This window comes from Pantherophis guttatus, chromosome 15 (genome assembly GCF_059756535.1).
Source record: "Pantherophis guttatus breed Tessera chromosome 15, ASM5975653v1, whole genome shotgun sequence".
Classification (NCBI taxonomy): Eukaryota; Metazoa; Chordata; class Lepidosauria; order Squamata; family Colubridae; genus Pantherophis; species Pantherophis guttatus.
In genome coordinates, this window is record NC_142077.1 from 12241286 (window position 1) to 12520551 (window position 279266).

Below are 279266 nucleotides of genomic sequence, written 5' to 3' on the forward strand. Positions count from 1 at the left end.
CTGCGGGTTCTTTGTCCTGAGGCTTGGCCAGAATTTTCCCTGAGGCCCAGGACCTTCCCCACCTCTGCTGCCCTGCAAAGCCCCTTTTCCATGGGGCTGACATGGAACCTCCTGGAGCTGCCAAGAGGAAAGTGGTTTCTGGAGACCAGGAATTCCCTCGGCCTGTTCCAGGAGCTCTTTACCCCCTCCAGACAGGGAGAAGTTTCCCTTCTCACAAGAGATCCTTTCCTCTCTCCAACCGATCCCACGGATCTGGGATCTTGTTAGGAAAACACCTCCAGATTAAAGATTAATTTGGGGGGTGCAATCTGATGGGATGCAGCTGCCCCTCTTCCCCCCAAATAACCAGCATTCCCCCCAACACAGTCCTGGCTAGGCTGTTTTCTCCTTTGGCTTTGCAAAGGGGGATTTTTCTCATTTCTCTTGATCTGAAAGGGTTCAGGGCAGCCAGCAGCACATTCCGGTGCCTCTGCCCACCTGCTCCGGGCACAGAATCCGCCTCCATCCCTTTGGGCCAGCACCAGCGGTTCTTCCAGGGTCTCTGGTTGAGAAGGGCGTCCAAAGTGCCTGGGATCTCTGGTCCCTCCAGGCTGGCTCTTCAGGACCAAGCAAGCATCCCTCTCTGGGGTCCCAAGTGGGTCCCCTAAGTGGACGGAGGGAGTCTGCCCAGGGCTCCCTTCCTTGTAGTTGGGCAGAATCGGCCCTTCCCAACCTTCTCCCATTCTTTTGGCCTCACACCTGCGGAGGGGAGGGGGATCCAGCCAGGCTGAGTCTTGGATGGGATTAGCCCAGTAACCTCACACTCCATCTGAGGGGCCATAAGGGGCCAGGCAGGCAGACTGATTGACAGATGTAACAGTAGGGGGGCTTAGATCCCATTCCCTCCCACGAGGGTCCCCCAACCTCCCCCCACCTGAGTCTTGGATTGACCCACCCAACTTTCTGTTGGAGATGCATAAGGGCCCCAGACACACACACACACACACACACACACACAGACAGAGGGAGGGGAAAGTTTGTCTTGCTCTCCCTTCCGGGAGGGGTCCCAAAATGCCCCCTCCCAGCCCCCTGAATGGAACCCCCAGCAACGCTGCCAGCAGCTCCTTTCCTGCAGGGAAATCCTGGATTGTCTGGGGGGGGAGGTAGTGGGGGGGAACAGTGACTGCCCACCTTTTACTTGGCAATGCTGGGGAGACCCCCGAAGGGCAGGAGGGATTCCTTCCTAGGGCTCCCAGAGAGCATCCAAACTTTCCTGGCATGTAGAGGAAAAGAAGGAGAGAAATTCCTGCGTTGGCTGCAATTGTGGCTGGGAGGAGATAGGAAACCCCCCTCCTTGCAAGACCCCCTCCCCCCTACTGCAGCCTTCCCTCTGGTGGGACTCCCTTTCTGGGGATACTCCTCCTGGCCCCTCCCTCCCTGACAGGCCCCCTTGCAGCCTCTTGGCCCTGGAGGGACGGCTGGGGGGTGTCTGGGTGCAAAGGGCAGGGGTGAGGGGACCCCCATGTCTTTCCATCAGGTGGGGGAGCGAGAGAAGCAGAGACAGGCAAAGGGCAGACGCGCATGTTCAGTTCCCTTCTGAGGCTCGCAGGCTGCCAGGACTTCACTGCCTATGGAGGACGCCCCCTGCTGGTCCCTGCTGGCCATGGCAGCTCCGCTTGTGAGATACATGCCTTTGCGTCCTTCGTGCCGCCATCCAAGCGAGGTTGAGATCTGATTGGTGGGGGGGTGGATGAGGGGACATAGAGGAGAGAAAGGCCCAACACCAATTGACAGCCTGTAGTCCGTGTACATAGGCCACCTCATCTACGCCGGTCTGATTGAGGCGCAGTGCAAGGGTTAAGGCCAGAGAGGTGTTGAGTCCTAGAGCAGAAAGGAGTTCCAGCTTCCTTTCAAAAGATCCTCCCATGTGGAATTCTTCCCCCTCCATCCAGGAGCGACTGCGGGCAACGCTCTCTCGCGCATGCTCCATTTGTTCTCTGAAGCCACTGAGGCTGCTTTTCCCGGGCGTTCTGTGAGCGAGGCTCGGAGGCTTCCCCCAAACTGGGGGGGGGGGGTTCCAAGGGGGGGGGACTCATGAGGCAATCTGGCTCCACTCTGCGCCCTTCTTTTCCCTGCGTTGAACTGTTCGGATGGGCGCCCTCAGGGTTTTGGAGGGGGGGCTGTGGGGGGAGCTACAAGAGGCATTTCTGGGTCCCCTCATTTGGCATGGGGGGGGGAAGAACTCTTGGCGGGCGCTGCTAAAATGGCCTAGGTGCCCCTCCCCATGGGAAAGGAGCGGTGGATTCTCCCAGGGGGGGGGGAGAAGTCTGGTATTAAGAGAGAATTATGGGTTCTGTGGTCCAGGATATCTGTTGGAGGGTGGAGTTTTGGGGTTGTTCTAGTGTTTCTTTCTCTTCCTCTTTCCCCTCCCCGCACTCTCACACACACAAACTATCACAAATCTCAGAGTAGAATAATGATAACTACCCAGCCCAGCAAAGTGACGTCTCTCCTTCACATCTGGAGGAGCCCCAAAGGTACCATTCCCAGCCAACTCCCCATGGAAGAGGGAGAAAGTTCTTACCCCACCACATCTGGAGGGCCCAGGACCCCCAACCCTTCTACACGATAAAGAGGGGCTTGCAGGGGGGCTTTGAAGGGGGACAATACAAGGGACTCAAGAAGAAACTTGCACCCATTGGAAGAAAGCAGAGCTCTCTTTTGGGAAGATGGAAAAGGGGGATCTTTTGGGGGGTAACCCTGGCAGGCAGAAAGAGGGCTCCCTTTGCCCTCAGCTCTTCTTTTCCCCAGAGTAGCCCCCTTTGATGGGAAGGGATCCAGGCAGCCCTGATCTTTAGTGGGGAGAGAAATCCAGAGTCTGAAATTGTTCAGTGAAACTTTTTGCCTGAAGCCAAGTTCTCTGGCAGGAAAGTTTTCCATTCAGGGCCTTTGGGGCCAGGGGGGAGAAGAGAGAACCCTAGGTCTCTGCCGAAAGTCTCCCAGGAGGATTCGGCCAAACAGCAGAGCAGAAACTTGGAGGGTAATAATTCTCCCTCTCAGGAGGGATCCCTGGATAATTCAACTAGTTCTTGAACTCCAAGATTGTTGGGCGTTTCTCTGGAGGGAAGTGAGAGGGAAATAATTCCCATGTGGTTCATAATGATAGGGTAGAGAAGGAATTAAATCTGTCATCTAGAATTGAGAGCTTTGGGATCTACAGCCTTGAAATTGGCCCCAGAGGGAATACACGGCACCTGTGGCTGAAGATAAAAAGAAATGTGACATTTGTTGGCATAGCAATTAGAGAGAAAACCTTGGGGGGATAGTTAATGCCTGAGCATGTCACGGATCTGCTTGTTGAGTTGGAGCCAAACTTTACTTTACTTTGAAAGCTGATGCTCAATGACAAAAGGGCTGATGTAATAGTGTGGCCTGACTCCAAAAACTAAATGAAAAAATAGTGAAAAACTACTTATCAGAACTTTGCATAGTTGGGAAAAAAAACCCACATGCAGAGACAAACAGAGAGAGGGAGAAGTCAGAGAAAACCAAGTGAAAAGAGATGGAGAAATAAAGGAAGCAACTCACCCCTGGGAGGGAGGGAGGGATATGGAAAGCTGTTATGCAAAATCCCCTTCAAACTTCCATTCTCTGAGACTAGGGAATGAGGAAGCCCATGTCCCATGTTCCCCTGCCTCCCTTTCCCATGCCCAGGCCAGGCAAGGGGGCTCTTGCAGGGATGCCAGACAGGACTCTGCCTGGATGAGTGGGGAGCCCCTCTTGGGAGAAGGAAGCTGGGGAGCCTCGTGTTGGGGAAGGAAAGCAGAGCAAAATCTCCCTCCAGGTTCCATCTTCTGAGTCCTGGAAATGGGGGAGACCATATCCCATGTTCCACTGCCACTTCTTTCCATGTACGAGGCACTCGGGGGAAAGCAAAGCCCAGACCCATAGAGAAGGCCCAGGATGGCCAGGAAGGAGGAGGGGATCTGGGGCAGCTCCCCACCCTCCACCCCCCCCCCATTCCTGGTGTTGGAAGGGAAAATCCATCTGGTTCAGTTCCAATCCGAAGAAAGACGCTGGAAATAAAATGGAGGCTCCTTGGGAAGAAGGTCCATTGATTGATGAAGCAGAACCACCAGGGCTCTGGACCAGAGTGCTGGACGAATGCCAGGATTTTATGCAGGTCCTGAAATGCTGCTGGGGGGGAGGGGGGAGGGGTTCTGCAATGCCTGAAATGCCCTTAGGAAATTGTGCCATGTAGTGAGCTCTGTGTCTTCTGCTAAATGGTGGTGGGTGAATTCTAAAGACCAAGTCTGCTTTCTATCTTTAAAAGCCTCTTTCTCCATTTCTCCTTTAGGGAAATATAATATTCTGCCTTTTTCATATTTCCCAAAATATTTCATTTTTCGGGGGGGGGGGAGCTTCCCACACTGGGAAGAGACGAAACTAGTTTATGGGTCCCAGGGTTGAATGTAGGGGGGACGCAGCCTCTGGGGTTTCTCCAGCTTCCCTTGGGCTCCGTGTCTTTCCAGGAGAGGCTCCTGTGGGGGAGAAGCCATGCAGGGCTGGGTCTTCCAAGGGGGATCTGGGATTGTCCGGAAGAGAGAGGGAGGGAAAAAAATGTGTCTGGCTTATTGAGCAACGTGTGAGTTAGCCAATTCTTGGTGCAGGGCTTTAACTCCTTATAGAAGGGAAGAATGTAGAGCTGCATTTTTCAAACTTGGAATTTTAAGATGATCGGACTTTTAATTCCCAGAATTTTCTGGCCAGCATGATGAAGTCCCTGCATTGTTGTGTGGGGAATTCTGGGGATTGAAGTCCATTCATCTTAAAGTTTGAAAAACACGGATGCAGGCCAACAACTCTCCACATCTTGCCTCCATTTTGAAAAACAACAGACACCTGAAGAGACCATCATCCCCTTGGCGGGCTTCATAATGCAGAAACCATGAATTGTTATGGCCATCAGAAGTGCCACAATTAATTGGACTGACATATAACTCTTAAGACCCTGATCCTGGTTTGGAAGCCATCCTGGTTGGTTCTTAGAACTCTCTAAGCCAACATTGAGCAAAGTCTGGGATGCCCTGTGAAGCCTCCATTCTTCCTCCCAACGCCTGGCAGGAGAGAGAGAGAGGGGGGGGGGGAGAGAGAGAGAGAGAGAGAGAGAGAGAGAGAGAGAGAGAGAGAGAGAGAGAGAGAGAGAGAGAGAGAGAGAGAAGGGAACCCAGGGAGGGTCACAGCCACATTCCCCCTTGTTCAGTTTTATGGGATTCACGCCCAGCCTTTCTGCTCTGGGGAGTAGCCCCAGTATCCTGAGCCACGGCCTCACTGGGAACACTGGAAACCAGCATCCAGAGCCATCTCTGGGGCTCCAAGTGGGAGGAGGGGGATCAAAGTGTCAGGCCTGCCTCCGTTCAAAACCCGAGAAAGAACCCCCCCCCCCGACTCCATTAAGGTAGAGAAGAGGTCCTTTTACTGAGTTTGAGATGGTAGCGGCAAAAGCAAGGCAAGATCTGATTCAAAAGGCGTGAAAGTTACATGTTGAAAATTTCCCCAAATCCCATCCCTCCCCCCCACCAGGGACCCAGGCTGAAAGTCCAATCCCCGTCCCACATAGTGTCGTGTGGGGCCCATCTTCAGGTGTTTTTGTCCACCTGGAGTTCTAGGACGGTTGGCCTTGACTGGGTGTAAACAACTCCACTCAGCAGCTCAGTCATTCATGAGAGCAAACCTCCCTTTTAGTTCAGATGGGTCTCCATCTCACCAGCTCAGCCCCCCAACCCAAATGCCAAAATACCCCCCCTCCCCATTACTATGGCAGCTGATAGCAAGCATGCATCCAAGGAGAATCCCAGGCTGGAGATCCGGCTGATACAAAGTCACCAATTCCATCCTCTGAACACACAACCACAAAGCTCTGCAAGTCTCTTATCAAGGTTTGTCCAGAAATTGTGGGAAATCACTGAAACCCAACCACCCCCATCCCTAAAGACGCCTCTCTGTCCCTCTGCCACTATCCCACCTCTTTTCCCTGAATGCCAAACTCTGATCCGGTTCACACATCAAGCCAACCCCCCTTCGCTTATTTGTTTGTTTATTTGTTTGTTTGTTTATTTTTTATTTATTTATTTAATTTGTCAGCAAGTACAAGGAAACAAGTATCAGTATAAACATAGACATGGACATTATAAAATGGCCAAAATAAATGGAAATAAATAGCAAAACGTAGCCATAAACACATGACATGAGTACAAATAGGATAGGATAGAATAGAATAAGAAATAGGAATAGGAATAGGAATAGAATTATTTATTGGCCAAGTGTGATTGGAGACAAAGGAATTTGTCTTTGGTGCAGAAGCTCTCAGGGTACATAGAAGAAAAGGGGGGACGGTTGGAGGGGGAGGGAGAAGGGGAAGGGAGGGGAAGGAGGAGAGGAGGGAGGGGGAGGGGAGGGAGGGGGAGAGGGAAGGGGAGGGAGAGGGGAGGGGGAGGGAAGGGGAAGGAGGAGAGGAGGGAGGGGCAGGGGCGGGAGGAGGGGAGGGAGGGGGAGAGGGAAGGGGAGGGGGAGAGGGAGGGGGAGGGGGAAGGGGAAGGGAGGGGAAGGAGGAGAGGAGGGAGGGGGAAAGGGAGGGGGAGGGGAGGGAGGGGGAGAGGGAAGGGGAGGGGGAGAGGGAGGGGGAGGGAAGGGGAAGGAGGAGAGGAGGGAGGGGCAGGGGCAGGAGGAGGGAAGGGGAGGGGGTGGGAGGGGGAGGGGGAAGGGGGAAGGGGAAGGGAGGGGAAGGAGGAGAGGAGGGAGGGGGAAAGGGAGGGAGAGGGAAGGGGAGGGGGAGGGAAGGGGAAGGAGGAGAGGAGGGAGGGGCAGGGGCAGGAGGAGGGGAGGGAGGGGGAGAGGGAAGGGGAGGGGGAGAGGGAGGGGGAGGGGGAAGGGGAAGGGAGGGGAAGGAGGAGAGGAGGGAGGGGGAAAGGGAGGGGGAGGGGAGGGAGGGGGAGAGGGAAGGGAAGGGGGAGGAGGAAGGGGAGGGGGAGGGGGGCTGGGGGACCTTAGGGACCTCTGGAGAAGCGGGTGGGGGGTCCAGTGGAGGCAGTGGAGGGTCGAAGGGGAGAGACTTCCAGACTTTTCCTATTCTAAGGACTGAAGTCGAGAGGGGAGGCAAAGGGGGCAGGAACAGGCAGGGCCTTATGGGAGGAGAGGATCTTCTGCACTAACTAAGCTGAGGGAGGGAGGGAGGTTGGGAGGGAAGCGGACTACTTCAAGGCCATCCAGGCCTAAACTTTCTCTCCTCTGAGGGCTCTGAGGGCTTCCATGGGGAGCAGAGACTCTCCTCGTGAAAGGCCTCAGCCTCTGAAATACAGCCAGGGCCCACAGGCAGCTCGGAGGCCCCGGAGGGAAACCTCCAGGAGGGTGGAGGGGCTCCTGCTTGGGCCAGGGTCCGGCTGGATGACCTCTGGGGGTCCCTCCGGCCCTGGGATCCTCTGGGACTCCCCCGAAAGAACCGGGAGGGGCTGCCAATCTCCCCTCCCCCCAACCTCCCTCCCCCACTTTGGGGAACCTTCCCGACTCCTGGCTGGAGAGGAGAGAAAATCTCCCCTCAGCTTTTTTCTCCCCTCAAAATGGAGGGAGGGAGAATCCCCTCTGGAAAAAAGAGGCCACAAAATGGAGGAGGCTGCGGGGTCTTTGCCTGCTTTAGCTGTCCTGCTCGCTGCCTGTGGGGGCCAGCTGGGAATGAAAGGGCGGACTGCAGGCTTCCCCTTACAGGCAGTGTGAGGGACAGCTAAAGCGTGGAAAGAGGACCCCGAGTGCTGGACAGGGGATTCTGGGAGTTGAAGTCCAGAGGCCTTTGCTGAGGTTGAGCCACCTGCCCTGGGAGGCCCTGCACTGGACACTCGGACAGATGACCTCCACTGAAGGGCCCCCAAGGGGGGGAGGCCCAACCCCCCCCGTCCCCTTTTCCCTGACTTCACGGGGGCAGGAGGGGGATATGGGACACTGGGGGGCAACCAGGGAATGAAGGATTTTTCCCTCTTTTTTAACATATATACATATATATATTTCTTTTCCTCCTCCATCAGCAGAGGATCTAAAGCCTCCACCTTCTTCCTTCTGGTTCCGTGGCTGGGCAGAGGCCGAGGCAAAGCCGGGGGAGCCGAGGGGAGAGGAAGGGCCAGGCCTCCCTTCCCCCCTCAGAGCCTCCATCCTGGCTTCTCTCCTCAGGGGGGACCTGCTGGCCGATCGGCCCCGGAAGCTCTTTGGGGGCCCCGAAGCCTCTGGATCTGGGGGGGAGGAAGGTGGGAGCCTGGATGGAGACCATGGGAGAGAAGCCGGAGAGGCTCTTCCTCCTGCGAGGCTCCTCTTCAGCCCAGACTCTCCTCCGCCCAGTGTGGGGAAAGGTCCCCCCGGCCTCCCTGAGAGGAAAGCGGCCCCAGCCGCCCCTGCCCCCCTCTCCTGGGCCTCTCCTGGGCCCCGGTCTCTCTCTGGCCCCCTCCCCTCTGGGCCCCTCCAGGCTCCAGGGAGACCCGGCAGAGACCCTCCGGGAGGAGAGGAGCCCCTTCCCAGGCCTCCGCCTGGCCTTCCACCCAGAGCCCCCCAGGACCTCCTAGCCAGGCCCTGAGAGGAGAACCTGGGATGGGGACCCTCCTCTCCCTTCAGATTAGCCCCCTCCCCAGTTCTCCCTTCTGGGCAAAGGGGGATGTCTCCATCTTCCTCATCCAGAGAAGAGACACAATCCGTCAACAATGGATCCCAATGAACCAGGGACTCAGGTGCCCCAAGAGCAGCTTCAAAGCACTCGGAGGCTTTTTAGGGAAGGGGGCTTCACCCCACAGCCTCAGAGATGGGAAAGTCAGAGGGGTCCCCCTTTTTAAAATCAGCTCCAATTTATGAAGTTCTGATATAAAAGAAAAGCCCAAAGAGGCCCCACTCTTCACCTTAGGCAGAATCCAAGGGGACTGATTGCTTCCTTGGCATTAAGAAGAAAGGCAGCACAAGAGTTAAGGGTCACCAATCTAGAGTGGCACCAAACTCCAAACTTCTGGGTGACCTTCCCCTGCAAGTCCCTGGAGACAAGAGACCCGGTTGAAGGACAGCAGAGGTCAATTCCCTTGTTATTGAACTATCTTTCTCCAGCATCACTTTCCTGACATGTCCTGACTGGAAGGACCACAACCACGACAGGAATTGACCCCAGGAGTGTAGTTGTGGCTTTTCACAAACAAGCTTTTCTCCATCCTCTCCTCTGCACCTGGAGCCCAGAAGAAGTTCAGGATCCCAAGAGGAGAAGTTGCTTCTCCCTGTAATTAATAATGATTATCTGGGCCTTGGAGATATCCATACCTGTGATAGAGAGAGCAGATTGAAGCCATAAGCAAAGAATCTTGTATCAGAAAAGCATAAATTTGTCAAGCTCTGTGGGAACAAGTTTTGGGACAGGCAGGATCTGTGCTCTTGATTGTACCTTTCTCTCCTTTCCAGGTGAAGCTGAGTGTTTCTCTGTTTATATCAGGAAAGTCGCTGGCATTTCAATCTTCTGAGAGTGTTTTGAATTGTTCCAACTGTTCCTGCTGTGGGTGTTAGAAACAGGAAGAAGATTAATAAAGCTCCATGAATTATGGACCTCCTGCTTCTGCTTCTGATGCTGCTGGTGTCCCATCCAGTCTCTGGGAAGCTTGGAAGGAAATGCCTGCTGAGTTTGGACCACCAGGATGAAAATACACCATTGAGCTTTTACAGACCAGGAGACCATCTCCTTGGTATAGTTTTAACTGAAACACAATTATCACCTATAATGTTGCCTTTCCACAGTGCTCCTTCTATACTTTCTTATGCGTAAGTCATTCAGGGTGATGGAGCTGCATCCCCTCCTAACACTCTCCTTTTTTTTTGTCTTATTTCACTTACTTTTATATTATAGGACTTGTCTAATTTCCTGAATGATTTTGATTTCTATAATTTGCCTCTTTTTTTATTTTGTAGAAAAGACTCAAATCCAAAGATGGGGTTAAAAAACCTGAAGGCAATGCAGATTATTTTCCTCTCCCCGTTCACTCCTGAGTTCATCAGTTGAATTCATTTTGTTTAAAGGAGGGACTGAAACAGTTGTAGTTGCCTCTGCCCAGCCCATTCCCATGTTTCTATAACTGATTATTGGTTTTGGATCAATATTGGCTTAAGACTCAGTAGGTTTATGGAGGCAAAAAGGAATAAATTCTTTTAAAAAGTTTGTTGTTACTGTTGATAATAACTTGAACATTTTTCTACAGTACGTTTTCTTCTAGTTTTATATACACCCTACTATTCATTTTCAACATTCAAGGGGTCACCAAGAACTCCCAGCTCCTGCACAATCTCACACTGGGCTACAACATCCATGACAACTATTTGAATACTTTACACACTTCAGATGCCTTGCTGGACATGCTCTCCACTGGAGAAGCCAATGTCCCCAACTACGGCTGTGGAAGGAAGGAGAACCTCCTGGCTCTTCTTGATGCAGCTGACAGGGACATCTCCATCCAGGCATCAACATTAGCAGCACCTTACAAAGTCCCACAGGTTTGTGTGTGTTTTTCTCTATCTGGAAAAGTGAATGGTGGATGAGCAATAGATCTAACCATATCTTCTCCATGGAATTAAAGAGTTGCTTTTCTTCATATTAGCAAACATGTCAGTTATGTTTTTTTCTCTTATGTTCTTGTTCAAATTTCTCATACAAGGCCTGAAAAGCAATAAGGTCATTGAAGAGGATTTTCTCCCAGCTATTCAGCTATTCAAAAAATATCCTATTTGTGGATAAACTATTGGCATGTTGATTTTCACATAGACATAATGCCTGACATATGCAGTTGTATTCAAGCTGGCAATAGTAGCACCTATATACAGGTGAAACTCGAAAAATTAGAATATCATGCAAAAGTTCATTTATTTCAGTAATACGTTCAATAATGAATTTCTTAGTGTACAATTAAATCTCTGGAACTTGACAGAGTCCCCAAGTTCTCTGGGTTAGAAGATGCAGAATTTCAAATAAAGCCCTCTTGGATTATGCAACTGACAAATTATATTGGGAGCTCTGGTCTCCCTCTCTCTTGTGTAACTAGAGAAAAGCCCAAAAATAATCAAGGTGGTATATAAATAAACAAACAAATATTGCTTCACCAAGAGTCTGGAATATTGAATGTCAACTGCATAAGAGAGAGAGAGATGAGAGTCTTGGGCTGCACATTAGACAAACAACCTATTGGGAAACTTGTGTTAAAGCAACACTTTTGCTGTTCAGTCAGAATTAAAGATATAATACGGCTCTTTATTGGAACGAAATGCTCACTTGACACCTGCACATCTGGATCTGATTGTCCCAAAGGTGCTTTTTTCAAGAGGTAACTGGACTTTCTGGTTTTTCTTTGAAGACCTTTTGCTTCTCATCCAGAGCTGAAGAACCTGGACGACTGAGAATCTCCATAGACATGTGGGTCTGATTGCAATAAGTTGTGATAAAGAAATATGTTTTTTTATTCTTATTCTTTTTTATTTAATTTGTTTCTTGTGCTTCGTTTTTATATTCAGTGTCATTAACACTGTGCTTAATATTCTGTTTATTGATATGGCATAATTGCTAATCAACAATAATCTATTTAATTTGTTCATCAATACCAAGTTGAATTTATTAAAAAATAAAGTTTTGGACTTTATCTGACCCTCAATGTAACACAGCTTTCTTCATTGCTTTTTCAGATCAGTAATAACCTTGTTTCAGAGGCTCTGAGTGATAAAAGGAAATTCCCCTTTTTCCACCAGATGCTCCCCAAAGAAGGATTCCAGTACCCAGCAATTGTCGAACTGCTCCTCCATTTCAGATGGACCCTGATTGGCCTCTTTGCTTCAGACACAGAGAAGGGAGAGAATTTCATGAGGATTTTTATTCCTATGCTTGTCAGGAATGGAATTTGTGTGGTTATATCACAACTGTTCTCAACAACTGGATACACAACAGCCCTCAGGGATTCCCTCTCTAAGTGGAGACAAGTCAACGTCTTTGTTCACTTCATAGAAAATGTTACCATTTTGGGGAGAATTCTGCCTTTCCATTTAACACTTATGCGTTTGCCAGGATCCACTGAAGGGAAAGTCTGGATCTGTACAGCTTTGGGAAGATTAATTTTGATAAAGCACAGACTTTACAAATACATCCATAGTATTTGGAACTTTGGTTATCTGGCAAAAGAAAGGCCAATGGATTCTGCCTTTGAACCCCTTTTCTTTGTGGAAGAAAAGTTTCAAGATTATTATTTCCGCTGTTCTCTTTCAAAGAACGTCTTTTCTGTCAAAGGCCGCAGAAGATGCACCCAGAAAGCCCCACTGGAGACCCAGGAGAAAGAGAACAGTAGAAAGTTCCCAAATTATCCCCTTGTGTACAGTATGATTCAGACTCTGGTCCAGGCCTTGAATGCCGCTTATTCCTCCAGATGGAGGAGGGGAAGGAAGGAGGGCGAAGGGAGGTTGGGGGCTCCAAGGCAGCCGTGGCAGGTATGGGCTTCTGATATTGTCAGATATGAAGTATTGCTTCTAAAATAATGTTTCATTACAGCTTCCACTTCTGCATAATAAATAAATAAAATAAAGAACTAGAAAGTTAATGAACTTTTTGAAAAACTAGTTAAAATGGTATTGTTCTTAGAGTGAACAAAGTGGTTCAGAAAAGTCTAGAAAGAAAAGGGGGGGCTTTCTGAGCAATATCTTAACAGAAACATTTCAAAAATAAACAATTTATGCAAAAGAACAATGGAAAGTTAGTGATGCAGAATCACACCAGGCCATGGAGACAGTGGGTTGCTGGGGAAAATAAGGCCATATTGTTGAACAGGAGCTCCAGATAGGTCGAGAGCTTGCTAGTCTCCAGCCAATGGGGAAGCAGGACAGTTTTGAGTGACGGGAGGAAGAGCATAAAACCTCTTGCATGCTTTCATCCGGGTCCACCTGGTGGATTTGAATAGAATAGAATTTTTGTTGGCCAAGTGTGATTGGACACACAAGGAATTTGTCTTTGGTGCATATGCTCTCAGTCGGGTGAAATCTAAACTTTTTTGATACCGGTTCTTTGGCCGTGGCTTAATTAGTGGGCGGGGCTTGGTGGTAAGGTGACTGGGTGGGCGTGGCCAAGTCAATGTCACTTCTTTGCCCTTTTTTAACCTTCAAAACACAACACAACACAACACAACACAACTGGCTCGCCCACAATGTAAAAGCAGCTGTGCTAGACCCAAAATGGCCCCGCAACAAGCAGGAACCTCACATAGCCACAAAAAGCCCAAAAAAACAACTTTCACACTTTGCACACACACAACACAACACAACACAACACAACACAACCTGCTCACCCACAATGTTAAAGCAGCTGTGCTAGACCCAAAATGGCCCCTGCAACAAGCAGGAACCTCACATAGCCACAAAAAGCCCCAAAAAACAACTTTCACACTTTACACACACACAACACAACACAACACAACTGGCTCACCCACAATGTTAAAGCAGCTGTGCTAGACCCAAAATGGCCCCTGCAACAAGCAGGAACCTCACATAGCCACAAAAAGCCCAAAAAAACAACTTTCACACTTTGCACACACACAACACAACACAACACAACACAACTGGCTCACCCACAATGTTAAAGCAGCTGTGCTAGACCCAAAATGGCCCCTGCAACAAGCAGGAACCTCACATAGCCACAAAAAGCCCAAAAAAACAACTTTCACACTTTGCACACAAACAACACAACACAACACAACTGGCTCACCCACAATGTTAAAGCAGCTGTGCTAGACCCAAAATGGCCCCTGCAACAAGCAGGAACCTCACACAGCCACAAAAAGCCCCAAAAAACAACTTTCACACTTCACACACACAAAATTCCACATACAGCTTTGTGAGATTTTGTGTGTTTGTGTAGTTAGAGTGAAACACTACAGAAACACACTAAATCTCAAAAAGCTGCACAAATATTATTTTATTTTAATTTATTTTTATTTTTATATAAAAGCAGCTAAATTTAAAACTTCCTAAACTTTAAATGGCTAGGTCCAAAAAAAGAACAACTAAAAAAAACCCCAATTAACTATTTCTTTTAAAGCTCCCAAAGGGGGAAAAAACTTACCCAATAGAACAGGGGTCTCCAACCTTGGCAACTTTAAGACTTGTGGACTTCAACTCCCAGAATTCCTCAGCCAGCTTTGCTGGGAGTTGAAGTCCACAAGTCTTAAAGTTGCACATAGAGCTGCTCACCGATAAGCTTGATTGCAGGCAGGGAGATTCAGTTGCTTGCTGATGCAATGGATGCAAAGGCAGGCAGGCGTTGCGATCAGCAGCTAAGGTAAGCAAGCTGGAGGCTGGGTGGGGGGAGAAGCTTTTTTTCTTTTAAATGGATCTGACAATCCAAGCTGAGTTGCCTGATTAGCAGGCAACTCAGCTGGGATCATCAGAGCTTGGATCCTCAGAGCTTAGCTCAGGCTCTGATGATCGCGCGGCTCAGCTGGGCACGGGGGGCAGAGGCAGATATTTTTGCTACTGGTTCTCCGAACTGCCCGCCGCCATCGCTACCTACTCACCCGAGCTGGTCCGAACCGGGAGCATTTCACCCCTGCTCTCAGTGTACATAAAAGAAAAGATACGTTCATCAAGAATCATAAGGTACAACACTTAATGACTATAATTATAACCAGGTGTTGTACCTTATGATTCTTGGTGAACGTATCTTTTCTTTTTATGTATACTGAGAGCCTATGCACCAAGATAAATTCCTTGTGTGTCCAATCACACATGGCCAATAAACCTATTCTATAGGGTACAAATAAGCAATCAGGAAACAATCAATATCAATATAAATTATAATGATACCAGCAACAAAGTTACAGTCATACAGTCATAAGTGGGAGGAGATGGGTGGTGGGAACGATGAGAAGATTAATAGTAGTGCAGACTTAGTAAATAGTTTGACAGTGTTGAGGGAATTAGTTGTTTAGCAGAGTGATGGCGTTTGGGAAAAACCTGACCTTGTGTCTAGTTGTTCTGATGTGCAGTGCTCTATAGCCTCATTTTGAGGGTAGAAGTTGAAACAATTTATGTCCAGGATGTGAGGGGTCTGTAGATATTTTCACAGAACTCTTTTTGACTCCTGCAGTATACAGGTCCTCCATGGAAGGCAAGTTGGTAGCCATTGTTTTTTCTGCAATTTTAATTTTTTTTTTGAATTTTTTTTTTTTAAACAAACCATCTTCAATTACAAAATAGATGAGATAGGAGAATATGGAAAAGTAGCAGGTTTGAAAGTAAATAAAGACAAAACGAAGATTTTGGCAAAAATATGTCAATAAAACAAAAAGAAGAACTGGCGGAAGTATTGAAGATGCAGGTCACAAATAAAGTTAAGTACTTGGGGATATACCTGACAGCAAGATGTAGTACACTCAAAGAGAACAACTATAATAAACTCAAACAATGGATAGTGTCAGACTTGGCAAAGTGGGAAAATTTACAACTATCACTAATAGGGAGAATATCAACGATTAAGATGAATATATTACCCAGGATCCTATATTTGTTCCAGACAATCCCAATTAAGTTGGGGAAAGAGTATTTTGAAGATTTAAATAAAATAGTGTTGATATACATTTGGCAGGGCAAAAAAGTGAGGATAAAACTAAAATTGTTGCAAGATGCTAGAATACGAGGAGGATTTGGCCTGCCTAATTGGGAATTATACTATCAAGCAACAAGTCTGATGTGGATTAAGGAATGGATAATGTTAAGAAATACTAGATTATTGACTTTAGAAGGACATGATTTGTTGTTGGGATGGCACGCTTTTTTATGGTACAAGGGAACAAAACGCAGGGGTATTTTAGAAGACATTTTATACGTGAGGCCATGCTATTAAACTGGGAGAAGATCAAAAGACAATATTATTTAAAAATTCCAGTCTGGTTATTGTTGAAGCGCGGGAATAACGAGAGGCACAAGCAAGCTAGTGATAACAGCTCTTTAATTCAGGGTGAGACTTCAGCTAAGAAACACAGGCAACAGTCCTCTTTATATACTTTTCAGAGGCAACCATGAACCAATCAGAATTCACTGTACATTTGAATTTCCCGCACAAAATAGATACATACATAACACCCCTCCACTCCCAGAAGGCACTTATCCTATCTATTTACATATTTACATACAAAATCACGCAGGTGACCAGGGCGTGTCTTAGTCCTGGTTGTCCTGCACAGTTCAGTTGTTGGCGAGGCGTTGAGCCGGTCAGAGGGACCTCCCGTCTCTCCCGGCTCTGCCAATGGAACCTCCTGGATTTCTCCGGAGGTGTGGCTATCCCCGGCTGGGAGTGTCGACTCGCTGGGGCGGCGCTGGAACTCTGGGTTGCCAGATAAGTATTCCGGCTTACTCGGGCTTGAGGTAGCTGTGTCCGGAAGACTTTGATAGTTAGGATTTACAGTAATTGGATTTTCGTATTGTAATCGTTTACGCAATTGATCTATATGTCTCCTCCAAATTTTACCATGCCCTATATCAACTGTGTATGACTTTGGACCGGTAATTCCTACGATGGTTCCCTCTACCCACAAGGGCCTGTTGGTGTAGTTTCTGCAAATACTGGTGTTCCCACTTGGAATTGCCTTAGTCCTCCCCCTTCCCCCTTGAAGTTATAGGGGGAGTAATTGGGATGCAATCGATTGAGAATGCACCTTAGCTTTCGGCCCATTAAGAGCTCGGCTGGGCTGCGGCCCGAGGTTGGGCACGGGGTGGCGTGCTGTACAGCTAAGAATTCATCTATTCTAGCCTGCCAGTCCCCTGCATCGAGCTGGGACAGAGCTTCTTTGGCCGTTCTCACAAATCTCTCTACAAGGCCATTCGAAGCCGGATGAAAAGGAGCGGATAATGCATGTCTTATGCCTAACTCGGCTAGATAGCCCTCAAATTGAGTTGCCGTGAATTGGGGCCCATTGGCAGAAACCAGGGTGTCCGGTAACCCGTGTGTTGCAAACAGTTTTCTGAGAACTTTGATTACGGCCTCAGAAGTGGTAGACAGCATTAAGGCAATCTCGAGCCACTTAGAATATGCATCTACAATGATTAAGAAGTTCTGGCCATGGAACGGGCCAGCGAAATCGATGTGAATCCTCCCCCACGGTCCCTTTGGTTTTTCCCATTCCCGAACGGGAGCTATAGGAGGATCTGGGCGGGATTCCTGGCAGGGCCTGCACTTCCCCATCCACTCAGTGACGTCTTGGTCGAGATGTGGCCACCACACATACGAGCTAGGCCTTTCATGCGAACAATACCAGGGTGTCCCTCATGCAGCATTTCTATGACCCTGTGCCTTAACCGCGATGGAATGACCACCCTGTCTCCCCACAATAAGCAACTCCCCAACATTGACAGTTCATTTTTCTTGTTAAAATACAATTGAAAATCCCCATTGTCCACCTTAATAGGCCAACCCCGCATCACCCAGCCCATTACAGTGCGCAAGACAGAGTCCCTGGCAGAAACCTTTGCCACTTTGCTTGAAGAAATGGGGCCCGGGGATACAACGTCTATGAGTAGCACTGGGGCCTCCGGAGTCAGGTTGTCCAATAGTTCGGGCAAGGGGCATCGGCTGAGTGCGTCAGCATGTCCCAGAGTCTTGCCCAGCCGGTGGAGCAGTTTGTAGGAATAGGCGGCTAAGAATATGGACCATCTGGTCATCCGGGGAGAAAGTGCAGCCGGGGTCAGTTTATCTCCAGCCAAAAGTCCCAAAAGAGGCTGGTGGTCTGTAATGAGTTCAAAAGTACGGCCAAACAAGTACTCATGAAATTTTTTGACCCCAGCTACAGCCGCTAATGCCTCCCTGTCCAGCTGGCTATAGTTCCTTTCAGCACTGGACAAAGTGCGAGAGTAATAGGCGATGGGTGCCTCTAACCCGTTCGGCAGTCTATGGCTTAAAACCGTACCTACGCCAAAGGGGGAAGCGTCACACACCAACACTAGAGGTAGTTCAGAATTGTATTGGATGAGGAAACTGTCCTCAGACAAAAGTTTCTTTACTGCGTTGAATGCAGCCGCTTCTCGTTTGTCCCACACCCAGGGAACGTTTTTTCCAAGGAGCCTGTGCAGTGGCTCCACAATGGTGGCTTTGTGTTTCAAAAACATGGTGTAAAAATTAAGCAGCCCCAAGAAGGCTTGTAGTTTGGGCTTCGATTTAGGGGTGGGTGCGTTCTGGATGGCCCTGACTTTGCTTCCTGTGGGGTGAATGCCAGTGCCGTCGATTCGGTAGCTTAAGAATTCCACTGATGGAACCGCTATCTTGCATTTTGCTCGTTTGAGTTTGAGTCCCACTTCTCGGAATCTGGTTAGGACTTGTCTAACCCTATGTCCTAACTGAGTCTCGTCTTGGCCACTAATTAGAACATCGTCGAAATACGGGACGACTCCTGGGAGGCCTTGTAGAAGGCGCTCCATTGTACTCTGAAAGAGCCCCGGGGTGATGCTGACCCCAAACTGTAGCCTAATGCATTTAAAGGCACCTCTGTGAGTTACTATGGTTGCGATTCTGCCGTAGCGTCATCTACTGGCAGCTGCTGGTACGCCTGCGCAAGGTCTAGTTTTGCGAATAGCTTGCCAGGCCCCAGGGAGTGTAGTAGATGGTGGACGATCGGAATGGGATAGGCGCTCTGCTGCAACGCCTTATTGATCAAACACTTATAGTCAGCGCAAATTCTAATTGATCCGTCCGATTTAACTGGCGTGACTATTGGGGTTTCCCACTTGGCGTGATCTACGGGAACTAACACCCCTTCCTTAATGAGCTTGTCGAGCTCTGCATCAATTTTAGGCTTTAAAGCAAATGGAACCAGTCTTGCCTTTAGCCTGATTGGCGCTACGTTGGGGTCTAAATTAAAAGAGATAGGGGTCCCCACGTACTTGCCTAGAGTCTCTTCGAAAACGTCCCAAAACTCGTGAAGATTGATTTCTTTGAGGGATGGCCCACCAATGCTGTGAACGCCCTTGAAGCCCATGCCAAGGGCTCGGAACCACGCCATGCCCAGGAGACTCAGTAGCGGCTTGCTTACGATGGTCAGGGGCAGCTCTTTCTGGAACTCGCCGTAGGTGACCCGGAACGTGCCCATGCCTTCTACGGGAACTCTGTTTCCCTGGTAGTCGAGGAGGTGAACTTTCTGTTGGGACAGCTGGGCTTTCTGGAACTTAGGCAGGAGTGCTTTGAGTGTTGTCCAGGACATAATTGACAGTGTAGACCCGGTGTCAATTTCCATTTCGCATGGTCTGCCTTCGATTTCTACTTTCGTGTAGACTTTCTCATTGTCGGTTGTGCTGGCTTGGCCTATTCTCGTGCTGTAGGTCTCTCGCTTTTGAGATTCGTGCCATTTTCTCGTGCCGTCATCTTTGATTGGCTGTTTTGAACGAGCCGGTTCTGGTTGGTTGCGGTAGTCACGTGGCTTGCGACTACGCGGAAATTGAGCTCTGCAAACTTGTGCTAGGTGGCCTTTCCTATCGCAACGCCTGCAAATTGCGTCTCTGTATTTACATGATTGTCTCTCGTGATCCCCGCCACAGCTAGGACAGTTCTCGTGGCGGTGGCTTTGCTCACTCTTTTTCTTCTCGGTATGGAAGACGTCCTCGTCCAACTCTTCCTCTGTGCTGGTTCGCGCCTCCTCTCTGTGGACGGGGGCTGTTTTCGGGCCGTCTTTGCTTGGTAGTGGTCGCTGCAGCGCTTCAGAAGCCTTCGTTGATGCTTCGTGTGCTCGGGCTTCGTCCAGCGCGCCGGCTAGCGTTAGGTCTGGCTTGGCCAGGAGGCGCCTCTGTAACCAAGTGTCTCTAATGCCGCAAATCAATTACTCAAGTAGCGTGTTGTCTAAGTCTCTGTAGTCACAATGCATTGCGGCTTTTCGAAGTGCGGCCACATATGCGCTGACCAGTTCTCCTTCTTTTTGTACACGCTGTCGGAGCTCGTAGCGCTGTACGAATTTCGAAGGAACTGGAGCGTAGTGGGCTCTCAGGTTTGCTTGAAGGATGTCCCAGGGGACCGTCTGGACTGGGGTTGGCTTACAGAGGGACTCGGCCATCTCGAAGACGTCTGGCCCGCAGTGGCTTAAGAACAGGGCTCGTTTTCGGTTTGCTGATAGCCCTTGCATCTCGCTAGCTTCCAGGGAGCACTCGAACCTGGTCAGATACGATCCCCACTTTTCTCGGGTCGGGTCGAAGGGTTTTGGTGGAATGTAGGCAGACATGCCGTGTCTCCGTGTTCGCTAGTCACCCTGGCTGAAACTCAGAGCTCTTTTTGATTTGCTTCTTGTGGCCTCTATCCCACCTTCGTCGCCAATGTTGAAGCGCGGGAATAACGAGAGGCACAAGCAAGCTAGTGACAACAGCTCTTTAATTCAGGGTGAGACTTCAGCTAAGAAACACAGGCAACAGTCCTCTTTATATACTTTTCAGAGGCAACCATGAACCAATCAGAATTCACTGAACATTTGAATTTCCTGCACAAAATAGATACACACATATCTATCTACACACTACTGAAGCATTCTCATATTCAATAACATTTAGAAAGGAACAAATTGTTAGATATAGTGAATTATTGAATGAAAAGGGTGAACTTAAATCTATGCAAGAATTAGAAGAACAAGGTATAAAGATGAATTGGTTTTCCTATTTGCAAATACATTCTAGATATAATAAAGATTTTGAGACAGAAGGTTTTTACAATAATTTGACTAATTTAGATAAAAAATTTAAAGGTACTGATGAAAACGTAATTAAAAATTTATATGGATATTTATTAGAGGTCAAGTTGGAAGAAGAACAAGTTAAAGAAACAATGATTGCTTGGGGGAAAAAATTTGGACATGGAATTGAGTTAGAGAAATGGCAAAAATTATGGTCGCAAAATTACAAAATGACAATGTCAACTGCATATAAAGAAAATTTGTAGAAGATGTTTTACAGGTGGCATCTACCCCCGACGAGAATAGCTAGAATGTTCAAGAATAAAATTGAAAAATGTTGGAAATGTCATCAGATACCAGGTTCATATTACCATATGTGGTGGACATGTGTAGAAGCCAAAAGATACTGGCTAAAATTCACACATGGTTGGAAAAAATGACAAAAAAAAAAATATACATAGATTTTAAACCAGATATTTTTTTATTGGGGATTGTACCTGAAATATATAATAGAGAGTTGAGATATCTGATTGTGAATGTATTAACAGTGGCTAGAATTGTATTTGCTAAAAATTGGAAAAATGAGAAAATACCAACACAGGATGAAGTTATTAAGAAAATAATGGAAGGTGCTGAAATGAGTAAATTGATATTTGAAATTAGAGAACAAGAAGATAAACAATACTATAAGATATGGGACCTATTTTATCAATGGTTAGATAAAAAAAATATGGAAATGAAATATGGTAGAGATCTTCACAATACAAGAATTGTAGAATTATGTGAAATATAACATAAAGATGTATTATTATTGGGTAGATCTAGGAGGATGAAATGAATGTTATAATGAAAATTAACTCAAATCTTAGAATATTTTGAATAATAATGAGGGAAGAAATAGCCATAGTCAAATAAATGATTAATGAGGATAATAACCTATATATACTTAGCGCATTATTAGCCACCTTGAATCTCTGGAAAAGGGCGGCATATAAATCAAATTTTATATATATATATATATATATATATATATATATATATATATATATATATATATATATATGTAGGTCTTTGGTTATTCGGGTCTTCTCCCACGTAAAATTGGAAGTGTCTTGGCGACGTTTCGACGAAGTCTCATTCGTCATCTTCAGGCTGGTGTTCTCGGCTTCGTGCTTCCAGGAGCAATGTGCGCAATTGCTCCTGGAAGCACGAAGCCGAGAACACCAGCCTGAAGATGACGAATGAACTTCGTCGAAACGTCGCCAAGACACTTCCAATTTTACGTGGGAGAAGACCCGATCTCTTCCTTTTAACTGCTAGTTAAAAGTTTAACTAGCAGTTAAAAGGAAGAGACAGCTGTGATCTCACATTGCTCCTGGAAGCACGAAGCCGAGAACACCAGCCTGAAGATGACGAATGAGACTTCGTCAAAACGTCGCCAAGACACTTCCAATTTTACGTGGGAGAAGACCCGAATAACCAAAGACCTACATACAAACACCCGCGAAAACCTGAGAAAACAAATATGTATGTATGTATGTATGTATGTATGTATGTATGTATGTATGTAGGTCTTTGGTTATGTGGGTGTGAGCTGATTGGATGGGGGGTTGGTTGTGCTTTGATTGGCTGGGGGTGTGTTCTGATTGGTTAGGGGCTTGGCTCTGCTCAGCTTAGTCTGAGTTGCAGGGGGATTTGAGCTGGTGAGCTGCCTATCCAACACATACTTCATCTATAATGGACAGAAATACAAACAAACAGAAGGAGCACCCATGGGATCACCCCTCTCACCTGTCATTGCTAACCTCTATATGGAATACTTTGAAACCCAAGCTCTAGAAAAATCCGATCACAAACCCAAACTCTGGCTCAGATATGTGGACGACACCTTCATAATCTGGCCACATGGGAAAGAAAAACTGGACAACTTCCTCACACACCTCAACAGCCTACACCCCAAAATACAGTTCACCATGGAAACACAAGCGAACAACCAACTTCCCTTCCTGGATGTCTTAGTCTACAGAAAATCCAATGGCTCCCTAGGACACACTATCTACCAGAAGAAAACACACACAAACCGCTATCTGCACGCACTCTCACACCACCACCCTGCCCAGATCAATTCTGTAGCCAAGACACTCATTTCCAGAACAAAACGCTTAGCTGACGAACAACACCTAAAAACCGAACTACACACCCTCACTAACGTACTAACATCCAATGGATTCCAAAGAAATAAGATCACCAACCTAATCCAAAAAGAAACCCCCACTAAAATCCAAGACAGAGAACAAGAAAACGGCAAAGCCCTCCTCCCATACATAAAAGGCACCACAGACAGAATAAGCAAAATCCTCCACAAACATAACATCAAGACAGCATTCTGCACAAACCGAAAAATATCCACCATCCTAAGGAACCCCAAAGACAAAACTGAGTTAGAAAATCAAGGAGTATATGAAATCCCATGCACCGCCTGCCCCACCACATACATCGGACAAACCAACAGACGAATAAGTGCACGCATAGAAGAACACAAGAACTCAGTCAGAAAAGAGGAACCAACTTCTTCCCTGGTCCAACACCTTAAAGCCACAGGACATGATATTGACTTTAAAAAGACCAGAACTATCGCCAAAACTTAACACTTTAACAACAGAATAATCAGAGAAGCCATCGAGATATAAAAACGCCCACACAGCATGAACAAACGAGACGATACCTCCCGCCTACCAGCCATTTGGAAACCCGCCCTTATTGACAAACGAGTCCCTAACACGACGAATGACACCAGACCCACACTCACGAGAGCCACACAGGATGTCACCACCACACATCCACGCAGAAAGCAGACTCAAACCCACACTGATAATGAGCCACGACCAAGGACCAGAAGCCAGACCGCAGCTGCATCATTAGCCACTTTAAACCCCTCCAATCCATACATGAAGCAGACTGACACCCACCATGAAGAGCTCGCACGGCCACAAACACGAAGCCAAACAACAACAACGCAGCTCACCAGCTCAAATCCCCCTGCAACTCAGACTAAGCTGAGCAGAGCCAAGCCCCTAACCAATCAGAACACACCCCCAGCCAATCAGAGCACAACCAACCCCCCATCCAATCAGCTCACACCCCCACTAGCAGTTAAAAGGAAGAGACAGCTGCGATCTCACATTGCTCCTGGAAGCACGAAGCCGAGAACACCAGCCTGAAGATGACGAATGAGACTTCGTCGAAATGTCGCCAAGACACTTCCAATTTTACGTGGGAGAAGACCCGAATAACCAAAGACCTACATACAAACACCCGCGAAAACCTGAGAAAACATATATATATATACACATACACATACACATACACATACACACACACACACTAGGTCAATGATATGAGAATTTAGGTAAACTGTAAATTTTAAGCTATGAATTTGGTGAAGATGCACAAAAGACTTGTAACCAACTGACACACTGTTTTGTAATTGAAGCTGCAGTTCTAATTATCCTCTGAAGTCGGTGTCTGTCTTGTTGGGTTGCAGAGCCAAACCAGACAGTTATAGAGCTGCAGATGACAGATTCAATCATTCCTCTGTAGAACTGGATCAGCAGATCTTTGGGCAGTTTGAGCTTTCTGAGTTGGTGCAGAAAGAACATTCTTTGTTGAGCTTTTTTGATGACGTTTTTGATGTTGGGTGTCCATTTTAGATCTTGCGATATGGTAGAACCTAGAAATTTGAAGATCTCTACTGTGGATACTGTGTTGTCTAGTATTGTGAGACGTGGAAGTATAGGAGGGTTTCTCCTAAAGTCTACCACCATTTCTACGGTTTTGAGTGTCTTCAGTTCCAGATTGTTCCGGTCGCACCACGAGGCTAGTTGTTCAACCTCCCGTCTGTATGCAGATTCATCATTGTCTCGAATGAGGCCGATCACTGTTGTGTCACCTGCGAACTTCAGTAGTTTAACAGATGGATCCTTAGAGATGCAGTCATTGGTATACGGAGAGAAGAGAAGTGGGGAGAGCACACAGCCTTGGGGGGAGCCCTGTGCTAATTGCAGATGCATTGATAAACTTTTGCTCCTTTAGGGTACCAGATTGCCTTCCTTGCTTTATTGCTGGTTTCCTATTTCTAACAATATGGATCCATCAATCTTAGATCCTTCAGAGAAGGAACCCAAAGGAGAAGGAGGGGAACCTTCTCAACCACATTGGGCTTCAGAAGGTCAACAGTTGGGCCAATCTGATTGCTGGAGACATCATCTTCTAAGCACCAGGCCCCACGACAGATAGATTTTGGTTCTAAACACAGTTAATTTTAAAAGGATGCATTCATTTTTAAATATATTATTGTCTTTATGGGTTTGTGATTAGCATAGTTGAATTTTACCTTTATAACTTCAAAGGACACCCTGAGACCATCAAGGCCAACCCCTCCTCTATGCAGGAGTCCCAGTCAAAGCTTCTCTGACTGACGGCTGCTCAGTCTTTGCCTCCTCAGTGAAGGGGAGGCTGAACTTCTCTGCTTTGAGGGCTCAGCTCTGAAATGGCTCCTCTTTTCAGGGTCTTTTTCCTCTCCTTCGGCCAGAATCTCCTCTCTTCTGACGGAGCTCATTGCCCCATCCACCCCCCACCCCCCATCTGGAGCAACATGGAGGCGATCTGGAGCTTCTGTGCAACTTCTTCCAGTTATTGGAAGAGGCAGAATGGGATTTACGACCACAACTGAGCTCAATATTTCTGTTGCTAAGCAAGACGGTCATTAAGTAAGTTTTGCCCTATTTTATGAGCTTTCTTGCCTTTTCTTGTTAAGTGAATCACTGCAGTTGTTAAGTCAGTAACATGATTGTTAAGTGAATCCGGCTTCCCTATTGATTTTGACTTGTCAGAAGTCACAAAAGGAGATCAGGTGACCTTAAAACTCTGCAACCATCATAAGTGGATGCCAAGAATTCAGATGTTGATCACCTGGAGACCCTGGGGATGCTGCCATGATCCTGGGAAAAACTACCATGGCACTTTTTTCAGTGCCGTTGTAACTTTGAAATGGTCACTAAGTGAACCATTTTTCATAATCAACCTGATGTTTTCCAGACATTTATGAATAATCTTTTTTCCTATTATTCATTTTATTTATCATCTTCTCTAGAATGTCCCCCCACCAATTGCATCAATTATATTTTGTTAATATATATTTTGCCAATATATGGTTGAGCAATTTGCTGAACTTTTGTTTTATTTATGAAGGTAGTAACACCTATTTTTCTAAATAAGAATATTTTGATGTTAGACAGCTGTAGAAAAAAGATTCAAATGTGTAAAGGCTAAATGGGATTTTTTAAAAAAGCTTTCAGATTTTAAACTTCCTGGATGTTCCCCTTCTAGTTCCATCCTTTCCTGCAGAAGAATGAGTATTGCAATATTTCTGAGAGAGAACTCTACTTGGATCAAAATGGAGATGTAGCAGCAGATCTGGCAATTGTGAGCTGGTTGATTCTCCCCAAGGGGGATCCCATCGAAGTTCGAATGGGGACTTTGGAAAGACAGAGACTTACTATCTACCAAGATGCTCTTTCACAGCTAAAGTCGCTCAACCAGGTGGGAGAAATTTTGGGGTCTTTCCTCTTTTTTCTAAAGATTTGGGACCCATTTCATGTGGACTAAGCCCAGTTTCCAGGGTCCATGACCTTCACTGGGAATTGAACATGGGGAGTAGAAACCTTATAGTTTCCTTTCTATAGACCACTTGGGAGCCTTCAGTACTATTGACCAAGCTGTTCTTTAGCTGCTGTAATACTGAAGACTCTTTGTAGCTGGTTCAGCCATGTCCAACCTGGGATGAGAAACCCTCAAGTGCTGGAGGTTGTGTTGTTAAGAGCCTCAGGTTCGCTTGTTCCTTGTCCTGAGAGAGCAAAGCAGAAGGGGATTCTGTTGAAGAGACCCTGAATTGAGATTTGGACTGAATGAGATGAAATTGGATCATGGCTGGATGGAGCTCCTGGGGGTCCCATTGGGAGAGAAGCTTCCTCTTGTCCTGCTTAGGGAAAGGCCATTGGGAAATGGTTCCCTTCCTGATATCAGAAGTAAGGAGACATATTGTGACAGGAAATGCTATGTTGCAATATTTTCAGGATCAGACTCAATAATAATAATAAGAGTTAGAGGTTTAAATATATTTCTCTTTAATTATAATAGGCATTCTATATTCACTGAATATTCACAGATAGAAGCAAAGAAAATGGTGAAGGTGGCTCCTTATATATACAAAGGGTGGAGCCAAGAGTGGGAGTGGTGAATTATGAATACATTAAGAGTCAAAGAATAAGTTAACCCCTGATATCCCATATATACATTATTTACACATTAGGGAATAAGGCATTTACATCTGACAAATCCCCCTCTAAATGCCGGTTCGCTATACAACACCAATTACATTCAGATTCAGGACAATATAAGACATACAATTTGGAAGTTAAGTATTTGTGCTGTTTAGAAGGTAAAGGCTTCGTCAATATGTCAGCTAATTGTTCAGAGGTATCACAATGCACTGCTTTGATAAATCCATCTTGAGACAATTGTCTCACATGCTTAAATTTTATATCTATATGCCTGGATCTTTGTCCAATGGCATCGGATCTAGATATTTCAATGGCTGCTTTATTGTCTTCATGCATAACAAAAGGCAAAGCAGGTTTTTTCCAAACATCTGAAATTAAATCATTAAACCATACAAGGTTATTTGCAGCTTTGGATAAACAAACATATTCCGCTTCTGTGGTTGAAGTGGCTACCAGTTCTTGTTTACCAGTGTACCAGTAAACTGGACAGTCATTTAACAGAAAAATATAACCAGAAGTACTTTTTCTGCATGATATATCTCCAGCCCAATCCGCATCTGCGTAACATGTAAGTTTTGGTTCTTTATTATCACTAGGTTCTAATACTAGGCAAAAGTCTAATGTACTTTTCAGATATCTTAAAATTCTTTTGACAGCTTCCCAGTGATACATTGTTGGTTTGCTAACGTGCCTTGATAATAAATTGAGTGGTAATGCAATATCTGGCCTAGTCCAATTAGATATATAAAGAAGTGAACCTATGACTGATCTATAAAATGTATTATCCTTGAATTCAGGGGAAGATTCATCAGTATTTCTAAGGAAATCAGTTTGCATAGGAGTGTCACAGGGTTTGGCATTGTTTAAATTGCATTTGTTTAGAAGTTCAATAATCTTATCTTTCTGAGTAAGTTTGAATCCCCTTCTAGTTTTGTTAATTTGTACACCAAGGTATTTGTTTACTTTACCTAGAGATTTCAACGAGAAATGTTCATTTAGCTTGTTTACAAAGATTTCTCTTCTCTCTTTGTGTTTTCCTATATATAAAATATCATCTACATAAATCAATACAAATTCAATGTAATCATCACTCTTTTTGACAAAGAAACAGTTATCAGCAGTGGTAGCGTTGAAATCCATGGTCTTAAGTACTTTTACCAAGCAATCGTACCATCTTTTGCCAGATTGCTTTAATCCGTATAAACTCTTGTTCAATAGCCAAATTTCATTTTTATTAGTGTATTGACTGTGAGGTGCTCTTACATATATTTCCTTATCTAGTTTTGCGTGTAGATACGCAGTCTGTATGTCATATTGAAATACATCAAGATTGAGTGCGGATGCTACTACTAGAGCTGTTTTAACACTCTCTGTTCTTACTGTGGGGGAGTACGTGTCAGTATAGTCCTCCGGATATTTTTGTGCATAACCTTGTGCAACCAATCTAGCTTTGTATAGGGTATTGCCTCCTTCTAGGTTCTTAATTTTATAAATCCACCTGGTACCAATAATTGTTTTATCTTTAGGTGCAATCGCAGGTGTGAATACATTTAATCCTTGCAAACTTTCCATCTCTTTTTTCATAGCTAGTTCCCATTTTTCCTTTTCTTCACGAGGGAGTTTTAATACTTCCTCATATGTATTAGGTGTTATTTGTTCACCATCCATATGCATTATGTAATCTCTGTATTTATTTGGTATTTGATTTCTGTTGTTCCTAATAGCTCTTTCAGGTTTGCTATGGTAGTCATGCAAATATCTTGCTTCCTTTTTTGTTAATGTGTCTGTCTTTATTTTGTGTTGACTATTTGTCCATGTTTTGGTTTTGTTTTTATTTTTGTTGATATTTTGATTTTCTATTGTCCCTTCCTCACGAGATTTTGTATCTTTGCATTTATTTGGAAATATTTCATTAAGATGTAATTTAGACCAGTTGGCCTGTTCATGGAACACAGCTGTTCTGGAAACTATAAATTTGTTATTATTATCAATGAATCTGTACCCTTTGGTGCCAGTTTCATATCCCATAAATCTTAGTCTTCTGGATACGTTTTCTCCCTTTCTTCTCAACTGTTTAGGTATGTGTACGTCTGCAGTGACCCCAAATATGTGCATGTGTGCTAATTTTGGTTTCCTATTATACATCACCTCATATGGTGTCTTATTCACAATACTGGACCAGGTTCTATTTTGAGTGTAATTTGAATAATGTAAGGCTTCTGACCAAAATTGTTTGCCTAAACCAGCATCCTCTAATGTGCACCTAATCATGGTTTGTAATGTGGAATTCTTTCTCTCTGCAATCCCGTTCTGGAACGCAGAAAATGGACTAGACGTGTAATGTAGCATTCCTCTATCCTTTAACCATTGGGAGAATTCTTTAGACATGAATTCACATCCCCTATCTGTCATAATTTGTTTTATTCTGATATTATGTTGTGTTTCTATGCGTTTGTAAAATTCCTTAAATTTTTGAAAGGTTTCATCCTTGTGTTTTAATGTGTAAACAAAACCATAGCGACTGTAATCGTCTACTATTGTTAGGAAGTAACGTTTTCTATAAGTGATTGATGGAGTTAATGGACCAACTAAGTCCATGTGTACTAAGTCAAAAATTTTGTTAGTTGATCTGGTGGATTTTTTTGGCCTGGGACTAGTTTTTAATTTAGTAGATTTACATACTGAGCATTCCAAATAATTTTCACAATTTTTTATTTTGACACCTTCTGCGTGTTCAGTCATTTTTTGTACTACAGGAAAACTTGCATGTCCTAACTTCCTATGTAAGATATGAGCACACTCGTCATGAATTGGTTTACCTATTTTTGGTTTCTTCTCATTGTGTGTATCTGTGTGATCATGAGATATTTTACATTCATCATTGTCACTGTTACTAATATTTTCATCATCTGCCTCAATACAATCTTCCATATTTGAATCAATGTTATGTAACCATCTTTCTTTTGTTATCAGATAGGGTAGGCCTCCTTTAATCATCACAGTGCCTACATTTGTTTTATTCTTCTCTAAAGTTGCTTTTCCCTTTGAGAAAACTATATTGATGTCAGAATCTCTGCTTAGTTTTATGGCACTTAGTATGTTATGAGGTATTTCTGGTATTAACAATACCCCCTCTATTTTTCCTAGACCAGGCAAGGTCACATTCCCTCTGCCTAATACTTGAACTTTTTCTTGATTAGCTACCTTTATTACAAACTTATCTTCTGTAAATGAAGACAATATATTTTTGTTATTAGTGGTGTGATTAGTTGCCCCAGAATCAATAAGCCAATTATTGTTCTCATTTTGTTGCGTTTTAGTGCTGTCTTGTTTATTTAGTCCATTCAGTGAACCAGATTTTCTCTCTTTTGAATTTTCTCTGCCCCCTCTACTTTCTCTGTAATTTGGTGGGCTTCTATATTTATGTCTATCTGTGGAAGACTGTCTATAATTGTATTTATTCCTATATTCTGACCTATGTCTTTCCTTTGAAATTTTGGGACAATCTCTTCTATTGTGTTCCCTGGACCCACAATTGTGGCATTTAAAAGTTTCATTATATTTTTCTTGGAAAGCTACCTTCCTAAAAGATTTGTGTTCTGTGTGATTGCTATAACGATTTTTTCTTGAATTGTCTTCTGCTATCAATTTGTTAGACAGACTTTCTATTGATAAATATCCTAGATTGATGGTGTCTAAGTGTGACATAAAACTATCCCATGATGAATCAAGTGAGTTGATAATAACACTTTTCATTGTTTGATCTGAAATCACTTCCCCCCTCAAATGCAGCTCAGCTCTTATTTTGTTTAAAGATATTAAATGCTCGCTTATGGAAACCCCTGGTTTTACTCTGGAAGAAAAGAAGTCCTTAGACATTCTTGTGGTGGTAGCTACACTATCGCTGTGAAACAAATTAAACATGCATTGAATTATTTCTGAAACAGTTAGATTTGGTTTGATGCTATGATACATTGCAGGAGACACGCTAGATATTATTAAGAAAAATGCCTTATGGTGTAAACAATCTATTTTTAAAGTCCAAGGTCTTCTTGGGGGACTAGTGATAAAAAATAGTAAATTTTCTTTCATAAAGACAACCTGGAGCTGTTGATACCATTCTTGCAAATTAATGCCATCAACCCTAAGTTTTGGGAAGTCACTGGGTAAGTTTCCCACATTATTTTGTCCATTACTTACAACCTGAGGTAGTCCGTGGTCTCGCAAGTGTAGGAAATTGCAAAACGGCATGGGGATGCTCGCAACGAGTCTGCGCGGTTCTCTGGCCAGTTCAAGTCTTTCCGGACCGTCTACGTAGTTTCGCACATGCGCGTTGTTCATTTCTTCTTTGGCGTCGTCGTGGAAGGTTCTCTCCATTGTAGCTCGCTCGCTCCGCTCCTCTTCAGACGAGTCGGTCTCTGGCTCGGTCTTAGGAGTTCTGATGGCGGCGACTGTTCTTCTCTTTCTTTTGGGTGCGTTGGTACTTGCTTCGGTCTGCGGTGTAGGGCGGAATCGACATGGCTCTCTGGGCTCGGGCGTCGTCGCTCTCGAAGTCAGGATGGGAGCGTGCAGGTCTTGAAGTATCGGCTTGTTCGCTTGCTTCTTCGTTGGCGCTTTGGAAATTTTTAATTTTGGCCCAAATGCAGCAAAAAGCGTCTTCATTGCTGACTTTACTTGGGATTTCGTTAAGTCGTCTTCACTTTCTGATTCTGGCTCTTCCGAAGAGTTTGAATCCTCCTTTTCACTTTCGTTGTCTGATAACGTTTTTCGCGCCAGAAATTTTGAACTGAGCATTTTGATTGGCTCTGCTTTGCTCACTTTGGAGGCTTGTTGAAACCAAGATGGCTGCCATTCAAAATTTCGCGCGGGATCACATTTTTTCTTTTTCATAACGACTTTCTCTGTAGTCATATCACTCACAGTTTTTTGGTCTTTGGGTTTCTCTTTAGCGATGTTTTTCTCTCTCGCTGCTCCGCTGTTCTTCAGCATTTCTTGGAGGTTCGCGATGAGGCTTTCATCATTCTTCTGGCTTTTTAATAACTTCAATATCTCTGACTTGAGTTCGTTATTTTCTATTTCGATTTCCTCCTGGCCATCATTTTCATTTATTAATTCTTCTTCTTCAGTGGTGTATTCTCCGGATTCTCTCGAAATCGCGTTTGTGGATTCGTTGATTATTTCTTGTTCAGTTTCTATTTCTTTGCTGTAGGCCCTGGTGTTGGGCCTATCTTTCTTAGACATTTTTAGGTATTTATTGAGTCAATTAACCATCCTCTGCTACCAGTTTGTTGCAATATTTTCAGGATCAGACTCAATAATAATAATAAGAGTTAGAGGTTTAAATATATTTCTCTTTAATTATAATAGGCATTCTATATTCACTGAATATTCACAGATAGAAGCAAAGAAAATGGTGAAGGTGGCTCCTTATATATACAAAGGGTGGAGCCAAGAGTGGGAGTGGTGAATTATGAATACATTAAGAGTCAAAGAATAAGTTAACCCCTGATATCCCATATATACATTATTTACACATTAGGGAATAAGGCATTTACATCTGACATGCTACTTAGATTTGGCCTTTGATAGTTAAGAGGGTTCTTCATCTGAAAATGAATGGCCTTGTTGATCGTGAGTGTTAGCCACCTTCAGTCCCTCTGGGTGAAAAGGAGTCTCCAAATTCAACTAATATTAAATATGGGTCAGTCTTTCCATGCCAGTTGGAGTCTCCTAATTGGAGTTCTTCAACACAAAGGACTTTTTCTTGGCTAACTTAGATGGACCTTAGAAATATCTCCTTCTGACCCAGGACTCACACTCATGTCCCCTCTGTTGCAGCCAAAGGTTTGCTACTTAATCTTTTTCAGGGAACCTTCTCATGATCTCACCTCAATCTCACTACAGTTCTAGAAACTATGCAGAAACCTTCAGTCTTAATAAAGGAGAATATTGGTAGCTCAGGACTGACATGAGGGCTCCTTGGTGCTCTCTGAGCTTGCTTGTTTTCTTCCAGGCATTTCATTACCTAACTAGGTAACATGATCAGCTATAATTTATGAGGAATTTTTGCTTTGTCTCTTAATGGGGAGACTGTTTTGAACTAGTGTCAAAGGGGAGCAGCTTTGCAAGGCTTTCTGTAGTCCAGAAGAAACCTTTCCAGACCCTACTGGTCAGAAGTTTCCTTTTTAATAACGTTTTATCCTACTTAAATAAATCTTTATTAAATAAAATAATTTAATAAATCTTTGACAATGACTGTATTTAAAAATTTAATATGATCATCATCAACATAGATAGATAGATGAAGAGTGGAGGAATGCATTTTAATACAGTCATGAGGGGGAACCTTTACGTTTGTCACAATGCTTAAATCTTTTCTCAATTCCATCCTTCCAGAATTTATTAAATAGAAAAGTCCTTTATTATTCCAACGTGTTGTGCCAGAAGCAAAAGGGAGGAACTAAAGGAAGAACCTGCCAGGGTCACCTCTCCTACACCTGTTTCGGAGAAGTCAGAGATTTCATATTTACCTCAGTGAAGCATAGAGGCTACTTGGCTAATGTACATTTCTCCTCCCATTTTCCATGGACGGAGAGTCCTAACACATTTTCTTTGGCATTCCTTGTTTTTCTGCTCAGTCCCTGCCTCAGTCCAAATGTGTGGAAAGTTGTCATCCTGGATTTGTCAAGAGGGCTCGAGAAGGAGAGCCAGTTTGCTGCTATGACTGCGTTCCTTGTCCGGAGGGGACCTTCTCCACTCAGGAAGGTGGGTGACACCAGAGGAAAGGAAGGCCTGGTGGAAATGGATTAATCCAGAGCATTTTGATGAAAGTGCAAATTAAAACATGCATTGAAGCTCAACTCTTTTTTTGTTTATTTAAAATGCACTAGAAATCCTCTGATTTCATATTCCTTAGCTATAAAAGTATTAGAAAATTATATTATCATTTTTTTTCCTGTGGAATGGTTAAACAACATATCTTGGAAAATATTCCTGGAATCGGGTTTTGTCCAAAAAAGTTATTTCTTGAAATGTAAAGGACAGAATATTGAGGAAATATTGCTTTTTCCTTTTCTCAGATACAGAAAAATGCACCAAGTGTCCAGATGATAAATATCCAAATAAGAACAGAGTCCAATGTATCCCCAAAGTTATAACTTTCCTGTCTTATGAAGAACTTCTGGGCATCATCCTGGTCTCTTTTGCCCTACTCTTCTTCCTAACCACAGGCCTTGTTTTAATCATCTTCATTAAATACCGAGAAACTCCCCTTGTCAAAGCCAACAACCGGGACCTCTCCTACATCCTCCTGGTCTCCCTCCTGTTTTGCTTCTTGTCTCCTCTTCTCTTCATTGGTCAACCAAGGAAAGCCACCTGCCTTCTCCGACAAACGGTTTTTAGCATCACCTTCTCAGTTGCCGTTTCTTCTCTCTTGGCCAAAACCATCACGGTGGTTCTGGCTTTCCTGGCCACAAAACCAGGAAACCGAGTGAAGAGATGGTTGGGGAAGAGCTTGGCCAACTCCATCATCTTCTCTTGTTCTGCTGTCCAAATTATCATCTGCTCCACCTGGCTGGGAGTTTCTGCCCCCTTCCCTGACTCTGACCTCCACTCCCAGCCTGGAGAGATCATCCTGCAATGCAACGAAGGGGCCGTTGTCATGTTCTACGTCACCCTCAGCTACATGGGCTTCCTGGCTGCCATCTGCTTCACGGTGGCTTTCTTGGCCAGGAATCTGCCTGGGGCCTTCAACGAAGCCAAGCTGATCACCTTCAGCATGCTGGTCTTCTGCAGTGTCTGGGTGACTTTTGTGCCCACCTACCTGAGCACCAAAGGGAAATACATGGTGGCTGTGCAGGTCTTCTCCATCCTGGCCTCCAGTGCTGGTCTGCTGGGCTGCATCTTCATCCCCAAGTGCTACATTATCCTTCTGAGGCCAGAGCTGAACACAAAGGAGCATCTTACAGCCAGAATCAATGTGAAAACATGAGATGTAATCTATTAGAATATTTAAAGAATGGTAAAATGTCCTTTTATTTGAAAGAAGGCAGTAATTATTCAAATTTAAATAGTATGTTTTGAAATGGGAAATGATTGAATGACTGGAATTATTGCATTATTCATCCCAATAAATCTAACTAAGGAGAAATCTGTGAAAGTCATTCAGAGGAATTTAATATTTTGCAGCTCCCAAGAACAGCTTATAATTTGAGCAAAATTATTGGGCTCCTGGGGGGGGGCAAGGTGGGAGGGGCGGGGAGGGGGCTCCAGCCGAGAGGACGAGGGCCCCGAAAGCGAAAGTGACAAAAGAAAGAGAAGTAGGAAGGAGAGAAAAAGGAGGGGGAGGGGAGGAGCAGCCCCCTCTTCTTAACTGGCTTCCAGAGGCCCGCCAAGCAAGGCTGCTGGGGGGGGGGGAATTGGGGCCTTTGCTAGGTACGGGGTTCCCTCTGAAGCACAACCAAAGCCAAAGTGGCCCAGAAAAGCTGTGACCTCCCTGGTCTTCCCCTGAGGGGATGGGGCCTTCTTGCAGGGGCTGTGGAAGTGCCCCTCCCTCCTTTCTTGCCCCTGGGCTGCACTCCCTTGGCTGCCCTCCACAGTTCCCTCTGGAGTGAGTCGGTCTTCAACGTCTCCTTCGGCTCTCCTGGGCCCCATCTTCCCCCACGGGGAGTCCAGGCCGTCTCTGCCACTCAAGGCGTTTCCGTCTGATTCTTCTGCGCTGCGTTGAAGGCAGTCAGGTCCGACTCGGCGGTTGCTCCTGGGCGCTTCCCTACCTGGACAGAGCCAGACCTCCTGGGAAGCCATGCCTGGAGCTTGGGGGGGCTGCTCACTCTCCCTGCATGGAGGCTGCCTGAGGTGGCCTAGTGGTCCAAGGAGCAGCCTAGGAACGGAAAGATTCTGGGTTCAAATCCCACCAGCTGGGGGGCTCTGGGCCAATCGCTGATCCCAGTCAGCCTTTGCCCCCCTGTGATCAAGACACAACCCTCCCCACTAATGGAGTAGCAAGAGTAATGGGTGAATCCTCTTGGACACCCCAGAGTCAGCGACCAACACAACAACAATGGTGTGGCGGTAGACCGGGGACCATCCAGAGGAGACACCCTGCAGCACCCCAACAAGGTCACCCAGTGTCACCCCAGGGGCAGAGACCAACACAACAACAGCGAGACGGTAGACCGGGGACATGCCACTGAGGGAACCCCTCAACATTCCGGCGAGGGCAGCCAACGCCACCCCGGTGAGGGAGACCTCCACCAACCCAGCACAGCAGACCCACGGCACCCCAACAACAACAAACAACAACCTGACGAGGAAGGCCGAAACCACCCCTGCGAGGAGGGCCTCCACCACCCCTGCGAAGAGAGCCTCCACCACCCCGGCGAGGGAGGCCTGCACCACCCCGGCGAGGGAGGCTAACAGCATCTTTGTACCCACATGCAGCAACGACTCACCAGGCAACGCCATCCCAGAAGAGAGGGCCTCTGCCACCCGTGCGAGGGAGGCCTGCACCACCCCGGCGAGATCAGACAAGTGACACCGCGACCTGGCAGTCACCAAGGGAAGTCATTGGCCTCAACCGAGGGACACCCATACCAGAGCCAGCCAAGACAGAGGGACCCGAGACCCCGATCGGATCCCACCACCACCGACCTGGTAAAGATCAAGGGGAATACCAGGGACTTACCGGGTTTCAGCAGTTCCCCACCGGTCAGCGACGACGGTCGGCGACAGGAAGTCGATCACCCAGGCCAGGAGGAAGACCAGCATCGCCAGCAGACAGAGGTCCGAGACCCGGCCGGAGGTGCAGGGGCAGAGCCTGCACACTCGATGGCCGAATCCTGTCTGGTTCCAGGGAGGGAGCCGGTGGACACAGGAGCCCCACCTGTCCAGGATGACAGCGAAGCTCAACTGGGACTGTGCAGGTCATCTAGGACTGTTCGGCGTCCTGCGTACCTGCGCGACTACGTACTAGATGGACTTGATGGACAGACTAAGAACTAGGGGGGGAGGAGTGTTATGTCCTTTTAAGGACATCCGCCGGGGATTGGCCAAATCCACTGGCGGGAAATTCAAATAGCTGTCAGGGGGCGGTGCGACTGCCGGAGCGAATATAAGGAGAGCTCCGGCAGCACAGCGCCAGTCTGTTCTTATTGAATAAAAGGTACTGAATGGACCTGAGCTCGTCGCGTCTTCTTTTCCTGCGCCTGATCTAACACTCTGTTCATGGGGAAGTTGCGGAGGTGATGGGGAAGCTCAGCCCTTCTTCGATCCCCACACTACAGGCGGCAACATCTGGGCCAGGTGAGGCTTCATCAGCATTGCGGGAGAGACGAGAGATGGCAGCCCTCCCGCCCGTTATTCAGAGACCGGAGCCCTGATCGGAGGAGTTTGTGGATTGATGAGTGGTTAAAAGGAAGCCTGGTGTTCTAGACGTCAAGGGGGGGAAGTGAGAAAATTGGGGGTGGGAGTCGGTTGATTGGTGGTGCAGAGTGATGCGTCCTCCACGGGTGGGAGGTTGAAGGGGCGACCGCAGGCAAAGGCTCCTCTCCAAAGAGCGGGGAGGGGGTTGGGGAGCGCGGCGCAAAGACTTCAAAGGCAGCGGAGCTTTTGTGTGGCTGCTGGGCCCTGTTCCGACTTTCCCCGGGTGCAAAGGGAGAGGGACAGGCAAGGGGCGGGCGTCATGGCTCTATGTTTGGGCAAGGCGAGAGGGGGGGCAGGGAGGCGCCTTACTGTCCATCCATCCATCTGGGTGTGTCTGAAACTAGGTTGAGTCTCCAACTCTCCCCTAAATCAATAAAGGGAAGGTGGCATTTCTCTTTAATCTCCTGTCCAACGGCTTCATCCAGGCCATCCTGGAGAATGATTTTGTAACCACAAACAGCTGAAGAAGAATCAGCCTGACCTGCTCAAAACTTCAGTGATCAAAGTAATCCGAAGGCTCTTCAGAAGGGGCCGCATGCAGCTGTCTGGGCTTCTGGGCATTGGTTGATTTCCCTCCCTCCCTCCCTCCCTCCCTCCCTCCCTCCCTCCCTCCCTCCCTCCCTCCCTCCCATCTTTTCGGTCCATGGACTTTTCCTCCCTCCTCATCTGCCACCAGGTGTCCGCAGCGTATTTCTCACGTTCCCTTACGCAGCTCTTACGCAGCAGAGCAAACCCCACCCAGCCAGGCTGCCTCAACAACCAACCCAAACTACCCAGGAGCTGTCAATCATCCCCGGCCAGACCGAGGTCCCTGCCGCAGTTGGAGAGGAAGGGACCCAGCAGGACAGCCAGCCTGAGCCGTTTGGCAGAGGAAGGGAGGGTCTCCTGGGACTGAAGGGCCCTCGTGAAGGGGCCTCTGCAAATCCCCAGATTTGCGGGGAGGAGGTCTTGGGGGAGGAACCGGGTCCGCCTCAACTCGAACAAAAGGCAGATTTCCCCCCCCCCCAAAAAAAATCTGGGCAGCTGCCCTCTTTTCTCTCCTCCCCCAAGGCAGAGGAAGCCTCTCCTTCTCCAGATGTTGCTGTCTACAGTTGTGGGAGTGAAGAAGAGCCAAGTTGTCCCAATCACCCCTCCCCCCATCTGCAGCTTCCCAATAAAGATCAGTGGGGGGGTGAGGCCTCAGGCCTCATCCCAGCCCCCGTTGACAAAGGCAGAGGGGGAAGGGGGAAAAGGGGGGGGTCTGGCCTTGAGCACAGCTCCCCTCGCCCCTCCCTCCATTCGCTTCTCAGCCAGCAGCTGCCGGGCAGAAAGAGCACAGCAAGGGGTGGGTGGGTTGGACGGGCTTCCTCCTAAACCGGCTGCAGGATGGAGGTGGGGGGCAAGGGCAGCCTGCACCTCTTCCCTCCCCCACCCCAAAACCCCTCGGCCTCAGTGGGCAGAGCAGAGTGAGAAAGAGGGTGGGGGGTCTGGAGGCTGAACCAGGGGGTGACGGATGAAGGGAGGGGGAATGTCCGGTCTAAGGAAGGGAAGGGCTGCAGGGGATGGGACAGCATCACCCAATGCTTGGGTGGCTCTCAGGGAGAAGAGGGGCTCCATTCATCCTCCGGAGCCCCTGAAGGCAGGAAGAGAAGCAACGGGTGGAAGCCCAGCGAAGAGAAATGCAACCTAGAAGTCAGGAGAGATTTCCTGACAGTGAGAACTAATAATCAGGGGAAGAGTTTGCACCCCAGAAGTTGTGGCTGCTCCATTGAGGGAGGTTTTCAAGAAGAGATTGGACAAGCCTTTCTCTGGAATTATGGTGGGACAGGTAACAAATAAAATAAAATAATAAATAAACACGGGTCCAGCTAGATAATCACTGAAGGGCCCTCTTTGTTCTTAATATTGTAAGAGAGAAATTGCTTGAATTATATTCAGAACACAAGCAGGGACATTCCTTTGCCAGGATGCTTACTTCAAGGCCTCTCAGTTGTCACAGATAAGAATAGTCTACGTGATTTACACCTTGAAGGTCAAAGTAACAGAGATGTCCACTTTGTTGTTTCAACAAAAGATAATTTGAAAAATATGCTTCAGTAACTTTTTAGAAGAATTATTATAACTGTTCTGCAAACTCAGTAATTAGGAAATGTCAATTAAAAATGATAAATGTATAGGACCATATGAATTGCTGACTCCACAGAATCCTTTGTTTAAAACTGTATAAAAGTTCTGAGTAGGTAATCACATGGCGTTCAAACCTCCCCTTGAAAGGTTTGATCCTTTATTGCAATAAATAATTAAACTGATTCTGTCTGCCCTAATTGGGATGTTTCTTAATTTCTCATCTCCACAACAGAATCCTTTAGCATCTCCGGCTTGAACAGGGGGTTGGTCTTGAGGACCTCCAAGGTCCTGTTCTGTTCTGTTCTTCTCTGTTCTGTTCTGTTCTGTTCTGTTGTACTCCATTCTGAATAAGGAGTATTAATTCAAGTGAATTAAACAAAAATGTAAACACCCAGCCTAAAAAAGCAAGAGATTGGGGTTCCATCCTATGCAAGATGATCCCCAATCTCCCCTAAACTGCCAGGATCTGCTTAAGGACGACAACTGAGAGACCTGAAGAGGGCAGACAATTTCCAGAGGACCCAGCGCCAAGCTCCATCCAGAGGCTCCCAGGTCAACGGCAACTTCGGGGCTTCCATCCCAGGCTGGACTCAGGACCTCCTGCCTGTTTCCAGGGCACCTCAACTGGGGGAGCCCAGCCTGGCTGCATGGGGACCCTGGTTATTGCCTGGGAAACTATGGAGAGGAGCTGATGCTTATTTCAACGATCTTGGGGTTCTCTCTTCTCCCTCACCCCAATTTCAAGTAGAAGTGAGAGACAAGCAGGTCAGCTCAGAAGGAACTCTAAACTTCTGGAATCTCCTCAGTGTGCAGAAGAAATCAAAATCTCTCATTCAATCCCCTGAACTAAGGATGGTCTTGCGCAGTTGTTACTTCAGGGGCCAATCTGGGTTCTGGGGGGAGGAAATTCCAAAGGGCCACAGAGGGTGTTGGGGTCTATTGGAGGGAATGGGGAGCTCTGCAGGGGCCACAGATGCCCCCCTTAAAGAATGCCTCCTCCCTCACCCCTGGACCTCTTTCCATCTGTTGGGCACTTTCAGGGAAGAAGATTTTCCAGCTCTGGACCAAAAAAAAATTGAAATCTGATCTTCCCTCCAATTCTTCTACCGGACAGCATCTCTCCTTCCCAGCTGCCCCAAACCTCCCACCTCAAAATCAATCTCAAAGGGAAACTGAGGGAAGCCGGTCGGTTCTATAAAGAAAAGAAATGTGCTAGAACTAGAGGACCCAGGATAGAGAGGAGAGGGAGGGGAGATGGTGGGTTGTGAGGGAGCTGAGTGATCCACTTGATCCCTTTGACCTTGGACAGAGAGATCCAAAGATTATCTCCAGTGCCTGCAAGAAACTCCTGCAGTCTTCCCAGTTCAAGGACATAAAGGCAGTTAAGCCTCCCTTCCCTGTATTTTCTCTTCCCTCCTTCCTCCTCTCTCTCTCTTTCTCCCTCCCTCCCTCCCTCCCTCTCTTCCCCCCTCCCCAAGTCATTCAGCTCCTCTTTCCAAGGTCTTTCACTCCCCGTTTTTCCTTTTCCCTCCACAGACTTTTCCTGGGACTCTCTGGATGTCTCTTCCAGCTTCTGACTCTCCATCTTGAAAGACCCACAGTTTCTGGGAGGGGGGGTCTCTGAGGGGACACCCCCCCATCTCTCCACAGCTGGATACAAGATTGTGATGTCACACAAAAGGTCCTGAAACCTCTCCTGGGCTGATTGTGGACTGGGCTACGTGGGGTCATCCATCAGGGCTCCCTCTGAGGGTCTGCCCAGCGTTTGAGGGGAAGCAACACAGCAGGAGCCCCCCCCCAACCTCATTGAAGGAGCTGAGGGAGATCCTGGGAAGGAAGCAGATCCGAAAAGCGGATCCAGCAGGTCACTGGTCACCTACTAGACATTTAAAATTAAATTCAACAGCCACAGAGATCCCAGTTCATCTTTCCTTGCCCACAATGACTTCTCCTCCACCTTTGGCCCTTTGCCTTTTTCAGCAGGAAGCCTCACTTCTGGAGAAAGCCCTGAGATGCCCTCACCCAGCCTGTGTTTCCTAAAAATGCTCCGGTAGTCCCAGAAGCCTTCGTGGAAAGAAGCTTTGGCAGAGACTGGCCCTCTGCTTTTAAGCACCCCAAGTCTGGGTTACGTTCTGACTTTCCCTCTTTGCAACCACATCAGGTGGCAGAGACCTTGGGGGACGCCTGTCAAACTCTGGTTGCCCATCCCCATCTGAAAGGCAGAGGAATTGGAGGATGGAAGCAGGTAACACTAAGGAGACCTCAGCTGCTCCTTGACCTCTTCTGACCAAACTTTGGGGGGAAAGCTGGGAATAGCTACACGTTTTATTCTTTGGATTTTAATTGACCGATTGCATTTTCCATTATTGTCACTATTCCTCCATTCCTTTAAATTATAATTTGCCCTCCCTGTTCAACAACTGTCCTAAAGGATCATTGAGATTATAAGAACTGGAAGACAAACACATGGACAATATTACGTCCTGTTCTGGAATATACAGTAGGTTCTCTCGAAACCTATATTCCTGCGTGCTGCATTGGAGGATGGAGGCAGAAAGCAGGTCAGGCTTGGGAGAAATCCTCTCAATTCTGGAAACCTGCAGAGACCCGGCTGACTCCTTGCACACGGACTGGGCCGCCCCAAACCCCACGTCCTCAGGACGGTCTGGTAGACAGGAAAGAGGTGGGGTCCTCCCCCTCCCCCTCTGTTGAGAGGGGGCTGTTCCGTTTTAACATACATGGCCTCTTTGACCCTCTTTCCAACCAGGGGTCTCCTCTGTCCAGAGGGCGGACTTTGCCCTCTCCGAAGACAGCAACAGGGTCCTTTCCCCAGTTCCAAGGAGGTCCCCCCCCCCATTTGCCCTCTGATTCAGGGGACCCTGAGGGTGCAGATAAACCCCCAGTGGCGTCAAGGCCTCTCAGAGAGCTCACAGCTGACCTTCACAATGCTAACCACCAAACGGCTGCAAGGAGGAGAAATCCTTCCATTCCCCACCATTCAGTCAGAACCGAAGAAGCTTCTTGGATGAGAAGCACAACGTTTTCAAGGGAAAAAACCCAAGAAATTCCAGCTCTCTTTTGAAAAGCACCTTTGGGATGTGCGCTGAAGATGCCCCAAAGACGGATGGTGCTTTCAGAGTCCGTTCCATCGCTGATGAAGGAGAAGGGATGAGCCTTTCTTTTAGGCTGCACCTCAGGTCTTGTGCTTGAGGATCCCTTTGCAAAAAGCAGGTGAGCCTGTCAGGCCTGCTTGGGAGGAAGGAAGTTTCCGCCACGGGTGAAGGGTGTTATTTGATGGCTGTGTCATTGGGCACAGGTGGGGTGGAACCAAGGTTTGGAGGGTCGTTCTCGGAAAGCCCCACAGAAAATAACAGTTGGAAGGGACCTTGAGGTGAGCCCCAGACACTGTGACCGTCATAAATATGAGTCAGCCGCAAAGCCTCTGTGTCAGCATTTCAATGCTGCCATAAAGAGGAGACGACGAGGCTTGACTTTTCACCTCCTTATTTTCTCTGTAGATAATATCCCCTAGGAGATGGGATGGGAGGGGGACATTCCTGGGGTTGAAGGCAGGAGCTGGGAAGACTGATTTGGAAGATGGCCAATGAGAAGATGAGAATGGGGGAACGGAAAGGGAAGGGTTTGGGGGTCAGAGGGTTAGTATCGGCTACGATGAGTTGGGGCCAGATCTGTCGTACTCAGTAAATGGAATATCTCAGCAAAGATTAATTGTTTGGGAGTGCAATTTATTTGAGATGACATCGAAACCTGACACTCTGAATGTTAATCAGGTAACCCTGGGGATGCTGCAAGGGTCATAAGTGTGAAAAACGGCCATAAGTCGCTTTTTTGGTACTGTTGAAACTTCGAACAGTCTCTAAATGAACCATCGTAAATTGAGGACTGCCTGTATTTATATCCCCAAGGCATCTCTAGATGGAAAGATCCTTTTGTCATATATCCCACAAAAGGCACCAATCCCTTCAAAACGATTCCCAGAAGGGGAGAGGAGGGGAGGGGAGGGAAGGGAAGGGAAGGGAAGGGAGGGGAGGGGAGGGGGGAAGGGAAGGGAAGGGAAGGGGAGGGACAGAGGCAGGAGAGAGGAAAAGGTCTCCCTTCTCACCAATCTGTGGCCATCCTCGTATCCCAAAAAGTCGTTTCAGGGCCTCCTTTGGGAGGAGGGAGGGAGGGAGAGAAGGAGGGAGGGAGGGAGGGATGACAACACAATTGATAAAACTGTCAATCATCAGGAAAAACTCTGCTTAAAAGACAAACAGAACTGTGACTGTTCCCAGCTTAATTCCCAAGATTTACGAAAATGATTTAATTTTCATCACTTGACAGACAGACATCAAATCTAGCCCCCCCCCCCTTCCCTGAGGAATCCTCCACTTGGCTCTCTCGGGAAAGACGCAGCTTCACTTTACGGGACAAAAACCCGATTTCCTTCCTTGAAACCCGTGTCTCTCTTGCTCAGAACGTCTGGACGAAGCGGCTCCTTCCGATTCTCAACCCCTCAACCCCAAATGTGAAGGAACCCCCCCCCCTTTCTGTGGGTCAGGAAGACATTTTGCCAGTTTTCCTCCAAGGGAAATTTGCATATTCCAGCTGTGGAACAAGAAGCGCTCTTATAAGAAAAGGCTCCTTTTTATTATTTTTTATTAAGACTTTCATGGCATAAAATAGAAAATAGAGGTAGTAAAGAAATGGGAAAGGGAAAGGGAAAGAAAGGGGAAGAAAAAAGAAAAGAAAAAAGGAAAGGAAAGGAACGGAACGGAACGGAAAGGAAAGGAAAGAAAAGAAAGAAGGAAAGGGAAGGGAAGGGAAGGGAAGGAAAGCAGAGGAGAGGAGAGGAGAGGAGAGGAGAGGAGAGGAGAGGAAGGGAAAGGAAAGGAAAGGAAAGGAAAGGGAAAGGCAGATAGAAGAAGGACAGAAAGGAAAGGAGAGGAGAGGAAAGAAAAGAAAAGAAAAGAAAAAAGAAAAGAAAAGGGAAAGGAAAGGAAAGGAAAGGAAAGGAAAGGAAAAGGCAGATAGAAGAAGGACAGAAAGGAAAGGAAAGGAGAGGAGGAAAGGAAAGAAAAGAAAAGAAAAGAAAAAAGGGAAGGGAAGGGAAAGGAAAGGAAAGAAAGGAAAGGAAAGGAACCGAGGCTCTGGAGCCCGTGGCCGAAGGGAAGGAGCCAGAAGCTCGACGGGCCCCGCAACCCCACAGGCAGAATCGGGGGGGGGGGCTGGATTGGGGGGGGGAGCATTTTCCTGGAACTTCGGAATAGGGAGCGCCCAGAAAAGCGTAAGGACCAATGAGATTTCTCCCTTCTGCGGCGTCATCGGTCTCCGGGCAGAGTCTCCCCTGACTTCACCTGATGGAAGAGAGTTCGGCGCAGAGAGAGAAGTGGAGAAAGGGGGAGGGAGGGGTGAAGAAAGGGGGAGGGGTTCAGGTGAAGCCACAAAGGACTCTGCCCGGAGACTGATGACGCTAAGGCAGGGAGAATTCTCATTGGTGCAACCGCTGGTTCTGGCCCTTCCCACCTCCAAAGTCTGAGATTCCTCCCCCCCAGTTCAGACCCCCGATCCCACTTCAGGGGCTGGAAGCATCTGGCCAGGACACGCATACACACACGTACACGTTTCATTTCACAGATGAAGATTTCTGCCTAGGACGTGCCCAGAAAAGCGTAAGGACCAATGAGATTTCTCCCTTCTGCAGCGTCATCGGTCTCCGGGCAGAGTCTCCCTTGACTTCACCTGATGGAGGGGAGAATTCGGCGCAGAGAGAGAAGCGGAGAAAGGGGAGGGGGGTATTTTCAGTTTTGGGGGGCAGCAGCTGAAGGGGGGCTCATGCTAGCCCTGGAGGGGAGGGTGGACTTCCTTTTGCCCCCCTCTCCCGCCCATCAGGCATGGAGTGGGGCTGCAATGGATGACTGAAGGGGAGGCGAAGCCCCACAGTCAGCGAGGACTTGGGGGTCTCTGAGAGGACTGCCTGGGGAGTCTTTGGGCGCCTTCTCTCTCTCTCTCTCTTTCACACACACACACACACGCACACACACTTTATGATTGGATGTGCCCCTCCCCCAACCCTGTGGGGTCCCTGCCCTCCCTGTCCCCCCCAGAAGCTCCTGCCTTTTGCTCCCTTCCTGGCAAAGGGGCTGCCGGAGGGTCGCTTGTACCCTCAGCGCTGTGGGATTTTCGGACCCACCGCAAATAAGAGCTCGGTTTTGGGTTCAGGAATCGCTCTTGTGGATGTTAATGGGTTGGGGGGGTGAGATAAGAAGGGGGGAAGCGGGAATACCTGGCTGAGACTTGTGAAGGGAGCTAAGAAAGTGGAAGGTCCCATCTAGGGCTGCCATGACCCCCCGCTTAAGCTGCATCCCCCCCAATACCGAACGAATACCACCCCCCACCCACAATTTCCCCGCTTCTCTCTCTGACACAAACTCCCTCCTTCTTCAGGTGAAGCCCCAAAGGACTTTTCCTGGAGATCGATGATGCTCAAGTGGTGAGAATTCCTATTGGTGCTGCCCCTCGTTCTGGCCCCTCCCACCTCCAAAGTCGGAGATCAAAGCTTCCTCCCCACAATTCAGACCCCCGATCCCTCCTCTGGACACACACACACACACACACACACACACACACACACACACACACACATTTTGTTGGGTTTTATATTTTATTCTTCTGCATTGACTCACCCAGGGATGTTGTGCATGAGAGGTCAAACCAGGGAGAAGGTTTCCCTCTTCAGAAGGGACCCCAAGTCTTCTGGCCATTCCTTGGTCTCTCTCTCTGCCCTCCCCCATCTTTCCCGCTCCCTCCAGTCTTTTCCTTACCTGCCACCAGGTGTCCTCAGCATATTTGTGAGGTTCCCTTACACAACTCTTACACAGCAGAGCAAATCCCACCGAGCCAGTCGATCTCAAAACCAACCCTAAATACCCAGCAGCTGTCAATCATCCCTGGCCAGATCGAGGTCCCTGCCGCAGTTGAAGAGGAAGGGATCCAGCAGGACGGCCAGTCTGAGAGGTTTGAGGGAGGAAGGGAGGGTGGAGGGGTCTCTGCAGATCTCCAGAGCCGGAAGGTCTGGAGGGGAGGAACTGGGTCCACCTGAACTCGAACAAAAGGAGGATTTCTGCTGTTAGATTCGCACGTGGAAGCACAACTCGGACCAGCAGTAACGTACAACAACTTTATTCAGAACATTTCCAAAACCGAATCAACTCGCGGCAGCCAAGGCTTCCCTTTTAAACTGTTCTATTGTTCGCCTTCTGGCCATTGACAGTGCTTCTAATTTCCCGCCGCGGCTCCTAGCCAATCCGCGGCGGCTTAATCCCTTATAACATGCTCTCACACGTAACACCCCTCCCCTCCTAGCTGGGACCTTCATACCTGGCTCGTCTAGGTACATCACATAGTCTTGTAGGTAAGCGGGGCGTTTGGGAACTCTCGCGGACCGGCGCAGTCCACTCGTGCCTGGGGCATCAGTCAGTGTGATCAGTTCTCCTGCCCCTCCCACTTGCTGCTCTGGGTTCTCCTGTTGTGCCTGTTGTTGAATTGGTGGCTCTCTCCCCAACGGTAACCCCCCGTTTATCGGCAACCCCTGCATCGTACCCTGGTTACTCTCATCTATTTCTCCTGGAGGAGCGTCTTGGGGTGGAGTCCCTGCTTCCCGGTCAGCTGTTTTTTCAGTTTCCGCGGGCTCCCTCCCCCCTTGGGCCCTCAGAAACGATTCTTCCTTCCTTGCCCTCAGCTGGTCAATGTGCCTTCTCCAGATTGTTCCATCTGCCAGCTCTACCCGGTACGACTTGGGGCCCGTGACGGCAGTTATCGCTGCCTTGACCCACATGGGAGGTCCTGCATAGTTATGTGCGAACACCAAGTCTCCCACCTTAAACCCTCTCTCTGCTTGAGGTGGCCTGTGGGGTATGTCTGCGAGATATTCCGGGTGTAAACGGTCGAGTCACGACTGCAGCTTCCTCCCCATCAGCAGTTCGGCTGGGCTTCTCTGCGTTACAGAGCTGGGGGTTATGTGCTGCGCTAACAAGAACTGGTCTATTTTCTCCTGCCAATTCCCCGGCCCCATTCTGGTGAGCGTTTCCTTGGTCATTCTCACCATGCGTTCTGCCATACCATTTCCCGCTGGACAATATGGTGCCACCAATACGTGGCGTATGCCCTGTCCCGCTAAATATAGTTCCATCTCCCGTACTGTTAATTGGGGGCCGTTGTCCAACACCAGGACATCTGGCAGACCATGCGTGGCAAATATCTTCCTCAGTGCCCTAATGGTCCCCCCTGTGGTGATCGATGGCATCAAGACGACCTCCAGCCATTTAGAATAAGTGTCCACCACAATAAAAAACATTTGTCCCCCCATCGGCCCCGCAAAGTCTATATGGATTCTTGACCACGGTCCTCTCGGGGGTTCCCACTCCAATGGTGTCGTCCAGGGTGGCGCTGGTCTATTCTCCTGGCATGGCAGACACGTGGACACCAGTCCAATATGTCCTTATCGATCTGTGGCCACCAAATGTAACTTCTGGCCAATGCCTTCATCCTAGCAATCCCCGGGTGGCCCTCATGTAATGTCTCCATTACTCTCCTCCTTAAAGTCTCCGGAACCACGACCCTTTCTCCCCACAGTAAACATCCCTTCAGTTCCGACAGTTCCATTTTCTTGTTTTCGAACGCCCAAAACTCCTCCCCCAGTTTCCCTTGCGGCCACCCCCTCAACATCCAGGTTATTATTTTTGCCAATACCGTGTCCTTTCTGGTGTGTTCTGCAACCACATGCGATGTTGTTGGGCTTTCCAGGTCCACGTCTATCAGGAGTACCGTTGTCTCGGGTGCGGGATCTTCAACAGGTTCCGGTGTGGGGCATCTGCTAAGGCCATCTGTGTTGCTAATACTGAGCCCAGGTCTATGGATCAGTTTGTAGTTGTAGCCCGTCAGAAAAATTGCCCATCTGGTCATGCGGGATGCCATGAACTTGGGCGTTTGCTTATCCCCTGCCAATAGTCCTAATAGCGGATTGTGATCCATGATGACTTCGAATTGCTGCCCATACAAATATTTGTGGAAACGCTTCACCCCAGCTACTATGGCGAGCACCTCCTTGTCTAACTGACTATAGTTCCTTTCCACTGACGATAGGGTTTTGGAGTAAAATGCTATGGGGGCTTCTTGTCCATTTGGGAGTCGATGGCTGAGGACTGCTCCGATGCCATAAGGGGACGCGTCGCACGTTAGAAGCAGTGGCAGAGTTTCTGTGTATTGGATGAGGACGTTGTCTGATGATAACAGTTGTTTTACTGCCCGGAACGCCTCGTCCTCTCATCGTCCCCACGTCCAGGCCTGCGTCTTGCTGAGTAGCCTATGCAAGGGTTCCACGACGGTTGCCTTTTGTTTCAAGAAAATACCATAGAAGTTCAACAACCCCAAGAATGCTTGTAATTCTGCCTTGTTTTTGGGACGCGGCGCCTCCCTAATCACTTTGACCTTGCTATCTGTGGGGTGTATGCCCTGGCCATCAATAAGGTATCCCACAAATTCGGCTTTGGTCACCCCATTTGGCTTTTTTCCTCTCTTTAGCTTGAGTCCCTTTTCTTGGAACCTTCTTAATGTCTCCCTTACTCTGACCAGGAGTTGTTCCGTGGTCTCTCCGGAGATCAGGACGTCGTCAAAATAGGGGATGACCTCCAGAATGCCATGTAATAGCCGTTCCATTATGCTTTGAAACAGCCCCGGGGCCACGCTTACCCCAAACTGCAGCCGGTTGCACTTAAATGCACCCCTGTGGGTAACGATCGTTTGGGCCTCTGCCGTGGCTGCGTCCACAGGCAGTTGTTGGTACGCCTGGGCCAAGTCCAGTTTTGCAAAGACCCTACCTTTCCCCAACGAGTGCAGCAGATGTTGTACTACGGGGACCGGATATGTGCTTTGTTGCAGGGCCCTATTTAATGTGCACTTATAGTCAGCGCATATCCTAATAGACCCATCCGGTTTCATCGGGGTCACAATCGGGGTCTCCCACGTGGCATGATCTACTGGCTCAAGTATCCCTTGGGCGATAAGTTTATCTAATTGCTCATCCACTTTTGGCCTCAGCGCGAACGGAACTCTTCGATACTTAAGCCTAATGGGAGCCACCCCGGGGTCTAGATTAAAGGAAATGGGTTTCCCCTTATAGTTACCTAATCTGCCATCGAACACGTTGGCGAATTCTTGAAATATGTCTTTGTGTTCCCCACTGCTGATCTGGTGCAGGCCCACAATGTCCAGGTTGAGGGGTGCGAACCATTCTACCCCTAGCAAGGTCGGTCTATCTTTCTCCACCACCGTGAGTTTAAGGCACCCACTGAACTCCTTGAATTGTACCTTGACTTCGGCTCTTCCTAGGACTTTAATCGCGTTTCCTTGGAAGTCGTTCAGCCTGATGGATTGGGGTTGCAGTCTTCCTCGCTGGTATTTGGGGTTGAGGCGATGCAACGTTGTCCACGAGATGATCATGAAGAATGATCCCATATCCAGCTCCATGTTGCAGTCCCCGCCCTCAATGTTGACCGTTGCATGGAACTTTCTACCTACGCAGGCATCTGAGTGGCCGACAGTTGTCTGGTTGATACTTTTCCGATCTGGAAATCTCTTCTCTCTGCGACGCTCCTTGGTTTTCCCCAGTCGGTAGGTTTCACCCCGTTGTCTCGGGAGGGCGGGTGTGGGTTGCGATGCCCTGCATGCTTCTGCGATGTGCCCCTTCCTCTGGCAGCCCCTGCATACCGTGTCCTTGAATCTGCAGTCCGCTCGGCTGTGGAACGCCATGCATCCAGCGCATCGAGGGGTTTCTCGCTCCCACCTCTTGGGGCTTACTCGCCTGTCGTGATGGACGCGGTGTATGGAGTTCCCTCTCTCCCTGTCGTCGTCACTTTTGGACCTGTCGGATGACTGCCCCTCTTCACATTGGGTTAAGTGGACTCCGCTCCTCCTGCAGATGTCTGCGGCTGAGCTTTCTGACGATTCTGTGGCTCGGGCTGCCTCTAATGCGTCTTTGAATGTGGTGCCCCTCTTTATTAACAGCTTCTTTTGCAAATTCAGGTCTCTCATCCCCAATATAATTCGGTCTTTCATCATTTCCTCCGGGTTTATAAACTCACATTTGCCGGCGATCTTCCTCAGGTTGGCCACAAATTCATTAATTGTTTCGCCTTTCTTCTGACAACGACGGTAGAATTCATTCTGGCTGACCATGGGAGTCGCCGCGGGCGCGTAATGGTCACGGAGCGTGCTCTGCAGAGTGGTCCACGCGATGGACTCGATGTCTGCTGGTGCCACGAGGGTTTGAGCCATCTTGAAGACTTTTGGCCCGCAGTACGTTAGGAACAGTGCCCGCTTACGATTGTCTGGAAGATCCTGGTAGTTGTTCGCCTCCAGATACATTCGGAATCGGCACATGTAGGTTTGCCATTCCTCTGCCTTCGAGTCGAACACCGCGGGCGCTTGGGACGGGTTTGCAGCCATCGTGTGATTCGGGGGTTGTTGCTCTTCGCTCCCGGTGGCGATGGATTGTCCGAGGTTCCCGTGCGATCCCACCTCCGTCGCCAGTGTTAGATTCGCACACGGAAGCACGACTCGGACCCGAAATCCGTTACAACAACTTTATTCAGAACATTTCCGGACTTCCGGTTTTCAAGCTTCGGTGACGGCAGTGTTTTTTAAAGACCGCCAGCCCCGCCGCCTGTAGAGCCGCCCCGCGAACGAGGAGCGGCTCGAAAACTCCGAAATCTTGAAGATTGTAGGAGAAGAGACAGCAGGGCACAGGTTGAGCCCCTGTAACCCCCCAGGGAATTGTTTCTGGGGAGAAAACAGGCGCGGCTCCCTCCCAACCTGCGGAGACTCCGGGCGGCGTGGGACGATTCTGCCTTCAGCAGAACAAGCCGGCAGCAGCAAACTTTTAAAGTGAAAGGAACCAACCTTAACAAGCAGCGGGAATACTAACTTGAATCCAGAAACTTGAAAATTGCAAGTATTAGTGCTTTGTTGACTTTTTGATTCAAAAGAGAAAGTGAGTGAGTGAAAGTGATTTGAAAAAATATGGCGCCCAGCATTTGAGTTAACGAGCTAGTGAAAGTGGATTTGTGAAGTTATCCTGCTTTGCTATAAAGTTACAAAGCTGCTACAAAGTTGCTCTATTTAAAGAAAAAAATTCCTTTTTCTAAAATTTGACTTTGCTTTACTTCAGTTTCATTTGACTAAATCTGGGGGACTTTTTTAGAAGTTTCTGTGGAGGAGGGAAAGGAAAAGGAACTTCCCTCTTCAGAAAAACTAGCCTAAGTGGCAGGATGGCTTCAAAGAAGCAGGAAGGGAAGGCAACAGGGGGGGGGATCCCCCACACATAAACATGAAACGCAGCCTCCCCCTGCTCAACAGCTACAGACTCAGAAAAAAGAGTTTGATGTGGGAGATTTAAAAGAATTTATTTCTAAAATTTTGGATGATAAATTTCAAAAATCCCAACAGGAAATAGATGACAAAATTCAAAAGTCTCATCAGGAAATTATGCAGGAAATTAATGAAGTTAAAGATATGGTGAAACAGAATCAAAATAAGGTGACCAAAAAAATATCAGAAGTTGCGTCTGGCCTGGCAGAATTTATTATCAAAGTTGATTCTAAAGTGGAAGAATTTAAATCAGAAGTTAATGTCAAGATGAAAGATAATGACTATAAGATTTCTGATGTGGATGATAAAATGCAGAAAGTCGAGAACGAAATTGTTATGATGCAATTCAGGGCAATGGAATTCGCTATACGGCTTCGAGGAATTCGAGAAGATGATAGACAGGATTTGAGACAGGTCTGCTCTGAGGCCTTGGCTGTGATTTTAAAAATTAATCCTGATGTGGTTTTTTACAAAATAGATAAAATTTACAGAGTGAATTCTTGGGTGGCCAGACAAAGACAACTGCCTAGAGATGTGGTCATATATTTTACAGATAGAGCAATAAGGAATGACATCCTGCAAAAATCCTTTCATACTTCTGTACAAGTGGGGGGCTCACAAATTGGAGTCTATAAAGAGTTACCACCTAAAATGTTGAAAACCAGAAAGGACTTTGGCTTTCTTGTTAAAGAACTGCAAAACCAACAGATACCATTTTGATGGGATGCCCCAACTGGTATAATTTTGAGATACAAGGGAGAAAGATATCGCTTGAACACTGTGGAGAAGGCGGAGCATTTTTACACTACTATTTTTAAAGAAAGAACACCATCTCCGCGTACATCCACAGTTCTGGAGATTAAGGAGAGTGATAAGAAGCAACTTCAACAAGAACTTCAAGAACAGTCTAAGCAGCAACCAGAGGAAACGCAGGGCGCTGAAGGAGGTTTTCTGGATGAGCCTTTGCTGGAATCTTCTCCAATTTTGGACCCGGTTCAGATGGCTGAATTTAAGGATCAGCGTATAACTCGAGCTAAGTCTAAGCAACTTAAAGAAAAGCAACAACAGGAAAGACAAGATAAAAAGGGAGCTAAGAGTACTACACAAGAGACTGGAGCCATGGGGGGAGCAGGACCGAAGATTCTGGAAGACATTCGGTTATTCTGCTCTTTGCTCCAGAAAGATAAAGATGACGATTAAGTGTTTATCTTGGAATGTGAATGGGTTGAATTCAGCACAGAAAAGGAAGAAATTATTTGCATATTTGAAACAATTTAATAATGATATAATTTGTTTACAAGAAACGCATATTACAGTTCAAGATCAAAAATATTTGATAAACTCCAAATTAGGAATGCATTTTATATCTTCAACTTTGCAAAAAAAGAATGGTGTGGTTATTTATGTAAATAAAATTTTTTTGGCTAAAGTTATAGAAGCAGATGAAGATGGTAGGTTTGTAGCAATTGAATTATTTACAACAAATGGCCAAATTCTTCTGATTGGAATTTATGCTCCCAATCAACAACAGGATCACTTCTACAAAATGTTACATACTAAAATACTGCAATGGGATTATAGATCTATTTTAATCATGGGAGACTGGAATGGAGTAATTGACTCCAAATTAGATAAAAAGAGTCTGGCGAAGTCTAGGATTAGGCTACCACAGACCTTTTTTGATATGAAAGAAGATTTGGAATTAAAAGATATTTGGAGAATACACAATCCAAAAGAATTGGACTATACTTTTTTTTCAGATAGATATAGATCCTTCTCTAGGATTGATTTCATTTTGTTGTCAGATGATCTACTTGTTAAGACAAAAAGAACAAAGATTTTTCCAAGAACTTTGACTGGCCATAGCCCAGTATGGATAGAAATTGAGATAGGCAAGACTGAGAGACGCTCTTGGAGATTAAATGAGAACTTGTTCAGATATGAAAAAAATATAATAGAACTTAAAAAGCACTTGAAAGAATTTCTTGAAATAAATTTGAATAAAGGCACCCCAATAGAAATTGTCTGGGATGCAAGTAAAGCTTACATGAGAGGGGTGCTTATCTATATGAACTCTAAACATAGACTGATTCGACAAAAGAAAAGATCTGAATTGGAAGCAGAAATAAAGAATAAAGAACAGTTACTTATTAAGAATCCAACAGATGAAAGAATATGTGGTGCTATAAAACTTCTGAAAGACCAATTTCAAATGCTTATGGCGGAACAAGTTGCAACAAACTTACAATATGCGAAGCATAATACATTTTGTAACGCTAATAAACCAGGCAGATGGTTGGCCTATACATTGAGGAAAAAACAGAGTATACGGACTATTGATAGTATTGATATTGGAGGGAAAGAAATTTTTCAACAAAAATTAATTAAAGAAGCTTTTGTGGATTATTATACTAACTTATATGCTAAAGAGGATGTGCAGAATGGACTTATAGAAAAATATCTAGATGATAAAAGAGTTATAAAAATTACTGACCAACAAAAGGAAAGAATGAATTATCCTATAACAGTGGAAGAGATAATAGTAGCAATTAAACAATTAAAAACAGCTAAAGCTCCTGGTACGGATGGCTTGACTGCAGTCTATTATAAAACTTTGCAAGTCGAAATGGTGGAACAACTTAGAGATTTATTTTGCAATATTCAACAAGGGGGTAAAATACCCCCATCATGGACAACATCTTACATATCTTTGATACCAAAAGAGCAAGCCGGTCCTAAAAAACCGGAGAATTATAGACCAATATCTCTTTTGAACTCCGACTATAAAATTTATGCGAAAGTATTAGCCAACAGGTTGATGCCAGTAATTCAAAAGGTGATTCATGACGACCAAGCGGGATTTATCGAGGGTAGATACATGAAGGACAATGTAAGGCAAGTAATAGATCTATTGGAATATCTTGAGAAGAACAAACAGATCCCTGCAGTGCTGGTTTTCTTGGATGCAGAGAAGGCCTTTGATAGAGTGGATTGGAATTTTCTACTAAAGACTTTAAAAAAGATGAACTTTGGGGATCAATTTGTACAGGCGATTTCAGCAATTTATCAAGAGCAAAAGGCACAGATTATTATTAACGGAAGCTTGACAACAGAGTTTAAAATTGAAAAAGGAACAAGACAGGGATGTCCGCTGTCCCCACTTTTATTTATTTTAACACTAGAAGTCTTGTTAAATACAATACGGGACTCTAATATCTTGAAAGGTATAACGATAAGGCAAGAGGATTACAGAATAAAGGCATTTGCAGACTATCTAGTTGTTACCCTAACACAGCCAATGGAATCAATAATCCTGATGAAGGACATTATACAAGACTATGGTAAAGTTTCAGGTTTTAGACTGAATCACAAAAAGACTAAGATGATAGTTAAAAATATGACACAAGATCGTAAACACGAGCTTGAAAGGAGGGCAGCTTTTGAGGTTGTACCAAGGGTAAAATATCTAGGAGTCCAGGTTGCAGAATCAAATATGAAATTGTTTCAAAATAATTATGAGGTGTTGTGGCGAGAGGTGCAGAAAGATATGGAGACTTGGAAAAAACTGCAACTGTCTCTACTTGGAAGAATAGCAGCAGTTAAGATGAACATTTTGCCAAGATTTCTTTTTTTGTTTCAAATGATTCCGGTGCTTAAAAGTGATAAACAATTGAAAGTGTGGCAAGCTGGAGTGAATAAGTTTGTCTGGAACGAGAAAAAGCCGAGAGTGAAATTGAAAATTATGCAAGATGTTCCAGAAAGGGGAGGTCTTAAACTACCAAACCTACAGCTATATTATGATGCAGCAGCTTTGACTCTAACAAGTGATTGGTTTGGAAGGAAAAAGACTGGAATATTTAATGTAGAAAGTTTTGATCTTGAATTTGGATGGCATGCCTACTTATTTTATGATAACAAAGTCGACAAAGTATTTAAAAGCCATATACTTAGAGACTCTTTGATGAGAGTTTGGAAGAAGCACCGATTCAAATGGGATTATAAAATACCGCTATGGCTGGATCTTGGTCATACTTTGTGGAACACAAATATAATGTCACTCGGGGGGGGGTTTATACAAAGAGGTTCTTTTTACAGATGCAGGCAGATGGCAGCTGAAGACACTACAGACACTGTTGGCTGAAGGGATTAATATAACCTGGCTACAATATAACCAATTGCAATTGAGATGGAAAGAGGACCAAAAAACTGGTATTATGTTGCACGAGGAAGAATTGGTTAGACATATAAAAGAGAAAGGTCCAATGCATATTAAAAGGCTTTATAGTGTTTTGTTAGAAAGGGATTCAGAAACCGAACTAGTTAAAGATTGTATGATTAAGTGGGCTCAAAATTTTGAAGAACCAGTGATGTTGGAAACATGGGAAAAAATTTGGGTTCAGAACGTTAAATTTACACAGTCGCAGAATTTGAGGGAAAATTTCTATAAAATGTTTTATAGATGGCACTTAGACCCCAAAAAGTTATCATGTATGTACCCTAATGTTCAGCCAAAATGTTGGAGATGTGAATGTTTGGATGCTACATATTATCATGTTTGGTGGACCTGTAGGAAAGTTAAGGCTTTTTGGATAAAAATTTGGTGGGTCATGCAGAATGTTTTGAAGAAAAAAATTCAATTCTCTCCACAATTGTTTTTATTGGGTATAGTTAAGGGTTTTACATTGGGTGAAACAAAATTGATATTGTATATGATAACAGCAGCAAGATTGTTGATAGGTAAATACTGGAAGAATGGAGCCTTGCCCACTATTGAATAATGGACTTTGAAGATGGCCAGTTTTGCAAAGATGGCGAAGATTTCAGCATACTTAAAAGATTGTTCACAAGAGACTTATGAATGGGAATGGAAAAAGTGGATAGAATATGTTCAGAACAAATATCAAACTAGGAAGTATCAAATAGCTTTTACTTGAAAATAATGTATTAGAAATTTTTTAATGTAATGAAGATAAAAAGAGAAATTATAAGGGGGAGGGAGGGGTTCAAGTTTTATACAAGTTTTATACTAAGGGGGGTTTTGTATCGGATATGAGTATATTGTGTGGAAGTCTGGGGGGAGGGGAGGGTTAGGGAGGGTTAGGGAGGTTTGGAAGTTTGGGGTGGGTGGTGGGGGGGGAAAAAAGGGGAGAAAATGTAATTGTAAAACTTTTGCAATAATAAAAAAAAAGAACATTTCCAAAACCGAATTAACACGAGGCAGCCGAGGCTTGCCTTTTTAAACCGTTCTATTGTTCACCTTCTAGCCATTGACATCGCTTCTAATTTACTTCTTACCTCCTTATATTGTGCGCTCGCACGTAACATGGACAAAGCTTGATAGAGGCTTCCAGAGATCTCTCCATGGGTGTTCAGAGGATCAACTGGTGACTTCGATGCTCTTTCTCCTGCTTGGAGCCTCACAGATGTTTTTGAATGCTGGTTTCCAGTATTCCCAGTTAGGCCAGGCCTAAGAATACTGGAGTTGCTGGGTGTTTATGAAGCCAAATTTAAAAGGGAAATGTGGTTGTTGCCCTCACTGGGTTGGATTCTCCTGCCAAGCCTTGGGAAAAATAATGGGTGCTGCTTGCTTTAAAGAGTCTTTTTCCAAGTCCAAGTTCCAGGTTTCCCATAATCCTCAGCCACAGCTATGCAGTTAGCAGAGACAGTTAGATTTTTTAAACTCTGCAAAGTTCGAAAAACTAGTTTTTCATTAAAGTTGATTTTGTTCTAGGAGTCTGGCCACACTATTGCATCAGCCCTTTTGTGCGATGCCCTTGAGCATTAGCTTTCAAAATAAAGTAAATTTTGGTTCCAACTCAGCTGGCAGCTATTTCAGATCTGTGGCAGGCTCTGGCATTAACTGGCCCCCGGAGTTTTCTCTTTAATCACTATGCAAACAAATTTGTTTCTTCAGCCACAGGTGCCGTGTATTTCCCCTGGGGCCACTTTCAAGCATGGAACTCCCAAACCTCTCAATTCTAGATGACCAATTTAATTCCATCTCTGCCCCTGTTATTATGAATCACATGGAGATTATTTCCCTTTCATTTCCCTCCAGAGAATTTCCCAACAATCTTTGAATCCAAGAACTACTTGAATTATCCAGGGATCCGTTCTGAGAGGGAGAATTATGATAAAAGTTTCAGCTCCGCTGTTTGGCCAAATCCTCCAGGGGAGACTTTAGGCAGAGAAATATGGAGGTTTGGGACAGGCAGAGTCTGTGCTCTTGAATGTATGTCTCTCTCCTTTCCAGGTGAAACTGAGTGTTTCTCTGTGTTGAGAAAAAGCAACTCGATGTTCCACCTTGTGAGAGTCCTTTGATTCTTCCAATTCTTCTTTAGAAACAGGAAAGGGATTCATTGATTCACCCCATGAATTATGGACCTCCTGCTTCTGCTTCTGATGCTGCTGGTGTCCCATCCAGTCTCTGGGAAGCTGAGAATGAAATGCCCGCTGAGTTTGGAGAACCAGGAAGGAAAACAACCACAGAGCTTTTACAGGCCAGGAGACCATCTCATTGGTATAGTGACCAGTGGAAATCAAATATTTCTTAAAAAGTTGCTTTTCAATGTGGCTCCTTCTCTTCAGTTTGTTTTCCATGATCCGTAAGTCATTCAGGGTGATGGAGTTGCACTCCCTCCATTCTTACACTCTCCTTCTTTTCTATTTTTATTTTTCATTTATTCCTATATTGGGGAATATGACTAATTTCCTGAATGATTTTGATTTCCATGGCTTCTCTCTTTGGTCTGATTTTGTGAAAGAGACTCAAAAAGGGGTCTGAAAAAAAGCTGAAAGGGCTGCAGATTATTTTCTTCTCTCTGTTCAATTCTTAATTTATCACTTGAATAATGGATTTTATTTAAAGTAGTGGTGGAATCAGTTGTAGTTGCTGTATTTCAGCCCATTTCCATATTTGTGTAACTGATCATTGGTTTTGGATCAATGTTGGCTTAATGCTCAGTAGGCTTGTGAATGATTCTATATTAAAAGAAGTATTTGTTGTTGCTGTTGATTATAATATTTTTTTACAATAGGGATTATTATGGTTTTTTATATGGCTTACAATACATTTTCACCATTCAAATGGTCAACAAAAATTCCCAGTTCCTGCACAATCTCACACTTGGCTACAACATTCATGACAACCATTTGAGCGCTTTCCGCACTTCAGATGCCTTGCTGGACATTCTCTCCACTGGAGAAGCCAATGTCCCCAACTACGGCTGTGGAAGGAAGGAGAACCTTCTGACTCTTCTTGATGGAACTAGTAGGGCCATCTCCATCCAGATGTCAACATTAGGAGGCACCTACAAAGTCCCTCAGGTTTGTGTCTTTTTTCTCTCCCTCTGGTAAAGTGAGGGGTGGGTGGTGGTGGGTGAGCAATAGATGCAATCATGTCTTCTCCATAGAATTCAAGAGCTGGTTCTCTCTATATTAGCAAAAATGTCAATATTTTACCCCATTATGTTCATGTTGAGATTAATCATAAAAGGCCTGAAATGCAAGCAATACATTCCCTGGAGAAGATATTCTACCAACTATTTAATTGATCAAAAAATATCCCTGGTTGTTGGGGCCTCTATTGGCATCTTCATTTTCATAGAAAAATAATGTCTGCCATATCCACTGGGTTAGAAGTTGGCAATAGTAGCATTTTATATTTCTAAAAAGTGGAATAAAAAGGATTCTAGCAATTATAGATCAAATAGACTAGCAGATATTGTGGATAAAATTTATGCCATGTTCCTCTTAGTTAAACTTGAGAAAAATGCATTCTTTGCAGAAGAACCCGAAGGTTTTAGGTAGAGTGAAAAGCTATATAGATTTTATAAGAAATAATTGATAAATTAATAATCTAATATTGGCAACAAATTTGTCTTGAAATATCTCATCTACAGAATATCAGTGAGGTAAAACAAGGTTTGCTGCTTTCTAGATGTTAGTGCAGCATTTGACTCAATAAACAGAGAAATATGATGGAGAAAATGGATTGCCCTCAAAATGGAGCTCAGCCTGTTGGCCCTGATCCAAGCCCTTGTTTGAGAGGGAAGTTTGGGCTCAATGGAGCCTTGAGAAGAAGGATCTATGCTTACCAAGGGGGAAGGGAAAGATGCATATTTGAACCCTTGTTCTTCAGTCGAGATATGAATGACTTACTAGGACTAATGCAGGGTCAAAAAACAGATCATAAATAAACGTTATTTCGTTCTTTGACAAAAATGACTGAATAACTGGACTAATGAATTGCAGTGCATGTAGTATACAGTACTTGGATTTCAGAAAGGCTTTGACAAAGTAAACCACAACCTATTTCTCGGGAAGCTGAAAATATGTGGGATAGACAGCATCACCCCCAGATGGAGTCAGCCTGTGGTTCTCAATGGAACTACGTCTGTATGGAGGGAAACAAGCAGTGGGGGACCCCAAGGTTCCATTTTAGGCCCAGTTCTCTTCAACATCTTCATGAATGATTTGGATGAGGGGAGAAATGGGGAAATCATCAAATTTGAAGACAACACTAAAGTGGCAGGAATAGCCAACACCCCAGAAGATAGGCTCAAGATCCAGATGGATCTAGGTAGACTTGAACCCTGGCCTATCTAACAAACTGTAATTCATTGTAGAGAAAAGTAAGGTTTTACATTTAGGCTAGAAAAACCAAATGTCCACTTACGGATGAGGTGAAACCTGGCTCTATAGCAGTAACTGTGAGAGGGATCTTGGAGTCTGAGTGGACAATCACTTAAATATGAGCCAGCAATCTGTGGCAGCAGCCAAAAAAGCTAATTCTGTCCTAGGTTGCATTACCAGAGGGATAAAATCGAGATCACATGAAGTATTGGTATGGCTTTATAATGCCTTGGCAAGACCACACTTGGAATAGTGCATCCAGTTTTAGTCTCCATATTATATAAAAAATGTAGAGACTCTGGAAAGAGTGCAGAAAAGATGATTAGGGGCCTGGAGACTAAAACATATGAGGAACAGTTGCAGGAATTCAGTATGTCTAGTCTAGTGAAAAGGATGAGGGGTGACATCATAGCAATGTACCAATATTGGGGGGGCTGCCACAGAGAAGAGGAGATCCACCTATTTTCCAAAGTACTAGAAGGCAAGACAAGAAACAATGGAGGGAAACTAATCAAGGAGAGAAACAACCTAGAACTAAGGAGAAATTTCCTAATGGTGAGGAATGGAACGTCTCCCCTTCAGAAATTGTGGGTGGTCCATCACTGGACCATCACTTTTAAGAAGAGACTGGACAGCCACTTGTCTGGAATAGTATAGATAGATACAGATTAACAGAGTTGGAAGGGACCTTGTAGGTCATCTAGTCCAAGCAGACCCTACACCATTTCCGGCAGATGACCGTCCAGTCTCTTCTTGAAAGCTTCCAGTGATGAAGCTCCCACAACTTCTGAAGGCAACTTCTGTTCCATTGGTTGATTGCTCTCACTGTCAGAAAATTTCTCCTTATTTCCAGGTTGAATCTCTCCTTGGTCAGTTTCTGGCCTTCAAGTGCCTTGGAAAACAGCTTGACCCCCTCCTCTCTGGTCCAGCCCCTCAAATTTTGGAAGACTGCTATCAATGTCTTCCCTGGTCCTTCTCTTCACTAGACCAGCCATGCCCAGTTCCTGCAACCGTTCATTGTATGTTTTAGCCTCCAGTCCCCTAATCCTCTTGGTTGCTCTTCTCTGCACTTTTTCTAGAGTCTCAACATCTTTTTTATAGTGTGGTGCAGAGGTGGGTTGCTACCGGTTCGGACCAGCTCGGGAGAACCGTCAGTGGAAATTTGGCACGTTTTCCAGAACCGTTAGTGACCTTTGGCTGGCCACGCCCCCAAACCAGTTCCCGCTCACTCACCCCACCCGCCTAATGCTCGCCCGCCCCGCCCAGCCACTACTTGCAGAATCTACCCCCATACTTCTGCTCACCACTGCTGGCAAAGGTAAAGCCGAAGGGCACGGGTGGCCGGGGGTGGGAGAGCTGGTGGAGGGGTGATACCAGCAGCGGGTGGTGGACCGATGCACGCAGGGAGGGAGGGAAGCGCGCGGGAGATTGCAGCACCAGAGCTCTTCCCGTGCATTTCCCCCAGCCGGCCTGTCCTGCAAAGGAAGCATGAGGGAGATCCTAGCTGCAGTTTACTCATGAGCAACATTGACTGGGAGAAGCAGGGAGAAAGGCCAATAAATAAATAAATAATTTTATTTCTATACCACCCTTCTCCCGAAGGACTCAGGGCGGTGTACAGCCTATTAAAAGCACAAAGACAAACATCAGTTAAAAATAATTAAAATTATTACATAATTTCAGCTCAGATTTAAAACCCCAAAAATTTAAAACACCCAATGTAAAAATCATTACATTGATAGCCCGGCTTGGCGGAACAGCAGGGTCTTGAGGGCACAGCAAAACACCCGGAGGTCGGAGATCTTATGTATTTCCGGGGGCAGTTCATTCCACAGGGCAGGGGCTCCCACAGAGAAGGCCCTCCCCCTGGGTGTCGCCAGCCGACATAACTTGGCCGATGGCACCCTGAGGAGACCCTCTCTGTGGGAGCGAACTGGCCGGTGGGAGGCTATTGGTGACAGAAGTCGGTCTCGAAGGTACCCAGGTCCTATACCATGGATCGCTGTAAAGGTGATGACCAGTACCTTGAATTGCACCCGGGAGCCAGTGCAGCTCGCGCAGGATGGGTTTCACGTGGGCACAACGGGTTGCGCCCATAACCACCCGCGCGGCCGCATTCTTGACCAGCTGGAGCCTCCTAGTGCTCTTCAAGGGGAGCCCCATGTAGAGAGCATTACAATAGTCCAGCCGGGAGGTGACAAGGCGTCCCGGTCCAGAAAGGGCTGCAATGGTGCTCATGAGTAAACTGAGGCTCCTAAGGGGGGGGGGGTCAAGCCTCCCCGCCCACAACATCTTCACCTGAGGGCATCTCTGGCAGCCACTTCCTGTGCCTCCCGTCCCGGGCTCTTCCTGGGAAGAGGCAGGAGGTGGCGGTTTCTTTCGCTGCCTGCGAGCTGCTGGCTGCCTCTCATCTGCAGTTTACTTGTGAGCAAGTTTACTCCTGAACATGGTGCTCACGAGTAAACTGCAGATTACAGGAAGCCGGCAGATGGCTGGCTTACTCGCTCTGCTGCTCGCCTGGCAGAGCGCACTCTGGCAGCTCCAGGTGGTCCCTCAGCCGTTGTGTGCAAGGAAAAACCTTGCAAAGTACAGGAAAACTTCTCCTGAGTGCGAGAAGTTAATTGCCTCGTACTCCCTGCACGCAATGGCTGAGAGATGAGACAGAGCTGCCACTCTCTGGTAAAATGTGCCTCTCGCAGTGGGGTGCTATTTGGGGTGGCAGGTGGGGCAGGGGATGGGGGGGAGTTCAGCAAGCTTTGCTGTGCTCCCCTCTCCCTGCCGGCCAGTGCCGTTGCATGCAGCCGCTGCGCTGGGACTGATAGGGGCCGTAGCCGCCCTCTCCTGTCTTTCTCCAGCTGGGCGTGAAAAAAAAGGAGGGGGACTTCACGCACAAAAGAGAATTCTCTCCTTTGGTACCAGAGCCAAAGATAAAAGAAAGTGGTGGGGAGAAAAAGAGGGAGGGGAGGAACAGGGGAAGGGCATTTTTTTCCTTGTTTTAACTCCTTCCCAGCTTCTGCTTTCTCTGCTCAGCAGCACAGATTTCTTTTTTCTTTAAGGTTAGTCCCCTCCTTCCCAGGGAGAGAAAAAGAAGGCAGCGTGGGATGGTGGGGGGTGGGAGTGGGGGTCTTCTTAGTCCCGGCTGGGACTAAGAAGTCTTAATGTCTGGTTAAAATGGGGAGTACTTCCGTTTAAAGAAGAAAAGCATAGCTCAGGCTATTGCTATGATTTTTTGCGCCTATATTTGTTGTTTAGGTATAAATTTTGTTAATGTAGAAATTTTACTTGCAGCCTATTAAACAAGGGAGCTAGCTGTCTGCCTGCAATCGTGTGTATCTATTAGGAGTAATTCCCACTGAAAGAGACGAGCCTTACTGCCAAGTAAACATGCATAGGCTTTACATTGAGAGATAGGGTATCGATTAGTATGAGGTGTGTTAGAGAAATGAGAACTTCTGTAACAACAGATACTTTGTGCCAAGACCAGGTGTGTGTGTGTGTGTGTGTGAGTGAGTGAGAGAGAGAGACAGAAAGAGACAGACAGAAAGAAAGAAAGGGAAGGAGAGAGAGATAGAAGGGAAAGAAAGAGGAAGGAAGGGAGAGAGAGAAAAAAACTGTGCTATTATTTTTAATTGTTCCATTATGTGTTAATATTTTACACTGTCCCTACACCTAGAGTGATTTTACAGCCTTTCTTTTGCCCAGGGCTACCACATATTTTTCAGGGATTTACATGCATTCAGTGACTATAGTCCAGAGCATAAATATGTTTATTTTGTACATGAGGTTGCATAAGTCCATCTTAATACGCTATTCCTGGTATGTGATGTTTTGTATACATACAGAGAAAGAAGCACCCTTGGGATCTTTGACTTTTAGGCTGGCTGTCAAACATCAGCCATAATAGCAATGACTGTTTTGAACAATAGGCAGGTTGCATTACATGAATGGCTATTTTATATGTGAAATTTTGACTGAAATATTTCTGCACCTCTATTGGTTCTCATTGTCAGGAAGTTTCTTCTTAGTTTTAGGTTGCTTCTCTCTTTCTTCAGTCTCCATCCTTTGCTTCTTCTTTTGCCTTCTGGGGCTTTGGAAAATACATTCTTTCTGGCAGCCCCTTCAAAGCCGGCTGCCTATCACGCTCTTGGGCAAAGCATGGGAGCCTTTTCCTCCTTTCCGTGGTCCAGGAAAGTGCATCTCTAGTATGTAGATAATAAAGTTGAAAAAAGGTGAACAACATTTTGACAGAACTAGAGATACGTTGAGGCTGGGTGTGACAAGGAATGGCTGGGAGGGGAGGGGCCAGGCGAGGCACCCCTTGACATGAGTGACATTGAGTTGGCCACGCCTACCCAGTCACATGACCATCAAGCCACACCCACTGTCACATGACCATCAAGCCACGCCTACAAAATAAGCCACGCCTACAGAAGCGGTAGTAAAAAAATTTAGAAGCCACCCCTGGTGTGGTGACCAAAACTGGATGCATTATTTTTTGTCAAAATCTTCGTTTTATCTTTATTTATTTTCAAACCTGCCACCTTACCAAATTCTCCTATTTTGTCTATCAATTTATTTATTGATTCAAGTGGATCTTCCAATATAAACACCAGGTCATCCGCAAATGCTTGCAATTTATATTCTTGATTCCGGATTTTCATTCCTTTTATTTCTTTTACTTCTCTAATATTTCTATTTAGTACCTCTACCACCACAACAGTGGTGACAGTGGGCAACCTTGTCTCGTTCCTTTTTGTATTTCAATAGCTTCTGTCAATTCTCCATTTATCATCACTTTTGCTATTTGTTTATCATATATAGTTTCTATTGCTTGCATAAATTTCCTCCCAAAGCCCATCTGTTTCAGTTGTAAAAACATAAATTGCCAATTCACATTCTCAAAAGCTTTCTGTGCATCTAAAAACATCAAAGCCATTTGCTTTTCCGGATGTGCCTCATAATATTCCAAAGTATCCAGAATTATCCTCAAATTATCTCTCATCTGTCTTTTTGGTAAGAATCCATTTTGATCTGAATGTATAAAATTATTTAAGAATCTTTTAAGTCTTTCTGCCAATATCGTAGCAAAGATTTTATAATCTGAATTTAGCAAGGATATAAGGCCTATAGTTCTTAACTTGTCAGTGTCCTCTTTTGGGATGAGTGTAATATATGTTTCTAACCATGTTTTGGGTATTTCCTTCTTTAACATTACTTCGTTCATGACTTCTAACAACCGGGGACTCAGTGCTTCCTGAAAAGTCTTATAATACTCCACGGGCAATCCATCTGGATCTGGCGCCTTCCCAATATTTTGTTTTTTAAGTGGTTCTGTCAATTCCATCATCATAATATTTCCTTCTAGCATCATCTCAGTCTCTTTTGAAATCTGTGGTAAATTTGCCTTTTGCAGATACTGTTCAACTTTTTCCTCCTCTATGTTTTCTTTTTCATATAGTTTTTTATAATACTCTTGTATGATGTTTTTCTTCTCATCATTCCAAAATCTAATTTGTCCTTGTTCATCTAATAATTGTGTTATTTTTCTTGATTCTCTCTCCTTTTTCAATTTGTATGCTAGCCACCTGCCTGGTTTATTGGCATTCTCAAAATAATTCTGTTTAGCACTTCTAATTTTTTGTGCTAAATCTTCTTTTTCTATTAATCCCATTTTATGTTTGGTTATGTCCATTTTCCTTTTAATGTCCTTTTTTTGCGGAAATTTTTGTAATTCTTTTTCATATTCCTTGTATTCATCCTCTATCATTTTATATGTTTGTCTTTTCTTAATATTTCTTTTTCGTGTATAGTCAATTGTCAGGCCTCTGGCATAGGCTTTTATAGTATCCCACAGATTCTGCGTAGATGTATCCTCTTTTCTATTTTCTTTAAAGAAGAAAGCCAATTCTTTCTCCATTTTCTGTACAAATTCCTTTTCTTTTAGTACTGTAGTATTTAAAGTCCATCTGGATCTTTTCCTTTGTCCTTTCCATCTCATCATCATTGGATTGTGATCTGCCCAAGTATTAGCCTCAATATCAATTTCTTCTATATTCGAAGCCAAATCCATTGCCATCCATACCATATCTATTCTAGACCAGGATAAATGTCTATTCGAATAAAAGGTATATTGTCTATTTTTTTATATTTCTTTCTCTCCATATATCTTTTAAGTTTATTTCCTCTATCATCTTAAAGAAGGATTTCGGCAAAGTTCTTCTACTTTGTTTTGTTATCTTTTGTGGATTGTAGTCCATTTTCTCATCCACTATTCCATTAAAGTCTCCCATCATACAAATATTGTCATAGTCCAGCTCTAATAGTTTCATATGTAGTTTTCTATAAAAGTCATAACAACATAAAAATATGTTAAAAAAACAAAAAGAAAAGCTGGTGGAAGTATCAAGGATGCAGGTCACGAATAAGGTTAAATATTTGGGGATACACTTGACAGCAAGATGTAGTACACTTAAGGAGAATAACTATAATAAGCTCAAGCAGCAGATGGTGACAGATTTGGCTAAATGGGAGAATTTGCAATTATCACTGATAGGGAGAATATCAACTATTAAAATGAATATATTGCCTAGAATTTTATATCTGTTTCAGACAATTCCAATTAGGCTGGGAAAAGAATATTTTGAAGATTTAAATAAAATTGTATTGAAATACATTTGGCAGGGTAAAAAGGCGAGGATAAAACTAAAGTTGCTAGAGCAAGAGGTGGCTTTGGTTTACCAGACTGGGAATTATATTATCAAACTAGTAATCTGATGTGGATCAAAGAATGGATAATGTTAAGAAATACTAGATAGTTGACCTTAGAAGGACATGACTTGTTGTTGGGCTGGCATGCTTTTTTTGTGGTATAAGAGCACAAAAATACAGGGTTACTTTAGAAGACATATTATAAGAGAGTCTTTCTTATTAAATTGGGAGAAGATTAAAAGATATCATTACTTAAAAATACCAGTCTGGCTATCTACTATTGAAGCATTCTCATACTCAATAACATTTAGGAATGTTATTGTTAGATATTGTGAATTATTGAATGAAAAGGGTGAACTTAAAACAAAGCAAGAACTGGAAGAGCAAGAGATAAAAATGGATTGGTTTTCATATATGCAAAAAATACAGTCTAGATATGATAACGGAGGGCTTTTATAGTAATTTGACGAACTTAGATAAAATTTTAACAGGTTCTGATGACCATGTAATTAAAAAACTTTATGGTTGTTTATTAGAAGTAAAATTAGAAGAAGAACAAGTTAAAAAAACAATGATTGCCTGGGGGAAAATTTTTGGTTACGGGATTGAACTAGAGAAATGGCAAAAATTGTGGTCAGAAAACTATAATATGACAATGTCAACAGCATATAAAGAGAATTTGCATAAGATGTTTTACAGGTAGCATTTACCCCCGGCGAGAATAGCCAGAATGATTAAGAATAAATCAGAGAAATGTTGGAAGTGTCATCGGATCCCAGGTTCATATTACCACATGTGGTGGACTTATATAGAAGCTAAAAGATTTTGGACTAAAATTCACACATGGTTGGAAAAAATGATAAAGAAACATATTGATTTTAAACCGGAGATATTTTTACTAGGGATCTTACCAGAAACATATAATAGAGAACTGAGATATTTAATAGTGAATGTATTGACTGCGGCTATAATTGTATTTGCTAAAAATTGGAAGGGCGAGAAAATACCGTCGGAAGATGAAGTTATTAAGAAGATTATGGAATGTGCTGAAATGAGTAAATTGACATTTGAAATTAGAGAACAAGAAGACAAGCAATATTATAAGATATGGGATTTATTTTATCAATGGCTAGAGAATAAAGCATGGAAATGAATTATGAAATATGGAACAAATGTAATAATATAATATATGAAAATGGCTTCTTTTTTTTGTTTTCTTATGGGATGAAAATGCTGTTGTTAAATGACAAATGAGAATAATAATACAAAGAAATACAGTAGATTGATAAATATGAGCAATTAGACAATTCATAAATTAGGAATATGGGATTAAGCACAAAAGATCTGTAACCGATCAATACACTTTCTGCAGTTGTAATGGATGATTTTGCTTTATGTTTGACTTTTGTTTAAAAATAAAAAATTCAGATGCAAAAAAAAAACTGGATGCATTATTCTAGGTGTGGTCATACTAAGGCTTTATAGGGTGGTATTAGTACCTCTCTTGATCTTGATCGTATCCCTCTGTTAATGAAATTTAGGATTGCATTGACTTTTTTGGCTTCCTTTGCACACTCTTGACTCATATTTAATTGGTTGTCCACTAAGACTCCAGGATCCCTCTCACAGTTACTGCTATTATGCCTGGTTTCCTGCTTGAACAGGGGGTTGGACTAGAAGACCTCCAAGGTCCCTTCCAGCTGTTTTATTTTGTTATAAGTTCTGTTATAGGTACACATGCTTAGCCTGCTAAATTCCTATTGGAATCCACTGATTTATACAGATAATGTGATATTATCATACTTAGACATTGGATTGTATAGACTTGGATTGTTTTGTCTTAATAATTATCTGATAATTTATAAAACAAGTTCAAAAGTTATGGTCTTTGGGAAATGACATCATAGCCATAGATGGTCAGCCATTAGAGCAAGTAACACCTTTCCTTACCTGGGGTTGTTTTCTCTGAGCCTGAATCTTGGCTCCCTCATCATCCAAGGAGCTCAGTTAGAGAAAGGGCAGGAGTGAAAGTGATGCTTAAAGGAAAACCTCATAGCTCTCCAGCTTCCTCAGCCCCAATTATTAAAGTATACGAGGCCCAGTTTTCCCCCATGTTCTTACATCAATTTGATGTTTGGGGCTTCAGAGAGAAACCACCAGCAGAACCAACCCAATCTCAGCCTCTGAGGAGGATCTTGGGGTGGGTAAAAGGACTCCAGCTGCTGCCCTCAGAGCTGATTTGGGAATTTACACCATTTCTGCTTTGTCTAAATTCAGAAAATATGGCTATTATTGGCATAAAATTTAATCTATGGAAACTGACAGTCTGAAAATTGTGGCTGTTGGAACAGACAAAACTTCAATTAAAGACCAAACTTGGATTATGCAACTGACAAATCTTATTAGGCTTTGAGGTCTGCTTGTTTCTTGTATAACTGGAGAAAGAAGTTAAAAAATTTCCTCCAGAAAGAATCTGGGATATAGAAGCAAAAAAAGATGCAGCAATCCTCTAAAATTATAATGGCCCTTTATTGGAATAGAATACTCCAGTTGGCATTTGCACGTGTTAATCTAATTGTGATAAATTGTAGGGGTGGGATACAGTAATATGATTTACATTTTTATTGTTTTTTAATTTGCTTGTTATTTTCCATTATTATGATACAATCTTGCTAATATTCTGTCTTTAATATTTTAAACAATGTCTGATTAACAAATTATTCTAATACATTCATGAGAACCAGGTTGGATTTATTAAAATCTAAACTTTTGGACTTCATCTGACCCCAAATATAACAGCATTCTTCATTGTTTTTTCAGATCTGTTATCAACCTTCTTCAGAGGCTCTGAGTGGTAAAAGTCAATTCCCCTTTTTCCACTTGATGAATCCCAAAGAAGGATTCCACTACCCAGCAATTGTCCAGCTGCTCCTCCATTTCAGATGGACCCTGATTGGCCTCTTTGCTTCAGACACAGAGAAGGGAGAGAATTTCATGAGGATTTTTATTCCTATGCTTGTCAGGAATGGAATTTGTGTGGTTATATCACAACTGTTCTCAATACGTGGATATACAGCACACCTCAGGGATTCCCTCTCTAAGTGGAGACAAGTCAACGTCTTTGTTTATTTCATGGAATATGAGTCCATTTGGGAGAGAATTCTTCCTTTCCATTTAACATTTATGCGTCTGTCAGGACCCATTGAAGGGAAAGTCTGGATCGTCACAAATTTTCTATGGTATACACTAAACAAGCGTAGACTTCTCAAATACATCCATAGTATTTGGAACTTTGGTTTTCTGGTAAAAAACAGGCCAAACGATTCTGCCTTTGAACCCTATTTGTTTGTGGAAGTAAAGTTTCAAGATCCTTATTTCCGTTGTTCTCTTTCAAAGAACGTCTTTTCTGTCAAAGGGCGCAGAAGATGCACTCAGGAAGCCCCAATGGATTCCCAGAAGAAAAGGGACAGGGTCGGGATCCCAAATCACTATGTATATTACAGCCTCATGAAGACTCTGGCCCAGGCCTTGAATGCCGCTTATTCCTCCACATCGAGGAGGAGAAGGAAGGAAGGAGAAAAGACTTTGGGGTCTCCAAGGCTGCAGCCATGGCAGGTATGGGGGTCCCAATATGGATCCATTAATCTTAGATCCTTTGGAGGAGGAATCCAGAGGAGAAGGAGGGGAACCACCTGAACAGATCTGGCCAATTCAATTGTTCAGGGAATAATGGTTCCAAAGAGTAGATACTGAAGTGGTTTGGGAATAACGAGAGGCACAACCAAGCAAGTGACAACAGCTCTTTAATATACAGTGAGACTTCAGCAAAAACTCAGAGGCTGCAGCCCTCTTTATATACAATCCAGGAGGGACTGTCAGCCAATCAGAAACTTAGGCAGGTTTGAATTTCCCGCTGAAAAGTATCAATACATAACACCCTTCCCTTCCCAGAAGGCACTAACATTCAAATATTTGCATAAGTACACACAAAATCTCACAGGTGCCCAGGCCGAGTTCTCGTCCTAGTTGACCTGCGCAGTTCAGTGTTTGGTGGGGCGTCGAGCTGGTCGGAGGGACTTTCTGTCTCTCCCGGCTCCGCCAATGGAACCTCCTGGATTTTGTCCGGGGCGTGGTTATCCCCGGCTGGGAGTGGCGACTCACTGGGGCAGCGCTGGAACCAGGGCTTGTCAGCTAAGTATTCTTGCGAACCCGGGCTTGAGTTAGCTGTTTTGGGAAAGTTGTTGTAGTTAGGTTCGGAGATGTCTAAATTGATGTTTGCTTCGCTGACTACCCTTTTTCTAAGTTGGTCTATGTGGCGCTTCCAGAGTCTGTCTACCCCCACGTCTACCGTGTAGGATTTTGGGCCTGTTATGCCCACTATGGTTCCTGCAACCCATAGAGGTCCGCTGGCATAATTGCGAGCGAACACCGGGGACCCAACCTGAAACTGTCTTAGCCCAGAGGTCTCTCCCTTGAAATTTTCGTGCGAGTAGTTAGGGTGAAGCCTATCTAACACGCACCGAAGCTTCCTGCCCATGAGGAGCTCTGCAGGGCTTCTCCCTGTGGCGGTGCATGGTGTGGCATGCTGGACAGCTAAGAATTGGTCTATCCTGGCCTGCCAGTCCCCGTTATCTAGTCTGGACAGTGCTTCTTTGGCCGTTCTTACAAAACGTTCGGCCAATCCATTAGAAGCCGGGTGGAACGGGGCCGATAGGACATGGCGGATGCCCAGTCCAGCCAAGTAGCCCTCAAAAAGGGTTGCCGTGAATTGCGGGCCGTTATCAGATACCAGGGTATCCGGCAGGCCGTGGGTGGCAAACAGCTTCCTTAGGACCTTGATTACTGCCTCGGCTGTGGTTGAAGGCATTAAGATTATTTCGAGCCATTTTGACTAGGCATCGACTACAATTAAAAACGTTTGCCCGTGAAAGGGACCGGCAAAATCAATGTGGATCCTCCCCCATGGCCCTTTTGGTTTCTCCCACTCTTGGATGGGCGCTACTGGGGGATCGGGATGAGACTCCTGGCAGGGTCTGCACTTCCCCACCCACTCGGAGATAACTTGGTCCATGTTGGGCCACCAAACATAGCTGCAGGCTAAGCTTTTCATTCTAACGATGCCCGGATGCCCTTCGTGCAGCAATTCTAAGACCCTTGTTCTTAGTTTTGATGGTACTACCACCCTGTCGCCCCACAACAGACAACCCCCTTGCATAAACAGTTCGTTTCGTTTGTTCACATAACCTTGGTATTCCCCCCCGTCCACTTTGACCGGCCACCCCTTCAGAACCCAACCCATCACAGTGCGAATGATTGGGTCCCTAGCTGAGGCTTTCGCCACCTCGGCAGAGGAGATAGGTCCCAAAGTTAAAGTGTCCAGCAGAAGGACGGAGGCTTCTGGCGTTGGGTTGGTCAGTAAGTCAGGTAGGGGGCAGCGGCTGAGGGCATCTGCGTGACCTAAGGTTCGTCCGGGTCGATGGACAAGCTGATACGAATAGGCTGATAGAAAAATAGCCCATCTGGTCAAACATGGAGAAAGAGCAGCGGGGGTGGGCCTATCGCCTGCCAAAAGTCCTAGCAAGGGCCGGTGATCAGTCACAAGTTCGAATTGCTGGCCATAGAGGTATTCGTGGAACTTTTTAACCCCCGCAATTGCAGCCAGAGCTTCTCTGTCCAATTGACTATAGTTTCGCTCTGCGCTCGACAGGGTGCGAGAGTAAAACGCAATGGGCGCCTCTAGGCCGTTCGGCAGTCTATGGCCTAGGACGGCACCAACTCCTACGGGGGAGGCGTCACAAACCAATACAAGTGGTAGCGCTGCGTTGTATTGGATTAGGAAACTGTCTTCCGATAGAAGTCTCTTTACTGCCTCAAAAGCGGCTGCTTGTGGTTTCCCCCAGACCCATGGTACGTTCTTCCCCAATAGTTTGTGTAGGGGATCTGCGACGGTGGCCTTGTCTTTCAGAAACATTGAGTAAAAATTGAGCAGTCCAAGGAAGGCTTGGAGCTCTGCTTTGGTCTTGGGGGTAGGTGCGCTCTTAATACCTCTCACCTTGCTTTCGGTAGGGTGGATGCCTGTGCCGTCCACCCTGTACCCCAAAAATTCAATGGAGGGGACTGCAATCATGCACTTATTTTTCTTCAATTTGAGTCCCGCTTCTCTAAATCTGAACAGGACGTTTCTAACTCTGTCCCCTAGCTGTCGTTCGTCCTGAGTGCTGACTAGGACGTCATCAAAATATGGCACCACCCCGGGAAGCCCTTGCAGAAGGCGCTCCATGGTGCTTTGAAATAGGCCGGGTGCAACGCTCACCCCAAACTGGAGCCTGGTGCATTTGAATGCACTCCTATGAGTTACAATTGTCTGCGCCTCTGTCGTGGCGTTGTCAATTGGCAGTTGTTGATAGGCCTGAGCCACGTCTAGTTTAGCAAAAAATTTTCCGGGCCCCAGGGAGTGTAGTAGATGATGCACGATAGGCGCTCGGCTGCAAAGCCTTGTTGATCGTGCACTTGTAGTCGGCGCAAATTCTAATTGAGCCGTCCGACTTAACTGGGGTCACTATGGGGGTTTCCCATTTTGCATGGTCAACGGGAACCAAAATCCCTTGTTTAATTAATTTGTCCAGTTCCGCATCGATTTGGTTTCAATGCAAAAGGCACCCGTCTTGCTTTGAGTCTTATTTGGGCTACGTTGGGGTCTAAATTAAGAGAAATAGGGGTCCCCACATACTTGCCCAACGTGTCCCTGAAAACGTCCGGGAACTCGATCAGGAGACTGTCCTTTAGTGATGACTTGAACATCTGGTGGATGCTGGTGAAGCCCATGCCGAGGGCTCGGAACCACCCCATGTCCAGAAGGCTAGGGAGCTGCTTCGTGATGATGGTCAGCGGCAGGTCTCTTTCGTAGTCTCCGTAGGTGACTCGAAACGTGCCCACGCCTTCGAGGGGGACTCGGTTCCCCTGGTAGTCTAGGATGCGCAGTCTCTGCTTGGAGAGCTGGTCCTTCCGGAACGACGGCAGGAGGGTCTTTAGAGTCGCCCATGACATTATGGAGAGAGCTGATCCGGTGTCGATCTCCATCGAGCATGGCTTGCCGTTGATTTCGACCACCGTGCTGACTTTGTCCTCGATTGCCGTGCTGGCCTGGTCTATGTGTATGCTGCGGCCATCTCGCGGTTCAATTTCGCACCGTTTTTTCGCACCGCCATCTCTCATTGGATGCTTCTGGCGCGTCGATTCTGGTTGGCTGCGGCGTTCACGTGGTTGGTGTTTTCTGGGCAGAATGGCTCTGCAGACTCGCGCCAGGTGCCTTTTCTTCTCGCAACGCCTGCAAATAGCCTCTCTGTATTTGCAGGACAGTCTATCATGGTGCCCGCCATAGCTGGGACAGCTTCGCCGGGGGCTGCCTGTGTCCTTCCTCTGGTGCTCCGTTTGGAAGACATCCTCATCTGACTCGGATTCTGAGCTGGATCCGGCGTCTTCCCTATGCACCAGGGCAGACTTGGGCCTGTCTTTGCTGGTCAGCAGATGCTGCAGCGTTTCTGCGGCTTTTGTGGAGGCTTCATGAGCCCTGGCCTCGTCTAGGGCTCCAGCAAGCGTTAAATCAGGCTTGGCGAGCAGGCGCCGTTGTAGCCTAATGTCCCGAACGCCACAGATTAGTTGCTCAAGCAACGCATCGTCCAAGTCCCTATAGTCGCAATGAGTTGCGGCTTTTCTCAGGCTGGCCATGTACGCGCTGACCGGTTCTCCCTCTCGTTGAACGCGCTGTCTGAGTTGGTATCGTTGCACGAACTTGGAGGGCACAGGAGCATAGTGAGCCCGGAGCGTGGCCATCAGGGTGTCCCAGGAGACAGTCTGGACCGGTGTTGGCTCACACAGTGACTCTACCATCTCGAACACGTCCGGTCCGCAGTGGCTTAGGAAGAGGGCCCTCTTTCGATTAGCGGAGAGCCCTTGCATGTCGCTGGCTTCGAGCGAGCATTCAAACCTCGTTAGGTACAAGACCCATTTTTCGCGGGTTGGATCAAAAGGCTTGGGTGGAACGTAGGCAGACATGTTCGGTATGCCTCCTGTAGTTCGCCTCGTCGCCTTGCTGAAGCTCGTGGTCTCACTGGTTTGCTTCTTGTGACCTCAATCCCATCCTCATCACCAATGAAGTGGTTTGGGAATAACGAGAGGCACAAGCAAGCTAGTGACAACAGCTCTTTAATATACAGTGAGACTTCAGCAAAAACTCAGAGGCTGCAGCCCTCCTTATATACAATCCAGGAGGGACTGTCAGCCAATCAGAAACTTAGGCAGGTTTGAATTTCCCACTGAAAAGTATCAATACATAACATGGCATTTTAATATTAAACTCTGCTCATTTGAAAATGCTGTATTCTTTCTTAAATGAATTCCTGTATTTGTGGGTTTGTGATGAGGATGGTGGAATTTTCCCCTTGTTCCGTCCCCACTGCAGGTGGGTCTGTGTGCAGCTCAACAGGCAGCTCAACCCCCCTCTTCTCCTCCAGTGAAAGGGAGCCTGGGGTGGATCTGGGTGTTTCATTGGGAGAAAAGGGCACGGAGAAACTGAGGAAATGCAAAGAGTGAAAATCAAATATAAATAAGAGATAGGCAGCATTAACTAACAGCCAACAAAGAAGCAGCTGGAATTATGCTCTGTGTGAGGGACGGAGGCCTCCGGATTACCATGTGTCTCGGTCAAACCGGCTGCTTCCGTCTCCTCCAAAGGCTGAGAGAAAAGGGAGTCTGGCTTCAGACCATACAGTCAGGTTTCTAATCATACCACAAAATTGTTTGTGAGTCCTTTACTGAAATCCAGTGATATCACCAGAGTTCCCATAATCTATTTAGGAAGTGTAATGATGTGTGGGAATGACTTTTGGGATAAGGGGAAGAGAAGCTGCCTAGGGAAGGATCAGAGAAGAGGGGAGAATCCTGCAGCTGCATAATGGGAGAGAAAGAAACTCAGAAAGGATCCTGGGTAACTTTTCAGGCTGAGAAAAGAGTTGGTGGGAGATTTGTTCTTTGAGATCTGCAACATTTTGTTAATGTTGCATTACAATCAATTATAATTAGCACATCTGGATTTATTTTTCATCAGGATGACCAGGGAGAAGATTAGCCTGACAACTTTCTTCTTGATCAACCCATGCTTTCTGGGAATCAACCTCTTGTTTTCAAAGAATTTATGAATAATCTTTTTTCGTTCTCTGTTCATTTTATTTGTCATCTGCTCTAGAGTGTTCCCTATAATTGATCAATTGTGTCAATTATATTTTCTCTATATTTTGTCAGTATATGATGGACAAATTTTTCTCAAACTTTTTCATTCACTTTTGAAGATAATGACAGTATTTATATCTCAATTAAGCATATTTGGAGATTAGACAATTGCAGAAGAAAGATTCAATGTGGGATAAGAAGCAAAGTTTTCTGTTTTTCAAATTCCTGGATGTTCCCATTCTAGTTTCATCCCTTTCTGGAGAAGAATGAATTTTGGAATATTTCTCGAAGAAAACTGTACTTGGACCAAAATGGAGAGATAAAAGCAGATCTGAGAATTGACAGCTTATTGGTTCTCCCCAAGGAGTCTCCCAGAGAAGAGACTGTGGCGTATTTTAAAAGACAGAGATTTGCTATCAGAGAAGGTGCTCTTTCACAGATAAAGTTGCTCAATAAGGTGAGAGAAATTTTTCTGTCTTTTCTCCGTTTTCCAAAGCCTGAGGTCCCATTTCCAGTGGGCAAAGCCTAGAATCTCCAGGGTGGTTGGCCTTCCATGCCAGTTGGTGTCATCTAATGGAAGTTCTTCAACAGACGGGACCTACCGTATTTTTCGGAGTATAAGATGCACCATTTCCCCCCCCCCCAAAAGAGGCTGAAAATTTGGGTGCGTCTTATACTCCAAATGTAGCTTTTTCGAAGATTTTTTTCAGCCCTAACGAGGCGCCAGCCGAGTGAAGCAATCTCCCCCCGTGCTTTGCTTGCTTTTCTCATTGCTGCTTCCTCTCAGCTGTGCCTTAGAAGCTATTTTTCATCCCCAAGCAGGGAATAAAAAACCAGCAAGCTAATGTGCTGAGCTGACCAGACTAAGGACGCTAGCCAGATGAATACCTGGTAGGCAGATTTTCCTCCCCTGTTTTCCTCCCCAAAAACGAAGCTGTGTCTTATACTCCAAAAAATGCGGTAAGTGGAGTGGCTTTGCCATGTTTTAGGAAAATCTTTCAAGATCTTACTGGTCAGAGGTTTCTTTCTTCACGACAGTTTAATTTTGTACTAAAAAATCTAATGGAATAAAAGTTTCCTAAATACTTTACAGTAAACTTTCTTCTCAGTTTTAATAAGAATATATCATCGTACATAAATCTTTTTTCAATTCCATCCCTTTAGACTACATTAAATAGAAAAGTATTTTATTGTAATGTTAAATTCTGAAAGCAAAAGGGAGGAACTAAACGAAGAACCTGCCAGTTGTTTTACCTCCTGCATCTGTTTAGAAGTAGTCAGAGGTTTCTTATTTACGCCAATGAAGACCAGAGGCTACTTGTCTCCATCCATTTCTACCTCCATTTTCCATGGACGGAGAGTCCTAACACCTTTTCTTTTCTTTCCTTGTATTTCTGCTCAGTCCCTGCCTCAGTCCAAATGTGTGGAAAGTTGTCATCCTGGATTTGTCAAGAGGGCTCGAGAAGGAGAGCCAGTTTGCTGCTATGACTGCGTTCCTTGTCCGGAGGGGACCTTCTCCACTCAGGAAGGTGGGTCACACTGAGGAAAATGGGAGGCTTTGTGGAACTGGATCCATCCAGAGGATTTTCACGAAGTGCAAGTTAAAAGACAGATTGAAGCTCACCTGGGTTTTTTATTTTTAACCTGCACAATTTCTTATCTAAACGGAAGTAAACCAAAAAGAGTTTGAAGGAGGGGCTGGGAAAGAGATGGGAGGAGGGGTTGGCAGACTGGGCAAGCTTTACTAACAGCAGAGGAAACATCTTTTCTGCTTTTTAGTTTGGATATGTGCTGCTAAATTCACCTTTCTAGGAACATATGAGTTCTTTGAAACTTGATGAATTGTTTCAGGTCCACCTTCTGAAAGACCTTGTAATCCACTGTATATTGGATCCTCCCCTTGAGGATCACTGAGAAGGTGTCACTGGTCCATAATCTGGTGCTGTGGATCGTTATGGGGGGAACTCATTACAGAGATATTCTGCCAGTCATGTAGATCGATTGATTGATCGATCGATCAATCAGAATAGAATAGAGCTGGAATGGACCTTGGAGTCTCTTAATCCACCCTATACCATTTCAGACAAGTGACTGTCCAGTCTCTTCTTAAAAACCTCCAATGTTGAAGCACCCACAACTTCTGGAGGCCAGCTGTTCCACTGGCTAATTGCTCTCAGTGATAGGAAGTTTCTTCTTAATTCCAGGTTGCTTCCAGATGTTACAAAATGCTGTAGGTATTTTCCAAGTCCAGGATATTAACTGCCATGTGGCAGGACTCAGGATGTTTGCCTAAAAAGATTATATGATTCATTATTAACCTCTAATCATGTAGGTTCCTATGAAGATTCTACTCATTACACCAGAAATAATTAACATCCTAGAACCTCCCTCAACTTCATATACCTAGCTACATTTTCTAATTAAAAAAAATATCCTTCTTATGCTCTTTTTAATGAAATAGCTAAGAAATGCTTCTTGAAAAATGCCCATGGTAACAGCTGTCATCCAAAAAGGGTATTTCTTGAAATGTAAAAAAACCAGTATATTAAAGAAATATTGCTTTTTTGCTTTCTCAGATACAGAAAAATGCACCAAGTGTCCAGATGATAAATATCCAAATGAGGCCAGAGTCCAATGTATCCCCAAAATTATAACCTTCCTGTCTTATGAAGAATTTTTGGGAATCATCCTGGTCGCTTTTGCCCTAATCTTGTTCTTAATCACAGACCTTGTTTTAATCATCTTCATTAAATACCGAGAAACTCCCCTTGTCAAAGCCAACAACCGGGACCTCTCCTACATCCTCCTGGTCTCCCTCCTGCTTTGCTTCTTGTCTTCTTCGCTCTTCATTGGTCAACCAAGGAAAGCCACCTGCCTTCTCCGACAAACGGTTTTCAGCATCATCTTCTCAGTTGCCGTTTCTTCTCTCTTGGCCAAAACCATCATGGTGGTGCTGGCCTTCCTGGCCACAAAACCAGGAAATCGAGTGAAGAGATGGTTGGGGAAGAGCTTGGCCAACTCCATCATCCTTTCTTCTTCTGCTGTCCAAGTTATCATCTGCTCCAACTGGCTGGGAGTTTCTGCCCCCTTCCCTGACTCTGACCTCCACTCCCAGCCTGGAGAGATCATCCTGCAATGCAACGAAGGGGCCGTTGTCATGTTCTACGTCACCCTCAGCTACATGGGCTTCCTGGCTGCCATCTGCTTCACGGTGGCTTTCCTGGCCAGGAACCTGCCTGGGGCCTTCAACGAAGCCAAGCTGATCACCTTCAGCATGCTGGTCTTCTGCAGTGTCTGGGTGACTTTTGTGCCCACCTACCTGAGCACCAAAGGGAAATCCATGGTGGCTGTGCAGGTCTTCTCCATCCTGGCCTCCAGTGCTGGTCTGCTGGGCTGCATCTTCATCCCCAAGTGCTACATTATCCTTCTGAGGCCAGACCTCAACACAAAGGAGCATCTTACGGGCAGAACAAATGTGAAAACATGAGATCTAACACAAATATGATAGTGGAAGAATTGTTAAAAGTTTATTTTATTTGAAAGGAGATATTCTTTCCATTTAGATAGTATGCATGAGTCAAAGCAAATCATATGCATATGTTTCAAATTTGGGAATTATTGAATTCTTCACAAAGGAGCAGCTTACAGCCAGAAGAAATGTGTAAATGTGAGACTGAGGAATTTCAACTTTTAACATTTTCCACAGTCCAAACGTAGAAAATGGTCCAAGCTCTTCTGCATGTATGAGTGGGACAACTATTTTTCTTGAAATAAATAAAGGGTGTGTGGAAGATTGTGAGGAGACAAATTTCTTGGAGAAATGGGAGCATGTTAGCAAGACAGAAATATAGAAGGAATGTATGGAGCAACGTTGATGCCCTCATTTCTCAGTACATTTCACTCAAACTGCTATGGCAATGCAACTGAGAGGTTTCTTTTTGTTTGCACAATAACTCTTTCTTGAGGGTAGCAACAATGCAAGGGTCGGGAGATAACTTGAGTGAATATTCATGCTCACATCATCTATTAAATGAAATATGCATATGTCTGATTATCATTTTCTTCTCATTTCCTGGAATGTATAAATTTGAGTGCATTCTTTTGTCTGTAAAAATTTCCTCCCACTATTTTTTGGAGGGAAATTCCTCCAATGGACACTGAATAAATAACAACTGCAGTGAGCCTGGATTGTTGGTTTTTTGGCTCCTGTGTTTGATTCCAAAGAAATTGGGGTCAGGAGTGGGAGTCACAATCTTCCATCTGCCACCAGGGACAACAGATGGGGCAGCCCTATAGGGTGAGTGTTGGGAGATTGGTCCCATAACCCCTTCCACTGCCATAAAAGGCCACCATAGGAGCTTCTGTCAGACCACAGTCTGTGTCCAAGTGTCTCTTGTGGCTGGAAAGGTTTGTGGTCCCTTCCGTCCCAATTTCTCAGCCGCCCTGGCCCTGCTGTGAGCTCAGCTGAGCGATTGCTGGAGGAGTCCAGGAAGCCAGGGAGAATTTGGCTTTGCAGAGTGAGTGGGACCCTCTGTGTGGAAGAATGGAGGATGACCCGGAGGCTTGGTTCAAATACCCATTTTCCTGTTGTCTGAATGGAGGAACTCAGCTGATCAAGCAGGGAGGGAAGTGGACAATGGGGCTCAGTCAGGCTGTTAGGGTTGCAACCGATGCCCTAATTAAATCATGAGCCTCAAGCTGAGCTTCAGAAGAAATCCAGTTATTGATTAGGAGCTTCATGTAGGCACGGACCAAGTGAAGCCAACACTGACCTCACATAATTCGCACCTTGGCTCTGACTCTGTTTCCCACACCCCCCAAGGTGTGTCATCAGTCTCATTCCCCAACGAAGCAATTTTGCGGGTTGTAGAAGTCACTCCCTCCAGCCACTCTGGATCTCCATGAAGATGGGCTTGAGGTTTGCAGGCTGGAATGTGCTTTGTTTTGACTGAGATGCGAATTCCTCAATACAGCTGTGAGGCTCAATTCCCCAACCCCCTGTCTATGGCAACTCAAGAGGAGTTCGGGAAGGCTTCACGAGTTGACAGAGACTCTGCTTGGGAAAGGAATCTTTCCCAAAGAAACAGAGAAACCCTCTGTGTCCCAGGGGTGGGAGGGGGTTCGATGCCCCCACTGATGCCTACACAGGCTGTGAAAAAAGGGAGGGAGTGAAATTGGAAGGGATGACTAAAAAAAAACTCTTCCTCCTTGTGAGAAGAGAAATTCCTGTATCTGCACAAGGCTGTGACAGAATCCATGCAAACAGAAGCAGGAAAGCCAGTTTTTATTTTTGTTAGATTTTCCCCCAGTGTTTTATTATTTTTTCAAATAACTAAAGGAGGTGAACACGTCCAACTCTTCTTCTTCCTCCTCTTTTCCCCACAACAATCGCCCTGTGAGGTGGGCTTGTCTGAAAGAGAGTGTCTGTCCCGAGGTCAGCAAACAGGCTTTCAGGGCTAAGGCAGGACTTGAACTCAGGATCGCTTGCTTCCTAGCTGATGCCTTAACCATTGTCAATGTTAAGGATGGGCAGATTTGGGGCAAAGGCCCTGCTGGTCACCACTGCCGCCTCGTCTTCCGACAGAACACCAAGTCCCCCCACCCTCCCGGGTCTTTCTGGGGTAGAGCAGCCCCATCCGAGAGCAAAGGAGAGAAACTCCTGGACACAGAGAGCCCCTCCCCCCATCACAGCCCCTCCCTCTTGCCAGGGTTCAGCTGAGACTCACTGCCTGTAGGGGGCAGCATAGAGTCTGGCCCTGAAGTCCTAGCTGGGCCCTGGGAATTGAAATCGGGGCCTCCAGGTGATTGGCTCAAAGCCCCCAGCCACCTTTGATGCCTAAGGCGGGACTAGAACTCAGAGTCACTTACTGATTGGCTCAAAGTCATTAAAGGCCCCCCCACCTAATTTTCTTGATAGCAAGATAGGTTGGCCACTGCCCCCTTCTCAACCTACCCTTGGCATTTCCTGGTGGTCTCCCAGCCCTGCTTAAGCTTTTCCAAATCAGCCTGCTGCTCCATCCTACAGCTAGTCCTCCGCTTACGACCAGAATTGGGACCAGAAATGGCATTGCTAAGCTAGGCGGTCGTTAAGTGAGTTGTGCTGAATTTTACCATGTTTATTGCCACCGTTGTTAAGCGAATCACTGGGGTTGTTGAATGAATCCTGCAGCCATGAAACAAACGCCGTTTCGCCCACTGATTTTCCTGGTCATAAATCCGTGTTGATTGCCAGGCACCCAAATAGTGACCATGTGTCCAAGGGGATGCTGCACTAGTCGTAAGTGCGAGGACCCATCATAGACGGCTTTTTTCAATGGCCGTGGGACTTGGAACTGTCGCCAAATGAATGGATATAAATCGAGGACTCCCTGTAGGATACTTGGTTAGGGACTGAACCAGCGGTGAAATGTAAAATCTGTTACCACCAGTTCTGTGGGCGTGGCTTGGGGGGTTAATGTGACTGGGTGGGTGTGGCCAACTTTTTTTAACTTTTAAAAGCATTTTTCAGGTTGTAGAAAAAATGCTTTTAAAAGTAAAAAAAAAATAGCCTCTGATGATCGCACAGCTGAGCTGGGCTTATGGGGGGGGGAGGGGGGGCACAGGGATTTTTGCTACCGGTTCCCCGAACCACCCGCCGCCATCGCTACTGGATGAGGAGATCCGGTCAGAACCGAGAGCATTTCACCCCTGCCTTGGGGGGAGGGGAAACAGGGTCAGGGCCCAGGTGCGAATTAAGTGAGCTCAGAGTTGGCTTCCCTTGGTCCGTGCCTACCTGAAGCTCCTAATCAACACCTGGATTTCTTCTGAAGCTCCGCTCGAGGCTCACGATTCAATTAGGGCATCGGTCGGAACCCTGACAGCCTCCCTGAGCCCCATCGTCCACTTCCCATCTAGCAGGAATTACCTTGGCTAAACCAGGTGAAAAAGCCAAGGAAGCCGGCACTTTTCAGACTCCTTGCCGGCCTTTGCCAGACAAACTAATTCAAATCACAAAATGCACAAAACCAGCCTCTAAATTCCAAAATGCTGCAGAAGAAACTGCCTCCAAATCCCCGTCCTGACCGAACCGAGAATCGAAGGCTGTGGTGGCTTCCGCCTCCATTCAAGCTTCTTTTTGAGCTGCTGGCTTCCCTCTTCCTTCTTCCTCGGATCCTCCCAGCTGAGGACCCAGCGGATCCCTTCCCTGAGATTGGCAAGATCCTACTGATCTTGCGCAGAATCCAAAGGAGGGGAATCCTCCTTTGATCTAGAAATTAGAAATCCTTCTGGGTTAAATACCAGGCAGGTACGGGTTCATATAGAGGATCTCCCTTAGCTTCCCCTAATGAATATAGTACAGGTAAGTCCTCGACTGACAGGAATTCATTTAGTGACCATTCAAAGTTACAACGGCATCACTGAAAAAAGGTGACTTATGATCATTTTTTACACTTTCGACCTTTGTAGCATCCCATGATCGCTTGATCAGAATTCAGACACTTGGCAAATGGTTCGGACTTATGACCGTCGCTGTGTCCCAAGGTCATGGGATCCCCTTTTGCAACCTTTCCACAAGCAAAATCAAGGGGGAAGCCAGATTCACTTAACAACCGTGATATAAACTTCACAACTGCTGTGATTCACTTAACGACTGTGGTGAGAAAGCTCATAAAATGGGACAAAATTCACTTAACAAACATCTTCCCTAACAACGTAAATTTGAGGTTCAATTGTGGTCGTAAGTCAAGGACTACCTGCAACTGTTTTTCATGCAATGTCCTGGTGTCTGATCTTTGTCTCACCCCAGCTATGAACTCAGCCTAAAGTCTCCTCTGATATCCACCGTTTCCCTCGTCTCCTGATAACCCCATTCCTTCCTTCACCCTCCGTTGTGGCTGACATAGTCAATGGGGAGGGGGGGGATCTGGCAGCCCCTCTTAGTTCCTCAAACTGATCTCCCCCCCACCCCCCTTGGATGCTTTCCTCCCAAGGTCCTCCTGGCTGGAGGGGCAGAGAGGAGCCGAGGGCTGGCTTTTCCAGGGGGGTCTGTGGATGGGAGCCTCCCCGGTGCTTCCTAAACCCCTTGAGAAGCTCCTGTTCAATGTAGGCTTCCTGGCCATGAAAAAGAGCATGGAGTGTGTTAGTTCAAGGCCAGTTTGACCTTCCTTTGAAGGACTCTTGGAATCTTATGCTGCACAAAAGGTCAGTTTATATCAGGAAGGGAAGTTGGGTTCTGCCAGCCGTAGGTTTCTGATTCGGCCATTACTAAGTGAATTACAGGGTGTTTTTTTTATGCTTCAGATGATAATGAGTCTCTTTAGAGCCAGACTTTTACTGTTTTTACTACTTTTATTCGTTTTTCAACACTGCACAGTTGCCCTGCCTGGTTGATGCTCTCAGGACAAACTGTATAAAATATATACCATCCTCATTCTGATACTGTTAAGTCTGCTGTTCTCTATAATCTTCACACAGATCATAAGATTTCTACTGTCCATCGTATGAGTCAAATGGACAGAAACAGAAGCAATCTGGGCGCCAGGTGCTAAATTCTGTGCAGCCTCCATCCCCCCGCCTGCTGTAAAGTAAGACATCCCCCCAAAATAAGACTTAATATCCATTTTTTTATACTTAAAATGGTCACGAGGGCACAGAACCGGTTGTTAAATTATTTGAATCTCACACCTGCTGGATTTTGTTGAACTCTTTTCCGTTGATGGTGGGGCCATGCAGGCTATAAAAGCTTGAGTGGATCAGAGAGACAGAGAGATGGACCCAAATGAGCTGCTGTGACCATCCCTTGACAGACCCCAGAACGTCCTTGGAGACCCCTGGAAAGTGACCTTGTTTGTCCTTGGGGTCTATGCATTGGTTGGCCTCTGCGTTTTCTTCCACCAGTGCAGGTAAGTTGCTCCTGATCAGGGGAGTGGCATCTCCACAACCTGGGGAGCCTTAAGGCAATGAAAGCCCCTCAAAATCTTGGTGGGACTAACAGGAGAAAGGATAGAGTCCCTCAGGGCTGGAAGGAACCTCAGAGGTCTTCTAGTCCAACCCCCTAATGGTTTTCTGATCTTTTCTAGAAAACCTCCAGTAATGGAGCCCCCATTAAGAATAAGCCTTATTATCATTGCTAAAGAAACAATTTACCAGTCAGTTATATTTTATTCTTTTTTCCTTCTTCAATCCCCAGAAAAAGGTGTCTGCAAGTGTCACTAGAGCAACGAAGTAAAGATGTGGAGGCTGCCATCATCATGGTGAAGCCCTACATACCGGAACCCATCAACCCCAACATCATCATCATTGATGAACGAAGAAGGATGTCAGACGTTCTACCTTGCTCGACAATGTGATGGTTGGTAAGTGTTTGAACTTATTTGGTTGTCAGTTTTTCTTTATTTTTCTATTTGAAAGATATTGTTATTATTGTTGTTGTTATTTAATTCTTAATGCCTTTTGTTGTTTTGCATTTCTTGCTTTGGAGTTTTGGGTGGGGATGGTTGGACTATGGAAGACAACAGGAAAGAAAACTAGGAGCCTTTGATCTTAATTTGGTTGCTCAGTTTTGTTTTGTTTCTTGCTTACTATTTCATTGTTATTAAAATATTCAATCTGTGCTTCTTTTGCCCCAGGACAAAGAGCGGCCACGGCTGAGATGCCAACCATCGCATTGTTGACCAGGGCTGAATATCTGACATTGTCTTTCATCAATTATGGTGATATGGGAAGTGATGGATTCCGGTATGGAGGTTCCACAGTGATGGAGGCCGCCTCCTCATCTTCAGCTGGTGCTTCTGGTGACACTTGCAACCCCTTCAACGCAGAGGCCAAACCAAGCATGGACCCCAAAGAGGAACAAGGTCACTTTCCAGGGTCTCCAAGGAACTTTGGGGGCTTCTGTCTGGATGGCCCCAGCAGTTCTGTGTGTAAATATGTATTATACATGCAATATATATAACTATGTAATATACCTTTTCTTCTGTTTGTGTATTTGAGGCTGCAATAAATTAATTTTAAATTCAAGATTGCTCTCTAAATATTTCTTCTTTTAGATCTTCTTTCTTTCAGATTTATTTTGGTCTGATTTTTTTTTTTATTTTTTTTTGGTGTCTCAGAAACCTCAGAATTGTCTCAGCATTTTAATGGGGTCTGTAGACTTTCTACCTTGCACGGCAATGTGATGGTTGGTAAGTGTTTGAACTAATTTGGTTGTTAAGTTTTTTTCCCATTATGATGATATTATTGTTATTTAATTCTTGGATGGATCCCATTCAAGAGGCGGAAAAACCCAGGTGACTGCAGTCAGTGGACAACTTGGAGGCGGCAAGAAGTGAGTGGACCAAGGACTTGTCCACAAGAAGAGTCCTAGCTGAAGGGAGAGGATTTGGGGTCTCTTGAGGTCACCTGGTGTCCTTGGTTGCGCTGCATTTCCTGCTTTGGATTTTTGGGTGGGGATGGCTGGCCTTGGAAGCTAAAAAGAAAGAAGAGTGGGAGCCTGGTACTTTTAAATACTAACTAGGTTGCTAAGTTTTATTTATTTATTGCTTCTTGCTTATTTATTATTTTATTATTAAAATATTAAATTGGTGCTTTTTTTGCCCCATGATGAATAACTGCCATCAGTGAAATCCCAAAACAATTGGAGCCCCATTTCGACACCCATGGCATTGACAACCTCACCATCGGTCAATTGCCAAAGGCCGCTTTCCTTGGAAGAGCTGACATCCAATCTGGCTGACGGTGTGAAGAACCACAATCCCCCTGTGAGGCAGGACCTTGACGTGGTTGTGGGGCTTGTGTGCTCAGAGGAAGATGAGGGCTACACCTGAGGTTCAACCATACTGGACAGGACTCATGAAAGGAATTGGACAAAGAATGCCTCTCCCATAAACAATAGGGAAAAACACACATGACAGAAACCCAGGTGGGCTCTCCAGTTGCCCAGGTCAGGAAGGACCGTGCCAGGGGTTCAAATTCCTGGACATCTGGTGGAAAATGACCTGCAGGACTCAAGACTGCTGGCTGAGCATCCAGGGGTGGCAGCTGCTGAACCACTGGAAGGAAAGTGTTTTTCTGACTCTCCCCAAGATGGCAGCCAGACTCAGCAGGGGTTTTTTCCCCTGCTCCTGGTTTCCTCACCTGAATTGGTTCTTTTCTCCCCTTTTTTCTTTTTATGCACTTTTTAATCTAGTTTTATTTAGCTTTGGGGGCTTGTTTGTCATTTTTTTCCCCATTTTTTGTAGGTTTTGAATGAAATAAAAAATTGATTTAAAAAAAAGAAATGATATGAGAAAAAGTACAAATGAAATCTTAATGAAAGATTCACATTGTGGCTGCCATTCGTTTGTTCTTATATAAAATAGGAGAGCTTGTTAAGTCCTCCTGCTAAAAATTATATATTTTTCTACTGGATTTTACTTATGCACTCTATTAGGAAATCATAGATATTGTTTTAAAAACTGGGTGGTATTTTTAAAACAGCATCAAAGTAGCTTTGTCTGAGAGTTGGTATAAAGGTTGCATCCTGAAAAAATCCTATTTCTTCAACTATCCCGCCTGTATTAATGACAATATAGAAGAATAGATGGAGAAGATGCTGCACAGGGAATAATCAGATAAGGGGGGAGGGGAGCCCCCAGGTGCATAATTGGCAGAGAAAGAACCTCAGAAAGGACCCTCCCTCATTTTTCAGGCTTTCAAAAGCGTTGGTGGGAGATTTGAACTTTCAGACATGCAAGGTTCTCTTATGTGCCCTTATGATGTAGAGTTACATCATGTTTCCCATCTGGTGTACCTGGGAGAAGATGGGGGGGGGGCTTGATACCTAGTGTGCCAGGTGAGTCTGGCCAGAGCCGGATCTGGGAGGTCTGATGTGGCTGCTGCAGACTTTTGAGGTGCTTCTGCTTGTTTTCTCTCATAGTCTGACTTTCTCAGTTGGCTGTAATGGTTTTTCTCCACATGGTAACTGTGGTCCATCTCAGCCAGTTCATGCTGCAGACTCTGGAGCTGCTTCTTAACCTCTGGCGGAAGGTTCCTCACCTCTTCAAGGTCTTTCTCAGAGTTGACCTTCTCTTGGTTGAGATGGACACTTGGCTAGTGACCTCATGCAGTTCTTTGTGGAGTTCTTCAATGTATTTCACCAAAGATTTCTTCTCTAGCTCTAACTGATGGCATGATCTTCTGCAGGTTTTCTGCAGGTCTTCCGTTGTGGTCTGAAGTTGATCCACTTTCTCCTGGAGACAGCTGTGCTGTTCTTTCATCCATTGATTTTCTTTCTGGAATTTCTGGGACTGAAAGTCAAAGGAGTCTCTCAGTTCATCAACTTGGAGGTTGGGACCATCAGTGGTCACTGAGAGATCTCCCAAGGATATTGACCATTTCTTCCTTGTTGCTCACCTGTTTGAAAAATGGAGAGACACAGTCACATCCTCTCTCCGTTCAGGGCCAATTTTGCTAACCTGCCTTTTCCACTCTGGTTTTTTCCTACGGTTTTGGAGTCCATCATCTTCTGCTAGAATGAGATGCAAGAGGAGTGACGACCCAATGGACAATCTGCAGAGGAGTCTCCTGCCAAAGGATCCTTTAGATATAATCTACCCAGATCGGTTCTCAGCTACAAGCACCAGGTTCAAAATATGATATTTGAGGGCACATCAAGTGAAAATCAGATCTCTGGAGACGTTCCTAATGCTGGGAAAGGTGGAAGGGAAGAGAAGGAGGGGACAATTTGGGATAAGGTTAGTGGATTTGATTACTGTGTGGATGGGTGAACTTTAGGGAGACCTGAAAATCCAGACTGGGGACAGGTCATCCGTCTACCTCTTTGGCCACTCAGAGTCCACACAATTTCAATGCTGTGAATCAATGCAGACGAAGCTCCCTGGAGAAGTCAGTAATGCTGACATGGGTGAAGGAAAGAAAAGAAGGGAAGGATCACTAGTAAGCAGCTATAGTGGGGATGGGGGAAGGTTGGGAGACCCGAAGGACCAGGTTGAGGCAGATCTACATGGAGAAAATCATCTATGGGCTGCTAGGCATCAACATTCAACTTGATGACATAGAATTAATCCATCAATCAGTCAATCAATCAGACAGGCAGGCAGTTGACTTACAAGGTCCCTTTCAGCTGTAGGCTTCTATTGACTACTTCCTTTTCATTGTCATCTTAACCTACAAATAGGGAACAGATGAGGGTTAATACAATCAAATGACAATAGCCTACATCAGTCATTAAATTACACGACAACAACTTTGTGTAAAAACCACAGTCTTGGCCCCTTTAACACATGGATGGTCTTCAACTCCCAGAATTCTGCATGCTGGCTGGTTGGAGAATTCTGGAAGTTGAAGTCTCCCCCCCCCCCATACCTTAAAGAGGCCTAGTTCAAGAAACGCCAACAGAATCCCTCAATACTGATCTCTCTTCAAATTCTCCTGACTTCCCATTTGATTCCGAGTCCAACTCAAGGCATGTCGTTGCTCAAAACCCTCCAAAGGAGTTGATATCGGCTCTCCATCAATTTGGATGTCTTTGTATTGCTATGATTTCTGATAACAGGAAAAGGTGATGACCATTGGAATTAAGTCAACCCCCCCTAAGTACTTACGAGTCCCATATCTCAGCCACGAAAGCCAGGTGGGTGTCCTGGAGCCAGTCCCTCTCTCAGCCTTCACAAGGTTGGTCTTGTGGGAATGAAGGAATCTTAGATAGGTTCACTGCCTTGAGCTATTTAGAGAAATCATAAAGGCGGTATAAAGACCTAAGTAATAAAAAATGAAAATAAATGAATACTTCAGTTGCCAAGCCAAATGTGTTTGGGAAATAACTACTATCTGGCCAATGGAATCACAGTTTAGGTTAATTTCCCCAAATCATTAAGCAGGTCAACTTCTAGCTTTGGGGTCACAATCTCCATCCAACTCGGACAGCCTGGAGCCAATTTTTGGGCCTTAAAACTTGCAGATTTTTTCTAGTGCACTTCATTGCCAGCCAGCCAGCCAGCCCCAGCCCCTTTCTGGAGACAAGGACCTTCAACATGGTGGATGAGGAGTTTGGTGACAGGTATGGAGGCTGCAGACACGGCAGGTATCAGCATGTCTGTCGTGTTTGGTTGAACCTCATTTCATTCATTTCCCCCGCTCCTTAATTCTGCCTTAAAGGGGAGGGTCTCTCCCTCCTGAGGAGCCCAGGCGAGGGAGGCCCTGCGATGCCCCCAGTGCTGCCATCCAATCCAGCCACTTTCCAGGGATGCTGAGCAGAGCCTCCATGATGTGGTCCAGACTCTCCAAGGATGCTGGTGGTTGCCATGGTGAGCTCCAGCCAATGAGCTCAGGAGGAGCCTCTGATGTCACAAGCCAAGGCTCTAATTGGCCCGGACCTGAGATTTGAAAAATAACCCCCAACTGTCTGCCTTCACCTGGGGGGCGGGGCTTATCCATGGATGAACCGACTCTGAAGGGGCTTCAAGCCCCGAATTCCCTTCAGCCACAGCGGCTCCTTCTGAGGGGGGAACCGTTGGTCGCCTGGAGAGGTCGGGGGAGCCCCAGATTCTGCCCCTTCTGTGGGGATGGAGCCCAGATTGAAATGTCGCCCCTTGGATCTGTAATGAAAGCTCCAGAGAGTCCAGGATTTCCTCTCCAGGCCCAGATGATGAAGGGGAGCTGAGAGGGAAATACCACAAAAGATTAAATATTATTCGTATCCAAAAGGCCTTGTGGAAATGTACCTAAAGGAACACAGGGGTCTTTGCCAGCTTTAGGTGTCCTCCTCACTGCCTGCAGAGGCCAAGTATGGCTTAAGGGCCAGAGTATAGGCTGCCCCCTACAGGCAGTGAGAGGGACCGCTAAATCATGGAAGGACCCCGTGGAGGAAGGACCCTGAATGCTGACTGGAATTCTGGGAGTTGAAGTCCACACCTCTTCAGGTTGCTAAGGCTGAGAAAGACGCTCTAGTAAACCCTTCACTGGGCAGTTGGAGGGATGACCTCTGAGGTCTCTTTCGACTCCATTTGTCCATTATTCTAACTCCTCCCCTCTTTACGGAGGGCAAAAGAATCCTCTCCAAAAAGGGACTTGGGCGACAAAATGGAGGATGCGGGGTCTTTTCCAGCTTTAGCTGTCCCTCTCACTGCCTGCGGAAGCTAGGTGTGACTTAAAGGCCAGACTGCAGACTGCCCCCTACAGGCAGTGAGAGGGACAGCTAAAGCGCAGCCTCCTCCATTTTGTGGCGGGAACCTCCAGTAGAAAGAGGGAAAGGAGGAAAATGGATGTAGTTAGAATTCTCTTCGTGGCATTTTTCATCCCTTTTCAGACTCTGTTCTTTGTGTGAAACTTAATCTCTTCTTTTGGCTGCTTGAATAAAGCCCATCTTGGTTTAAGCCCCGGAGTTTCCTCAGGGCCTCCCTGTCTCCCCCTCAGGCCGGCTGAGCCCCTGAGTCCCAAGGCCAGAGCTTCTCCCCTCAGATCCCATCCTGGCTCCCCAGAATTAGAATATTATGAATTACCCCCATTGAAGCAAATAGCACTGCTGTTTTCAGATGCACAAAAGGCGTTTGATAACGTGAATTATGGCAATTTATGATAAAACAGTTGAAAATGATGGATTTTGGAGACAGATTCATAAATAGGATCCAAACTATATAGAGAGACCAAGCGGGCAAAGGTGAAATGACAAAGAAAATAGATATCAGAAAAGGACAAGACAAGGATGCCCTTTATCTCCGTTATTATTTATATTGACATTAGAGATTTTAAATAGAAAAGTGAGAGAGGAAAAGGAAATAAAAGGAATGAGAATCAAAAAAGAAGAATATAAATTACAAACATTTGTGGATGATTTGGTGTTTATCATGGAAGCTCCAATAGAGACAAAACTATTAGAGCAAATAGAAGAATATGGGAAAGTAGCAGGACTGAAAATCAACAAAGATAAGACAAAAATATTACTTTAAAAAATGAGAGAAAATCAAAAGAAGGAGATGACGGAGAAACTGGACATCCAAATTGTGAAGAAAGTGAAATATTTGGGCATCCATCTGACATCAAGATGTGCAACGCTCAAGGAAGACAATTATTATAAACTGAAAAAACAAATCGAAACAGACCTGGAGAAATGGAGAATCTTGCAATTATCACTAATGGGAAGAATAGCATTAATAAAAATGAATATATTACCAAAAATATTATTTTTATTTCAAACTATACCAATAAAACTAGAGACAAAATACTGTACTTTGAAGAGCTGAAGAAAATAACGTGGAAATATGTGTGGCAAGGAAAGAGAGCAAGAATTAACTTAAAAATACTACTAGAGGTGGCTTTGCTTGGTGGGGGTGGCAGGGGAAAGTTACTGCAAAATCCCCATTTCCTCCCGATCAGCTGGGACTCCGGAGGGAGAGAATAAATGGGAGTGGCACCAGTCAGAGGTGCAATTTACCGGTTCCCCAAACTTCTCAAAATTTCCGCTATCGGTTCTCCAGAACTGGTCAGAACCTGCTGAAACCCACCTCTGTTCCAGTCCTGCCTTAGTACTTTTTGATTGGGGGTGTGAAACTTGGAAAAATGTTCTGAGATTGATGTGGGATATCAGAATTGGGGATTCCTAATGTGTCAGATGGCCAAGTGTCCAATATTGTGTAGTGTGATGGAGGAAAGTGAAATTGTGGGAAAATGCCTGTTCCATGTTGGGCAAAGCCAGAAGTCTCTCTGCCTTCTGCTTTTTTTTTTTTTTTTTAATTTGATTTATATGCCGCCATTCTCCGGAGACTCAGGGCGGCTTACAATGCGTTAAGCAATAGCCTTCATACTTTCGTATATTTTATACAAAGTCAGCTTATTGCCCCCACAAACTGGGTCCTCATTTCACCTACCTTAGAAAGGATGGAAGGCTGAGTCAACCTTGAGCCTTGGAGAGATTCGAACCAGCAGTAATTGCAGGCAGTTGTGTTAATAGCAGGGTGCTTAGACCACTGTACCATCAAGGCTCTGCTTGTGGGAGAACCAGAGGAATTTGTGTAGTCACTGTGAATCTTACACTGATCTTGGTCTGATCCATCAGAGATTTTCTAATCTTGTTATCTCCTTAGAATGGAATCTGCAAAGGGATCCTGTTTGCAATTAGGAGCCATTATAACACATAAAAATTGATTACCAACTGATCAGCAATTTGTGTGGTTGGAGAGCAGAACAGCTTCCATGGGTGCCTCTTCCTAGAAACCTGAAAGTGCCCCCCCTCTTATTCATCCCCTTTTTGGACCTGGATGAATATTATGCAGCATTGAAGGTTTGTGACTTGGTCAATGATGCGGCTGCCTTTAGACAGGATCCCCTCAACCTCCTCCTGGGCAGAGTCTCCAGGTCCCCTTTCTCTGGGCATCTTCTCCAGCCCTTCACAGATAAACCAGGCATGGAAGAGGAGCAGAGAAAATGCTTTAGGTAGAAATTGTAGAGTGGAAAATTAAATGGCCTGTAAACTGCTATTTTAATTCTCTGGTGGAGGAAAGAAAAAAATACAGTGGAAAATTCTTTACACTTTTCATTTTTTTACTTTATTTATTTATTTATTTTGGTGTGAAGTACACACCAAAAAAGAAACAATCCTAAACTGAAATCCCAGACAGCTGTTCTGCTGAATTCTTTCTGCAACGGAGGTTTTTATGAGGAAATCAACAAAGAATTATATAAGAGAGATGAAGATTAATGATCCTTTGGGATAATTGTTGAACAGCCGGGGCAAATTATAATTTAAAGTAACATAAAATGATCAGCAAATAAATCATATTCCTGTCCTAAAGGAGCTAGAGGAACAGTCACAATAGTGAAAACTGTGATGGGTCCATTAAAATTCAACCAATAAAGCCTATTGCTAGTCCCAGCCTTTTTCCTGAAACTTTGATCAGAAGAGACATCCATGTAGAGCTGAGGTCTCCTTAGTCTTCTTCCTCCATCCTACCATTGATCTGCCTTTAAGAAGGGGATGGGGGACCAGAGTTTGACATGCATCCATCAAGGTCTTTGCCAGCCGATTTGGATGTAAAAACTAAATGCCGAAAGCAAAGATGCAGTCAAGAGTTTGGGTGCTGGAAAGCAGAGCGCCAGTCTTCATGAAAGGTGATTTCCATGAAGGCTTCTATGGCCTCCAGAAGCTGTTTTAGAAAATCCGGGATGGATGAGGGCATCTCAGGGCTTTCTCAAGGCTTCCTGCTGCCCTCCGTCCTCTTCCCCCTCTCCATAGAAAAGGCAAAGGGCCAAAGGTGGAGGAGAAGACATTCCGGGCAAGGAAGGATGGACTGGGATCTCTCCTGATCTTAACTTTAATTTTAAAAGTGAGGTGTAGGTAGATGACTTGTGACCCTTCAGATCTGTTTCCTTACGGGGACCCTCCTCAGCCCCTCCAACAAGGAGGGGGCTCCCAATGCGAGGCCTTCCTTCCCTTGAAGGGCTGGGCAGACCCCCAGAGGGAGCCCCCTTTTATTATTATTATTATTATTTATTGAATTTCTATACCGCCCTACTCCCGAAGGACTCAGGGCGGTGCACAGCCATGAAATAAAACACATAAATATACAAAATTTAAAATCGAATAAAATGAATTAAATAAATTTGGCTGAATTAATATCCAATTTAAAATACCCATATTTTAAAATCCATTAAAAATCTAGAATTTACACTTAAAAGGAGGAAGATTTAGGCGAGGCCAGCTTGATGAAACAAAAGCGTCTTCAACTCGCGGCGGAAGGTGCGCAGATCCGGAATCCTCCGTATCTCTGGGGGGAGCTCATTCCAGATCGTCGGTGCCCCCACAGAGAAGGCTCTCCCCCTAGGGGCCGACAGCCGACATTGTTTGGCCGACGGCACCTGGAGGAGCCCCTCTCTGTGGGAGCGTACTGGTCGGTGGGAGGCTGTTGATGGTAGTAGGCGGTCCCGTAAGTAACCAGGTCCCAAGCCATGGAGCGCTTTAAAGGTGGTAACCAGAACCTTGAAGCGCACCCGGAAGACCACCGGGAGCCAGTGCAGCTCACGCAGGAGAGGTGTTACATGGGAGCTCCATGTTGCTCCCATAACCACCCGCGCGGCCGCACTCTGCGCCAGTTGGAGCCTCCGGGTGCACCTCAAGGGGAGCCCCATGTAGAGAGCATTACAATAGTCCAGACGAGAGGTGACGAGGGCATGAGTGACTGTGCGTAACGAGTCCCGATCTAGAAAGGGACGCAACTGGCGAATCAGGCGAACCTGATGAAAAATCCTCCCGGTCACGGCCGTCAAGTGCTCTTCTAAAGACAGCCGTGAGTCCAGGAGGACGCCCAAGTTACGAGCCCTTTCCGTGGGGGCCAATGATTCGCCCCCAATAGCCAGCGATGGCGCCAGCTGACTATATCGGGACGTCGGAAACCACAGCCACTCGGTCTTGGATGGGTTGAGCCTGAGCCCGTTTCTCCCCATCCAGATCCGCACGGCCTCCAGGCACTGGGACATCACTTCAAGGGCATCGTTGGGGTGGTCTGGGGTGGAGATGTACAGCTGGGTGTCATCAGCGTACAGATGGTACTTCACCCCGAAACCACGGATGATCTCGCCCAGCGGCTTTACATAAATGTTGAACAGAAGGGGCGAGAGAACCGATCCCTGTGGCACCCCACATATAAGGGGCCTCGGGGTCGATCTCTGCCCCCCTGTCAACACAGACTGCGACCGGTCAGAGAGAAAGGAGGAGAACCACCGTAAAACGGTGCCTCCCACCCCCAACCCTTCCAGCTGGTGCAGCATGATACCATGGTCGATGGTATCAAAAGCCGCTGAGAGGTCTAACAGGACCAGGACAGAGGAACAACCCCTGTCCCGAGCCCTCCAGAGATCATCAACCAACGCGACCAATGCCGTTTCCGTGCTGTATCCAGGCCTGAAGCCCGACTGGAACGGATCTAGATACGACGCTTCATCCAGGTACTGGGGTAGCTGTCGCGCAACCACACTCTCAACAACCTTCGCAACGAAGCAAAGGTTGGAGACTGGACGATAATTAGCCAATACTGCCGGGTCCAGGGAAGGCTTCTTGAGGAGAGGCCTCACCACCGCCTCTTTCAAGGCAGCGGGAAAGACACCCTCACCCAACGAAGCATTTATAATCCCCTGGAGCCAGCCTCGCGTCACCTCCCGGGAAGCCAGCACTAACCAGGAGGGACACGGGTCCAACAAACATGTGGTCGCGTTCAATCTACCCAGAATCCTGTCCACATCATCTGGGGTCACAGGATCAAACTCATCCCAGATAACAGTCTCAAGACCTGTCTCTGTCACCCTCGCTGGATCTATCCCGTCAGAGTCCAGACCTGCCCGAATCTGAGTGATTTTGTCATACAGATATTGAACAAAATCCTCGGCTCTCCCCTCCAAGGGGTCCTCCCGCGCTTCCTGGTGGAGCAGGGAGCGGGTCACCCTAAACAGGGTGGCCGGGCGATTATCTGATGACGCAATAAGAGCAGTAAAATGAGTACATTTTGCTGCTTTTATCGCCACTAGGTAACTCCTAATATAAGATCTTACCAGTGTTCGGTCAGATTCAGAAAGACTAGCCCTCCAACAGCTCTCTAGGCGTCTTTTCCGGCCCCTTGAAGCAGCACCAGACAAAGTCAGCCCAGGAAAGGTTTCCTGGCATTTTGTGATATGTCCTATTCATTGATCCAGCGGTGGGGAGATGCTGGGGGTGCCCCCTCAGAGACCCCTCAGCAACTGGGGACCTTTGAAGAGAAGCTAAAAGGGGGATTCTGAGAGGCCTCAGGCAAAGTCTCTGGCGTAAAAGAAGGGGTGGAAAATGGAGGGAAGGACCTCCAAGGTTCCCAAGAAGCTCAGCACACAGAAGGTCTTTAACCTGCTAACTGTCTTAAGGAGGGGGAAGGGAAGAGAAAGGGAGGGGGAGGGAGAGAGAAGGAGGAGGAGGGAGGGAGAGGAGGGAAGGAGGGATGGAAGATAAAACGAAGGGAAGGGATGCTTAACTGGCTTCCTATCCTTCAACTGTGAAGACTGCAGGAGTTTCTTGCAGGCACCTTTGAATATCTCTCTGTCCAAGATTAATGGGATCAAGTGGATCAATCAGCTCCTCCTCAGTCCATCATCTCCCCTCCTGCTGCTTTCTGTCCTGGATCCTCTGGCCCACTCCTTTCATAACACTGACTGGCTTCCCTTCATTTCCTGGGAGATTTCTCTTGGGAGGTGGGACATCGGAGGCAGACGGAGCAGCTGGGAAGGAGAGAGGCTGTCCAGTACATGATGTGTGAAAAGATCGGATTCCAAAGGCAGAAAATCTCTTTCCCCCAAAGTGCCCAACTGATGGGGAGAAGGAAGGAAGGTGGAAAGAAGGCCAGGGGTTGGGACCCCATTCTTTCGGGGGGAGCTCTGTGGCTCCTGCAGGGTTCCCCATTCCCTCCAACAGACCCCAACACCCTCTGTGGCCCTTTGGAACTTCCTCCCCCCAGAACCCCAATTGGCCCTGAAGTAACAATTGTGCAAGTCTCCTGGCAGAGTCTCTCCACTCCCACTTTCTCCGCTTCTCTCTCTTCGCAGCCTCTGGAGACGGAGCCCAGGAGGAAGAGGCTCAGGAAGCCCATCCCCTCCATCCCTGCAGCTGAGCTGGGAGGAACCCATTGAGTCACTCATGAGTCTGGTGGGGCTCCTGGCCAGCGCGGAGGAGGCTTCTGCGGGGACAAGGCGATGGGAGGGAAGGGCTTCAGGCAGACCGCCTGCGGAGGGTGCGAGAACCAAAGACAGCCAAGGGACTTTGCTCCACTCACTAAACTTTTAAAACCAGCTTTAGAATAGAATCCAAATGGGTGACTTTGAGACAATCATTAGGAGATTGTGAGTTCTAGTCCTGCCTTAGGCATGAAAGCCAGCTGGGTGAGTTTGAGCCAAGGTCTAGGAGGCTCTGAGTTCTAATCCTCCCTTAGGCATGAAAACTTTCTGGGGGACTTTCAGCCAATCACCAGGAGACCTTTGAGTTCCAGTCCCGCCTTAGTCCTTTTTGATTGGGTGTGTGAATCTTGGAAATATTTTCCCAAATACCAGAATTGGGGATTCCTAGACTGTGAGATGGCTGAGTGTCCAATATTGTGTGGGATGATGGAGGAAAGTGAAATTGTGGGGAAATGCCTGTTCCATGTTGGGCAAAGCCATAAGTCTCTCTGCCTTCTGCTTGTGGGAGAACCAGAGGGATCTTTGTGGTCACTGTGAATCTTAGACTGATCTTGGTCTGATCCATCAGAGCTTTTCCGATTATCTTTAAAATGGGATTTTCAGAGAGATTCCATTCACAATTAGGAGCCATTCTGAGACCTAAACAGATTCCCAACTGAAGAGCAACCTGTGTGGTTGGAGAGCAGAACAGCTTCCATGGGTGCCTCTTCCTAGAAACCAGGAAGTCCCCCCCCCTCTATTCACCCCCATCTTGGACCTGGATGAATATTATGCAGCATTGAAGGTTTGTCACCTGGTCAGTGATGCGGCTGCCTTTAGACAGGATCCCCTCAACCTCCTCCTGGGGAGAGTCTCCAGCTCCCCTTTCTCTGGGCATCTTCTCCAGCCCTTCACAGACAAGACAAGCTTGGAAGAGGAGCAGAGAAAATGCTTTAGGTAGAAATTGTAGAGAGGAAAATTAAATGGCCTGAAAACTGCTATTTTATTTCTCTGGTTGATGAAGGAAAAAAAAAATACAGTGGAAATTTCTTTATACACTTTATTTTTTATTTACTTTATTTATTTCTTATTATTTTGGTGTGAAATACATACCAAAATAAAAACAATCCCAAACTGAAATCCCAGACAGTTGTTCTGCTGAATTCTTTCTGCAAAGGAGGTTTTTATGAGGAAATCAAGAAAGAACTATATAAGAGTGATGAAGATTTGCCTCCCCAGCTGAGAGCCATTTAAACATGGCAATTGATATCATTCTGGCATTTTCACGGAGGTGATCAGGCAACCAGGCTGGTGCTTGGTTCCCACAGCTTCCTCCTGGCCTCTTGCCCTGCTCATTCTTTCACACACACACACTTTTAGCTGCTGTCAGCAGGAACAAGTGCTCCAGGGGTGGGTTCTAAATTTTTTTAGTACCAGTTCTGTGGGCGTGGCTTATTTTGTGGGTGTGGCTTGGAGGTCATGGGACTAGGTGAGCGTGGCTAGCTGGTCAGAGTCATTTCTGGAAGGTCCTCGCACTTACGACCCGACTAATTTGTTTGCTTTTAACACTGATCAGCAGTAGGACGGCCCTTTGAAGCCCCGCGGCAAGAGTTTAAACAGTTTTTTTCCCTCTAGTCATCAGCTGGGACTCAGGAGGCAGCAATAGATTGGGGGTGGGACCAAATAAAAGGTAATAATAACGTGGGGGGGTGGGAGGGCGGGGGGGTGGAGAACCGGTTCGGTGACATCATATCGTCACCGCTACCGGCTCGGCCCAACCGGACCGAACCGGGAGGAACCCACCACTGAAGTGCTCATATTTTTTATAAGGTGTCATATTTAGTAGCTGTTGCTGAACAGCAAATTCCTCTGAATGACTTTCACAGAGTTCTCTTTAACAAAATTTATTGAGCTGAAAAGAAAGAAAGAATTCCAATCGTTCAACAGTTTCCCATTTTGAAACTGATATTTTTTTCTTTTCCTGCATACTATCTAAATGGAAATAATTAATATTTCCTTTCAAATAAAAGAACAATTACCAATTCTCCCAATATCATAATGGTGTTATATCTCATGTTTTTACATTTGTTCTGCCCGTAAGATGCTCCTTTGTGTTGAGGTCTGGCCTCAGAAGGATAATGTAGCACTTGGGGATGAAGATGCAGACCAGCAGACCAGCACTGGAGGCCAGGATGGAGAAGACCTGCACAGCCACCATGGATTTCCCTTTGGTGCTCAGGTAGGTGGGCACAAAAGTCACCCAGACACTGCAGAAGACCAGCATGCTGAAGGTGATCAGCTTGGCTTCGTTGAAGGCCCCAGGCAGGTTCCTGGCCAGGAAAGCCACTGTGAAGCAGATGGCAGCCAGGAAGCCCATGTAGCTGAGGGTGACGTAGAACATGACAACGGCCCCTTCGTTGCATTGCAGGATGATCTCTCCAGGCTGGGAGTGGAGGTCAGAGTCAGGGAAGGGGGCAGAAACTCCCAGCCAGATGGAGCAGATGAGAATTTGGACAGCAGAAGAAGAAAGGATGATGGAGTTGGCCAAGCTCTTCCCCAACCATCTCTTCACTCGGTTTCCTGGTTTTGTGGCCAGGAAGGCCAACACCACCGTGATGGTTTTGGCCAAGAGAGAAGAAACGGCAACTGAGAAGATGAGGCTGAAGACCGTTTGTCGGAGAAGGCAGGTGGCTTTCCTTGGTTGACCAATGAAGAGAGAAGAAGACAAGAAGGAAAGCAGGAGGGAGACCAAGAGGATGTAGGAGAGGTCCCGGTTGTTGGCTTTGACAAGGGGAGTTTCTCTGTATTTAGTGAAGATTATTAAAACAAGATCTGTGGTTAGGAAGAAGAGTAGGGCAAAAGAGACCAGAATGATGCCCAGATATTCTTCATAAGACAAGAAAGTTATAACTTTGGACATACATTGAATTCTGGCCTCATTTGGATATTTATCGTCTGGACACTTGGTGCATTTTTCTGTATCTGAGAAAGCAAAAAAGCAATATTTCTTTAATATACTGGTTTTTTTACATTTCAAGAAATACCCTTTTTGGATGACAGCTGTTACCATGGGCATTTTCCAAGAAGTATTTCTTAGCTATTTCATTAAAAAGAGCATAAGAAGGATATTTTTTAAAAAAAATATAGCTAAGTATATGAAGTTGGGGGAAGTCCTAGGATGTTAATTATTTCCTGTGTAATGTGTAGAATCTTCATAACAACCTATATTATTAGAGGTTAATAATGAATCAAGTAATCGTTTTAGGCAAACATCCTGAATCCTGCCACACGGCCGTTAATATCCTGGACTTGGAGGATACCTACAGTATCCTGTAACATCTGGAAGCCATATGGAATTAAGGAGAAACTTACTAACAATGACAACAATTAACTAGTGGAACAGCTGGCCTCCAGAAGTTGTGGGTGCTTCAACATTGGAGGTTTTTAAGAAGAGACTGGACAGTCACTTGTCTGAAATGGTATAGGGTATAGGGGGTGGATTAAAAGACTCCAAAGTCCCTTCCAGCTCTATTCTATTCTATTCTATTCTATTCTATTCTATTCTATTCTATTCTATTCTATTCTATTCTATTCTATTCTATTCTGATTGATTGATTGATTGATCAATCGATCAATCAATCTACATGATTGGCAGACTATTTGTGTAATGAGTTCCCCCCATAACTATCCACAGCACCACATTATGGCCCACTGACAACTTTTCAGTGATCCTCAAGGGGAGGATCCAATATACAGTGGATTGCAAGGTCTTTCAGAAAGTGGACCTAAAACAATTCATAAAATTTCAAAGAACTCAGATGTTCCTAGAAAGATAAATTTAGCAGCACATATCCAAACTAAAAAGCAGAAGAGGTATTTCCTCTGCTGTTAGTAAAGCTTGCCCAGTCTGCCAATCCCTCCTTCCAAATCTTTTTGATTTACTTCCTTTTAGATAAGAAATTGTGCAGGTTAAAAATAAAAACCCATGTGAGCTTCAATCTGTCTTTTAACTTGCACTTTCATGAAAAGGTTCTGGATGGATCCAGTTCCACAAAGCCTCCCATTTTCCTCAGTGTGACCCACCTTCCTGAGTGGAGAAGGTCCCCTCGGGACAAGGAACGCAGTCATAGCAGCAAACTGGCTCTCCTTCTCGAGCCCTCTTGACAAATCCAGGATGACAACTTTCCACGCATTTGGACTGAGGCAGAGACTAAGCAGAAGAAAAGGAATGCCAAAGAAAATGTATTAGAAAATGGAAGGTAGAAATGGAAGAAGACAAGTAGTTTCTGGTCTTTAGTGAGGTAAATACAACACTTCTGACTACTTCTAAACAGATGCAGCAACTATATTTTACTGATAAACAAATAAAGCGAGACTGGTATAGATCTATTTCAAGCTTCTTAGCTCTCATCAGGCAGCCTTACCCTTACTTGGATTCGAACCTGGGCTGCCTGCATGCTAGGCAGTTGTATTACCCACTGAGCCACAAGTTCTCCTCCCTTTATCAGCCTGAGCCAGGGGAAAGATTAAGTGTTTTACCGAGACACCTGGTCTACTCCAACATGTGGGAGAGAGCATTCTGCTCTCTTTTGCCTTTCAGCTGCAACCCAGGAGCCCTCAAGCAGTTGCATCCACAACAAACCATTTTTATACCAAATATATTTTACTGATAAAGAAATAAAGGGAGACTGGTATAGATCTATTTCCCTTACTTGGATTCGAACCTGGGCTGCCTGCATATATATATGAAAAAGAAAGAATATATAAATATCTTGATTACGTAGAAAAAAACTGGCTAAAAGGAAAAACACACATAAAACCTACGAAAAGTAAGAATATATATATGTATGTATGTATGTATGTATGTATGTATGTATGTATGTATGTTTATGTAAGTTTTCACGGGTATGTATGTGTGTATGGTTAATATTTCGGGTTTCTTCCCGTGTAATTGTGGATATATCCCTAAAAGGGTAGAAGCGACGTTTCGACAGAATCCCATCTGCCATCATCAGGCTTATGTCAGCAGTCTTTTGTAGTAACTGCCGTTGCTATTTCAAATCTGGTGCTGGTATATATATGTTTTTCTTCTAGCCAGGTTTTCCCTACGTAACCAAGGTTTTTTTGTAGCTCCAGCTCAGTAGAATCACATCCACTCGTTTCTGGGCTTTTTTCTTTTCTAACAGCTAGCAAGCTTTTACTTTGTTTGTTCGTTAGCTTTTGTATTGTTTTTCTATTTTATTTTCTAATATATAAATGTATTTGTATGTATTGGATAGATGCAGGAGGTGTAACAACTCACAGATTCTTAATGTAGTTCCTCTCTTTTTGATTTTGGAATTTAACATTGTAATAAAGTACTTTTCTACTTAATAAAGTCTTGAGGGATGGAATTGATTTTTTTTTTTAAAGTATGATGATATATTCTTATCTGACTGAGCAGAAGAAAAGGAATGCCAAAGAAAATATGTTAAGATCTCTGTCCATGGAAAATGGAGGGAGAAATGGAGGGAGACAAGTAGCCTCTGGTCTTCACTGAGGTAAGTATGAAATCTCTGACTACTTCTAAACAGATGCAGGAGGTAAAACAACCGGCAGATTCTTCATTTAGTTCCTCCCTTTTGCTTTTGGAATTTAACATTACAATATAGTACTTTTCTACTTAATAAAGTCAAGAGGGGTGGAATTAAGAAAAGATTTAAGTATGATGATATATTTATCTTAAAACTGAGAACAAAATTTACTGTAAAAATTTTAGCAAGCTTTTATTCCATTAGATTTTTTAATGTAGAGTAAAACTGTGATGGAGAAAGAAACCTCTGACCAGTAAGATCTTGAAAGGTTTCCATAAAACATGGCAAAGCCACTCCACTTAAGTCCCGTCTCTTGAAGAGCTTCCATGAGATGACACCACCTGGCATGGGAGGCCAACCACCCTGGAGACTCCAGGCTTTGCTCCAGTGGTGAAATGTAAAATTTGTTGTTAACGGTTCTGTGGGCGTGGCTTGGTGGGTCATGTGACTAGGTGGGCTTGGCCAACTTTTTTTTTTTACTTTTTTAAAGCATTTTTTAAAATACCGGTTCAGGCAAATAGGTAGTAAAAAAATGCTATAAATTTTTTTAAAAAAGGTTCCAATGATCACAGCTGTGCTGCGCGATTGTTGGAACCTTTTTTACCTTTTAAAAGTATTTTTACTACCAGTTCGCCCAAACTGATAGTTTTTATTACTACCGGTTTGCCTAAACCAGAGTGAGCTGGTACCATTTCACCCCTGCTTTGCCCACTTGAAATGGGACCTTAGGCTTTGGAAAACAGGAAAAGACACCAAAATTTCTCCCACCTTATTGAGCAACTTTAGCAGTGAAAGAGCACCTTCTCTGATAATAAATCTCTGTCTTAGAGAATACGCCAGAGTCTCTCTCCTGGCATCCTCCTTGGGGAGAACCAAGAAGCCGTGAATTCCCAGATATGCTGTTATCTCTCCATTTTGGTCCAAGTACAGTTTAAAGTAGGAAATATTGCAAAACTCGTTCTTCTCCAGAAAGAGATGAAACTAGAATGGGAAGATCCAAGAATTTGAAAAACAGAGAACTTTTTTCTTATGCCACATTGAATCTTTCTTCCACAATTGTCTAATCTCCAAATAAGGTTAAATAGGATACAAATATGGCCATTATGTTCATAAGTTAATGAAAAGGTTTGAGAAAAATTTGTCCATCATAAACTGACAAAGCATAGAGAAAATATCATTGACACAATTGGTCAATTATAGGGAACATTCTAGAGCAGATGACAAATAAAATGAACAGAGAAAGAAAAAAGATGATTCATAAACTCTTTGAAAACAGGAGGTTGATTCCCAGAAAGCATGGGTTGATCAAGAAGAAAGTTGTCAGGCTAATCTTCTCTCTGGTCATCCTGATGGAAAACACCTCCAGATGGAGAGTGGCTGGCTCTGGAGAATTTGATCGCTGAAGAGCCAGCCGGGTTTAGAGAGGGGAGAGGCACTACCGATCAGTGCTTAGTTCTTCATCAACTGATGGAAAAATACATATCAAATAGACCTGCATCATTCTACACCTGCTTTATAGATCTCAAGGCAGCCTTTGATACGGTTCCCAGGACTAAGCTATGGGAGAAGCTGGAAGCTGCCTCAATTGACCACAGGCTTCTTCATCTCTTACCTGCCCTACATACTAAAACATCCCTCAAGGTGAGGTGTGATATGCAGGGGTCCCTCTCGAAGTCAGTTAAAACTCAAAAGGGGGTTAAACGGGGGCATTTTGGCCCCCCTGCTTTTCAACTTTTACATAACTGGCATGGAAAAATGGCTAAACAAACCAAATCACCATCCCCCCCAAAAAAATAGGTGACCGAAGCATCGCCCTCCTGCTCTATGCAGATGCCCCTGTGATCCTCTCCAGGACACCAGTAGGCCTGAAAAGAGCCTTGCGAGCCCTTCTCCAGCACTGTAATTACAATCAACTGGGCATAAATGATGAGAAAACAAAGATCAAAAAGGGCAAAACTTGATTCATGGTATCCAAATGGCCACAAAATAGAGCAGGGAAGCCCCTTCAAATCCCTGGGGGTGGCCATTCAGGCCAAGGGTTCAAGAGAGATGCAGCTGCCCTGGGCCAAAGATCAGCCAGCACCATTCTTCATTGTTTCCGCACAAAGGGAGGCTACTATGTCCCTGCTGCTCTTCAGCTTTTTGTGCCCAAGTCGCTAGCACAGCTCCTTTATGGGACGTTGCTCGGACCGTCAGCTTCATGTTTTACATCATTAGAAGTAGTTCAATCCAAATTCACCAGATCAATTCTCCAGATGCCACGTTGTGTCTCAAATGCACTTCTGCGCCTGGAGACAGGATTGACAGAAGCCGAAGGAAGAATCCGTATAGCTGTTGTGGCCCACCAGAGGCCAGTGGAGCTGGCAGCAGATTCGGACAGTGAGGAGGTTGGGGAGGGACATGGGCCAGTTCTGGAGTCTGGGGGAGGCTCTGATGAGGGCTCTGTGATAGTGCACACACATTTGCAAACCGGTAGGGAAGGTAAGTGAATTTCACCCCTGGATTCTCCCCTCTTCTCTGATCCTTCCCTAGGCAGCCTCTCTTCCCCTCATCCCAAAAGTCATTCTCACGCATCATTGCACTTCCTAAATGGATGATGGGAAGACTGGTGATATCACTGGATTTCAGTAACAGACTCAGAAACAATTGTGTGATTAGAAAACTGTGGGGTGGATGGTATGATAACTAAGTGGATAAAAACTGTCTTCAAAGTGATACTCAAATAATTTTTAATCTTTTTAAATTTTTCTTATGACACCTGAAGGTTATGTTTCTTTACTTGATTGATTAGTCCATGGGCCAAATCAAAGTGCAGAGTTCCAAACACAAATTATTACTAAAATCTGATAAAAACAATTTAAAATGGGATTGGAATAGAATACAATAATATATGGATAAATAAAATATGATAAAATGATATTTCAATATCACCCCTTCAGTCTACCCCAATCAATCCCACAAATTCTGATCTCAACTGAGACATTTTGCTCAAGTACTGAGCTGTATTAAATGTTGTTTTCAAATTCTGGCTGCAGATAAGGTGAGTCGTTTTGATATGGGATTCCCAATGGGTCCTTCGTTTGGTATACGGACCAAGGTACCTGCCTCTCACCCTCTGATGCAGGCAGCAATCAAACAGGATGTGAGCCAGGACTTCTGCCTCTGCCACTCTGCAAATGCAGAGACGTCCATTATAAGGTCTAGAGTGGCATCTCCCATATCTGACCATTGTGTCCAGCTGTTTGAATCTCGCTCGCGTAAATCTCTCCCTAAGATGTTTTGGCAGTTGTAACTTTAAATAGTTGTCTAGTTGAAAAGTAGGTTTGTATTTGCTCAGCCATTTCAATTTATCTACCTTACTAAGAATAGCCATGTCATTTTGTGCTTCTATATCCTTAATTCTTTGGGCAGCTGTTTTTTGAATTGTTCTCCTGTTACTCAAGAGACAGGAAGGCCAGAGCTACTTCCAAAATTAATCAGTTTAGTGATCCAAGAGGTTTGTGATTGTGAGTTTATCTGCTCTAGTAAGCATAACTTGGGGAGTCTATCTGTCTCCATTTCATTTATTTATTTTATTTATTTATTTTTGAATTTGTATACCGCCCTTCTCCCTGAGGACTCAGGGCGGTGAACAGCCAAATAAAAACATCAAATACAAATATTAAAATACAGTTAAAAAAAATGTATATAAATTTGGCCCCATTAATTAAAACAATAAACCAAACAATTAAAAACACTTAAAAAGAATTAGGCCAGCCCGGCTTGTTGGAAAAGGAAGGTTTTAAGGGCACGGCGGAAGGCACTGAGGTCATGGATTCTCCTTATCTCCAGGGGCAACTGATTCCAGAGGGTGGGAGCCCCCACAGAGAAGGCCCTCCCCCTGGGGGTCACCAGCCTGCATTGTTTGGCTGATGGCACCCCGAGGAAGCCCTCTCTGTGGGAGCGCACGGGTCGATGGGAGGTCGTCGGTGGCAGCAGGCGGTCTTGGAGATAGCTAGGCCCTATGCCATGGAGCGCTTTAAAGGTGATAACCAACACCTTGAAGCGCACCCGGAAGACCACTGGGAGCCAGTGCAGCTCGCGCAGGAGCAGTGTTACATGGGAGCGCCATGCTGCTCCCGTCACTACCCGCGCTGCTGCGTTCTGGACCAGTTGGAGCCTCCAGGTGCTCTTCAAGGGGAGCCCCATGTAGAGAGCGTTACAGTAATCAAGGCGAGAGGTCACGAGGGCATGAGTGACTGTGCACAGGGAATCCCGATCAAGAAAGGGCCGCAACTGGCGGATCAGGCGAACCTGATAAAAGGTCCCCCTGGTTACAGCCGTCAGATGTTCCTCCAAGGACAGCTGTGTATCCAGGAGGACTCCCAGATTGCGAGCCCTCTCTGTGGGGGCCAAAGACTCGCCTCCAATAGTCAGTGATGGAGTCAACTGACTATATCGGGATGCCGGGAACCACAGCCACTCAGTCTTGGAAGGGTTGAGCTTGAGCCTGTTCCTCCCCATCCAGATCCGTACAGCCTCCAGGCACTGGGACATCACTTCAAGGGCATCATTGGGGTGGCCTGGGGTGGAGATGTACAGCTGAGTATCATCAGCGTACTGATGGTATCTCACCCCAAAGCCACGGATGATCTCGCCCAGCGGCTTCACATAAATGTTGAACAGGAGGGGCGAGAGGACCGACCCCTGAGGCACTCCACATATAAGAGGCCTCGAGGTCGACCTCTGCCCCCCTGTCAACACGAACTGCGACCGGTCGGAGAGAAAACTCATTGACTTTGTGCCAGTGATTATATGCTTTGATCTTGGATAGTGGATGAATTGTATACATTCCCAGTTCAGCTCTAACTGCTGTAGCAGATGTCCTTAGATCTACACCCACAATACAGCTCAGATGCTGGGACTGTGTTTGTTCTAGTACTGTGGTTGAGTAGAAATTCCAAACTTCTGCTCCATACAAGACCATAGGGGTAACCTTTATATATTTTAATTAATGGGCCAGAGATTGAAGGTTAGGAATAACGTTTTGCTATTGGACATCGATTATTCTATGTTATCATTAATATAGTCAAGTAGATAAATCCCCTTCACGCAAGATTTGATCTAAGATGTAGATCCTAGAGTAAGCTAATTTGATGTTATTTAATTTAAAGAATATAAGGTTTTTCTATTTAAAAACCTTATTTGAAACATCATTTTAAAATTTTGATAAAATAACAATGGTTTTAAATCAAAGATGATAATCAGAAGCAAGCAACAATTCTTGAATCGGATGGATTGGATGGATGGATGGACTGGAACTGAATTTGCTGCTGGCATCCGTGAAGGAGGAGTCTGGTTTGAAGGCAGGCTGCTTGGAGATGGCTGGAGAGGCCATGGACCCTGAAGACTCAAAGTGGGCAGAATGGATGACTGAAGAAATGGATTCTTTCAAGAAGATTGAGGGAGATTGGGGAATGGACTTGTCATATTTAACTGGAACACAAATCTTAAGAGTCATTGTGTTTCAATTTACAGGAGGTCCTGTGACTTTGGGGAATGAAAAGCAGTTGCTGGGAAAGATCCTAATTAAAGTTTTAAGGAAATGAATTATTATTAAGAATCAAACAAAGATATTGAATCATGAACAGATTCATGATGGATCAGAGATAATGATTGTGGTGGTTTGTGGTAGATAAGAAGCCCCTGCAAATTGTCTGAGAGTTCAATACAATAGCAGATAACAGAGAGTTTTGAAGTTTTGACATTTATTTATTTATTTATTTTTGGATTGCCTGTTAACTACATTTTTTATATACAGCAGACAGATGATAAGTCAAGTAGTTGCAAATAGATGTGTAGTTTATAATTGTGGGCCTATTTTGCAAGGCGGAGAAACTATTATTGCTGTATTGTATTCAACTGGGGGGACAATATGTAAGTTTTTGTCTGTTTTTAATGCACAATTTTTTAAAAATATTTTGTCTCATTTTGTTTTGTCTTTGTAATAGTTTTATTTTCCAAAACTTGTATTTTACCTTTTTGAATAAAATAAAATTTAATATGAGGAATATCAAGTTTCCTGAAACAATATTTATGATTAGCACACAGAGAAGGGTGCATGAGTAAAAAGCAGTAGAAAAATATCTGATTTTTAGCAACTAGGACTTGACTAACAATAGAGTCTCATATAAGAACATTAATGAGGGACTGGAAGAAAGATGAGGGATACCAAACTTGAGAGTCATGTTTGTGGAAATGATCTCAAAATCACAGTTAACTGGAAACAGAATCTGAGTCAGCAGGGAGATGTTTGTGGAAAGAAGGCAAATGCAGCCATAAGAATCTCAGGAAATGAATGTTGTGGTTTGGGGAGACCCCAACTCAAGGACCAGGTCCCCTTGCAGGCACTACGCTTGGAGGAGAATTTGCACAAAATCTACGTGTGAACTTCAGGGAAGGACAATGAAGCCAAGGAAGAGATCAAAGGAGCTGCTCTTAGCCTTGAGGAAAGAGAACAAGGAGAAGAGCTGAAGATCAGGAGGAGTCTGGGAGCCCCTTTTCCAACTGACACAATCTCTCGGTTGGAGAAGAGAGGATGCAGCCCTCTTCCAATCACTGACACACGTTACACACAAGTGTAAGATCTGCTCACTGTTATTCCAGAGTGTCAGTCATGCAAATATGCATTCAGTTACAAGAGAGGAGATTTTAGCTGAATGAAAGAAAAAAATATGATAAAAGTTTGAGTTGTTTTAGAGCTGAGCCAGTTAAGCAGAGAAGTTCAGTCTCCTCTTCATGGATTGTCTGAATGCAAAGACGGAGCAGCCATCAGTCAGAGAAGCTTTAACTGGGATTCCTGAAGACAGGAGGGGTTGGGCTAGATGGTCTCAGGGTCTCCTCCAAATTTATAAAGGTTGTCATGCCACAACATGTAACTATTGTGCTGTTGTTGCTCTAGCCCCACCTAGTGGCCGGGGGCAGATAAGCCTAACTGTTTGGTCTGAAGCCAGACTCCCTTTTCTCTCAGCCTTTGGAGGAGACGGAAGCAGCCGGTTTGACCGAGACACATGGTCATCCGGAGGCCTCCCTCCCTCACACGGAGCATCGCTGGAGAGGTTCCAGCTGCTTCTTTGTTGGCTGTTAGTTAATGCTGCCTATCTCCTATTTATATTTGATTCTCACTCTTTGCACTTCCTCAGTTTCTCCGTGCCCTTTTCTCCCAATGAAACACCCAGATCCACCCCAGGCTCCCTTTCACTGGAGGAGAAGAGGGGGGTTTAGCTGCCTGTTGAGCTGCACACAGACCCACCTGCAGTGAGGACGGAACAAAGGGGAAATTCCACCATGCTCATCACAAACCCACAAATACAGGAATTCATTTCAAAAAGAATTAGCATTTTCAAATGAGCAGAGTTTAATATTAAAATGCCATGGGATCTACTCTTTGGAACCATTATTCAGTGAGCAATTAATTTGGACAGATCTGTTGAGTTGGTTCCCCTCCTTCTCCTCTGGATTCCTCCTCCAAAGGATCTCAGATTAATGGATCCATATCGGGACCCCCATACCTGCCACGGCTGCAGCCTTGGAGACCCCAAACTCTTTTCTCCCTCCTTCCTTCTCCTCCATCTGGAGGAATAAGCGGCATTCAAGGCCTGGGCCAGAGTCTTCATGAGACTGTAATATTGATACTCATTTGGCGCCCGGAGCCTGTTCCTTTTCCATTCGGTCTCCAGTGGGGCTTTCTGGGTGCATCTTCTGCGGCCTTTGACAGAAAAGACGTTCTTTGAAAGAGAACAGAGGAAATAATAATCTTGAAACTTTTCTTCCACAAAGAAATAAGGTTCAAAGGCATCATCCATTGGCCTTCCTTTTCCCAGATAAGCAAAGTTCCAAATACTATGGATGTATTTGAGAAGTCTGCGTTTGTTCATTGGATACCCTGCAAAATTTGTGAGGATCCAGACTTTCCCTTCAATGGGTCCTGGCAGACGCATAAATGTTAAATGGAAAGGAAGGGTTCTCTCCCAAATGAAATCAAATTCTATGAAGTGAACAAAGACGTTGACTTGTCTCCACTTAGAGAGGGAATCCCTGAGGGATGCTGTATATCCAGTTGTAGAGAACAGTTGTGATACAACCACACAAATTCCACTCCTGACAAGCATAGGAGGAAAAATCCTCATGAAATTTTCTCCATTTTCTGTGTCTGAAGCAAAGAGGCCAATTAGGGTCCATCTGAAATGGAGGAGCAGCTGGACAATTGATGGGTACTGGAATCCTTCTTTGGGATTCATCCGGTAAAAAAAGGGGAATTGACTTTTGTCACTCAGAGCCTCTGAACCAGTTTTAAGACTGATCTGAAAAAGCAATGAAGAAAAAGCTGTGTGATATTTGGGGTCAGATCAAGTCCAAAATATTAGATTTTAATAAATCCAACTGGTTCTCATGAATATGTTAGAATAGTTTGTTAATCAGACATTGTTTAAAATATGAAAGACAGAATATTAACAAAATTGTATCACAATAATGGAAAATAATAAGCAAATTAAAAAACAATAAAAATGTAAATCATATTACTGTATCACCCCTACAATTGATCACAATTAGATTAACACGTGCAAATGCCAACTGGAGTATTCTATTCCAATAAAGGGCCTATTATAATTTTCAGGGATTGTTGCATCTTTTTTTGCTTCTATATCCCAGATTCTTTCTGGAGGAAATTTTTTAACTTCTTTCTCCAGTTATACAAGAAACAGGCAGACCTCAAAGCCTAATAAGATTTGTCAGTTGCATAATCCAAGTTTGGTCTTTCATTGAAGTTTTGTCTGTTCCAACAGCCACAATTTTCAGAGTCTGTCAGTTTCCATAGATTAAATTTTATGCCAATAATACCCATATTTTCTGAATTTAGACAAAGCAGAAATTGGGTAAATTCCCAAATCAGCTCTGAGGGCACCACTTTCACTCCTGCCCTTTCTCGAACTGAGCTCCTTGGATGATGAGGGAGCCAAGATTCAGGCTCAGAGAAAACAACCCCAGGTAAGGAAAGGTGTTACTTGCTCTAATGACTGACCATCTATGGCTATGATGTCATTTCACAAAGACCATAACTTTTGAACTTGCTGTATAAATTATCAGATAATTATTCAGACAAAACAATCCAAGTCTATACAATCCAATGTGTAAGTATGAGAATATCACATTATCTGTATAAATCAGTGTATTCCAATAGGAATTTAGCAGGCTAAACATGTGTACCTATAACAGAACTTATAACAAACTAAAAGAGTTGGAAGGGACCTTGGAGGTCTTCTAGTCCAACCCCCAGTTCAAGCAGGAAACCAAGCATAATAGCAGTAACTGTGAGAGGGATCCTGGAGTCTTAGTGGACAACCAATTAAATATGAGCCAGCAGCAAAAAAAAGCCAACGCAATCCTAAATTGCATTAACAGAGGGATACAATCAAGATCAAGAGAGGAACTAATACCACCCTATAAAGCCTTAGTAAGACCACACCTAGAATCCTGCATCCGGTTTTGGTCACCACACTATAAAAAAGAGGTTGAGACTCTAGAAAAAGGGCAGAGAAGAGCAACCAAGAGGATTAGGGGACTGGAGGCTAAAGCATACAATGAATGGTTGCAGGAACTGGGCATGGCTGGTCTAGTGAAGAGAAGGACCAGGGGAGACATGATAGCAGTCTTCCAGTATTTGAAGGGCTGCCACAGAGAGGAGGGGGTCAAGCTATTTTCCAAAGCACCCAAAGGCCGGACAAGGAATAATGGATGGAAACTGAACAAGGAGACATTCAACCTGGAAATAAAGAGATAAAGTTGCCTTCAGAAGTTGTGGGAGCTTCATCACTGGAAGCTTTCAAGAAGAGGCTGGACCGTCATCTGTCAGAAATGGTGTAGGGGCTGCTTGGACTGGATGACCTACAAGGTCCCTTCCAACTCTGTTAATCTGTATCTATCTATACTATTCCAGACAAGTGGCTGTCCAGTCTCTTCTTCAAAGCCTCCAGTGATGGACCACCCACAATTTCTGAAGGGGAGACGTTCCATTCCTCACCATTAGGAAATTTCTCCTTAGTTCTAGGTTGTTTCTCTCCTTTGATTCTTGTCCTGCTTTCAAGTAGTTTGGGAAATAGGTGGACCTCTTCTTCTTTGTGGCAGCCCCTCAAATATTGTTACATTGCTATGATGTCACCCCTCGTCCTTTTCACTAGACTAGACATACTGATTTCCTGCAACTGTTCCTCATTTGTTTTAGTCTCCAGGCCCTTAATCATCTTTTCTGCACTCTTTCCAGAGTCTCTACATCTTTTTTATAATATGGTGGCCAAAACTGGATGCACTATTCTAAGTGTGGTCTTGCCAAGGCATTATAATATGGTACCAATACTTCATGTGATCTTTTTTTTTTATTGAAAAAGTTTTTCAAATACAGATTTTCCCCCCCTTTTCCCCCCCTCCTCCCTAACCCCCCCTCACCCTCCCCCCCTGTGACTTCTTCATAATAAGACCCAAATTCATAACAGATTATATATTACTTTACCATCCACTTACTCCATCCCCATATGCTGACCCTTTCTTTCTAATAAAATTATCATATCCCCCTTATACTATACTATACTATACTATACTATACTATACTATACTATACTATACTATACTATACTATACTATACTATACTATACTATACTATACTATACTATACTATACTATACTATACTATACATTTCAAAGTGACATTCTATTATAACATTATCTAATAACTCCTAATTTAACATAATAATATTATTATATCTCCCAATTTAGCGATTTCTGCTCATAATCTACCCTTTTACTACCCCCCATACATATATCTCTTAAGTCAAATCTTTTATGTATATTAATATAACATTTCAAAGCAACCTTCCACTATAAAACTATATAATAAATCCTAATTTAACATTTATTCAGTTCAGCTACCCATTTCCTTCCCCCCCATCGTTATATCTCTTAACTCAAATCTTTTACATATATTCACATCTAAACATAATATCCCTTTTCTTTAAACTAAACAATCAATATTCTAACCTGTCTCCACCCACTTTCCTACAATACTACCATAATTGTTCTTAATATCTTTATTCTTCTGCCCACTCCACTAGAAAAATATTCCCTTATGTAAATAAAATCCTAAAAAGACTTTAAGCTTGTAATCCATATGATATCTTCTGTAATGTCTTTCAGCTGGATGATAAACTCCATCACCCATGTTAGGGTAACATCGCATCCTAATTCCAACAGTATTTTCGGTATCTTCAATTACCATCTGCCCCCATCAGTAACAAATATCTTCATATTAAAAACAACAACAACAACAACCACCCGAGTGACTATATTCCATATAATGTCTATAGAGGTGTCTTTAATCCAGATTATTAATTCCAACCACCATAATAGGGTAACAACCAGATCTTCTGCGTTCCCCAATCCAGTAACTCTCTTGCCATGTAACTCAGCATAAACGTAATATATTTATCAAAAAATCCAAAAAACAAAAAAGATATTTCCAATCCATTCAATTTAAGGCCCTTTTCACATCCCAAAAGTTCAGCACTGCAGAGGTCTGTCACTCTCCTCAGGATAAAATAAACCAATACTTTACCCATTATCTTTTCATATATTCAATCCTCTCTTAAATAACTGGCATTACACTGTCGTTTAGTTTAAAAGTTTTTGTTTTTGTGAGACCTACTTCTTCTTTTCTTGACTTTTTGTGGGTTGGATCTCCATCCTGAATTCCTTTCTGTAGATTGTGTATCGACTTTTTGGTTTTCATGCTGATCTATAACTTGATCTTGTTGGTTTTGCTTTTGTGGCTTAAATCTTTCTGGTTCTATAAATTGTATATCAACTGATTGATTTCCATGCTGGTTTGTGGCTTGATAAGTCATTACATTAGAATCCGGAACCGCCTCTCTTATATTAAATAGTCCAGCTGAGACCTCTGAGAGAGAATCCAAAAGCGGCTCATCTGTGGAGACCTCTGTAACTTGTTGTTTCTTCATTACTTCCATCTCCTTCTGCTTTTCTTGAATTTCTATCTCTTGTTGATTTTGCTTTTTAAGGACGTTGTAGTAAAATTCTTCTGCTTATTCAACAGTATTTAACTGATATCTTACTCCTTGATATCTCAATATTATACCCACTGGAACATCCCACCTGAATAAAATATTTTGTTTTCTTAGCTCAGTCACCAAAAGTCCAAATTTCTTTCTATCTCTTAACATCTTAGGTGGCAATTCTTTATATATCCAAATTTTTCTCCCATACAGTTGTGGAGTAGAATTAAAGGATTTTTGCACAATATCATTTCTTATTTCTTTATCTGTAAAGTAAATCACCACATCTCTAGGCAGTTGCCTTTGCTTTGCAATCCAAGAATTTACTCTATAGGCCTTATCAATTTTACAGGATACCTCCTCAGGATGAACCTTTAAGATCCCAGCCAGAACTTGAGCAGATATTTTTCTTAGGTCATCACTATTATTTTCCTGTAAGCCTCTCATTCTGATCGCAAATTCTGTAAGCCTGTATTGCATCATTACAACTTCTCTTTCAATCCCTTGCTTTATATCTTCTGCATTATAAGTCTCGTGACCAGCTTCCTTTTTAGACTTTACTTCTAAACTATTGTCTTGAATATTTATTAAATCATTTTCAATTCTTTGTATTTTATTGTCCAAATTATAAATCTTATCATCAACTTCCTCCATTTTAGACTCTAGTAATTTGATATTTGTATCCAACTTTATAACAACTTCTGAAAAACCATTAGTCACTGTTACAATCTTTCGTTGCAAATTATCATACTTTAGTTGTATCATTTCTTTAATTTCCTGCCTTGATTTTTCAAATTTCTGGTTCACAGTCTCATAATATTTTGCCATTTCCTCCTGAAGAAATTCTTTTAAGTTAAAACCATTCTGCAGAGTCTGTAGGCTCAGAGCTTGTTCAAACAATTGTGAGTGAGGGAGCACCCCCCCCCACTGCTTGTCTATCAGGCTTTATAAGTTTTAACGCCATCCTGCCAACAAACTCTTTTTTCCCCCCAAACAAGATCAAGTACAAATCTCCAAGGAGAAAGGAACTTAAAATAACTAATTTTCTTCCAAATTGTAGCCAGCACTATATATTCCGCTACTTTGTAGCTGTTACGGAAGGACTCTCACTTTCGGCTTTCTTCTACTTCCCAAGCCTCAGCGGTCGCCATTTTAAAGTTTTTTTCTCTTTCACTCTAAAATGCTTATAAATTCATTAAGGATACTTGCAATTTAGGGTCCCAAGTCCAAGTCTCATCTTTTTTAATTAATCCATCTGTTAGGTTCGTTGATTAATCCAGTTCCAGCGCCTAGCTCTGCAAAAAGGCAGAGTTCTCCCGATGCCCGGAGCAGCGGCGAGCGGGAATAGGGAGCCACAACCTGCTCGTCCCCAAGAGTTAAAAAAAAAACTCTGGGGACTTTGCAGAGGGCTCTACCTGCCCTCACCTGCTCTGACTCACATTTCCGTCAGGAAATGGAGTTTTTCAAGCCTCCTTTCAGGTGTAAAGGCGGCTCTTTACAGGCAATGGGGCTGGCGGTCACGGAGGACCGTCTGGCGGCGCCGGAAGCCAGACAGGAAGTCTATACTTCATGTGATCTTGATTTTATCCCTCTGTTAATGCAACCTAGGACTGAATTAGCTTTTTTAGCTGCTGCTGGCTCATATTTAAGTGATTGTCCACTCGGACGCCAAGATCCCTTTCACAGTTACTGTATTGAGCCAGGTTTCATCTCATCTGTAAGTGGACATTTGGTTTTTCTAGCCTAAATATAAAACCTTACTTTTTTCTACATTAAATTTCATTTTGTTAGATAGGCCCAGGGTTCAAGTCTACCCAGATCCATCTGGATCTTCAGCCTATCTTCTGGGGTATTGGCTATTCCTGCCACTTTAGTGTTGTCTTCAAATTTGATGATTTCCCCATTTCTCCCCTCATCCAAATCATTCATGAAGATGTTGAAGAGAACTGGGCCTAAAATGGAGCCTTGGGGTTCCCCACTGCTTGTTTCCCTCCATGCAGACGTAGTTCCATTGAGGACCACAGGCTGACTCCATCTGGGGATGATGCTGTCTATCCCACATATTTTTAGCTTCCTGAGAAATAGGTTGTGGTTTACTTTGTCAAAGCCTTTCTGAAATCCAAGTACTGTATACTACATGCACAGCATTTCATTGGTCCACTAATTTAGTCATTTTTGTGAAAGAATGAAATAATGTTTATTTATGATCTGTTTTTTGATCCTGCATTAGTCCTAGTAAGTCGAGATATGAATATCTCGACTGAAGAACAAGGGTTCAAATATGCATCTTTCTCTTCCCCCTTGGTAAGCATAGATCCTTCTTCTCCTGGCTCCATTGAGCCCAAATCTCCCTCTCAAACAAGGGATTGGATCAGGGCCAACAGTCTGAGCTCCATTTTGAGGGCCATCCATTTTCTCCATCATATTTCTCTGTTTATTGAGTCAAATGCTGCACTAACATCTAGAAAGCAGCAAACCTTGTTTTACCTCACTGATATAGATTAGATATTTCAGGACAAATTTGTTGCCAATATTAGATTATTAACTTGTGCATTATTCCTTATAAAATCTAATAAACAAACAAACAAACTTTATTGTCATTGTATGTGTATACACAGTATACACATACAACAAAATTTATTTGACACCCAAAGACCAGGTCCCACACATATAATCCCCAAACACACTCCCACCCACCCCAATTCCCCACCCCTAAAACCACCCAAACATCCACACAACAGACCAAGTAATACTGTCCAACAGCTCACTGATGGTGGTCCTTTAGTTCATTGTTGAGTGCAATTATAGCTCTGGGATAAAAACTATTCAGAAAATGTGTGGTCCAAATTTTAATTGTTCTGTATCTTCTGCCAGAAGGCAACAGTCCAAAAAGATTGTAAGCAGGATGGGAAGTATCTCTGAGAATGTTATGCAACTTCTTCAAACAGTGAGATTCGAAGATGTTGTCCAGGGCTGGTAGCTGGAGTTTGATAATATTCTGGGCAGTTTTAATGACTCTCTCTAGAGCTTTTTTGTCTGCTACAGAGTTGCTCCCATACCATGCAAGAATGCCGTATGTCAGGACACTCTCAATGGTGCTGCAATAGTAGGACAGAAGTAGATGCTGAGATAGATTTATCTTCCTGAGCATTCTCAGGAAGTACAGTGCCTTCTTCACAAGCATGTTAGCATTCATAGTCCATGAGAGGTTCTCCGAGATATAAATTCCCAGAAATTTAAAACTACCCACCCTCTCCACCTCTTCACCATTTATGTACAGTGGTAGATGTACATCTCTCTTCCTCCTGAAGTCAATTATAAATTCTTTAGTTTTTGTGATGTTAAGTGTGAGGTTATTTTCATTACACCACAATGTCAGCCCTTGTACTTCCTTCCTGTAAGCAGACTCATTGTTCTTATTAATGAGCCCCACCACTGTTGTGTCATCCGCAAATTTAATAATTGTGTTGGTGTTATACAGTGGGGTGCAGTCATGTGTCTACAAGGAATAAAGGAAAGGGCTTAGCACACAACCCTGAGGGGCTCCTGTGCTTAGTATCAGAGTAGAGGAATGGTGAGATCCCATCCTTACTGACTGCGGCCTACCTGTCAGAAAATCCCTTATCCACAAACAAATCCTCTGATTTAAACCCAAATTGGACATTTTAAAAAACAACCTGTTGGGTTATTTAGCTTTTAACTCTACCTAAAACCTTCTGGTTCTTCTGCAAGGAATGAATTTTTCTCAAGTTTAACTAAGAGGATCATGGCATAAATTTTATCCACAATATCTTCTAGTCTACTTGGCCGATAATTGCTAGAGTAATTTTTATTCCACATTTTAGATGGATAAAATGCTACTATGGCCAACTTCAATCTGACTGGATAGGGCAGCCATTATTTATCTGTGAAAATGAAGATGCCAATAGAGGCCCCAACAACCAGAGATATTTTTTGATCAGTTAAATAGTTGGTAGAATGTCTTCTCCAGGGAATATTTTGCTCGTATTCCAGGCAATGTTTTGCTCGTATTTTATGATTAATCTCAACATAATGGGTTAAAATATTAACATTTTTGCTAATATGGAGAAAAGCAGCTCTTGGATTCCATGGAGAAGACATGATTTCATCTATTGCTCACCCACCACCACCCACCCCTCACTTTACCAGAGGGAGAAAAACACACACAAACCTGTGGGACTTTGTAGTTGTCTTCTAATGTTGACATCTGGATGGAAATGTCCCTGTCAGCTGCATCAAGAAGAGCCAGGAGGTTCTCCTTCCTTCCACAGCTGTAGTTGGGGACATTGGCTTCTCCAGTGGAGAGAATGTCCAGCAAGGAATCTGAAGTGTGGAAAGTGCTCACATAGTTGTTATGGATGTTGAAGCCCAGTGTGAGGTTGTGGAAGAGTTGGGAATTCTTGTTGACCATTTGAATGGCGAAAATGAATAGTAAGCAATTAGAAAAATCGTAAGAAGTCCTATTGAAAAAAAAGTCATTATAATCATCAGCCACAACAAATACTTTTGTTACATATAATATATATAATCCTCCAGAAGCCTACTGAGCCTTAAACCAACATTGATCCAAAAGCAAAGATCAATTACACAAATATGGAAATGGGCTGAGATACGGCAACTACAACTGATTCCACCACTACTTTAAATAAAACTCATTATCCAAGTGATAAATTAAGGATTGAACAGAGAGAGGAAAATAATCTGCAGCCCTTTCAGCTTTTTTTCAGACCCCTTTTTGAGTCTCTTTCACAAAATCAGGCAAAAGAGAGAAGCACATTCTAGCTGAAGAGCAGTCAGGTTTCAGGAGCGGAAGATCTACTATGGATAATTGCTTTGTGCTGGACCATCTAATAACAAAGTTTAAGTCTTGGAAAAAACCCCTGTATATGGCATTCATAGATTTGAAGGCAGCCTTCGATACAATTGATAGAAAAATTTTATGGGATAAATTAGAGGCCATGGGAATAGAAAAGAAATTGTTATATTTAATTCGAGTGTTATACACGGAAACCCAAGTAAGAGTTCGAGTGAATAGGTCAGGATCGGTAACAAATGCAATCCTACTAAAAAAGGGCGTCAGACAAGGTTGTATTTTAGCCCCAACACTTTTTAACCTATACTTAAATGACCTCCCAAAATGTCTGGAAGATACATCACTCCATGGGCCTAGTATAGGAACAAGACAGGTAAATTGCTTGTTATATGCCCATGATATAATTTTGCTGTGGGCCTCACAGGTGGGGCTACGAAGGTCACTCGGGAGGTTGGCAGCTTATTGTATAAAAAATCGCCTGACAATTAATATAGAGAAATCAAAGGTAATGATATTTAGCAGGCAACAAAATATGAGGAGATGGGTTTTAAATGAGAGAAGAATAGAACAAGTTCAGTCATTTACCTATTTAGGGCTAGTATTTCAGACAAATGGCAAATGGAATAAGCAGGTAAAAGCCGGAGCTCGGAAGGCCATGGCTCGGATGGCTCAATTAAACAAACTTATTTTAGAGAAAACTCCATCTTCATTAATCCCAGTGCTAAAGGTCTTCCAGGCGAAAATCGAACCAGTACTTACCTATGGGGCAGAAATATGGGGGTCGGTTAAGTTGCCAGGGCTGGAAACCCCTCAAAATAAGTTCCTGAGGAGAATTCTGGCAGTGTCCCCCGGAACCCCAGCATGTGTAGTAAGGGCAGAAATGGGAGTCCATGCGATTGGCACTAGGGCCTTGTTGAAGACCGTTTATTATTGGTTGAGAATAATCGAGATGGAGGAAGGGAGGTTACCAAAATTAGCGCTAATGGAGCAGATTATCTCAAGTATGGTTTGGTTTATGGTTTATGGTTTTTTGATTTGTATACCGCCCTACTCCCGAAGGACTCAGGGCGGTGAACAGCCAACAATAAAATACATAAATACAAAAAATTTAAAAACCAGATAAAATCAAATTAAATCATTTTGGCCCAGACAGATTAAAACACCCCAATAATTTAAAAACAGATTAAAATTTACATATTTAAAAAGGGAAGAAATTAGGCCAAGTAACAAAAATAACTGGTTATCAAGAGTTCTGAAGCAGGTATCTAGCTCTGGTATCCCTTTAAATTGGCAGCAGTACGACTATAGGCAGATCCGAAATTGGATTGCACAGAGATTTAAGGACATAAGTGCCCAAGCGGATATTGCACAAGTGACAGCAGTAAAAGTTTGCCCCTGGTTATCAGCCAATAAACAAATTTTCAAAGTAGAAAAATATTTAGCTGTGCCCTTGTTTCCCGTCCTGAGAAGATTCTTTACAAAATTGAGGTTGGACCAACTTGGAACAAATATGCTCTGGGGTAGATATAAGGGTATTCCTGTAAGGGAAAGGGTCTGTCTATGTGGGACGGGGGAAGTTGAAACAACGTCCCATGTAATTTTTGATTGCCCCCTATATTCAGACCTGAGGAAACACTAACTGGGCAGGATCTTTTATACCAGCACCTCTAAGTCTAAAGAGCACTTTTTGCGATATTGTTTGTTAGGTTCCAACTTGCAGTTGGTAAAATGGATTGCTAAATTTGTGGTAAAGTTGATGGGAAGGAGGACAAAGTTGGTGCAGCAAAATGCGGTAGATTGTAAGAATGACCACTTGATCTAACAATGTAATTTTAATAGCAGTTAACACTGATTGGGTAGACACAGGGGCGACATTATAATATAATTTTAATTATATGTAAACTGTATTTTAAATGATTGTATTTTATCCCATATTTTATCCTGATTTTATTTTAGATCGTATTTTATTCTAATTGTATTTTAATTGCGAGTTATTCCAATCTCACTTAATTTGTTTTACCAAACCTTTGTAATGATTTGTCTTTGGAATTCTGCACTTGATATGGCCCAATGGGCTAATAAATAAATAAAATTGAAATTGAGAAGCCATGGAAATCAAAATCATTCAGGAAATTGGACATATCCCCCAATATACGTAGGAAGAAATGAAAAAATAAAAATAAAAAAGAGAAACAGAGTGTTAGAATGGAGGGACTGGAACTCCATTACTCTGAATGACTTACGGATCATGGAAAACAAACTGAAGAGAAGGAGCCACGTTGAAAAGCAACTTTATATGCAATTGTTTCATTCCACTGGTGACTATACTGATTAGATGGTCTCCTGGTCTGTAATAGCTCCATGGTTTCCCATCCTGGTTTTCCAAACTCAGCGGGCATTTCATTCTCAGCTTCCCAGAGACTGGATGGGGCACAAGCAGCATCAGAGGCAGAAGCAGGAGGTCCATAATTCATGGGTTGAATCAATGAATCCCTTTCCTGTTTCTAAAGAAGAATTAGAAGAATTCAAAGGACTCTCACAAGGTGGAATATGCAGATGCTTTCCTCATTGAAACACAGAGAAATGCTCAGCTTCATCTGGAAAGGAGAGAGACGTACATTCAAGAGCACAGAGCCTGCCTGTCCCAAACCTCCATATTTCTCTGCTCAAAGTCTCCCCTGGAGGATTCAGCCCAACAGCAGAGCTGAAACTTTTATCATAATTCTCCGTCTCAGGAGGGATCCCTGGATAATTCAAGTAGTTCTTGGACTTGGAGATTGTCGGGAATTTCTCTGGAGGGAAATGAAAGGGAAATAATCTCCATGTGATTCATAATAGCAGGGGCAGAGATGGAATTAAAACGGTCATCTAGACTTGAGACGATTGGGAGCTCCATGCAGGGCGAAATAACAAATAAATCTGATATTTGTTTGCCTAGTGATGAAAGACAAAACTCCAGGGGCCAGTTAATGCTGGAGCATGTCACAGATCTGAAATAGCTGCCAGCTGAGTTGGAAGCAAAATTTATTTTATTTTGAAAGCTAATGCTCAAGGGCATCGCACAAAAGGGTTGATACAATAGTGCAGCCAGTCTCTAAGAACAAAATCAACTTTAGTGAAAAACTAGTTTTTCAAACTTTGCAGAGTTAAAAAAAAATCAGAGAGAAAGAGAGGGACGTTAGAAAAAAACCAAGTGAAAAGAGATGGAGAAATCAAGGCTGCCTCTCACCCCATGTGGGGAGGGGAGGGAGGGAGGGAAGGAGGGAAGGGGAGCTCAGGACCCTCGTGTTACAGATGAAAAAGCTGATCTGCAAAATCCAACTTCCATCTTCAGAGACCTGGGAATGCGGAAGCCCATGTCCCATGTTCCCCTGCCACCCTTTCCCATGCAGAGGCCAGGCAAGGAGGCTCTTGCAGAGATGCCAGACAGGCCTCTGCCCGGCTGAGTGGGGAGCCCCTCTTGGGAGGAGGAAGCTGGGGAGCCTTGTGGTGGGGAAGGGAAGCAGATCTGCAAAATCCCCCTCCAGGTTCCATCTTCTGAGTCCTGGAAATGGGGGAGACCATATCCCATGTTGCTCAGCCACCTCTTTCCATGCATGGGGCACTCAGGGGAAAGCAAAGCCCAGACCCACGGTGAAAGTCCAGGATGGCCAGGGAGGAGGAGGGGTTCTGCGGCATTCCTGGGAAGACTAACCTGGTTTATGGGTCCCAGGGTTGAATGTTGGGGGGGGGGGAATGCAGCCCCTGGGGATTCTCCAGCTTTGGTTGGGCTCCGTGTCTTTCCAGGAGAGGCTCCTGTGGGGGAGAAGCCGTGCAGGGCTGGGTCTCCCAAGGGGGATCCGGGGTTGCCCTGGAGGAAAAGACAGCCAGACACACCCTGGAGGGGACCCTTCATGACTCTGAGTAAGATGGGGGTCCCTTGTGGCCCCTCCAGAGCCCCCAGCTGAGGAGACCCTCTTCATTGCAGGATTTTCTGGGGAACGGGCTTAAACCCCCCTCCCTCTAATATTCTGGGAGCTTTTGCCTCTTTCTCATCCCCCCCAAAGCTCTGAATTTTGCTCTTTATTTGACCCCCACCCTTTTGGCTTAGATTCTTCAGCCTCTTCTCCATCTGTAATGATTGCCTCTCCTTCCAACTTAAGAAAGTAAAGACTCTTGAAATGTGAGAGTTCAAAAGGATCCTTTTATTAAGCAGAAGTGACAGCAACCCAGTTAAAGAAAGAGCTGAATACTCTTAGGCAAGACAAGCAGGATTAAAGCAGTAGAGACCCCTCCCTTTAAATCAGAATGCAGATTTTAGCCAATACACAAGTGTGAAGATGTTTTCTTTACTAGTTTCCCTGAGAACCCAAACAAACATGCATTCCCACTGTTATCCTTCAAAGTGAAACAACCCACATGGCTATCATAAACATTCCTCCACCTTAAGAGGATCTCAGGGCTCTTTGGCGCCAGGATATAGGTTGTAAAATATCTGTTGACACAGGCAATGCTAGTAAATTGAATCCAAGTCTCCCCCTTCTCCCAATTGATTGGCAGTATCACTTTTAGGGATCTGACAGGTGGTTTAAATTGATTAGTTCACACTACAGGTGGGAAATATAAGAGATCTCAGTGGCTGAGCTGTCAGATATCTCCCTTTAAAAGAGGGAGCTGCTGGACAGCTCATTCACTTCTTCTTGTATCAGTCTACCAAATAAACGAGCTGTTGTCTTAGCCGAGAGTCCTGCCTCTTCACTCGACCCACACTTAACACTTTGCACACTCTGTGCATGGATCTGGTTTCCTCCTGAGGGGATCCTTTGATGGGAAGGGAGGGATCTCCTCTTCATGAGACTTTCCACCCATCAAGGGTTGAAATGGCTTCTCCTCTTGGCTCTCTGGCTGATTTTCCTTTGGCCTTTTGAGGTCTCCATTGAGATGGAGGAGACTCTCTTCCTGGGTTACGTCCAGTTCCTTGCAAGATTTGGCTCATCCACTCCTAGACACAAATAAAGAAACTCCCATTAAAATACAAGAACAAGAGATCCATTTACCTACTTTGTGTGTCTTCTTTGACCCTCACCAATATTTTTTCCCTGAGGTTGTTTTCCTTCTGACTCCGTCCCAGACAATTTAAGGCCTCCTTGCTGGGCCTTCCTTGTCAGTCACAAGAGAAACTGATTTGTCTCTATTCCTAAGTGGGTCCCACTTCCGTTAGCCTCAGAGAATGAGGGAGTGGCATGAAAGATTGGACTACAGAGGAAAAAGTCACCTCTAAGAAACCATCAACCTTCTTTCCATCTCCTGCAGAGGGGAGTGAAATGTGGCCTGAAGGAGCTTTTCCTCCAGGAGCCCCTCCTGCTTCTAGAAAGCCCCCTCCTCCCTGAGCTGGTGGCCTCGTCCTTGTTTCTGCCCCTCCACAAGGGGAGACTTTGCTTCTTGGAGCACCCACAACTTTCCTTTCCACTCTTTGGGAAGACAAAGGGGTCCCGGGAAGAGAGACCAGGGTCCTTCTCCAGGCGCCTGAAGGTCCCAGCGCTTTGGATGGGGGACAAAACCTTCAGCTGAACCTGGCAGGAGTGAAGGGGGGCCTGAGTTGTTTTCTCCTTTTGGTCCTGGGACTTTATCACCTCTGAGGATGGATGAATGGGGGGCACCAGCCCAGACCCCCCCCCCAGGGCCTGATCTGGGAGTCCTTCTGAAGCCACAACTCCTGCCTGAGGATCAGGGGGCAGCCATGGTTGGGGGGGGGTTCATGGCAGAGTTTTGGGTTTTGCTCCAGTTGCTCCCTTTCCTGGGCCACCTGGCTCCTTCACGGCCACTCACGCCCTGCTTGCCCCCAGGATGGACTACTGCAGAGCTCTCTCTGTGGGGCTGCCCTTGGAGAGCATCCGGGGACTCCGACTGAGGCAGAAGGCAGCTGCGAGGACAGTTGTGTCTCTGCTGAAACAGCGATGGACAAAGAACAAAGGGACCTCGACTTACAATGGTTCTTTTAGTGAATGCTGAAGCAACATTTGACACAAAGACACACAATCGCGCACAAAGGGCCAGAGTGCGACTGTGACAGAAGGGGATGAATGGAGGCAGGTGGGAAGTCCTGGGATTTTGCTGCCTTCAGACGGAACCCTTTCTCCCCTGGGATGAGCCCCGAGTTAGATCCCCCAGGGAGATCACAGAAACACACACACACACACACACACACACACACACACACACACACACAGTGTGGCTGTTGGGGGGGGCCGTGCAGGTTCCCTCTTGCCTGGAAGGGGTCCCCTTCCTGACAGCCTCTTCACCTGGAAGCCAAGAAAAGGGGGAGTCAAAGGCAGCAGCCAAGAAGAGCTGAATTCGAACTCTCTGCTGCCATTTTGCCAGCTCTGAGCCAGCCGGGAGAAGGGAAACGATCCGGGCAAAGCAAAGGGGAAGAGAGATTTTTTCTTTCCGGCCTCCGTCCCAGAAAAGACCAGCAGGGAGGCATTGAAGATGCAGGAAAACGGATCAGCTCTTCTCCCCTGTTGGGAATCCTCCCCCTGTGGCTCCTCCTCCTCTTCCGGGCTGAGGAAGAAGCCTTCTGCTGGGGAAAGGTCTCCCCTCCCCCGTCCCAAATCCAGCTCTGGTCTCCAGGGACAGGATGGCCGGAGATGCTCTGGGACCCCCAGGTGCCCCATCTGAGCTTCTGGGGCCTTCCTGCTTCAGCCACAAAGGATGGTGAAGACAGACGCCATTTTCCCAGGGCCCCTCCGGGTAACATAACTCTTGAAGTGGGGATGTTGTAGACCAAAACTTGTGTGGTTTGAACTGAGGCTTGGCCAGAGCTTCCCAAGAGGCCCATTTCCCATAAGGACGGGGTGGGTGAGTTTCCCCACCTCTGCTGCCCTGCAAAGCCCCTTTTCCATGGGGCTGACATGGAACCTCCTGGACCTGCCAAGAGGAAAGTGGTTTCTGGAGACCAGGAATTCTTTCGGCCTGTTCCAGGAGCTCTTTACCCCTCCAGACAGGGAGAAGCTTCCCTTGCCACACGAGATCCTTTCCTCTCTCCAACCGATCCCACTGATCTGGGATCTTGTTAGGAAAACACCTCCAATTAAAGAGTATTTTTGGGGGTGCAATCCGATGGGATGCAGCTGCCCCTCTTCCCCCCAAATAACCAGCATTCCCCCCAACACAGTCCTGGCTAGGCTGTTTTCTCCTTTGGCTTTGCAAAGGGGGATTTTTCTCATTTCTCTTGATCTGAAAGGATTCAGGGCAACCAGCAGCACATTCTGGGGCCTCTGCCCACCTACTCCAGGCACAGAATCTGCCTCCAGCCCTTTGGGCCAGCACCAGCGGTTCTTCCAGGGTCTCTGGTTGAGAAGGGCATACAAAGTGCCTGGGATCTCTGGACTCTCCAGGCTGGCTCTTCAGGACCAAGCAAGCATCCCTCTCTGGGGTCCCAAGTGGGTTCCCTAAGTGGCTGGAGGGAGGCTGCCCAGGGCAGAAACGGCCCTTCCCAACCTTCTCCCTCCCTTTTGGCCTCCCACCTGCGGAGGGGAGGGGGATCCAGCCAGGCTGAGTCTTGGATGGGATTAGCCCATCACCCTCAAAGTCCATCTGAGGGGCCATAAAGGGTCAGGCAAGCCAACTGATTGACAGATGTAATAGTAGGGGGGCTTAGATCCCACTCCTTCCCACGAGGGTTCCCCCAATCTTCCCCCCACCCGAGTCTTGGAGAGGATTGACCCACCCAACTTTCTGTTGGAGATCCATAAGGGGCCCAGATAGACACAGAAACACACACACAGAGGGGGGGAAGCCTTGTCTCTCTCTCCCTCCCAGGAGGGATCTCAAAACGCCCCCCTCCCAGCCTCCTGCAGGGAACCCCCAGGAACTCCTGGATTGGCCAGGGGGGAGAATGTGGGGGACAGTGGCCAGCCACCCTTTGCTTGGCAATTCTGGGGAGACCCCTGAAGCGTGGGATTCCTACCTGGTGCTCCCAAAGAGCATCCAAACTTTCTTGGCATGGAGAGGAAAAGAAGCCTAAAGGGTGAGAAATTCCTGCGTTGGCTGCGATTGTGGCTGGGAGGAGATAGGAAACCCCCCTCCTTGCAAGACCTCCCTCCCCCCACTGCAGCCTTCCATCTGGTGGGACCCCCTTCCTGGGTATGCTCCTCCAAGCCCCTCCCTCCCTGCCAGGCCCCCTTGCAGCCTCTTGGCCCTGTAGGGGGGCTGGGGGGTGTCTGGGTGCAAAGGGCGGGGGGGGAAGAGGACTCCCATGTCTTTCCATCAGTTGGGGGAGCGAGAGAAGCAGAGATGGGCAAAGGGCAGACGTGCATGCTCAGTTCCCTTCTGAGGCTCGCAGGCTTCCAGGACTTCGCCGCCTGCAGAGAGAGCCCCCTGGTGGTCCCTGCCGGCCATGGCAGCTCCGCTTGCAAGAGATGTGCCTTTGTCTCCTTTGTGCCGCCATCCAAGCGGGGTTGAGATCTGATGGGGGGGTGGATGAGGGGACACAGAGGAGAGAAAGGCCCAACACCAATTGACAGCCTGTAGTCCATGTACATAGGCCGCTTCATGTATGCCGGTCTGATTGAGGTACATTGCAAGGGTTAAGGCCAGAGAGGTGTTGAGTCCTAGAGTGGAAAGGAGTTCCAGCTTCCTTGCAAAAGATTCCCCCTCCATCTGGGAGTGACTGCGGGCAACGTTCTCTCGCGCATGCTCCATTTGTCCTCTGAAGCCACCGAGGCCGCTTCTCCTGGGCGTTCTGTGAGTGAGGCTCAGAGGCTTCCCTCAAACTGGGGGGGGCTCTGAGGGGGGGGACTCACAAGGCAATCTGGCTCCACTCTGCGCCCTTCTTTTCCCTCCGTTGAACTGTTCGGATGGGCGCCACCGGGGTGGGGGTTTGGGGAGGTTGTGGGGGGGCTACAAGGGGCCTTTCTGGGTCCCCCCATTTGGCACGGGGGGAGGAACTCTTGGCGGGTGCTGCTAAAAGGGCCTGGGCGCCCCTCCCTGTGGGAAAGGAGCGGTGGATTCTCCCAGGGGGTGGGGGGGAGAAGTCTGGTATTAAGAAAGAATTATGGGTTTTGTGGTCCAGGATATCTGTTGGAGGGCAGAGTTCTGGGGTTGTTCTAGTGTTTCTTTCTCTTTGGCCTCCCCCCCACTTTCACACAGACACAAACTATCCCAAATCTCAGAGTAGAATATTGATAACTACCCAGCCCAGCAAAGTGACATCTCTCCTCCACATCTGGAGAAGCCCCAAAGGTACCATTCCCAGCCAATTTCCCCAGTGGAAGAGGGAGAAAGTTCTTACCCCACCACATCTGGAAGGCCCAGGACTCCCAACCCTTCTACACGATAAAGAGGGGCTTGCAGGGGGGGGCGTTGAAGGGGGACAATACAAGGGACTCAAGAAGAAACTTGCACCCCTTGGAAGAAAGCAGAGCTCTCTTTTGGGAAGATGGAAAAGGAGGATCTTTTGGGGGGTCATCCTGGCAGGCAGAAAGAGGGCTCCCTTTGCCCTCAGCTCTTCTTTTCCCCAGAGTAGCCCCCTTTGATGGGAAGTGATCCAAGCAGCCCTGATCTTCAGTGGGGAGGGAAGTCCAGAGTCTGAAATTGTTCAGTGAAACTTTTTGCCTGAAGCCAAGTTCTCTGGCAGGAAAGTTTTCCATTCGGGGCCTTTGGGGCCAGGGGGGAGAAGAGAGAAGCTGCCCACAACTCCCTGGGTCTCTGCCCAAAGTCTCCCGGGAGGATTCGGCCAAACAGCAGAGCAGAAACTTTTACCATAATTCTCCCTCTCAAGAGGGATCCCTGGATAATTCTATGAGTTCTTGAACTCCGAGATTGTTGGGCGTTTCTCTGGAGGGAAGTGAAAGGGAAATAATCCCCATGTGGTTCATAATGATAGAGTAGAGATGGAATTAAATCTGTCATCTAGAATTGAGAGTTTTGGGATCTACAGCCTTGAAATTGGCCCCAGGGGGAATACACGGCACCTGTGGCTGAAGATAAAAAGAAATGTGACATTTGTTGGCATAGCAATTAGAGAGAAAACCTCGGGGGATAGTTAATGCCCGAGCATGTCACGGATCTTCTTGGTGTGTTGGAACAAAACTTAACTTTGCTTTGAAAGCTGATGCTCAATGACAAAAGGGCTGATGCAATAGTGTGGCCTGACTCCAAGAACTAAATGAAAAAATAGTGAAAAACCACTTATCAGAACTTTGCATAGTTGGAAAAAAACCCCACATGAACAGACAAACAGAGAGAAGGAGAAGTGAGAGAAAACCAAGTGAAAAGAGATGGAGAAATAAAGGAAGCAATTCACCCCTGGAAGGGAGGGAGGGAGGGAGCGATATGGAAAGCAGTTATGCAAAATCCCCTTCAAACTTCCATTCTCTGAGACCAGGGAATAAGGAAGCCCATATCCCATGTTCCCCTGCCTCCCTTTCCCATGCCCAGGCGAGGCAAGGGGGCTCTTGCAGGGATGCCAGACAGGACTCTGCCTGGATGAGTGGGGAGCCCTTCTTGGGAAGAGGAAGCTGGAAAGCCTCGTGTTGGGGAAGGAAAGCAGAGCAAAATCTCCCTCCAGGTTCCATCTTCTAAATCCTGGAAACGGGGGAGATTATATCCCATGTTCCACTGCCACTTCTTTCCATATATGGGGCACTAGGGGGAAAGCAAAGCCCAGACCCATAGAGAAGGCCCAGGATGGCCAGGAAGGAGGAGGGGATCTGGGGCAACTCCACCCTCCCCCCCCATTCCTGGTGTTGGAAGGGAAAATCCATCTGGTTCAGTTCCAATCCGGAGAAAGACGCTGGAAATAAAATGGAGGCTCCTTGGGAAGAAGGTCCATTGATTGATGAAGCAGAACCACCAGGGCTCTGGACCAGCTGAACAACTAGCTGGACGAATGCCAGGATTTTATGCAGGTCCTGAAATGCTGCTGGGGGGGAGGGGGTTGTTCAATGCCTGAAATGCCCTTAGGAAATTGTGCCATGTAGTGAGCTCTGTGTCTTCTGCTAAATGGTGGTGGGTTAATTCTGAAGACCGAGTCTGCTTTCTGTCTTTAAAAGCCTTTTTCTCCATTTCTCCTTTAGGGAAAGATAATATTCTGCCTTTTTCATATTTCCCAAAATATTTCATTCTTCGGGGGAGGGGGAGCTTCCCACACTGGGAAGAGACGAACCTGGTTTATGGGTCCCAGGGTTGAATGTTGGGGGGACGCAGCCCCTGGGTTTCTCCAGCCTCACTTGGGCTCCATGTCTTTCCAGGAGAGGCTCCTGTGGGGGAGAAGCCATGCAGGGCTGAGGTAGAAAGAGGAAGAGAAAAAATTGTGTCTGGCTTATTGAGCAACATGTGAGTTAGCCAATTTTTGGTGCAGGGCTTTAACTCCTTATAGAAGGGAAGAATGTAGACCAGCATTTTTCAAACTTGGCATTTTAAGATGATCGGACTTTAATTCCCAGAATTTTCTGGCCAGCATGATGAAGTCCATCATTTTTGGGTGGGGAATTCTGGGGGTTGAAGTCCATTCATCTTAAAGTTTGAAAAAGACTGATGCAGACCAACAACTCTCCACATGTTGCCTCCATTTTGGAAAAGAACAAGCACACCTGAAGAGACCACCAGTGATTGCATAATGCAGAAACTGTGATTTGTTATGGCCATCAGAAGTGCCACAATTAATTGGACTGACTAATAACTCTTAAGACCCTGATCCTGGTTTGGAAGCCCTCCTGGTTGGTTCTAAGAACTCTCTAAGCCAACATTGAGCAAAGTCTGGGATGCCCTGTGAAGCCTCCATTCTTCCTCCCAACACCTGGCAGGAGAGAGAGAGAGAGAGAGAGAGAAGGGAACCCAGGGAGGGTCACAGCCACATTCCCCCTTCTTCAGTTTGATGGGATTCAAGCCCAGCCTTTCTGCTCTGGGGAGGAGCCCCAGTATCCTGAGCCATGGCCTCACTGGGAATTCTGGAAACCAGCATCCAAAGCCATCTCTGGGGCTCCAAGTGGGAGGAGGGGAATCAAAGTGTCAGGCCTGCCTCCGTTCAAAACCCAAGAATGAAGCCCCCCCCCCGACTCCATTGAGCTAGAGAAGAGGTCCTTTTACTGAGTTTGAAATGGTAGCGGCAAAAGCAAGGCAAGATCTGATTCAAAAGGCTTGAAAGTTACAGGTTGAAAGTTTCCCCAAATCCTTCCCCACCCCCACCAGGGACCCAGGCTGAAAGTCCAATCCCCGTCCCACATAGTGTCGTGTGGGGCCCATCTTCAGGTGTTTTCGTCCACCAGGAGTCCTAGGACGGTTGGCCTTGACTGGGTGTAAACAACTCCACTCAGCAGCGAAGTCATTCATGAGAGCAAACCTCCCTTTTAGTTCAGATGGGTCTCCACCTCACCAGCTCAGCCCCCCAACCCAAATGCCGTGCCCCCCCTCCCCGTTACTATGGCAGCCGATAGCAAGCATGCATCCAAGGAGAATCCCAGGCTGGAGATCCGGCTGATACAAAGTCACCAATTCCATCCTCTGAACACACAACCACAAAGCTCTGCAAGTCTCTTATCAAGGTTTGTCCAGAAATTGTGGGAAATCACTGAAACCCCCCCGCACACACATCTCTAAAGATGCCTCTCTGTCCCTCTGCCACTCTCCCACCTCTTTCCCCTGAATGCCAAACTCTGATCCGGTTCACACATCCCACCAACCCCCTTCGCTTATTTGTTTGTTTGTTTGTTTATTTATTTATTTATTTATTTAATTTGTCAGCAAGTACAAGGAAACACGTACAGTATAAACATAGACATGGACACATTTAAAAAATGGCACAAATAAATGGATGTAAATTAGCAAAACATAGCCATAAACACATGAAATGAGTACATATAGGATAGGATAGGATTAGAATAAGAATTAGGAATAGAATAGAATAGAATAAGAATTAGAATTAGAATTAGAATAAGAATAAGAATAGCATAGCATAGCATAGCATAGCATAGCATAGCATAGCATAGCATAGCATAGCATAGCATAGCATAGCATAGCATAGCATAGAATAGAATAGAATAGAATAGAATTCTTTATTGGCCAAGTGTGATTGGAGACAGAAGGAATTTGTCTTTGGTGCAGAAGCTCTCAGGGTACATAAAAGAAAAGTGGGGACGGCCGAGGGGGGGAGGGGGAGGGGAGGGGGGCTGGGGGACCTTAGGGACCTCTGGAGAAGCGGGGGGGGGGTCCAGGGGAGGCAGGGGAGGGTGGAAGGGGAGAGGATCAGGGAGAGACTTCCAGACGTTTCCTATTCTTAGGGCTGAAGTCGAGAGGGGAGGGGAGGGACGGCCTGTGGTTGGAAGGGGAGGAGAGCCCTGGGGATAATTAATATGGCGCTGGAAGGCAAAGGGGGCAGGAACAGGCAGGGCCTTATGGGAGGAGAGGATCTTCTGCACTAATTAAGCTGAGGGAGGGAGGGAGGGAGGGAGGCGGCCTAGTTCAAGGCCATCCAGGCCTAAACTTTCTCTCTTCTGAGGGCTCCAAGGGCTTCCATGGGGAGCAGAGACTCTCCTCGTCAAAGGCCTCTGGAGCTTCTCTAAGGCCTCAGCCTCCCAAAGACAGCCAGGGCCCACAGGCAGCCTCCAAGGACAGGCCTGGCCGAGGTTTCGCAGGCCCCACTTGGAAGCAGAGCCTTCAAGGGAGGAAACTTGGGGGGAAATGGGCTCAGCCACGGCTCCTCCAAGCCCTGCAGGTGGTGCCCAGAACCCCGGATCCAGAAGTGGATCCCCAACCTCCCTCCCCCTGACTCCTGGCTGGAGAGGAGAGAAAATCTCCCCTCAGCCTTTTTCTCCCCTCAAAATGGAGGGAGGGAGAATCGCCTCAGGAAAAAAGAGGCCACAAAATGGAGGAGGCTGCAGGGTCTTTGCCCTCTTTAGCTGTCCTGCTCGCTGCCTGTGGGGGCCAGCTGGGGCTGAAAGGCCGGACTGTAGGCTTCCCCTTACAGGCAGCGTGAGGGACAGCTAAAGCGTGGAAAGAGGACCCCGAGTGCTGGACAGGGGATTCTGGGAGTTGAAGTCCAGAGGCCTTTGCTGAGGTTGAGCCACCTGCCCTGGGAGGCCCTGCACTGGACACTCGGACAGATGACCTCCACTGAAGGGCCCCCAAGGGGGGGAAGCCCAACCCCCCCATCCCCTTTTCCCTGATTTCACGGGGGCAGGAGGGGGATATGGGACACTGGGGGGCAACCAGGGAATGAAGAATTTTTCCCTCTTTTTTAACATATATATATATATATATATAAACTTTTTCTTTTCTTTTTCAGCAGAGGATCTAAAGCCTCCACCTTCTTCCTTCTGGTTCCGTTGCTGGGCAGAGGCCGAGGCAGGGCCGGGGGAGCCGAGGGGAGAGGAAGGGCCAGGCCTCCCTTCCCCCCTCAGAGCCTCCATCCTGGCTTCTCTCCTCAGGGGGGACCTGCTGGCCAATTGGCCCAGGAAGCTCCTTGGGGGCCCCGAAGCCTCTGGATCTGGGGGGGAGGAAGGTGGGAGCCTGGATGGAGACCATGGGAGAGAAGCCAGAGAGGCTCTTCCTCCTGCGAGGCTGCTCTTCAGCCCAGACTCTCCTCCGCCCAGTGTGGGGAAAGGTCCCCCCGGCCTCCCTGAGAGGAAAGCGGCCCCAGCCACCCCTGCCCCCCTCCCCTGGGCCTCTCCTGGGCCCCCGTCTCTGGCTCCCTCCCCTCTGGGCCCCTCCAGGCTCCAGGGAGACCCGGCAGAGACCCTCCGGGAGGAGAGGAGCCCCTTCCCAGGCCTCCGCCTGGCCTTCCACCCAGAGCCCCCCAGGACCTCCTAGCCAGGCCCTGAGAGGAGAACCTGGGATGGGGACCCTCCTCTCCCTTCAGATTAGCCCCCTCCCCAATTCTCCCTCCTGGGCAAAGGGGGACATCTCTGCCTTCCTCATCCAGAGAAGAGATACAATCCCTGAACAATGGATCCCAATGAACCAGGGACTCAGATGCCCCAAGAGCAGCTTCAAAGCACTAGGAGGCTTTTTAGGGAAGGGGGCTTCACCCCACAGCCTCAGAGATGGGAATGTCAGAGGGGTCCCCCTTTTTAAAATCAGCTCCAATTTATGAAGTTCTGACATGAAAGAAAATCCCAAACAGGCCCCACTCTTCAGCTTAGGCAGAATCCAAGGGGACTGATTGCTTCCTCGGCCTTAGAAGAAAGGCAGCACAAGAGTTACGGGTCACCAATCTAGAGTGGCACCAAACTCCATACTTCTGGGTGACCTTCCCCTGCAAGTCCCTGGAGACAAGAGACCCGGTTGAAGGACAGCAGAGGTCAATTCCCTTGTTATTGAACGATCTTCCTCCAACATCACTTTCCTGACACGTCCTGACAGGAAGGACCACAACCACGACAGGAATTGACCCCAGGAGTGTAGTTGTGGCTTTTCAGAAACAAGCTTTTCTCCATCTTCTCCTCTGCACATGGAGCCCAGAAGAAGCTCAGGATCCCAAGAGGAGAAGTTGCTTCTCCCTGTAATTAATAATGATTATCTGGGCCTTGGAGATCTCCATACCTGTGATAGAGAGAGCAGATTGAAGCCATATGCAAAGGATCTTGCATCAGAAAAGGAGAATTTTGTCAAGCTCTGTGGGAACAAGTTTTGGGACAGGCAGGATCTGTGCTCTTGATTGTACCTTTTTCTCCTTTCCAGGTGAAGCTGAGTGTTTCTCTGTTTATGTCAGGAAAGTCGCTGGCATTTCCATCTTCTGAGAGTGCTTTGAATTCTCCCAACTGTTCCTGCTGTGGGTATTAGAAACAGGAAGAGGATTAATAAAGCTCCATGAATTATGGACCTCCTTCTTCTGCTTCTGATGCTGTTTGTGTCCCATCCAGTCTCTGGGAAGCTTAGAAGGAAGTGCCCTCTGAGTTTGGAGCACCAGGATGGACAACAACCATGGAGCTTTTACAGGCCAGGAGACCATCTCATTGGTATAGTCACAACTGAAACACTAATATCGCCTATAATGTTACCTTTCCACAGTGCTCCTTCTATACCTTCTCATGCGTAAGTCATTCGGGGTGATGGAGTTGCATCCCCTCCATTTGCAGTCCTAACACTCTCCTTCTTTTCTTCTTATTTCACTTACTTTTATATTATCGACTTGTCTAATTTCCTGATTGATTTTGATTTCTATAACTTGCCTCCTTTTTTATTTTGAAGAAGAGACTCAAATCCAAAGATGGGGTTAAAAAACCTGAAGGCAATGCAGATTATTTTCCTCTCCCCATTCACTCCTGAATTCATCACTTGAATTCATTTTGTTTAAAGGAGGGACTGAAACAGTTGTAGTTGCCTCTGCCCAGCCCATTCCCAGATTTCTATAACCGATTATTGGTTTTCGATCAATATTGGCTTAAGACTTAGTAGGCTTATGGAGGTAAAAAAGAATAAATTCTTTTAAAAAGTTTGTTGTTACTGTTGATAATAACTTGAACATTTTTCTACAGTGTGTTTTCTTACCATTTTGTATACACCCTACCACTCATTTTCACCATTCAAGGGGTCAACAAGAACTCCCAGCTCCTGCACAACCTCACACTGGGCTACAACCTCCATGACAACTATTTGAACACTTTATGCACTACAGATGCCTTGCTGGACATGCTCTCCACTGGAGAAGCCAATGTCCCCAACTACAGCTGTGGAAGGAAGGAGAACCTCCTGGCTCTTCTTGATACAGCTAACAGGGACATCTCCATCCAGGCATCAACATTAGCAGCACGTTACAAAGTCCCACAGGTTTGTGTGTGTTTTTTCTCTCTCTGGTAAAGTGAGTGGTGGGTGAGCAATAGATGCAACCATGTCTTCTCCATGGAAGTCAAGAGTTGCTTTTCTCCATATTAGCAAACATGTCAATTATGTTTTTTTTTTTTACGTTCTTGTTCAAATTTCTCATACAAGGCCTGAAAAGCAATAAGGTCATTGAAGAGGATTTTCTCCCAGCTTTTCAGCTATTCAAAAAATATCCTATTTGTGGATAAACTATTGGCATGTTGATTTTCACATAGATATAACACCTGCCATATGCAGTTGTATTCAAGCTGGCAATAGTAGCATCTCTCTCTATATATATTTAAAAATGGAATAAAACGGAATCTAGCAATTACAAGCCTGTTAGACTAACAGATATTGTGGCTGAAATATATTGCTTGTTCCTCTTAAGTAAATTTGAGATTGGGTGGAACAAAAGTGAATTCCTTGCAGAGGAACAAAAACGTTTAAGTAAAGTAAAAAGTTTCATAAAGTTGTATAGTAATTAATCCATTAATAATCTAATATTGTCAACAGATTAGTTTTGAAGTATCTAATTACACAATATGTCAGTCGGGTAAACCACAGTTTTCAAGCTTTTATAGATGTTAGTGCAGCATTTGACACAAAGAGCAGATCAATATGATGGAGGAAATTGATTGCCCACAAAATGTAACTAGCCTGTTGGCCCTGATCCAGGCCCTTGTTTGAGGGGGAAGTTGGGGCTCAATGGAGCCACGAGAAAAAGGATCGATACTTACCAAGGGGTAACGCAGAAGAATGAATATTTGAACCCTTGTTTTTCAGTCTGGATATTAATGACTTACCAGGACTAAGGACGAATTCTCATGTATATGGCTAAAGTGCTAAAATATTTACTTATTTAGCATATGGCAAAGGTATAATTAGCCAGGAGTCTACAATGTTAGTACATAGTATTTGTTTCGCTGCCAAAGAGTGCGAGTCCATTCAGTTTGTGCCCATGAGCTTCTCCAGGGTTCACCACAGGGGGTGAACCAGCTCCACACCAGAAAGCCGAGAGGTGTCCTGTGCCAACATCTGGGCCTTTTCTCACCACTGATGGTGCCTCACAGTTGGGTGTCACATCCAAGCAAGTCCAGCATTGTTAGGGGCCTGACATCTGTACCAAACATGCCACATTTCCCACCAAAGCGGTACCTATTTATCCACTAGTGTTGTCACATGCTTTCCAACTGCTACCGTGTTTCCGTGAAAATAGGAAATGTCCCAAAAATAACGCCAAGCCTGATTTTTGGGGTGGCGTAAATATATACCCTCCCCCAAAAATAAGCCCTAGTGATGGGGAGGGCATGGCCAGCACAGGAGACAGCCCTTCCCTTCCCCGGTCACTTCAGGGCTTCTTGGCCGCTTAATCGGATCAGCTGAGCAGCTCAGGCTGCCATTCACAGCTGATTCTCGGGTGCTGCTCAGGCCGCTGCCTCCAGCAAGCGCAGCCCCTTTTGCAGCCAATTGCAGCTGCAAAAGAAGCCGGGGGCCAAGCGATGCACCCTATACGCCTTGCACCCTCCTAATCTAATAGTGAGAGTTACAGCAAGCAGTTCTGTTCATGGAACAGCTGCCTCATGGGTGTCGCTCCGGCCGGCAGCTCCAGCAAGCACGGCTGTTTTTGCCATGGATTGGGACCACTTCTGCAGCAGGAGGCCAAGCGATGAGCCCCATGTGCCTCGCGCCGGCCTTCCAAAAGGTACTGTAGCAGCAGCTATCCACAATTTTTTAACCCTTATTTCGTCCCGACCGTACTGGGCCATGTGGGTTGGGACAAAATAAGGGTTAAAAAATTGTGGATAGTTGCTGCTCCAGTACCCTTTGGAAGGCCAGCGTGAGTCTCGAGTCTGCTGCTGCAGAAGTGGCTGTGCCCAAGGACCGCTTTTGGGAGAGAAGGAAAAGGGGAAACTCCCGCCCCGCTCCCGCCTCTCTACCAGGCAACTCCCGGCAGCCCCAGACGCCCAAAGCCCGCACCCGCCTGGCTTCCTTTTCCACAGTGCCCGGCTCCTTGTTGAGGGTGGCAGCAGGTGGGGTGGAGGAGAAGCGAGACGCATGGAGCGAGACAGGGCTCGCTTCTCTTGCCGTCTCTTCTCCTCCTCTCGCCGTGCATGGCAGGGCTTCCTGCCCCTGTCCAAATTGGATGCAATTTGGGGGTGGCAGGTGGGGAGAGGTGGGTCTGGGGAGACCCGAGACGTGCATCTTATCTGCCTTGCTGCTCTGTCGTGTGTCTCGCTCTTGTCTGCAGGCAAACACATTGTAGGGTAAAAACAAACTTCTTGTGAGTTCGAGATGTTTGATAAAACTTGCAAGGGTTTTTTTACCCTACAAAATGTTTGCCTGCAGACAAAAGAGAGACACGGGACAGAGCAGCAAGGCAGGTAAGATGCACGTCTCGGGTCTCCCCGGTCCCTGGTGATGGGGGGAGAAGAGATGGCAAGAGGAGCAAGCCACATCTCGCCCCACGTGTCTTGCTTCTCCCCTGCCCCACATGCCACCCCTCGCGATAAAGAGCCAGGTGCTGTGGAAAAGGGAGCCGGGTGGGCGCAGACTTTGGACGTCTGGGGCTGCCGGGAGTCGCCCTGAAGAGAGGTAGGAGCATGGCAGGAGTTTGCAGGCGAGGGATGGATGGATGGATGGGAGGCGGGCGAGTGCCAAGAACACCGGGGAGATTCCCACCTTTGGTTGCCCCAGCGAACAGCTGATGAGCATTGTCACAGCAGCACAACACAGGAGCAGCCATGAGGTGGCCACGCTCGCCGCCTCCTGCAACCCCCAAAATAATAACACCCCCCCCCCCAATAATAAGGCCAAGCCCTTATTTCGGGGTTCAAAAAAAATATATAAGACAGGGTCTTATTTTCGGGGAAACACAGTAGGTGGGCAGAAGCTGAGGCAATGATGGGAGCTCACCCCGCCATGCAGTGGTAGAACTCAAACTGCCGGAACAGATCCAGTGTCTTTAAGCCACTGAGGCTCCTATTTGCTAAATACACGTTGGTTTAAACAGATAGTACAGGACAATTATCCTGTGGGTTAGATTGCGTAGACCAGGGGTCGGCAACACACGGCTCTGGAGCCACAAGCGGCTCTTTAGGCCCTCTGCCACGGCTCCCTGTCCCATCACTGGTTGGCCCCATCCCTCATTTCTTCCTTGGACTTCAGCCCGAAGCAGCAGGAAGCAAAGGCTGCCTTATGCGCAAATGTGGTGTGAAGGCAGGTACAAGGCAGCTTCGCTCCTGCACTCTCCTCCCCTCCTTCTCCTCTTGTGGCCCCCTGGCCAGCTGTGGCTGAGCTGGGAGCATGCACAGGCACAGGGAGACCCTCCTCTCCTCAAGCGAGTGCCAAAGTTCAGGAAAGGTGGGCACGGGGAGGGCAGTGGCTCAATTAAGGAGGGTCTCCCCATGCATGCGCATGCTCCCAGATCAGCCACAGCTAGCCAGGGGGTTACGAGAGCAGGAGGGGGAGGAAGGTCGCCGGAGAGTGCAGAAGCGAAGCTGCCCTGTACCTGCCTTCCCGCCACATTTGCACCTAAGGCAGCCTTCGCTTCCTGCCACTTCGGGATGGAGTCCAAAAAATGAAATAAAAGGGGCGGGGCCAACCAGGGATGGGAGAGGAATGGAAACTCCTCACTTTGAAATGGCAGCACAAATCCCCAAGGTAATTCCTATCTATGTCGGACAAGAGAGAGAGGAACACATTGCTTTGGCAATTCCCATGACTTCCTAATACGCAACTATGACACATCCACATGAACTTTTCAATGGCCTCAACAGAGTTCAAGTTCCTCCCTCAGGAAAGACGCTCCCTCCGCGCACGGCCGAAGAGCTGCCAGGGGTGGGCGATGACATGGCCGGGCGATGATTGGAGCATTAGTGCAGGAGAGAAGCCGTGTCCTGTTAAGACCCTCCTTAAGCGAGCGGCCGCCCACCCCACACACCCCTTTGCTGTCCTTTGCTCCCGGCCAAGGAGTTATGAGAGGAGAGGGGGAGGAGGAGGACGGTCGCCCGAAGGGAGTGGGGGAGACACACACACACACACACACACACACACACACACACACACACACACACACAGAAAGACATAGAGAGACACACATACAGAGTGATACATAGAGAGCAGGTGTAAGGATTCCCTCTCCTTCCAACTTAAGAAAGTAAAGACTCTTGAAACATGATAGTTCAAACACAAGTGTGAAGATGTTTTCTTTACTAGTTTCCCTGAGAACCCGAGCAACCATGCATTCACACCATTATCCTTTAAAGTCTCGTCTGTCCAAAGGAGAATGTTCCAGAAGTCTTGTGGTCTCTTCAGGTGCAACTTGGGAAACCTCAGCCGTGCTGCCATGTTCTTTTTAGAGAGAAGTTTCCTCCTGGCAACCCTTCCAAACAAACCAAACTTCTTCAGTCTTTTTCTGATTCTGCTGTCAGGAACTGGAACATTTAACAGGCTCACTGAGGCCTGTAGAGTCTCAGGTGGAACTCTTGGTCTTTTTTTGCCATGTCTCTGAGCATTGCACGGTCTGACCTTGGGTGAACTTGCTGGGATGGTCCCTCCTGGGAAGATTGGCAGCTGCCTCGAATGTTTTCCCCTTCTGAATAATTTTCTTTGCTATAGAAAGATGGACTTTAAATTGTTTGGAAATGGCCTTGTAACCCTTCCCAGATTGATAGGCAGCAACAATGGCTTCTCTCAGATCACTGCTGGAGTCTTTGCCCTTTGGCATTGTGTTAACACAGACCTCAATGCTGGAGACCAGAAAATTCCTGAAACTTTGGCTTTTATAGAGGCCGTCACACTTGTGATGATCGATTAATCCAGGTCCCTTGATCAGCAGCACCAGGCTTCCTCTCAGCCTCTTCACACCCATGGAAGCAGTCAGGGTGTCCTTAGCCTTTCACACCTGGCTTCTCCATTTTGGCTCTCTTTCTGTAATGTAAATGATGACAGGTTGTAATATGTCCTGTGTTGCTGTTCACCTGAGGTTGCATTTACCTCCTTTTAAGAACTGCTGAAGACCAGATGCTTTTTCCTCTGTCCAGATACATGAAACCACAGAACTCACAGAGGGTCTCCTTCCTTTTCCACAGGGCTGAATTTCTTAGTGTACAATTAAACCTCTGGAACCTGACAGAGTCCCCAAATTCTCTGGGTTAGAAGATGCAGAATTTCACATAAAGCTCTCTAGGATTATGCATCTTACAAATTATATTAGGAGCTCTGGTCTCCCTCTCTCTTGTGTAACTAGAGAAAAGGCCAAAAATGATCAAGGTGGTATATAAATAAATAAACAAATATTGCTTCACCAAGAATCTGGAATATTGAATGTCAACTGCATAAGAAAGAGAGAGATGAGAGTCTTGGACTGCACATTAGACAAACAACCTATTGGGAAACTTGTGTTAAAGCAAAACATTTGCTGTTCAGTCAGAATTAAAGATATAATAGGGCCCTTTATTGGAAGGAAACGCTCACTTGACACCTGCACATCTGGATCTGATTGTCCCAAAGGTGCTTTTTTCAAGAGGCAACTGGACTTTCTGGTTTTTCTTTGAAGACCTTTTGCTTCTCATCCAGAGCTGAAGAACCTGGACGACTGAGAATCTCCGTAGACATGTGGGTCTGATTGCAATAAATTGTGATACAGAAATATGTTTTTTTATTCTTATTCTTTTTTATTTAATTTGTTTCTTGGGCTCCATTTTTATATACAGTGTTGTTAACACTGTGCTTAATATTTTGTTTCTTGATATGGCATAATTGCTAATCAACAATAATCTATTTAATTTGTTCATCAATACCAAGTTGAATTTATTAAAAAAATAAAGTTTTGGACTTTATCTGACCCCCAATATAACACAGCTTTCTTCATTGTTTTTTTCAGATTAGTAATAACCTTGTTTCAGAGGCTCTGAGTGATAAAAGGAAATTTCCCTTTTTCCATCAGATGGAGCCCAAAGAAGGATTCCACTACCCAGCAATTGTCCAAGTGCTCCTCCACTTCAGATGGACCCTGATTGGCCTCTTTGCTTCAGACACAGAGAAGGGAGAGAATTTCATGAGGATTTTTCCCCCTGTGCTTGTCAGGAATGGAATTTGTGTGGTTATATCACAACTGTTCTCAACAACTGGATACACAAGAGCCCTCAGGGATTCCCTCTCTAAGTGGAGACAAGTCAATGTCTTTGTTCACTTCCTAGAATATGTGTCCATTTGGGTGAGAATCCTTCCTTTCCATTTAACACTTATGCATTTGCCAGGACCCATTGAAGGGAAAGTCTGGATCTGTACAGCTTTGGGAACATTAACATTGGAAAAGCACAGACTTCACAAATACATCCATAGTATTTGGAACTTTGCTTATCTGTTAAAAAAAAGGCCAATGGATGAAGCCTTTGAATACAATTTCTTTGTGGAAAGAAAGTTTCAAGATCTTTATTTCCGCTGTTCTCTTTCAAAGATCGTCTTTTCTGTCAAAGGCCGCAGAAGATGCACCCAGAAAGCCGCACTGGAGACCCAGGAGAAAAAGAACAGAAGAAAGATCCTAAATCGTTACCTTTTCTACAGTCTCATTCAGACTCTCGTCCAGGCCTTGAACTCTGCCTATTCCTCCAGATGGAGGAGGGGAAGGAAGGAGGGTGAAGGGAGGTTGGGGGCTCCAAGGCTGCAGCCGTGGCAGGTATGGGGGTCCCGATATTGTCAGATATGAAGAATTGCTTCTAAAATAATGTTTCATTACAGCTTCCACTTCTGCGTAATAAATAAAGAAAATAAGGGACTAGAAAGTCAAGGAACTTTTTGAAAAACTAGTTAAAGTGGTATTGTTCTTAGAGTGAACAAAGTGGTTCAGAAAAGTCTAGAAAGAAAAGGGGGGGAGGGATTTCTGAGAAAGAGCTTAATGGACACATTTCAAAAATAACCAATTTATGCAAAAGAGCAATGGAAAGTTAGTGGTGCACAATCACACCAGGCCATGGAGACAGGGGGTTGCTGGGGAAAATAAGGCCAGGAGTTGAAAAGGAGCTCCGGATAGGCCGAGAGCTTGCTAGTCCTTCAGCCAATGGGGAAGCAGGACAGTGTTGAGTGACGGGAGGAAGGGCATAAAACCTCTTGCATGCTTTGATCTGGGTCCACCTGGTGGATTTGAATAGAATAGAATTTTTTTATTGGCCAAGTGTGATTGGACACGCAAGGAATTTGTCTTTGGTGCATAGGCTCTCAGTGTACATAAAAGGAAAAGATACGTTCATCAAGAATCATAAGGTACAACACTGAATGACTATAATTATAACCCTATGACTATAATTAAGTATTGTGATATGGTTGAATCTAGAATTTTGAAGGTCTCTACTGTTGATTCTGTGTTGTCTAGTATTGTGAGAGGTGGAAGTATGGGAGGATTTCTCCTAAAGTCCACCACCATTTCTACATTTTGAATGTGTTCAGTTCCAGATTGTTCCGGTCGCACCACGAGGCTAGTTGTTCAACCTCCCGTCTGTATGCGGATTCATCATTGTCTCGAATGAGGCCGATCACTGTTGTGCCATCTGCGAACTTCAGTAGTTTAACAGATGGATCCTTAGAGATGCAGTCATTGGTATACGGAGAGAAGAGAAGTGGGGAGAACACACAGCCTTGGGGGAGGGGTTTGGGGGGCTGTGCTAATTGCAGATGCTTTGATAAACTTTTGCTCCTTTGGGGTACCAGATTGCCTCCCTTGCTTTATTGCTGGTTTCCTATTTCTAACAATATGGATCCATCAATCTTAGGTCCTTCAGAGAAGGAACCCAAAGGAGAAGGAGGGGAACCTTCTCAACCACATTGGGCTTCAGAAGATCAACGGTTGGGCCAATCCGATTGCTGGAGATATCATCTTCTAAGCACCAGGCCCCACGACAGATAGATTTTGGTTTTAAACGCAGTTAATTTTTTTTTTTAATTTGATTTATATGCCGCCCTTCTCCGGAGACTCAGGGTGGCTTACAATGCGTTAAGCAATAGCCTTCATACTTTTGTATATTTATACAAAGTCAGCTTATTTCCCCCACAAACTGGGTCCTCATTTTATCTACCTTAGAAAGGATGGAAGGCTGAGTCAACCTTGAGCCTGGTGAGATTCGAACTTACAGTAATTGCAGGCAGGTGGTGTTAATCACAATGCTTTTAGTCTGCTGAGCCACCAGGCCCCTGAATTTTAAAAGGATGTATGCATTTTTAAATACACTCATCTCTTTATGGGTTTGTGATTAGCATAGTTGAATTTTACCTTTATAACTTTGAAGGACACTTTGAGACCATCTAGCCCAACCCCTCCTCTCTGCAGGAGTCCCAGTCAAAGCTTCTCTGACTGACGGCTGCTCAGTCTTTGCCTCCTCAGTGAAGGGGAGGCTGAACTTCTCTGCTTTGAGGGCTCAGCTCTGAAATGGCTCCTCTTTTCAGGGTCTTTTTCCTCTCCTTCAGCCAGAATCTCCTCCCTTCTGACTGAGCTCATTGCCCCATTTCCCCTCCTCCCTCTGGAGCAACATGGAAGAGATCTGAAATGACTTTGAAATGGCCACTAAATGAACCATTTTTCATAATCAACCTGATGTTTTCCAGGCGTTTATAAATAATTTTTTCCCTATGATTCATTTATCATCTGCTTTAGAATGTCCCCTATAATTTACCAATTGCATCAATTATTTTTTGTTAATATATATTTTGCCAATATAGGGTTGAGCAATTTGCTGAACATTTGTTTTATTTATGAAGGGAGTAACGCCTATTTTTCTAAATGTATATTTTGATGTTAGGCAGCTGTAGAAAAAAGATTCAAATGTGTAAATGCTAAAGGGGATTTTTTTTAAAAAAGCTTTCAGATGTTAAACTTCCTGGATGTTCCCCTTCTAGTTCCATCCTTTCCTGCAGAAGAATGAGTATTGCAATATTTCCATTATAAAACTCTACTTGGATCAAAATGGAGATGTAGCAGCAGATCTGGCAATCCTGAGCCATTTAATTCGCCCCATGGAGAATCCCATCAAACTTCGAATGGGGACTTTGGAAAGACAGAGACTTACTATCAACCAGAATGCTCTTTCACAGCTAAAGTTCCTCAACCAGGTGGGAGAAATTTTGGTGTGATTCCTCTTTTTTCCAAAGATTTGGGACCCATTTCATATGGACTAAGCCTAGTTTCCAGGGTCCATGACCTTCATTGAGAATTGAACATGGGGAGTAGAAACCTTATAGTTTTCTTTCTATAGACCACTTGGGAGCCTTCAGCACTATTGACCAAGCTGTTCTTCAGCTGCTGTAATACTGAAGACTCTTTGTAGCTGGTTCAGCCATGTCCAACCTGGGATGAGAAACCCTCAAGTGCTGGAGGTTGTGTTGTTAAGAGCCTCAGGTTTGCTTGTTCCTTGTCCTGAAAGAGCAAAGCTGAAGGGGATTCTGTTGAAGAGACCCTGAATTGAGGTTTGGACTGAATGAGATGAAATTGGATCATGGCTGGATGGAGCTCCTGGGGGTTCCATTGGGAGAGAAGCTTCCTCTTGTCCTGCTTAGGGAAAGGAGGTTGGGAAATGGTTCCCTGAAAGGGCAGGTCCATGGTCTGTGATGTTTTTAAGTAGTCCAGACCTGGTCAAAGTTAGCCCTATCTGTCTTTCACCCAACTGGGGGGAGCAATTGATCTTCTGCCCCTAGGAAGGAGGTCCAAGACTTTCAGGTCACATAAAATGAGAGTGACCAGTGAGAGAATCCCTTGTCCCAGAAACCTGAAACACAACTTTAGTTCAAAGAAAAGGTCTTCCCGATATCAGAAGTAAGGAGACAGATTGTGACAGGAAATGCTACTTAGATTTGGCCTTTGCTAATTAAGAGGGCTCTTCATCTGAAAATGAATGGCCTTGTTGATCTTGAGTGTTAGCCACCTTCAGTCCCTCTGGGTGAAAAGGAGTCTCCAAATTCAACTAATATTAAATATGTGTCAGTCTTTCCATGCCAGTTGGAGTCTCCTAATTGGAGTTCTTCAACACAAAGGACTTTTTCTTGGCTAACTTAGATGGACCTTAGAAATATCTCCTCCTGACCCAGGACTCACACTCATGTCCCCTCTGTTGCAGCCAAAGGTTTGCTACTTAATCTTTTTCAGGGAACCTTCTCATGATCTCACCTCAATCTCACTACAGTTCTAGAAACTATGCAGAAACCTTCAGTCTTAATAAAGGAGAATATTGGTAGCTCAGGACTGACATGAGGGCTCCTTGATATTCTCTGAGCTTGCTTGTTTTCTTCCAGGCATTTCATTACCTAACTAGGTAACATGATCAGCTATAATTTATGAGGAATTTTTGCTTTGTCTCTTAATGGGGAGACTGTTTTGAACTAGTGTCAAAGGGGAGCAGCTTTGCAAGGCTTTCTGTAGTCCAGAAGAAACCTTTCCAGACCCTACTGGTCAGAAGTTTCCTTTTTAATAACGTTTTACTCTACTTAAATAAATCTTTATTAAATAAAATAATTTAATAAATCTTTGACAATGACTGTATTTAAAAATTTAATATGATCATCATCAACATAGATAGATAGATGAAGAGTGGAGGAATGCATTTTAATACAGTCATGAGGGGGAACCTTTACGTTTGTCACAATGCTTAAATCTTTTCTCAATTCCATCCTTCCAGACTTTATTAAGTAGAAAAGCCTTTTATTATTCCAACGTGTTGTGCCAGAAGCAAAAGGGAGGAACTAAAGGAAGAACCTGCCAGGGTCACATCTCCTACACCTGTTTCGGAGAAGTCAGAGATTTCATATTTACCTCAGTGAAGCATAGAGGCTACTTGGCTAATGTACATTTCTCCTCCCATTTTCCATGGACGGAGAGTCCTAACACATTTTCTTTGGCATTCCTTGTTTTTCTGCTCAGTCCCTGCCTCAGTCCAAATGTGTGGAAAGTTGTCATCCTGGATTTGTCAAGAGGGCTCGAGAAGGAGAGCCAGTTTGCTGCTATGACTGCGTTCCTTGTCCGGAGGGGACCTTCTCCACTCAGGAAGGTGGGTGACACCAGAGGAAAGGAAGGCCTGGTGGAAATGGATTAATCCAGAGCATTTTGATGAAAGTGCAAATTAAAACATGCATTGAAGCTCAACTCTTTTTTTGTTTATTTAAAATGCACTAGAAATCCTCTGATTTCATATTCCTTAGCTATAAAAGTATTAGAAAATTATATTATCATTTTTTTCCCCTGTGGAATGGTTAAACAACATATCTTGGAAAATATTCCTGGAATCGGGTTTTGTCCAAAAAAGTTATTTCTTGAAATGTAAAGGACAGAATATTGAGGAAATATTGCTTTTTCCTTTTCTCAGATACAGAAAAATGCACCAAGTGTCCAGATGATAAATATCCAAATAAGAACAGAGTCCAATGTATCCCCAAAGTTATAACTTTCCTGTCTTATGAAGAACTTCTGGGCATCATCCTGGTCTCTTTTGCCCTACTCTTCTTCCTAACCACAGGCCTTGTTTTAATCATCTTCATTAAATACCGAGAAACTCCCCTTGTCAAAGCCAACAACCGGGACCTCTCCTACATCCTCCTGGTCTCCCTCCTGTTTTGCTTCTTGTCTCCTCTTCTCTTCATTGGTCAACCAAGGAAAGCCACCTGCCTTCTCCGACAAACGGTTTTCAGCATCATCTTCTCAGTTGCCGTTTCTTCTCTCTTGGCCAAAACCATCACGGTGGTGCTGGCCTTCCTGGCCACAAAACCAGGAAACCGAGTGAAGAGATGGTTGGGGAAGAGCTTGGCCAACTCCATCATCCTTTCTTCTTCTGCTGTCCAAATTATCATCTGCTCCATCTCGCTGGGAGTTTCTGCCCCCTTCCCTGACTCTGACCTCCACTCCCAGCCTGGAGAGATCATCCTGCGGTGCAACGAAGGGGCCGTTGTCATGTTCTACGTCACCCTCAGCTACATGGGCTTCCTGGCTGCCATCTGCTTCACGGTGGCTTTCCTGGCCAGGAATCTGCCTGGGGCCTTCAACGAAGCCAAGCTGATCACCTTCAGCATGCTGGTCTTCTGCAGTGTCTGGGTGACTTTTGTGCCCACCTACCTGAGCACCAAAGGGAAATCCATGGTGGCTGTGCAGGTCTTCTCCATCCTGGCCTCCAGTGCTGGTCTGCTGGGCTGCATCTTCATCCCCAAGTGCTACATTATCCTTCTGAGGCCAGAGCTGAACACAAAGGAGCATCTTACAGCCAGAATCAATGTGAAAACATGAGATGTAATCTATTAGAATATTTAAAGAATGGTAAAATGTCCTTTTATTTGAAAGAAGGCAGTAATTATTCAAATTTAAATAGTATGTTTTGAAATGGGAAATGATTGAATGACTGGAATTATTGCATTATTCATCCCAATAAATCTAACTAAGGAGAAATCTGTGAAAGTCATTCAGAGGAATTTAATATTTTGCAGCTCCCAAGAACAGCTTATAATTTGAGCAAAATTATTGGGCTCCTGGGGGGGGGGCAAGGTGGGAGGGGCGGGGAGGGGGCTCCAGCCGAGAGGACGAGGGCCCCGAAAGCGAAAGTGACAAAAGAAAGAGAAGTAGGAAGGAGAGAAAAAGGAGGGGGAGGGGAGGAGCAGCCCCCTCTTCTTAACTGGCTTCCAGAGGCCCGCCAAGCAAGGCTGCTGGGGGGGGGGAATTGGGGCCTTTGCTAGGTACGGGGTTCCCTCTGAAGCACAACCAAAGCCAAAGTGGCCCAGAAAAGCTGTGACCTCCCTGGTCTTCCCCTGAGGGGATGGGGCCTTCTTGCAGGGGCTGTGGAAGTGCCCCTCCCTCCTTTCTTGCCCCTGGGCTGCACTCCCTTGGCTGCCCTCCACAGTTCCCTCTGGAGTGAGTCGGTCTTCAACGTCTCCTTCGGCTCTCCTGGGCCCCATCTTCCCCCACGGGGAGTCCAGGCCGTCTCTGCCACTCAAGGCGTTTCCGTCTGATTCTTCTGCGCTGCGTTGAAGGCAGTCAGGTCCGACTCGGCGGTTGCTCCTGGGCGCTTCCCTACCTGGACAGAGCCAGACCTCCTGGGAAGCCATGCCTGGAGCTTGGGGGGGCTGCTCACTCTCCCTGCATGGAGGCTGCCTGAGGTGGCCTAGTGGTCCAAGGAGCAGCCTAGGAACGGAAAGATTCTGGGTTCAAATCCCACCAGCTGGGGGGCTCTGGGCCAATCGCTGATCCCAGTCAGCCTTTGCCCCCCTGCGATCAAGACACAACCCTCCCCACTAATGGAGTAGCAAGAGTAATGGGTGAATCCTCTTGGACACCCCAGAGTCAGCGATCAACACAACAACAATGGTGTGGCGGTAGACCGGGGACCATCCAGAGGAGACACCCTGCAGCACCCCAACAAGGTCACCCAGTGTCACCCCAGGGGCAGAGACCAACACAACAACAGCGAGACGGTAGACCGGGGACATGCCACTGAGGGAACCCCTCAACATTCCGGCGAGGGCAGCCAACGCCACCCCGGTGAGGGAGACCTCCACCAACCCAGCACAGCAGACCCACGGCACCCCAACAACAACAAACAACAACCTGACGAGGAAGGCCGAAACCACCCCTGCGAGGAGGGCCTCCACCACCCCTGCGAAGAGAGCCTCCACCACCCCGGCGAGGGAGGCCTGCACCATCCCGGCGAGGGAGGCTAACAGCATCTTTGTACCCACATGCAGCAACGACTCACCAGGCAACGCCATCCCAGGAGAGAGGGCCTCTGCCACCCGTGCGAGGGAGGCCTGCACCACCCCGGCGAGGTCAGACAAGTGACACCGCGACCTGGCAGTCACCAAGGGAAGTCATTGGCCTCAACCGAGGGACACCCATACCAGAGCCAGCCAAGACAGAGGGACCCGAGACCCCGATCGGATCCCACCACCACCGACCTGGTAAAGATCAAGGGGAATACCAGGGACTTACCGGGTTTCAGCAGTTCCCCACCGGTCAGCGACGACGGTCGGCGACAGGAAGTCGATCACCCAGGCCAGGAGGAAGACCAGCATCGCCAGCAGACAGAGGTCCGAGACCCGGCCGGAGGTGCAGGGGCAGAGCCTGCACACTCGATGGCCGAATCCTGTCTGGTTCCAGGGAGGGAGCCGGTGGACACAGGAGCCCCACCTGTCCAGGATGACAGCGAAGCTCAACTGGGACTGTGCAGGTCATCTAGGACTGTTCGGCGTCCTGCGTACCTGCGCGACTACGTACTAGATGGACTTGATGGACAGACTAAGAACTAGGGGGGGAGGAGTGTTATGTCCTTTTAAGGACATCCGCCGGGGATTGGCCAAATCCACTGGCGGGAAATTCAAATAGCTGTCAGGGGGCGGTGCGACTGCCGGAGCGAATATAAGGAGAGCTCCGGCAGCACAGCGCCAGTCTGTTCTTATTGAATAAAAGGTACTGAATGGACCTGAGCTCGTCGCGTCTTCTTTTCCTGCGCCTGATCTAACACTCTGTTCATGGGGAAGTTGCGGAGGTGATGGGGAAGCTCAGCCCTTCTTCGATCCCCACACTAAAGGCGGCAACATCTGGGCCAGGTGAGGCTTCATCAGCATTGCGGGAGAGACGAGAGATGGCAGCCCTCCCGCCCGTTATTCAGAGACCGGAGCCCTGATCGGATGGGAGTCGGTTGATTGGTGGTGCACAGTGATGCGTCCTCCACGGGTGGGAGGTTGAAGGGGCGACCGCAGGCAAAGGCTCCTCTCCAAAGAGCGGGGAGGGGGTTGGGGAGCGCGGCGCAAAGACTTCAAAGGCAGCGGAGCTTTTGTGTGGCTGCTGGGCCCTGTTCCGACTTTCCCCGGGTGCAAAGGGAGAGGGACAGGCAAGGGGCGGGCGTCATGGCTCTAGGTTTGGGCAAGGCGAGAGGGGGGGCAGGGAGGCGCCTTACTGTCCATCCATCCATCTGGGTGTGTCTGAAACTAGGTTGAGTCTCCAACTCTCCCCTAAATCAATAAAGGGAAGGTGGCATTTCTCTTTAATCTCCTGTCCAACGGCTTCATCCAGGCCATCCTGGAGAATGATTTTGTAACCACAAACAGCTGAAGAAGAATCAGCCTGACCTGCTCAAAACTTCAGTGATCAAAGTAATCCGAAGGCTCTTCAGAAGGGGCCGCATGCAGCTGTCTGGGCTTCTGGGCATTGGTTGATTTCCCTCCCTCCCTCCCTCCCTCCCTCCCTCCCTCCCTCCCTCCCTCCCTCCCTCCCATCTTTTCGGTCCATGGACTTTTCCTCCCTCCTCATCTGCCACCAGGTGTCCGCAGCGTATTTCTCACGTTCCCTTACGCAGCTCTTACGCAGCAGAGCAAACCCCACCCAGCCAGGCTGCCTCAACAACCAACCCAAACTACCCAGGAGCTGTCAATCATCCCCGGCCAGACCGAGGTCCCTGCCGCAGTTGGAGAGGAAGGGACCCAGCAGGACAGCCAGCCTGAGCCGTTTGGCAGAGGAAGGGAGGGTCTCCTGGGACTGAAGGGCCCTCGTGAAGGGGCCTCTGCAAATCCCCAGATTTGCGGGGAGGAGGTCTTGGGGGAGGAACCGGGTCCGCCTCAACTCGAACAAAAGGCAGATTTCCCCCCCCCCAAAAAAAATCTGGGCAGCTGCCCTCTTTTCTCTCCTCCCCCAAGGCAGAGGAAGCCTCTCCTTCTCCAGATGTTGCTGTCTACAGTTGTGGGAGTGAAGAAGAGCCAAGTTGTCCCAATCACCCCTCCCCCCATCTGCAGCTTCCCAATAAAGATCAGTGGGGGGGTGAGGCCTCAGGCCTCAGCCCAGCCCCCGTTGACAAAGGCAGAGGGGGAAGGGGGGAAAGGGGGGGTCTGGCCTTGAGCACAGCTCCCCTCGCCCCTCCCTCCATTCGCTTCTCAGCCAGCAGCTGCCGGGCAGAAAGAGCACAGCAAGGGGTGGGTGGGTTGGACGGGCTTCCTCCTAAACCGGCTGCAGGATGGAGGTGGGGGGCAAGGGCAGCCTGCACCTCTTCCCTCCCCCACCCCAAAATCCCTCGGCCTCAGTGGGCAGAGCAGAGCGAGAAAGAGGGTGGGGGGTCCGGAGGCTGAACCAGGGGGTGACGGATGAAGGGACGGGGAATGTCCGGTCTAAGGAAGGGAAGGGCTGCAGGGGATGGGACAGCATCGCCCAATGCTTGGGTGGCTCTCAGGGAGAAGAGGGGCTCCATTCATCCTCCGGAGCCCCTGAAGGCAGGAAGAGAAGCAACGGGTGGAAGCCCAGCAAAGAGAAATGCAACCTAGAAGTCAGGAGAGATTTCCTGACAGGGAGAACTAAGAATCAGGGGAAGAGTTTGCACCCCAGAAGTTGTGGCTGCTCCATTGAGGGAGGTTTTCAAGAAGAGATTGGACAAGCCTTTCTCTGGAATTATGGTGGGACAGGTAACAAATAAAATAAAATAATAAATAAACACGGGTCCAGCTAGATAATCACTGAAGGGCCCTCTTTGTTCTTAATATTGTAAGAGAGAAATTGCTTGAATTATATTCAGAACACAAGCAGGGACATTCCTTTGCCAGGATGCTTACTTCAAGGCCTCTCAGTTGTCACAGATAAGAACAGTCTACGTGATTTACACCTTGAAGGTCAAAGTAACAGAGATGTCCACTTTGTTGTTTCAACAAAAGATAATTTGAAAAATATGCTTCAGTAACTTTTTAGAAGAATTATTATAACTGTTCTGCAAACTCAGTAATTAGGAAATGTCAATTAAAAATGATAAATGTATAGGACCATATGAATTGCTGACTCCACAGAATCCTTTGTTTAAAACTGTATAAAAGTTCTGAGTAGGTAATCATATGGCGTTCAAACCTCCCCTTGAAAGGTTTGATCCTTTATTGCAATAAATAATTAAACTGATTCTGTCTGCCCTAATTGGGATGTTTCTTAATTTCTCATCTCCACAACATCTCCACAACAGAATCCTTTAGCATCTCCGGCTTGAACAGGGGGTTGGTCTTGAGGACCTCCAAGGTCCTGTTCTGTTCTGTTCTTCTCTGTTCTGTTCTGTTCTGTTGTACTCCATTCTGAATAAGGAGTATTAATTCAAGTGAATTAAACAAAAATGTAAACACCCAGCCTAAAAAAGCAAGAGATTGGGGTTCCATCCTATGCAAGATGATCCCCAATCTCCCCTAAACTGCCAGGATCTGCTTAAGGACGACAACCAAGAGACCTGAAGAGGACAACCAATTTCCAGAGGACCCAGCGCCAAGCTCCATCCAGAGGCTCCCAGTTCAAAGGCAACTTCGGGCCTCCATCCCAGTCTGGACTCAGAACCTCCTGCCTGTTTGCAGGGCATCTCAACTGGGGGAGCCCAGCCTGGCTGCATGGGGACCCTGGTTATTGCCTGGGAAACTATGGAGGAGCTGATGCTTATTTCAACGATCTTGGGGTTCTCTCTTCTCCCTCACCCCAATTTCAAGTAGAAGTGAAAGACAAGCAGGTTAGTTCAGAAGGAACTCTAAACTTCTGGAATCTCCTCAGTGTGCAGAAGAAATCAAAATCTCTCATTCAGCCCCCTGAACTAAGGATGGTCTTGCGCAATTGTTACTTCAGGGGCCAATCTGGGTTCTGGGGGGAGGAAATTCCAAAGGGCCACAGAGGGTGTTGGGGTCTATTGGAGGGAATGGGGAGCTCTGCAGGGGCCACAGATGCCCCCCTTAAAGAATGCCCCCTCCCTCACCCCTGGACCTCTTTCCATCTGTTGGGCACTTTCAGGGAAGAAGATTTTCCAGCTCTGGACCAAAAAGATTTTGAAATCTGATCTTCCCTCCAATTCTTCTTCCGGACAGCATCTCTCCTTCCCAGCTGCCCCAAACCTCCCACCTCAAAATCCATCTCAAAGGGAAACTGAGGGAAGCCAGTTGGTTCTATAAAAGAAAAGAAATGGGCTAGAACTAGAGGACCCAGGATAGAGAGGAGAGGGAGGGGAGATGGTGGGTTGTGAGGGAGCTGAGTGATCCACTTGTTCCCTTTGACCTTGGACAGAGAGATCCAAAGATTATCTCCAGTGCCTGCAAGAAACTCCTGCAGTCTTCCCAGTTCAAGGACATAAAGGCAGTTAAGCCTCCCTTCCCTGTATTTTCTCTTCCCTCCTTCCTCCTCTCTCTCTCTTTCTCCCTCCCTCCCTCCCTCTCTTCCCCCCTCCCCAAGTCATTCAGCTCCTCTTTCCAAGGCCTTTCACTCCCTGTTTTTCCTTTTCCCTCCACAGACTTTGTCTGGGACTCTCCGGATGTCTCTTCCAGCTTCTGACTCTCCATCTTGAAAGACCCACAGTTCCTGGGGGGGTCTCTGAGGGGACACCCCCCCCCCATCTCTCCACAGCTGGATGCAAGATTGTGACATCACACAAAAGGTCCTGAAACATCTCCTGGGCTGATTGTGGACTGGGCTACATGGGGTCATCCATCAGGGCTCCCTCTGAGGGTCTGCCCAGCGTTTGAGGAGAAGCAACACAGCAGGAGCCCCCCCCCAACCTCATTGAAGGAGCTGAGGAAGATCCTGGGAAGGAAGCAGATCTGAAAAGGGGATCCAGCAGGTCTCTGGTCACCTACTAGACATTTAAAATTAAATTCAACAACCACAGAGGTCCCAGTTCATCTTTCCTTGCACACAATGACTTCTCCTCCACCTTTGGCCCTTTGCCTTTTTCAGCAGGAAGCCTCACTTCTGGAGAAAGCCCTGAGATGCCCTCACCCAGCCTGTGTTTCCTAAAAATGCTCCGGTAGCCCCAGAAGCCTTCATGGAAAGAAGCTTTGGCAGAGACTGGCCCTCTGCTTTTAAGCACCCCAAGTCTGAGTTACATTTGACTTTCCCTCTTTGCAACCACATCAGGTGGCAGAGACCTTGGGGGACGCCCGTCAAACTCTGGTTGCCCATCCCCATCTGAAAGGCAGAGGAATTGGAGGATGGAAGCAGGTAACACTAAGGAGACCTCAGCTGCTCCTTGACTCTCTTCTGACCAAACTTTGGGGGAAAAGCTGGGAATAGCTACACATTTTATTGCTTGGATTTTAATTGGCCGATTGCATTTTCCATTATTGTCACTATTCCTCCATTCCTTTAAATTATAATTTGCCCTCGCTGTTCAACAATTGTCCTAAAGGATCATTGAGATTATAAGAACTGGAAGACAAACACATGGACAATATTTTGTCCTGTTCTGGAATATACGGTAGCTTCTCTCGAAACCTAAATTCTGATTTTCCAAACAAAATATTAATTCTATTACTTTGTCTTCTGGCTGACAACTGTCACTATTTGGTGAAGGCCTGCAATTTCCTTCAGAAAATGGGACTCCATGAAAAGTCTCCGAAAAGAGAAAACAATTCTTCATGGGCCACAATAAAGGCGATTAATGTCTTTAATCGATGCCAGTCAGTTTGTCTTGTTAAAACAGGGCATTTTCTCAGTGTTGCAGGAAGAACATCTGGACTTCCTCCAATCACTTCTATAAAACCTCTCTTTACCGATCCCAGGTGGTCGTACTTGTGGGTCAGCCAGGAGTTCTGCCCCTTATGCATTGCAGGAATTGGGCGAAAGGGCCCCAATGTTAAGCTTGTCCTGGAAAGAGGAGCCCAGGGGGTCTCCGGGGTCCCCTCCTCCCACCAAGGACTCTTCCTGCCTGCTGCATTGGGGGATGAAGGCAGAAAGCAGGTCAGGCTGGGAGAAATCCTCTCAATTCTGGAAACCTGCAGAGACCCGGCTGACTCCTTGCACACGGACTGCCCCCCCCCAAACCCCACGTCCTCAGGACGGTCTGGTAGACAGGAGAGAGGTGGGGTCCTCCCCCTCCCCCTCTGTTGAGAGGGGGCTGTTCCGTTTTAACATACATGGCCTCTTTGACCCTCTTTCCAACCAGGGGTCTCCTCTGTCCAGAGGGCGGACTTTGCCCTCTCCGAAGACAGCAACAGGGTCCTTTCCCCAGTTCCAAGGAGGTTCCCCCCCCATATGCCCTCTGATTCAGGGGACCCTGAGGGTGCAGATGAACCCCTAGGTGGCCTCAAGGTCTCTCAGAGAGCCCACGGCTGACCTTCACAATGCTAACCACCAAACGGCTGCAAGGAGGAGAGATCCTTCCATTCCCCACCATTCAGTCAGAACCGAAGAAGCTTCTTGGATGAGAAGCGAAACGTATTCAAGGGGGAAAAAAAACAAAAAATTCCAGCTGTCTTTTGAAAAGCACCTTTGGGATGTCGCTGAAGATGCCCCAAAGAGGGTGCTTTGCGGATTCTCTGCCCCTCAGCCCCAAATGTGAAGGAACCCCCCCTCTTTCTGTGGGTCAGGAAGACATTTTGCCAGTTTTCCAAGGGAAATTTGCATATTCCAGCTGTGGAACAAGAAGCGCTCTTAAAAGAAAAGGCTCCTTTTTATTATTTTTTATTCAGATTATCATGGCATAAAATAGAAAATAAAGGTAGTAAAGAAAGGGGAAAGGGAAAGGCAGATAGAAGAAGGACAGAAAGGAAAGGAAAGGGAAGGGAAGGGAAGGGAAGGGAAGGGAAGGGAAGGGAAGGAAAGGAAAGGAAAGGAAAGGAAGAGAAAGGAAAGGAAAGGAAAGGAAAGGAAAGGAAAGGAAAGGAAAGGAAAGGAAAGGAAAGGAAGAGAAAGGAAAGGGAAGGGAAGGGAAGGGAAGGGAAGGGAAGGAAAGGAGCCAAAAGCTCGACGGGCCCCGCAGCCGCACAGGCGGAATCGGAGGGAGGGGGTGAAGAAAGGGGGAGGGGTTCAGGTGAAGCCACAAAGGACTCTGCCCGGAGACCGATGACGCTCAAGCAGGGAGAATTCTCATTGGTGCAGCCGCTGGTTCTGGCCCTTCCCACCTCCAAAGTCCGAGATCGACGCTTCCTCCCCCCAGTTCAGACCCCCGATCCCTCCTCTGGGGCCGGAAGCATCTGGCCAGGACACGCACACACACACACAGACACACACACACGTACACGTTTCATTTCACAGATGAAGATTTCTGCCTAGGACGTGCCCAGAAAAGCGTAAAGACCAATGGGAATTCTCCCTTCTTTGGCGTCATCGGTCTCCGGGCAGAGTCTCCCTTGACTTCACCTGAGGGCAGAGAGTTGGGCGCAGAGAGAGGAGCGGAGAAAGGGGGAGGGGGATATTTTCAGTCTTGGGGGCCGCAGCTCAAGGGGGGCTCATGCCAGCCCTGGAGGGGAGGGTGGGCTTCCTTTTGCCCTCCCTCCCCCGATCCGGCGTGGAGTGGGGCCGCAGTGGATGACTGAAGGGGAGGCGCAGCCCCACAGCCAGCGAGGCCTTGGGGGTCTCTGAGAGGGCTGCCTGGGGAGTCCTTGGGCGCCTTCACACACACACACACACACACACACACGCACGCACACGTCTTTTATTTCACAGATGAGGGTTTCTGCCCTGGGAAGAGGTTGGGGTGAGGGTGGGGCTGGATGAGAAGAGGGGAGCCGCCCCCCATAGCCAGGGAAGACTTGGGGGTCCTTTTGTTGGGTTGTTGTATATTTTATTCTTCTGCATTGACCCTCCCAGGGATGTTGTGCATGAGAGGGGAGTCCACGTCAGTCTCATCCATCAATGAAGAGAAGGTGTCACTTCTGGGTGGCCTCCTGTCCAGGCGATCCCAATGAAGGAGGAATTTGCATTCCGTCTGGGTTGCTGCCTGGAAAGAGGAGGGGGAGAGGAGAGAAACCCCTTCCCCTTCCTTTCCCTTTGGGGGAGTCTGGAACTGCAAAGGACTGAAGAGGAATCAGCCTGACCTGCTCAAAGCTTCAGAGGTCAAACCAGGGAGAAGGTTTCCCTCTTCAGAAGGGACCCCAAGTCTTCTGGCCATTCCTTGCTCTCTCTCTCTCTGCCCCCCCCTTTCCCACTCCATCCGGTCTTTTCCTTACCTGCCGTTTTCCTCCCCCATCACCTGCCACCAGGTGTCCTCAGCATATTTGTGAAGTTCCCTTACACAACTCTTATGCAGCAGAGCAAACCCCACCCACAGTCGACCTCAAAACCAACCCAAAATACCTTGGAACTGTCAATCATCCCCAGCCAGATCGAGGTCCCTGCCACAGTTGAAGAAGAAAGGATCCAGTGGGACGGCCAGTCTGAGAGGTTTGCGGGAGGAAGGGAGGGGGAAGGGGCCTCTGCAGATCCCCAGAGCCAGAAGGTCTGGAGGGGAGAAACCGGGTCCACCTGAACTCGAACAAAAGGAGTGTCACGAGTGTTTCCAGGATTGCTGTGGCTATCTGCCTACTCACAAACAGTATGGTTTTAATCAAGCCATCTGCTGTTGGCAATTACCTGCAAGCCTTCCCCGCCCTAGTTAATTGCAGGTTAACTCCCTATATAAGCAAGGACCTTTTGCTTGCTACCCGGGCCTAGTCTGATCTAGGCCTAAATGCACAGCTCCTGCAGGAAGCTTGTTGCAATGCCGCAGATGGGAGAAGAATGCAGATAAGGACTCCAGACGCCGCTACAGAGAGACTCCCACGGATGCTTGCCTTTTGCTGTTTTGTAGCACGCAAGCTATCATCGGGACTGCTGTTGCTGGACCTTCTTCCTCCCACAAGCTTCAAGCAATGTTTGCTGTTTGAACTGTTTTTACTTCAGGTGACTTTCAGCTGTGAAGCTCGTGCTGCTCCCATCATGATGGCCTTGATGATGTATCGACGCCGAAGCTGCTTACCTTCATGCTAGCTTTATTCTTTTGTGAACTGTTTTCGGTATTGTGGAGAGGGATCTAGGGAGATAGCCTTGTTTCACATACCCAGATAAGACTTTGTTTTTAATGTGTCTCCTTAAAGACATAGTGCTTTTTAAATGTTTTAAAGTAAATTATATTTTTACACAAGACGCCTCTGTCAGAATCATTTCAGTCTCAGTGTGTTTACTCATGAGCTGGTTCACGGTCCGGGGTACCCCTCAACCCCATTTCGTCACAGTTGGTAGCAGAGGATGGTTTAACGAACTTACGCTCATGTGGTAACGCGCTAGACTGGAATATCTGCAGTTGAATAGATGTTGACTAGGGCAGCAGCAGCAGCACAAAGTATGAAGTCACAAACTGGACTGTCTGGGGCTCAGGCCAAAAATGTTTTGGCTGAAAACCCCCAAACTCTAATTGATTTAGAGAATAGTGGAGCTATAAGTTTTGGAGCAGAGGCCTCAACTCCTGAAGGGCCTAAGATAGTGAATAAACCATCATCACCAAAAGAGGTAGAGACTGGAAGAACGCCACTTCAGGTCTTGAAAACAAATACAGAGGTGGATGATGAGTTTAGGAAGGCAATCCTTCAGTTTTTAGGTTTGCCCACAGTAAGTCAGAACCCGACTGCTGATTCTAGTGAATTATTAAAGAATTCAGCCGTGAAAGGAAAGAAGATCGAAGTCCTACAAAACACCGGATCGGTAAGAGACTTTCAATCTTTTCCTAAAACCCCCACCTCAGACCATAAGTGGGTAATGGGGGATAACAGACTGCCTGATTCAAATGTTCCTGCTTCTTTGTTAAACCAGCATGGCCAAGTTGACATTGCGCCACCTGCTGTTGAAGCCATCATAGATCAGGCTATAAAGACTTTAGCTCCCTTGATGACATCAGTGACTTCTGCTAAAAATTTAAGAGACTCTCATGTTGAGCGTAAGGTTGCAAGTGTGATAGAGACTTTGGCAACCATTTTAGGTGATGGTTTGCAGGCACCATCGGCTCAACAAATAGGAGCTGCGCATCCCAAAGCCCCCCTGATGTCTGCGACTAATTCAGCGCACGCCACGAGTGGGATATATCCATCCGTGACGACATCGACATCCAGGACGGTTCCGGAGGCTACCTCAACTGAAGATAGGAATTTGGGAGCGCGTCCAAAAATTCCTAGAGATGTGCACCAGAGAGGACCCTCAAGTTTTTGTGATCAAGCCAGGATGAGTTTTGCATCCGCACAACGTGAAGTTTTAATCCCTCCCATTGGGGAGGAACGATCGTCAGAATGCCAGATGGAAGACACTGTGCTGTGTGCTTCCATTCCAATGCCTTATTGCCCGTTCCAGGACGGACCACATTTTGAACATCAATTAATGTCTATTTCCATGTTTAATAATGTACAGGTCCTTCCTCCTAATTTTAAAAGTTTAAGTGTGGGTGGAGGAAATTTTAAGGAATGGGTTAAAAGTATTCAAGTAATTTTAATGAAAGAAAATGTTTTATCGTTGCTGTTAAAACCCCCACCTAGACCATGGTCCTTAGAAGTTGATATTTTACACCATAAGGCCTTTTGTATTTTATTGATGTCCATTAACCCTGCACTATATCCCAGCATACCTAGTAACCTGACCGTAACAGAAGTTTGGGTGAAACTACATAAGCTATTTTGTTCAAAAAGCTCCCATGTTACAAACAGAGTTTATAGGGAGTTCTATTCCGCAAAGTTGAAGGCGGGAGTAGATATTAATGAACACTTATGTGAGTTAAACAGGTTAAGGCAGGAATTGATGTTGAGGGGGGAAACAGTGTCTGAACAAACCCTCATTACTGTTATACTCAATTCCCTTGACCCTAGCTGGGATAATTTTATATCGCAACTGGATAATGTTAGTTGTAATAACTTATCTTTAGAAGTGTTATCTGGCAGACTGATTGCTGAAGATAACTTGCGAAAATGCAGGGCGGCTTTTCACAAAAAGGAAAAACCTTTAAGAAGGCCCGATAGTTCAGATAGAGCATATACTATCGGAGAATGCTTCAATTGTGGTTCAAGAGAACATTATAGAAGGGATTGCCCACAAAATGTGAATGCTAGGGCATGTTCAAAGGCACCTTCTGATAATAAATGTAAAAGGAGGCCATTGCCTCCTGGTAGAAAGCCAAGTATAGATGTTCCTAACCACAGAAGGGGTAAAAAGCCAAATGGAGGCAACAAAGGGAACAATCCCAGGTTTAATGATAGCTCTGTAGGTATAGTGGAAACTACTGAGTCAGAGCTTACAAGGGAACAGCGAGAGCAACTATGGTTAATGGACAGTGGAGCCAGTAACCATGTTGTCAGTGACCGAAGGTTGTTTGCTAATATGAGAAGGCATCAATCCATGGTCAAAGTTGCAAACGGTAAAAAGGTGAATGTTGTTGGCATTGGAGATGTTTATATCCCTGGGATAGGGGAGATTCACGGAGCATTGTATGTACCAGAGATAGATCATAATCTGCTAAGCCTGATGAGGATATCTGAGAACCCTAGAGTGGAGATTCTGTTCTCAGGAGGAACAGCTGTGATCAAAAACAACAAATGTGTGATTGGGGAGGTTTTGAAGATAGGTGGCTTGCCTTATTATTCCCCCAATACGAATGCTGAGTCCTGCAGTGATAGCAATTATGCTATCTCATTTGGTAGTAACAATGAATCACAGTTAGAACTAGGTGATGAGGATCAAGACTTTCACCAGAGGAAGCCTTGTAAAGACAAATGTAAAGTTAATAAAAAGTTTTTAAATTTTAACTTAGAGTCAGATAGTAGGAAACCTGAAAATGCTAATGCAATTGCTACAGGTGAGCCGCTGCATAGTGAATGTGCTCACTTGATGCATCGTAGATTAGGTCATGTGAGTTTTCCTATAGTAAAAAAGGTAACCGAACACTCAAGGGGAACCAAGATCAATGATTGTAACACATTCCTAGACTGTTCAATTTGTAGGAGTGCAAAGTTGAAGGCGAAATCTGCGCCCAAGAAGTCTCAGAGGTACTCTGAACACCCATTTCAGCTCGTCCACATGGATTTGGTGGGTCCATTTGCACCTTCCGTGGGTAAGAGACGGTACTTTCTTACCATAGTAGACGACCATAGCAGATTTGGATTCGTTTTTCCCCTAATGTCCAAGAGTGAAACGTTGACTAAGTTTAAGGAATTTTGTAACTTAGTCCAGAACCAGCACCAGGTCAGAGTTAAGAAGATCTTAACTGACAGGGGGACTGAATTTAATTCCAGGCAGTTCTCCAGCTGGTTGAGGAGTAAAGGCATAGTCCACTTACGCACCGCGCCTTACTCTAAGTTTCAAAATGGCGTTGCAGAACAGCGCAGCGATGTATTACAAACTATGATGCGGTGCGCCCTAGAGGATTCCGGACTAGACTTCGCGTACTGGGTAGAAGCAGTTAGATACGCGAATTACACCTTGAACCGAGTGTGGTCTAGTGTAGTGCAGAAGACCCCATACGAGGTGCTATACGGCCATAAGCCTAGCTTGGCACACCTCCACGTTTTCGGGGTGATGGCCGACGTTCATGTCCCGAAGGAGCTCAGGAGAAAGGGAGACCCAATCTCTGTTAAACTGAGATTTGTTGGTTATGAGCAGGGCTCCAAGGCATTTAGGTTTGCCTACCCTAACGGGAAATTAATGATATCAAGGTCTGCCACTTTTCACGAAGGGGCCAACTGGAGTAAGATCCATGCCAATGAGATTCTTACTCGGAACCCTTCCCGTAGTCGTCATAGGCAATCGGAGGATGTATCGGAAAACCTACCCGAGGATAGGGATACATCTGGTTCTGGGAAGCGTGCATCCCAGGCACCCTTGAAAAGGGTATTGAAGCGCAAGATGGGGGTAGCCAGGAAGGATAGGCGCCCAGCTTCTGAGATGCATAGTGATAGTCACGAGGTAGATGACTCATCGGATGACTCTGATGTAAGTGACTCCCCTAAAGGCAGACCAGTTAGGGTTACCAGGGGCAATAAGCCTAAGAGGTACGACGACTTTGTTACCTCAGTCGACCAGGTTTTGGCCACCCCTCAGAGATATGAGGATGTGTTGGCCTTACCTGACCATGAACGACAGAAGTGGCTGGCCGCCATGGATACAGAATTAGACAGCCTGAGAAGGCTTGATGTATTCATGCCAACAAGATTGCCCAAGGACAAGAGGGTGATCGGCACCAGGTGGCTTTTCAAGCAAAAGCCCATTGAAGGTGGGGGCTTTATCTATAAGGCGAGACTAGTGGCGCAGGGATTTTCGCAGAGATTCCCTGACGATTATGAGGACACCTTCTCGCCCACGGTGCACCCTGAGAGCGTGAGAACAGCTCTCACCATCGCTACCATGCGAGGCGAACATGTATATCAGTTCGATATTCAGACCGCGTACCTGCACGCCCAGTTAGACAAAGAGCTGTACGTGAGGATTCCTCAGGGAGTAAGCCATCGGGAAGACGATGTGTGGTTGTTGAACAAGAGCCTATATGGCTTAAAACAATCTGGTAAGCGATGGTACGAGTGTCTCACAAAAAGCCTGAGAGAGATGGGTTTTTTACCATCATCAGCTGACGAGTGTGTTTTTGTCAAGGAAGATCAGGGCATTAGGGAAACAGTACTGTTGTACGTCGATGACATACTATATATTTGTAGATCAGAGAACAGGCTTAAGAAGTTCTCTGAGGACCTAAGTAAGAGTTTCGCCCTAAAACCATTAGGTCACATTAGCAAATTTTTAGGGGTGCAATTCGTAAAAACCGAGAAGGGGTTTCGGCTCTCTCAGGAAGATAAGATTCAGGAATTGCTTAAAAAGTGTAGCATGGTAGAGGCGAAGCCATGCGATACCCCTATGGCAACAGACTTCCTTAAGAATATGTACACTGAGAGTACGGAGTTTGAGGATAAGACCCTTTACAAGTCCGTGATTGGGTCGTTGTTGTACATTGCAAATTGGACTAGACCAGACATCAGTCTAAGTGTAAATGTGTTATCTAGACATTCTGAACATCCCACACAGTACCATTGGAGCGGAATCAAACGACTCCTGAGATATTTAAAAGGTACTGTGAACTATTCATTGTTATTGGAACCAGAAGCAACTAGAGAATTAAGATTGAGTTGTTTTTCGGATGCCGATTGGGCAGGGGATGTTAGATCTAGAAAAAGTACCTCGGGGTACATTGTATACCTAAATAGTAGCCCCGTGTATTGGTACTCTGGGAAGCAGAAGTTAATTGCAACCTCCACAGCGGAAGCTGAGTATGTGAGTTTGTCCAAAGCTTCCAATAACCTAGTTTGGTTTGATGATCTTCTGGTAAGTTTATGGAGGCAGCCCATGCAACCTATAAAAGTTTATGAGGATAACATGGCTGCCATTAACATATCGGAAGCCGATGCTGTAGGCCAGAGATCGCGCCATATTGATATTAAAATCAAACATGTGAGGCAATTGGTGAAAACAGGTTTCATTAAGACTGTGTATTGTGAAACCAAGGAACAGGTAGCGGACGTGTTTACCAAACCGCTGCCCCGTGACCAACACCTCTATCTTCTGGGAAAAATGTCGATGGCTATGTGAATGTACTTACCATTGATGTATATATGTACCCAATGTAGAATGTATGTTTGTTAACCAGTCAAATAGCCGCAGAGAAGGGGATTGTCACGAGTGTTTCCAGGATTGCTGTGGCTATCTGCCTACTCACAAACAGTATGGTTTTAATCAAGCCATCTGCTGTTGGCAATTACCTGCAAGCCTTACCCGCCCTAGTTAATTGCAGGTTAACTCCCTATATAAGCAAGGACCTTTTGCTTGCTACCCGGGCCTAGTCTGATCTAGGCCTAAATGCACAGCTCCTGCAGGAAGCCTGTTGCAATGCCGCAGATGGGAGAAGAATGCAGATAAGGACTCCAGACGCCGCTACAGAGAGACTCCCACGGATGCTTGCCTTTTGCTGTTTTGTAGCACGCAAGCTATCATCGGGACTGCTGTTGCTGGACCTTCTTCCTCCCACAAGCTTCAAGCAATGTTTGCTGTTTGAACTGTTTTTACTTCAGGTGACTTTCAGCTGTGAAGCTCGTGCTGCTCCCATCATGATGGCCTTGATGATGTATCGACGCCGAAGCTGCTTACCTTCATGCTAGCTTTATTCTTTCATGAACTGTTTTCGGTATTGTGGAGAGGGATCTAGGGAGATAGCCTTGTTTCACATACCCAGATAAGACTTTGTTTTTAATGTGTCTCCTTAAAGACATAGTGCTTTTTAAATGTTTTAAAGTAAATTATATTTTTACACAAGACGCCTCTGTCAGAATCATTTCAGTCTCAGTGTGTTTACTCATGAGCTGGTTCACGGTCCGGGGTACCCCTCAACCCCATTTCGTCACAAGGAGGATTTCTGCCCCCCCCTTGGGCACCTGCATCTTTTCTCTCCTCCCCCAAAGCCAAGGAAGCCCTTCCTTCTCCGGATGTTGCTGGCTACAGTTGTGGGAGTGAAGAAGGGCCCAGTTGTCTCAATCGTCTCCCCTCACCTGCAACTTATACACCCGACCCTGAGATCCGGGTGGAGGGGGAGGTTCAGGAGCCCCCAGGCCTCATCCCAGATGTCGCCCACAAAGGCAGAAGGGAAAGGGGGGGTCTGGCCTTGGGCACAGCTCCCCTCGCCCCTCCCTCCATTCGATTCTCAGGGTCTCCAAGGAAGAATCGCCCAAGTCTGTGCTCCATTGTCCAAAGGCATCGGAATGCAATGGGCTTTTGAGGGGCCTGGAGTCTCTCTGGAGCTGGGATGGGATTCTTTAGGAGGATGAAACACCTTTGGTCAAATTGTCCCTTCCTTGTGTCTCTTTCCTGCCTGATGTGGGCAGCAGGAACTGGCATGGGGGTCAGTGACGGGTGAGCCATTGGCCCTGCGCCCACCTGGCTGGACCCTGAGCTGAGAAGCTGGCAGATCATCAGGGAAGGACCTCCCCATCGCCCACACCCCATGGACCCCTCCCTCCCTCCCTCCCTTTGGGGCAGGGCTGGTTAGCTGGCTCTATTTCAAGATGGAGGCTAAGAACTCTTGAGCCACGTCTTCATTCTTGGCCTTTTGCGGAGGGTTGGAGGGTTCTTCTGAGGGGCTTGTCCAGAGCAACAGAGGCAAGAGAAGACACACAAGTGGGAGGCCGCCACTCAGGATGACTCATTGCAGGGGATTCTTCCTCTTTCCTGGAACTGAGGAGGGAGGCAGGAAGTGGGGGAGGGGAAAGCGCTCCTGGGTGCAAACATGGAGTCCATCTCCAGGAGGGGATCCAGGAGGCGTCTTGATCTGTCCCTGGGATGGCTTTCCTCATCTTGGCAATTTCAGATAGGTCCAACTACAACTCCCAGAATTCCCAGCAGAGCTTTGATTGCATCATCGTGGATGCTTGTGACCTATGGGCCACCCAGCCCTGGGCCTTCTTGGAATTGTAGTCGATGCACCTGCTGGATGATGGAAGGGAGAAGGGACTCCTGGAGGCCATCCATTCGTGTGCGATTTGCGGACTGGATTCAGGCAAAACATGAGGACGTAAACCCAAAGGAACCAAATTGTGGGCTTCCTATGCTGTTTAATCCAGTGTTTGTCAACTCTGGCAACTGAAATTTATTAATTATTAGTTTTAAATTTCTTGAATTAAGCTGGAGTAGAAAGAAGAAAAGAAGATAAGTATAGAAAAAAGACCATTGCACCACAAGACACAAACACACACACACACACAGAGTTCACAAATCCTTCATCTATGCAAGGTATAAAGGTTTTTGCAAGAGTTTCAGGAAAGGAGACCCATAGTTATAGCAGCCAAAGCCTACTTGACATCTTGAAGTAACTCTTCAGAAGCTGCAATTAAGAGCAGGATTTCCTTGAGGAATCAGGCCCACAAATTTCTCCTTCCAAGGTTGGAGATCAAAAGGCAGAGAGGCCATTTCTGTGCTCCCTCCATCAAGATCCAGAGAGCTGAGATGCCCTTCAAGAGGAGAGGGGCCTGGGCAGTTCCTGGGAGCTACCGGTCCAGGTGAAAGTCCAAGGATCTGCTCACTAATGTTGAGCTCCGCTGTTATTTTAGGTCTCCCGGGGCTTCAGCAGCAGACACAACATCAAAGGTTCGGTCTCCGGTCTACAAACGGAGCAGCACCAGTGTTGGCAAACACATCTGGGTCTTTCTCTGAGGAAGGTGGACTTGTTGCCAAGCATGAATCAGGACCAGGCATTCATTCACACATCTGGAGGCCATCAGATTTGGGCAGGCTGTTCTAATTCATTATCAACCACTAACAGAGACTTAACAGCAATGAATGAACAGGCCCCTGTCCAGCAATTAAAGGTCGGTTCTGTCCTATTTTTTTAGATGTGATCACTGCAACCTCAAAGTGATGGTGCATTTTTTTAAGTCAGAAGAATTGTTCCTTTATCTGAGGAAAGTATTCACTACATGGGGAACAGTCAACTCTATCATATGTCTTTTTAGTCCCCTTCTTGGTAAATCGAATTGCATCAAATCAAGTTTATTACAATCAAAGACCAGAGACCAGAACAAATAAAAAGACTCAAGGAATATTCAGTTAAAAATCCTAGAATGAAATAATAAACAGATAAACTCTATATTAAAATCACAATTTGGCATCCAATATCAGTTACACATGGCCTAAGGATATTATAATATCACTCCTTAAACTGTGAGGCCCGCAGTCATTAAACGCAAAGGAGTAGTAATGCAAAAGGGTTGCTACCTTAGTTGTGTGAAATAGCTATGGTGGATTATTCCGTGTTTCCCATGAATCCCCAGCGCTGCTGCGGAGAATCTAACCACCTTTGCTGTAACCACAGTCTGTTCCTCCTTAAGCAGCCACTGGAGCTAAGCAGCCTCAGAATGGCCAGGATGCCTATTGGTTATTGGTTTAAAATATCTCCATAGAAAGAGCATCACGTCCAACTGTCTGTCCAGGAGAGGAGGGAGGATTGGGGGAGGGAGGGAGGGAGGGAGGTGGGGTGGGGGACTTGCTACCTCGTGTGCCAGGTGAGTCTGGCCAGAGCTGGATCTGGGAGCCAGAACTGAGCAGCCGAATAGGCTGAGCAGTCGGGGGCCGAACAGCCCACAGGAGAGGAAGAGAGAGGAGAGCAGCCAGAAGCTGGAGGGGAGCCCAGGGGTCTCCAGGAGAGGCCGAGGGGGAGCAGAGACCCCCAGAGGCCACAAGGCTGAGGGAGCAGGGGGGGCAGAACGGGAGGACAGGGCTGGGTGGAGGGTCTCGGAGGCAGGCAGAAGCTCCTGCTGCTCCAGAGCCTCTCAGGAGGAAGCAAGAGAAGGAGGAGGCCATGCCTAACATCTACCTGCCCTTTTGCTCCCCCACATCCTCATGCAGACACCCCATACCACCCCATAGATGGCCTCTCCCACCGGTCAGACCAGCACATCCACACCACACCAGACCCAACTCTCAGCCCATAAAGAAACTGGCAAACGTCCCATTCAGCCCCTCTGGCTCTGAGCCTCTGGGGAGCCCCCCAAACATACTTCATCAAGCACAGGGAACTCAACCAACAGGAACAGTCCAAGAGGGTTGGAAGGGACCTTGGAGGTCTTCTGGTCCAAGCAATGCTCCAGCAGGCTAAGAGTTGAGTCTTTAAGAGAGCTGACTCCAACAAGCTAAGAGAGATCTAACACAATGAAATTCAAAGCAGAGAAAAGTAAAGTCTCACACTTGGGTAAGAAAAACCGAAAGTACACATATAGACTGGGTGAAACCAGGCTTAAGAGCAGTAACTGTGAGAGGATCTTGGAGTCTTAGTGGACAACCAGTTAAATATGAGCCAGCAGCAAAAAAAAAAAAAAAAGGCAATGCAATCCTAAATTGCATTAACAGAAGGATATAATCAAGGGAGGTACTAATACCACCCTATAAAGCCTTAGTAAGAGCACACCTAGAATCTTTCATCCAGTTTTGGTCACCAGACTAGAAAAAAGATGTTGAGACTCTAGAAAAAGGGCAGAGAAGAGCAACCAAGAGGATTAGGGGACTGGAGGCTAAAACATACAATGAACGGTTGCAGGAACTGGGCATGGCTGGTCTAGTGAAGAGAAGGACCAATGGAAGACATGATAGCAGTCTTCCAATATTTGAGGGGCTGCCACAGAGGGAAGGAAGGGGGTCAGGCTTTTTTCCAAGGCACCTGAAGACAAGGAATAATGTATGGAAACTGAACAAGGAGAGGTTCAACCTGGAAATAAGGGGAAATTTCCTGACAGTGAGAGCAATCAACCAATGGAAGAGAAGTTGCCTTCAGAAGTTGTGGGAGCTTCATCACTGGAAACTTTCAAGAAGAGACTGGACTGCCATCTGCCAGAAATGGTGTAGGATCTCCAGCTTGGGGGGAAGAGGGTTGGACCAGATGACCTCCAAGGTCCCTTCCAACTCTGTTAATCTGTTTCTAGTTTCTGGAGAGACCGGGAAGGATTCCACGTGTGAATGACCTGAACGGTGAATGTAGAAATGCTTAATTCCTTCTTTGAATCTCTTTTAGGCAAAAAGAAAAAAAAAACAAAATATGAAAAGGACACCGAGAGAGATAGAATCGGGATACAATTCCAAATAGGGACAAAATTCCTAAGGTGGCTGACCAACCGGACCCAGTGAGTGGTCCTTCATGGAGCTACATCTACATGGGGGGAAGCATTTGGTGGGGTCCCTCAAGGTTCTGCCTTGGGCCCAGGACTCTTCCACCTCTTCCTCAATGACCTACGTGAGGGGACAGAAAGGGAAGTCATCAGGTTTGCAGATGGCACCGAGCTTGTGGGAATTATTAGAACATCAGCTCAATTATCCAGAAGGATCTTGACAGACGTGAACGTTGGACCCCACCTAGCAAGATGCATTCACTGGTGAGAAAAGCCGGGATCTGCAGGATCCTTAGCAGGAATCCCCAATGCCTAGCTACAGAACAGGCGGCACCTGGCTCAGCAGTGGTCCCTGTGGAAGGATCTCCTGGCAAAGCACTTAAGGATCTGCCAGAACTCTGCTGCAGCTGACAAAAGAGGCCAAGGAGGCCTTAGGCAGCCATAAAAGAGGGGGAGACTCAAGATGGCGAGAAGTTCTGGTACCGCTTTATGTCTCACTGGTCAGACCACCCTCAGAATACTTTGTCCAATTCCCAAAAAGAAAAAGTTGTGGAGATTCTGGTCAATTTGAAGAAAAGAGGAAAAAAAGATGATTTAAGGTCTGGAGTCTAAATCACTTGATGGACAGTTGAGGGAGTTGCTATGTCTGGCTGAGACAAGGTGGGAAGGATTGGGCAGCCATGATAGAATCTTCTGGCACTTTTAGGGGCTCTGACAGAGAAGAGTGGAGGGGCTTCATCTCCAGAGCACTGGGGGGAAGGACAAGAGGAAATGGGGGGGGGGAGTTTGTTAAAGAGAGACCCAATCTGGAAGTCAGGAGACATTTTTCATACAGTAGGAAGAATGAAGCAATGGAATAGGTTGCCTCCCAAAGGAGTGAGGGCTCCATCTCTGGAAGTTTCCAAAGTGGACAAGAGAACCGGATGGTATAAAGTTCCTGCCTTGAGCAGAGGGTTGGACTAGAAGACCTCCAAAATCCCTTCCGGTCCTATCAATCTCTCTCCTATGTTCTACCATCCCTAAGACGACTTCACCACCCACCGGCCACTGACCAGCTCTAGTTGGCCCTGGTGGCCCCCGGCTTCCCCCTCCTGTTGCTCCTCTCTTGTAGCCTCTGGAGCAGCAGGAGTTTCTGCCTGTCCCCGAGACCCTCAACCCAGCCCTGTCTTCCAGCTCTGCCACCAGCTCCATCAGCCTTGTGGCCTCCGGGGGTCTCTGCTGCCTCTGGGCATCTCCTGCAGACCCCTCAGCTCCCAGTTCGGCTTCTAGCTGTTCTCCTCTCTCCTCCTCTCCTGCGGCTGCTCTGCTCCCAGCTGCTCGGCTCCTTCGGGTGCTCAGTTCTGGCTCCCAGATCCAGCTCTGGCCAGACTCTCTGCTCTCCCCACAGCAGAGCCCTCACCCTCATCACTGCTGCCCCTCGGCCTCAGCTGGCACTCCGAAGGTTGGATCTGAGCCTGGGGACTCACCGTTACCAACCTCACCTCACCACTTCCATGGCCATCACCTCCACCCTCCTTCTTGGCTCGGAGCCCTGGGATTCCTCCGTGCTCTCAGGCCCTGATGCTGGGTGGCTGGGAGGCTTTCAGGTGGGCTGACAGTCCTGCAGTGACTGGTAAGGTGGGGTTAAGGGAGGGGCTTCCCCTGGTAAGGGTGGGGCTCACATGACTCCCCTGGCACACTGGGTGGCAAGTCAAGGGAAGGGAGGGGAAGAGTCTCTTTTCTTTCTCAAATGGGTAAAAGGCCCCCATTCCTCCATTCCAGCTATGGGGAGAGAGTGTCAGCAAAGTTCTGCCATGTGCTGGTCACTCAGGAGTGCCAACATCATTTCTGAAGAAGCCCCCTTGGCTGGTGACCTCTCTGTGGAGACCTTCTCTGACTTTCTTCAAACGCCTGTTCTGAAGCTCTGATTCTTGGATGGCCATTCTGACCTGGTTCATCCTTCTCTGTTGTCCTCCAGAGTTTTCTGCTGGTCTTCCATTGTGGTCTGGTAAACAGAGGTCTGCTGCTGATGCCGATTGTTGAGGTGCTTCTTCCCATTTCCCCTCACATTCTGAAGAGGGGTGACTTTCTGCCTCAGTTGGATGGAGGGGCTTTTCTCCATAAAGTAACCTTGGTGCACCTCAGCCAGTTCATGCTGAAGACTCTAGAGGTGCTTCTTAAGTTCTTAAGAAGGTTCCAGACCTCTTTGAGGAGTTTCTCAGAGGTTCTAAGGCAGGCTTCTCAAGTCTGAGGAAGGTCACTTGACTAGTAACCTCAGACATTTCTTTCTGGAGTTCTTCAGTGTGTTTCACCAAAGATTTCTTCTCTACCTCTAACTGGTGGATCATCGTGTTGGCATGGTCCAACCTTCCTTTGTTCTCCAGCAGAGTTTTCTGCAGGTCTTCTGTTGTGGTCTGAAGTTGATCCAATGTCTGCTTGAGACAACTGTGCTGCTCTTCCATCCGTTGTTTGTCTTTCTTGAATTCCTGGATCTGAAAGTCAAAGAAATCTCTCAGGTGGTTAATCTGGAGATGGAGGCCATCACTGCTCTCTGAGAGATTCCCCAAGGATCTTCCCTCAAGGACCTTTTCTTCCCTGGTGCTGACCTGTTTGAAAAATGGAGAGACACGGTCACTTCCTCTCTCAGTTCAGGGGACATTTTGCTAACCGGCCTTAAGTCCACAGATGCCTTCAAGGGGCCCAGTTTGAGAAACACTGAGACAATCCATCACAACTGGTCTCCCTTCAAACTGCCCAGACTTCCCATTTGATTCTGGCTCCAATTCGAGGCATCTCATCTATCAAAACTCTCCAAAGGAGTCAGAATCAGCGATCGATCAATTCGGCCATCTCTGGCACTGCTAGGGGGCTTCTGATCACAGGGAAAGGGGGAGGTGACCATTCGGATTAGGAAAGAGCCCCCCCTCCAAGTACTTACCAGTCCCATCCAAGGCACGAAAGCCTGGAGGGTCACCTTGGGCCAGTCCCTCCCTCTCAGCCGTAGCCTACCTCACAAGGTTGTTGTGGGGGCAAAGACGTCTTCAGTATGTTCATGCCTTGAGCTATTTAGAGAAGCAATAAAGGTGGATAAAAATCTAAGCAATAAAAAATGAAAACATATAAATAAGTCAATCACCAGGCCGAGTCTGCTTGGAAAATAACTACATCTGGCCAACGGAATCCCTTTTTAGGTTAATTTCCCCAGGTCAGTTTCCAGCTTTGGGGTCTCAATGCCTCTCCAACTGGGACATCCCGAAGCCAATTTTTTCCCTAGTTCATATCGCTGCCCCCCAGCCGCCCGGCCCCAGCCCCTTTCCCCAGACAAGGACCTTCGAGATGGTGGATGAGGAGTTTGGTGACAGGTATGGAGGCTGCAGACACGGCAGGTCTCAGCACGTCTGTCGTGTTTGGTTGAACCCCATTTCACTCGTCTCTCCCCCCCTTAATTCTGCCTTCAAGGGGAGGGTCTCTCCCTCCTGAGGAGCCCAGGTGAGGGAGGCCCTGCGATGCCCCCAGTGCTGCCATCCAATCCAGCCACTTTCCAGGGATGCTGAGCAGAGCCTCCATTATGTGGTCCAGACTCCCCAAGGATGCTGGAGGTTGCCATGGTGAGCTCCAGCCAATGAGCTCAGGAGGAGCCTCTGATGTCACAAGCCAAGGCTCTGAATAGCCACCAGCCAGCTGCCTTCACCTGGGGGCGGGGCTTATTCATGGATGAGCCAATCCTGAAGGGGCTTGGAGCCCCCAATTCGCTTCAGCCACAGCGGCTCCTTCTGAAGGGGGAACCGTCGGTCGCCTGGGGAGGTCGGGGAGCCCCGGATTCTGCCCCTTCTGTGGGGGTGGAGCCCAGATTGGGAATCTTGTCCCTTGGATCTGGAATCTGGTATTAGAGATCCAGGGGATCCAGGTTTTCCTCTTCATGCCCAGGTGATGAAGGGGAGGTGAAAGGGAAATAGGCCTAAAAGATCAGATGTGATTCATTTGAAAAGGCCTTGTGAGAAGGTGCCTAAAGAAACAATGGATCCAATTTTGTACAGTCCCAAACGGTCCCTACAGGAAGTCCTCGATTTATAGCCATTCATTTTGCGACAGTTCCAAGTTCCACGGCCATTAAAAAAAAGCCATCTATGATGGGTCCTCGCACTTACGACTAGCGCAGCATCCCGTTGGACACATAGTCGCTATTTGGGTGCCTGGCAATCAACACGGATTTATGACAAGTAAAGTCAGTGGGCGAAACGGCGTTTGTTTCATGGCTGCAGGATTCACTCAACAACCCCAGTGATTCCCTTAACAACTGTGGCAATAAATATTCACTTAGCGACCGCCTAGTTTAGCAATGGCATTTCTGGTCCCAATTCTGGTCATAAGTCGAGGACTACCTGTAGGATGCAGCAGCAGGCTGACTAGGAAAAGCTTAAGCAGGGCTGGATTTAAGCAGGGTTGGGAGACCACCAGGAGATGCCAGGGGTAGGTTGAGGAGAAGGCAGTGGCCAACCTATCTTGCTATGAAGAAAAGGTGGGGCTTTAATGACTCTGAGCCAATCAGTAAGTGACTCTGAGTTCTAGTCCTGCCTTAGGCGAAGGTAGCTGGGGGCTTTGAGCCAATCACCAGGAGGCCCCGATTTCAATCCCCAGGGCCCAGCTAGGACTCCAGGGCCAGACTCTATGCTGCCCCCTACAGGCAGTGAGTCTTGGCAAGAGGGAGGGGCTGTGATGGGGGGAGGGGCTCTCTGTGTCCAGGAGTTTCTCTCCTTTGCTCTCGGATGGGGCTGCTCTACCCCAGAAAGACCCGGGGGGGGGGGACTTTTGCCCATTGACAATGGTTAAGGCATCAGGCTAGGAAGCAAGAGATCCTGAGTTCAAATCCTGCCTTAGCCTTGAAAGCCTGTTTGCTGACCTCGGGAGAGACACTCTCTTTCAGACAAGCCCACCTCACAGGGCGATTGTTGTGGGGAAAAGAGGAGGAAGAAGAAGAGTTGGACATGTTCACCTCCTTTAGTTATTTGCAAAAATAATAAAACCCTGGGGGACAATCTAACAAATATAAAAACCGGCTTTCCTGCTGCTGTTTGCATGGAATCTGTCACAGCTTTGTGCAGATACAGGAATTTCTCTTCTCACAAGGAGGAAGAGTTTTTTTTATCATGTCTTCCAATTTTACTCACTCCCTTTTTTTGCAGTTTTGGGGGCATCAGACCCCCTCCCAGCCCTGGGACACAGCGGGTTTCCCTGTTTCTTTGGGAAAGATTCCTTCCCCAATCAGAGTCCGCCTGAGCCCCATCATCCACTTCCCTCCCTGCCTGGGATCAGCTGAATTCATTCAGACAACAGGAAAAAGGAAGTTTGAACCAAGCCTCCGGGTCAGTCTCCATTCTTCAACAGAGGGTCCCACTCCTCAAAGACAAATTCCCCCTCAGTTCCTAGATAACTCCAGACATCGCTTGGCTGAGCTCACAGCAGGGCCAGGGCGGCTGAGAAATTGAGACGGAAGGGACCACAAACCTTTCCAGCCACAAGAGACTCTTAGACACAGACTGTGGTCTCACACAAACTCCTCAATGGTGCCTTTATGTGGGAGCGGGAAGGGTTATGGGCTCAATCTCACAACACTCACCCTATAGGGCTGCCCCATCTGTTGTCCCTGGCGGCAGATGGAAGATTGTGAATCCCACTCCTGACACCAGTTTCTCTGGAATCAAACACAGGACCCTAAAACTCCAATAATCCAGGCTCAGTGCAGTTATTATATATTTAGCATCCATTGGAGGAACTTTGCTCCATAAAATAGTGGGAGGAAATATTTAGAGACAAAAGGATGCACTCGTATTTATATATTCCAGGAAAGGAGGAGAAAATTATAATCATACATATGCATATTTCATTTAATAGATGATGTAAGCATGAATATTCAGAATTAGGGAGACTCAAGTTACCTCCCCAGCCTTGTATTGTTGCTACCCTCAAGAAAGAGTTATTGTGTAAAGAAAAAGAAACGTCTCAGTTACGTTGCCACAGCAGTTTGGGTGAAATGTACTGAGAAATGAGGGCATCAACGTTGCTCCATACATTTCTTCTATATTTCTGTCTTGCTAACATGCTCCCATTTTTCCAAGAAATTTGTCTCCTCACAATCTTCCACACACCCTTTATTTATTTCAAGAAAAATAGTTGGCCCACTCATGCATGCAGAACAGCGTGGACCATTTTCTTGAGTTGAAATTCTTTTGTCTCATATTTTTATTCTGGCTGTGAGCTGCTCCTTTGTGTTGAGGTCTGGCCTCACAAGGATAATGTAGCACTTGGGGATGAAGATGCAGCCCAGCAGACCAGCACTGGAGGCCAGGATGGAGAAGACCTGCACAGCCACCATGTATTTCCCTTTGGTGCTCAGGTAGGTGGGCACAAAAGTCACCCAGACACTGCAGAAGACCAGCATGCTGAAGGTGATCAGCTTGGCTTCGTTGAAGGCCCCAGGCAGATTCCTGGCCAGGAAAGCCACCGTGAAGCAGATGGCAGCCAGGAAGCCCATGTAGCTGAGGGTGACGTAGAACATGACAACGGCCCCTTCGTTGCATTGCAGGATGATCTCTCCAGGCTGGGAGTGGAGGTCAGAGTCAGGAAAGGGGGGAGAAACTCCCAGCCAGATGGAGCAGATGATAATTTGGGCAGCAGAACAAGAGAAGATGATGAAGTTGGCCAAGCTCTTCCCCAACCATCTCTTCACTCGGTTTCCTGGTTTTGTGGCCAGGAAGGCCAGCACCACCGTGATGGTTTTGGCCAAGAGAGAAGAAACGGCAACTGAGAAGATGATGCTGAAAATCGTTTGTCGGAGAAAGCAGGTGGCTTTCCTTGGTTGACCAATGAAGAGAGAAGGAGACAAGAAACAAAGCAGGAGGGAGACCAGGAGGATGTAGGAGAGGTCCCGATTGTTGGCTTTGACAAGGGGAGTTTCTCGGTATTTAATAAAGATGATTAGAACAAGGCCTGTGATTAAGAACAAGAGTAGGGCAAAAGAAACCAGGATGATGCCCAGATATTCTTCATAAAATAGGAAGGTTATAACTTTGGGGATACATTGGACTCTGTCCTCATTTGGGTATTTATCATCAGGACACTTGGTGCATTTTTCCGTATCTGAGAAAACAAAAAAGCAATATATCTTTAATATTCTGTCCTTTTGTCCTGCAAGAAAAACCTTCTTTGCATAACACCTGATACCCCAGGCATTTTCCAAGAAGTATTTCTTAACTATTTCATTAAAAAGAGCCTAAGAAGGATATATTTTTAATTAAAAAATGTAGCTAGGTATATGAAGTTGAGGGAAGTCCTAGGATATTAATTATTTCCTCTGTAATGTGTAGAATCTTCATAGGAACCTATATTATTAGCGGTTAATAATGAATCATATAATCATTTTAGGCAAACATCCTGAATCCTGCATGATCCTGAATCATGGCAGTTAATGTCCTGGACTTGATTGATTGATTGATCTATATGGCAGACTATTTGTGTAATGAGTTCCCCCCATAACTATCCACAGCACCAGATTATGGCCCAGTGACACCTTCTCAGTGATCCTCAAGGGAGGCCAATAAACGATGAATTGCAAGGTCTTTCAGAAGGTGGACCTGAAACAATTCATCTAGTTTCAAAGATCTCAGATGTTCCTGGAAAGGTAAACTTAGCAGCACATATCCAAACTAAAAAGCAGGAGAGATGTTTCCTCTACTGTTAGTAAAGCTTGCCCAGTCTGCCACCCCCTCCTCCCATCTGTTCCCAGCCCCTCCTTCCACGTCTTTTTGATTTAATTCCGTTTAGATGAGATATTGTGCAGGTTAAAAATAAAAAACCAGGTGAGCTTCAATTTGTTCCTCCCATTTTCCTCAGTGTGACCCACCTTCCTGAGTGGAGAAGGTCCCCTCTGGACAAGGAACGCAGTCATAGCAGCAAACTGGCTCTCCTTCTCGAGCCCTCTTGACAAATCCAGGATGACAACTTTCCACACATTTGGACTGAGGCAGGGACTGAGCAGAAGAAAAGGAATGCCAAAGGAAATATGTTAGGACTCTCCATCCATGGAAAATGGAGGTAGAAATGGTGGGAGCCAAGTAGCCTCTGGTCGTCATTGAGGTAAATATGAAACCTCTTACTACTTCTAAAGAGATGCAGGAGGTAAAACAACTGGCAGATTCTTCATTTAGTTCCTCTCTTTTGCTGTCAGAATTTAACACTGCAATAAAGTAATTTTCTATTTAATGTAGTCTAGAGGGATGGAATTGAAAAAAGATTTAAATATGATGATATATTCTTAATAAAAGTGATAATAAAGTTTACTATAAAAGATTTAGGAAAATTTATTCTGTTAGGCTTTTTAATATGAAATTAAACTTCAAAGTGCTGGTTCTTACTTATAAAGCCCTACATGGCATGAGCCCGGGGTATTTGCAGGACCACCTCCAACCTGCCTCCCACCATCCAGTGTGCTCACATACAATTGCCCTCCTCCGGGTGCCATCAGCCAGACTATGTTGGCCGGTGGCCCCCAGGTCGAGGGCGTTCTCGGTGGGCGCACCGACCCTCTGGAATGGGTTGCCCACTGAGCTCTGGACGGCCCCCGATCTCCGCTTTTTCCATCGGGGCCTGAAGACATGGCTGTTCGAACAAATCAGCTGATCCAATGGGGTTTTTATATTAAATTACTGGGGTTTTAATTATTTGATTTTGTAAATTTTAATTATTTTATGAATTTGTTCCTACTGTTTTACATATTGTAAGCCACCCCAAGTCCCTCGGGAGAAGGGCGGCATATAAGTGAGAACAAAATAAAAATAAATAAATAAACTGTGATGAAGAAAGAAAACTCTGACCAGTAAGATCTTGAAAGATTTTCCTAAAACATGGCAAAGCCACTCCACTTAGGTCCCGTCTCTTGAAGAACTACAATCAGATGACACCAATTGGCATGGGAGGCCAACCACCCTGGAGACTCTAGGCTTTGCCCACTGGAAATGGGACCTCAGGCTTTGGAAAACAGAGAAAAGACAACAAAATTTCTCCCACCTTATTGAGCAACTTTATCTGTGAAAGAGCATCTTGGCTGATAGTAAATCTCTGTCTTAGAGAATACGCCAGAAACTCTTTCTTGGGATCCTCCTTGGGGAGAACCAAGAAGATTTTGATGACCACATCTGCGTTTATCTCTCCATTTTGCTCCAAGTACAGTTTAATGCTGGAAATATTGCAAAACTCATTCTTCTCCAGAAAGGGATGAAACTAGAATGGGAATATCCAGGAATTTGAAAAACAGAAAACTTTGTTTCTTAAATCTTTCTTCTACAATTGTCTAATCTCCAAATATGGTTAAATAGGATACAAATACTGCCACCATCTTCATAAGTGAATGAAAAGGTTTGAGAAAGATTTGTCAATCATATACTGACAAAGCATAGAGAAAATATAATTGACACAATTGATCAATTATAGGGAACCTTCTAGAGCAGATGACAAATAAAATGAACAGAGGGGGAAAAAAGATGATTCATAAACTCTTTGAAAACAGGAGGTTGATTCCCAGAAAGCATGGGTTGATCAAGAAGAAAGTTGTCAGGCTAATCTTCTCCCTGGTCATCCTGATGGAAAACACCTCCAGATGGAGAGTGGCTGGCTCTGGAGAATTTGATCGCTGAAGAGGGAGCCGGGCTTAGAGAGGGGAGAGGCACTACCGATCAGTGCTTAGTTCTTCATCAACTGATTGAAAAATACATATCAAATAGACCTGCATCATTCTACGCCTGCTTTATAGATCTCAGGGCAGCCTTTGATACGGTTCCCAGGACTAAACTATGGGAGAAGCTGGAAGCTGCCTCAATTGACCACAGGCTTCTTCATCTGTTACCTGCCCTACATACTAAAACATCCATCAAGGTGAGGTGTGATATGCAGGGGTCCCTCTCGAAGTCAGTTAAAACTCAAAAGGGGGTTAAACGGGGGCATTTTGGCCCCCCTGCTTTTCAACTTTAACATAACTGGCATGGTAAAATGGCTAAACAAACCAAATCACCCCCCCCCCCCAAAAAAAAATAGGTGACCGAAGCATCGCCCTCCTGCTCTATGCAGATGCCCCTGTGATCCTCTCCAGGACACCAGAGGGCCTGAAAAGAGCCTTGCGAGCCCTTCTCCAGCACTGCAATTACAATCAACTGGGCATAAATGATGAGAAAACAAAGATCAAAAAGGCCAAAACTTGATTCATGGTAACTAAATGGCCACAAAATAGAGCAGGGAAGCCCCTTCAAATCCCTGGGGGTGGCCATTCAGGCCAAGGGTTCAAGAGAGATGCAGCTGCCCTGGGCCAAAGATCAGCCAGCACCATTCTTCATTGTTTCCGCACAAAGGGAGGCTACTATGTCCCTGCTGCTCTTAAGCTTTTTGTGCCCAAGTCGCTAGCACAGCTCCTTTATGGGACGTTGCTTGGACCGTCAGCCTCATGTTTTACATCATTAGAAGTAGTTCAATCCAAATTCTCCAGATCAATTCTCCAGGTGCCACGTTGTTTCTCAAATGCACTTCTGCGCCTGGAGACAGGATTGACAGAAGCCGAAGGAAGAATCCGTATAGCTGTTGTGGCCCACCAGTGGCCAGTGGAGCTGGCAGCAGATTCAGACAGTGAGGAGGTTGGGGAGGGACATGGGCCAGTCCTGGAGTCTGGGGGAGGCTCTGATGGGGGCTCTGTGGTAGTGCACACACATTTGCGAACCGGTAGGGAAGGTAAGTGAATTTCACCCCTGGATTCTCCCCTCTTCTCTGATCCTTCCCTAGGCAGCCTCTCTTCTCCTCATCCCAAAAGTCATTCTCACACATCATTGCACTTCCTAAATAGATTATGGGAACTCTGGTGATATCACTGGATTTCAGTAACGGACTCACAAACAATTGTGTGATGTGATTAGAAAACTGAGGGGCGAATGGTATGATAACTAAGTGGATAAAAACTGTCTTCAAAATGATACTCAAATAATTTTTAATCTTTTTAAATTTTCCCTACGACACCTGAAGGTTATGTTTGTTTACTTGATTGATTAGTCCATGGGCCAAATCAAAGTGCAGAGTTCCAAACACAAATTATTACTAAAATCCGATAAAAACAATTTAAAATGAGATTGGAATAGAATACAATAATATATGGATAAATAAAATAGGATAAACTCATATTTCAATATCACCCCTTCAGTCGACCCCAATCAGTCCCACAAATGCCGATCTCAACCGAGCCATTTTGCTCAAGTACTGAGCTGTATTAAATGTTGTTTTCAAATTCTGGCTGCAGATAAGGTGAGTCGTTTTGATATGGGATTCCCAATGGGTCCTTCCTTTGGTCTATGGACCAAGGTACCTGCCTCTCACCCTCTTCTGCGGGCAGCAATCAAACAGGATGTGAGCCAGGTCTTCTGCCTCTGCCACTCTGCCAATGCAGAGACCTCCATTATAAGGTCTAGAGTGGAATCTCCCATATCTGACCATTGTGTCCAGCTGTTTGAATCTCGCTCGCGTAAATCTCTCCCTAAGATTTTTTTGGCAGTTGTAACTTTAAATAGTTGTCTAGTTGAAAAGTAGGTTTGTATTTGCTCAGCCATTTCAATTTACCCACCTTACTGAGAATAGCCATGTCATTTTGTGCTTCTACATCCTTAATTCTTTGGGCAGCTGTTTTTTTTAATCGTTCTCCTGTTACGCAAGAGACAGGAAGGCCACAGCTGCTTCCAAAATTAATAAGTTTAGTGATCCAAGAGGTTTGTGATTGTGAGTTTATCTGCTCTAGTAAGCATAACTTGGGGAGTCTATCAGTCTCCATTTCATTGACCTTGTGCCAGTGGTTAAATGCTTTGATCTTGGATAGTGGATGAATTGTATGCATTCCCAATTCAGCTCTAACTGCTGCAGCAGATGTCCTTAGATCTACCCCCACAATACAGCTCAGGTGCTGGGACCGTGTTTGTTCTAGTACTGTGGTTGAGTAGAAATCCCAAACTTCTGCTCCATACAAGAGCATAGGGGGAACCTTTATATTCTTTAATTCATGGGCCAGGGATTGAAGGTTAGGGATAACTTTTTGCTATTGGACATCAATTTTTCTATGTTATCATTAATACTGTCAAATTGATAAATCCCCTTCATGCAAGATTTGATCTAAGATGTAGATCCTAGAGTAAGCTAATTTGATGTCATTTAATATAATGACTATAAAGTTTTTCTACTTACAAGCCTTATTTGAAACTTCATTTAAAAAGTTTGATAAAATAACAATGGTTTTAAATCAACTTAAAGGCGATAATCAGAAACAAGCAACAACTGTTGAATCCGATGGATTGGATGGATGGACTGGAACTTAATTTGCTGCTGGCATCCCTGAAGATCCTGATGCCAAAGGAAAGTGTTTTCAGGTGGCAGACCCGCGATCCCCTTCCTGATTCCAAACATGGGGTGTGCAGAGACAAAAAAAGTGCATCGCATTTCAGATCTGGCCAGGAGGAAAGAGAAGGTGAGTCTGCTGAGGAGGAGGACGGGGGCTCGCGGCTCTGCAATGTGCAATGGGAAGAAAAGCACTGCAATCCCCTCCCCGAATCCAAAACGCTGGGCAGCCAAAGGGGTGACCAGATGCAAAACGTCTGCTGGGCAGATTCCACACACACCCCCAGACCATCCCAAAGAGGGTTGTTCCTCAGGTTGTGCCCAGACCCAGATCACTCCTGCCTGGAACTGCCTGAAAATGTCTGAAGGGTAGGAGCTGGTGGGTGGGGGCTACATTCGGAGTATATGACGCACCTAGATTTTTACCCTCTTTTTGGGGGTAAAAAGGTGCATCTTATACTCCGAAAAATACGGTATGTAAAAAGCAATAGAAAAATCTCTGATTTTTAGCAACTAGGACTTAACTAACAACAGAGTCCCATATAAGAACATGAATGATGGACGGGAAGAAAGATGAGGGTCACCAAACTTCATATGTATATTTGTGATCTCAAAATCGTAGTTACCGTATTTTTCAGAATATAAGATGCATCGGAGTATAAGACGCACCTACCTTTTTTGGTGAGGAAAAGAAGAAAAAGAAATCTCCCTCTGCCTCTGAGCAATTTTGCCTCATTGCAGCAAACAGCAAACAGCCTGCTTTACTTTCATTTTCATTTTCAGCATAGCTTGATTAGCACAAGGGGAAAAAAAATCTGCTCCAACAATTTACCTCTTTGCAGCAAGCAGCAGAGCCCTGCGGAAAAGAGCTTAGAGCAAATGAACTGAGAGTTGGAAGGCTGATCCAATCAACTTGTGCTAATGAGGCTGGGCTGAAGCTGAAAGGAGCTGTTTTTTCTTGCTGTTTGCTTGCAAGGAGGCAGAGGCCAAAGGATGGCGGCTAGTGGGTGGGCAGGTGTACATATTCGGTGTATAAGATGCACCTAAATTTTCACCCCCTTTTAGGGGGGAAAAAGTGCATCTTATACTCCGAAAAATATGGTAACGGGAAACAGAATCTGAGTCAGCAGGGAGATGGTCATGGAAAGAAGGCAAATGCAGCCATAAGAATCTCAGGATAGATTCTTATGTGATAGATCAATTAACATGTTAATAGAAAAGAAATATAATAGAAGAAGAAGGCTGAATAAGTTAACATTATAATATCTGTAAATATTAATATATAGTAAGAAATGGATCACTGCTAAACAGCTGAAAAAGAAATTAAGATTTTTGTAAATGTTTGTATGTTTATGTATGACTTTTTAACTATGTTCAAAATAAAAAAAAACTTAAAGAAAAAAGAATCTCAGGAAGTGAACATTCTGGTTTGGGGAGACCCCAACTCAAGAACCAGGTCCCCTTGCAGGCTCCAAGCCTGGAGGAGAATTTGCTGTTGTAGAGCTGAGCAGGTAAAGCAGAGAAGTTCAGTCTCCTCTTCATGGATTGTCAAGAGAAGAGGGGGGTTTAGCTGCCTGTTGAGCTGCACACAGACCCACCTGCAGTGGGGACGGAACAAAGGGGAAATTCCACCATCCTCATCACAAACCCACAAATACAGGAATTCATTTCAAAAAAGAATACAGCATTTTCAAATGAGCAGAGTTTAATATTAAAATGCCATGGTATCTACTCTTTGCAACCATTATTCCCTGAGTAATCGAATTGGACAGATCTGTTGAGATGATTCCCCTCCTTCTCCTCTGGATTCCTCCTCCAAAGGATCTCAGATTAATGGATCCATATTAGGACCCCATACCTGCCACGGCTGCAGCCTTGGAGACCCCAAACTCTTTTCTCCCTCCTTCCTTCTCCTCCTCGATCTAGAGGAATAAGCGGCATTCAAGGCCTGGGCCAGAGTCTTCATCACACTGTAATCATGGTATTGATTTGGGATCCTTTTTCTGTTCCATTTCTCCTGGGTCTCCAGTGGGGCTTTCTGGGTGCATCTTCTGCGGCCTTTGACAGAAAAGACGTTTTTTGAAAGAGAACAGCGGAAATAAGGATCTTGAAACTTTTCTTCCACAGAGAAATGGGGTTCAAAGTCATCATCCATTGGCCTTTCTTTTCCCAGATAACTAAAGTTCAAAATACTATGGATGTATTTGAGAAGTCTACGTTTGTTCATTGCATACAACACAAAATTTGTGAGGATCCAGACTTTCCCTTCAATGGGTCCTGGGAGATGCATAAATGTTAAATGGAAAGGAAGAATTCTGCCCCAAATGGAATCAAGTTCTATGAAGTGAACAAAGACGTTGACTTGTCTCCACTTAGAGAGGGAATCCCTGAGGGATGCTGTATATCCACGTGTTGAGAACAGTTGTGATATAACCACACAAATTCCACTCCTGACAAGCACAGGAGAAAAAATCCTCATGAAATTCTCTCCCTTCTCTGTGTCTGAAGCAAAGAGGCCAATTAGGGTCCATCTGAAATGGAGGAGCAGGTGGACAATTGCTGGGTACTGGAATCCTTCTTTGGGGAGAATTTGGTGGAAAAAGGGGAATTTCCTTTTATCACTCAGAGCCTCTGAAACAATGTCATGACGGATCTGAAAAAGCAATGAAGAATGCTGTGTTACATTTGGGGTCAGATCAAGTCCAAAATATTAGATTTTAATAAATCCAACCTGGTTCTCATGAATGTGTTAGAATAGTTTGTTAATCAGACATTGTTTAAAATATTAAAGACAGAATATTAACAAGATTGTATCATAATAATGGAAAATAATAAGCAAATTAACAAACAATAAAAATATAAATAATATTACTGTATGAACTCTACAATTCATCACAATTAGATTAACATGTGCAAATGCCAACTGGAGTATTCTATTCCAGTAAAGGACCAATTATAATTTTCGAGGATTGCTGCATTTTTTTCTCCTTCTATATCCCAGATTCTTTCTGGAGGAAATTTTTTAACTTCTTTCTCCAGTTATATAAGAAACAGGCAGACCTCAAAGCCTAATAAGATTTGTCAGTTGCATAATCCAAGTTTGGTCTTTCATTGAAGTTTTCATTTGTCTGTTCCAACAGCCACAATTTTCGGAGTCTGTCAGTTTACATAGATTAAATTTTATGCCAATGCCCATATTTTCTGAATTTAGACAAAGCAGAAATTGTGTAAATTCCCAAATCAGCTCTGAGGGCAGCAGCTGGAGTCCTTTTACCCACCCCAAGATCCTCCTCAGAGGCTGAGATTGGGTTGGTTCTGCTGGTGGTTTCTCTCTGGAGCCCCAAACATCAGATTGATGTAAGAACATGGGGGGAAACTGGGCCTCAGATACTTTAATCATTGGGGCTGAGGAAGCTGGAGAGCTATGAGGTTTTCATTCAAGCACCACTTTCACTCCTGCCCTTTCTCTAACTGAGCTCCTTGGATGATGAGGGAGCCAAGATTCAGGCTCAGAGAAAACAACCCCAGGTAAGGAAAGGTGTTACTTGCTCTAATGGCTGACCATCTATGGCTAGGATGTCATTTCCCAAAGACCATAACATTTGAACTTGTTTTATAAATTATCAGATAATTATTAAGACAAAACAATCCAAGTCTATACAATCCAATGTGTAAGTATGAGAATATCATATTATCTGTATAAATCAGTGTATTCCAATAGGAATTTAGCAGGCTAAGCATGTGTACCTATAACAGAACTTATAACAAAATAAAAGGGTTGGAAGGGACCTTGGAGGTCTTCTAGTCCAACCCCCTGTTCAAGCAGTAAACCAGGCATAATAGCAGTAATTGTGAGAGGAATCCTGGAGTCTTAGTGGACAACCAATTAAATATCAGTCAAGACTGTGCAGCAGCAGCCAAAAAAGCCAATGCAATCCTAAATCACATTAACAGAGGGATACAATCAAGTTTGAGAGAGGTATTAATATCACCCTATAAAACCTTAGTAAAACCACACCTAGAATCCTGCATCCAGTTTTGGTCACCACACTATAAAAAAGATGTTGAGACTCTAGAAAAAGTGCAGACAAGAGCACTTAATTTTAATTTTTCGTATGTGTTTTTACAATGGTTGTACACCACCCTGAGTCCTTTGCAGAAGGGTGGTATATAAATAAATAAAAATAAATAAATAAATAAATAAATAAATAAATAAATAAATAAATAAATAAATAATAAACCAAGAGGATTAGGGGACTGGAGGCTAAAACATACAATGAACGGTTGCAGGAACTGGGCATGGCTGGTCTAGTGAAGAGAAGGACCGGAGAAGACATGATAGCAGTCTTCCAATATTTGAGGGGCTGCCACAGAGAGGTGGAGGTCAAGCTATTTTCCAAAACACCCAAAGGCCAGGCAAGGAATAATGGATGGAAACTGAACAAGGAGAGATTCAACCTGGAAATAAAGAGATAAAGTTGCCTTCAGAAGTTGTGGGAGCTTCATCACTGGAAGCGTTCAAGAAGAGACTGGACCGTCATCTGTCAGAAATGGTGTAGGGTCTGCTTGGACTAGATGACCTACAAGGTCCCTTCCAACTCTGTTAATCTGTATCTATCTATACTATTCCAGACAAGTGGCTGTCCAGTCTCTTCTTAAAAGCCTCCAGTGATGGACCACCCACAATTTCTGAAGGGGAGACGTTCCATTCCTCACCATTAGGAAATTTCTCCTTAGTTCTAGGTTGTTTCTCTCCTTGATTAGTTTCCATCCATTGTTTCTTGTCTTGCCTTCTAGTACTTTGGGAAATAGGTGGACCTCCTCTTCTCTGTGGCAGCCCCCCCAATATTGGTACATTGCTATGATGTCACCCCTCCTCCTTTTCACTAGACTAGACAGACTGAATTCCTGCAATTGTTCCTCATATGTTTTAGTCTCCAGGCCCTTAATCATCTTTTCTGCACTCTTTCCAGAGTCTCTACATCTTTTTTATAATATGGAGACTAAAACTGGATGCACTATTCCAAGTGTGGTCTTGCCAAGGCATTATAATATGGTACCAATAATTCATGTGATCTTGATTTTATCCCTCTGTTAATGCAACCTAGAATTGCAATGGCTTTTTTGGCTGCTGCCACAGACTGACTCCATCTGGGGGGTGATGCTGTCTATCCCACATATTTTCAGCTTCCCAAGAAATAGGTTGTGGTTTCTCTGTCAAAGCCTTTCTGAAATCCAAGTACTGTATACTACATGCACTGCATTTCACTGTCCACTAATTTAGTCATTTTTGTCAAAGAATGAAATAACATTTATTTATGATCTGTTTTTTGATCCTGCATTAGTCCTAGTAAGTCATTCATATCTAGACTGAAGAACAAGGGTTCAAATATGCATCTTTCCCTTCCCCCTTGGTAAGCATGGATCCTTCTTCTCATGGCTCCATTGAGCCCAAACCTCCCTCTCAAACAAGGGCTTGGATCAGGGCCAACAGGCTGAGCTCCATTTTGAGGGCAAAACATTTTCTCCATCATAATTTTCTGTTTATTGAGTCAAATGCTGCACTAACATCTAGAAAGCAGCAAACCTTGTTTTACCTCACTGATATAGATGAGATATTTCAAGACAAACTTGTTGCCAATATTAGATTATTAATTTATGCATTATTTCTTACAAAAGCTAAATAGCATTTAACTCTACCTAAAACCTTCTGCATGGAATGAATTTTTCTCAAGTTTAACTAAGAGGATCATGGCATAAATTTTAGCCAAAATATCTGCTAGTATAATTGACCTATAATGGGTACAGTCCTTTTTATTCTACTTTTTAGAAAGATAAAATGCTACTATTATCAATTTCAATCCAACTGGATACGGGAGGCATCATTTTTCTGTGAAAATGAAGATGCCAATAGAGGCCCCAACAACCAGGGGTATTTTTTTGATCAGTCAAATAGTTGTTAGAATATCTTCTCCAGGGATTGTATTGCTTGCATTTCAGGCCTTTTATGATTAATCTGAACATGAACATAATGGGGTAAAATATTTACATTTTTGCTAATATGGAGAAAAGCAGCTCTTGAATTCCATGGAGAAGACATGATTGCATCTATTGCTCTCCCATCACCACCCACCCCTCACTTTACCAGAGGGAGAAAAACACACACAAACCTGTGGGACTTTGTAGGTGCCTCCTAATGTTGACATCTGGATGGAGATGTCCTTATGAGCTGCATCAAAAAGAGCCAGGAGGTTCCCCTTCCTTCCACAGCCGTAGTTGGGGACATTGGCTTCTCCAGTGGAGAGCATGTCCAGCAAAGCATCAGAAGTGTGGAAAGTGCTCAAATAGTTGTTATGGATGTTGTAGGCAAGTGTGAGATTGTGCAAGAGATGGGAAATTTTGTTAGCCAGTTGAATGTTGAAAATGAATAGTAAGCAATAAAAAAAATTGTAAGAAGTCCTATTGAAAAAAAAAGTTATTATAATCAACAGCCACAACAAATAGTTTTGTTATGTACAATATATATAATCCTCCACAAGCCTACTGAGACTTAAACCAGCATTGATCCAAAAGCAATGATCAGTTACAGAAATATGGAAATGGGTTGAGGTACGGCAACTACAACTGATTCCACCACTACTTTAAATAAAATTCATTATCCAAGTGATAAATTGAGGATTGAAGGGAGAGAGGAAAATAATCTGCAGCCCTTTCAGCTTTTTTTCAGACCCCTTTTTGAGTCTCTTTCACAAAATCAGACCAAAGAGGGAAGCCATGGAAATAAAAATCATTCAGGAAATTATTCCTATATTCCCCAATATAGGAATAAATGAAAAATAAAAAAACTGAAAAGAAGGAGAGTGTTAGAATGGAGGGAGTGCAACTCCACCACCCTGAATCACTTACAAATCATGGAAAACAAGCTGAACAGAAGGAGCCACGTTGAAAAGCAACTTTGTATGCAAACTTTCATTTCCACTGGTGACTATACTGATTAGATGGTCTCCTGGGCTGTAGTAGCTCCATGGTTTCCCATCCTGGTTCTCCAAACTCAGCGGGCATTTCATTCTCAGCTTCCCAGAGACTGGATGGGACAAAAGCAGCAGCAGAAGCAGAAGCAGGAGGTCCATCATTCATGGCATGAATCAATGAATCCCTTTCCTGTTTCTAAAGAAGAATTAGAAGAATCAAAGGACTCTCACAAGGTGGAATCTGAGGTGTCTTTCCTGATTCAAATACAGAGAAACACTCAGCTTCATCTGGAAAGGAGAGAGACATAGATTCAAGAGCACAGACTCTGCCTGTCCCAAACCTCCATATTTCTCTGCCCAAAGTCTCCCCTGGAGGATTTGGCCAAAGAGCAGAGCTGAAACTTTTATCATAATTTTCCCTCTCAGGAGGGATCCCTGGATAATTCAGCTAGTTCTTGCAGTCAGAGATTGTTGGGAAATTCTCTGGAGGGAAATGAAAGGGAAATAATCCCCATGTGATTCATAATAAGAGGAGGAGAGATGGAATTAAATCCATCATCTAGAATTGAGAGTTTTGGAAGCTCCATGCAGGGAATACATGGCACCTATGCCTGAAATAACAAATAAATCTGAAATAAATAAATAAAATAGATCTGCAAAATCCAACTTCCATCTTCTGAGTCCTGGGAAGGGGGGAGACCATATCCCATGTTGCTCAGCCACCTCTTTCCACATATGGGGCACTCAGGGGGGAAAGCAAAGCCCAGACCCATAGAGAAAGTCCAGGATGGCCAGGGAGGAGGAGGGGATCTGGGGCATTCCTGGGAAGAGACTAACATGGTTTATGGGTCCCAGGGTTGAATGTTGGGGGGGGGATGCAGCCCCTGGGGTTTCTCCAGCCTCGTTGGGCTCTGTGTCTTTCCAGGGAAGGCTCCTATGGGGAGAAGCCATGCAGGGCTGGGTCTTCCAAGGGGGATCTGGGTTGCCCTGGAGGAAAAGGAGGCTGGAGGGGACCCTCCATGACTCTGAGGAAGATCGGGGTCCCCTGTGGCCCCTCCAGACCTCCCAGCTGAGGAGACCCTCTTCATTGCAGCCTTTTCTGGGGAAGGGGCTTAAGCCCCCCTCCCTCTGCAATTCTGGGAGCTTTTGCCTCTTTCTCATCCCCCCCAAAGCTCTGAATTTTGCTCTTTACTTGACCCCCCTCCCCTTTGGCTTGGCTTCTTCAGCCTCTTCTCCATCAGGCTGAGGGCAGGGAAGCTCCCAGGCAACCGTCTCTTCCCCCTCTTTGATGGGCTACAGGGTTGTCATGATGAAGGGGGCGGGAATAGAAGCAGCCAGTAGAGGGAAAGAGAGGCGGAACTTTTGTCGTCCCTGAGAACTGGAGGATTTGAATGCGAAATCTGCTTTCTTTTACAAAACTATTTATATTATTATGGAAAGGTAAAAAGTTGAGATTCGATTTTAAGGCTTTATTTTACTGCAACAGAGGAAGTCTGAAATCAATGCTTTTGTTTTCTTTTCTCCCTCCCCCCCCACTTCTCTTTCTCTTCCTCCCATTTCTTCCTCTTTGTTTTTTTTTATTTTTGTATTTTATTCTATAATCTAATAAAATGTTTAAAAAAAAAAAAAAAAAGAACTGGAGGATTTGAATGCAAAATCTGATTTCTTCTGTTCAGATGCAGCCCAGAATCAGAAGGAGGGAAGGGTCAGAGTAAATGAAGGAATATTTAAAAATATATTTAAAAAAACAAAGGAAAACTTAGACTTTGACAGAAGAAAAATAAAAAGCGAACACCAAAAAAAAGGAGAAATTATCAAACTCTGTAGAAAAACTTCTTTAGCTCTGTAGAGTGTGATCCATGAGATATACAGCAATTAAAGGAAAGAATGATAAAAATCAGCCTTAAGCAAATCTATTGGAGACACAGAGCAGAGAGATCAAAAGATGAAGTGAAATTGGACGTTTTAAAAAATAGAGTCATCAGACAGCTTATAGAAAATAGCTAATATAGTTATAGTGTTAACATTACTTTCTGCACGGGTTGAAAGGATGTAGAATTTAGAATTTTTCTTTATTTTGATAAAAAAATGTGTAAGCTTTCCTATTTGTGAAATAAAAATCTCACCCCAGCCATTGAAGGGAGAGACAAAAAAAACCAAATCAAATTCAAGTTTCTAGATGCAGGGAGATCTCATCCCCTCCAGGCAATGGCCTCCCACATACCCGGAGCTTCTCCTGGGCCTTCCGAGATGGGAGAGGCTGAAGGGGAAGCTCTTCCAAGCCAGGAGACCATCTCATGGAGAGAATCCTCCATGAGGTTCTATTTTAAGGATTTAATTATTTTGAATTCCTTTTAATGGTCAGATAGAAATTAGTCCTTCTACAACTAATGGTGTGTTTGTGACTCTTAACTCTGGTGGAGAACTATCTCCATCCCACCTTCTCAACACTCATTCAATGTCAAGGTGATGAGTAACTACCATTTGCCTCTGGTTTTGGATCTGGGTTGGCTTGAGACTCAGTCAGCTGGTGGAGACAAAGAGGATTAAATTGAAGAAAAAGGATTTTCTTGTTTCTATTCATGATGATATAAGAATAACATGAGCATTTTGTGTGAAAGAGTTTCTCTATCAGTGACTTTAATATACTATGGTGTATATTTGCTGTACAAATGGTCAGTAAGGATCCCCAGCTCCTGCACAATCTCACACTTGGCCACAACCTCCCTGACAACTAAGAGAATCCACTTGGCCCTTCAGAGGCCTTGCTGGACCTGCTCTCTACTGGAGGAGCCCCTGTTCCCAGGGACGGTTGTGGGAGGAAGGACCACTCCCTTTGGCTCCTCTGGATGCAGCTGACAGGATGGACATCTCCATCCAGATGTCCACATTAGTGGGACCCTACAAAGCCCCACAGGTCCCTGTGTGTGTTTCTTTCTTTGGCAGACGGAGTGGGGAGTGATAGATCCAACCGTATCTTCTCCATGGAATCCAAGAGCTGCTTTTCACTGGTGTAGATGTCCTGGCTGGGGAGGGGGGTCCAGAGTGGGGAGGGGGAAGGGTCAAAACAGGCCTGTCCTTCCATGACAACAATCCCATTGCTTTGGGGTCTTTCTTCTGCTGCAGACTTGTCAAGTGGTCAGACGAGAGTGCAGACAGGAACCACTGTTGGACAGTCTGGTCATTCAAGACTTTCCAGGACTAATGAAGGATCCTGAGGGAATCAGGCCCAAAGAGCCATTCAATTCAATTCAATTCAACTCAACTCAACTCAACTCAATTCAATTCAATTCAATTCAATTCAATTTTTTTTTTTTTTTAAATTTGATTTATATGCCGCCCTTCTCCGAAGACTCAGGGCGGCTTACAATGTGCTCAGCAATAGCCTTCATCCTTTTGTATATTTATACAAAGTCAGCTTATTGCCCCCACAAACTGGGTCCTCATTTCACCTACCTTAGAAAGGATGGAAGGCTGAGTCAACCTTGAGCCTTGGCGAGATTCGAACCCTGCAGTAATTGCAGGCAGCTGGTCTTAAGCAGCTTAATAACAGGGTGCCTTAAACCCTAGTACTACCAAGGCTCTCAACATTTATTACGGTCACATGCCAAAAGCATTAAAGACAACAAGAAAAATTAAAATACTGACAGTTTGCACCCCAATAATTAACAACTAAAAAAACCACAAATCTCTTAGAATTAAAATCAACACCGAGGCACATTAAAAAGCAGGAACCAATAGCAGAATTGAAGGAATTAAAAAAAGATCTTGAAGGGTATTCCAAATCCAGATCTCTATTTACATTACAAAATAAATTTCAATTACAAAATAAATTTCAAAGGATCAAATCGACTTTACAAAAGCATTTCCTCTTCAGCCCTTCAGTTCTTTCTTCTTTGAACCTTCTTACAAGTTATCCAGCAGCAGAAAAATGAGGGAGGGTCTCCTAGGGCCTACAAACCCTCTGGAAGTTGGGTCCATGATCCTGTACAGAACCTCCAAAAGTCATGGAAAAAATAGGGTGCACTTTTTGCCTGGTTCTCAGAGGCTTTTTGGTGTTGCCAGGATGTGGTGGAGACAGAGAATGTGTCCTGGAGGGGGAGGAGAGGAGGAGGAATAGGAGGAGGAGCTACTTGAAGGTCTTAGAGGTCCTTGGAGGCTGCCTCAGATCTCTTTTGATCCTGCGACATCTCCTCCCGGATCTTACTGGGATTCCCGCCATTCTCTCTCTCCCAGGAAACGCTCCCTCCATTGTTTCTCTCTGGAAGAAGGAGACGTGGAGAGGTCAATGCAGAGAAGCAGCCAAAGATTCTTACTTACTAGCTTAGCCACAACAACAACTGTTTGCGGGGAAGGTCGTATTTTCGGGGAAACACGGTATTTCTTACCTCTCCAGTTGTTCCCGCAGCTCTTCGTTCTCCCTGAGGAGCTCCTGCTTCGCTCCAGCTTCCGTCAGAACCCTGCAGTGGAGATGGAGGTTTCGGAGTTCCAACATCTGGATTCTGTAAAATAGGAAGACAGGAGGGAAATGAGCCCCCTCAGGTCTTCCCTTGAATCATCAAACCCTTTTAAAATGAAAACTAACTAAAACGCCTGGCACTTCCTTTGTTTTACCCAGCCTTACTTTTTAATTACTTGAGTTTTGCCATAAAGGAATCTTCAGATCTTAAAACCTTTTTTCCCCCTTTTTTGGCTTTCATACCAGAAAATTCAAAACAATTTCCAAACTTTCTAATAGGGACAGAAGGGGGAGAAGACTGAACTGGGGAGAGCCGAGGGGGAGCCGAGAACTGAGGTCAGTGAGCAGCAGAGGAGGAGATCAAAGCAGGGACCTCCTAAATTCAGAGGATTTGGCCAGGAAAAGTCCCCGTCAAGAGATTCATGATGTCTCCTACCCATCCAGGCAACGTAATTCAACGCAGAACGTTGTGTAATGTGTGTCCAGGGTAGGGAGCTAAGGAGAATTGAAGAGGAAATCCTGGAAGAGAAAGTCAGGGTTTCTCACCTCCTCAGTTTCTCCTCCACCTCCCTGCAGAGTTCTGCGTTCTTCTCCAAAAGCTGGGCGTTTTTACTCAGGAGCTCCTCAGTCAGGGAGAACGACTTCTGCTTTCTGTTGCTGTAAATAGGAAAACCAGAGAGAAATTAGACCCTTCAGTTTTTTACTTGACTCATCAAACATTTTCTTCCATTGAAAAATATTAAAAATACCTTTATGTTTGTGTCGGTGTATAAATTCAGTCTTGCTATTTCTACCAACAATCCTCTCACCATTTATTGGGTCTTTTAGAAAGGCTCCGTAAAAATGGCCAACGGGTACAGTTTGAGGGACTTTAGATACACCTCCAGGGTAGTCTTAAGGGATTTGATTAGTGACTTAAATATCAAGGCTTAATGTGTTGATAAGAGTTGTTTATAAGAGTTGGATTACTTAAGTTTTTTCTTCAGTAATCTTAAGTAAAAAGTCTACAGACCCCTATTAAAAGGCCAGGTTTTGGAAATGTAAAAGAAAAAATCAGACCAAGATAAATCCCTTCAGAGTACTTCCTCCTTTAACATAACATATAAGATGTACAATTCAAGTCAAAAAACAAACTGAAATCTTTGAAGGGAAAAAACTGATGTTAAATAGTAGTCGTTAAATATGTGAAAAATCCATTATGTTTTAGCCTCCAGTCCCCTCATCATCTTCGTTGCTCTTCTCTGCACTCTTTCTAGAGTCTCCACATCCTTTTTACATCGTGGCGACCAAAACTGGATGCAGGATTCCAAGTGTGGCCTTACCAAGGCCTTAAAAAGTGGCATCAACACTTCACGTGGTCTTGATTGATGCAGCCTGGAACTGGGTTGGCTTTTTTGGCAGCTGCTGCACACGCCTGGCTCCTGTTTAAACGGTTGTCCACTAGGACTCCAAGATCCCTCTGAGAGTTACTCCTGTTGAGCGAGGTGCCCCATATACTGTCCCTGTGCATTTTGTTTTTCTTGGCTAAATGTAGAACCTCACTTTTTTCACCCTTGAATTTCATTTTGTTAGATAGCGCCCAATGTTCCAATTTTGGAGCCCTTTTGAAGGAAGATCGGCTCTAAGGCCAAAAGACTAGATGCGCTCATAAAATCCAAAGGTGTTTCAACAAAGGATTCATTTAAAAAATAAATTTTAAAAGTTTGGGGTTTTAAATTTGTCGGGGCCAAAATTATTTAATTTGATTTTATTCTATTTTTTAAATTTTGTATTGTATGTGTTTTTATTGTTTGGCTGTGCACCGCCCTGAGTCCTTCGGGAGTAGGGCGGTATAGAAATCTAATAAATAATAATAATAATAATAATAATAATAATAATAATAATAATAATAATAATAATAAATGTTATATTTTATATTCTTTAGGTAAAATGTAGACTTACGTGCCACCCTTCTCCCTCGGATTCCTCAGCGGTCGCCCCCCAGATGTTGCAGGAGTCTGGAAAAGTTAAAATAACAGCCCTGAAATATACATATCATCAGAGGCTTTGAAAAGCAGTTTTCCTACAAGCTCTTCAGCCAAAGAGGTTGTAGGGGAAAAAATGCCTTTAAAAGCCTCTGGCGATCCCAGCTGAGTTGCCTGATCATCAGAGGCTTTTCAAAGCATTTTTTTCCTGCAACCTCTTAAGGTTGTAGAAAAAATGTTTTAAAAGTTTAATAAAAAAAGGTGGCCATGCCCACCCAGTCACATTAACCCCCCACCAAGCCACGCCCACAAAATAAGCCACACCCACAGAACCGGGAGTAAAAAAAATTAGAACCCACCCCTGCCCCAGAAGATTTAGACTGCTTACCTTGGGGGGGCGGGTGGTAAAGGACGGCTGAGGGGGAGGACCTTCCTTGATAGGGGGCAGGTTGCCGGCCCGTGAATTCGTCTGCTGAAAAGCAACGGAGGCCATGAGGACGTTGGGCCTGAGCCCAGGAAAAACCCTCAAGCCCGGTTAATCCAGGCCCCCTCACCCAAAAGAGCCATTTTGACTTCCAGGGTTTGGGTCCCATTGGGTACGTGTTGACAAACAATTAAAGAAATAAATACGACATACCTCCGTCGGTCCCCGTTTCCACAGGACGGGCTGCTCCTCTGGAACCACTGGAAAACAAATAGACTGCTTTAAAAACAGAAACTTATTGACATTGCCTCGACCTGGCCCCGCCTCCTGGCCTCCCTCGCCTGGCCCCCCTGCCTCGCCCTTCCCCTCCTGAGGGTCCCCCCCCACCCCTGTGGGGCTTCAAAGGGCCGCCCTACGGCTGATCAGTGTTAAAAGAAAACAAATGAGTAGATCAGTGGTTCCCAAAGTGGGCGGTACCACCCCCTGGGGGGGGATGCCTTAGGGGGGCGGTAAGAGGCAAAAGGGGGCCGGAGGGGGGCGCTAAGTGGAAAGGTGGGTGGCCGCCAACCTTTCACCTGTGCAGTTATCCTTGGAAGCAAACAGCCAGAAAAAACAACTCCTTTCAGCTTCAGCATAGGCTAATTAGCCCATTGATTAGATCGGCCTCCCAACTCTCAGCTGATTTGCTCTCAGCTGTTTTGCACAGGGCTCTGTTGCTGCAAAGAGCTAAATTACTGGAGCAGATTTTTTTTCTCCTTGTGCAAATCAAGCTGAAAACGAAACTGAAAGTAAAGCAGGCTGTTGGCTTTGCTGTTTGCTGCAACATTGGAAAATTAGGCAGAGGCAGATTTCTTTTCTTTTTCCTCACCAAAAAAGGTAGGTGCAAACAATGGGAAATTTAGGCCAAAAGAGGAGAGTTCAAGATTTTAAAACACAAAAGAAAAAAAGCTCTATTTAACTAGGGAATTGTAATAATTGAGATACTATTAATTGTATATTGTGTTGAAAGCAGAAATGGTTAAGTTGCGGTTTGGAGGAATATATGGGGGAAATTATTTGGTTTATTATTATAAATATAATTAATTGATTTGTAAGAAATTGGATTGCATGGAAATAATTGGAATATTCATGTTCATATTGATTAATATACAAAAAAGATAGTTATATAACTAATTGATTTATATTAAAATGTTGAATTTGTATTAAACAACTATAATATTACATAATTAACCAATGTGAGGATGGATATAAAAATAGATGCCAATGGGAAGGGGTATAATATAGAAGAGAAGAGAAAAATTGAATCTGATTAAGATTAGAGATGAGGATGAAGGATAATATTGGTTTTTTAAAAAAATAGATGAGGAATAAATATGGCAAAAAGGAAATATAGATATTTCTTTCAACAGAGTATAAATATACTCTGTTGAAAGAAAATACATTGTATGTTTGTATGTGTGTTTCTAATTATTGCTATTTATTCATATTTGTTCTTTTTTATTCTTTAAAGTTTAACAATTCATTCTTTATTTTAATATCTTTATATTTGTTTGGGGTTGCCTTTCTTCCCTTTCATCTTTTTTATTGTACAGCAATCTTTCTCCTCAAACCTACCACCTCTCTCTTGTCTTTCCTTCTTCCCTTCTCTCCCCCCTCTTCTTCTCCTCCCTACTTCCTCTTCCTTTCTCCTTCTCCTCCTCTCTTCCTCCCTCTCTTACCCTCACTCCTACTCTAATTTCCCTTCCCTTCCTTCCTCCCTTCTTTTCCATCCCCCTCTCTCCTTCCTTCTTCCATCTCTCTTCTCCTTCCTTCATCCCTCTCTATTGCTGTATTCTTTTGTGCATATGGACTACTCAGAGGGCTGAAAAAGTTATTTTTGACTGGTCCTTGCACTTTTGACCAGTCCTCGAACTTACGACTGTTCTCACATTTTACGTTTTTGCCCTATCTTGTCACCATGGTGAAGAGAAGCAGTTGTGAAATGAGTGACACGGTTGTTAAGAATGCTACAATGGGCATAAATGATGACCGGTCATAAGTGCGAAGATTGGTCAAAAGTGCGAGGACCTGTCAGAAATGACTTTTTTCAGCCCTCTGGGTAGTCCTTTTGTGCATATGGACTACTCAGAGGGCTGAAAAAGTTATTTTTCACTGGTCCTCACACTTTTGACCAGTCCTCGAAATTACGACTGTTCTCACATTTTACGTTTTCGCCCTATCTTGTCACCATGGTGAAGAGAAGCAGTTGTGAAATAAGTGACACGGTTGTTAAGAATGCTACAATGGGCCTAAATGATGACCGGTCATAAGTGCGAAGACTGGTCAAAAGTGTGAGGACCTGTCAGAAATGACTTTTTTCAGCCCTCTGAGTAGTCCCTATACACAGAGCCATGGCCACCTGGTCACATGACCACATGACCACAAGCCACGCCCACCCAGTCACATGACCACACCCACAAAATAAGCCACGCCCACAGAACCGGTAGTAAAAAAATTTAGAACCCACCCCTGCTTTCACACTGTCAATTGTTCACACTGCTCAAGCAAAACTAACAGGTGTGAATTAAGTTTTAGCTAAAAAATGGAGCTTTAATTCCAGAAGTCCATTCTTTAAACTTGGACGTCTGGAATTAAAAGGCTCTGGATTAAATGGTCCTCCAGAGAAAAGATGGAGAAGAGTATCTTGCTTTTAGACATGAGAAGAGCTGTCTAGAAAGGTGAGTTATGAGCCATTGTTACGTCATCACAAATTTAATTTATTACCTGTTAAAAATGCAAAGCCAAGGAGTACAAGGAGCAAATAAGAGACCTTCCTGTTGGGGTTGGTTCTGGACCAAATCTTAGCTCTCAGCCCTCCTTGTGACTTCTTGAAAAGCTTCCCCCCCACTCGCTCCACCACCTGAGGAGGCAGGGGGGGCTGCAGGTTGATCCAAAGGGGGTCTGGGCTGGGCTACTGGTCTACCAGTTAAAAGCCTCTGCTAAATCCTAAAGAATTGTCACATGACCATCAAGCCACACCCACAAAATAAGCCACGCCCACAGAACTGGTAGTAAAAAAATTTAGAATCCACCCCTGGTCAGCCCCTTCTGATTTCAACCCCGATTCTGTCGGAATCTCCCTCCCTCCCTCCCTCCTTCCTTCCTTCCTTCCTTCTTTCCTTCCTTCCTTCTTCCTTCCTTCCTTCTTTCCTCCCTCCCTTCCTTCCTTCTTCCTCCCTCCCTTCCTTCCTTCCTTCTTTCCTTCCTTTCTTCCTCCTTCCTTCCTTCCTTCCTTCTTTCTTTCCTTCCTTCCTTCTTCCTTCCTTCCTTCTTTCCTCCCTCCCTTCCTTCCTTCCTTCTTTCCTTCCTTTCTTCCTCCTTCCTTCCTTCCTTCTTCCTTCCTTCCTTCCTTCTTTCCTTCCTTCCTTCTTCCTTCCTTCCTTCCTTCCTTCTTTCCTCCCTCCCTTCCTTCCTTCCTTCTTTCCTTCCTTTCTTCCTCCTTCCTTCCTTCCTTCCTTCCTTCCTTCCTTCCTTCCTTTCCTTCTTTCCTTCCTTTCTTCCTCCTTCCTTCCTTCCTTCCTTCCTTCCTTCCTTCTTTCCTTCCTTCCTTCTCATTATCCACAGGCCCCACCCCCACCTGCTCTAAAGTAAGACATTCCCCCAAAATAAGACTTAAGATATGTTTTTTATACTCAAAATGGTCATTAGGGCACAGAACCGTTTGTTAAGTTTTCTGAATCCCACCACTGGTTGCATCCTACCTTTATTTTGTCGTTGTACTTTTTTCTGGAAACGATAAAAGAAATTTCCTGCCATCCCTGCAGTGGTAGCAGTTGAGAATGAGGCAGGACAGCCGGCCAAGGTCTTATGACACGTGCTGTGATGTCATCATCTCTGATCCAGCTGTGGGCAGATGCCAGGCTGCCCCCTCCAGCAACGGTGGACCTTTCCATAGGGAGCCTCACACCAACGTGCCTTCCGTCCTTGTCCTACTGCCCCCATTTATTCGTATCCATTTCCTGCATTCATAATCATGTTTATACTTATATCTTTTATCTAATACCTGCTTGACAAATAAATAAAACAAAATGAATAAAAAATAAATAAAAATAAACAAACTATGAAGGCTGCAGTGGTTTGTTGCAGACCCAAGAGAGGACCTGTCAATCTCTCTCTCCAAGGTTAAAGGGATCAAGTGGATCACTCGTCTCCCTCTCAGTCCACCCTCTCCCCTCCTTCCCCCCTTTCCCTCCTGGATCCTCTAGCCCACTCCTCTCATAAAACGGACTCGCTTCACTTAATTTCCTTGGAGATTTATTTGGTGAGGTGGGACATTGGAGGCAGGCGGGGCAGCTGGGAAGGAGAGATCCGGTCCGGTCCATCATTTAGGGAAAGATCGGATTCCAAAGTCTTTTTGGTCTAGAGGTTTCCCAGCCAGCTTTCCCAGCCATCCTCTGACAATCCAAGTCAACGGGAGAAGCCGGACTCACTTAATGACCAAAGTGGCCAAAGAGGTTGTATATTTATTTGTTCGATTTATGTGCTGCCCTTCTCCGGAGACTCAGGGAGGCTTACAATATAAATTAGATATCGATATCGAAGCATTCTTGGAGACCCCACCCACCCACTCCGGCTCCCCTCTGGGAGGGGGTTTCCAAGGATTTCCAGCAGGACTCCCCGATTCTGTAGGGGCTTTACTCCCGATGCCCTCCGCCTGGGAAACTCAGGATGCCTTTTTCTCACCAGGTACATGTACACATCCGAACGAGACTGTGATGTTTCTCTGTGTCAGATAATATAGGTGTGTATGTGGATATATATACATAATTTTATTTATTTATTTATTTATTTCGTCATGATTATGTAGTGTATATTGGCGGTGGCAGCCCTTTGAGAGCTCTATGCAACGAAATTCCATTTTAATGTATGCTGATTAGTGTACATTTAAAGTGACAATAAAGTTATCCTGTCCTATCCTATTCTGTATTTTCTTTTCTATTATTTCTATTCTATTCTATTCCATTCTATTCCTTCCAACTCTGTTATTCTATTCTATTCTATTCTATTCTATTCTATTCTATTCTATTCTATTCTATTCTAGTCCATATTTTCTATTCTATTCTATTCCGCATTTTCTATTCTATTCTATTCTATTCTATTCTATTCTATTCTATTCTATTCTATTCTATTCTATTCTATTCTATTCTATTCTACTCTACTCTACTCTATTCTATTCTATTCTATTCCTTCCAACTCTGTTATTCTATTCTATTCTATTCTGTTCTGTTCTGTTCTATTCTATTCTATTCTATTCTATTCTATTCTATTCTATTCTATTCTATTCTATTCTATTCTGCATTTTCTATTCTATTCTATTCTATTCTATTCTATTCTATTCTATTCTATTCTATTCCTTCCAACTCTGTTATTCTATTCTATTCTATTCTGTTCTGTTCTGTTCTGTTCTGTTCTGTTCTATTCTATTCTATTCTATTCTATTCTATTCTATTCTGCATTTTCTATTCTATTCTATTCTATTCTATTCCATTCTATTCCTTCCAACTCTGTTATTCTATTCTATTCTATTCTATTCTATTCTATTCTATTCTATTCTATTCTAGTCCATATTTTCTATTCTATTCTATTCTATTCTATTCTATTCTATTCTATTCTACTCTATTCTATTCTATTCTATTCTATTCTGCATTTTCTATTCTATTCTATTCTATTCTAGTCCATATTTTCTATTCTATTCTATTCTATTCTGCATTTTCTATTCTATTCCATTCCATATTTTCTATTCTATTCTATTTTATTCTAATTTTATTCCATTCCATTCCATTCCATTCCATTCCATTCCGTATTTTCTAGTCTAGTCTAGTCTAGTCTAGTCTAGTCTAGTCTAGTCTAGTCTATTCCATTCCATATTTTCTATTCTATTCTATTCTATTCTATTCTATTCTATTCTATTCTATTCTATTCTATTCTATTCTATTCTATTCTATTCTAATTCTAATTCTAATTCTAATTCTAATTCTAATTCTATTCTCTTTGATAATCTGAAGGTGGATGCCTGGAGATGTAGTCATGGCAACAGTGTTTATTTTTTTATTAGCTGAGGGTTTTTGCTGCTGCTTCGGTCTGAACCACTTGGACAGGGGGATTCTGGGTAGTCAGAGAACCGTTAGAATGTACCAACTCATAAAATTCTCAGGGGTCGTCCTGTCTTAACGGTCTTGATCTTCCTGGGGGCTGATGAGAGAGCAGCCCAGAAAATGGGGGACCGGCTGTGTCTGAGGCCTCCGCCTCTAGAATAGAATAGAATAGAATAGAATAGAATAGAATAGAATAGAATAGAATAGAATAGAATAGAATAGAATAGAATAGAGCTGGAAGGGACCTTGGAGGTCTTCTAGTCCAGCCCTCTGCTCAAGCAGGAGAACCTAAATGATCTCAGACAAGTGGCTGTCTAGTTTCTTCTGAAAAACCTCCAGGGATGAAGCAGCCACAACTTCTGGAGGCAGGCAGTTCCACAGGTCAATTGTCCTCCCTGTTAGGAAGTTTCTCCTTAATTCCAGGCTGCTTCCCTCTTTGTTCAGTTTCCATCCGTTGTTTCTTGTCCTGCCCTCTGGAGCTCTGGAGAATAATTTGACCCCGTCTTCTTTGTGGCAGCCTCCCAGATATTGAAATACCGCTATCACATCACCCCTAATTCCTCTTTTCTTCAGACTAGCCAGACCCAAAACCTGCAGCTGTTCTTCCTGTGGTTCAGTCTCCAGGCCTAAACAGGGACACTGTGAGGATCTGCCTTCTAAATTGCGTTTCTCAGCTTTCTCATAACTTTCAACCGTTGCTAAATGAATGGTCATAAGTCAAGGACTGCCTGTATTGCAGGCATTCAGAGAATCGCAGAATGTAAGCTGTGAGAGGCACCTTCATGGCCATCTAGTCCAACCTTCTCCCCCGTGCAGGAACCCAATGCTACAAACACACCATTTACATAGACGGATCTCTCATTCTTGCATTTTAATGGGCTTTTCTTTATTTTTATCAGGGAGTGGATGAGAATGATTCAGAGCCAAATCTGATATCACTGCAAGGAACTGGACGTGACCTGGAAGGAGAGTCCTATCCAGCTCCATTGGGACCTCAAAGGCCTGAGGAACAGCAGCCAAAAAGGCAAGAGGAGAAGCCATTTCAGTGCTCGATGGGAGGAAAAAGGAAGAGGAGATCCCTCACTTCCCATCAAAGGATCCCCTCGGAAGGAAGATCACCTCAAGGCATGGAGTGTGGATCTCCACCATAGACGTCTGTCGATCTTGAATGGCTTGAACAGATGCTTCCCTCCATTTCTGCACATTTCAATGAGGTGTTTCTGCTCCTTTTTCTTGGAGAAGAATTATGGATACATCCAGCCAACCCCTCTGGAGGCTCCAGGACCTTCCTTTTGGAGGTTGACCAGGGATGCCAGAAGAGTCTTCCTGCCAGGGAGTCTCTGGATGGCTGAGGAGAAGCCTCTGTGGGGCTTTCTTGGCTTTGAGATTCTCCCCAGAAGCTTTCAGCCATTCCTTCTCCGGTTTATACGGCAGCATCAAAGGTTTCACGTCTTCAAGAGTTTCTCTCTTGTCTTCCAGTGTTCTAATGTCCGCCCTTGTGTTTCTTTTGGACTCTGTACTATTAAGTGGTACCAGCTGGTCTCTGTACATCACTCACCTGCAGAGGTTCTTCCTCAGTTCTTTCTCTCTAGAAAAATCACAAGGTTAGAGATAAATTTGGACCAACAATGAAAGTCAGGGATGCTGTCAGAAAATTTCTCACCTCCTGTTTCTCCTCCAGCTCCCTCCAGAGTCCTGCGTTGTTTTCCACAGGCTGGAAATTTTCCTTCAGGAGCTCCTCATAGTAGACCTAGCTTTATACACATAGGACTAAAAGTGTCAGGAGCCAGACATTCGTAAGTTTTCTCCTTCTTTTGGAACTTTATTTTAGAAATGTAGGGGTGTTTGTAGTACAATAGATGTTTCAATCCATTTTGGGATTCCTCGGGAGCTTTTCCTAGTTCTTCAAGTCCTCCTCCTGGTCCTCTCCTTCCCCGTGGGATGTTCCAGCCCCTTCAACATGGCGGTTGGTGAGTGATGGAGTCTCTGGCTCTGGAAGAATGAGAAGGGGAGATTTAGTAGTAAGGGTTCCAATGTGGCCTCCCCATTCTAATTTTCATCTATTCCTCCATCTCTTATAGGGTAGATTCTTCATCCTGGAATCCTAATGTTATTTTATGTAGGCTGATGAAAAAAATTAACCTTTGAATTTAAATGGAGGAAATGGGTGGATTTGTCATCAATCCCTGCGTCCATTTCATGATTCCAGGAGTGGCTGGATGAGATCTCATTTCTTTCTAAGCTGCTTCAAGGAATCCTGGTCCTCTCCCTCCCTCAGTCAGGGCTGCTATCTCCATATTTCTCACCTTCTCAGCCTCTCCCTGAAATTCTGCAGGATTGTTGCCTTCTCCTCGCTCAAATTCTGGTTCTTCAATCTGAGTTCTTTTATTTCATCTTTTAGCTCCACTCGTTCCTCAACCATCTCCTCAAACATTTTTGAATTCCTGATTTCAGAAGAAGATTCCAGAAGATTTGTTCTGGAGCTCCCAGTGTTTGGGGCCTCCTGCTGCACACTTGTGAAGTGATAAGACAAGAATGCAGACATGAGCCACTGTTGGACACTCTGGTCATTCAAGTCTGGTCAGTTCCAGGACTAATGAAATAACAACAATGACAATAATGATGATAATAACAATGACAACTGTATTAATAACTGAAAAATAACAAGAAAAAGCAATAACAACCTATGGAAGTTGAGCGAGGAGACCACGTTCTTCTGTTGTCCTGCACTTTTCAGGGATAGCTGGATGTGGCTGAGACAGAGAATCATTTCTCCTTGGTGAGGAGGAAGGGGCGAGGAGGGAAAGGAGGGGGAGGGGGAGGAAGAGGGGGAGGGGAGGAGGAGGCTCCCTGTACTTGAAGCTCCTGGCAGATGTTTCTGGCCATCTTGGGATCCTCAGCAGATTTTCCAAGTCCTCCTCCTGATGTTTCAGCCCCTTCAGCATGGTGGTCGGTCTCTGCCTCTGGAAGAAGGAGAAAGGGAGATTTTGTCGTAAGTGGTCAAATGTGGCCTCCCCATTCTAATTTTCCTCTATCCCTCCATCCCTTATAGAGTAGGTTCTTCACCCTGGAATCATGGTTCAACCAAGCGGCTTCAAGGAATCCTGGTCCTCTCCCTCCCTCAGCCAGGGCTGCTGTCTACCTGCTTCTCACCTCCTCAGCCTCTCCCTGAAATTCCGCAGGATGGTCGCCTTCTCCTCGCTCAACTTCCAGTTCTTCAATTTTAATTCTTTGATTTCTTCTTTAAGTTGGACTCTTTCTTTTACCATTTCTTCAAACATTTTTGAATTCCTGTAAATGATGAAAAGCAGAAATTAGCCCTCTCATGATAGATGATAGGTGATACTAAATATTTCTCACCTGTCCAGTTGTTCCTTCAGTCTTTTGTTTTCCGTGAGGAGCTCCTGTTTCTCCCCAGCTTGCTGCAGAACCCTTCAGAGGAAGCTTTTATATTCCTTTCTTTCTCGTTCTACCTCTTCCTCCAACGCATCGATTCATGGAAGCAAGGAAGGAAGGATTCCCTTCTAAATATTTCTCATTTCTCCAGCTGTTCTTGGAGAGTTTTAATCTCCGTGAGGAGCTCCCTTTTCTCCCCAGCGTGCTGCAGAACTCTGCAGAGGAGGCTCTTGTACTCCTCTCTCTCGAACTGCAGCTGTTGTTCCAAAATATTTATTCTGTAAAAGAGGAAGACAAGAGCGAAATTAGCCCCCTCAGGTTTTCACTCCAACCATCCAACTTGTTTAAAATGAAAACTCCCTCAAAATACCTGGCCCTTTCTCACCTCCTCTGCCTCTCCTCCAGCTCCCTGCAGCTAGCCTCTCCTGCTTAAAAGAAAAGGTTATTTGTTATGGGAGAGAATTGATCTCTCAGCCTGATTCCTTCATATAATAAAATGATCATTTGTCGTACTTAGTAATGGGCACTCAAAACATTCCCCAGAAGATTTAGACTGCTTACCTGAGGGGGACGGGGGGGGGGCGCTGATGGACCGCTGAGAGGGATGCCCTTGCTGGATTGGGAGCAACTGGCCAGCCCGTGAAGTCTTCTGCTGAAAAGCCATGGAGATCATAAGGAAGTTGGGCCTGAGCACAAGGAAAACCCTCAAGCCCAGTTAATCCCCCTCACCCAAAAGAGCCATGTTTACTTTCATGGTTTATGTCCTATATATTGGTTGTAACTATATAGTACATACGTCCATGTGTCTCCAGAGGCCAAAGTCCAGCTGCTCTTCTGGTACCACTGGGAAAAAATAGACTTTAAAAACACAAACTTATTGTCATTCATTCTTACACCAGCAGCTTTATCTGGGCTCTTTATTCCCAAATCTTAGGTGCCAGCTGATATTTCTGGCATCTAATCTCTTCACACTTGCTGCTAAACTTAAGTAGATAATAACTCTGTCTTTTTAATTGTCTCCTACCTCTGTTTCTCCGGTGGAGTTTCTTATTGATTCTGTAAAAGAAATTTCCAGCCATTTCTGCAGTGTAGCAATTTAAAATGAGCCAGGACAGCCCAGCCAACATCTTATAACATGTGCTGAGAAAGCTGCCATATTATAATAATGATTGGCACCTAGAAGGGAAAGTCCTAGCATGAACATTTTCATTCAGAAATCCAAAGATAGTGAAAGGGAAACAATAATAAGGATATAATAAATAATACTAGAATATGATATACTGGTATACTAGATTCTGTAACCATTAGGTTCCTGTAATACATATATGCCTTTGTATTTGTATCATACATATTATTCCTTTCTATTTGTATCTCCTGTTACAAACATATTGTTATTAGGCCTCTGTAATGTATCTGGTATTTGTCAAACGTATGTCCCTGCCATTTGACCTGAACTCATATCAATCTATCTAAAAGCATGGTACGTATCTCAGTTGAAACTACAGCCATCAACAAAGGGATGATTTACACCTCAGCCCTAATTTATGTTTGATCTGGATAAACTCCTGCTTTCCAGAGCCAGGGGGCCAAAGTGGCCAATTGAGTAAACAAAGAAATGCTCAAGGATGACTAATTGGGAAGTTTCTATTCCCCCTTGCAGGGCAACACAAACCTAAATTAGGAGGCCAGAATTGGGTACTAAGCTGACGTCTCTGAGGGTATAAAAAGATGCCATACCTTCCCCAAGGTGTGGCTATCTCCTCGCATGCATTGTATCTGTATGTTCTGGATATAGTTCCACCCAGTATTTTGTTTTTGGCCATAAATAAAATCTGCTTTTTTTTGCAAGCCTCGTCTTGAGTCTCTCTCTTTGGCATTCTGGTGACTCAAGTGTATTTTGGGACCTTACACAGGTATCTGAAGATGGAAGTTGGATTTTGAAGATCAGCTTTCCATCTGCAACACGAGGGTCCTGACCTCTCCTTCCCTCCCTCCCTCCCTCCCCTTCCCACATGGGGTGAGAGGCAGCCTTGATTTCTCCGTCTCTTTTCACTTGTTTTTTTCTAATGTCTGTCTCTCTCTCTGTGTCTCTCTGTCTCTCTGTCTCTCTGTCTCTCTCTCTCTCTCTCTCTATCTCATTTTTTTTTTACTCTGCAAAGTTCTAGAAACTAGTTTCTCACTAAGGTTGATTTTGTTCTAGGAGTCTGGCCACACTATTGCATCAGCCCTTTTGTGCAATGCTCTTGAGCATTAGTTTTCAAAATAAAGTAAATTTTGGTTCCAACTCAGCTGGCAGCTATTTCAGATCTGTGAATTAATTGCCCTCCAGAGTTTTGTCTTTCATCACTATGCAAAAAAATATCAGTTTTTTTTCTTTCTTCAGCCACAGGTGCCATGTATTACCTCCAGGGCCAGTTTCAGTCAAGGAGCTCCCAAACCTCTCAATTCTAGATGACCGATTTAATTCCATCTCTGACCCTGTTATTATGAAACACATGGAGATTATTTCCCTTTCATTTCCCTCCAGAGAAATGCCCAACAATTTTTGAGTCCAAGAACTAATTGAATTATCCAGGGATCCCTCCTGAGAGGGAGAATTATGGTAAAAGTTTCAGCTCTGCTGTTTGGCCGAATCCTCCAGGGGAGACTTTGGGCAGAGAAATATGGAGTTTTGGGACAGGCAGAGTCTGCTCTTGAATGTACGTCTCCCTCCTTTCCAGGTGAAGCTGAGTGTTTCTCTGTGTTTCAATCAGAAAAGCATCTGGATGTTCCACCTTGTGAGAGTCCTTTAAATTCTTCTAATTCTTCTTTAGAAACAGGAAACAGATATATTGATTCACGCCATGAATTATGGACTTCCTGCTTCTGCTTCTGATGCTGCTTTTGTCCCATCCAGTCTCTGGGAAGCTGAGAATGAAATGCCCGCTGAATTTCAAACAGGAGGATGGAAAACAACCAAAGAGCTATTACAGCCCAGGAGACCATCTCATTAGTATAATCACCACTGGAAATGAAATATTGCATATAAAGTTGCTTTTTAACGTGGCTCCTTCTCTTCAGTTTGTTTTCCATGATCCGTAAGTCATTCAGGGTGATGGAGTTGCAGTTCCTCCATTCTAACACTCTTCTTCTTTTCTGTTTTTTATTTTTCATTCATTCCTTTTTTTTTTATTATTTGATTTATATGCCGCCCTTCTCTGGAGATTCAGGGTGGCTTACAATGCGTTAAGCAATAGCCTTCATACTTTTGTATATTTATGCAAAGTCAGCTTATTGCCCCCACAAACTGGGTCCTCATTTTACCTACCTTAGAAAGGATGGAAGGCTGAGTCAACCTTGAGCCTGGCGAGATTCGATCTTACTTTAATTGCAGACAGCTGGTGTTAAATTACAGAGCTCTGTCTGTTGAGCTCAGACATATTGGGGAATATGTCTAATTTCCTGAATGATTTTGATTTCCATGGCTTCTCTCTTTTGTCTGATTTTGTGAAAGAGACTCAAATCCAAAAATGGGTCTGAAAAAAAGCTGAAAGGGGTGCAGATTATTTTCCTCTCTCACTTCAATCCTTAATTTATCATTTGAATAATGAATTTATAGTAGTGGTGGAATCAGTTGTAGTTGCTGTAACTCAGCCAATTTCCATATTTGTGTAACTGATCATTGCTTTTGGATCAATGTTGGTTTAAGGCTCTGTAGGCTTGTAGAGGATTATATATTAAAACATTATTTATTGTTGCTTTTGATTATAATAACATGTTTTTCCAATAGGAATGTTTATGGTTTTTCACATGGCTTATGATTCATTTTCGCCATTCAAATGGTCAACAAGAATTCCCATCTCTTGCACAATCTCACACTGGGCTACAACATCCACGACAACTATTTTAGCACTTTCCAAACTTCAGATGCCTTGCTGGACATGCTCTCCACTGGAGAAGCCAATGTCCCCAACTACGGCTGTGGAAGGAAGGAGAGCCTCCTGGCTCTTCTTGATGCAGCTGACAGGGACATCTCCATCCAGGCGTCAACATTAGGAGGCACCTACAAAGTCCCACAGGTTTGTGTGTGTTTTTCTCCCTCTGGTAAAGTGAGTGGTGGGTGGTGGTGGGTGAGCAATAGATGCAATCATATCTTTTCCATGGAATTCAAGAGCTGCTTTTCTCCATATTCTCAATATTTTACCCCATTATGTTCATGTTGAGATTAATCAGAAAAGGCCTGAAATGCAAGCAATACATTCCCTGGAGAAGATATTCTACCAACTATTTAACTGATCAAAAATATCCCTGGTTGTTGGGGCCTCTATTGGCATCTTCATTTTCACAGATAAATAATGCCTGCCTTATCCAGTTGGATTGAAGTTGGCAATAGTAGCATTTTATCCATCTAAAAACTGGAATAAAAATTACTGTAGCAATTATAGGCCAATTAGACTAACAGATATTGTGGCTAAAATTTATGCCATGATCCTCTTAGTTTAACTTGAGAAAATGCATTCCTTGCAGAAGAAGCAGAAGGTTTAGGTAGAGTTAAATACTACATAGATAATGCACAAGTTAACAATCTAATTTTGGCAACAATTTTGTCTTGAAATATCTAATCTATATCAGCGAAGTAAAACTAGATGTTAGTGCAGCATTTGACTCAATAAACAGAGAAATATGATGGAGAAAATGTTTTGCCCTCATTATGGAGCTCAGCCTGTTGGCCCTGATCCAAGCCCTTGTTTGAGAGGGAGGTTTGGGCTCAATGGAGCCAAGAGAAGAAGGATCTATGCTTACCAAGAGGGAAGGGAATGGTGCATATTTAAACCCTTCTTATTCAGTGTGAATATGAATGACTTACTAGGAGTAATGAAGGATAAAAAAAACCATATCATAAATAAATGTTATTTCATTCTTTGACAAAAATGACTAAATTAGGGGACCAATGAAATGCAGTGCATGTAGTATCCGGTACTTGGATTTCAGAAAGGCTTTGACAAAGTAAACCACAACCTATTTCTCGGGAAGCTATTTCTAAGCTGCATTAACAGAGGGATAAAATCAAGATCATATGAAGTATTGGTACTGCTTTATAATGCCTTGGCAAGACCACACTTGGAATAGTGCATCCAGTTTTAGTCTCCATATTATAAAAAAGATGTAGAGACTCTGGAAAGAGTGCAGAAAAGATGATTAAGGGCCTGGAGACTAAAACATATGAGGAACAGTTGCAGGAATTCAGTATGTCTAGACAAGAAACAATGGATGGAAACTAATCAGGGAGAGAAACAACCTAGAACTAAGGAGAAATTTCCTAATGGTGAGGAATGGAACGTCTACCCTTCAGAAATTCTGGGTGGTCCATCACTGGAGGCTTCTAAGAAGAGACTGGACAGCCACTTGTCTGGAATAGTATAGATAGATACAGATTAACAGAGTTAGAAGGGACCTTGCAGGTCATCTAGTCCAAGCAGACCCTACACCATTTCTGACAGATGACGGTCCAGTCTCTTCTTGAAAGCTTCCAATGATGAAGCTCCCACAACTTCTGAAGGCAACTTCTGTTCCCTGGGTTGATTGCTCTCACTGTCAGAAAATTTCTCCTTATTTCCAGGTTGAATCTCTCCTTATTCAGTTTCCATCCATTATTCCTTGTCTGGCCTTGGAAAACAGCTTGACCCCCTCCACTCTGTGGCAGCCCCTCAAATATTGGAAGAGTGCTATCATGTCTCCCCTGTTTCTTCTCTTCACTAGACCAGCCATGCTCAGTTCCTGCAACCGTTCATCGTATTTTTTTAAAAAAAATTGATTTATATGCCGCCCTTCTCCGAAGACTCAGGGCGGCTTACAATGTGCTCAGCAATAGCCTTCATCCTTTTGTATATTTATACAAAGTCAGTTTATTGCCCCCACAACTGGGTCCTCAATTTACCTACCATAGAAAGGATGGAAGGCTGAGTCAACCTTGAGCCTTGGCGAGATTCGAACCCTGCAGTAATTGCAGGCAGCTGGTCTTAATAACCAGCTTAATAACAGGGTGCCTTAAACCTCTGTACTACCAAGGCTCTTTTTAGCCTCCAATCCCCTCTAATCCCTTCCAATCCCCTCATCATCCTGGTTGCTCTTCTCTGCACATTTTCTAGAGTCTCAACATATTTTTTATAGTGTGGTGACCAAGACTGGATGCAGGATTCTAGGTGTGGTCTTACTAAGGCTTTATAGGGTGGTATTAGTACCTCTCTTGATCTTGATTGCATCCCTCTGTTAATGCAATTTAGGATTTAATTGGCTTTTTTGGCTGCCGCTGCACACTCTTCACTCATATTTAATTGGCTGTCCATTAAGACTCCAGGATCCCTCTCACAGTTACTGCTATTATGCCTGGTTTACTGCTTGAACAGGGGGTTGGACTAGAGGATCTCCAAGGTCCCTTCCAACCCTTTTACTTTGTTATAGGTTCTGTTATAAGTACACATGTTTAGCCTGCTAAATTCCTATTGGAATACACCAATTGACACTGATAATGTGATATTCTCATTCTTAGACATTGGATTGTATAGACTTGGATTGTTTTGTCTGAATAATTATCTGATAATTTATAAAGCAAGTTCAAAAGTTATGATCTTTGGGAAATGACATAATAGCCATAGATGGTCAGCCATTAGAGCAAGTAACACCTTTCCTTACCTGGGGTTGTTTTCTCTGAGCCTGAATCTTGGCTCCCTCATCATCCAAGGAGCTCCGTTAGAGAAAGGGCAGGAGTGAAAGTGGTGCTTAAATGAAAACCTCATAGCTCTCCAGCTTCCTCAGCCCCAATGATTAAAGTATCTGAGGCCCAGTTTCCCCCCATGTTCTTACATCAATCTGATGTTTGGGGCTCCAGAGAGAAACCACCAGCAGAACCAACCCAATCTCAGCCTCTGAGGAGGATCTTGGGGTGGGTAAAAGGACTCCAGCTGCTGCCCTCAGAGCTGATTTGGGAATTTACACCATTTCTGCTTTGTCTAAATTCAGAAAATATGGGTATTGTTGGCATAAAATTTAATCTATGGAAACTGACAGACTCTGAAAATTGTGGCTGTTGGAACAGACAAATGAAAACTTCAATGAAAGAACAATCTTGGATTACTCAACTGACAAATCTTATTAGGAACTGAGGTCTGCCTGTTTCTTGTATAACTGGAGAAAGAAGTTAAAAAATTCTGCCTTTAATATTTTAAACAATGTCTGATTAACAAACTGTTCTAACACATTCATGAGAACCAGGTTGGATTTATTAAAATCTAATATTTTGGACTTGATCTGATCCCAAATATAACACAGCATTCTTCATTGCTTTTTCAGGTCAGTCATACAATTGTTTCAGAGGCTCTGAGTGATAAAAGGAAATTCCCTTTTTTCCACCAAATTCTCCCCAAAGAAGGGATCCAGTACCCAGCAATTGTCCAGCTGCTCCTCCATTTCAGATGGACCTTCATTGGCCTCTTTGCTTCAGATACAGGGAAGGGAGAGAATTTCATGAGGATTTTTCCTCCTGTGCTTGTCAGGAATGGAATTTGTGTGGTTATATCACAACTGTTCTCAACAACTGGATATACAGCATCCCTCAGGGATTCCCTCTCTAAGTGGAGACAAGTCAACGTCTTTGTTCACTTCAGAGAACGTGTTTCCATCTGGGACAGAATTCTTCCTTTCCATTTAACGTTTATGCATCTGCCAGGACCCATTGAAGGGAAAGTCTGGATCCTCACAAGTTTTGTAGGGTATACAATGAAGAATCATAGACTTTTCAAATACATCCGTAATATTTTGAACTTTGGTTATCTGCCAAAAGAAAGGCCAATGGATGAAGCCTTTGAACCCCATTTCTTTGTGGAAAAAAAGTTTCAAGATCCTTATTTCCACTGTTCTCTTTCAAAGAATGTCTTTTCTATCAAAGGCCGCAGAAGATGCACCCAGAAAGCCCCACTGGAGACCCAGGAGAAAGAGAAAAGAAGACGGATCGCAAACAACTATCAATATTACAGTATCATTCAGACTCTGGCCCAGGCCTTGAATGCCGCTTATTCCTCCAGATCGAGGAGGAGAAGGAAGGAGGGAGAAAAGATCTTGGGGTCTCCAAGGCTGCAGCCGTGGCAGGTATGGGGGTCTCAATATGGATCCATTAATCTTAGATCCTTTGGAGGAGGAATCCAGAGGAGAAGGAGGGGAACAAACTCAACAGATCTGGCCAATTTAATTGCTGAGGGAATAATGGTTCCAAAGAGTAGATACCATGGCATTTTAATATTAAACTCTGCTCATTTGAAAATGCTGTATTCTTTTTTAAATAAATTCCTGTATTTGTGGGTTTGTGATGAGCATGGTGGAATTTCTCCTTTGTTCCGTCCCCACTGCAGGTGGGTCTGTGTGCAGCTCAACAGGCAGCTAAACCCCCCTCTTCTCCTCCAGTGAAAGGGAGCCTGGGGTGGATCTGGGTGTTTCATTGGGAGAAAAGGGCACGGAGAAACTGAGGAGATGCAAAGAGTGAGAATCAAATATAAATAGGAGATAGGCAGCATTAACTAACAGCCAACAAAGAAGCAGCTGGAACCTCTCCAGCGATGCTCCGTGTGAGGGACGGAGGCCTCCGGATGACCAGGTGTCTCGGTCAAACCGGCTGCTTCCGTCTCCTCCAAAGGCTGAGAGAAAAGGGAGTCTGGCTTCAGACTATACAGTTAGGCTTATCTGCCCCTGGCCACTAGGTGGGGCTAGAGCAACAACAGCACAATAGTTACATGTTGTGGCATGACAACCTTCATAAATTTGGAGGAGACCCTGAGACCATCTAGCCCAACCCCTCCTCTCTGCAGGAATCCCACTTAAAGCTTCTCTGACTGATGGCTGCTCAGTCTTTGCATTCAGACAATCCATGAAGAGGAGACTGAACTTCTCTGCTTCACTGGCTCAGTTCTAAAACAACTCATCCTTTTATCATATTTTTTTCTCTCCTTCAGCTAAAATCTCCTCTCTTGTAACTTAACTCATTTTTTCTGTGTTTGACACTCTGGAATAATAGTGAGCAATCTTGCACTCGTGTGTAACGTGTGTCAGTGATTGGAAGAGGGCTGCATCCTCCCTTCTCCAACCGAGAGATTGTGTCAGTTGGAAAAGGGGCTCCCAGACTCCTCCTGATCGTCAGCTCTTCTCCTTGTTCTCTTTCCTCAAGGCTAAGAGCAGCTCCTTTGATCTCTTCCTTGGCTTATTTCTCCTTCCCTGAAGTTCACACGTAGATTTTGTACAAATTCTCCTCCAAGCGTGGTGCCTGCAAGGGGACCTGGTCCTTGAGTCGGGGTCTCCCCAAACCACAACATTCACTTCCTTAGATTCTTATGGCTGCATTTGCCTTCTTTCCATGAACATCTCCCTGCTGACTCAGATTCTGTTCACAGTTAACTACGATTTTGAGATAATTTCCACAAACATAAATATCAAGTTTGATATCCCTCATCCTTCTTCCAGTACATCATTCGTGTTCTTCTAGTAGACTCTATTGTTAGTCAAGTCCTCGTTGCTAAAAATCAGATTTTTTCTATTGCTTTTTACTCATGTACCCTTCTCTGTATCCTAATCATAAATATTGGTTCTGGAAACTTGATATTCCTCTTATTAAATTTTATTTTATTCAAAAAGGTAAAATACAAGTTTTGGAAAATAAAACTGTTACAAAGACAAAACAAAACTAGACAAAAGATTTTTTAAAAATTGTGCATTAAAAACAGACAAAAACTTGCATATTGTCCCCCCAGTTGAATACAATACAGCAATAATAGTTTCTCCCCCTTGCAAAATAGGCCCACAATTATAAACTACACATCTATTTGCAAATACTTGACTTGTTATTTATCTGCTGTATATAAAAAATGTAGCTAACAGGCAATCCTACAATAAAGGAAATTTAAAAACTTCAAAATGGTCTGTAATCTGCTATTCTATTTAATTCACAGAAAATTTACAGGAGCTTCTTATTTACCACAGACCACCACAATCATTATCTCTGATCCATCCAGAATCTGTCCAGGGTTAAATATCATTGTTTGATTCTTAATAATAATGCATTTCCTTAAAATTCCTCAATCTTCTTGAAAGAATCCATTTCATCAGTCATCCGTTCTGTCCACTTTGAGTCTTCAGGGTCCATGGCCTCTCCAGCCATCTCCAAGCATCCTGCCTTCAAACCAGACTCCTCCTTCAGGGATGCCAGCAGGAAATTCAGTTCCAGTCCATCCGACCATCCAATCCATCCGATTCAACAATTGTTGCTTGCTTCTGATTATCATTTTTAAGTTGATTTAAAACCATTGTTATTTTATCAAACTTTTTAAATGATGTTTCAAATGAGGCTTGTAGTAAAATTGATGAGCAGTGGCAAATTGTTATCCATCACCTTCAGGTTTCATAGGAAAAATTTAATAGGGTTAAAAATTATTTGTGTATCATTTTGAAGAGAGTTTTTATCCACTTATTATCCACCCCTCAGGTTTCTAATCATACCACAAAATTGTTTGTGAGTCCTTTACTGAAATCCAATGATATCACCAGAGTTCCCATAATCTATTTAGGAAGTGTAATGATGGGTGAGAATGACTTTGGGATGAGGGGAAGAGAGGCTGCCTAGGGAAGGATCAGAGAAGAGGGGAGAATCCTGCAGCTGCATAATGGGAGAGAAAGAAACTCAGAAAGGATCCTGGCTAACTTCTCAGGCTGAGAAAAGAGTTGGTGGGAGATTTGTTCTTTCAGATCTGCAAAATTTTGTTAATGTCGCATTACAATCAAGTAGAATTAGCACATCTGGATTTGTTTTCCATCAGGATGACCAGTGATAAGATTAGTTTGACAACTTTCTTCTTGATCAACCCATGCTGTCTGGGAATCAACCTCTTGTTTTCAAAGAGTTTATGAATCATCTTTTTTTCTCTGTTCATTTTATTTGTCATCTGCTCTAGAATGTTCCCTATAATTGACCAATTGTGTCGATTATATTTTCTCTATATTTTGTCAGTATATGATGGACAATTTTTTCTCAAACTTTCTCATTCACTTATAAAAATAATGATAATATTTGTATCCTAATTAAGCATACTTGCAGATCAGACAATTGTAGAAGAAAGATTCAATGTGGGATAAGAAACAAAGTTCTCTGTTTTTTAAATTCCTGGATGTTCCCATTCTAGTTTCATCCCTTTCTGGAGAGGAATGAATTTTTCAATATTTCTCGAAGAAAACTGTACTTGGACCAAAATGGAGAAATAAAAGCAGATCTGAGCATTAAAATCTTCTTGATTCACCCCAAGGAGGATGTAAGGAGAGAGATTCTGGCGTATTTTGAAAGACAGAGACTTTCTATCAAACAAGATGCTCTTTCACGGCTAAAGTTGCTCAATAAGGTGAAAGAAATTTTGCTGAATTTTCTGTTTTCCAAAGCCTGAGGTCTCATTTCAAGTGGGCAAAGCCTAGAGTCTCCAGGGTGGTTGGCCTTCCATGCCAGTTGGTGTCATCTAATGGAAGTTCTTCAACAGACAGGACCTACCATATTTTTCAGTGTATAAGATGCACCTCCACCCCCTCTAAAAGAGGCTGAAAATTTGGGTGCGTCTTATACTCCAAATGTAGCTTTTTTGAAGATTTTTTTTCAGCCTTAACGAGGCGCTAGCTGAATGAAGCGATCTCCCCCCGTGCTTTGCCTGCTTTTCTCATTGCTGCTTCCTCTCAGCTGTGCCTTAGAAGCTGTTTTTCATCCCCAAGCAGGGAATAAAAAACCAGCAAGCTAATGTGCTGAGCTGACCAGACTGAGGACGCTAGCCAGATGAATACCTGGTAGGCAGATTTCCCCCCCTATTTTCCTTCCCAAAAACAAAGCTGCGTCTTATACTCTGAAAAATACAGTAAGTAGAGTGGCTTTGTCATGTTTTATGGAAACCTTTCAAGATCTTACTGGTCAGAGGTTTCTTTCTTCACGACAGTTTAATTTCGTACTAAAAAATCTAATGGAATAAAAGTTTCCTAAATATTTTACAGTAAACTTTTTTCAATTCCATTGAACTAAATGAAGAATCTGCCAGTTGTTTTACCTCCTGCATCTCTTTAGAAGTAGTCAGAGGTTTCATATTTACCCCAATGATGATCAGAGGCTACTTGTCTCCATCCATTTCTACCTCTATTTTCCATGGATGGAGATCCTAACATATTTTCTTTGGCATTCCTTGTTTTTCTGCTCAGTCCCTGCCTCAGTCCAAATGTGTGGAAAGTTGCCATCCTGGATTTGTGAAGAGGGCTCGAGAAGGAGAGCCAGTTTGCTGCTATGACTGCGTTCCTTGTCCGGAGGGGACCTTCTCCACTCAGGAAGGTGGGTCACACTGAGGAAAACGGGAGGCTTTGTGGAACTGGATCCAAATTAAAAGACAGATTGAAGTTCACCTGGTTTTTTTTATTTTTAATCTGCACAATTTCTTATCTAAAAGGAATTAAATCAAGAAGACTTGGAAGGAGGGGCTGGGAAAGAGATGGGAGGAGGGATGGCAGACTGGGCAAGCTTTACTAACAGCAGAGGAAACATCTCTCCTGCTTTTTGGTTTGGATACGTGCTGCTAAATTTGCCTTTTTAGGAATATCTGAGATCTTTGAAACTGAATTGTTTCAGGTCCACCTTCTGAAAGACCTTGCAATCCACTGTATATTGGATCCTCCCCTTGAGGATCACTGAGAAGGTGTCACTGGGCCGTAATCTGGTGCTGTGGATGGTTATGGGGGGAACTCATTACACATATAGTCTGCCAGTCATATAGATCAATCAATCAATCAATCAATCAATCAGAATACAATAGAATAGAGCTGGAAGGGACCTTAGAGGTCTCTTAGTCCACCCCATATACCCTAAACCCACGATGGCGAACCTATGTTGCCCCAGTTCAGCTCTGCCACGCATGCGCATATGCCTCCCGCTAGCCAGCTGGTCTTCCGGTCTCTGCAGCGCATGCGCGGGGGGTGGGGCGTGCGCAGGGATGGGGGGCACACGCTATGCGCTGGGGCACACACCATGCACGGCGTGCACACATAGGGGCCATGTGCGCATTGCATTTTGGGGGTTCAGGCACACACACGCACATTCACGCATGCACACACTTTGGGCACACTGTCCGGAAAAGGTTAGCCATCACTGCCCTATACCATTTCAGACAAGTGACTGTCCAGTCTCTTCTTAAAAACCTCCAATGTTGAAGCACCTACAACTTCTGGAGGCCAGCTGTTCCACTGATTAATTGCTCTCACTGATAGGAAGTTTCTCCTTAATTCCAGGTTGCTTCCAGATTACAAGATACTGAAGGTATCCTCCAAGTCCAGGATATTAACTGCCACCCAAGATGTTTGCCTAAAAAGATTATATGATTCATTATTAACCTCTAATAGTATAGGTTCCTATGAAGTTTCTACACATTACACTGGAAATAACACCGTAGAATTTCGCTCAATTTACTATATCTGGCTACATTTTTTTAAAAAATCCTTCTTATACCCTTTAAAGAAATCTTTAATAAATACTTCTTGGAAAATGCCATTGCTATCAGCTGTTATCCAAAGAAGGCATTTCTTGTAAGATAAAAGAACAAAATATTAAGGAAAGTAGCCTTTTTGTTTTCTCAGATACAAAAAAATGTACCAAGTGTCCAGATGATAAATACCCAAATGAGGCCAGAGTCCAATGTATCCCCAAAGTTATAACCTTCCTGTCTTATGAAGAACTTCTGGGCATCATTCTGGTCTCTTTTGCCCTACTCTTCTTCCTAAACTCAGGCCTTGTTTTAATTATCTTCATGAAATACCGAGAAACTCCCATTGTCAAAGCCAACAACCGGGACCTCTCCTACATCCTCCTGGTCTCCCTCCTGTTTTGCTTCTTGTCTCCTCTTCTCTTCATTGGTCAACCAAGGAAAGCCACCTGCCTTCTCCGACAAATGGTTTTTAGCATCATCTTCTCAGTTGCCGTTTCTTCTCTCTTGGCCAAAACCATCACGGTGGTGCTGGCCTTCCTGGCCACAAAACCAGGAAACCGAGCGAAGAGATGGTTGGGGAAGAGCTTGGCCAACTCCATCATCCTTTCTTCTTCTGCTGTCCAAATTATCATCTGCTCCATCTGGCTGGGAGTTTCTGCCCCCTTCCCTGACTCTGACCTCCACTCCCAGCCTGGAGAGATCATCCTGCGGTGCAATGAAGGGGCCGTTGTCATGTTCTACGTCACCCTCAGCTACATGGGCTTCCTGGCTGCCATCTGCTTCACGGTGGCTTTCCTGGCCAGGAACCTGCCTGGGGCCTTCAACGAAGCCAAGCTGATCACCTTCAGCATGCTGGTCTTCTGCAGTGTCTGGGTGACTTTTGTGCCCACCTACCTGAGCACCAAAGGGAAATCCATGGTGGCTGTGCAGGTCTTCTCCATCCTGGCCTCCAGTGCTGGTCTGCTGGGCTGCATCTTCATCCCCAAGTGCTACATTATCCTTCTGAGGCCAGACCTCAACACAAAGGAGCATCTTACGGGCAGAACAAATGTAAAAACATGAGATGTTAACACCATTATGATATTGGAAGAATTATTAAAGTTTCTTTTATTAGAAAGGAGATATTAATTATTTCCATTTAGATCGTATGCAGGAAAAGAAAAAAATATCTGTTTCAAAATGGGAATGTTGAACGATTGGAATTATTGTAGCTCCCTTTCTTTTCCGCTCAATAAATTTTACTAAAGAGAACTCTTTGAAAGTCATTCAGAGAAATTTGCTGTTCAGCAACAGCTACTAAATATGACACCTTATAAAAAATGTGAGCACTTCTTCCTACTGACAGCAGCTAAAAGTCTGTTTGTGAGAGAGAATGAGTAGGAGAAGAGGTCAGGAGGAAGCTGTGGGAACCAAGCACCAGCCTGGTTGCCTGATCCTCTCCGTGAGAATGCCGGAATGATGTGAAATATGACATGTTTGACTGTCTCTCAGATGGGGAGGGAAATCTTCATCACTCTTATATAATTCTTTCTTGATTTTCTCATAAAAACCTCCTTTGCAGAAAGTGTTCAGCAGAACAGCTGTCTGGGATTGCAGTTTAGGATTGTTTTTATTTTGGTATGTATTTCACACCAAAATAATAATAAATAAATGAAGTAAATAAAAAATAAAGTGTATAAAGAAATTTCCATTGTATTTTTTTTCTTTCATCAACCACAGAAATAATAGAGCAGTTTTCAGAGCCTTTAATTTTGCACTCTACAATTTCTACCTAAAGCATTTTCTCTGCTCCTCTTCCAAGCTTGTCTTGTCTGTGAAGGGCTGGAGAAGATGTCCAGAGAAAGGGGACCTGGAGACTCTGCCTAGGAGGAGGTTGAGGTGATCCTGTCTAAAGGCAGCTGCATCACTGACCAGGTCACAAATCTTCAATGCTGCATAATATTCATCCAGGTCCAAGAAGGGGGTGAATGGCGGGGGGGGGGGGACTTCCTGGTTTCTAGGAAGAGGCACCCATGGAAGCTGTTCTGCTCTCCAACCACACAGATTGCTCTTCAATTGGGAATCTATTTAGGTCTCAGAATGGCTCCTAATTGTGAATGGAATCCTTTTGAAAATTCCATTTTAAAGATAATAAGAAAAGCTCTGATGGATCAGACCAAGATCAGTCTTAGATTCACAGTGACCACACAGATCCCTCTGGTTCTCCCACAAGCAGAAGGCAGAGAGACTTATGGCTTTTCCCTACATGGAACTGGTTTTTTCCCACAATTTCACTTTCCTCCATCACACCACACAATATTGGACACTGGGCCATCTCACACTCTAGGAATCCCCAATTCTGGTATCTGAGAAAATATTTCCAATATTCACACCCCCAATCAAAAAGGACTAAGGCAGGACTGGAACTCAAAGTTCTCCTGGTGATTGCCTGAAAGTCCCCCAGAAAGTTTTCATGCCTAAGGGAGGATTAGAACTCAGAGCCTCCTAGACCTTGGCTCAAACTCACCCAGCTGGCTTTCATGCCTAAGGCAGAACTAGAACTCACAATCTCCTAATGATTGTCTCAAAGTTGCCCATTTGGATTTTATTCTAAAGCTGGTTTTAAAAGTTTAGTCAGTTTTATTGGTATAGTTTGAAATAAAAATAATATTTTTGGTAATACATTCATTTTTATTAATGCTATTCTACCCATTAGTGGTAATTGCAAGTTTCTCCATTTCTTCAGGTCTGTTTCCATTTGTTTTTTCAGTTTATAATAATTGTCTTCCTTGAGCGTTGCATATCTTGATGTCAGATGGATGCCCAAATATTTCACTTTCTTTACAATTTGGATATCCAGTTTCTCCATCATCTCCTTTTTTTGATTTTCTCTCGTATTTTTAACTAATATTTTTGTCTTATCTTTGTTGATTTTCAGTCCTGCTACTTTCCCATATTCTTCTATTTGCTCTAATAGTTTTGGCGCTGTCTCTATTGGAGCTTCCATGATAAACACCAAATCATCTGCAAATGCTTGTAATTTATATTCTTTTTTTATTTTCATTCCTTTTATTTCCTTTTCCTGTCTCACTTTTCTATTTAAAACCTCTAATGTCAATATAAATAATAATGGAGATAAAGGGGATCCTTGTCTTGTTCCTTTTCTGATATCTATTTTCTTTGTCATTTCACCTTTGCCCGCTTGGTCTCTCTATACATAGTTTGGATCCTATTTATGAATCTGTCTCCAAAATCCATCATTTTCAACTGTTTTATCATAAATTGCCATAATTCACGTTATCAAACACCTTTTGTGCATCTGAAAACAGCAGCGCTATTTGCTTCAATGGGGGTAATTCATAATATTCTAATTCTGGGGAGCCAGGATGGGATCTGAGGGGAGAAGCTCTGGCCTTGGGACTCAGGGGCTCAGCCGGCCTGAGGGGGAGACAGGGAGGCCCTGAGGAAACTCCGGGGCTTAAACCAAGATGGGCTTTATTCAAGCAGCCAAAAGAAGAGATTAAGTTCCACACACAGAACAGAGTTTGAAAAGGGATGAAAAAAGCCACGAAGAGAATTCTAGCTACATCCAGTTTCCTCCTTTCCCTCTTTCTACTAGAGGTTCCCGCCACAAAATGGAGGAGGCTGCGCTTTAGCTGTCCCTCTCACTGCCTGTAGGGGGCAGTCTATACTCTGGCCTTTAAGCCACACCTGGCCTCCGCAGGCACTGAGAGGGACAGCTAAAGCTGGAAAAGACCCTGCATCCTCCATTTTGTTGCCCAAGTCCCTTTTTGGAGAGGATTCTTTTGCCCTCCGTAAAGAGGGGAGGAGTTAGAATAATGGACAAATGGAGTCGAAAGAGACCTCAGAGGTCATCCCTCCAACTGCCCAGTGAAGGGTTTACTAGAGCATCTTTCTCAGCCTTAGCAACCTGAAGAGGTGTGGACTTCAACTCCCAGAATTCCAGTCAGCATTCAGGGTCCTTCCTCCACGGGGTCCGTCCATGATTTAGTGGTCCCTCTCACTGCCTGTAGGGGGCAGCCTATACTCTGGCCTTTTAAGCCATACTTGGCCTCTGCAGGCAGTGAGGAGGACACCTAAAGCTGGCAAAGACCCCTGTGTTCCTTTAGGTACATTTTCACAAGGCCTTTTGGATACGAATAATATTTAATCTTTTGTGGTGTTTCCCTCTCAGCTCCCCTTCATCCTCTGGGCCTGGAGAGGAAAACCTGGACTCTCTGGAGCTTTCATTCCAGATCCAAGGGGCGACATTTCAATCTGGGCTCCATCCCCAGAGAAGGGGCAGAATCTGGGGCTCCCCCGACCTCTCCAGGCGACCAACGGTTCCCCCCTCAGAAGGAGCCGCTGTGGCTGAAGGGAATTCGGGGCTTGAAGCCCCTTCAGAGTCGGTTCATCCATGGATAAGCCCCGCCCCCCAGGTGAAGGCAGACAGTTGGGGGTTATTTTTCAAATCTCAGGTCCAGGCCAATCAGAGCCTTGGCTTGTGACATCAGAGGCTCCTCCTGAGCTCATTGGCTGGAGCTCACCATGGCAACCACCAGCATCCTTGGAGAGTCTGGACCACATCATGGAGGCTCTGCTCAACATCCCTGGAAAGTGGCTGGATTGGATGGCAGCACTGGGGGCATCGCAGGGCCTCCCTCGCCTGGGCTCCTCAGGAGGGAGAGACCCTCCCCTTTAAGGCAGAATTAAGGAGCGGGGGAAATGAATGAAATGAGGTTCAACCAAACACGACAGACATGCTGATACCTGCCATGTCTGCAGCCTCCATACCTGTCACCAAACTCCTCATCCACCATGTCGAAGGTCCTTGTCTCAGGAAAGGGGCTGGGGCTGGCTGGCTGGCTGGCAGTGAAGTGTGCTAGAAAAAATCTGCAAGGCTTATCAGGTTGACCTGATTTGGGGAAGTTCACCTAAACTGTGATTCCATTGGCCAGATAGTAGCTATTTCCCAAACACATTTGGCTTGGCAACTCAAGTATTCATTTATTTTCATTTTTTATTACTTAGTGTCAGGTATGCTTCCTTCAGTATCCAGGAAAGAAAACCCCAAACTCAAGCATTTTGAAGAATTTAGTACTTTTACTGAATATGAAAAGATAGCAACCCAGGTAAAGCTGGAAGTCACATCCAGACAAAAACCGAGGGGACTGTAAATTCAAAATATGTCAGATCGAGGGAGTGAGGGAGAAGAGAAGATGGGGGCAGTGAGTTCAGCCGCCCTCCAGTCGGAAAAGGAGACTGCAGAATGGTTGGAAAAACTCCGCTTGGAGCCGGAGGAAGCCAGATGGTCGAAAGGAGTGGGGAGACTGCCGGACTGGGGGGAGGACCCCCGGGGAGTGACAACTTCCAGACCCCGAAAAAAAGAGGCAGTGTGGATGCAGGAACAGAAAGAATGTCTCATGATAGAACAAGCCTTGCAGCTTTTCCGTGATGTAGAAGAAAGCAGAAAAAACTGTGAGTCTTTTGGAATTCCTGTGGAGAAGGGGGGAGCAAGCCCCAGGGGAGAGCCAGAAGAGACAGCCTGCGGGGGAGAGGAAGAGCTTGAGGAGGCAACATCCCAGGCTTCGGCAGCTCGAGGGAGAGATGCAGCCGGCCAGAGAACCCCAGCCTTGCAGCCCCCCCCCCCCCCCCGCAGACGTAAAAAGCCAAAAATCCCCCCCCTTCCTGGGAAGTTTGATGGGAATCCTAAAGCCTTGGGATTTTTCCTGACCCAAGTGTGGAACCACATGCAGGACTGGGGGGAGGACTACGAAACAGAGGCGGCTAAAGTCAGAAGCGTCGCGAATGCCCTAGAGGGAGTAGTTGCTGAGTGGATGGTGGTTCTCCACAATAACAACTCCCCCTTGCTGAGAAATTACAACCAGTTCATGAGGGCCCTTAGAAGGCGTTTTGAAGACCATTTAGCTGAAAGAAAGGCGAGACTCAGAATGAAGAGCATTCAGCAGGGCCGGAGGCCGGTGGCAGAGTATATCCAAGAATTTCGTGAACTGGCACCCTATATGACAGGCTGGTCAGAAATGGCTCTTTTGGAGAGTTTCAAGGATGGATTGAATGAAGAGATATATCGAGACTGCAGAAACATAGGGGTCCCTGATGATTTGGATAGATGGTACATAATAGCTGAGGATGTGGAGATCGAGCTGAAACGGAGCGAACTCCGAGGAAGGCGGATGGGGGACCAGTCATCCTCTTTCTACTGTAAGGGGGCACCCAAGATGACTGACGGGATGACCGAATTCAAGCCCAAGTCAAAGCCTTTCACCTGTTTCAAATGTGGGAAGGAAGGTCACCGGGCGGCCGAATGTTTCTCCAAGCCACCGCCAAAAGCTACCGGGGCCGGCCAAAAGAAGGGCGACAAAATACCTGACACTTAGGTTTTTATACCACCTTTATTATTTCTCTAAATAGCTCAAGGCAGTGAACGAATCTAAGATTCCTTCATCCCCACAAAAACAACCTTGTGAAGGCTGAGAGAGAGACTGGTTCCAGGTCACCCACCTGGCTTTCGTGGCTGAGATATGGGATTCGTAAGTACTTGTGGGGGATCTGTCTTAATTCCAATGGTCATCACCTTTTCCTGTTATCAGAAATCATAGCAATACAAAGACGTCCAAATTGATGGAGAGCCGATACCAGCTTCTTTGGAGGGTTTTGAGCAACAATATGCCTTGAGTTGGACTTGGAATCAAATGGGAAGTCAGGATAGTTTGAAGAGAGATCAGTATTGAGGGATTCTGTTGGCGTTTCTTGAACTAGACCCCTTTAAGGTATGGGGGGGGAGACTTCAACTTCCAGAATTCTCCAACCAGCCAGCATGCAGAATTCTGGGAGTTGAAGACCATCCATGTGTTAAAGGGGCCAAGACTGTGGTTTTTACACAAAGTTGTTGTCGTGTAATTTAATGACTGATGTAGGCTATTGTCATTTGATTGTATTAACCCTCATCTGTTCCCTATTTGTAGGTTAAGATGACAATGAAAAGGAAGTAGTCAATAGAAGCCTACAGCTGAAAGGGACCTTGTAAGTCAACTGCCTGCCTGATTGATTGATTGACTGATTGATGGATTAATTCTATGTCATCAAGTTGAATGTTGATGCCTAGCAGCCCATAGATGATTTTCTCCATGTAGATCTGCCCCAACCTGGTCCTTCGGGTCTCCCAACCTTCCCCCATCCCCACTATAGCTGCTTACTAGTGATCCTTCCCTTCTTTTCTTTCCTTCACCCATGTCAGCATTACCGACCTCTCCAGGGAGCTTCGTCTGCATTGATTGACAGCATTGAAACTGTGTGGACTCTGAGTGGCCAAAGAGGTAGATAGATGACCTGTCCCCAGTCTGGATTTTCAGGTCTCCCTAAAGTTCACCCCTCCACACAATAATCAAATCCACTAACCTTACCCCAAATTGTCCTCTCCTTCTCTTCCCTTCCACCTTTCCCAGCATTAGGAACGTCTCCAGAGAGCTGGTTTTCACTTGATGTGCCCTCAAATATGATATTTTGAACCTGGTGGTTTTTAGTTGAGAACAGATCTGGGTAGATTATATCTTAAGGTTCCTTTGCCAGGAGACCCCTCTGCAGATTGTTGGGTCGTCACTCCTCCTGCATCTCATTCTAGCAGAAGATGATGGACTCCAAAACCGTAGGAAAAAGCCAGAATGGAGAAGGCAGGTTAGCAAAATTGGCCCTGAACTGAGAGAGGATGTGACTGTGTCTCTCCATTTTTCAAACAGGTCAGCAACAAGGAAGAAATGGTCATACGGTCAATGTCCTTGGGAGATCTCTCAGTGACCACTGATGGTCCCAACCTCCAAGTTGATGAACTGAGAGACTCCTTTGACTTTCAGTCCCAGAAATTCCAGAAAGAAAATCAATGGATGAAAGAACAGCACAGCTGTCTCCAGGAGAAAGTGGATCAACTTAAGACCACAACGGAAGACCTGCAGAAAACCTGCAGAAGATCATGCCATCAGTTAGAGCTAGAGAAGAAATCTTTGGTGAAATACATTGAAGAACTCCACAAAGAACTGCATGAGGTCACTAGCCAAGTGTCCATCTCAACCAAGAGAAGGCTGACTCTGAGAAAGATCTTGAAGAGGTGAAGAACCTTCCGCCAGAAGGTAAGAAATTCCTCCAGAGTCTACAGCATGAACTGGCTGAGATGGACCACAATTACCATGTGGAGAAAAGCCACTCCAGCCAACTGAGAAAGTCAGAATATGAGAGAAAACAAGCAGAAGCACCTCAAAAGTCTGCAGCAGCCACATCTGACCTCCCAGATCCGCCTCTGGCCAGAGTCACCTGGCACACTAGGTAGCAAGCCCCCCCACATCTTCTCCCAGGTACATCAGATGGGAAACATGATGTAACTCTACTTTATTGGAAGGGCACATAAGAGAATCTTGCATGTCTGAAAGTACAAATCTCCCACCAACGCTTTTGGAGGCCTGAAAAGTGAGGGAGGGTCCTTTCTGAGGTTCTTTCTCTGCCAATTATGCACCTGGGGGCTCCCCTCCCCCCTTATCTGATTATTCCCTGTGCAGCATCTTCTCCATCTATTCTTCTATATTGTCATTAATACAGGCAGGATAGTTGAAGAAATAGGATTTTTTCAGGATGCAACCTTTATATCGACTCTCAGACAAAGCTACTTTGATGTTGTTTTAAAAATACCACCCAGTTTTTAGAACAATATCTATGAATTCCTAATAGAGTGCATAAGTAAAATCCAGTAGAAAAATATATAATTTTTAGCAGGAGGACTTAACAAGCTCTCCTATTTTATATAAGAACAAACGAATGGCAGCTACAATGTGAATCTTTCATTAAGATTTCATTTGTACTTTTTCTCATATCATTTCTTTTTTTTTAAATCATTTTTTTTATTTCATTCAAAACCTCCAAAAAATGAAAAAAAAATGACAAACAAGCCCCCAAAGATAAATAAAACTAGATTAAAAAGTGCATAAAAAGAAAAAAGGGGAGAAAAGAACCAATTCAGGTGAGGAAACCAGGAGTAAGGGAAAAAACCCCTGCTGAGTCTGGCTGCCATCTTGGGGAGAGTCGGAAAAACACTTTCCTTCCAGTGGTTCAGCAGCTGCCACCCCTGGATGCTCAGCCAGCAGTCCTGAGTCCTGCAGGTCATTTTCCACCAGATGTCCAGGAATTTCAACCCCTGGCACGGTCCTTCCTGACCTGGGCAACTGGAGAGCCCACCTGGGTTTCTGTCATGTGTGTTTTTCCCTATTGTTTATGGGAGAGGCATTCTTTGTCCAGTTCCTCTCATGAGTCCTGTCCAGTATGGTTGAACCTCAGGTGTAGCCCTCATCTTCCTCTGAGCACACAAGCCCCACAACCACGTCAAGGTCCTGCCTCACAGGGGGATTGTGGTTCTTCACACCGTCAGCCAGATTGGATGTCAGCTCTTCCAAGGAAAGCTGCCTTTGGCAATTGACCGATGGTGAGGTTGTCAATGCCATGGGTGTCCAAATGGGGCTCCAATTGTTTTGGGATTTCACTGATGGCAGTTATTCATCATGGGGCAAAACAAGCACCAATTTAATATTTTAATAATAAAATAATAAATAAGCAAGAAGCAATAAATAAATAAAACTTAGCAACCTAGTTAGTATTTAAAAGTACCAGGCTCCCACTCTTCTTTCTTTTTAGCTTCCAAGGCCAGCCATCCCCACCCAAAAATCCAAAGCAGGAAATGCAGCGCAACCAAGGACACCAGGTGACCTCAAGAGACCCCAAATCCTCTCCCTTCAGCTAGGGCTCTTCTTGTGGACAAGTCCTTGGTCCACTCACTTCTTGCCGCCTCCAAGTTGTCCACTGACTGCAGTCACCTGGGTTTTTCCGCCTCTTGAATGGGACCCATCCAAGAATTAAATAACAATAATATCATCATAACGGGGAAAAAAACTTGGCAACCAAATTAGTTCAAACACTTACCAACCATCACATTGTCGTGCAAGGTAGAAAGTCTACAGACCCCATTAAAATGCTGAGATGTTTCTGAGGTTTCTGAGACACCAAAAAAAAAAAAAAAATCAGACCAAAATAAATCTGAAAGAAAGAAGATCTAAAAGAAGAAATATTTAGAGAGCAATCTTGAATTTAAAATTAATTTATTGCAGCCTCAAATACACAAACAGAAGAAAAGGTATATTACATAGTTATATATATTGCATGTATAATACATATTTACACACAGAACTGCTGGGGCCATCCAGACAGAAACCCCCAAAGTTCCTTGGAGACCCTGGAAAGTGACCTTGTTCCTCTTCGGGGTCCATGCTTGGTTTGGCCTCTGCGTTGAAGGGGTTGCAAGTGTCACCAGAAGCACCAGCTGAAGATGAGGAGGCGGCCTCCATCACTGTGGAACCTCCATACCGGAATCCATCACTTCCCACATCACCATCAATGATGAAAGACAATGTCAGATATTCAGCCCTGGTCAACAATGCGATGGTTGGCATCTCAGCCGTGGCCGCTCTTTGTCCTGGGGCAAAAGAAGCACAGATTGAATATTTTAATAACAATGAAATAGTAAGCAAGAAACAAAACAAAACTGAGCAACCAAATTAAGATCAAAGGCTCCTAGTTTTCTTTCCTGTTGTCTTCCATAGTCCAACCACCCCCACCCAAAACTCCAAAGCAAGAAATGCAAAACAACAAAAGGCATTAAGAATTAAATAACAACAACAATAATAACAATATCTTTCAAATAGAAAAATAAAGAAAAACTGACAACCAAATAAGTTCAAACACTTACCAACCATCACATTGTCGAGCAAGGTAGAACGTCTGACATCCTTCTTCGTTCATCAATGATGATGATGTTGGGGTTGATGGGTTCCGGTATGTAGGGCTTCACCATGATGATGGCAGCCTCCACATCTTTACTTCGTTGCTCTAGTGACACTTGCAGACACCTTTTTCTGGGGATTGAAGAAGGAAAAAAGAATAAAATATAACTGACTGGTAAATTGTTTCTTTAGCAATGATAATAAGGCTTATTCTTAATGGGGGCTCCATTACTGGAGGTTTTCTAGAAAAGATCAGAAAACCATTAGGGGGTTGGACTAGAAGACCTCTGAGGTTCCTTCCAGCCCTGAGGGACTCTATCCTTTCTCCTGTTAGTCCCACCAAGATTTTGAGGGGCTTTCATTGCCTTAAGGCTCCCCAGGTTGTGGAGATGCCACTCCCCTGATCAGGAGCAACTTACCTGCACTGGTGGAAGAAAACGCAGAGGCCAACCAATGCATGGGGTCTGTCAAGGGATGGTCACAGCAGCTCATTTGGATCCATCTCTCTGTCTCTCTGATCCACTCAAGCTTTTATAGCCTGCATGGCCCCACCCATCAATGGAAAAGAGTTCAACAAAATCCAGCAGGTGTGAGATTCAAATAATTTAACAACCGGTTCTGTGCCCTCGTGACCATTTTAAGTATAAAAAAATGGATATTAAGTCTTATTTTGGGGGGATGTCTTACTTTACAGCAGGTGTGGGGAGGGAGGCTGCACAGAATTTAGCACCTGGCGCCCAGATTGCTTCTGCTTCTGTCCATTTGACTCGTACGATGGACAGTAGAAATCTTATGATCTCTGTGAAGGTTATAGAGAACAGCAGACTTAACAGTATCAGAATGAGGATGGTATATATTTTATACAGTTTGTCCTGAGAGCATCAACCAGGCAGGGCAACTGTGCAGTGTTGAAAAACGAATAAAAGTAGTAAAAACAGTAAAAGTCCGGCTCTAAAGAGACTCATTATCATCTGAAGCATAAAAAAAACCACACCCTGTAATTCACTTAGTAATGGCCGAATCAGAAACCTACAACTGACGGAATCCAACTTCCCTTCCTGATATAAACTGACCTTTTGTGCAGCAGAAGATTCCAAGAGTCCTTCAAAGGAAGGTCAAACTGGCATTGAACTAACACACTCGAGCAGTTAAAGCCAAACTGTGATCCAGCCAACAAATAAGGTTAGCAGTGGAGGGAAGCATCCCTGGAAACTAGCTAATTAAGCTGCAATCCAGCCAAAAATAAACCTAGGAGGAGTGAAGGAGAACAGTTAAAGCCAAATTGATAGAAGTGGAGGAAAATATTGTTGGGGAATAGCTATATAAGCTATGAACCATTTCAATATCAGAAATAGTTGTAATGGAGAAGAAGCTTGTAATTAGCAAAAACAAAATATTTTGAGTATAATAAATTATAGGTGGAAATGTGGAATAAATTTTTAAGAGAGGAGTAAAATATCTTACGTTGGTCATTAGATGTGATTCAAAAGAAACATTGATTTGATTTGGGTCTTTGAAGTAAGGAAAATATATGAAATACTGATGGTTAAAATGATAAATGCATATTATAAAGAGCTGTTTAGATTTGGAGTTTAAGACTTAGGGTGATACATAGTAGAATGTCCAATGCTAGAATAAGATGTTAGACTGAATAATAAAAATTGGGTTTAGATTTGTTCTCTTTTTTTTCTTTTTCCCCCCTTTTTTTCCCCTTTTCTTTAAGATGTTAATGGACGAAATTTGGAACTTATACTTATTTTATATCGGATCAAATCCTTGCTCTAAAAAGATGTGTTTTATGTTTTATGTTTAAAAATAAATTTTAAAAAATTTCCAAAAAAAAAAAAAAAGAACTAACACACTCCATGCTCTTTTTCATGGCCAGGAAGCCTACATTGAACAGGAGCTTCTCAAGGGGTTTAGGAAGCACCGGGGAGGCTCCCATCCACAGACCCCCCTGGAAAAGCCAGCCCTTGGCTCCTCTCTGCCCCTCCAGCCAGGAGGACCTTGGGAGGAAAGCATCCAAGGGGGGTGGGGGGGAGATCAGTTTGAGGAACTAAGAGGGGCTGCCAGATCCCCCCCCCCCCATTGACTATGTCAGCCACAACGGAGGGTGAAGGAAGGAATGGGGTTATCAGGAGACGAGGGAAACGGTGGATATCAGAGGAGACTTTAGGCTGAGTTCATAGCTGGGATGAGACAAAGATCAGACACCAGGGCATTGCATGAAAAAGGAGTTACAGGTAGTCCTTGACTTACGACCACAATTGAACCTCAAATTTCTGTTGTTAGGAAAGATACTTGTTAAGTTAATTTTGTCCCATTTTACGACCTTTCTCACCACAGTCGTTAAGTGAATCACAGCAGTTGTGAAGTTTGTATCATGGTTGTTAAGTGAATCTGGCTTCCCCCTTGATTTTGCTTGTGGAAAGGTTGCAAAAGGGGATCCCGTGGCCTTGGGACACAGAGATGGTCATAAGTCCGAACCATTTGCCAAGTGGCTGAATTCTGATCAAGCGATCAAAAGGGATGCTAGAAAGGTCGAAAGTGTAAAAAATGGTCATAAGTCACCTTTTTTCAGTGACGCCCTTGTAACTTTGAATGGTCACTAAATGAATTCCTGTCAGTCGAGGGCTTACCTGTACTATATTCATTAGGGGAAACTAAGGAAGATCCTCTATATGAACCCGTACCTGCCTGGTATTTAACCCAGAAGGATTTCTAATTTCTAGATCAAAGGAGGGGGAATCCTTGGGATTCTGCGCAAGATCAGTAGGATCTTGCCAATCTCAGGGAAGGGATCCGCTGGGTCCTCAGCTGGGAGGATCGGAGGAAGAGGGAAGAGGGAAGCCAGCAGCTCAAAAAGAAGCTTGAATGGAGGCGGAAGCCACCACAGCCTTCGATTCTCGGTTCGGTCAGGACGGGGATTTGGAGGCAGTTTCTTCTGCAGCATTTTGGAATTTAGAGGCTTCTTTTGTGCATTTTGTGATTTGATTTGAATTAGTTTGTCTGGCAAAGGCCGGCAAGGAGTCTGAAAAGTGCCGGCTTCCTTGGCTTTTTCACCTGGTTTAGCCAAGGTAATTCATGCTAGCTGGGAAGTGGACGATGGGGCTCAGGGAGGCTGTCAGGGTTCCGACCGATGCCCTAATTGAATCGTGAGCCTCGAGCGGAGCTTCAGAAGAAATCCAGGTGTTGATTAGGAGCTTCAGGTAGGCACGGACCAAGGGAAGCCAACTCTGAGCTCACATAATTCGCACCTGGGCCCTGACCCTGTTTCCCCTCCCCCCAAGGCAGGGGTGAAATGCTCTCGGTTCTGACCGGATCTCCTGATCCAGTAGCGATGGCGGCGGGTGGTTCAGGGAACCGGTAGCAAAAATCCCTGTGCCCCCCCCTTCCCCCTCACAAGCCCAGCTCAGCTGTGCGATCATCAGAGGCTATTTTTTTTTTTTACTTTTAAAAGCATTTTTTCTACAACCTGAAAAATGCTTTTAAAAGTTAAAAAAAGTTGGCCACGCCCACCCAGTCACATTACCCCCCCACCAAGCCACGCCCACAGAACTGGTAGTAACAAATTTTACCTTTCACCACTGGTTCAGTCCCTAACCAAGTATCCTACAGGGAGTCCTCGATTTATATCCATTCATTTGGCGACAGTTCCAAGTCCCACGGCCATGAAAAAAAGCCATCTATGATGGGTCCTCGCACTTACGACTAGTGCAGCATCCCCTTGGACACATGGTCACTATTTAGGTGCCTGGCAATCAACATGGATTTATGACCAGGAAAATCAGTGGGCGAAGCGGCGTTTGTTTCATGGCTGCAGGATTCACTCAACAACCCCAGTGATTCGCTTAACAACGGTGGCAATAAACATGGTAAAATTCAGCACAACTCACTTAACGACCACCTAGCTTAGCAATGCCATTTCTGGTCCCAATTCTGGTCGTAAGTGGAGGACTAGCTGTAGGATGGAGCAGCAGTCTGATTTGGACAAGCTTAAGCAGGGCTGGGAGACCACCAGGAAATGCCAGGGGTAGGTTGAGGAGAAGGCAGTGGCCAACCTATCTTGCTATCAAGAAAATTAGGTGGGGGGGGCTTTAATGACTTTGAACCAATCAGTAAGTGACTCTGAGTTCTAGTCCCGCCTTAGGCATCAAAGGCAGCTGGGGGCTTTGAGCCAATCACCAGGAGGCCCCGATTTCAATTCCCAGGGCCCAGCTAGGACTTCAGGGCCAGACTCTATGCTGCCCCCTACAGGCAGTGAGTCTCAGCTGAACCCTGGCAAGAGGGAGGGGCTGTGATGGGGGGAGGGGCTCTCTGTGTCCAGGAGTTTCTCTCCTTTGCTCTCGGATGGGGCTGCTCTACCCCAGAAAGACCCGGGGGGGGGAGGGGGCACTTGGGGTTCTGTCGGAAGATGAGGCGGCAGTGGTGACCATCAAGGCCTTTGCCCAAAATCCGCCCTGCCTTAACATTGACAATGGTTAAGACAACAGGCTAGGAAGGAAGAGATCCTGAGTTCAAGTCCTGCCTTAGCCCTGAAAGCCTGTTTGCTGACCTCGGGAGAGACCCTCTCTTTCAGACAAGCCCACCTCACAGGGCGATTGTTGTGGGGAAAAGAGGAGGAGGAAGAAGAGTTGGACATGTTCACCTCCTTTAGTTATTTGAAAAAATAATAAAACACTGGAGAAAAAATCTAACAAAAATAAAAACTGGCTTTCCTGCTTCTGTTTGCATGGATTCTGTCACAGCCTTGTGCAGATACAGGAATTTCTCTTCTCACAAGGAGGAAGAGGTTTTTTTTAATCATCCCTTCCAATTTCACTCACTCCCTTTTTTTGCAGCCTTTGGGGGCACCTGTGGGGGCATCGGACCCCTTCCCAGCCCTGGGACACAGCAGGTTTCCTTGTTTCTTTGGGAAAGATTCCTTCCCCACTCAGAGTCTGCTGGAGCCCCGTCATCCACTTCCCTCCCTGCCTGGGATCAACTGAATTCCTCCATTCAGACAACAGGAAAAAGGGAGTTTGCACAGAGCCTCCAGGTCAGCCTCCATTCTTCCACATGGAAAGGTCACTCTGACCCCTCCCCCCCAAAGCCAAATTCACCTCGGTTTCTGGACACCTCCAGACATCACTCGGCTGAGCTCACAGCAGGGCCAGGGCGGCTGAGAATTGAGATGGAAGGGACCACAAACACCCCACAAACCTTTCCAGACACAAGAGACTCTTGGACACAGATTGTGGTCTCACACACATTCCTAAACGGTGCCTTTATGTGGCAGTGGGAAGGGATATGGGCTCAATCTTACAACACTCATCCTGTAGGGCTGCCCCATCAGTTGTCCCTGGTGGCAGATGGAAGATTGTGAATCCCACTCCTGACACCAGTTTGTGTGGAATCAAACACAGGAGCCAAAAAACCAATAATCCAGGTTCACTGCAGTTGTGATTTATTTAGCGTCCATTGGAGGAATTTTGCTCCATAAAATAGTGGGAGGAAATATTTACAGACAAAAGGATGCAGTCCTATTTATACATTTCAGGAAAGGAAGAGAAAATGATAATCATACATATTTCATTTAATAGATGATGTAAGCATGAATACTCAGAATTAGGGAGACTCAAGTTACCTCCCCAGCCTTGTATTGTTGCTACCCTCAAGAAAGAGTTATTGTGTAAAAAAAAGAAACGTCTCAATTGCATTGCCACAGCAGTTTGGGTGAAATGTACTGAGAAATGAGGGCATCAACATTGCTCCATACAAGCCTTCTATATTTCTGTCTTGCTAACATGCTCCCATTTATCCAAGAAATTGGTCTCCTCACAATCTTCCACACACCCTTTATTTATTTCAAGAAAAATAGTTGGCCCCCTCATGCATGGAGAAGAGCTTGGACCATTTTCTATGTTTGAACTGTGGAAAATGTTAAAGGTTGAAATTCCTCATTCTCACATTAACAGATTTCTTCTGGCTGTAAGCTGCTCCTTTGTGAAGAATTCAATAATTTCCAAATTTGAAACATACTGTATACATATGATTTTCTTTGACTCCTGCATACTATCTAAATGGAAAGAATATCTCCTTACAAATTCTTCCAATATCACAATGGTGTTATATCTCATGTTTTTACATTTATTCTGCCTGTGAGATGCTCCTTTGTGTTGAGGTCTGGCCTCAGAAGGATAATGTAGCACTTGGGGATGAAGATGCAGCCCAGCAGACCAGCACTGGAGGCCAGGATGGAGAAGACCTGCACAGCCACCATGGATTTCCCTTTGGTGCTCAGGTAGGTGGGCACAAAAGTCACCCAGACACTGCAGAAGACCAGCATGCTGAAGGTGATCAGCTTGGCTTCGTTGAAGGCCCCAGGCAGGTTCCTGGCCAGGAAAGCCACCGTGAAGCAGATGGCAGCCAGGAAGCCCATGTAGCTGAGGGTGACGTAGAACATGACAACGGCCCCTTCGTTGCATTGCAGGATGATCTCTCCAGGCTGGGAGTGGAGGTCAGAATCAGGGAAGGGGGGAGAAACTCCCAGCCAGGTGGAGGAGATGATAATTTGGACTATAGAACAAGAGAAGATGATGGAGTTGGCTAAGCTCTTCCCCAACCATCTCTTTGCTAGGTTTCCTGGTTTTGTGGCCAGGAAGGCCAGCACCACCGTGATGGTTTTGGCCAAGAGAGAAGAAACGGCAACTGAGAAGATGATGCTGAAGACTGTCTGTCGGAGAAGGCAGGTGGCTTTTCTTGGTTGACCAATGAAGAGAGAAGGAGACAAGAAGCAAAGCAGGAGGGAGACCAGGAGGATGTAGGAGAGGTCCCGGTTGTTGGCTTTGACCAGATGAGTTTCTAAATACTTAATGAAGATGATTAAAACAAGGCCTGTGGTTAGGAAGAAGAGGAGGGCAAAAGAGACCAGGGTGATACCCAGAAGTTCTTCATAAGACAGGAAAGTTATAACCTTGGGGATACATTGGACTCTGTTCTTATTTGGATATTTATCATCTGGACACTTGGTGCATTTTTCTGTATCTGAGAAAGCAAGAAAGCAATATTTCTTTAATATTCTGGTTTTTTACATTTCAAAAAATAACTTTTTTGGACAAAGCCCGATTCCAGGAATATTTTCCAAGATGTTTAACCATTCCACAGAAAAAAAAATGATAATATAATTTTCTAATACTTTTATAGCTAAGGAATATGAAATCAGAGGATTTCTAGTGCATTTTGAATAAACAAATAAAAAAGAGTTGAGCTTCAATGCATGTTTTAATTTGCACTTTCATCAAAATGCTCTGGATAAATCCATTTCCACCAGGCCTTTTCTGCATCTGAGAAACCAAAAACAATTTTCTTTAATTGTCTGTCCTTTTATCTTACAAGAAATACCTTCTTTGGATCGGTATATGAAGTTGAGGGAAGTCCCAGGATGTTAATTATTTCTGGTGTAATGAGTAGAATCTTCATAGGAACCTACCTTATTGCAGGTTAATAATGAATCATATAATCTTTTAGGCAAACATCCTGAGTCCTCGCAGTGAGAGCAATTAGCCAGTGGAACAGCTGGCCTCCAGAATTTGTGGGTGCTTCTACATTGGAGGTTGTTAAGAAGAAACTGGACAGTCACTTGTCTTAAATGGTCTAGGGTCTCCCGCTTGATCAGGGAGCTGGACTAGAAGACCTCCAAAGTCCCTTCCAGCTCTTTTCTGATTGATTGATTGATTGATTGATTGATCTACATGACTTGCAAAATATTTGTGTAATGAGTTCCCCCCATAACTATTCACAGCACCAGATTATGAACCAGTGACACCTTCTCAGTGATTCTCAAGGGGAGGCCAATATACAGTGATTTGCAAGATTTTTCAGAAGGTGGACCTGAAACAATTCAGGTCGTTTCAAAGATCTCAGATGTTCCTAGAAAGGTGAATTTAGCAGCACATATCCAGACTAAAAAGCAGAAAAGATGTTTCCTCTGAAGTTAGTAAAGCTTGCCCAGTCTGCCACCCCCTCCTCCCATCTCTTCCCAGCCCCTCCTTCCAAGTCTTTTTGATTTACTTCCTTTTAGATGAGAAATTGTGCAGGTTAAAAATAAAAAAACCAGGTGAGCTTAAATGTGTTTTTTAATTTGGATCCAGTTCTACAAAGCCTCCCATTTTCCTCAGTGTGACCCACCTTCCTGGGTAGAGAAGGTCCCCTCCGGACAAGGAACGCAGTCATAGCAGCAAACTGGCTCTCCTTCTCGAGCCCTCTTGACAAATCCAGGATGGCAACTTTCCACACATTTGGACTGAGGCAGGGACTGAGCAGAAGAAAAGGAATGCCAAAGGAAATAGGTTAGGTCTCTCTGCCCATGGAAAATGGAGGTAGAAATGGAGGGAGACAAGTAGCCTCTGGTCTTCACTGGGGTAAACATGAAACCTCTGACTACTTCTAAACAGATGCAGGAGGTAAAACAACTGGCAGATTCTTCATTTAATTCCTCCCTTTCGCTTCTGGCATTTAACACTGCAATAAAGGACTTTTCTATTTAATGTAGTCTAGAAGGATGGAGTTGAAAAAAGTTTTAAATATTATGATATATTCTTATTAAAACTGATAATAAAGTTTACTGTAAAAGATTTAGGAAACTTTTATTCCTTTAGGTTTTTTAATATGAAATTAAAATGTGATGAAGAAAGAAACCTCTGACCAGTAAGATTATTTTATTATTATTCATATTTCGATGCTGCCCACTCTCCGAGGACTCTGGGCGGCTTACAACAATTGACAGTATACTAAATAGCATATTGCCCCCAACAATCTGGGTCCTCATTTTACCCACCTCGGAAGGATGGAAGGCTGAGTCAACCTTGAGCCGGTGAGATTTGATCCACTAATCTGCTGAACTAGCAGTCAGCTAAAGTAGCTGCAGTACTGCACTCTAACCACTGCGCCACCTCGGCTCTTTCTAGATCTTGAAAGGTTTCCATAAAACATGGCAAAGCCACTCCACTTAGGTCCCGTCTGTTGAAGAGCTTCCATTAGGTGACACCACCTGGCACGGGAGGCCAACCACCCTGGAGACTCCAGGCCTTGCCCAGTTGAAATGGGACCTCAGGCTTTGGAAAACAGAGAAAAGACACCAAAATTTCTCCCACCTTATTGAGCAACTTTATCTGTGAAAGAGCATCTTGACTGATAGTAAGTCTCTGTCTTTCAAAATATGCCAGAATCTGTCTCCTGGCATCTTCCTTGGGGAGAACCAAGAAGCCTTGAATGCCCAGATCTGCTGTTATCTCCCCATTTCGGTCCAAGTACAGTTTCCTCTCAGAAATATTCCAAAATTCATTCTTTATCAGAAAGGGATGAAACTAGAATAGGAAAATCCAGGAATTTGAAAAGCAGAAAACTTTGTTTCTTATCCCACATTGAATCTTTCTTCTACAATTGTCTGGTCTCCAAATAATAGAATAGAATAGAATAGAATAGAATAGAATAGAATAGAATAGAATAGAATAGAATAGAATAGAATAGAATAGAATAGAATAGAATAGAATAGAATTCTTTATTGGCCAAGAGTGATTGGACACGCAAAGAATTTGTCTTGGTGCATACGCTCTCAGTGTACATAAAAGAAAAGATACGTTCATCAAGAATCATAAAGTACAACACTTAATGATAGTCATAGGGAAACAGTCAATATAAATCTTAAGGATACCAGCAACAAGGTTACAGCCATACAGTCATAAGTGGGAGGAGATGGGTGATAGGAACCATGAGTTATGGTTAAACATGGTTAAATAAGATACAAATACTGTCATCATCTTCATAAGTGAACGAAAAAGTTTGTGAAAAATGTGTCAATCATATACTGAAAAAATATAGAGAAAATATAATTGACACAATTAATCAATTATAGGGTACATTCTAGAGCAGATGACAAATAAAATGATTAGAGAGAGAAAAAAGATGATTCATAAACTCTTTGAAAACAGCAGGTTGATTCCCAGAAAACATGGGTTGATCAAGAAGTTGTCAGGCTAATCTTCTCCCTGGTCATCCTGATGGAAAACACATCCAGATGTGCTAATTCTACTTCATTGAAATAAGACATTAACAAAATTTTGCAAATCTGGAAGTACAAATCTCCCATCAACTCTTTTTTTTCAGCCTCAAAAGTTAGTGAGGATCCTTTCTGAGTTTCTTTCTCTCCCATTATGCAGCTGCAGGATTCTTCCCTCTTAGCTGATGCTTCCCTAGGCAGCCTCTCTTCCCCTCATCCCAAAAGAGCGCAGCAACTCCAGATGACAACTCAAGAAACTACAAAAACAGAAGCAGTGGGAGGAGCAAGGCCAAAGAGCAAAATGCATGGAGATTTCCAGCAGATGCTCCGCAACCTTCAGGATGTCAAGAATGGCAACTAGATTTCTGACTTGGAATGTTAACGGCCTAAATTCACCACAAAAGAGGAGAAAAATATTTCATTATCTGAAACAGTTTAAAAATGAAGTAATCTGTCTACAAAAGACTCATATTAGAAGGAAAGATCAAAAATATTTAATAAATGCAAGGTTAGGTACACATTTTGTTGCATCTGCTCCTGAGAGAAGAATGGTATAGTTATATACCTAAAAAAAGACTTAATTGCTAAACTAATTGAAACAGATGATCAAGGAAGATTCATAGCAATTTAACTTTTAATAAAAGGGGAAAAATACTTTTAATTGGAGTATATGCACCGAACCAACAACAGGAAAAATTTTACAAGCATTTACATTCCAAGTTACTACAATGGGATTATAAATCATGCATTTTATTGGGTGATTGGAATGTTTTAGACACTAATTTATTGGGTGATTGGAAAGTTTTAGACACTAAAAAAGATAAGAAGGGGCTCTTGCAAAATATCTCAACACGTGCCAGATTGCCAAAATCGTTTTTTGAAATGATGGATGATATGGAGTTGAGAGATATCCGGCGAGAGAGGAACTCTGAAGAAAAAGATTTTACTTTCTTTTCTGATAGACATCAATCCTTCTCTAGGATTGATTTCATATTAATTACTAATGATCTGTTTTCTAGGGTGAAGAAGATGAAGATCTGTCCAAGAGTTTTAACTGATCATAGTCCAGTTTGGATGGAATTAGAGTATGGAAAGGGATTTAAGAGGTCTTGGAGATTAAATGAAAATCTGTTTAGATATGAGGAAAATGTAAAAGAATGTAAAAAATTTATGAAAGAATTTTTCATTATGAATATGCATAAGGGTATATCTATGGAAATGGTTTGGGACGCAAGTAAAGCATATATGAGAGGTATTTTGATATATTTGAATAATAAATATAGACATAAACAGGAAAAAAAGGAAGGACTTAGAGAGGGGGGATGAGGGATGGGGGTAGGTGGAGGAGGGATGGGGAGAGGAGGGATTGGAAAAATTGTTGTAATTAATTAAAAAAATAGATTATTTTAAATTTTAAATTGGGTTTTAAATGTTTTGGATAAATTGGATGTCTTAAATTTGTTTTTTGAGCCCAAATTATTTAATCTATTTTTAATAGTTTTTAACTTTTGTATGTTCTTTATATTTTTATCTTGGCTGTTCACCGCCCTGAGTCCTCTGGGAGTAGGGCGGTATACAAATATGATAAATAAATAAATAAAATAAATAAATTATGGGAACTCTGGTGATAGAACTGGATTTCAGTAAAGGACTCAGAAACAATTTTTGTGATACGATTAGAAACCTGAGGGGTGGTATGATAACTAAGTAGATAAAAATACTTTATCTAATTTTGTTTTGTCTTTGTAATTGTTTTATTTTCCAAAACTTGTATTTTACCTTTTTGAATAAAATAAAATTTAATAAGAGGAATATCAAGTTTCCAGAGACAATAATTATGATTAGGACACAGAGAAGGGTGCGTAAGTAAAAAGCAATAGAAAAATATCTGATTTTTAGCAACTAGGACTTGACTAACAATAGAGTCTCATATAAGAACATTAATGGTGGACTGGAAGAAAGATGAAGGATACCAAACTTGATATTTATGTTTGAGAAAATGATCTCAGAATCGTAGTTAACTGGAAGACTATGACTCAGCAGGGAGATGTTCATGGAAAGAAGGCAAATGCAGCCATAAGGATCTCAGGAAGGGAACATTCTGATTTAGGGAGACCTCAACTCAAGGACCACGTCCCCTTGCAGGCACCATGCTTGGAGGAGAATTTGTTGTTTTAGAACTGAGCTTGTAAAACAGAATTTCAGTCTCCTCTTCATGGATTGTCTGAATGCAGAGACTGAGCAGCCATCAGTCAGAGAAGCTTTAACTGGGATTCGTGCAGAGAGGAGGGGTTGGGCTAGATGGTCTCAGGGTCTCCTTCAAATTTATAAAGGTAGTCATGCCACAACATGTAACTATTGTGCTCTTGTTGTTCTAGCCCCACCTAGTAGCCGGTTTGACCGAGACACACGGTCATCCGGAGACAGCCTCCGTCCCTCACACGGAGCATCCCTGGAGAGGTTCCAGCTGCTTCTTTGTTGGCTGTTAGTTAATGCTGCCTATCTCCTATTTATATTTGATTCTCACTCTTTGCATCTCCTCAGTTTCTCCGTGCCCTTTTCTCCCAATGAAACACCCAGATCCACCCCAGGCTCCCTTTCACTGGAGGAGAAGAGGGGGGTTTAGCTGCCTCTTGAGCTGCACACAGTCCCACCTGCAGTGGGGACGGAACAAAGGGGAAATTCCACCATGCTCATCACAAACCCACAAATACAGTAATTTTATTTAAAAAAGAATACAACATTTTCAAATGAGCAGAGTTTAATATCAAAATGCCATGGTATCTACTCTTTGGAACCATTATTCCCTGAGTAATTGAATTGGACAGATCTGTTGAGATGGTTCCCCTCCTTCTCCTCTGGATTCCTCCTCCAAAGGATCTAAGATTAATGGATCCATATAGGGACCCCCATACCTGCCACGGCTGCAGCCTTGGAGACCCCAAACTCTTTTCTCCCTCCTTCCTTCTCCTCCTCCTCAATCTGGAGGAATAAGCGGCATTCAAGGCCTGGGCCAGAGTCTTCATGAGACTGTAATGAATGTAGTAATTTGTGAACCTTCCTCTGTTCCTTTTCTCCTGGGTCTCCAGTGGGGCTTTCTGGGTGCATCTTCTGAGGCCTTTGACAGAAAAGACATTCTTTGAAAGAGAACAGTGGAAATAATGATCTTGAAACTTTTCTTCCACAAAGAAATTGGGTTCAAAGGCAGAATCCCTTGGCCTATTTTTTACCATATAACCAAAGTTCCAAATACTATGGATATATTTGAAAAGTCTGTGCTTGTTTATTTTATACCCTCCAAAATTTGTGATGATCCAGACTTTCCCGTCAATGGGTCCTGGCAGACGCATAAATGTTAAATGGAAAGGAAAAATTCTCTCCCAAGTTGACTCATTTTCCATGAAGTGAACAAAGACGTTGACTTGTCTCCACTTAGAGAGGGAATCCCTGAGGGTTGTTGTGTATCCAGTTGTTGAGAACAGTTGTGATATAACCACACAAATTCCACTCCTGACAAGCACAGGAGAAAAAATCCTCATGAAATTCTCTCCCTTCTCTGTGTCTGAAGCAAAGAGGCCAATCAGGGTCCATCTGAAATGGAGGAGCAGGGGGACAATTGCTGGATTCTGGATCCCTTCTTTGGGATTCATCCGGTAGAAAAAGGGGAATTTCCTTTTATCACTCAGAACCTCTGAAGCAGCTTTAAGACTGATCTGAAAAAGCAATGAAGAATGCTGTGATATTTGGGATCAGATCAAGTCCAAAATATTAGATTTTAATAAATCCAACCTGGTTCTCATTAATGTATTAGAATAGTTTGTTAATCAGACATTGTTTAAAATATTAAAGACAGAATATTAGCAAGATTAAAAAAAAGATTGTATCATAATAATGGAAAATAATAAGCCACTTAAAAACAATAAAAATGTAAATCATATTACTGTATCACCCCTACAATTCATCACAATTAGATTAACACGTGCAAATGCCAATTGGAGTATTCTATTCCAATAAAGGGCCTATTATAATTTTTGAGGATTGCTGCATCTTTTTTTGCTTCTCTATCCCAGATTCTTTCTGGAGGAAATTTTTTAACTTCTTTCTCCAGTTATACAAGAAACAGGCAGACCTCAAAGCCTAATAAGATTTGTCAGTTGCATAATCCAAGTTTGGTCTTTAATTGAAGTTTTAATTGAAATCCACAATTTTCAGAGTCTGTCAGTTTCCATAGATTAAATTTTATGCCAATGTTCATATTTTCTGAATTTAGACAAAGCAGAAATTTTGTAAATTCCCAAATCAGCTCTGAGGGCAGCAGCTGGAGTCCTTTTGTCCACCCCAAGATCCTCCTCAGAGGCTGAGATTGGGTTGGTTCTGCTGGTGGTTTCTCTCTGGAGCCCCAAACATCAGATTGATGGAAGAACATGGGGGAAAACTGGGCCTCAGATCCTTTAATAATTGGGGCTGAGGAAGCTGGAGAGCTGTGAGGTTTTCTTTTAAGCACCACTTTCACTCCTGCCCTTTCTCTAACTGAGCTCCTTGGATGATGAGGGAGCCAAGATTCAGGCTCAGAGAAAACAACCCCAGGTAAGGAAAGGTGTTACTTGCTCTAATGGCTGACCATCTATGGCTATGATGTCATTTCCCAAAGACCATAACTTTTGAACTTGCTTTATAAATTGTCAGATAATTATTAAGACAAAACAATCCAAGTCTATACAATGCAATGTGTAAATATGATAATATCACATTATCTCTGTAAATCAGTGTATTCCAATAGGAATTTAACAAGCTAAACATGTGTACCTATAACAGAACTTATAACAAAATAAAAGGGTTGGAAGGGACCTTGGAGGTCCTCTAGTCCACCCCCTGTTGAAGCAGGAAACCAGGCATAATAGCAGTAACTGTGAGAGGGATCCTGGAGTCTTAGTGGACAACCAATTAAATATGAGTCAAGAGTGTGCAGCGGCAGCCAAAAAAGCCAATGCACTCCTAAATTTCATTAACAGAGGGATACGATCAAGATCAAGAGAGGTACTAATACCACCCTCTAAAGCCTTAGTAAGACCACACCTAGAATCCTGCATCCAGTTTTGGTCACCACACTATAAAAAAGACGTTGAGACTCTAGAAAAAGTGCAGAGAAGAGCAACCAAGAGGATTAGGGGACTGGAGGCTAAAACATACAATGAACGGTTGCAGGAACTGGGCATGGCTGGTCTAGTGAAGAGAAGGACCAGAGGAGACATGATAGCAGTCTTCCAGTATTTGAGGGGCTGCCACAGAGAGGAGGGGGTCAAGCTGTTTTCCAAAGCACCCAAAGGCCGGACAAAGGCCGGACGAGGAATAAGGAATGGAACCTGAATAAGGAGAGATTCAACCTGGAAATAAAGAGATAAAGTTGCCTTCAGAAGTTGTGGGAGCTTCATCACTGGAAGCTTTCAAGAAGAGACTGGACCATCATCTGTCAGAAATGGTGTAGGGTCTGCTTGGACTAGATGACCTACAAGGTCCCTTCCAACTCTGTTAATCTGTATCTATCTATACTATTCCAGACAAGTGGCTGTCCAGTCTCTTCTTCAAAGCCTCCAGTGATGGACCACCCACAATTTCTGAAGGGTAGATGTTCCATTCCTCATCATGAGGAAATTTCTCCTTAGTTCTAGGTTGTTTCTCTCCTTGATTAGTTTCCCTCCATTGTTTCTTTTCTTGCCTTCTAGTATTTTGGAAAATAGGTGGACCTCCTCTTCTCTGTGGCAGCCCCCCAAATATTGGTACATTGGTATGATGTCACCCTTAGTCCTTTTCACTAGACTAAACATACTGAATTCCTGCAACTGTTCCTCATATGTTTTAGTCTCCAGGCCCTTAATCATCTTTTCTGCACTCTTTCCAGAGTCTCTACATCTTTTTTTATAATATGGAGACTAAAACTGGATGCACAATTCCAAGTGTGGTCTTGCCAAGGCATTATAAAGCAGTACCAATACTTCATGTGATCTTGATTTTTTTTTTTTTTTTTTTTTTAAATTTGATTTATATGCCGCCCTTCTCCGGAGACTCAGGGCGGCTTACAGTGCGTTAAGCAATAGCCTTCATCCTTTTGTATATTTTATACAGTCAGCTTATTGCCCCCACAAACTGGGTCCTCATTTCACCTACCTTAGAAAGGATGGAAGGCTGAGTCAACCTTGAGCCTTGGAGAGATTCGAACCAGCAGTAAATTGCAGGCAGCTGTGTTAATAACAGGGTGCTTTAAACCACTGTAGTACCAAGGCTCTTTTTATCTCTCTGTTAATGCAACCTAGGACAGAATTAACTTTTTTGGCTGCTGACACACATTGCTGGCTCATATTTAAGTGATTGTCCACTCAGACTCCAAGATCCCTTTCACAGTTACTGCTATTGAGCCAGGTTTCACCTCATCTGTAAGGTACATTTGGTTTTTCTAGCCTAAATATAAAACCTTACTTTTCTCTTCAATGAATTTCATTTTGTTAGATAGGCCCAGAGTTCAAGTCTATTTAGATACATCTGGATCTTCAGCCTATCTTCTGGGGTGTTGGCTATTCCTGCCACTTTAGTGTTGTCTTCAAATTTGATGATTTCCCCATTTCTCCCCTCATCCAAATCATTCATGAAGGTGTTGAAGAGAACTGGGCCTAAAATGGAACCTTGGGGTCCCCCAATGCTTGTTTCCCTCCATGCAGACGTAGTTCCATTGAGGACCACAGGCTGACTCCATCCGGGGGTGATGCTGTCTATCCCACATATTTTTAGCTTACCAAGAAGTAGATGATGGTTTACATTGTCAAAGCCTTTCTGAAATCCAAGTATACTGCATTTTGCTGGTCCACTAATTTAGAAATTTTGGTCAAAGAATGAAATAACATTTATCTATGATCTGTTTTTGGATCCTTCATTAGTTGAAGTAAGTCATTCATATTTACACTGAATAAGAAGGGTTTAAATATGCAACTTTCCCTTCCCCCTTGGTAAGCATAGATCCTTCTTCTTATGGCTCCATTGAGCCCAAACCTCCCTCTCAAACAAGGGTTTGGATCAGGGCCAACAGGCTGAGCTCCATTTTGAAGGCAATCAATTTTCTCCATCATATTTCTCTGTTTATTGAGTCAAATGCTGCACTAACATCTAGAGAGCCTGAAAACCTTGTTTTACCTCACTGATATAGATGAGATATTTCAAGACAAATTTGTTACCAATATTAGATTGTTAACTTATCCATTATTCCTTATAAAATCTATATAGCTTTTCACTCTACCTAAAACCTTCTGGTTCTTCTGCAAGGAATGCATTTTTCTCAAGTGTAACCAAGAGGATCATGGCATAAATTTTAGCCACAATATCTGTTAGTCTAATTGGCCTATAATTGCTAGAGTTCTTTTTATTCCACTTTTTAGATGGATAAAATGCTACTATTGCCAACTTCAATCCGACTGGATATGGCAGACATTATTTATCTATGAAAATGAAGATGCCAAAGAGGCCCCAACAACCAGGGATATTTTTTGATCAGTTAAATAGTTGTTAGAATATCCTCTCCAAGGAATGTATTGCTTGCATTACAGCCTTTTATGATTAATCTCAACATGAACATAATGGGATAAAATATTGAGAATATGGAGAAAAGCAGCTCTTGAATTCCATGGAGAAGACATGATTGCATCTATTGCTCACCCACCACCACCCACCCCTCACCTTACCAGATGGAGAAAAACACACACAAACCTGCGGAACTTTGTAGGCTCCTCCTAATGTTGACATCTGGATGGAGATGTCCCTGTCAACTCCATCAAGAAGAGTCAGAAGGTTCTCCTTCCTTCCACAGCCATAGTTGGGGACATTGGCTTCTCCAGTGGAGAGCATGTCCAGCAAGGCATCTGAAGTGTGGAAAGTGTTAAAATAGTTGTTGTGGATGTTGTAGCCCAGTGTGAGGTTGTGCAGGAGCTGGGAATTCTTGTTGAACGTTTGAATGTTGAAAATGAATCATAAGCCATATAAAAAACCAAAAATATTCCTATTGGAAAAACATGTTATTATAATCAAAAGCAACAATAAATACTGTTTTTAATATACCATATAATCCTCCACAAGCCTACTGAGCCTTAAGCCAACATTGATCCAAAACCAATGATTAGTTACACAAATACAGAAATTGGCTGAGGTATGGCAAGTATAACTGATTCCACCACTACTTTAAATTCATTATTCAAGTGATAAATTAAGGATTGAACTGAAGGAGGAAAATAATCTGCACCCTTTTCAGCTTTTTTTCATACCCATTTTTGGATTTGAGTCTCTTTCAAAAAATGAGACCAAAGAGAGAAGCCATGGAAATCAAAATCATTCAGGAAATTCGACATATTCTCCAATATAGGAATAAATGAATAATAAAAAATAGAAAAGGAGAGTGTTAGAATGGAGGGAGTGCAACTCCATCACCCTGAATGACTTACATATCATGGAAAACAAACTGAAGAGAAGGAGCCACGTTGAAAAGCAACTTTGTATGCAATCTTTCCCTTCCACTGATGACTATACTGATTAGATGGTCTCCTGGTCTGTAGTAGCTCCATGGTTTTCCATCCTGGTTCTCCAAACTCAGCGGGCATTTCATTCTCAGCTTCCCAGAGACTGGATGGGACAAAAGCAGCATCAGAGGAAGAAGCAGGAGGTCCATCATTCATGGGGTGAATCAATGAATCCCTTTCCTGTTTCTAAAGAAGAATTAGAAGAATCAAAGGACTCTCACAAGGTGGAATATGATCCAGTTGCTTTCCTTCTACAAACACAGAGAAACACTCAGCTGCATTTGGAAAGGAGAGAGACGTACATTCAAGAGCACAGACTCTGCCTGTCCCAAAACTCCATATTTCTCTGCCCAAAGTCTCCCCTGGAGGATTCGGCTAAAGAGCAGAGCTGAAACTTTTATCATAATTTTCCCTCTCAGGAGGGATCCCTGGATAATTCAGCTAGTTCTCGCAGTCAAAGATTGTCGGGAAATTCTCTGGAGGGAAATGAAAGGGAAATAATCCTCATGTGATTCATAATAACAGGAGCAGAGATGAAATTAAATCGGTCATCTAGAATTGAGAGGTTTGGAGTCTCCATGCTTGAAAGTGGCCCTGGGAGAAATACACGGCACCTGTGGCTGAAGAAACAAATAAATCTGATATTTGTTTGCACAGTGATTAAAGAGAAAATCCCAGGGGCCAGTTAATGCCAAGCCATGTCACAGATCTGAAATACCTGGCAGTTGAGTAGGAACCAAAATTTACTTTATTTTGAAAGCTAATGCTCAAGGGCATCGCACAAAAGGGCTGATGCAATAGTGCAGCCAGTCTCTAAGAACAAAATCAACCTTAGTGAAAAACTAGTTTTTTGAACTTTGCAGAATTAAAAAAAAATCAGAGAGAGAGAAGTTAGAAAAAACCAAGTGAAAAGAGATGGAGAAATCAAGGCTGCCAATGTGGGGAGGGGAGGGAGGGAAGGGGAGCTCAGGACCCTCGTGTTGCAGGTGGAAAGCTGATCTTCAAAATCCAACTTCCACCTTCAGAGACCTGGGAATGCAGAAGCTCATGTCCCATGTTCCCCTGCCACCCTTTCCCATGCAGAGGCCAGGCAAGGGGGCTCTTGCAGGGATGCCAGACAGGACTCTGCCCGGCTGAGTGGGGAGCCCCTCTTGGGAGGAGGAAGCTGTGGAGCCTCATGGTGGGGGAGGGAAGCAGATCTGCAAAATCTCCCTCCAGGTTCCATCTTCTGAGTCCTGGAAACGGGGGAGACCATATCCCATGTTGCTCAGCCACCTCTTTCCATGCATGGGGCACTCAGGTGAAAGGAAAGCCCAGACCTACGGAGAAAGCCCAGGATGGCCAGGGAGGAGGAGGGGATCTGGGGCATTCCTGGGAAGAGACTAACCTGGTTTATGGGTATCAGGGTTGCATGTTGGGGGGACGTAGCCCCCGGGGTTTCTCCAGCCTCGCTTGGCCTCCTTGTCTCTCCAGGAGAGGCTCCTGTGGGGGAGAAGCCATGCAGGGCTGGGTCTTCCGAGGGGGATCCCACATTGCCCGGGAGGAAAAGACAGCCAGCTTCACCCTGGAGGGGACCCTCCGTGACTCTGAGGAAGATGTGGATCCCCTGTGGCCCCTCCAGAACCCCCAGCTAAGGAGACCCTCTTCATTGCAGCCTTTTCTGGGGAAGGGGCTTAAGCCCCCCCCACCCTCTGCAATTCTGGGACTTTTGCCTCCTTCTCATCCCCCCCAAAGCTTTGAATTTTGCTCTTTATTTGACCCCCCCCCCCCACTTTGGCTTGGCTTCTTCAGCCTCTTCTCCATCTGTAATGATTGCCTCTCCTTCCAACTTAAGAAAGTAAAGACTCCTGAAACGTGATAGTTCAAAAGGATCCTTTTATTAAGCAGAAATGATAGCAACCCAGTTAAAGAAAGAGCTGAATACCCTTAGACAAGACAAGTAGGATTAAATCAGTAGAAGCCCCTCCCTTTTAGTCAGAATGCAGATTTTAGTCAATACACAAGTGTGAAGATGTTTTCTTTACTAGTTTCCCTGAGAACCGGAACAAACATGCATTCACACCGTTATCTTTTTTTTTTATTGAAAAGTTTTATAAGAAATACAAACATTTTCCCCCCACCACCCTTTCCCCCTCCCCCCTTTCCCCCCCTCCCCCCTTTCCCCCCCTCCCCCCTCCCTAGACTTCCCAGAACAGGCACAGGGTATAGCATTCACAAACATAAAGCTAAAATATGCTAACAAATTATTGCATTCATATTCTCCCTAGGTCTTTAACTCCTTATAGCTCAAAAACTATAAACATAAACTACTTAAAAATATTTCATTCATAAGCTATATGAATCTTCTTGTTCGGGTACTTTTTTTGCATATAGTCAATCCATCTTCTCCATTCTGATATATATCTTTCATTTGAATGATCTTTAAGATATGATGAAATTTTTGCCATCTCAACCAGATGCACAACTTTTAATGTCCATTTCTCAATGGTAGGTGGATTTTCCTTCTTCCAGTACTGTGCCACCAGTAACCTGGCAGCTGTTATTATATTCAAAACCAACTTAGTCTCTATTACAGTACAATCCGTGACTATTCCCAACAAAAAAACCTGTGGTGTAAATTTATTTTTTTCCTTAAAATATTTTGAATAATCCACCATATTTTAATCCAAAAAGCCTTAATTTTTTTACATGCCCACCATATATGAAAATATGTAGCATCTTCATACTCACATCGCCAACACTTGGGTTGTAAATTTGGATACATGCAAGCTAGTTTTTTTGGGTCTAAATGCCATCTATAAAACATTTTGTAAAAGTTCTCTCTTAAGTTTTGAGCTTGTGTGAATCTTACATTTCTAACCCATATCTTTTCCCATGTATCCAACATTATTATCCTTTAAAGTGAAACAACCCACATGGCTATCATAAACATTCCTCCACGTTAAGAGGATCTCAGGGCTCTTGGGCGCCAGGATATAGGTTGTTAAATATCTGTTGACACAGGGAATGCTAGTAAATCAAATCCAAGTCTCTCCCTTCTCCCAATTGATTGGCAGTATCACTTTTAGGGATCTGACAGGTGTTTTAAATTGATTGGATCACACTACAGGTGGGAAATTCAAGAGATCTCAGCAGCTGAGCTGTCAGACAGCTCCCTTTAAAAGAGGGAGCTGCCGGACATTCACTCACTCACTTTTTCTACCAGTCTACCAAATAAATGAGCTGTTGTCTTAGCCAAGAGTCCTGCCTCTTCACTTGACCCACACTTAACACTTTCCACACTCCGTGCATGGATCTGGTTTCCTCCTGAGGGGATCCTTTGATGGGAAGGGAGGGATCTCCTCTTCCTGAGACTCTTTCCATCCATCAAGAGTTGAAATGGTTTCTCCTCTTAGCTCTCTGGCTCCTTTTCCTCCGGCCTTTTGGGGTCCTCATTGAGATGGAGGGGACTCTCCTCCCGGGTTACGTCCAGTTCCTTGCAAGATTTGGCTCATCCACTCCTAGACACAAATAAAGAAACTCCCATTAAAATACAAGAACAAGAGATCCGTCTATCTACTTTGTGTGTCTTCTTTTACCACCACCAATATATTTTTCCTCTCTGCTTATAATTGGAGGGCCCTGAGGTTGTTTTCCTTCTGACTCCCTCCCAAACAATTTAAGGCCTCCTTGCTGGGCCTTTCCTGTCGGTCACAAGAGAAACTGATTTGTCTCTATTCCTAAGTGTGTCCCACTTCTGTTTGACTCAGAGAATGAGGGAGTGGCAGGAAAGACCGGACTAAAGAGAAAAATTCACCTCTAAGAAACCATCAACCTTTTTTCCATCTTCTGCAGAGGGGAGTGAAATGCGGCCTGAAGGAGCTTTTCCTCCAGGAGCCCCTCCTGCTTCTCTAAAGCTTGTGGTTCCTTCCTGCGGGTTCTTTGTCCTGAGGCTTGGCCGGAATTTTCCCTGAGGCCCAGGACGTTCCCCACCTCTGCTGCCCTGCAAAGCCCCTTTTCCATGGGGCTGACATGGAACCTCCTGGAGCTGCCAAGAGGAAAGTGGTTTCTGGAGACCACAGGAGCTCTTTACCCCCTCCAGACAGGGAGAAGTTTCCCTTGTCATATGAGATCCTTTCCTATCTCCAACCAATCCCACTGATCTGGGATCTTGTTAGGAAAACACCTCCAGATTAAAGATTAATTTGGGGGGTGCAATCCGATGGGATGCAGCTGCCCCTCTTCCCCCCAAATAACCAGCATTCCCCCCAACACAGTCCTGGCTAGGCTGTTTTCTCCTTTGGCTTTGCAAAGGGGTTTTTTTCTCATTTCTCTTGATCTGAAAGGGTTCGGGGCAGCCAGCAGCACATTCCGGGGCCTCTGCCCACCTGCTCCGGGCACAGAATCCGCCTCCATCCCTTTGGGCTAGCACCAGCAGTTCTTCCAGGGTCTCTGGTTGAGAAGGGCATCCAAAGTGCCTGGGATCTCTGGTCCCTCCAGGCTGGCTCTTCAGGACCAAGCAAGCATCCCTCTCTGGGGTCCCAAGTGGGTCCCCTAAGTGGCTGGAGGGAGTCTGCCCAGAGCTCCCTTCCTTGTAGTTGGGCAGAATCGGCCCTTCCCAACCTTCTCCCATTCTTTTGGCCTCCCACCTGCGGAGGGGAGGGGGATCCAGCCAGGCTGAGTTTTGGATGGGATTAGCCCAGTAACCTCACAGTCCATCTGAGGGGCCATAAGGGGCCAGGCAGGCAGACTGATTGACAGATGTAACAGTAGGGGGCTTAGATCCCATTCCCTCCCACGAGGGTCCCCCAACCTCCCCCCACCTGAGTCTTGGATTGACCCACCCAACTTTCTGTTGGAGATGCATAAGGGCCCCAGACAGACAGACAGACAGACAGACACACACACACACACACACACACACACAGACAGACAGAGGGAGGGGAAAGTTTGTCTTGCTCTCCCTTCTGGTAGGGGTCCCAAAATGCCCCCTCCCAGCCCCCTGAATGGAACCCCCAGCAATGCTGCCAGCAGCTCCTTTCCTGCAGGGAAATCCTGGATTGTCCGGGGGGGGGTAGTGGGGGGGAACAGTGGCTGCCCACCTTTTACTTGGCAATGCTGGGGAGACCCCCGAAGGATAGGAGGGATTCCTTCCTAGGGCTCCCAGAGAGCATCCAAACTTTCCTGGCATGTAGAGGAAAAGAAGCCTAAAAGAAGAGAAATTCCTGCGTTGGCTGCGATTGTGGCTGGGAGGAGATAGGAAACCCCCCTCCTTGCAAGACCCCCTCCCCCCTACTGCAGCCTTCCCTCTGGTGGGACTCCCTTCCTGGGGATGCTCCTCCTGGCCCCTCCCTCTCTGACAGGCCCCCTTGCAGCCTCTTGGCCCTGGAGGGATGGCTGGGGGATGTCTGGGTGCAAAGGGCAGGGGTGAGGGGACCCCCATGTCTTTCCATCAGGTGGGGGAGCGAGAGAAGCAGAGACAGGCAAAGGGCAGATGCGCATGTTCAGTTCCCTTCTGAGGCTCGCAGGCTGCCAGGACTTCACTGCCTACGGAGGGCGCCCCCTGCTGGTCCCTGCTGGCCATGGTAGCTCCGCTTGTGAGATACATGCCTTTGCGTCCTTCGTGCCGCCATCCAAGTGGGGTTAAGATCTGATTGGTGGGGGGGGGTGGATGAGGGGACATAGAGGAGAGAAAGGCCCAACACCAATTGACAGCCTGTAGTCCGTGTACATAGGCCACCTCATCTACGCCGGTCTGATTGAGGCGCAGCGCAAGGGTTAAGGCCAGAGAGGTGTTGAGTCCTAGAGCGGAAAGGAGTTCCAGATTCCTTTCAAAAGATCCTCCCATGTGGAATTCTTCCCCCTCCATCCAGGAGCGACTGCGGGCAACGCTCTCTCGCGCATGCTCCGTTTGTTCTCTGAAGCCACTGAGGCCGCTTTTCCCGGGCGTTCTGTGAGCGAGGCTCGGAGGCTTCCCTCAAACTGGGGGGGGGTTCTGAGGGGGGGGGACTCACGAGGCAATCTGGCTCCACTCTGCGCCCTCCTTTTCCCTGCGTTGAACTGTTCAGATGGGTGCCACCGGGGGGGTTTTGGGGGGGGCTGTTGGGGGGAGGCTACAAGGGGCCTTTCTGGCAGGTGCTGCTAAAAGGGCCTGGCTGCCCCTCCCCATGGGAAAGGAACGGTGGATTCTCCCAGGGGGTGGGGGGGAGAAGTCTGGTATTAAGAGAGAATTATGGGTTTTGTGGTCCAGGATATCTGTTGGAGGGTGGAGTTCTGGGGTTGTTCTAGTGTTTCTTTCTCTTTCTCTTTCCCCTCCCCCACTCACACACACACATAAACTATCACAAATCTCAGAGTAGAATATTGATAACTACCCAGCTCAGCAAAGTGACGTCTCTCCTCCACATCTGGAGGAGCACCAAAGGTACCATTCCCAGCCAACTCCCCAGTGGAAGAAGGGGAAAGTTCTTACCCCACCATGTCTGGAGGGCCCAGGACCCCCAACCCATACAGAGGGGCTTGCAGGGGGGCATTGAAGGGGGACAATACAAGGGACTCAAGAAGAAACTTGCACCAATTGGAAGAAAGCAGAGCTCTCTTTTGGGAAAATGGAAAAGTGGGGTCTTTTGGGGGGTGATCCTGGGTGGCAGAAAGAGGGCTCCCTTTGCCCTCAGCTCTTCTTTTTCCCAGAGTAGCCCCCTTTGATGGGAAGGGATCCAGGCAGCCCTGATCTTCAGTGTGGAGGGAAGTGCAGAGTCTGAAATTGCTCAGTGAAACTTTTTGCCTGAAGCCAAGTTCTCTGGCAGGAAAGTTTTCCATTCAGGGCCTTTGGGGCCAAGAGGGAGAAGAGAGAAGCTGCCCCCAACTCCCTGGGTCTCTGCCCAAAGTTTCCCAGGAGGATTCGGCCAAAGAGCAGAGAGGAAACTCGGAGGATAATAATTCTCCCTCTCAGGAGGGATCCCTGGATAATTCAATCACTTCTTGAACTCTGAGATTGTTGGGCATTTCTCTGGAGGGAAGTGAGAGGGAAATAATCCCCATGTGGTTCATAATGATAGAGTAGAGATGGAATTAAATCTGTCATCTAGAATTGAGAGTTTTGGGATCTACAGCCTTGAAATTGACCCCAGAGGGAATTCATGGCACCTGTGGCTGAAGATAAAAAGAAATGTGACATTTGTTGGCATAGCAATTAGAGAGAAAACCTCGGGGGATAGTTAATGCCCGAGCATGTCACAGATCTGCTTGTTGAGTTGGAGCCAAACTTTACTTTACTTTGAAAGCTGATGCTCAATGACAAAAGGGCTGATGTAATAGTGTGGCCTGACTCCAAGAACTAAATGAAAAAATAGTGAAAAACTACTTATCAGAACTTTACATAGTTGGGAAAAAAAACCACATGCACAGACAAACAGAGAGAGCGAGAAGTGAGAGAAAACCAAGTGAAAAGAGATGGAGAAATAAAGGAAGCAACTCACCCCTGGAAAGGAGGGAGGGAGGGAGGGATATGGAAAGCTGTTATGCAAAATCCCCTTCAAACTTCCATTCTCTGAGACCAGGGAATAAGGAAGCCCATATCACATGTTCCTCTGCCTCCCTTTCCCATGCCCAGGCCAGGCAAGGGGCATCTTGCAGGGATGCCAGACAGGACTCTGCCTGGATGAGTGGGGAGCCCCTCTTGGGAGAAGGAAGCTGGGGAGCCTCGTGTTGGGGAAGGAAAGCAGAGCAAAATCTCCCTCCAGGTTCCATCTTCTGAGTCCTGGAAATGGGGGAGACCATATCCCATGTTCCACTGCCACTTCTTTCCATGTATGGGGCACTCAGGAGAAAGCAAAGCCCAGACCCATAGAGAAGGCCCAGGATGGCCAGGAAGGAGGAGGGGATCTGGAGCAGCTCCCCACCCTCCACCCCCCATTCCTGGTGTTGGAAGGGAAAATCCATCTGGTTCAGTTCCAATCCGGAGAAAGATGCTGGAAATAAAATGGAGGCTCCTTGGGAAGAAGGTCCATTGATTGATGAAGCAGAACCAGCAGGGCTCTGGACCAGCTGAACAACTAGCTGGACGAATGCCAGGATTTTGTGCAGGTCCTGAAATGCTGCTTGGGGGGTGGGGGGGTGGGGGGGTTGTTCAATGCCTGAAATGCCCTTAGGAAATTGTGCCATGTAATGAGCTCTGTGTCTTCTGCTAAATGGTGGTGGGTTAATTCTGAAGACAGAGTCTGCTTTCTGTCTTTAAAAGCCTCTTTCTCCATTTCTCCTTTGGGGAAATATAATATTCTGCATTTTTCATATTTCCCAAAATATTTCATTCTTCTAGGAATGGGTGGGGGAGGGGGGCTTCCCACACTGGGAAGAGACGAACCTGGTTTATGGGTCCCAGGGTTGAATGTTGGGGGGATGCAGCCCCCGGGGTATCTCCAGCCTCACTTGGGCTCCGTGTCTTTCTAGGAGAGGCTCCTGTGGGGGAGAAGCCATGCAGGGCTGGGTCTTCCAAGGGGGATCCAGAAGAGAGAGGGAGAGAAAAAATTGTGTCTGGCTTATTGAGCAACATGTGAGTTGGCCAATTCTTGGTGCAGGGCTTTAATTCCTTATAGAAGGGAGGAATGTAAACCAGCATTTTTCAAACTTGGAATTTTAAGATGAATGGACTTTTAATTCCCAGAATTTCCTGGCCAGCATGATAAAGTCCCTGCATTGTTGGGTGGGGAATTCTGGGGGTTGAAGTCCATTCATCTTAAAGTTTGAAAAACATGGATACAGGCCAACAACTCTCCACATGTTGCCTCCATTTTGGAAAACAACAAGGACACCTGAAGAGACCACCAGTGATTGCATAATGCAGAAACTGTGATTTGTTATGGCCATCAGAAGTGCCACAATTAATTGGACTGACATATAACTCTTAAGACCCTGATCCTGGTTTGGAAGCCATCCTGGTTGGTTTTTAGAACTCTCTAAGCCAACATTGAGCAAAGCCTGGGATGCCCTGTGAATTCGGCCCCTTCCTGGCCCTTCAGACTCTGGCAGAGTCACAAAACCTTCCCAGATATTCCAAGTGAGGCTCTCAGGCCCAAAACCTCCCTGGAGCAGGAATGGCTGGCAGGACCTTCCAGGAGAGCCTCCTTGGCTCTTTCTCTCTGTGGCTGTAACCACTGAGCCCACCAGCTCCTCCTTGGGGGACAGAACAGCCTCCTCTGAACCTCCATCTTTGGCATCTGCTAACGGCATAGCTGTGTCTGAGGATGATGGGAGCTGAAGTCCATTCATTTGGAAGGGGAGGAGGGGAATTCACTCCATTCAGGCAGGACAGAGATTCATAAAGAGGACTTGGAAAAAGGCTCTTGAAAGCAGCAGCCTCCATTCTTCCTCCCAATGCCTGGCAGGGAAGAGAGAGAGAGAAAAGGGAACCCAGGGAGGGTCACAGCCACTGTTCTGAATTGAGAACGGCGGATAAGAGACCAAGATTAGAAACATGGTTTATTCACAGCAACAAACACAAGGGTTAAAATGTAACCTGACATCGGTCGTGCGCAGCCGCTATTTATATTGCAGTTGGGCTCGCACGGCCAATAAAACACTTTAAAACATTCACACCTCCCGCCGGCCAAGCTATCAGCTCAGCTGATCAGGAAGCTTACCGTTGCTGGGCGGCCGCTCATCAGATTGTAACACTCCTCCCCCTTTAGATAGTACAATAATCGTCCAGATAACCCGGGCGCCTGCATATACGCCTGGACCGGCGCAAATCGCCATCCAAGCGATCAGGGGGTAACGCCGTCTCCGGTACTTTCTGAGATGTCATAGACGGAGGTAGTTGGTCTGAAGACGGTGGAATATATGATGATCGTGCAAGAACATCTACGGGTACCTCTGGCAATGAAGGAGCTGTAATTACAACAGGTTAACGTGAAGACCCCAACGACGGAGCCTCTAGAGTACTATCGTCCACCGGATCAGCCATCGGAAGTGCACCAAACATATCCGGCTCCTCGTTACCCTGGGTCCGAGCCGTAATGCGACTCCTTAGCTGATCTATATGGCACCGCCAGGTCCAGCCATCCTCACATTCGACCCTGTAGGAACAGGGTCCCGTGACTAAAATAATACGTCCAGGAAGCCACAAGGGATCACCCCCATAATTCCTGGCATAAGCGCTATCACCAACCCTGAACACCCGGGTCTGGCTAGAGGAATCCACGGGTGCCTCAGATGTATAATCCGGATGTAGCCTATCTAACACAGTCCTTAGTCGCCGGCCCATAAGAAGTTCAGCCGGGCTACGATTGGATACCGGGCACGGGGTCGAGTGCTGCGCCAAAAGGTACCGCTCCACCTTCTCTTGCCAATCTCCAGGGCCGAAACGGGCCAAAGCGTCCTTGGCCGAGCGGACGGCCCTCTCTGCCTGGCCATTACTGGACGGATGATAAGATGCCACTAAGGCGTGACGAATACCCAACCCCATCAAAAACATCTGAAACGCTGCCGAAACAAATTGGGGTCCATTGTCTGAGACAATTACATCGGGAAGTCCATGTGTGGCAAATATGTTACGGAGAGCCTTGCTCACAGCGTCCGACGTGGTTGATGCCATATGAACAACCTCCACCCATTTAGAATACGCATCAACCACGATTAGAAAAGTCTGGCCCTGAACCGGCCCTGCTAGATCTATATGCAGCCTGGACCATGGATTCCTGGGTATCTCCCATTCCCTAGGTGTGGCAGCCGGGGGCCCTGGCCGGGATTGACTGACAAACTTGACACCTTGCTACCCAATCTATGATGGCCTGATCAAGCTTAGGCCACCAAACATAAGTACGGCCTAAGGCCTTCATTCTCCCAATACCGGGATGGCTATCGTGCAGCCGTTTCAGAATAGTTGGCCGCAATACAGGGGGAACCACCACTCGGCAGCCCCACAAAAGGCACCCCCGGGAAATAGAAAGCTCGTGTTGGTGGATGGAATATGGCTTAACCTCTGTGGGTAACGGCCCATGCGGCCATCCCCTACGCACCCAATCCATGACCTGTACAAGGGTAGGGTCCTTAGCGGAGTGTTTAGCTACATCCGCAGCCATCACAAGGGACGGAACATCGTCTATCAAAAAACCAGCTGGTCCGGAACAGGATCCTCTACGGCCAAAGGAAGGGGGCAGTGGCTAAGGCCATCCGCATTTCCCAAAGTGCTCCCGGGGCAATAAATTAACTGATAAATTAACTAATAGGCGGCCAAGAAAACAGACCACTGCGCCAAACACGGGGAGATAATCTGGGGAGTAGGCTTATCTCCAGCCAGCAAACCCAAAAGTGGCTTGTGGTCCGTAACTAATTGAAAGGAATGGCCGTAAATATAATCGTGGAACCGCTTTACGGCGGCCACGAGTGCCAACGCTTCTTTATCCAGTTGACTATAATTCCTCTCTGTCATCGACAGAGTTCTGGAATAATAGGCAACTGGAGTTTCGGACCCGTTGGGCAAAACATGATTCAGCACAGCGCCGATGCCATATGGGGAGGCATCGCAAACCACGGTGAGGGGTATATGGTCACTATACTGGACTAACACGGCATCAGAAGTAAGTAGATCTTTAACAGCCCTGAAAGCAGTAGCTTGGGCTTGCCCCCACTTCCAGGGGGTCGTTCTGTCCAATAGCCGATGGAGTGGTTCCACCACAGATGCCTTATGCAGCAAAAATATGCTATAGAAATTAAGCAGGCCCAGAAAAGCCTGAAGCTCGGCCCTACATGATGGCGTTGGAGCATTCTTTATGGCATCGACCTTAGAAGGTGTAGGATGAATGCCAAACTTATCAACAAGGAACCCTAAAAATTCGACCTGGGGAACGCCAAACTTACACTTAGATTTTTTTAAGTTTCAGGCCCTTTTGTTGAAATCTGCGTAGCACCTGGCGAACACGTTCGACGAGGTCGTGTTTGGTGGTAGCCGAGATCAAAACATCATCGAAATAAGGAACGACGCTAGGAATTCCCTGGAGCAACCGCTCCATAAGGCTCTGAAAAATGCCAGGAGCTACACAGGCCCCAAATTGTAATCGGCGGCACTTAAAAGCGCCCCAATGCATGACGATTGTTTGGGAAGCGGCTGTGGCGTCATCAACAGGAAGCCTGGGACATATCCAATTTAGCAAAAATAGACCCTTTACCCAAAAAATGTAAGAGGTGTTGAACTACCGGGACCGGATATGGGTGGGCCTGCAAGGCGCGATTAAGGGTACACTTAAAGTCACCACAAATACGGATGGAACCATCCGCCTTAGTGGGGATAACAATAAGGGTCTCCCATCAAGAATGATCCATAGGCTCAAGTACACCCTGAGCCAGCAACTTATCTATCTCAACATCCACCTTAGGGCGAAGGGCAAAAGGGACCCATCGAGGCTTAAGGCGTATAGGTGGCACCTGGGGGTCTAAATTAAGAGATATGGGGGTACCCTTATATTTACCCAAGGTTCCGTCGAAAACCTCAGCGAACTCTGTCGTCAAGGTTTCGAAGTCATCACTAGACGTGGTATGGATGCTGGCAATGGAAAGCCCCAACGCCCCGAACCAGTCTAAACCCAAAAGGCTAGGGAGCCTGGCCTTGACTACCAAAAGTGGGAGGGGACCTGCAAACTCCCCCCACTCCACCATAAACTGGCTGCAACCCAAAATGGGAATGCCATTTCCCTGGTAGTCGTGAAGACGAGTAGAACAGGGTTGCAAACGGTCACAAGCGAAGGACGGCACCAGCTCTTTGAGGGTCTGCCAGGCGATGATGGACTTAGATGAACCAGTATCCACTTCCATCCTGCACGGTTTTCCTTCGATACGAACAGTCAGAAAGATCTTCTTGTGACCCGAGACAGCATGGCTGCCAGACGAGAGAAGATCACAGCGGGAAATAGCGAAACAAGAGTCCTGAGGACCGTTGAACCCTTCCCGGCCTAATTTAATGGAAGATGGTCCGTGGAGGATCTCGAACGGCAAACCTTTGCCAGGTGACCTTTCTTTCCACAGTGGTGGCAAACGGCATTTCGAAAACGGCAAAAAACATGAGGATGTGAATCCCCACAACTCAAACAAAATGCTGGAGCCTGCCCTTTGGAGGGTGGGTGTCGATTGAAGACCGACGCCTTGAGGCGGTCCACCTCCTCTTCGCTATCAGCAATGGTATCAGACCGTTCGTAGGACTCCCCTAGCTGTATGGCTGCACAACGAGAGGCTGGTAGAACGTGTGGGAAGTTTTGAATTTCCGCTGCACACCGGTCAGACATCTCAAACGCAGCCACTTCCTCAACAGCAGTCTCCAAATTGATGACAGATTTGGCCAAAAGGCAGCGCTGCAACTGCAAATCGCACACGCCGCAAACTAGTTGCTCGAGGAGGGAGTCATCAAGGTTTTCAAACTCACAATTTATCGCCTCAGTCCGAAGGGCGGTGAGATAGTCATTAATGGACTCCTCTTCCTTTTGCACCCGTTGTCGAAACATGAAACGGCGAAAAATGCGGGAAGGTGCGGGTGCATAATGGCCCTTCAATTTAGCCAGCAAAGTAGGCCAAGAAACGGTGGACAGCTGTTGGGGCGCTACAAACGCCTGCGCCATTGCAAAAATCTGCGGCCCACACGCGTTGAGAAAATGGGCTCGTTTCCGGTCATTGGAAAAGTCAGTATAGTCATTTGCCTGCAAAAAACACTTGAAATGCTCAATATAAGCGTCCCAAGTTTCTGCGCTGGGCACAAAAGGCGTAAAGATAGCCAGATTACTCATTAGAAAGAGTTGCAGGCCCACAAGAAACGAGAGAGAAGAGAAAAAAAAATGTTTGCCTCACGTAGTTACCTTCCGAAATGCCAACAACAGAACAATTCTTCTCTCGTGGCCATACTCAGTGGGAGTCATCCCATCCTCATCGCCAGTGTTCTGAATTGAGAACGGCGGATAAGAGACCAAGATAAGCAACACGGTTTATTCCAGCAACAACACAAGGGTTAAAATATGTAACCTGACATCGGTCGTGCGCAGCCGCTATTTATATTGCAGCTGGGCTCGCACGGCCAATAAAACACTTTAAAACATTCACACCTCCCGCCGGCCGAGCTATCAGCTCAGCCGATCAGGAAGCCTCCGTTGCTGGGTGGCTGCTCATCAGATCGTAACATTTCCTACAGACTTTGATCTTTCTTAAAATCTTTGTTTAGTTTCTGTTTTCTATTCTTGTTCTCCAAAGTTTTAATTTTTCTTTCATTCTTTAATATATCTTTTAAACGTTCCCTCATTTTCTCCGTCTCTTCTCTCCTTCTGATTCTGGGCTTTATCTGAGCAGGATTTCCTAAAAAAAAAAGCAGATTTCGCATTCAAATCCTCCAATTCTCAGGGAAGGCAAAAGTCCTGCCTCTCTTTCTCTCTACTGGCTACTTCTATTCCTTCCCCCTTCGTCATGACAACCTTGTAGCCAATCAAACGGGGGGAAGAGACGGTTGCCTGGGAGCTTCCCTGCCCTCAGCCTGATGGAGAAGAGGCTAAAGAAACCAAGCCAAAGGGGGGGGGGAGGTTAAATAAAGAGCAAAATTCAAAGCTTTGGGGGGGATGAGAAAGAGGCAAAAGCTCCTAGAATTGTAGAGGGAGGGGGGGCTTAAGCCCCTTCCCCAGAAAAGGCTCAATGAAGAGGGTCTCCTCAGCTGGGTGCTCTGGAGGGGCCACAGGGGACCCCCATCTTCCTCAGAGTCACGGAGGTTCCCCTCCAGGGTGAGACAGGCTGCCTTTTCCTCCCGAGCAACCCCGGATCCCGCTTGGAAGACCCAGCCCTGCATGGCTTCTCCCCCACAGGAGCCTCCCCTGAAAAGACACGGAGCCCAAGCAAGGCTGGAGAAACCCCGGGGGCTGCGTTCCCCCAACATTCAACCCTGGGACCCATAAACCATGTTAGTCTCTTCCCAGGAATGCCCCAGATCCCTTCATCCTTCCTGGCCACCCTAGGCCTTCTCCGTGGATCTGGGCTTTGCTTTCCCCTGAGTGCCCCATGCATGGAAAGAGGTGGCTGAGCAACATGGGATATGGTCTCCCCCGTTTCCAGGATTCAGTAGATGGAACCTGGAGGGGGATTTTGCAGATCTGCTTCCCTCCCCCACCATGAGGCTCCCCAGCTTCCTCCTCCCAAGAGGGGCTCCCCACTCAGCCGAGCAGAGTCCTGTCTGGCATCCCTGCAAGAGCCCCTTGGCCTGTGCATGGGAAAGGGTGGCAGGGGAACATGGGATATGGGCTTCTGCATTCCCAGGTCTCTGAAGATGGAAGTTGGATTTTGCAGATCAGCTTTCCATCTGCAACATCCTGAGCTCTCCTTCCCTCCCTCCCCACATGGGGTGAGAGGCAGCCTTGATTTCTCCATCTCTTTTCACTTGGTTTTTTTCTAATGTCTCTCTTTCTGTATTTGTATGTGGGTGTGATTTTTTTTTTAATTCTACAAAGTTCTGGTAACTAGTTTTTCACTAAAGTTGATTTTGTTCTTAGAAACTGGCTGCACTATTGCATCTGCCCTTTTGTGCGATGCCCTTGAGCATTAGCTTTCAAAATAAAATAAATTTTGGCTTTGACTCAACAGGGAGCTATTTCAGATCTGTGACATTCTCTGGCATTAACTGGCCCCTGGGATTTTTCTCTTAAACCACAATGCCAACAAATGTCACATTTCTTTTTATTTTCAGCCACAAGTGCCATGTATTCCCTCTGAGGTCAGTTTCAAGCATAGAGATCCCAAACCTCTCAATTCTAAATGATGAGTTTAATTCAATCTCTGCCCCTGTTATTAAGAATCACATGGGGATTATTTCACTTTCATTTCCCTCCAGAGAATTTCCCAGCAATCTTTGAGTCCAAGAATTAATTGAATTATCCAGGGATCCCTCCTGAGAGGGAGAATTATGATAAAAGTTTCAGCTCTGCTGTTTGGCTGAATCCTCCAGGGGAGACTTTGGGCAGAGAAATATGGAGTTTTGGGATAGGCAGTGTCTGTGCTCTTCAATCTACGTCTCTCTCCTTTCCAAATGAAGCCAAGTGTTCCTCTGTGTTTGAATCAGGAAAGCAACTGGATCATATTCCAACTTGTGAGAGTGTTTTGAATTCTTCTAAATCTTCTTTAGAAACAGGAAGGAGATTGATTGATTCACGCCATGAATTATGGACCTCCTGCTTCTGCTTCTGATGCTGCTTTTGTCCCATCCAGTCTCTGGGAAGCTGAGAATGAAATGCCCGCTGAGTTTGAAGAACCAGGATGGAAAAAATCCATGGAGCTATTACAGCCCAGGAGACCATCTCATTGGTATAGTCTTCAGTGGAGATGAAAGATTGCGTATAAAGTTGCTTTTCAACGTTACTCCTTCTGTTCAGTTTGTTTTCCGTGATATGTAAGTCAATTCAGGGTGATGGAGTTGCACTCCCTCCATTCTAACCCTCTCCTTCTTTTCTGCTTTTTTTTTCATTTATTCCTATATTGGGGAATATGTCTAATTTCCTGAATGATTTTGATTTCCATGGCTTCTCTCTCTCTCTCTCTCTCTCTTTCTCTGATTTTGTGAAAGAGACTCAAATCCAAAAATGGGTCTGAAACTGAACAGACTGCAGATTATTTTCCTCTCTCAGTTCAATCCTTAATTTATCATTTGAATAATGAATTGTATTCAAAGTAGTTGTTAAACCAACTGTAGTCAGCCAATTTCTTTCTTTCTTTCTTTCTTTCTTTCTTTCTTTCTTTCTTTCTTTCTTTCTTTCTTTATTTATTTATTTATTTATTTATTTATTTATTTATTTATTTATTTATTGGTTTGATTTATATGCCGCCCTTCTCCGGAGACTCAGGGCAGCTTACAATGTGTTAAGCAATAACTTTCATACCTTTGTATATACCTGCTTAGTAGGGCTTTCAGCCCCCCCCAACTGGTGTTCTTTTTTATACAAAGTCAGCTTATTGCCCCCACAAACCAGGTCCTCATTTTACCTACCTCAGAAGGATGGAAGGCTGAGTCAACCTTGAGCCTGGTGAGATTTGAACTTGCAGCTAAGTGCTACTTAACAGCACTTTAGTCTGCTGTGCCACCAAGGCTCCTATTTGTGTAATTGATCATTGGTTTTGGATCAATGTTGGCTTAAGGCTAAGTAGGCTTCTGAAGGATTATATATTAAAAACAGTATTTGCTGTTGCTGTTGATTATAATATTTTCTTTTACAATAGGAATTTTTATAGTTTTAGAAATGGCTTACTATTCATTTTGGCCATTCAAATGGTCAACAAGAATTCCCACTTCCTGCAGAATCTCACACTTGGCTACAACATCCATGACAACTATCGGAGCACTTTCCGCACTTTAGATGCCTTGCTGGACATGCTCTCCATTGGAGAAGCCAATGTCCCCAACTATGGCTGTGGAAGGAAGGAGAACCTTCTGGCTCTTCTTGATGCAGCTAAAAGGGACATCTCCATCCATATGTCAACATTAGGAGGCACCTACAAAGTCCCACAGGTTTGTGTGTGTTTCTTCTCTCTCTGGTAAAGTGAGGGGTGGGTGGCGGTGGGTGAGCAATAGATGCAATCATGTCTTCTCCATGGAATCCAAGAGCTGCTTCTCTCCATATTAGCAAAAATGTCAATATTTTACCCCGTTATGTTCATGTTGAGATTAATCATAGAAGGCCTGAAATGCAAGCAATACATTCCCTGGAGAAGACATTCTACCAACTATTTAACTGATCAAAAATATCCCTGGTTGTTGAGGCCTCTGTTGGCATCTTCATTTTCACAGATTAATAATGCCTGCCCTATCAAGTTGGATTGAAGTTGGCAATAGTAGCATTTTATCCATCTAAAAAGTGGAATAAAAAGGACTATAGCCATTATAGGCCAAATAGACTAACAGATATAGCAGATATTGTGGCTAAAATTTATGCCATGATCCTCTTAGTTAAACTTGAGAAAAATGCATTCCTTGCAGAAGAACCAGAAGGTTTTAAGGTAGAGTGAAAACTATATAGATTTTATAAGAAATAATGCATAATTTAATAATCTAATATTGGCAACAAATTTGTCTTGAAATGTCTAATCTATATCAGTGAGGTAAAAGTGCAGCATTTGACTCAATAAACAGAAAAATATGATGGAGAAAATTGATGGCCCTCAAAATGGAGCTCAGCCTGTTGCCCCTGATCCAAGCCCTTGTTTGAGAGGGAGGTTTTTTAATTTGCTTATTATTTTCCACTTTTATTATACAATCTTGGTAATATTCTGTCTTTAATATTTTAAATAATGTCTGATTAACAAACTATTCTAATACATTCTGAGAACTAGGTTGGATTTATTAAAATCTAATATTTTGGATTTGATTTGACCCCAAATGTAACACAGCTTTTTCATCGCTTTTTTAGATCAAAGTTGAAACTGCTTCAGAGGCTCTGAGTGACAAAAGTAAATTCCCCTTTTTCTACCGGATGGAGCCCAAAGAAGGGATCCAGTACCCAGCAATTGTCCAGCTGCTCCTCCACTTCAGATGGACCCTGATTGGTCTCTTTGCTTCAGACACAGAGGAGGGAGAGAATTTCATGAGGACTTTTACTCCTTTGCTTGTCAGGAATGGAATTTGTGTTGTTATATCACAACGATTCTTAACAACTGAACATGCAGCAGCCTTCAGGAAGGCCCTCTCTGAGTGGAGACAAGTCAACATCTTTGTTCACTTCATGGAATATGATTCCATTTGGGATAGAATCCTTCCTTTCCATGAAACACTTATGCATTTGCCAAGAACCGTTGAAGCGAAAGTCTGGATCCTCACACATTTTTTAGGGTACACACTAAACAAGCGCAGACTTCTCAAATACATCCATAGTATTTGGAACTTTGCTTATCTGGCAAACGACAGGCCAAGAGATTCTGCCTTTGAACCCTATTACTTTGTGGAAGAAAAGTTTCAAGATCTTTATTTTCTCTGTTCTCTTTCAAAGAATGTCTTTTCTGTCAAAGGCCTCAGAAGATGCACCCAGAAAGCCCCACTGGAGACCCAGGAGAAAAGGAACAGGAAAAGGATCCCAAATCACTATCAAGATTACAGTCTCATTCAGACTCTGGCCCAGGCCTTGAATGCCGCTTATTCCTCCAGATCCAGGAGGAGAAGGAAGGAGAGAGAAAAGAGGTTGGGGATTCAAAGGCTGCAGCCGTGGCAGGTATGGGGGTCCCAATATGGGTCTATTAATCTGAGATCCTTTGGAGAAGGAATCCAGAGGAGAAGGAGGGAAACCATCTCAACAGATCTGGCCAATTCAATTACTCAGGGAATAATGGTTCCAAAGAGTAGATACCATGGCATTTTGATATTAAACTCTGCTCATTTGAAAATGCTGTGTTCTTTTTTAAATAAAATTCCTGAATTTGTGGGTTTGTGATGAGCATGGTGGAATTTCCCCTTTGTTCCGTCCCCACTGCAGGTGGGTCTGTGTGCAGCTCAAGAGGCAGCTAAACCCCCTCTTCTCCTCCAGTGAAAGGGAGCCTGGGGTGGATCTGGGTGTTTCATTGGGAGAAAAGGGCAGGGAGAAACTGAGGAAGTGCAAAGAGTGAGAATCAAAGATAAATAGGAGATAGGCAGCATTAACTAACAGCCAACAAAGAAGCAGCTGGAACCTCTCCAGCGATGCTCCGTGTGAGGGACGGAGGCCTCCGGATGACCATGTGTCTCGGTCAAACCGGCTGCTTCCGTCTCCTCCAAAGGCTGAGAGAAAAGGGAGTCTGGCTTCAGACCATACAGTTAGGCTTATCTGCCCCCGGCCACTAGGTGGGGCTAGAGCAACAACTGCACAATAGATACATGTTGTGGTATGACAACTTTCATAAATTTGGAGGAGACCCTGAGACCATCTAGCCCAACCCCTCCTCTCTGCAGGAATCCCAGTTAAAGCTTCTCTGACTGATGGCTGCTCAGTCTTTGCATTCAGACAATCCATGAAGAGAAGACTGAACTTCTCTGCTTTACTGGCTCAGCTCTAAAACAGCTCATCCTTTTATCATATTTTTTTTCTTTCATTCAGCTAAAATCTCCTCTCTTATAACTGAATTCATTTTTCCGTGTTTGACACTCTGGAATAATAGTGAGCAGATTTTACGCTTGTGTGTAACATGTGTCAGTGATTGGAAGAGGGCTGCATCCTCCTTTCTCCAACCGAGAGATTGTGTCAGTTGGAAAAGGGGCTCCCAGACTCCTCCTGATCTTCAGCTCTTCTCCTTGTTCTCTTTCCTCAAGGCTAAGAGCAGCTCCTCTGATCTCTTCCGTGGCTTCCTTGTCCTTCCCTGAAGTTCACGTAGATTTTGTGCAAATTCTCTTTCAATTGCAAGGCAGGGATGGGATTCAGCCAGTCTGGACCGGTTTGGGCAAACTGGTTTTTTAGATTTTGTGCAGTTGGGAGAATCACCCCGCCCCACCCCACCCTGTATATTATCTTCCCTTCACCATGCAGCCCAGCTAATCTCCAGGCCTCGCCTCCAGGCCTCATCCGCTTGGTCACCAAAGGTAAGCATGCTGCCTACTCACCCTTCCCCTCAGGTTGGGACCCAGGGACATGCCATTTCCTGGTTCCGGCTTTGCCCCGGAGCCTCCACTCACATTCCGCTGCCCCCCTATGGTCTCAATCTACGGCCCTTCAGGCCAAAGCACCGGACCTAGACGGTTCTTCTTACATGTAAGAAGTCCCAGCCGGAAAGTGCTGCAGCAGAGATCCTGCAGCCGTCTCTTGCTGAGCCTTGGTCGCTCGCGGAGATGTTCCAAGTGCTTTCTGGGTCGGCAGCTGCTTCTCTCCGCTGCTGCTCTTGCTGGGAGAGAGAGCGTTTTGTGCAATTTAGCAGCTGTGAGCCGCCACTTTCCTCTAAGTCCCATCCGGAAAGCACTGTGGCTGAGAGAAACAGCATTCAACATGGCTTCTGCCAGTGATGTTGCTACGAGATCGACACAGGGGAGCGGATCTCAGCACCCCCACGCTGAATCCTCTTCGTTGGAGGGTCCCCCAAAGGGCTAATTTCGCCCTGCAGGGGCATGAAGGGGCACAATGCAGGTCACAGAGAGCGGCAGCTCTCCTGCTAGACCCAGAGTTTCTTCCCTCTCTGATGAAGACGAGGCAGCCATCATGGCCACCGTGAATCAGGGGCAGCTGAAGAAACTAAGATTTTGCTGGAGCAGTGAGAGTGGACAGTTAGAGCTGGGTAAGGTGAATTTTACTTTTTGCTTAGGATTTGACTCGAAAAGAAAATCAATCTGGGAAAAGGGCTCTCTGGAATGTTTTTAAGTTGCGATTAAGGAGAGGCAGAGAGAAATTGCACCCTAACAGGAAATAAGCAAAAGCTATAAAATATGAAAAGACTCAATGTCTTAATCTTACTGGCATGACTTTGATCAGGCATTTTAAAATGCTGAACATCTGACCGTTTATTGAATATTCTGTTTGAATCAACTTGAAATGTATAACTGGCAGAATAGTTTTAAAGTGGATTTTTAATGTTGATTTTTAAGCTGAAGACACCAGTAAGCCATCTACTGGTGAATGGATATATATACTATATCATACTCCTAGAATAATAAAACAACCTTGGAAAATTTTGATAAGAGAAGAACAACACCTGGAGGTCTGCTGTATTATCTACTGTTCTATATTTATCTACTTTATGGTTACTAGAGGATCAACCTTGAAAACCTGGAGGATATCTAATGGAATGACTTTGAGTACTGGAACTAACTAGCAACTCTAGAATGTTCCCTATAATTGACCAATTGTGTCAATTATATTTTCTCTCTATTTTGCCAGTATATCATTGACAAATTTTTCTCAAACTTTTTCATTCACTTATGAAGATGATGGCAGTATTTGTATCCTATTTAACCCTAATTGGAGATTAGACAATTGTAAAAGAAAGATTCAATGTGGGATAAGAAACAAAGTGTTCTGTTTTTCAAATTCCTGGATGTTCCCATTCTAGTTTCATCCCTTTCTGAAGAAGAATGAATTTCTCAATATTTCTCGAAGAAAATTGTACTTGGACCAAAATGGAGAGATAATGGCAGATATGGGCATTTGGGGCTTCTTGGCTCTCCCCAAAGAGGATGTCAGGAGGGAGCCTCTGGCGTATTTTAAAAGACAGAGATTTACTATCAGAGAAGGTGCTCTTTCACGGCTAAAGTTGCTCAATAAGGTAGGAGAAATTTTTGGTGTCCTTTTTCTTTTTTCTAAAACCTGAGGTCCCATTTCAAGTGGGCTAAACCTATAGTCTCCAGGGTGGTTAAAAAAATGAATGGAATAAAAGTTTCCTAAAATTTTTACAGTAAACTTTATTCTCAATTTTAATATAAATATATCATCATACTTAAATCTTTTTCATCTTTTTTCAATTCCATCCCTCAAGACTTTATGAAATAGATTTTTATTAAATAGAAAAGTAAAATAAATAAATAAATAAAGTAAAAATAAAAGTAATGTTACTTTATTGTAATATTAAATTCTAAAAGCAAAAGGGAGGAACTAAATGAAGAATCTGCCAGTTGTTTTACCTCCTTCATCTGTTTAGAAGTAGTCAGAGATTTCCTATTCACCTCAGTGAAGACCAGGGGCTACTTGTCTCCATCCATTTATACCTCCATTTTCCATGGATGGAAAGTCCTAACATATTTTCTTTGGCATTCCTTTTCTTCTGCTTAGTCCCTGCCTCAGTCCAAATGTGTGGAAAATTGTCACCCTGGATTTGTCAAGAGGGTGCGAGAAGGAGAAGTAGTTTGCTGCTACGACTGCGTTCCTTGTCCGGAGGGGACCTTCTCCACTCAGGAAGGTGGGTCACACTGAGGAAAATGGGAGGGTTTGTGAAAGAGACGGCCGGAGGGGGTGCCAGACTGGGCAAATTATATTAACAGCAGAGGAAATATTTTAATTTGGACATGTGCTGCTAAATTTATCTTTCTAGGAACATCTGAGTTCTTTGAAATTTGATGAGTTGTTTTAGGTCCACCTTCTGAAAGACCTTTCAATCCACTGTATATTGGATCCTCCCCTTGAGGATCACTGAGAAGGTGTCATTGGTTCATAATGTGGTGCTGTGGATCGTTATGGGGGGAACTCATTACACAAATAGTCTGCCAGTCATGTAGATCAATCAATCAGAATACAGCTGGAAGGAACTTTGAACGTCTCTTAGTCCTACCCCCTGTTCAAGCAGGAGACCTTATGCCATTTCAAAGGAGTGACTGTTTAATGAAATTGTTAAGAAATACTTCTTGGAAAATGTCTGTGGTATCAGCTGTTATCCAAAGAAGGTATTTTCTGTAAGATAAAAGGACAGAATATTAAAAAAAGTTGCTTTTTGGTTTCTCAGATACCGAAAAATGCACCAAGTGTCCAGATGATAAATATCCAAATGAGGACAGAGTCCAATGTATCCTCAAAGTTATAACCTTCCTGTCTTATGAAGAACATCTGGGCATCATCCTGGTCTCTTTTGCCCTTCTCTTCTTCCTAATCACAGGCCTTGTTTTAATCATCTTCATTAGATACCGAGAAACTCCCATTGTCAAAGCCAACAACAGGGACCTCTCCTACATCCTTCTGGTCTCCCTCCTGCTTTGCTTCTTGTCTCCTTCTCTCTTCATTGGTCAACCAAGGAAAGCCACCTGCCTTCTCCGACAAACAGTTTTCAGCATCATCTTCTCAGTGGCCATTTCTTCTCTCTTGGCCAAAACCATCACGGTGGTTCTGGCTTTCCTGGCCACAAAACCAGGAAACCGAGTGAAGAGATGGTTGGGGAAGAGCTTGGCCAACTCCATCATCTTCTCTTGTTCTGGAGTTCAAATTATCATCTGCTCCATCTGGCTGGGAGTTTCTCCCCCCTTCCCTGACTCTGACCTCCACTCCCAGCCTGGAGAGATCATCCTGCAATGCAACGAAGGGGCCGTTGTCATGTTCTACGTCACCCTCAGCTACATGGGCTTCCTGGCTGCCATCTGCTTCACGGTGGCTTTCCTGGCCAGGAACCTGCCTGGGGCCTTCAACGAAGCCAAGCTGATCACCTTCAGCATGCTGGTCTTCTGCAGTGTCTGGGTGACTTTTGTGCCCACCTACCTGAGCACCAAAGGGAAATCCATGGTGGCTGTGCAGGTCTTCTCCATCCTGGCCTCCAGTGCTGGTCTGCTGGTCTGCATCTTCATCCCCAAGTGCTACATTATCCTTCTGAGGCCAGACCTCAACACAAAGGAGCAGCTCACAGGCAGAATAAATGTAAAAACATGAGATCTAACACAAATGTGATATTGGAAAAATTATTAAAGTTAATTTTATTTGAAAGGAGATATTCTTTCCATTTAGATTGTATGCAGGAGTCAAAGAAAATCATATCTATATGTTTCATAATTGGAAATTGTTGAATGACTGGAATTCTTCTAGCTCCCTTTCCTTTCAGCTCAATAAATCTTGCTAAAGAGAACTCTGTAGAAGTCATTTAGAGGAATTTGATGTTCAGGAACAGCTACTGAATGCGACACCTTATAGAAATAATTGAGGCACTTGTTCCTACTGACAGCAGCTAAAAGTGTGTGAGAGAGAGAGAGCAGGAAAAGAGGTCAGGAGGAAGCTGTGGGAACCAGCTTGGTTGCCTGATCGTCTCTGTGAAAATGCCGGAATGATGTGAAATGCCATGTTTGACTGGCTCTCAGCTGAAGAGGGAAATCTTCATCTCTCTTATATAATTCTTTTTTGATTTCCTCATAAAAACCTCCTTTGCAGAAAGAATTCAGCAGAACAGCTGTCTGGGATTTCAGTTTGGGATTGTTTTTATTTTGGTATGTACTTCACACCAAAATAATAATAAAAAAGTAAATAAAAAAATAAAATGTATAAAGAAATTTCCACTGTTTTTTTTTTTCTTTCATCAACCAGAGAAATAAAATAGCGATTTTCAGACCTTTAATTTTCCACTCTACAATTTCTACCTAAAGCATTTTCTCTGCTCCTCTTCCAAGCTTGCCTTGTCTGTGAAGGGCTGGAGAAGATGCCCAGAGAAAGGGGACCTTGAGACTCTCCCCAGGAGGTTGAGGGGATCCTGTCTAAAGGCAGCCGCATCACTGACCAGGTCACAAACCTTCAATGCTGCATAATATTCATCCAGGTCCAAGAAGGGGGTGAATAAGGGTGAGGATTTCTAGCTTTCTAGGAAGAGGCATCCATGGAAGCTGTTCTGCTCTCGAACCATAGAGATTGCTGATCAATTGGGAATCAATTTTTATGTTTCAGAATGGCTCCCAATTGTGAGTAGAATCCCTTTGTAAATTTTATTTTAAGGAGATAAGAAAAGCTCTGATGGCATCAGAACAAGGGCAGTCTAAGATTCTGTCAGAATGTTCATGACTGAGAAGACACGATAACAAAGTCAGCCAATGAATAGGCATAGCAACTAAGTCAGCCAATTGAGAGCTGAGACAGACTGGATCCAGGGCATGTCTTAGTCTGCAGCTTCTGACTCTGTGCAGAGAAAAGAAATTGAAACCAGTGTGTGAACTTGTCTGCTGTTCTGAGCTGAAATGAAACTGTGAAACTGTATTGTAAACTTACTTAATGTATTATTATTGTATATATAAAGAAGTTAATGAATCCAGCTGAATCAGTTTCTGTGTGCTTCTGGATTTGATTTTCGTAAGAAACTCTGATAGATTCACAGTAACCACACAAATATCTCTGGTTCTCCCACAAGCAGAAGGCAGAGAGACTTATGGCTTTGCTCAACATGGAACTGGTCTTTTCCCACAATTTCACTTTCCTCCATCACACCACACAATATTGGACACATTAATCTGAGAAAATGTTTCCAAGTTTCATACCCCCAATCAAAAAGTACTAAGGCGGGACTGGAACTCAAGAGTCTCCTGGGGATTCATCCAAAGTCACTCGGGAAGATTTCATGGCTGTGGGAAGGTTAGAACTCAGAGCCTCCTGGACCTTGGCCCAAACTCCCCCAACTGGCTTTCCTGCCTAAGGCAGAACTAGAACTCCCAATCTCCCAGTGATTGTCTCAAAGGCGCCCATTTGGCTTTTATTTTAAAGCTGCTTTGAAAACTTTAGTGAGGGGAGAAAAGTCCCTCGGCTGCCTTTGCTTCTCTGCACCCTCCCCGGACACTCCTGGCCCCCCTTCTCCCCCCCAGCACCAAAGGCTCCTCCTGCCCCTGCGCCTCCCTTCTCCCCTCCCCCCCCAACAGACAGCTGTCACTCAAGCCCCTGTCCTGCAGCGGCACCCTCGGCAGGCAGTCCGCCTGAGCCGCCTCCTCTCCCGCCGCCTCGTCCCTGCAGAAGCCGCCTCGGGCCTTGGACGGGAGGGCGAGCACTGCGGAGGGGGCGACGGGGAAGACGGTCATGGGAGGAATGGATCCGGGCCAGGTTGCTCTCCGGCTAAGGGTGCAGCCGTCGGGCGGGGGAGAAACGGCGCCCGGCTCCAGTCCCCGAGCAGGAGAGGCGAGGAGCAGCAGCAGCTGCAAAGTTGGAGGCTCTTGGAAGGAAAGGGGGGAGGGGGGGAAGCGACTCTGTGTGTGGGTGTGTTTGGGTGTAAATCCCCCCTTTTGATCTCATCCAGTTAAGGGGGCTTTCCTTCTCCCTCCCCCCCCCCTTTAGCTTCTCCGCTCTTCCCCCGACCCGGCCCTCCTCCCGCCTGGCAGCGGCTGCCCAGAAGCCCCGGAGGTCCCCCCCCAGGACTGAGAAGCCCCTTCCTGCCTCCGCCAAGGGCTGCGCTGAGCCCCTCCCGGACCCCCCCAAGGCCCGCAGCCTCTGTGCTGGGGAAGCTCAGCCGTCTCCGCCCCCCAACCTCCAGGCGGCAACATCTGGGCCAGGCGAGGGGAGAGGAGAGGGGGGCCCTCCAGGTGCGGAACCTCCCCCGGTGCTCAGAGACGGAGGTGGGGGGGGAGGAGGCCGTTAAAGGGAAGCCTGGGGGGGGGAGAAAATGGGGGGGGTCGGTTGATTGGCGGCTCAGCGTGGTGCGTCCTCCGCGGGTGGGAGGCTGGAGGGGCGACGGCAGGCGAAGGCTCCTCTCCAAAGGGCGGGGAGGGGGTCGGGGAGCGCGGCGCAAAGGCTTCGAAGGCAGCGGAGGGGCTGCTGGGCCTCAACCTACTCACCCTAGTAGACAGATGGATGGATGGATGGACAGCAAAGCGCCTCCTCACCCCCCCCCCCTTGCCTTGCCCAAAGACAGAGCCGTGGCGGCCGCCCCTTGCGTGTCCCCCTCCCTTTGCACCCGGGGACAGTGGGGACAAGGACACCAGCCCCCCCCACGAAAGTCCTCTCCTTGTAGGGTGTGTGTGGTTCCTTCTCTGCCAATGTCTTCAAACCTTTCTGCCCCAAGCAGGCTGGGCAGGTCCTTCTCCAGGATTGTTCGTGGCCCCTGAACGCCTTGAATTTCACAGGGGAAAATCCTCTTCCCAGGACTGGGATGCTCTTTCCTTGATCATGGGGCTGCCTTCTTTATAGCTGCCCTTTATAGTTGTCTTTATAGATCTAGGATCCACCATCTATCTCCACACTACACGGCTCTTCCCCAATCTGTACGGTGATGTGCATTTTTCTTTCCTCTATGGGCATCAGAATGCCCTGTTATCCTGTGCTCAAAGGCTCTCTTCGGGAGGAAATTTGTACAGGCCATTGAAACTATCTATTCTAAACAAACGGCAAAAGTAATGATAAATGGAGGATTGACGGATGCGATTGAAATAGAAAAAGGCACGAGACAAGGATGTCCTTTATCCTCACTGTTGTTTATATTGACATTAGAAGCTTTAAATAGGCGTGTCAGAGGAGAAAAAGAGATAAAGGGCATGAAGATTCAAAAGGAAGAAGACAAGCTCCAAGCTTTTGCAGATGATTTGGTTTTTATTATTATTGAAGAACCATTCAACAATAAGTAAATTAATAGAAATTATTGGAGATTTTGGAAAAGTAGCTGGTTTGAAAATTAACAAGGATAAAACGAAAGTAATGACTAAAATATGTTGAAAAAACAGAAAGAAGAGTTGATGGAGATTTCAAAAATGCAGATCACAAACAAAGTGAAATACTCGGGGATACATTTAACACCAAGATGTAGTGCTCTGAAAGAAAACAATTACAACAAGCTTAAACCACAGATAGGGCAAGATTTGTTGAAATGGGGCAACTTCCAATTGTCTTTGATTGGCAGGATTTCAACCATTAAGATGAATGTCTTGCCTAGAATCTTGTACTTATTTCAGACAATTCCAATTAAGTTGGATAAAGAATTTTTTATAGACTTAGATAAAATGATAACGAGATATATATGGCAAAGGAAAAAGGTGAGAATAAAGTTAAAGCTGTTACAAGATGCTAAATCAAGGGGGGGCTTCGGTCTGCCCAATTTTGAATGGTACTATCAAGCTGCAAGTTTAACGTGGATAAAAGAATGGATAACTCTGAGGAATACTAGACTATTAAATTTGGAGGGACACGATTTGTTGATGGGTTGGCATGCTTTCTTATGGTATAAAGGAACAAAAATACAAGGGTGTTTTAGAAGATATCAAATACATGAAGCTTTAGGGCTGAATTGGGAGAAGGTTAAAAAACTTTATTATTTGAAAATACCTGTTTGGGTATCCACAGCAGAGGCTTTTTCTTAATATTTCGTAATATTTAGAAAGGAAGAAACTATCAGGTATAGTGAACTATTGGATGAAAAGGGTGAACTCAAATTAAAACAGAAACTAGAGGAACAGGGATTTAAGACGGATTGGTTTTCATATATGCAAATATTTTCTAGGTATCGAGAAGATTGTAAAGGGTTTTACAATGCTTTGACTAATTTAGATAAGATTTTAATGGGAGCTTATGATTATATTATTAAAAAGTTGTATGGGTTTTTGCTAGAGTTAAAACTGGAAGAAGAACAAGTTAAAGAATCGATGGTAGCATGGGGGGAAAATTTTGGTTATGGGATTGATTTAGAAAAATGGCAAAAATTGTGGTCTCATAATTATAAAATGACAATGTCTACAGCATATAAGGAAAATTTGTATAAGATGTTTTACAGGTGGCACTTATCCCCATCGAGAATCGCCAGAATGTTCCAGAACAAATCAGAGAAGTGTTGGAAATGTCATCAGACCCCAGGATCCTATTACCACATGTGGTGGACATGCCTAGAAGCAAGGAGATATTGGACTAAGATACACATGTGGTTGGAAAAAATGACCAAGAGACACATAGACTTTAAACCAGAGATATTTTTATTAGGGATCTTACCAGAAATATATAACAAAGAACTGCAGTATTTAACTGTGAATCTTCTAACAGCAGCTAGAATTGTATTTGCTAAAAATTGGAAAGAAGAAATGATACCCTCGGATGAAGAAATTATTAGGAAAATGTTGGACTGTGCCGCAATGAGTAAACTGACATTTGAAATAAGAGAGCAGGAAGAAAAACAATGTTATTTGATATGGGATTTATTTTACCACTGGGTAGATAACAAAAAATGGTGATATGGAAGCAAATGTCGAAATACTTAAATGATGATACAACTGATATATTTTATGTAAGATTAAATTTTGGATATGCAGCACTATTGTGAAGAGAGCAGAGGGCACTAGGGATGCAAACCGACCGATGTACTGTCTGTACTTGATTGAATGAACGATGTTTGTATGTTTTCTTTTTCTTTTTTTTTGTTTTAAAATAAAAAATGATTTGGGGGAAAAAAAAGGCTCTCTCTC

The 279266-nt window shown here is 45.1% G+C and overlaps 3 protein-coding genes and 4 long non-coding RNA genes across 16 annotated transcripts; 2 read left to right on the top strand and 5 right to left on the bottom strand.

Annotated features, from left to right (window-relative positions):
- The first annotated feature begins 7579 nt into the window (after positions 1–7579).
- On the top strand, positions 7580–12599 carry LOC132710310 (vomeronasal type-2 receptor 26-like). Of its 6 annotated transcripts, none has more exons than XM_087879163.1 (4): positions 7586–9807; positions 10295–10533; positions 11388–11446; positions 11713–12599. In XM_087879163.1, exons 1-4 carry the CDS (start codon positions 9804–9806, stop codon positions 11741–11743), a joined length of 333 nt encoding a protein of 110 aa, XP_087735289.1. In that variant the 5' UTR covers positions 7586–9803; the 3' UTR covers positions 11744–12599. The 6 variants fall into 6 exon arrangements, 5 of the variants coding, with proteins under 5 accessions (XP_087735289.1, XP_060542227.2, XP_060542234.2 ...); XM_060686251.2 differs by having other exon boundaries at positions 9736–9807; positions 10242–10533; XR_009621016.2 differs by having other exon boundaries at positions 7580–10533; positions 11342–11446.
- A 73999-nt stretch (positions 12600–86598) lies between these two features.
- Positions 86599–239240, bottom strand: LOC148111907 (uncharacterized). Of its 2 annotated transcripts, none has more exons than XR_015729975.1 (3): positions 239099–239240; positions 89653–89710; positions 86599–88936 (listed from the first exon to the last, which is right to left on the bottom strand). It is a non-coding gene; the product is annotated as an uncharacterized LOC148111907 (long non-coding RNA). The 2 variants fall into 2 exon arrangements; XR_015729974.1 differs by lacking the exon at positions 239099–239240 and adding an exon at positions 90148–90833.
- Positions 172580–174430, bottom strand: LOC148111908 (uncharacterized). Its single transcript, XR_015729971.1, has 2 exons — positions 173781–174430; positions 172580–173448 (listed from the first exon to the last, which is right to left on the bottom strand). It is a non-coding gene; the product is annotated as an uncharacterized LOC148111908 (long non-coding RNA).
- Positions 193546–195516, bottom strand: LOC148111909 (uncharacterized). 2 transcript variants are annotated; one of them, XR_015729972.1, is made up of 3 exons: positions 195230–195516; positions 194613–194726; positions 193546–194485 (listed from the first exon to the last, which is right to left on the bottom strand). It is a non-coding gene; the product is annotated as an uncharacterized LOC148111909 (long non-coding RNA). The 2 variants fall into 2 exon arrangements; XR_015729973.1 differs by having other exon boundaries at positions 194849–195516.
- LOC148111910 (uncharacterized) lies at positions 197042–199908 on the bottom strand. Of its 2 annotated transcripts, none has more exons than XR_015729977.1 (3): positions 199835–199908; positions 197285–197331; positions 197042–197116 (listed from the first exon to the last, which is right to left on the bottom strand). It is a non-coding gene; the product is annotated as an uncharacterized LOC148111910 (long non-coding RNA). The 2 variants fall into 2 exon arrangements; XR_015729976.1 differs by having other exon boundaries at positions 197042–197119.
- On the bottom strand, positions 204062–208537 carry LOC148111911 (uncharacterized). Of its 2 annotated transcripts, none has more exons than XR_015729970.1 (4): positions 206987–207073; positions 206359–206879; positions 205512–206168; positions 204062–205197 (listed from the first exon to the last, which is right to left on the bottom strand). XR_015729970.1 is itself a non-coding variant. In XM_087879165.1 (4 exons), the coding sequence occupies exons 2-4, from the start codon at positions 205973–205975 to the stop codon at positions 205161–205163; spliced, it is 330 nt and encodes a 109-aa protein (XP_087735291.1). In that variant the 5' UTR covers positions 205976–206168; positions 206359–208537; the 3' UTR covers positions 204062–205160. The 2 variants fall into 2 exon arrangements, 1 of the variants encoding a protein (XP_087735291.1); XM_087879165.1 differs by having other exon boundaries at positions 205512–205718; positions 205890–206168; positions 206359–208537.
- Positions 239241–265663: 26423 nt separating the features above from the next.
- On the top strand, positions 265664–274138 carry LOC148111912 (vomeronasal type-2 receptor 26-like). Its single transcript, XM_087879164.1, has 6 exons — positions 265664–265901; positions 266726–267014; positions 267913–268707; positions 271502–271714; positions 272218–272344; positions 272885–274138. Exons 1-6 carry the CDS (start codon positions 265675–265677, stop codon positions 273793–273795), a joined length of 2562 nt encoding a protein of 853 aa, XP_087735290.1. The 5' UTR covers positions 265664–265674; the 3' UTR covers positions 273796–274138.
- The last annotated feature ends 5128 nt before the right edge of the window (positions 274139–279266 follow it).

Bases quoted from the DNA above. Each gene is read 5' to 3' on its own strand.
- LOC132710310 (XM_060686239.2), top strand. From the start codon at position 9,767: ATGTTGCCTTTCCACAGTGCTCCTTCTATACTTTCTTATGC. The intron at 9,808-10,241 runs GTAAGTCATTCA...ATTTTTCTACAG, and splicing joins CCTTCTATACTTTCTTATGC to TACGTTTTCTTCTAGTTTTA. The intron at 10,534-11,712 runs GTTTGTGTGTGT...TTGCTTTTTCAG, and splicing joins CACCTTACAAAGTCCCACAG to ATCAGTAATAACCTTGTTTC.
- LOC148111911 (XM_087879165.1), bottom strand. From the start codon at position 205,975: ATGATTCTCTGTCTCAGCCACATCCAGCTATCCCTGAAAAGTGCAGGA. The intron at 205,719-205,889 runs GTTGTTATTGCT...TCACTTCACAAG, and splicing joins TCCTCGCTCAACTTCCATAG to TGTGCAGCAGGAGGCCCCAA. The intron at 205,198-205,511 runs GTGAGAAATATG...TCATTCTTCCAG, and splicing joins TTCAGGGAGAGGCTGAGAAG to AGCCAGAGACTCCATCACTC.
- LOC148111912 (XM_087879164.1), top strand. From the start codon at position 265,675: ATGGACCTCCTGCTTCTGCTTCTGATGCTGCTTTTGTCCCATCCAGTC. The intron at 265,902-266,725 runs GTAAGTCAATTC...CTTTTACAATAG, and splicing joins CAGTTTGTTTTCCGTGATAT to GAATTTTTATAGTTTTAGAA. The intron at 268,708-271,501 runs GTATGGGGGTCC...TTCCCATTCTAG, and splicing joins AAAGGCTGCAGCCGTGGCAG to TTTCATCCCTTTCTGAAGAA.